The 288358-nt window shown below is 39.4% G+C and overlaps 12 protein-coding genes across 15 annotated transcripts in view; 7 read left to right on the top strand and 5 right to left on the bottom strand.

Moving 5' to 3' along the window:
• Positions 1-6211, bottom strand: part of LOC137283534 (tripartite motif-containing protein 72-like) — a 10710-nt gene extending 4499 nt beyond the window's left edge. The window contains exons 1-5 of one of the 2 annotated variants that reach the window (XM_067815092.1): positions 5891-6206; positions 2553-2657; positions 1965-2134; positions 971-1275; positions 1-59 (exon numbers count right to left, since the gene is read on the bottom strand). The exon at positions 1-59 is cut by the window's left edge and continues 37 nt beyond it. In XM_067815092.1, coding sequence (XP_067671193.1) covers positions 1-59; positions 971-1275; positions 1965-2100 — 500 coding nt within the window. In that variant the 5' untranslated portion in view covers positions 2101-2134; positions 2553-2657; positions 5891-6206. Of the gene's footprint in view, positions 60-970; positions 1276-1964; positions 2135-2552; positions 2658-5890 lie in introns of both variants that reach the window. The other variant, XM_067815091.1, reaches the window with a different exon arrangement.
• A 14689-nt stretch (positions 6212-20900) lies between these two features.
• On the top strand, positions 20901-26470 carry LOC137283494 (aplysianin-A-like). Of its 2 annotated transcripts, none has more exons than XM_067815022.1 (7): positions 20901-21072; positions 22132-22245; positions 22495-22894; positions 23389-23493; positions 24439-24666; positions 24955-25069; positions 25709-26470. In XM_067815022.1, exons 2-7 carry the CDS (start codon positions 22179-22181, stop codon positions 26393-26395), a joined length of 1602 nt encoding a protein of 533 aa, XP_067671123.1. In that variant the 5' UTR covers positions 20901-21072; positions 22132-22178; the 3' UTR covers positions 26396-26470. The 2 variants fall into 2 exon arrangements, with proteins under 2 accessions (XP_067671123.1, XP_067671124.1); XM_067815023.1 differs by lacking the exon at positions 20901-21072 and adding an exon at positions 21169-21256.
• A 2923-nt stretch (positions 26471-29393) lies between these two features.
• Positions 29394-35651, top strand: LOC137283331 (L-amino-acid oxidase-like). The gene is made up of 8 exons (XM_067814782.1): positions 29394-29399; positions 29538-29652; positions 29988-30044; positions 31329-31728; positions 32344-32445; positions 33066-33293; positions 33579-33693; positions 34206-35651. The coding sequence occupies exons 1-8, from the start codon at positions 29394-29396 to the stop codon at positions 34884-34886; spliced, it is 1704 nt and encodes a 567-aa protein (XP_067670883.1). The 3' UTR covers positions 34887-35651.
• A 3423-nt stretch (positions 35652-39074) lies between these two features.
• On the bottom strand, positions 39075-100484 carry LOC137283656 (dynein axonemal heavy chain 3-like). The gene is made up of 69 exons (XM_067815266.1): positions 100296-100484; positions 99277-99375; positions 98550-98733; positions 98055-98084; positions 95995-96073; positions 94292-94445; positions 93340-93529; positions 92961-93036; positions 92640-92759; positions 91484-91609; positions 90815-91010; positions 89469-89648; positions 89058-89194; positions 88825-88930; positions 87800-87978; positions 87372-87465; positions 86871-86961; positions 86393-86583; positions 85394-85625; positions 84672-84883; positions 84235-84326; positions 83575-83689; positions 83189-83359; positions 82771-83033; positions 82199-82400; positions 81672-81878; positions 81223-81337; positions 80766-80961; positions 79421-79820; positions 78926-79017; positions 78166-78367; positions 77080-77232; positions 75933-76155; positions 74935-75065; positions 74398-74814; positions 71767-71928; positions 70999-71124; positions 69603-69760; positions 69228-69308; positions 68079-68262; positions 67322-67507; positions 64182-64408; positions 62584-62787; positions 60080-60207; positions 58672-58796; positions 57508-57693; positions 56886-57053; positions 56318-56451; positions 55718-56003; positions 54553-54720; positions 53352-53569; positions 52749-52956; positions 52136-52396; positions 51473-51674; positions 51055-51362; positions 50312-50497; positions 49935-50177; positions 49149-49309; positions 48573-48730; positions 47725-48401; positions 47343-47486; positions 46907-47070; positions 46450-46603; positions 45896-46024; positions 45082-45347; positions 44355-44443; positions 43700-43821; positions 42814-42903; positions 39075-41807 (listed from the first exon to the last, which is right to left on the bottom strand). The coding sequence occupies exons 1-69, from the start codon at positions 100314-100316 to the stop codon at positions 41601-41603; spliced, it is 12186 nt and encodes a 4061-aa protein (XP_067671367.1). The 5' UTR covers positions 100317-100484; the 3' UTR covers positions 39075-41600.
• A 546-nt stretch (positions 100485-101030) lies between these two features.
• LOC137283785 (F-box and WD repeat domain containing protein 10B-like) lies at positions 101031-118156 on the top strand. The gene is made up of 10 exons (XM_067815469.1): positions 101031-101240; positions 101757-102340; positions 104373-104827; positions 111058-111293; positions 112743-112946; positions 113721-113842; positions 114214-114362; positions 115184-115326; positions 115780-115938; positions 116342-118156. Exons 2-10 carry the CDS (start codon positions 101764-101766, stop codon positions 118077-118079), a joined length of 3783 nt encoding a protein of 1260 aa, XP_067671570.1. The 5' UTR covers positions 101031-101240; positions 101757-101763; the 3' UTR covers positions 118080-118156.
• Positions 118157-125856: 7700 nt separating this feature from the next.
• On the top strand, positions 125857-133000 carry LOC137284496 (TNF receptor-associated factor 6-like). Of its 2 annotated transcripts, none has more exons than XM_067816321.1 (8): positions 125857-126000; positions 126681-126872; positions 127068-127125; positions 127937-128047; positions 128891-129049; positions 130031-130186; positions 130865-131016; positions 131273-133000. In XM_067816321.1, exons 2-8 carry the CDS (start codon positions 126703-126705, stop codon positions 131442-131444), a joined length of 978 nt encoding a protein of 325 aa, XP_067672422.1. In that variant the 5' UTR covers positions 125857-126000; positions 126681-126702; the 3' UTR covers positions 131445-133000. The 2 variants fall into 2 exon arrangements, with proteins under 2 accessions (XP_067672422.1, XP_067672421.1); XM_067816320.1 differs by having other exon boundaries at positions 125901-126116.
• Positions 133001-135232: 2232 nt separating this feature from the next.
• Positions 135233-137076, top strand: LOC137283265 (activating transcription factor of chaperone-like). Its single transcript, XM_067814694.1, has 3 exons — positions 135233-135383; positions 135752-136030; positions 136219-137076. Exons 2-3 carry the CDS (start codon positions 135832-135834, stop codon positions 136986-136988), a joined length of 969 nt encoding a protein of 322 aa, XP_067670795.1. The 5' UTR covers positions 135233-135383; positions 135752-135831; the 3' UTR covers positions 136989-137076.
• Positions 137077-139887: 2811 nt separating this feature from the next.
• On the top strand, positions 139888-149402 carry LOC137283264 (solute carrier family 15 member 4-like). The gene is made up of 10 exons (XM_067814693.1): positions 139888-140105; positions 141150-141248; positions 142042-142127; positions 142471-142610; positions 143300-143469; positions 144116-144291; positions 145038-145224; positions 145691-145891; positions 147638-147772; positions 149167-149402. Exons 1-10 carry the CDS (start codon positions 139895-139897, stop codon positions 149340-149342), a joined length of 1581 nt encoding a protein of 526 aa, XP_067670794.1. The 5' UTR covers positions 139888-139894; the 3' UTR covers positions 149343-149402.
• Positions 149403-152127: 2725 nt separating this feature from the next.
• On the bottom strand, positions 152128-167552 carry LOC137284814 (alcohol dehydrogenase class-3-like). Its single transcript, XM_067816808.1, has 11 exons — positions 167300-167552; positions 164695-164796; positions 164068-164209; positions 163405-163492; positions 156538-156670; positions 155801-155887; positions 155451-155580; positions 154914-155044; positions 154655-154790; positions 153933-154071; positions 152128-152622 (listed from the first exon to the last, which is right to left on the bottom strand). The coding sequence occupies exons 1-11, from the start codon at positions 167318-167320 to the stop codon at positions 152595-152597; spliced, it is 1137 nt and encodes a 378-aa protein (XP_067672909.1). The 5' UTR covers positions 167321-167552; the 3' UTR covers positions 152128-152594.
• A 6482-nt stretch (positions 167553-174034) lies between these two features.
• LOC137283587 (methionine aminopeptidase 1-like) lies at positions 174035-187573 on the top strand. The gene is made up of 13 exons (XM_067815165.1): positions 174035-174183; positions 176024-176075; positions 176470-176552; positions 177108-177168; positions 177282-177373; positions 178205-178288; positions 179209-179276; positions 182033-182103; positions 183016-183147; positions 183811-183916; positions 184363-184400; positions 184725-184790; positions 185966-187573. The coding sequence occupies exons 1-13, from the start codon at positions 174064-174066 to the stop codon at positions 186130-186132; spliced, it is 1140 nt and encodes a 379-aa protein (XP_067671266.1). The 5' UTR covers positions 174035-174063; the 3' UTR covers positions 186133-187573.
• Positions 187574-189784: 2211 nt separating this feature from the next.
• Positions 189785-203226, bottom strand: LOC137284450 (ankyrin-1-like). The gene is made up of 10 exons (XM_067816257.1): positions 203167-203226; positions 201062-201664; positions 199900-200046; positions 198335-198448; positions 198012-198149; positions 197252-197377; positions 196123-196199; positions 195787-195913; positions 194921-195135; positions 189785-193261 (listed from the first exon to the last, which is right to left on the bottom strand). Exons 1-10 carry the CDS (start codon positions 203201-203203, stop codon positions 192701-192703), a joined length of 2145 nt encoding a protein of 714 aa, XP_067672358.1. The 5' UTR covers positions 203204-203226; the 3' UTR covers positions 189785-192700.
• A 9807-nt stretch (positions 203227-213033) lies between these two features.
• On the bottom strand, positions 213034-218961 carry LOC137284465 (voltage-dependent calcium channel gamma-5 subunit-like). Its single transcript, XM_067816281.1, has 4 exons — positions 218739-218961; positions 217255-217341; positions 216209-216343; positions 213034-213332 (listed from the first exon to the last, which is right to left on the bottom strand). Exons 1-4 carry the CDS (start codon positions 218953-218955, stop codon positions 213034-213036), a joined length of 738 nt encoding a protein of 245 aa, XP_067672382.1. The 5' UTR covers positions 218956-218961.
• Positions 218962-288358: the final 69397 nt, after the last annotated feature.

Here is a 288358-nt window from a genome sequence, read left to right on the forward strand (position 1 = left end):
CTAGCTTCCTCCTTGGCACGACTCCTCTCCAGCTCCTGAAGGCAAGTGGAGAGGTTGTCCTGAGGAAAGAAAATACTTGATATGAACACACCAAATGACCCTGATGATTTATGATAGTATGATACCCTTCCAGCATACAAAAATCAAGTTTCAAAATTATTTGACAAAAAGAAACAAAAGATAATCAAGACACCACAGGCCATCTAACATGTACAGATCAATTTTAGCACTGTTGCTTTGATAACCTTCAAATAGTTTGTTTTTTTTCAACAATACTTCAACATTCAAGTGGAACAGATGTACAAATCCACTGCGCATGTCTTGTTACATGTAAGGAAGGTGGACTATTCCTCAGTGGTAGTATAAGTGTGTAAGTTTAACTCCGCACTCAGCAATATTCCAGCCCTCTACATATCTTCAGAATTAGAACTATGTATTATCATGTTTTATTCAATTTATAAATGTAAGTTAGTTACTCGCACATAATCTCTACATTTCAGATAGACATCCTCACACATTGGATTTTTTATCACTCATTCCTTACTAATTATTGAGACAGTATATTATATTCTCAGATATAATTCTTACCCATTTCTTTGATTCATGAGAAAAGGTGAGATTTCAGGTGTTTCTGATAGCAATGCCATTTTGACGGGGAATCGTGGGACAGTGTTCAAGGAATTGTGGGTAATGGTAAGGTCCTTAACAGGCTGTTAACCTCAAATCACATCGTTAGTTAACAGCCTTTCAAAAAGACCTTCCAGCAACCAAATTTTAACCTACTGCTAACTAACTTTTTGTTTTTGTTAGCGTTAAAATAACGGTGCTTCGAGACAGTTTCTTTTGAAAATCATGCGAGACGCTTATTCAAATTTGCGTGTAAGCAACTCATATTTGCTATTTGTATTTGATACCAGAACTTTACATAAAAGACGCTTTCACACATAAGTCCTGTGATCATTGTCATCACCTGTTGTTTTGTAAGTTCAGTTTCTAGGTCCTCTGTGACATGATAGCGATGTGTTGGCAATAGATCTCCACTCCTCACAATGACTCGACATGCCTTGCAGTACACCTTTCTTTCGTCCGATGTGGTTTGTTTATGAGCTTTACGAGGTGCTGGGACAGGAGTCTGACGGAAGGTCTCTTTGAACTTCATACAAATACTTGCTAGGGTGAAGTTTTTGGGCAGACCATCAACACCTTCCAAGCCAAAGCTTGTTACTGCTCTACATTCTGGGCAGGGCAGAGTGTTGCTGGACTTTAAACGTGTGTCTGGGAAACAGAGAAGTAGCAATGATTAACTGATAGGCAGTTGTAGCGTTTAAACCAGTATTCAGTGAACATTATTATGGAACAGCAAAATTACATCAGTTATGTGATTGTGGCTCTTGTGGTTGAAGTTTGAGTAGTAGTAAGTGGTCAGTGTTATGGCCATTTTGATTAGTATTTCTGATTCTCCTACATCTTTTCAACTATAACATTAAACAAAAGTACCATATCATCAATCGCCCATTACATGTTAGATAAACAGAAGTAATGTTTGATTGTTGTTTATCATTGCACTCAGCAGTATTCCAGCTGTTTGGCGGCATCTGCAAGTAACAAAAAGTCTAGACCATACAATCCAATGATCGACACCAGGAGCATCTACGGCTTTGTGATACTCATGTGTCAACCAAGTCACGCAATCCCGTTGTTGCCTCTTACGACCATGACGACAAACATGGTTTGCTTCAGACCAATATGGATCTCCCAGGGTAACACAAGTGTTGTCTTGAACATGGCATTTAGAAGTCAGGACTAATTATGGTCCAGCAATGATGTCAGATCAAGTCAAATCATACATACCACCAAACATAATGAGAATAGTCAGATATATTTGTACTTAACGTAGCTTATGTTACAGCTTTAAATATTCAGACTGTTCCATGCAAACTCAAAATATGTCTTCACAAACCAACCGCATGATTCTTCTGCTGTGTTGGATTTGACATGCAAATCTTTGAGACAGGTCCTGCAGTACGAGTGCATGCATGACATCACGACAGGGTCCTGGTATATCTGCAGACATATTGGACAGGTGAGCTCGCCTTCCATTGACGACACCTTGTAGCAGGATTTTTATGAGGCTCTGAAATGCAAATCAGAATGGCGCTTTTTGTCATTTTTTCAGTGAAAATAAGGATGAAAAACACTTCCTATTCCTCTATGAAGACATCCAAGTTCCACTGAATCGTCATGGTGACAGGTAAAACAATGGTTTCAGAACAAGGGTTTGTATTGACATGATTATTGTAATGTGTTTCCAAATGGAGACAAACAGGTTTTCTTATATGTACAAAGTGAAATTACACACTTATTGTACAATATCTACAATCGGTACAAAATTCTGGAATTTTGATAACAGCCACAACGCCAGTGATTCAGCTAGAAGTGGCGGTGCTCAAGCTTTGATATTAGGACTTGGCTGCTGGTTTTATATAATGTGAGATGATAGATGCATTGAATTCAACTGAAATGAGTTACTGCAGTAATACTATTAATAATACCTCAATAATCTGTTGCGTGTAAAATGCATCTTGCACCAATGTATATACATTTCATCTGCACGACAAAGGATGTGGTTATCTTCTCCAGGGGCCAAATACAGTCAACTATAAAATACCAAATGTGCATCAAATTTTACAAACGGAATACTCTATGACGCATATGGTGCAGCTATTTTCGGAGTCACTGAAATACATGACTCACTGAGGGGTCATGTACGGTTGATGGTTCTGAAACAAGACTCATGGTTGCAATTGAAACACTGAATAAACTGTACCACATGTCAGGACTCAAAATGAACATAAACAAGACAAAAGCCATCTGGATAGGCTCAGTAATGGGTAGTAATATAACCTTAGCAAATGACTTTTATCTTGACTGGCACAGTGGTGGTTTTGAAATCTTAGGAATAACGCTGAAAGCTTCTCTTAAAGAACTTCAGGTAATTAATACAAGAAAATGCCTAGAACATATTAATAGATTGCTCGCCAGTTGGCAAAAAAGAAAGTTGACTTCAATCAGAAAAATTAACGTTATCAAAACTCTACCATAGTACCAATTTCTACTCTAGTACATAATTCTCTGCACTCCCTAACCCATCCAAAACATTCATCGAAGAACTCAATAAAATAATCTACACATTTATATGGAATAATGGAAATGATAAGATTAAAAGGTCAAACATCAATAGAACATACCTCAAAATGGTTGACAACGAATGTTTCATCAATGGTTTGTAATTGTCATCATAGAAATGCCACTTGAAGAAAGTTCTGAGCTTTAAGAACACTGTTCCCATAAATCTTTTACTCTTGCTTGGCTCTAATGCTGTCGACTGCCTATCTAGCCATGACAATCCTTATTGCAGAGATGTTTTATCTGGCATGGAGAATATTTATAAAAAGCACACCTTTGACGGTGATGACTTAGACCAAATCAATGTTCAATGTATTGAGCAAAGAGCAAGATACAAACATTCACAATAGAAGTTTCTAGTAAAACGCAACTAAATCTAAAGTATTGGGTCACAAATATAATATCAACTCACCAAGGTCTTGGCTTTCAGTGACAGTGAGAAACAGTTCTACTAAATGTTACACAGCAAGCAGTCTGTCTTTGATGTAGATCAATGTTGATAATCAAATGAAGAGGTAGACAGATGTACATGATGCCAAATGATGACACAATTCCAGTGTAAGTCTGTGTGTGAAACTGTGTGTCCACAACACCACAACAACCAGCCTTATATCATGTTATATATACACAATCACTGATTCTTGAGTATTCCACTGAAACTCTGCGATCGGCAACAGTAAAAACACACCAAAGGGGGGCAACTCTAGTGCGCTACCTCAAAGGCACGCCGCTAAAACACTATTACTGTTCATATGAAATGTGACCATAATAACTATCACTCAAAACTCTAAACATTGTGACCCAGTAATAACTATCACTCAAAACTCTAAACATTGTGACCCAGTAATATCTATCACTCAAAACTCTAAACATTGTGACCCAGTAATAACTATCACTTAAGCAATAATAATACAAACTACAGAAAATACACACTTGCAACACATGTACAACTGAAAAGTATATTCCCAGGAAAACTAATAGCGGTGTCTATATGTTTACGGAAGTGACGTCACAAACCACGCTCACTCAGACATGGGTAGGTAGAAAGCCACAATGGTTGATGATAACGATGGGAACCGGTGTAGCGTGAAAGGCGAACAATGGTCGGATTATGTACTTAAAATTTTATTTCTATCTGATAGACACCCCAGGTCAGTTCACCCTCGAATCTGTGAGACCCTTCAAGTAACTGAAAGCATATGAATATGTGGAAAGTGGACACGTTTTTCCAATACAGTACCACAACGTCGGTGACAAAACACCTCTGTGTTTGCTGAATATCTGCTACGAGAAAATTATGTTTGTGAGATGACTGTTTAACTTACATATTGGATTGTTAGGAATAAAGAATATATTGCTGATGCCTACTACAAGTGTGTCTGGAAAGTTTTGAAACCACCCTGTTGGTGAGATTAGCATAGATCAAGGCTGCTTTTGTATGTGTTTTTTATAAGTAGGAATTAATGTGATGACATGGTAACTCAATGCCATTTAAAGATTTAGCTTAGATCAATGCTACTTCTTTATCTGTTTTCATAAGAAGGAAAAGCTGTGATAAAATGGTAACTCAATGCCATTTATAGACTTTTGAACTGTAGATGCATGTGTTGTTATAGTTGACAAGGAAGGTTTGGGGTGGTGTTTATGTAACATGTATGAGTGGCAGGTGAGGCAGATTACTCACCATTCCTGATTATGTCATTGACAATATGTAAGCAAGGAAACAGGATGTGAGGGATTATTTGTTTAAAATTTGTATTGTTTGAAGGAAATGCGAGACAAACACTTGGGAGTTTTTGCATTACATTCTTGCTTTAAAAAAACGAAGACTTGAAGTATTGGGCCAGAGTGAAGTATGAAATCTGGATATTGTCAATTTGATACTTTCCACAAATGTTTTAGAAAAATAAAGGTGGTGTACTTTTCTCATTATACAACACACCAAAAGAAAAAAGAAAACCAGATCAGGAGTTGTTACGCATGACAAGTCAACGATCAAATGTATGCAGCTTGTGTGGTTCTCTCGTGTTTATGTTTAACTTCTGCCTACCGGAAGTACTCGGGCGCGTCACGTGATCAAAACACTGACGCCACCGTGGCCTGTCCTATAAGTTAGATCCATTTATAAGGAAATGGAAACATTTATCTGCTGTTCAACTTCAATGAAGTGCTCTTATAATGTATAATATCAACTGATATTTCCAATCTCTTCCCAATGTATTCGCTTTAAGTAACATTACCATGATTACTAACAATATTTCTTTAATCAGATATATCCTCTACAGAAACTCTAACGATATTCTATGTATCTATATACATGTTTATCCATATACATGTAGCATGATGTACATGTATATCTGTATACTTCAAAGATGTGATATATATTGCCTTGCCATATGTAATGTATCTGATAACTGACAGTGATTGAGATGGAAAAAAGACTATGTCAATTTGAAATTGGACAGGCAGACCATAAGACTTTCTAGATTATCCCTAATACAGCATGGGTGACAAACAAATTTATCTTTGATCTGAAATGAGACAACACACTGGATACAGACTTTTCCTTAATTTAATGCAGTAGCTAGAATAAGCCATTCAAAGTCATTTGAAATCCGTGACACCACATATATAACCACGTGTCCTATATCATGTATATTGACAACTGATTACAAAACACAACAATTAGAATACTGCCACCAACCTTCAATATTTTAGCAACATCTGTATTGTTTTGCGATGAGGACGTATGGCTGAACCTCTTCGTATTCCTGGAATAGCAACCCACTCGAAGTCCCAATTGTTTATGACCACTTGTTCAATGTTTCATGAAATATTCATGAAATTGTTCACACATTGTTGAATCTCAGTATAACATTCGTGAGTCCCAGATAAAACTGAAACGTTAGGTGAAACGTTCAGGGATAATACAGATTTTAACCTGCTTTTTTGTAAAACAACCCTTCTAAATTGTCACTTCGCGATTCAGACCGCGTGGCTTCCTGTAAACTTCCGGTCGTAACGTCAAAAGTTAGAGTTATTCGCCCTTGAAGCGTCGTAAAAGATACCAGAATTACCGTGATATTGAACAAACTTTATAGATAACAACTTCAATATTTCGTTAGTGCATTCAGTTCGGTACAGATTCCTGTACCATTGTCAAGCCCTGACCTTATATTTCAAAATGAAGTTTGACTGAATAACAAATTAGCGATGTTGAGTATTCAAAATTTGTGAGTTCCCGTGGTCTCGCAGTTCAGATGTTGGTTTAGTGTTCAGGCTTTAGCCGTTTACCTATGGTATTTTCAACTGACACAACAGGCAACCCGTTTGTCACGGCGTAATTATTTGCCCAGGTAATCGCACATGCATCACTGATGTATGTATTCACATCACCCAATGGGTCTCCAGAAGTGAATTTCAGGCAAACTTCAGTTTGATGATGGTGATGAATGTTTGGTTGTATATGGCACATTCCCATTCTTAGGTTCGTTTGATATCTTTACTCAACTAATCGAAGTCATTTAACACCCTACGGTTTCCCACGAGTTCCTACAGTCCGACATTTTGTTTGTTTCCGTGTACAAATGGGGATAATCTCAAAAGTAATGACAACTCAATTACGTCATACTTCGACAATGTGTTGCACAAGTGTAAAGTGCATTGTCTTCCTCTTCTTAAATATCCCTTATTAAAATGCACCCCGTCCGTGCGTCCACCCGTGCACAGTTATCTTTTCCAGAGCAGAACTTTAAAACCTTTCAATATTTCTTCACCAAACTTGGCACATAGATATATCTGGTGGTGTATTAGTGCCTTTTGGTAGGTTGGGTATTCTTAATAAAATATTTTTCACGTTTCCATGGCAACAAGTGTGACTTAGACTGAATTTGGAGGTATTGAGGGGGATATTGATGACTGTGTCTTCTTGTTAGTTTCTGTTTTCATTTAACCAGGGAGGATTTATACGAACCTCTCAAAAGATATCTCTCAAACAGAGGTTCTCGTATTGAAATAACGTACTGAAGCTATTCAATCTGTCACTGAGTATCAGTGCTCAAGGCAAAGCAAGTATAACTCTGTCCAGCAGTTTCGTGTATTAGCACAACTTATGTGAAAAGAATAGTTGTTTGAAAACGACGACAAAGTTTAGGTGTGATTTGCTTTCTTACGTTTAGTATTCTGTATTTTCTATAAGGTAGAAAGGAGGGAGACCTACATTACTTCGGGATTTCCTAACATGCCGTGATACAACTGGAATAATGTTCAGAGTAATGTAAAACCTCACTCACTCACTCACTCACTCACTCACTCACTCACTCACTCACTCACTCACTCACTCACTCACTCACTCACTCACTCACTCACTCACTCACTCACTCACTCACTCACTCACTCACTCACTCACTGTCCCCTGTCGCGATGTTGCTGGTATGCTTGAGTGAGGTCACTAGAAATGAGCTTCGCACATTCTACCCATGCGGGGAATCGAACCCAGGTCTTCGGCATTAAGAGCTAACACTTTAACCACTAGGCTACCCCGTCGACTCTGGAATTGCTGGAATATTGTACAGGCTGTTGATATTGTGGAGTCCGTATGTGCTGATTCATACACATCATCTTAACAAATATCTCAATTATACCTCAGCTGTCGCCTTAAGAAACATATATAAATCATATTTGTCATTGTGAGAACATATAGTATGTTCATACGTGAGTGCAGTATAGGCAAAAGAAATCCACGACATCACTTCCAGTCCACTTACCTTGGAGTCAACTTTGTGTGCAGACCCTTTCGGTGTTGTCACAACCCCTAGTTTACAGTACACAAGCCTGTGCACTTAAAAGAATCCACGAATCCATTGGCATATGAGCAGATGGTGGCCACATGAATACGTGCAAACGCCTAGTTGCGGGTACAGCAACGTGCAGTGAACTTGGACAAAATACTGTGACCATGTGTCCACCCAGCTGTGAATGGGTACCTCGTTAGGAGAGAGACACAGTAAAACTCGATGCGCCTAGTGGCAGCAAGAGTTGCGTACTCCCCAGGGAGTTGAGATAAACAATACGCTAATAATGGGCTCTTGAGACTGACATCCAGTGATCGAGAGAAAAACACCAGCGCCTGGAGCATGCACCAGTATGTGGATATGTGCTCTATATAAATATGTCATATCAAATATCCTGTATCATATCATATCGTCACATATTCAGTAACGAATGAGATTGTATGCATGACAATGTTCGTGCAATTTGCAAATACACTATATGCATGATTTTGCCACTTTCTATTCATATATAATACATTCCAGTCACGACATTATCTGAGTTGCACGAAATAACTTACCTGGAGAATCAGTTAACTCAATGGTGAGTCTAGGAGATGTTTTAACATTTATTTTGAGGTCTAGTGTGATGATGGGAAATCGCTGCGACGTCTTCTTATAGTCGGAGCATCACCGATCGATGCTGGAATTCTTTTACGATTGGCCCAAACATATACAAGGTCTTTTATTTAGGGTTTCGGTTGGTTGACATAGATAAGATCTTTTTACTAATTGTGTCTGGTTGGACAAGTCGAAATGAAGTTTTGGAAGTGTAGTCACGTGATCGTGACAGGATAATAACATCAGCTTAATTACGGCTTGTTTTACAGCTCTAGTCCGCATACCAAATCAGTTTTTATAGCTAATGGCACATGACCATGACACAATGTAATTGGCGTCAGCTAAGTTAGATGTGTTTCAGTTTGTTTTTGCAAGTGCGGTTTGGATGTCTACAGTAGTATTTAAGTACTAAACACGTCACAATTTAATTCTGGACTCACAAAAGTCCAGAAACTCTCAGCACTGTGGCCACTCTCTCACAAGGGATTTCGCAAAATTAAACAGGCAGCTGTTATGTATATGTGCTAAGGATGAAAAAATGAAAAAAAATTTTTTCGAAAACTCAAAATGTAAACTCGCACGCCCATGGGCACGCCCATGGGCGAACAGTGGCCAATGAGTAGGCCCATGGGCAGGCCCATGGGCGAAAGTGTTTAATTTCATCCAGAAAAAATGTTTTGGAGGTTGTAAATGAATGAAAAAATGTTAATAAGTATCATGACACAAATTTCAGCTTGTTGTGACTTGACTCTGCTAACTGACAGCGATTTTAAAAAATCTCGCCCATGGGTGAAAAACATATTGGCCCATGGACGAGAATACTTAATTTCATTGAAACTACATGGGTTTTTTTCAGGCTTTGCAGTTTTTCAATAAATGAACGTGTATTTATTAGTGTCTTGACACGAAATTAAGCTTATTTTGACTTAATTCGGCTAATTAAGAGTGATTTTTCAAAAAAGTCTCCCCCATGGGCGAAAACCATTTGGCCCATGGATGAGAATATTTACCTTTACTCAAAATACACCTTTTCTCATGTTTTGGAGGTTGTGAATGACTGAAAGTATGTTCATAAGTATCATGTCACAAAATTCAACTCATTTTGAATTAATTCCGTTAATTTAGAGCTATTTAACAAAATCTCACCCATGGGCGAAAAACATTTTGGCCCATGGGCGAGAATATTTCCTTTTACCCCAAACACATCTTTTCCAATATTTGGAGGATGTAAATGAATGAAAGTACATTTATGAGTATCATGACAGAAATTTCAACTCATTTTGACTTAATTCCTCTAAATGAGAGCAATTGTGAAAACTCTCGCCCATGGGAGAAAGACAGTTTGGTCCATGGGCGAGAATATTTGCCTTCACTCAAAATACATCTTTTCCTGTGGCTTGGAGGTGTAAATGAATTAGGATATATTTATGAGTATCATGGCACAAAATCCAACTCATTATGACTTAATTCTGCTAATTGAGACCGATTTTCAAAAACATCTCGCCCATGGGCGAAAAACATTGGGCCCATGAGCGAGAATATTTCCTTTTCACTCCAAATACATCTTTTCTAATGTTTTGGAGGATGTAAATGAATTAAAGTGCCATTATGAGTATCATGACACAAAATTCAACTGATTTTGACTTACTTTTGCGAGTTCAGGAAGATTTTTAAAAATATGTCAGAATAATTACTTTTACTCAAAATACATCTTTTCCTGTGTTTTGGAGGTTGTAAATGAATGAGGATACATTTGTAAGTATCATGGCACAAAATTCAACTCATTTTGACTTAATTCTGCTAATTTGTAACAAGTACAAGAATCTGGACTTCCACTTAAATTTTCATAGTTTTTTTTATTGTCTTGGGGGTTGAAAATATATGAATGAAAGTGTGTTTATAAATATCATGACCAAAAAAATGAAATCATTCCGGTCTTAATTCGACTAATCTCGCTCGTGGACGAAAATATTTTCGTTTGCTTGTTTTCTTTATTTTGCAAACATGTGGTTTAAACATAGATGAAATTCTAATGACAATTCAGTTTAATTTCGTGAGTTTAGTTTTATGTCGCACTCAGTAATATCCCAGCAATATGGCGGCGGTTTCTAGATAATCGAGTTTGGATCAGACAATCCAGTGATCAACAGCATGAGCATCGACCTGCACAATTGGGAACTGATGACATGTGTCAGCAAAAGTCAGCGAGCCTGACCACCCCATCCCGTTAGTCGCCTCTTACGACACGCATAGTCGCCTTTTATGGCAAGCATGGGCTGTTGAAGCTCTTTACTTCCAGCAACATACACAGTACACTTAGAATACTACGCCTTGAGATTCTTTTGAATTTAGGTATTCAACCTATATTTATGAAGTTGAAGTTATTTGTGAAAGCCCTAATCAAGAGTGACCAAACTCCAGTGACTATGCTGGGACACATCAGGGATACTCTCTATATAGGCTCCCTGGACACATTAATAAACGGTGTTGTGAGATCTTTAAACTGTATTGAAATATGTCTTGTCAATTCCACTGACATTCGCCAAATGTACCTACCTAGTAGTTTTAAGTGTACCTACCCAGTTTAGCATGTTTCGTTTTAATAGTGTGGTCTCCATTTTTAGTAATTCCCGTTTGCCAGTCCCGGCTTTTCTTCGTCCGAGGTTGTATGGGGTATTCTCCTATTTGTCAGACCAGAAATTATCTACAACAGGGGTAGGTCACTCGCTTGTTTTCTTTACCATTTGTACTAATTAGTATGCGCCTCCTCATGCTCCAATGCACACAGTGACCTGATTCGTCTCCATCGCAACTTAGGCTGCGTTTAACAGTACTTCAGCTAGTTTACTGTATCAGTCGAAATCTTACAATGAATGAATGAATGAATGAATGAATGAATGAATGAATAGCAAGAAGTATATGTGAATGAATGAAAGAAATGATAAAAGAAAGAAGTACATATGTGAATGAATGAGAAAGATATAATAAAAGAAAGAAGTACATATGTGAATGAATGAAAGAATAAATGATACACCACGGCCATCCCTTCCAAAAGAACGCAAAACTATCGTTAGATCACATGTGTTAACATCAGCTTGTTATTGTCTCCCTGGTCAGACGTAACAATTGTCAGACAGGCTAAAACAACAAACTATCTGGTTGACTGCACAGCTGCCTGTTGACGTAGTATACCCACATCACCTACTTTTCCTGCGTAACCTTCATCTACATCACCACCCATTAATCTTAAAACATCTAACAAGCTCAACGCATGCATCTTTTTATTAAAATGTGATGTTATACATAATCATAAGAGTATTTTTATGTATTATTCAGTTGATAAATTATATATATCTCACACGCTGGACAGGTTTAGGGCATTTTGTGTTAATTTACCATTACCATTTTCATAATGCTTTAAAAAGACACTCATTAATCTATCACAGAGTTTTGTCATTCCTTCACTCCAACATGGTTGCTAAATCCCCTATGATCATAGTATATCGACTCTACCATACCCAATTCACCGAATCCTGAGAAATCAACCAGTCATGACATGCCCACATCGCCTAAATAATTTTCCGTACCTATCGAGTAAAAAATACATAAAATGGGAGGACGCCTTGTTAACTAATGGGAGTGAGTCTTGTAGGGAGTACCCTCACTCTCACAAACCCACGTATTGAGGAGAAGCGGCCGTGTTTGTCGGGGATTTTTCTGGCTTTGCTAAATAAATCGTACATAAACATGTAAAATATTTTGCTTTGATTCTGTAACTACCCACATTATGACATTGAGACCAGTTTCATTTATCTAGTAAAATACGATTGAATAGTTTTGAGTTTGAATCTTGCCACTTTAGCGCTCTATCTTTTTAAATGATGCATGCATGCTAATATTTAGGTGGTTTTTAGTATTCCATCTATTTGTTTAAATTAATTGATTTGTCTGTTTTTGCTTTGTTTGGTTTTTTTATTGCTAGTGGCCTAGCGAGTGAGTCTGCTTTGGTACCTGTAAATTTATTCGGACGTTTGACGAGCGGGACGTAAACAAGAACATATATGGAGCCCCTGCATCAGTACTTATTAAAGTGTTTGAAACATTATTCTAGACCAGTATTTGTACACAACTGATGAAATGTACCTGAAAGATCAAGGTTAATAAGAACGTACAGGGCACATTTCTCCTACCCCATTTAAGAATGTCCATTTCTGATTGGTTCACGTGGCCTTGCGAGGGATAATAGATCATTAAGTTTTACCCCGCCACGTGGGAAAAGCCTGCATCCTCGGCAGTCAGTGAACTGTAAAGCAGTGGTTCGAATCGAGTATAGTTAGTACCATCTTAATATAATACATGGTTCCAGCTTGTTTTGATGCTCTATTTACATAAAGTGATATTTAAACATTCGTTATGGTAAATACGGTCTAGCAATGTGATGAAGAGTATGCGGGTTTTCTTCATCACATTTCATCCACCGATGAGAATGGTGGTATCCTCTTTTGGTTCACACCCGGATTGTCGATTGTTTTATCAAATACACAACAGGACTGTCGAAAAGCAGTGGAGTGTGACAGTGCTCAACACTGTTCTAATGACACCCGGAGCGTCGACTGCCTTGGAGAACTTGTGCCCGAGAATAGCAGAAGACTCGTCTCTACGCTAATTAACGAGCTAAAACACACACACAAAGACATCGGTGAAAGAATGAGCTGTGGAACCAATTCCTGAAAGATAGTCGTCGCACGAACAGTAGTCGAGAAAGTTGGCGTCATCGTGAATCGAGGGTCTGTGAGCATTGTAAACAGCATATTGTGACAGGGGCCACAATAAAGAATAAAGAAGAACTTGACAGAAGGCTTCAGCGTCTCAACGAGCAGCTCCAAAGACAAGAGATTTCCGTAATGAGCTGTGCTCATCAGACCGTCTGCCTCGCTCATAGTGACCACATTACTGTACTTTATAACGTATTTGGTTTTCCTTCATGTTCGGAGCGTCGAACGCCATAGTGTTGACACCTGATTATCTCCTCACGTAATACCCGAAACATCGAATTTACAAAAATTTCAATTCAATTTTAGACAGCCCAGGCAAGTCGTTTGTTTAAGGAGTAAGAGGATTAGGAGACATGGTCGACTAGATTTCTTTGTTTAATTAATCCCACACGGCCTTCACCAATAGAGGGAATGATTTCTGTTCAGTTATGACATTGCTGTTCTCCATATGTCTCCATTTTCTCCACACATCTCCATGTTGTTGTATATTTGTGTGTTTTGTAACTCTGATTGGGACTGGTGAACAAGCTTTACAGTACCTCACCCATACAGCATATAATACAAAATATAAATGAAGCATGTGTCGTCATCCATATGAACTATCATATAATAACAAAGGCATACATATCATTACATCAAATACAACTATCACATAAGTAAACATGAAAAATAGAGTTATGGTTTGTTGTGTCTGACTAGCTCTTTGTAGAAACACTGAACATTTGTGAGAAGGTTTTTGACAAGTTAATTAGTTTCCTGTTAAAAAATTAAAAATCAAGCTTTGTGTTTTATGATAAAATCGTAGACGGATTCAACTATTTTCTGGTTTTCACAGTGAATAAGTTCTTGTCCGTTCACCGATGTCATCATAGACCACAGTGAGAAAAGGTCGATCTTCAAGCAGTAAGGAAGACCATGATAGCGTATGGAGTACGTGTGCCTTGGTCATCTCCTCCGTTACCCCCTCCCCCGAATCCACACCCCACCAGGGCGTGTAGGACTTGTCTCGGTGGATAAAAAGGGACTCCTATAGCCCCATATATCCCTAATCACAATGCTATAATTTGTCGTGTTTGTGTATCCGGTTTTGTGTATTCTGTAATATTGTATAGTACTGGTGAAGTGTTAATCAAAGCAATATTTTACTTGCTAAACGAACCACGTTCTTTGAGAATCAAAATATGTTTTAAGCACATTTCCAAAATTGAAATGCAGCATGCACACAATAACTAAATTGGAAGGAATATCGTCCCGGACAAGGTTTTCCAGAGCACCTGCACATAAATGTCAATGTCTTTCAAAGACTAATATGTGCAGGTCTTGCAAAAGGACAAAGCAGGTATGCTTGACAAAGTTCTTGCGAAGGAGGTTTATACACAACACCAAAACCAACTGGTCAGCTCGACGCCTTATAAAACAATCAATTCGAGATTTCCTTTGAATGTGAGATATTTGGCTGCGCGTCTTGCGCAATCAGTCTTTTTCATCCATATACACTCACGAACACCTGTTCATTTCAAAGCTGGTGTCCCCTAATGACCTAATGTGATCCATGGATGAATTCTGTATATGACAAGTAAAATACACTTGAAAGCGGCAGCTGTTTTACTCCAATAAACAAACCAGCGGACGAGACATGACTTTCGCTGCAAATTGTCGTAGGCGCTTTGCGGAAATTACGTAAGTGAACGCGGAAGAAACAGAAAGCGTCATCGTTCCGCTCAGTTTCCATTGTCTTTGCGAGTTATGCTGAGATATTCAACAAACTGAGATAAAAGTCAAAATGATGAAAAAGTGGAAATCAGTGTGTGGATTAGAACTTGAAAATCACTCATGAAGTCTTTGACAAAGTAATATCTGTTCAGGTCATGATCATTTGGAAAAAAAACACGAAAGTTCTATGGATATACAACTTCTTATAAGGTAATCAGCATTTCGGCGTAGCTGTTAAACTCGTTATCAAGAAAGGGATATCTTACAGGTAGTCCTGTAAGTTAAACATTTGTTTTAGGTCGAGGTCAAAATCGTTTGGTGTAGTGACAACGGTGTTGTTTTATGGGATTAGACACGGATTTTCTATAAAAAAAAGTAAAATGTGTGTCCTCAGGAAACGAAATAAGACACGTGTACCAGAATGTAAGTGAATCGATGTTAGCGAGTTCAGTCAGTGACTTCAGTTAATAAAATGGGCTTTCAGTTCACTCCTTCCATTAGTAATGAGTTATTTAGTTTCTTGATAAAATTGCTTGCAAGGTGAATGTTGAAAATGACAGTTTTCAGGATCATTTTAACAACGTCAGTTATGGCAAATGCGCTGCTATGCTATGTCCTACTTATTTTACGGGAAGATACCTTTGTGTAAACAGCTATATGTTCATTTTGAGAACTGGTGAAAAGGGAGAATATATCTCGTGAAAATGAATTTTGAAAGACTGCAGATCAACAGTTCTAGTTGTCTCAACAACATAATTTCTAAAATACTTAGAGACCACAATCACGAAAGCCAAAGTAAATCTTTTCGAGTGTAGCAAAAATAGTGAAAATTTATTTAAAAAATAGAAAAGTAAACGCAAAGTCAATCTTGATTACATTACGTATTCCTCATAGTCCGATATAATGATTACACATTAATAGTATGGATACGGTAATCTATAGTTTAAACTAATCTCCTCAAGTAATCGGGACTGGATTGGCATAAACATACATATCAATGCCGCTCCATACCAATAATATAATTACATAACATACATGATAACAACACTTCATGTTCCGCTCGTCAAACGTCAGAAATAAATTAATAAATCCAAATGAATAGATGGAATACTAAAAACCACCAAAATATGCACGCCCCCTTTAAAAGGGCAGAGTGCGAAAGTGGCAAACCGGTAAAATATGCCAAGATTCAAACTCAAAACTATACAATCGTATTTTACTCGATAAATCAGAATGGTCTCAATGTCATAATGTGGGTAGTTACAGAATCGAAGCAAAATATTGTACACATATGTATCATGAAATAATAATTTATCAACTGAATAATACATAAAAAATACTCTTATGATATGTATAACATCACATTTGAGTAAAAAAATGCATGCGTTGAGCTTGTTAGATGTTTTAAAGATTAATGGAATAGGTAGGAAAGGACACCCCCACTTGGGAACTTGGGAGCAGAGAGACGCCACGGTTCAGTGGTTACAGCTATAGGGCCTTCTGTGCTCTCTGCTCAATATATTAAGGGTGGTGATGTAGATCAAGGTTACGCAGGAAAAGTAGGTGATGTGGGTATACTACGTCAACAGGCAGCTGTGCAGTCAACCAGATAGTTTGTTGTTTTAGCCTGTCTGACAATTGTTACGTCTGACCAGGGAGACAATAACAAGCTGATGTTAACACATGTGATCTAACAATAGTTTTGCGTTCTTTAGCATGTTTTTATTCTTTCATTCATTCACATATGTACTTCTTTCTTTTATCATTTCTTTCATTCATTCACATATACTTCTTGTTCTTCATTCATTCATTCATTGTAAGATTTCGACTGATACAGTAAACTAGCTGAAGTACTGTTAAACGCAGCCTAAGTTGCGATGGAGACGAATCAGGTCACTGTGTGCATTGGAGCATGAGGAGGCGCATACTAATTAGTACAAATAGTAAAAAAAACAAGCGAGTGACCTACCCCTGTTGTAGATAATTTCTGGTCTGACAAATAGGAGAATACCCCATAAAACCTCGGACGAAGAAAAGTCTGGACTGGCAAACGGGAATTACTAAAATTGGAGACCACACTATTAAAACGAAACATGCTAAACTGGGTAGGTACACTTAAAACTACTAGGTAGGTACATTTGGCGAATGTCAGTGGAATTGACAAGACACATTTCAATACAGTTTAAAGATCTCACAACACCGTTTATTAATGTGTCCCAGCATAGTCACTGGAGTTTGGTCACTCTTGATTAGGGCTTTCACAAATAACTTCAACTTCATAGATATAGGTTGAATTTTGGTATATTTATAGAATACCTAAATTCAAAAGAATCACAAGGCTTAGTATTCTAAGTGTACTGTATATGTTGCTGGAAGTAAAGCTCTGTGTTCGGGACCCGTGAAGATCTGGAGTAGAAGAGGGCTTCAACAACCCATGCTTGCCATAAAAGGCGACTATGCTTGTCGTAAGAGGTGACTAACGGGATAGGGTGGTCAGGCTCGCTGACTTTTGCTGACACATGTCATCAGTTCCCAATTGTGCAGGTAGATGCTCATGCTGTTGATCACTGGATTGTCTGACCCAAACTCGACGATCTAGAAACCGCCGCCATATTGCTGGGATATTGCATAAAACTAAACTCACGAAATTAAACTGAATTTTCATTAGAATTTCATCTATTATTTCATCTAAAGAAAACGAGCAAACGAAAATATTTTCGTCCACGAGCGAGATTAGTCGAATTAAGACCGGAATGATTTCATTTTTTTGGTCATGATACTTATAAACACACTTTCATTTATAAATTTTCAACCCCCAAGACAATAAAAAAAACTATGAAAATTTAAGTGGAAGTCCAGATTCTTGTACTTGTTACAAATTAGCAGAATTAAGTCAAAATGAGTTGAATTTTGTGTCATGATACTTACAAATATATCCTCATTCATTTACAACCCCCAAAACACAGGAAACGATGTATTTTGAGTAAAAGTAATTATTCTGACATATTTTTTAAAAATCTTCCTGAACTCGCAAAAGTAAGTCAAAATCAGTTGAATTTTGTGTCATGATACTCATAATGGCACTTTAATTCATTTACATCCTCCAAAACATTAGAAAAGATGTATTTGGAGTGAAAAGGAAATATTCTCGGTCATGGGCCCAATGTTTTTCGCCCATGGGCGAGATGTTTTTGAAAATCGGTCTCAATTAGCAGAATTAAGTCATAATGAGTTGGATTTTGTGCCATGATACTCATAAATATATCCTAATTCATTTACACCTCCAAGCCACAGGAAAAGATGTATTTTGAGTGAAGGCAAATATTCTCGCCCATGGACCAAACTGTCTTTCTCCCATGGGCGAGAGTTTTCACAATTGCTCTCATTTAGAGGAATTAAGTCAAAATGAGTTGAAATTTCTGTCATGATCCTCATAAATGTACTTTCATTCATTTACATCCTCCAAATACTGGAAAAGATGTGTTTGGGGTAAAAGGAAATATTCTCGCCCATGGGCCAAAATGTTTTTCGCCCATGGGTGAGATTTTGTTAAATAGCTCTAAATTAACGGAATTAATTTAAAATGAGTTGAATTTTGTGACATGATACTTATGAACATACTTTCAGTCATTCACAACCTCCAAAACATGGGAAAAGGTGTATTTTGAGTAAAAGTACATTTTCTCACCCATGGGCCAAATGGTTTTCGCCCATGGGCGAGGCGTTTTCAAAAATCACTTTAAATTAGCCGAATTAAGTCAAAATAAGCTTAATTTCGTGTCAAGACACTAATAAATACACGTTCATTTATTGAAAAACTGCAAAGCCTGGAAAAAAACATGTAGTTTCAATGAAATTAAGTATTCTCGTCCATGGGCCAACATGTTTTTCACCCATGGGCGAGATTTTTTAAAATCGCTGTCAGTTAGCAGAGTCAAGTCACAACAAGCTGAAATTTGTGTCATGATACTTATTAACATTTTTTCATTCATTTACAACCTCCAAAACATTTATTCTGGATGAAATTAAACACTTTCGCCCATGGGCCTGTCCATGGGCCTACTCATTGGCCACTGTTCGCCCATGGGCGAGCGAGTTTAAATTTTGAGTTTTCGAAAAATTTTTTTTTCATTTTTTCATCCTTAGCATATATACATAACAGCTGCCTGTTTAATTTTGCGAAATCCCTTGTGAGAGAGTGGCCACAGTGCTGAGAGTTTCTGGACTTTTGTGAGTCCAGAATTAAATTGTGACGTGTTACTAGTAATTTAAACAACAGATTGAATTTTAAGTAGACACTTTTAATGGTATATGGTTTATGTTAATTATCTTTGCATAGCGCGTTCCATCAGCTTGAGGCATGACATGAAGGATATTGAAAGTGACATTGAAATATTAGTAACTCATCAGAATGAGAGGGAAATTTGTGGCAAATATATACAAAATATATACACAATATATACATACAGAAACACTTATGAATATAAAGAATAGAATGATAAATTGTGCACTGTCATAGTTACATGAGATACAATATCGGATGTCAGATTTGGATGTTTAATTCCATGTAATTAGCCGACTGTCGCGAGGTCAGTTGGTGAAAAATTGAAAATATGTCTTCAAATTATTTGCTATATATGCCTGTCGTTGCCACGTATGTTATATTTGGCATCTGGCAACCTGTGCGTACGATGTCATTTAAGAAATACCACAATGGCGGCTAGGTCCCGTCCGACATCATGTTTTCATGGTCAGTGTTGTAATTGTTTGGCATCGTTTCTTTTAGATTCAGTAGATGTTCAAAACATCATGCTGGAACAATAAACAATATAAGCACTATTTTCGTTCTCTTGGAATCAACTGTAGGTTTGAATCGTTTGAAGGTAGTACTGACTGTGAGTGAGTGAGAGAGTGAGCTTAGATTTTCCCCGCACTCAGCAATATTCCAGCTATATGGCGGCGGTCTGTAAATAATCGAGTGTTGACCAGACAATCCAGTGATCAACAACATGAGCGCAATGGGGAACCGATGACGTGTCAACCAAGTCAGCGAGCCTAGAGCAGTCACTTCGACAGCCTGTAGCTTTCTTACGGAGGGTCGATGGGGCTCGATTCATTCATTAACAGTATTCTATTGTGTGTAAAACAATATTCGATGCATTGTGAATGAGCTGGTCTCATACAGTAACGATCTGTTCACGTACACTCGTCACTGACGTAATCTCAAGTCGTAGCACACGCAATATATAAAGCGTCGTCATGGTAAACGTAAGTAGTCAGTTATTTACAACAACAAATTGACAATTACTCTGCGGTCTAATTTCACCTCTCCAACCACTACCCTTAAGCTGACATCGCCATGAGAACACTCTACTGACTAATCAGAATCACTATTATACTGTGCAAGGTTCTCACCTAGGGCGAGTGAGTGAGGGAATGATGGATTTACTATCCTTTTAGCAATATTCCAGCAATATCACGTCAAGGACACCAGAAATGGAATCGAACCTGGTCTTCGGCGTGACGAGAGAAGGCTTTTACCACTATGCTTCCCATAGGCCCTCCCCCCACGCTCCATTCATCTGTATCTACCAGTAATGAAAAATAAAGAGTTGAGGGGTCGGTCAATGCCCAAAGTTCACAGATTTTTCAAGCTGCATACAAAGATGCCGATAACATCTGTAAAGTGTGATGGGAGATATCCCTATCCGATCAATGAACGTGTTGCAATATTATAGACGCATGTGATGCAAAATACAAATCCATAGTGCTTTATATGCAACGTTTCGATCGCTTTCCTGTTGTCGTATACCTGATAGGTACAGAGTTTACTGACAGAATCCAGCTGTCGCCTTCATGAATATGCGACCAATACTGTTACAGCAAATCACTCCCCAACCGTTTCTTTCATCTAAACATTTGCTTCCAGTAGGCGTATGATACCCGAGCTAGACAGCAGCGAGACGCTCTGTGAAAAACCATGTACTAGTCAACATGGTAAATAAAAGGTAAGTATCTTTCACAAGTATATCTGTTTGTTGTACGGCTCAGTTGTCCCTGGATCAATAGTGGGTTGTGGGTATTTAGCTACAGCTGTTGTCACTGTTCCCTACTTACATGGAAGATGATGGGAAACGTAGGAAAAGACGTCGTTCCTCGCGCCTGCCGTTGCTTTTGACGACAATGTGTCAGGTAAAATGTTTTTGCTTGTTGCGTGTTCGGAAACAGTGGTAATATTTTCATTATGCAATTTTGGACATCGTATTGTCGGTGTAGAATAGCTGCTTCATAGTGAATGTATGTTAATGTATTTATTAAAAGTCTCAGGTATTCCTAACTATGTGTGGGATTTTACGTGACGAGATACAACATTGTTTGACTGTTACAGTACGGCCGAAGGTCTTATTGATTCCGATAACGAATTCAACAGCGATGTGCTTGGTACTAAACTGATCGTAACTTTCACACTTCGACATAGAAGCTTTAGGTCTTAAAACTACATTCTGTTTAAACCTGGCGATAGAATTGCGTCTCAGAAAGCAACGGTTTCCTCCCTCCCTAACCTAGTCAAACATGGTGGCATAAATGTATTGATTTTTGTGTTATAGAATTTATGAATATACACTGTCAAAGTTAACACGTGTGCGTCAGCTGATATTGAATTTTCTTTTGATGACTCTTGTTTAATATAGGTAATATTAACATGTATTTAATAAAATGAATACATTCAGACAGAATTTTGTATGGGGATCTACCATGTTGAATTTTCAATTTTTTTTAAATTTGTAAAAGGCCAACATATTTAGACTCATTTCATTAACTGAAATAATATCTAGACACCCACCCGGTGCCGCAGTTCTCAAATTTCCGTCTTTCAAATACTGAGATAAAAGATCCTGATATATAAGACGCGTGTGACAGGCGTGCCTTCTTACGGATTTGTAGTTAACTCAGTAACTAACAATTATACTAAATGATAACAGTAACAATAACTAACGGTAAATGAAATAGTTTAGACAGGCATTCTATAACCAGTTTGGTCATCATGTCGAACTTACTGTTTTCAGCCTCCGGGAATCGCGTCGAACAAGCTGTTGGAGCGTGTCGGGCGGTGATGGCAGCCATGATTCGAGACATTCTTGGTGTCACCATGTTGGTAACCGTCACCCTAGTACAAGCTTGTAAGTTTGGTTTTTGTTTGATGAGGTATTTTTATTGCTTATACGATCTTATTCATCCTATAAAGACTGGTGATGTTGAATAGTAACGAAATAAGAATGCATGTATATAAGTCAGTACTCTTGGAATCGGGTCCAGTCCACGTGTTTCGTTAACTACAAAACACATCATACAGCGCCGTGGTATCTATATAAAGTTACGACATGCATAACGAAATTTATTGGTGTTTTTCTTCTGAACCCAAATATTAGCTCCCTCTGACGGCGACTGCCTCGACGTTGCCGTCATCGGCGGTGGTATCGGGGGTGCCTACACGGGGTGGAGGATGAGGGACAGAGGTCTCTCCATCTCCGTGTTCGAGTACTCGGACCGAGTCGGGGGAAGACTCTTCACTGCCGAGCTGCCTGTCGCCGTGGGGACGTATCTTGATTTCGGGGGAATGAGGTTCTGCCCCACTGACCATACTACATTGAACAGAACAGCCACGGAAATTGGGCTGAACATCATCCCCTTTGAACCTGGATATGGTATTGCAGACGAGACCCTCTGGTTTACCCGAGGCAAACGCTTGCGAAATGTTGACCTCGACACTGGAAAAGTACCCTATAACCTTGACGAAGATGAGCGAAAATCCCCAAGCATATTGGTTAGGTGGGTGAAAATCTGTTTATGAAAACAGGGTTTCGTTTCACGAGGCGTCCTTACAGCTAAGACAATCGTAACTCCACACAACGTAGACATACGACTGTCGTAGAGCTTTGCGCAATGGAAAGCAGGGCACGGTGCCTTCTATATTGCCATGTTAAAGATGAAGGATTAAACCTGCCAAAAAGTATTTCCATGAACATACAAAATACAAATGACTGCTGTTCCAGCATCAGAACAATTGCTAAGTTTTCCACGACCTGAACCTTGTTTAAAAGTGTGAAAGTGATACATTTTGGGGTAATCGTTACAGCTAGACTCATAAACAACATCCACTTTTAGTTAAGGAATATTACAAGTTGTGTTTAACCGACTTTAATCAGAATTTCTAACGATTTACCGAGCCTAGTCAAATTAATCATCACATTAGTGAATAGTTAACTTTTTAACTGCCTAATTTACTGACAGACTTAAAAAAACATATATGCCTACATCTTCAGGAATTTATTAAAGAACAGCGTCAACCTCAGCAGCAGCAGCTACGACAGTGTGGATGAACTGTACTCTGTGACGACAACAGATGGCACTCCTCTGTACAAGATGACGTATGAGCTGATCTGTTTAACCAGTCTTTCTAACGTCTCTGCCCGAGACCTGTCCCCCTTTCATGTCAACATCATATTCATTTCTCAGTGGCATGTCCTTACCATATAGTGTCAACGTATGACACACCGCAAAAATATTGGAAAAAATAAAGATATATTTAAAATACGGATTTATACGTCACATTTTGGCTTTGAAGTGCTCAAATGGACTTCTTTTTAAAAATGAAGATCAAGAAATACCCTCGTATCATGTCATCTATTTAGTTTGGCTTGGCGACAGAAGTTCAAAGGTTTTATTGTTTCTAAATAGATAGTTGACTGCTTTAAGACAAATACGATTTACTTTGATCCAACATGTTTTCGATTTAGTTCTTTTTGTTATTTTGGCGATGGGGTTGTGCAATGCAAATATATTTACGTGTGCAGAACCTAAGCCAGAGTTAAGCTTTTTCAGTATTTGACCCAAACCATTTTGTAGCATACCAGATGACTAGTTGTGCACTAATGGGTGTCACAATTAAAGAGTCATGATTGCGTTACACAATTGTTGCACTTTATTCTGATACAGGGAATCACTGGCTATTCTGAACCAGCAGTTTAACCTCGTGACGTAACTGTAGCCATTATAAAAAGTACAGATACATTACACATCAGCCATAACACAGTTTAGTCTGAAAATGACTTGTAGTCAACAGATTCTCATCATTCCTTCCCTACGGTATAGAAGTCTTTGACCTCAGTCACTCCTGTGTTCCTCATACATTAAGCTGGCGCCATGATATAACGGATATAACGCTGGAACATGAGTTAATTAAACCCAACTCACGGAATCATTCGCTCAAGTAAAGCCTACACTTAACTCAGCGTTGCTTCCCGTTTCTTAAGACGACGGGCTGCGCTCGCAATCATATAGGTATAACGTTAACCAACGTGTTCTTCCCCCAGGCTCGATAACTTCTACGGACGATACGCAAGCAGGGAGGTCTACAAATACGTGATGGAGACCAGTGGTTGGGCCGAAGCTGTAGGGACCCATGGGGCTCTCCAAGTATTCAAAGTCTATAGACCTCATATCGAGAACACGGGTCAGTCTAAAGAATTCAAGACAATAGAGGGTGGAATGGGAGAGGTTCCGAAGACACTCATGGAGAACTTCTTGAAGGCTAGCGCCAGGTGAGTTCGACTCAACAAGTCCACTCTAAAGGTTTCCAAAACTTGTCTATGGTACTGACATGTTACGTCGGTTTCTCTACTCGGAGTGTCTCAAATAATACAAATATCAAGTTTCTTATGAAAACGTTCCGAAAGTTCTGCTTTAGAGTTTCCAAGCGATATGATATAAAACACATGAGCATGTCGATATATTTCAAGCCACAACTGCACCTGAACAACTTCTTACGGTACCAGAAAAATGACCCAAAGTGTCCAATAAATAAACTGAGCTATATACTTAATCTCCAGACACAAGCTCCATCTGAACCACCAACTGCTGAGGATGGAGAGGAGACAAACTGGAGGCTACAACCTCGGGTTCAGAAAGACCCAGACAGTCGATGGTGTTACAACTCCCGTTATGGTGAGATATTCTATTTGCCCGTTACGGTTAGTTGTCATATTCATCAACACACCCCGCACCTGGTTATAGTTACGTATGTAATTTCTGTTTACAAAGTATAGAAATTGCTCCCCGAAGACCACCCAAAGAAGGAAATGTGATGTGTGCCATTGCTGTTCCTGTCAGTCACACATATTGTGTCTATGATCTGTGTACCAGTGTACCAGATATGGGTTAACACTGATTTTCATTAAAGTATGCTTGTCGTAAGAGGCGACTAACGGGATTTGGTGGTCAAGCTCGGTGACACACGTCATAGTATCCAAGTGGTGTAGATTGATGCTGATGCTGTTGATCACTGGATTATATTGTCAAGTTTCGATTATTTACAGACAGCAACCATATAGCTGAAATATTGCTGAGTGTGGCGTTAAACAACTACCCACTGTGTACGTGTGTATGCATGAGTGTGTGTAAGTGTGCATGTGCCATCTAGATGATCTCAATGATAACTGGTAGATAAAGTGTTGTGTTTGAAAACAGATTGATGTTAGACCGAATTCACAGTGTTGTGTTATGTAACATGCATTGATACTATCTTTTGGCCGGCAGTTTGTGGTTAAACAGTGTCAGTACGTTGCGTTGTATTTGTGGTTGCAGACTTCTACGGAAGACGTCGTGATGTGTGCGAGGAAGGTTGTGTTAGCTACCCAGAAGGATTCGATAAGACAGATCGACTTCCCCGAGTTCAAGAACAATCCCGAGATCAGAAGAAACCTGGACTCAGTGGAAGGATTCCCAGCTGGTAGAATCTATCTCGCCTACAACACCAAGTGGTGGAAGACTGGCAATCCTGACATCACCCACACCAAGAGTGATCTTCCCAATAGACAAACTTATGACTGGTCCACCGGCACCAACAACGTCTCCATCATCATGGCCTCCTACCACGACGGGGACTTCACCCACTACTGGCGGGAACTGAGTCAGTTCGGGACACCCATCCCAGGAAGTCTACCTGGAGTCAATGCCGTTACCGACGTCGTCAAGCAAAGAGTTGAGAAGTATCTTAGCGTCATCTACAACGTCAGCCAGTCCGACATCCCCGAAGCTGTTGGAGGAGCAATGATGTTGTGGGACAGGTATCCTTACTCCGCAGCATGGAGCTACTTCAAGGCCGGGTTTGACGAGAGAAAGGTCCGAGATATGATCTACAAACCGTCTCCGTCAGACAACGTCTACATCGTCAGCAACTCCTGGTCACCGGATGATCTGCAAGGATGGTCAGAAGGGTCACTGAGGGCGGTAGATTTTGTCATACAGAAATACTTCAGTGGACAGGCATGACAGAGACGTGATCTACCTTTGTGCTGTGAATGTGGTTGTAGCGAGTGATTAACCATTAAATACAAGTATTCGGTATGTGATGTCGCTGTGCATTTAATTAAGGTCAGTTTTGTCTCAGAGAAAGGCAACTGATTATGAAAGCTGAACCCAAGAAATGTCCAGCCACAATTACCTAAAAAACAGATGTTCCACTGGGCATTAAAGGCAAAATAGCTGTGAAAAGTATGTGAATGGATCACTTAAAAATAAATGATGACACCGGGTGTTCGCGAAACAACCTACACCTATTTCATCATAACCTTTCAAACTATGCTTCCAGTACATGTACATGTGTGCGATGACATCAGTCAGGCAAAGGGGACAGTGTCGATGTCGACGTCATAATTTATAGCAGCGTTCGCGTACAATAACGGTCGAAATTGGAGGAACGCTGTCCCCTCGGTATTGAGTCCCCGCTGCTACCAGGAATTCTCATGCATGGGTTAATACACGAGTATGGTTGTTTGGTTTTAACAATGTGGTAAGCGTCCTGCAAGTGGGATTCGAACCGGTACACATTTCATCACATTATTAGATCTATTACACTGAGTGGATGTTAGTCAGAGATACCTACTGCTAACAGTTTATCATAATACTAAATCTATTACACTGAGTGGACTTGAAAAATGCAAGTCTCTCCACTTCTTATATTGCCCGTGATTAGTAAGATCAGATAAATATTTCTACATTTACAGTTTTGACTTAAATTCAGTTCATCAAGGTAATCACACTTTAAGCGGCAGAATGAATCAGTTTACCTTGACTGTTCACAAACATACTACTTTGAAACAAATTCAGATTATTCCAAACTCTCATGTATACAATTAGTATGAACCGTTTAATATCACTTTGTAGACTTTTTTTATTTTTAGGCATTTCATGCTGTTGTAGAAATAATTGCTTCTGTACTTTCTTTGAAAATAATTATTGCAAGTATTGTATTATATTTGGTGGAGCGGCACTTACATAAGTCGTTGGCTTGGTGTGCCAATTTATATTCCATGTTCTTTTTATATTTCATGAATAAAATATGTTGATATAAATATTAAGAAATATTTCGTCACAGTTCGTCAACGTGAGTAACATGCAGAACAAAAATCGTACAAAGACGCCCGTGTTTTTTCACGTTACCCTTAAATGACTGATGAATAAGTACAAACTCTCTTTGACTTAACCGTCTTTTCTACTTGACATTGCTTATTGTTGTAAATATAGAGGAATATGGTTACAGGAATATCTGGATAGTATATCATTATCACAATAGTTTTGTCGATTGCTAAATCTAACTGAAGAGCTGTCGGTGCAGTTACTAATAAATTTAACTCTATAAACAGAATGTCGCACAATGTCCCTAGCACTATGAAAGCACTTAGGCTACCATGCACTTGTTAATGTGAATTAAAGACCTGGAAATTTAATAAGTTCTATAAAGACACACACACACACAAACATCTATAAATGGTATATGTAATGTAATGTTTGTATGCCTATTGACTAAATGCTCTTCTTTCTGAAATAGGTTATGTTCAAGCCACATTAATATTTGAGCTCAGCTTCTTTATTAAAGATTTTGGAAAAATGCGTAAGGATCTTTTAACCATTAATTAGAACATATACTAACGAAGAGCATTGTGTGTTTGTACTGCTTTTATAGTAATACGATTCTTACTTCACAGGCTTTGCTGTCTTATATTTCTTTTGTATAACCATACTAAAAATCATCTCAGTATAGAGGAGGTCGTGTGACAGTCATAAAATATGTTATTATTTGGGAAACGTAAACACTCATTGGACCAGATCAACACGTCATTACTGGGTAAGCCGAAACTGACATAGATTTTAACAGCATTCAGAATCGCCACTAAATAAAACAATGTCAGAATCTTAATCCGCGTCAGCTTGAATTAAGTTGTGTTTGAACTGACTCGGTAATCCCGTGGGGACACCGAAAACAAGCGATAATCTCCCCGGAGATCCAGCTGACCGTTTTTGTAAATGACAATGGTGTCTTGAAAGGACTCACCCCGTGGCGCTAACCTGCAATAGTACGATATCCACAGAAAGCCAACAGCTTGGGTATGTGAAAGAGTCACAATACCGTCAAACCGGTTTCAATACCTTCGCTTGGGCTGAGTGACCACAGGTCACGTGACTGGACTCAAACACCACTTATATTGGTCATAGTTGATATCGTACAGGTCACTGAGAAAACCGTCGTTCTATACGTAGAACATAATTGTTGGCGAGCGAGTTGTGTAAAATGGTAAGTCCAAGCAAGTTGTCTTCTGATTTTTTAAAATGTATTTTGTTCTTCGTCATAATGACATCTATTCTTCGTGTAATCATCTATTCTTTAGCGATAATGACATCTATCCTTTTGAGAATACATGAAATTGACAATGTTTCTATCACACACTGGAGGTGGCGGGATAACCTAGCGATTACCGGCCCTAACGAACACCGGTGACCCGGGTTCGATTGCCCACATGGACCCAATATTTTAAGTCCACTTCTGGTGTCCCCTGCCATGATATTGCTGAAATATTGCTAAAGCGGTGTAAAACAATATTCGCTCACTATCTCAAATCAAGAACGTGTGGTCATTGCTAACGAAGCTGATCACAAGTCGAGGCATGATTTTCAGTTCTGTGCAAAATATTCCCTTGAATACTTTCCTTACCGTGGCATACTATATCCGAACACATAAACAATGTCAGGAGCAAAAAAAGATCAGGGTTTATAAAAAGGTACAATGTACAAAATAATGTTTCATAAATGATAAAAACACATGATTCTATTCAGGAAGTAACTCACAAATGAATTAAAGAGACAGACTAGTTGGTAGGAGTTCCGTCAGTAAACCCCGCTTGAAACATACTTTATTTATTGGGATTATTTCAAAGTTTCAGGGTTATTTTATATTTTAAACAAAATGTTTCTTAGTCATAGAATATACAAAATGAGGGTTAAGGGCGGAAATCTGTATGACTACAAAGGTGGATAGAGCTTTTGGAGAAAGGGGGATGCTCACTAGGGATCATGAGGAAAGAGGGATGCATTCCCCGCTCCATGTTATTACACTCCCAGTTCCAAACTGTTTCAGGAACCAAACGTTCCTTTCCTGGATCGTCGCTGTGGACCATGTCGCATGATGACTGTCATCACGGTGGGGATCTTACTGGTCACTGTCGTCGTCACTGCTAGTCTCATAGCCACTTGTAAGTACATGTATTGCAAAGACAGTGTAAAGCATACTAAATCCCGATCATCCGAAGCAGGAAAGTAATGTGATATCAAGAGATCACCGAGTCGGCGAAAGTTTGGAAGACCTAACAATCAGCTGAATTCCCCTTTCCAGTTGATTGTATTGTGTAACAATTTACAGGTGATACCATTTGCCCTATAGTCTTTCATTAAAATCGAATGAGGACATCGCGCGTTTTCACACTAACTGTATTTAAATGATTATTTACTGGTCATCCAGAGCCTATATTTCATAATTCTGATGTTTTTAAACAGCTTTCATTTGACATTCTTGCTATTTCGATTGCAGCACTCCCAATGCAATTCCCCGCAAGCACACCAAGCGGAAGGGCGGCGAGTGTTGAAGGTGAGTGACCACCATAAAAGGGGCACTGATCCAGATCCAGCCTCCAGGTGATCCTCGACCGTGACACACTCGGGGATTGGCCAGCTGTCCTTCTTGGCAGAATTACAGAATACCATATTAATGCATCTCGCTTTAGTACAAATTTCACTAATTTAACCAATTCAGCATTTTGCTGATAATAGCTCATCTGGACTAAGTTTTATCAAAACAGTAATCCACTCTGGTTATGTGTCAGACCTGTTTAGGCAGAATCTGGCTATGTGAGTCGGCAATATTTCAGATTGCAGATGGTGTGATGTCTAATCCGATTTGATTTAATTTCTGTGGTATTTAGCTCTATACGTAATCATGTAACAACGTCATGTATTCACATGGGATATTAAACATATTTGATTCTTTTAATCTGTACGTCACACTGACATTTCTCAAAAAAAACCCAACAAATGATGAAGTAAATAGGTACATAAAGTTTCAAACTTTAACATACAGCAAATGCTGATGTGTGATTTTCCATGTAACAATGGAGTTCAAATCACAGGAACAGCTTTGGTCCCACAGTTTTTAGCGAATATAAATGTGATATGGCGAGTACGTACTATACTCCCTTGCTGTAACCCGTGACTGGTGATGTAAACCTACACCTATTTATTTGTCATGAAATTAAATTAGACATCACACTCTTTCCAATCTGAGATTCTGTCAAGAAGGACAGTCATCCAGTCCCCAGTCCGCTACGGTCGAGGGACCACTTAGCAGCTACAGACGACGTGATTAAGATTGTTGGTGCGAAACAGGAATCTGTCTGGATGAGTGGCCCTTTTATGTGGTCCGAGTATGAGAAACGTCGACATAGGTTTAAAGTCCATTTTCAGCCTGCTTAAGGGTTGTTTATCAGTACCATAATTGTGTGCGACTACTTTGCATTAGTTTTGATCACGTATCGTGATCTTCCACTCTTGTCAGATGCTATTCTGCAGGGGTGTGTAAAAATCTATGATCGTGAGGTGTTTTTATTCCGCTTATAGCAATTGTCCAGCAATATCACGACAGGGAACACTACACGTGCCCTTCATACTTTGTACCCATGTGGGGAATCGAACTCGGGTCTTCGGCGTGACGAGCAAACGCTATAACCTGTAGTCTACCACCACCCTTTCAGAACCGGAACAGCTTTTTAACGTCAGATACTGTTGCTCAAAGTGTGTATGTAATCACAGGTTCAATGGCTTTTGACCGCTGAATCATAAAATATTTTATCAAGACAGACATAATTTAACGTTTCAGTTCCCCCTGACGGTGACTGCCTCGACGTTGCCGTCATCGGCGGCGGTATCGGGGGTGCCTACACGGGGTGGAGGTTGAGGGACAGAGGTCTCTCCATCTCCGTGTTCGAGTACTCGGACCGAGTCGGGGGGAGACTCTTCACTGCCGAGCTGCCTGTCGCCCCGGGGACGTATCTTGATTTCGGGGGGATGAGGTTTAAATCTGGAGCTCACCCAATACTGAATCGAACAGCTACAGCGATAGGACTGAACATCATCCCGTTTGAACTTGGATACGGCAATGCGGATGAGACGATCTGGTACAATCGTGGAAAACGTTTACGCAATACTGACCTTGGAACAAATTCTATACCCTACAACCTTCAGCAAGGAGAGGCAAATGATCCCGATATATTATGGTGGTAAGTGAAATCAGCATCAGCGATCAAATTAATTATGCGTACACCTGGATAAACGATCACCCCTTTATGTCAATGTCAGACAATATCAGGCATCCTCATAAATTAATTTCACATATTTAATTTCACATGTCAAAAAAACACGCTCATGCACGCGCGCAAACACAGAGCCAGAAACAACAAAATGAAAACATGAAAATATAAAAAAAACCCATTTAATTAAGACAAATATTATCTTGAAATAACAACCAGTATTTATGAATTTCAACGTAAGGATCCGGCAAGTTTATTCATAGAGCTATTGCACGGATTGAGAAGGACCACTTTGATATCGATCCTGGTTAGAATTGATCTTCAGTAACCCATGCTTGTCGTAACAGACGACTAACGGGATCGGGTGGTCAGGCTTGCTGACTTGGCTGACACACGTCATCGATTCCCAGCTGCGCAGATTGAGGTTCATACCTGAATTGTCTGATTTCAGATCCGATTATTTACAGACCGCCACCATACAACTGGAACACTGCTGAGTAAAACTAAACTGACTCACTCACTTTGATATCTCATCCATTCTGAACGAATTACGTCATGAGTGATTGAACATGTTTGTTGTGACAGGGAGATGTTCAAGAACAACGTGAACATCACCGACACCTATCCCAGTCTGGCGGAAATGTACTCATTTACTACCTCAGACGGAACGCCGCTGTACAAAATGACGTCAGTATCAACTTCTAACGTTGTTGTTTCCATTTCATCCTCTCATACATTCACGAACATGTTCGTATTGTGTGAAGCCTATCGCCAGTGCTGTACATATACATTAGTATACGAGCATCATGTTAGGACATGGGACACTTGGTTGTTGTTTATTGCATAGTGCGGCATTTCGGTGTAGATACTTACACCGTTATCAAGAGTGACTACATGCACAAGTATTAACACCTAATACGTTGAGAAGAATGTACACATTGTATGAATATATCCTTCCCGTTAGTTAATAGTCTTTTTTAAAAAAGATAACAGTGTAGGAATCTATACCGAAACGTCGCTCAATGCAGTGAACAAACATCTGTCATCCATTCATTTGTATGCTTCATTACTAATATGTGTAGTTATTTTGTTTAAATGTGTATCTTTTTGATGATATTTTCCAATTTTTTCCATCGTCATTTTTGGTTGGACTGATTACAGCTGTAATTCGTCACATCGAAAACCCGTATTCCATTCCTGACAGGGTGTTTATTGATGAAGGTGACGGGCTGTATGATGTTATTTCAGTTATCATACACGTACTTGTCTGAATGTAAACGGATACTTACTGACTATATATATCACAGACTGGACAACTTCTATGGCCGATACAGCAGTCGGGAGGCCTACAACTTTGCTCTAGACACAAGTGGTTGGGCTGACACTGTCGGAATACACAGTGCTCTCCACGTGCCCAAGCTCTTCCTGTCCTATCCAGGGGACACGGGGTCTTCTGAAGGATACAAAACAATCGCTGGTGGAATGGAGAAGGTTCCACAGAAACTCATGGAGAAATTCCTTGAAGCGAATACCACGTGAGTTTGAAAACGAAAATTAGTCTGAGCAGCAGGCGTTAAGAAGAGACCAGATCCCACAACACAACCATAGCCTTTGTGTCTGCCATATCGGCCATATTATCCCTGCATTGTATTGTGTACATTAAATCTCGACAGGGACCATTCACTTGTTTATTGTGTTTCATGTCTTAAATAATCACTATGCAAAGCTCTCTATGGGTCTGTTAAACTATAATTTTCTATGTATGATTTTGTCTAAACCGCCCAGTTTTTGTAGTGGCATGTCCATATTTTTCTCCCAAGCCACAAGCTCCACCTGAACCACCAGCTAACAAGGATGGAGAGGAGGCAGTCTGGAGGATACAACCTCAGGTTCAGAAAGACCCAGACAATCGACGGTGTTACAACTCCCGTTATGGTGAGATATTCTATTTGCCAAGGCTCATCTAGATCCATTCACTGTGCACATTGGGTAGTCTAGTGCTTAAAGCGCGTTTTCGTCATACTGAAGACGTGTAAAGATGTTTTCTGGTGTACCCCGTCCTGTTGTTACTGGAGTATTGCTAAACGCAGTGTATCTCACTCACTCACTCACTCACTCACTCACTCACTCACTCACTCACTCACTCACTCACTCACTCACTCACTCACTGTACATATGTACCAGTCAGCACCGTTTACAAACAGCCTTTCGAGCAGACATTCATGAACCCCCGTTTTCACTACTGAACGGATTGTTTTATGATGACGTTAGTCCTGTGTATAATCTTACCGAATGTGTCAATGGGACTGACGTTGTTGATCGCAGCATATGCTGTTAGCCACGCAACTATTTACATGTACACACCTGGAATCCATTCATTCATGCACAAGGCAATCTACTTTCGGGACCTTAAACATGTTACAACATGACATGTTTTCCTTTTCCAGACTGGCAATACTGGCCTGACGATGTGTGCGAGGAAGGTTGTGTTAGCTACCCAGAAGGATTCGATAAGACAGATCGACTTCCCCGAGTTCAAGAACAATCCCGAGATCAGAAGAAACCTGGACTCAGTGGAAGGATTCCCAGCTGGTAGAATCTATCTCGCCTACAACACCAAGTGGTGGAAGACTGGCAATCCTGACATCACCCACACCAAGAGTGATCTTCCCAATAGACAAACGTATGACTGGTCCACCGGCACCAACAACGTCTCCATCATCATGGCCTCCTACCACGACGGGGACTTCACCCACTACTGGCGGGAACTGAGTCAGTTCGGCACACCCATCCCAGGAAGTCTACCTGGAGTCAATGCCGTTACCGACGTCGTCAAGCAGAGAGTTGAGAAGTATCTTAGCGTCATCTACAACGTCAGCCAGTCCGACATCCCCGAAGCTGTTGGAGGAGCCATGATGTTGTGGGACAGGTATCCTTACTCCGCAGCATGGAGCTACTTCAAGGCCGGGTTTGACGAGAGAAAGGTCCGAGATATGATCTACAAACCGTCTCCGTCAGACAACGTCTACATCGTCAGCAACTCCTGGTCACCGGATGATCTGCAAGGATGGGCAGAGGGGTCCATGATAGCAGTTGATGCCGTGATACGGAAATACTTTAGTGACTAGATGTGTCAGATGAAAGTTCTTACAAACTACCTGTGATTGGACGTCACAAGATATCCTGATGCCAATGTGTATAAATATGGTTGCTCATTGAAAAAGAATCACATGTATGTGGTTTCAATAAGCTACAACTATTCTAGACTGATGTATGCTGTAGACAGTTCATTAATCAATGAACCAGTCCGTGGATGCTGGCACGTCACAGGGATTAAAGAACCACGACAGCGGATCCTGGTAGTTAAGGGACACAACTCATCTGAGCAAGTAAACCAAAGTGCTGTCAAATGTTGCCTTGCTAACACACGGATTAGACCAGGAAATAAAGAATAAATAATTGGGTCAAATAGACAAATCGCAGTTCCATTCTACGTCGTTACTGTATATATATTTACATACATCAGTGTTACAGAGGACTTGGATTTCGGATTTCGGAGAACACTTGAGTACCTAACACAATCTATTCTCGTTCTAAGAAGCGACTAACTGAATGAACTGATCAAGCTCGCCCCGCCTCTGCAGTTTAAAGGATCTCATGGAAGCTCAAGTGTTCCTGTGTTATTTTTCATATTTCTACACAAGCTGTGCCATGCAAAGCATATATTTTTTAAATGTATGTATAAAATAGAGATTTAATCATTCAATCCAACCCTCTGAAACTCATGCTTTACAATGACATGTTCATTTCTTTTTATATACATTTCAGTCGACATTAATATTAAGTTTATTTTGATACCTGCAACTTACAATAAAGTTCTTTTAACAGTTGAATTCCTGTTTCGTCACTTTGTACACTCGCAACATAATCATGATACATCCATTACTTGATGAATCATATTAGCATCCTTAAATATGCCAGTCCTCCTATTTAAGCACTGTCAGTATTGAGTGACTCGCCAACACTTTGGCAGGGGACTATCAGCTTATTATCACAGAAAGCATATCTCTAGCAATGTGTACTGTAAACATGTGGGAAAGCTCTTGTTTCCGACCACATCATGGTAATACCTGCGTAATTAAACATTAACGTAGACTTCTCTCGTAACACAATCGATCGTGGACTGATGACGAAACCATCCATGATGTTGTGACAATCACGTGTAGCTAGTGTCTGTATCTCCGGAATGGTCGTGTACAACAACGCGGTTTCCACAAAAATTAAAGTCGGACAATTCGTCTCTAAGTTTGGATTTATATGACTTGCCGAAGATGTAGGTGATGGTCATCTACACAAGCTAATGCTGACATGACATGCATTAACCAGTTGGAGAAGCAGATCAAGAAGGCCCATCCTAACCTGCAGGAATTCATACAAGCAAATAAGAAAAAACGACAGACAGAAGAGCTCGCCTAAAGCTGGACCATGGTGCTTCCCGACCAATACCACGTGTACACAGAGACAGACCGACGCCTTTACAGGTCCGACGCAGCAGTTTGTGACCGTGAGGACAACGATTCGGTTCTTTGACGCAGCAGTTTGTGACCGTGAGGACAACGATTCAGTTCTTTGACGCAGCAGGACACTTGATTCAGCTTCCATAAGTTCCTTAAGCCTCTTACCTGAGACGGTATCATCATAAATTGCTAGCGTGTGTGTGAGCACTGTGATACTTGATATCATCATAATATGATAGTAATTAACAAATACATTGAAACTGACCTGGATCAGTCCATTCTATATAGTAGATACTTCCACGTTTAGTGAGTGAGTTTAGTTTTACGCCGCACTCAGCAATATTCAATCTATATGGCGGTCGTCTGTAAATATTCAAGTCTAGACCAGACAATCCAGTGAACAACAACATGAGCATGGATCTGCGCAATTGGGAACCGATGGCTAGTGTCAACCAAGTCAGCGAGGCTGACCACACGATCCCGTTAGTCGCCTCTTACGACAAGCATAGTAGCCTTTTAGGGCAAGCATGGGTTGCTGAAGACCTATTCTACCCAGGGCCTTCACGGATCAGTCCCATGTTTAACCTTGCATGACGCATGGCCACTGGACTGTAAATTTGTTTTGATGAGAAGGTAGGCAAAATGGGAACACACGCCTTACACACATCATATATGACTGATACATGTTAGGTTGAAGATAAGGCTGTTAGAGTGCAGCTGACCCTATAACACCTGAGGCTCCTTTCACGAAGCAACCTTTTCTAAGGTTAACCTTAACTCCCATTCTTTAACATTGCGGGGATGTTACCTTAGTAACTTACGAAAGGAGGCTCTGAACTGTAATAGAAAGACAACAGATGAAGGATGGGGATTAATGTTATGGATATATAGTACTACCAGAAATTATTGAGAATTTTAGGAATATGTTCATTTGGATTTCTAGAATGAACAACCTTGACCAGCTATCAGGTGCTTGATTTCATACAAGAGATACAGCCCCGTTAATCCTTTTTCACTAGTTTGTGAATAGTTATCCCCCTTCGTTTACTTAGTAGCAGACGACATTTTCAATGATCCTCAGTATGGATGATTTAGGGAAGAGGAAATCCGTTTTAGAGTATTATTATAAGGACATCAGATCAGCCAGAGTGATTTCAGGTAGAACAGGCATCCCTTTGTCCATTGTTTATCGTGTTTTGAAAAATAATGCAAATGGATAAGGCACTGAGCACCTGGGAGATGCAGGTGGGCCTTTTGGTGACTGTTGGTGGTATTCTTTCTAAACAGAAACGGAAGAGGTTTAGAAAACCTAAGGCTGGATATGATTGATAGAGGAACTGTAGCTCCTGAAAACGATAGTTTTCCCGTTCCAGGCACTTGTTTATGCCAGCAGCTTATCATTCTTTTAGCTATCGGAATTGTTAATGGTTTTCTGCCCAGCTCGCCATACACAATAAAGTTAGGTGTAGACATTTTAAGACCTGATGCCAACTTCAAAAACTTCAGATGTACCTTTTCAAGAATATTTATATTTGAATTTGAACATCCCATAAATTCTGCACCATACAAAAGAATTGGGAGTATCATGGCATCGAAGGCTTTCATAGTACAATCAAGTGGGAGATCAAGGGTACGGGCATTTCTTAAAAGTATATACATGCATTCACAGATGACGATTTCAAACCGATGGTAAAACTTCTATTTTTGTGAAATACAAATCCAAGATAACTATAATGATCAACAAACTCAATTTCTTTTTTCTCAAAGAAAAATGTTAGTCTAGTCAAGTTTCCATTTGCCGCAGTAACTTCTGAAAGAGTCTGGCGAGTGTTGCAAAGATTTAGTGCATGCTAGAAGCAAACAAGGCTGTATTGTCAGCATAGAGTAGTAACATCAATTGTGCATCAAAGCATTGTCAGTCAAACTAGAGACACTCACTCCCTTGCAGTTCTCACTTGTCAACCACTTTTCAGTGTCACTTAAGTACATAGAACATAATAATGGGGAAAGATATTCACCTCTTATGTGAGTGACTAAGGAAAAAGTCTGACATATTATCATTAAGTTGCACTCATGATTATTGATATAATATTCCGGTACATATCTTTGCTAGGGTGAGGAACCTCTTCCGCTAATTCCGCTAACATATACCTTGGACCACAGTCCAACTCGCCACACATTATTGAAAGCTCGAAAGCTTTGGAAAAATCTATATAAGCACAGTAAAGTTTCTGTTTACTATGTTTCCGTAGAGTCTATATCTGTCAGCAATGTCATTATGTACATATTATCAATAGTCGAGTATCTGGCTCTAAAAACCCCCTGACACTTTGATAAAATTGACTTAGTTTCTAAATATTCCACGAGCCTATCATTGTGTATACCTGTAAATATTATACCCAGGAGCTCAGAATATGTATAGCTGAATTTGTAATGACAAGCTAGCTCTGTAGTACCTTGTTATGTTTATATCTTCAAGCACTGGCTAGGGTCAAAGCCTTTAGAATGATGTGGTGCAAAGTGCAAATCTAATTCTTGAGCCCTTAACTATAAAACAATAAGTAACTGTGGTGTTTCATACATTCTGTTGGCAAAAGTGTTGTTGCAGAAGATATAAATGAAAATTTAAGAACTGGCTTGTAAGAACAGACGTAAAATGAAATGAGATTACAATGTGTGACCTACGTACTTGACCCACATGACCTTACCATGTGGTACGTCAAGGAATGGACAAAACGTACAAGGCCACACAAGGTTCATACCTGGAGTTGACCAAAAAATGTCACAACAAAGAAAACAACAGACAAAATCGCCTTTTTATTTGACATTTGGTAAAAACATATTAGCACACTGAATGTGTATCACAGTCTGTTATGGACAACCACAGGTGTATTTACACCACTAAAAATAACACGGGCCAAAATGTTAGGGAAATAAATACGAGAAACTTCGACCATCTAGTTTTGATTTACACATGTGCTGTACACCAGCTAAATCACAGGTAAATCGTTTGTTTAAATCTTTAAAATATAATTCTTCCAATGTTTTAAGAAAATCCTTGCAAACTCAAACATTTTGGGCAAAGGCATCAAGCTCAGTCTGAATTTCAAACAGATCTGAAGTCTTCAATTTGGCTGTGTAAATCTATATATTAATAATGCTGTTGAAAATAAAGGTATAACCTGATAGGAAACTTAATAAAATGTTTCTCTCGCTGGTTAACCTCTGGCATTTGGAATGTCATTAACATAGGTGTCACCATGGGTTTAGTGTATTATATACAAAACATACTTATGTACAGTCACCGTTATATGCAAACACTTAGTAAGATTATCATTTGACAAAAAATTATTCACATAATGACATTTATTTATTCATTACTGGCAAACCACACCATAACAAAACTTCGATATATGATTTATATATCTTTCTGAATTTCACAAATCAACAGTTCATATTATTTGAACAGTGGAATTTTAGAAATAGTTATGGTAAATAGATATTTCAACAGTTTTACTGTGGTTCGTAGTTTTTATCAGAAAATAATTATTTAAAGAATCTTTGTAGGTGATACAAATACAGACTTCACAGCATCACTGCTCAGAATACAGATGTTACAAAAAACGTTTCAAATTCAACAACACTGAATTCAAGTAAAATATTCATTACTCTCCAGAAATTCACAATATATTTGAATGTGTGGATCAGACTTGAATCTGTGGCTCTGTTGATAATCCTCGAAAATCAACCGTAATTTACACATTTGGATCCATTAATGAGCCTCCTACATCAGCAGTGTTCCTATTTTCAGCACTGCCAGTATTCAGTAACTCGTCAAGACTTTGGTAGGCGACTAGCAGCTTCAATATCACAGAAACCATCACACATCTCACACAAAGAATAGTATTTACATCTCTCAAACAATGTGTGTCAAAAATGTGATGGAAAGCTTGTTTCACTTTCACATCATCCTTCAAACACCTATTAATTAGATATAACAGAAACATTCCATGGGGAGTTTGCTTTATAATAACATAAGGGAATCTGGAGTCAAAGAAATTAAATAACAAAAAGTGGTAAAATAAAATGTTAGTTTCGGGTGTGTCCACTGTTAGCCCATGCTTAGAGCCATTCCCTTATCTATTTCCATCAGTAGTGGACTTTGTAAACCAGTAAATCACTTTATTGTTATCTCCTTGTAACATGACTTCCTAGTCAAACTGCCAAAACATCATTGTTCATACAAGTAAAAGTGTAAAATACTTTCAGTTGAAAACAAAAACAAAACTCAACTTCTTTAAAACAAATGTACATGCCATCAAAACTAAGTACAATCACCACAGGTAAAACAAGCATTAAAATGTTAAGTACATTTCAAATTTAAACCATGCACCTACTCTTGCAGTTACTGACCCAACTGTTATTGATTAACATCAGCTCAAATCATCACAAAGTATAACAAATAGTTAATAGTTGTGTATATCCTCAAACTTCAAACTGAGATAAACACATAACCAACAATCAGTTCAGCAGTGCACAAATGGAATAATTAGAACAGTTTGTTTATTCCATAACAGTTAAGTACCCAATCAAATGTAAAAAATCTTTTCAAAATGCTGTAAGTACAACAGGAAAAATATTTTGACGTGCTAAATATAACAAAAATAACAAATGGAATGTCTCCATAAGCAATAAGCAGCAGTCATCCAATATATTATACAAATGTTGCTAACCCAGGTTAAATACAAAACAGCAGTGTCACAAATTTCACATGCATATGTTGTTTAAATAACTCTCATAATAGTTTGTTTCAGCTAGTGTTAAATGGACGGATTGACATTGAAGTCGGATGATGACAGCTGACCCAGCTTTGCTATGTACAATGACAATGAACATGATGCTGTCAGTCACAGAGTACCACTGGTCCCACCAGCAGTATCCATGGTAACAGCTATAAACAATGTGGACAAACCCCTGATTGACATGGTACAGTGATCAGTGAAGGAACAGAGCCTCATGTCTGTGTTTAGAGACAGACATGGTCGTTCATAAATTCCTCTTGCATCCATCAGTAAATCAAAATGCATATCAACCATATCAGATTAACACCTACATATAAAGACCCAGGGTTTTATAGTTCATGATCCAGTTATTCATATCTTCTTGTGTAATGAGAATTTAAAAAAAAGTTTTTATTCAAATGATTCATTTAAAACAGAACACATCTCTCCAAATTTTGTTATTAAAATCTGATGATCACTGAACATTTTGTGTGGGGTTAAATCTCCGAAACAACACAACACATAACACATATGATGAGGCCTCTCAGTCATCAAGCTGACACAGAGCGGCCACACCTCGGTTGACCCAATGTTGTTGAGGCTTGTCTGTGGGTATGTTGATATACAAGACAAAGTTTGTCGAATGACCCGTAGTAGACAGCGTCCCTCTCCTGGCGCTGGTCTTGTAAACAGGACAGGAGTAGCTTGGTACTGGTTTGAACTTGCTGTTCTCATTTGGCTTCAACCAGATCTGGAGGAATTAAGGAAACCATGGCAACAGAGTATGTTCTAAAGATCTAAGGCTGTTACACCTGTGAAGATACTTACTGCGGTACATCTGCCATCAAAGCTGATGACAGCATTGGAGATGTCAACTCTACCACCAAGAGTAATGGTGATTCTCAACTAGACAAAAGCATTTAAAACATTACGAAATGCATCCATCATACAGACTGGTGATATATTTCTACTGTAAAGATCCCTTTACAGTTCTGAGAATTTTGCTAGGAAGGAATACTGATCCTGCTATCAATAGCAGCAAGGGCCACAACGTAGTGTCTGATGCTTTGAAACTGATGCTACACTATGAAAACAATGTACTCTATTAAGACCTCATTTCCTTACTGTTGATCACATTTTGCTGGTTTTTACTAATACAGTCAATGCTGCCATTCCACTCCCAATATTCACAAATTCAGTGTCCAAAGGGGAATTAATCCCACAACTATTAAGTCAGTGAGTTTAGTTTTACACAGCTTTTAGTAATATTCCAGCAATATTACAATGGAGAACACCAGAAATTGGCTTCACACATGTGGAGAATCAAACCCAGGTCTTCGGAGTATGAGTAAACTGTTTAACCACTTAGCTACCCCACCGCCCCTCTGAAGTCTTAGAACATATTTATATATCGGTATCAGTCTATTTTGTCCATATTTATGAAAATATTTAAACATAATATTTATCTTGCATCTTACTTTGTACATACTTTTGGCATAAGTCTAATTTATCATTATTTTTCAAATGAACATCCTGCTTCATAATAGAAATTACTCTATGTGTTCCGTAAATTCAAGTTGTAACCCTCTCAGGTACCTTCACCAGACCAATAGAAATGTTTCACACCACATGAATTTCATCAACAACTGCCAAACACCATGGTTTATAATTAGCCAGCACTGAGTCAAGTTTGTGAAGTGGAAAATACTGCAATAAACATAACAGTATTTGACAATTAACTGATGAAGAAAGGATACGACAGGGATAGAGTCAAACAGAATCTTGGGAAGAGACTCTCCAATCTGCATCTTCTCCCGATCCCATCTGGCACCCTCGAGGAAGAGGCCCTGAAAACATAGGTTAATTTCCTATAAATTCATATCTTAGATGTTTCTCACTGTGGTTGTTTGGAGATCAAGTAAACTCAACACTAATAAAATCTATGTGTTATTAAGTAATCTGTGATAGACCATGTGCTGCAGTGGCTCGGTTTTATACTTATACGTAATGTATGTGAGAGGAAAGACAAAAATAATGCATACTTTAGTGATATCCACCAACACACTAACCTTCACAGAACATTGGTTTATAGAGCTGCGCAGTATTGTTGTTTATGAAATATGTAATACTGATGAATACAATCTGTTATAGTGAGTGCTGTTCCCAAATCACATCTGCATTCAACTTAATTGTCAAAGTTAACACATTTGACAAGTTAAAACTATGATATACAGAAATTAAAATCTAATTTCTGCAATCAGAGAAGAGAAACTTCATCCAGCCAGTTTCTTGTAACATAACATGTTGACAATGCATGCTTTGAGACAATGACAACATTTGACAAAAAATGTGGGCAGTCACAAAGGTGCAAAAACTGTGTGGAAAAGTTCAGGTTTATAATACATTATTGATGAAACACAAGCAACATATTGTGGTACACATCATAATACACAAATGATTACTATAATATACTGCAGCGTGAAAGTAGGTCAATACCCATCACTACTGGTTTAAGGTGCTACCCAATATTTAGCTCAAATTCTCAAATTTACCTGATGCTTTCTAATAGAGAGGTTTCACCTGAGTCACAAATTTGTTCAGTAATCATGAGAACTTTGGAAATGTGAATATATCAATGCTCACATAGACATAAGCTCCATCCTCTGGTTTTTCTGTCATCTCTCTCTCCTCGGTTGTTACTTCAAACTCAAACCCAACCAAATCTATGGGAATGCTGTACTTGCGGGCAAAGTTCTGGGACACACCTGTGAGGATATAAGCATCCTTAGAAATGCACCTTGAACATAGTTACAAATCAAACTGAATATAATCACAACAAATATGCAGAAGGAGAAAATAACCTTGACCTTAGCCACAGTTACAGTCATTTTCTGTTTGCCTATGTGCTGAAGTATTACAACTTAATTCATTACATTAGTTAGTTGGTTTGTTGTTTAACGCCACACTCATCAATAATCAAGCTACATTAATTAAGGTCTGAAAATATTCAAGTCTGGACCAGACAATCCTGTGATCAACTGCATGAGCATCGATGTACACAGTTGGGATAGGACGACATGTGCCAACAAAGTCATTGAACTTGACCACTGTTATCACCTTTTACAACAAGCACAAAACTTAGACCTGCTGATATGAAATGCAAGTTTTCAATGTGGATTAAAAAGTGTTTGGAAGAGACTGCAAACAGACTATGATGAAAACAATACACAAATGAAATGTACTGGTTACTTCATTCACATTACTTTGTACAGGATATGCACACTACTGATACACTTGCCTGTGAGGAAGGACTGGGTGAAGTAGAATCCAGACAGCCAGAATGTGGCAGGAGCACCATTGTCTATCCAGTCCTTGAGGAACTTCAATCTGCCAGAGAGTTCAGTGTGTGTCAGTTATACAACACTGTCAGTCAGATTACTAGTCAAACAATTACAATATTTACATCTTGTTCTAAAAGGTCAAGTCATAGGAATCCTTTAAAAAAGTCAATATCAGAACGAGTTGAACAAATTAAGGAATCACTGTGAGTCTCATGCCACAGTTGAATAATGGTGGATAGTGAACATGTCCTTATGTCAGTGGTGCATAGTAAGCATGTTCTAATGACAGTGTTGGATAGTGAACATGTCCTAAAGACAGTGGTGGATGGGAAACTTGTCCTAATGACAATGGTGGATAGTGAACATGTCCTAATGACAATGGGGAGTACTGAACATGTCCTAATGACAATGGGGAGTACTGAATATGTCCTAATGACAATGGGGAATACTGAACATGTAATAATGACAACGGAAAATAGTCAACATGTTCCTATGACAATGTTGGTGATAGTGAGCAAGCAGCTAACTTATGACAAACATGGATTTCTATGCACCATTTCTCCTCCTGGTTCCCATGGTAACCATGCCAACTAAAGACACACATGCGATCATGTACTAACTGCACCATCAGCTCAGTTTGGAGTCCTGGTAAACACTATGCTTTTCATACAAGGACAACCTTACCTGAGTAGGAGATCTGTGACGTAACTACCCAGAGGTTTCAGTGATGGATAGGACTTGGATGCCCACACAGCAGGCACCTTGCCCACCAGCATTGAGTCAAAAACCTCCTCCAACTCGGAGGACATGACCACCAGACCCTTGATGGCCTTCTGTAGGTTCTGGAGGGTGCTGCGGACAACCTTTGTCAGGCGGTTGAATCGGATCAGCTCCTGACGTAGCACAGTGTTCATGGACTCATTGTAGACAACTGGGTACTTGTTTATCACCTGCAGGAGAAGCAAGTCATCTTTATAGACGTGTCTGAGTGAGTGAGTGAGTGAGTTCAATTCTACGCCACACTCATATGGCAGCGGCCTGCAAATAACTGAGTCTGAATCCAGACCATCCAGTGATCATTGCCATTTGGATATCATGACATGTGTCCTCAGCAAGCCTGACCGTCTGATCCCACTAGTTGCCTCTTATGACAAGCATGGATTGCTGAAGAACAATTCTAACACAGATTTTTCGGTAGACATGTGCCTGAAGGTGGTATTCATAGTTTAGAATGGTAACATACAGATGCATGCATCAAACTACTGTATACTGGTACTCTAACTGCAATAGTACTGAACTATATGAGTTCACTTATTTATCAATGCTACAGATTAGAACCAAATCTAAGTTCTAACATATATCCAAGGAGACTCCTCAGGCAGTAAGGCCATCAAGTATGAATTACTACCCTTGATATACTGCCATGGGTCCCTGCACTGATGATTACATGTAGCTGTACATACTTAACAGTTGAGATATGTTGTAGACTGCTACTCACGTATTCAATATCAAAGTCTTTAGGGAGTTTCAACAGAATGTCAGCAGCAAGATCTTGCAGAACCTCTCCCGAACTCTTTCCTCCTCCACCACTCTGTCGTGGCAGCGTTAGAAGGATGCTGTCAAACAGCTGAAACACAGGTCATCATCATCATCATCATCATCATCATCATCATCAACAACATTATCGCTAACATGGGTTTCTGGCAGTAGGAGGACATTTACCTTCCCCAGCAGCAGCAGTTGGTATATGATAACAGACTGGGATAAACTGAACCATGTGGGCTGTGACCAGGTAGCTATTACTGTACTTTTCCCATATTAATACTACTGGTTTGTCTGAATCAGGCCTAACTACGCAGGACAACAGAATAAAGCAAGAACATATATTCACTGACTACAGAGAGAGAACAAACTAACCATAGTCAGACTGAATTTTCTAAGGCCCATATTTTACAAACAGATCCTACGTGTTCTAACTGTGGAAAATAAGTCCAGATTCATTAAAATCAACAGAGTTCACTTAAAACCCATAGTCAGTAAGGACAGACGCACCTGCTGAGTTTCCTGGTTGTCCTTTGTGATGTCAGCGTTCTCGTGGAGCCCAAACACTTCTGGGTTGGGGATGAGTGGGAGGGTGCGTATGTAATCCAGGTAGCTCTGATATGGGGCTTCCTCAGGGGCAAAGTACAATCCACTTGGGGAGAACCTACACACAAACACACAGATGATCAGACATTGCCTTGCATTCATACTGTGGAACACAGGGTAAAACACAAAAACACAGAACCCCAACATCACGAAACATAAAGCCTACAAAAAAAGGAAGGATGCTTTTCCTCGAGAAATGCCCTTGGGCCTATGGCCCTCTCCCAAATGAGACTACTGGTGACAACTATACTCACTGAAAACTGGCAAACTAAAGGACTGTTACTCTTAATCCGGTATCATGGCATCAGGGGATGACCCACACAACAACAGTGCATAATAACAACACCACATCCTCACTTACTTGTAGTCAGGATCGTTGATGATCTTATCCTTATAGAAGATGGACAGCAGTGACATCAGCAGTCTCCTGTCCTTGTCATCAGTGACACGGCCACCATAGTTACACTCCCCTGTCAGGTAGGTGAGAGCTGGGAGGGGTAGCTCTTCATAGTCATTCAGGAACATCTACAACACAGGATATGGTCACTCAGAGACAGATGCAACACATGATATAGATAGTCATTCAGGAAGAGCTACACCACAAGACATGGACAGGGTCATTCAGGAGGACGTACAACACAGGACAGGTCCTTAAGGATCATGTACAACACAAGGCAGGCCATTCAGGATCATGTACAACATGGACAGAGTCATTCAAGAAGAGCAACGACCCAGAACAGAGATGTCAGTGCTTCCAGAACTAGAAAGTGTCGACAATGACAAAGTAGTATACTCACAAGCATCTGTCTCATGCTGATCCTCAGATCAGATTCGTTGAACTCATACGGGATGTTCCAGCCGAGGGGACCAAACTTCCTCCTCTCTTGGACCATGGCATGGAAGAAGCACAGACCAAACAGCATCTTGTGCCATTTGACTCCCTAGAAAACATGGCAAGTTGGTTAAGCAGGCATCGTGTCATATGCTCCAAGGCTACTGGTATATCTTCACCTTGATTGTAAGGGTGTGTTATTAATAGACTGTTTACAACAACAGCCATGATAATAACCAAGAATAGGATATAAGAGCTTTACAAGCAAAAAATGTTTTAGGCTATTGATTATGCAAAGTTCAAAGTTAATCTGAGGATCCAAGCCTTTTAAACATACGCACACCTACCTTATTACATCCACCAAAGAAGGCAGGGTCTGAGATAGGATCATTGAGGTAGGATCTCAGCAGGTTGGCACGTAGACCTTTAGGGGGCTCATTGGTCATCTTGACTCCATTCTGCAGGATGGAAACGGGGAACTCGTCTGAGGGGTAACTGGTCAACCACAGACGGAACTCTTTGTGTGTGTTCTCAGGAACTATCACCTCCTCACAGATCTTCTCTAGTCTCGGCATCCAACTTGTGGCTAAATGGCAGTTCTGCAGCACCACCCAAGTACCATCTCTGATAGCATTGTCAATCATCTTTGCAGCAATGGGACCCTGTCCTTGTCCCAGGGAGATGGTTTGGATACGGTTGCCAGTAAAGCCTTTGTCTTGGCCGAACTTGAGAAGAGCCGCCATAGGATCGGCTCCCGGAGAGAGCACAAAGATTAAAGGAGCACAACAATTCGAGTCCGCAAATGAACCAACCAGGTCAAATGTCGGAGGCTCAATATATGTCTGGCCTAGATTGTCAACAATGAACTCCTGAGTTGCAGGAACAATCTTGTCTGGCCGCAGTGTCCTTAAAATGACCATCCTCTCAAGACCGCTAAGAGCATTAAATGGACTTGGCAGTTTGTATTCATGAGGTGCTGAGGAATCATAGAATTTCTTCCATTCCGATACATTTTCTTCAAAATCTACAAGTGAAAAAAAGTTAACTTGTTAAATAGATGGCAACTGGTACATTTTTTAATAAATCAGAAAGTTGTGATCAGTAAAGATTCATGATGAACTGTTGTCAAAGTTAACAACAGAAACATGATTTACAACACTTGCATGCATACTCTTCCAACTTCAACCACACTTACGTTCTCTGTAATTTTTTAGATTCTCCAGACTTCCTGCTCTGACAATTTCAGCCCAGGACTTTTCTGTGAGCCACTCAGGGGCTGGGTTGGGGTAGGGGTTCTCCAGAGCCACACCCCCAGTCAGCAGGAACCTCCACACCTCCTCCATGATCTTGCCCCTGCAAGACACAGAAACAGTGTCACTGGACTGTGACAGACTGCAGGTATATAGCTACCATTGTTATTGTTTATCATGGCTCTGGTTATCCGGAACCCTATGTCCATATCTACTTCTGATTTCAGGTTACTATGACACCATTTTTCGATTTCTGCATACTTTGACTCCCCATTTCAAATATTCTGGGTACTATGGGTCCTTATTCCTGATGTCTGGGTACTTTTGTTTGTAAATTTTCAAACTGTTCAATATGACAGGTCATCTAGACATGAGGCCAGTGATTGCTGGAAAATGTAAAAATAATTTAAAAAACTTGAAACATACTAATTTCACTACATATTCATGTGCCTAATACCTATATCCAAACCTAATGATATAAATTCTGAATAAAGGATTATATCTTTAACAGATCAACTTACTGTCCTCTCATTATTCCAATACACAGGACGAAGGAGAAGAGGAGCTTGTCTTTCTCAAACAGTGACCGACACACATTACGGTAGATGCTGTTGGTGAAATGGTCATTGAGGTTGAAGATTCTTTCCTCCAAGTCATCTGATGGTGTACTGTTGATGATGGACTGAAACGCAGAGAAATGTTTATTCAATGCTTTGTATTTTACTGGCTAAAACACATCAGTGATTGTGTTTGCATCTGAAAAACCCAAACACTTGTTCAACTTTAGGATTTCTGGCACTTATGGTGTTACAGGGTTTTTGAGTTACATAGCTGTGGGGTTGATGTGCAGTTGGGTAAGGAGTTGCAGAGTTACAGGCATACAGTTTTATGAAGTAACTCTTAAGAAAGGAGGGGGGTAGGGTAGCTACCCAACATGGGCACAACATGTAATGCCCATTTCCAGTTCCATTTCCAGTTCCCTGATGTGTCATTACTGGAATATTGCTAAAAGCAGAGTCAAACCCTACTCACTCACAGGAAAATGGAGTTTTCAGGGTTTACAGGGAAAGGCAGTCTGTTTTTATATAAAAATATTGTTTTCTGTGCAATATAAATAAAGTATGTGTCTGATAGTGAAATTATATATTATAATCTTATAATATACCACCAGTGGAACTGACATTCTAAAACAAACCTTGTGGTTTAAGTCAAACTTTCTCTGTTAACCTGAGTCGAAACTGTATTTGACTGTTACAACACTTACGTGCTGTTACACAAATACACAAATGCTTATACTGAAGCCTCACCTGCAGATACAGGTTGATGAACCATGTCAAAGAGTATTGGTACATAGGCTCAATGTTGGCCAGGTCAGAGATGCAGAAGAACAATATAGATGAATGAACTGCAACAGGTTTGTATCCATTTCTTGTCTCATCAATCTCCTTCTCTGTGGATGCAGCGATCTCCTGCTTGGCTGAGATCTCCTCAGACAGGACTTTGGAAGAGGAGAGGACCTTTATAGCTGTCTCATCCTCTAGAATATTACCCTGAAGAAAAAAATTGAAATCTGTTCTGTCCTTTAATGATTTAGGTTAGGTATATTATCTAGTAAGACAAAAACCTGGGAAAGAGAACCTAAAAGTGTTTCATACTGAGAACATAATGAAAGGCTGTTCCCTACCTGTGATGAGGAGAGGACTTCCAGGATCTTGTCCTCAATCTCCTTCAGCTGCTTCTTGTTGGCAGCCGACTCCAGGATCAACTGGTTCTTCTTCTCCTCCAGCTCTGGCTTTTCCTTGGCTGCCACGATTCCCAGTAGCTGGTCCTCCAGACCTTGAGGGGTGATCATGAAGTTCAGCACACACACCTACAACATACATCAACTGACACTATGGCTGGTGCATTGATTAGCCTGTTTTATCCTACTAGAACAGTATTTCATATCTTGGTGTCTCAGCTTCAGAAAGACCAAAAATGATGCTTGACAGTGGTGGTGGAACAAAGGCAACAGATAACGAGGTTGGGTGTCTTTTTCTTCAGACACTTTACATGTTAATTTCATCCTCGCTCATGTCACCTTGAGACTTCAGTATTGTATCCTCCCTTTGTCAAAATTCAAGATCTTCTTCAGCAAGCCAACTTCGTCCACCATGAGGATAGGTATGTTACAGGCAAATCAAGGACCACAATCTGGTGAATTCAGGACCAGGGCAGGTAGTGCAATGCATTTTATTGATCATATGTTCTATTCAGTGTTCTATACCAAATTCAGTGAATTCACACATTGAATATTTTATACCCCCCTATCATATGGTCTTACCATGCAACATAACATTTACATCTCTCAAGGGAAATGTATGGAACAAGTGACCAGTTACCACAATTCCAAGATGAATGAAATCCTGAAGCCAATTCTGTGTTTACCTTGACTGAGACTTCTGGCAGATAGTGAGGGTTCCTGAGTCTGGTGGTGATGTACATCTTGAAGTCATGGGAATACTCTATGACATTGTCCCCCAAGCGAATATACTCCACACCCTGCTGCTTGAATGTCTGTTTCTGCAGGATTGGCTCTAGTATTGGGTCCAACTCCTCTCCAATGTTCTCTAGCAGTACTGGCGTTCCAAACTGGATGGCATTCTCCAGTGTACGCATGTAATTCGCATCAGACAATTTGATGATGCCAAGTTTGTTTTCCTTCTCCATGTTCTTGATCCACTTGTTGGCCTGACCTGATGGGGATTAAACAGACACATAAGGAACAAAATATGCTAAGGACACAGTGGAAGAGAAGGAGACTGACAGTAGCAGGAGTCAGAGACAGACATATAATGACTCTTACCTTGTGGATCTATCATAAGTGGCCATCTTCTGGAGTTGCTAACAATGATTCCATTGTCAACACTGAATGAGTCTACAGGTAGTCCAGCAATCTGCCATGCTCTAACCTTCACTGGATCCCCCAGTGTAAGATTGAGAGAGAACACTTCAGAACTTGGGATCTCCTTCTCCTTGCACAGTGTGTGCCACTCCTTGGTGATGTCCTGTAACAGCAACACTGGTAGTGAGACACAAGGGCACATTCAGACACAGGACTCATCCTGATACATGGGTCTCATTCAGCAGATAACACCAGGATGGTAACAATGATGTCATGTTACTTGATGCAGGTGAGGACTTCAGATACAGCAACTGAAGTTTCAGACCACGTCAGTAGCACTCAGCAATACCACATTACACTCAAAAACCACGACTTCATGTAGCAGTCAAAAACCTGAGTTATCTTGGCCATAACTTATAGACTATCCAAGCTGGGCTCATTTATCCAGAAGGGATTTTACGAGATGGGGCTTTAGACACATAGAACTTCAGGAGTAATTTTCAAGGGGGAGATTAATGTACATCTTTACATCACATTTTATTGCCATGCTTTTTCCCTACTCTTCCAAGCATCCAAGTATTACAATAATATTTAATTGTGCTTTGCTTTGCTTTGCACACTTACCTGTCTGAAGTCAACAGTGAAGGCACCAAGGTAGGCCACCACACCAGCAGACATAAGGACATCCCCAGTTATGTTGATATATTTATCCCCTAGCATCCTTGCTGCCTCTGTCCATCTGTCTTTCTCACCACCCAGTCCACCGATCAGCTTCTCTGCTCTGTCCAGCTTCTTTGAGCACAGGTCAATGTTGTCTTCCAACTCTTTCTTCTTCTGGGTCATAGCCTCGAACTCATCATTCAGTGCCTGAAGCTTGTCTGTCACCTGCAGCCAAGACGAGTTTGTTTTTTATCATCCAAAATTGGATTCAAAAGGTAACATTGCTTTGTATGAAACATCAAGCAACATATCTAGGGAAATATAACTACAATATGATGCATTGTTTTACTTTGTAGACCTTTGTAAGATCATTGGTTACCATGACCTGAATGTGAGAGGGACTTGTCTTGGAATCATAAAAAATATCAATCCAGAATTTGAAACAAACATGGATTCATATTCATCATATGAAATATGGACACAGGTCTACAATACAGTATGAATTCAGATTTAAATAGGAAAGACTTAGGATCAATATATTTCACTGAATGTGAACCAAAATCTCATTTTAACTTACAGCCTGCAGTTGAGCTCTCTTCTCATTGAGCTTGTCCATCTGTACGGACAACTCGCTTTCAGCCTGGGCCAATTTCTCCTTCTTGGGTGCCACAACCTTGGCCACTCGATCATATGTGTCCATGGCTCTTACCCATCGACACAGACCCTCACAGGCAGTGGAAGCATTCTTAACCAGAGCAGGGTCAAAGTCTGGGTTTGACATGTACCTATACACAACAGAACAATGTCAAAAGTGACAAGGATGTTATCTTTTGATGAATCAAACAGATGTCCCATCAAATTGGATGATAACAATAAAATACATACACTTCTACTGGACCAGTACATGTAATTCAAATCAACAGCCATAAGTTGAACCATGGTCCAGTTCTAACTCTAGTACATGTTAATTCTGATGTAATGAGTACAACTTGTATGATAATATCTGTCACAGAGATAGTTTTGTCACAATACTATAAAATTTAGATTTATCTGTCTAAGCAATTGAGTTTGCTAACAAGGTATAAGAATATAAATTGACTATCTTGCCAGCAACATATATTTTTCACTATCAGACTGATATAGGTAAGGAAGTATAAGAACTCTCTGGAGAGCAACTTACTTTTCTCTAATTTTCTTGATGACAGGAGGAGGGATGTTGTCCTTGTCATAGGTCTTGAGCCTGTCCAGGAACTTGAGGTCACTGAGCAGCTTGAGAGACGGTCCCCAGTAGTCCTCTATCATCTTTCCACTGCCACCGGGGTCCGGCTTCCTCTCAGACTTGGAGCCCATCATCACGCACACTGACTCCATCACCAGCTTCACCGCAGGAGGAGGGTTCTGACATACAACAACACAGTGAGTGAGGCAGTACTGGGAGGCACTCCGGAGAGGCAGTAGAGGGAGTTAGTAAAGGGAGGCATCACAGGGAGGCAGTACTGGGAGGGAGTACAGGGAGGCAGTCTGGGTAGGCTCTCCAGGGAGGCAGTACAGGGAGTTAGTACAGAGGCACTACAGAGAGGCAGTACTGGGAGATAGTGCATAGACGCAGTCCAGGGAGGTGCACTACAGGGAGGCATTAGAGACATTACAGAGAGGCAATACACTGATGCAGGACAAAGAAGCATTAGACACAGTAGAGGGAGGCATTATTGGGAGGCATTACTGGGAGGCAGGGCAGGGAGTCATTAGAAAGGCATTACAGAAATTCAGTACAGGGAGGCATCAGAGAGAGGCATTACAGAAAGGCAGTACAGAGAGGCGGGACAAGGAGGCATTAGAGAGAGGCATTACAGAGATTCAGTACCGGGAGGCATTAGAGAGAGGAAGTACAGGGAGGCAGGACACTGAGGCATTAGAGAGAGGCAGTACAGAGAAACAGTACAGAAAGGCAGTTAAGGGAGGCAGTATAAACGATACATGATTCATTTCATTGTGGCCTCAATTAAGGTCACTTAGTTTATATCAAATATCTTACTGGACATCCATTTATCATCAAACATGTTATGATGCATAGCAAAGAGAGCCAAAACACTGACCTAGTCACACATGACTGACATGAATAACACACTGAAATCATGAACACTCTGTTAGTTCTGAATAACGTATGTTTTAAGTCACATAACAAATATTCATAACTAAATACGGTTAGGAGTATTTTGGTTAGAAATACCTTGCAGATTCCGGATTCCTGCATTGTATAAAACCCTGAATTTTCCATCTGAATCTATACATAAGGTGGAAATAGAAAACATTCTTTGAAAAGAGAGGAGAAATCATCACTGGATTGTACTGATCTCAAATTTTCAAGGTGGTATCTGTACCTTCATAGACTTGACAAGTGTGATGTCGGAGGGTTTGAGGGTGTTGAGGGCAGCGATAGCTGACTCCAAGGCTGGTATAGCTTCAGCCAACTCGCTCTCACATTCATCTTTGATTGCCTGGGCAGCAGCAGCAGCCTCGTTGGCCACAGCTTCATCAGCAGCTACAACCTAATCGAATACAAGACACACGTCATCAGATGTTGGCAAAACAATATGACTACAATGTTAGTTTAACATTGAATACAAGAAGAGATTTGTATGTCAACATTGCCCAGACGAAACAATTCTTGGGCATACAGTTTAAAAAGACATCTATCTTACATTTATGAGGCATCCCTGATAAAAGATAATTCATCTTGCACAACAGTCTATATGGCAACATTATGTTGTAATGAATTATGATGCCAAGAGCAGTTTTCGGACTAACAGTCTCAAACATTTTCAGCACAGTCTGCAATTAAATAGTTAATTCATGAAAAGTTATGAAGTCATGAAGATTCACTTTTAGTCATTCATGGAGACAGAACTTCCAGGAGTCTAAATCAAGTGAGTTCATTTAGCCCAATAGTTCCCAACCCACAGTCCTGCCTGGCAGTTCATTCCTAACAGTCAGTGTAACAAAACAGTCCTTGCCAACAGTCTTGCCTGGCAGTTCATTCCTAACAGTCAGTGTAACAAAACAGTCCTTGCCAACAGCCTTGCCTGGCAGTTCATTCCTAACAGTCAGTGTAACAAAACAGTCCTTGCCAACAGTCCTGCCTGGCAGTTTATTCCTAACAGTCAGTGTAACAAAACAGTCCTTGCCAACAGTCCTGCCTGGCAGTTTATTCTCAACAGTCAGTATAACAAAACAGTCCTTGCCAACAGTCTTGCCTGGCAGTTTATTCCTAACAGTCAGTGTAACAAAACAGTCCTTGCCAACAATCCTGCCTTGCAGTTTATTCTCAACAGTCAGTATAACAAAACAGTCCTTGCCAACAGTCTTGCCTGGCAGTTTATTCCTAACAGTCAGTGTAACAAAACAGTCCTTGCCAACAGTCCTGCCTGGCAGTTCATTCCTAACAGTCAGTGTAACAAAACAGTCCTTGCCAACAGTCCTGCTGTCACTTCATTCCTAACAGTCTCTGTACAAAACAGTTCTTGTCAACAGTCCTAGTACACTCACCTCCTTTTTGGCCTCCACCTCGACAGTGTCCTGCTCAATCTTGATCATGAGTTTCTCTGTTTCGGCTGACGTCTTGATGAGCTCTGGCTGGAGGTCCTGAAGCTCTTGCTGCATCACAGACACCTGGGAGGCTGCAAAGTCCAGTTTCTCTAGACCGGTCAGGTAGCGGTTCTTCATGGTCAGGATAGCCTCTCGCTTAACACCAAGGAGGCTCTTGAAGGTCAGGATCAACTCCAGATACGATGTTGGAGTCACATAGTTGTGCCGGCGAAGCATGTCAAAGTACCTGGGCAAGATCAGAAATCATTGTTAAGAACAAGCAGGAAAGAATCCAAATTACATTAAACTGTTAGAGTGCGTGGGCTAACACTTGTATGCTAAAGTTGGCAACATATATGCAATATTGTGAGCGTCTGTAGGTAATCATGTATAATATCATTCCATGATAGCAGTGTATGATGACATGCAATGACACTAGTATGACATATGGCTCACTCCCATTCTTAATAGCTGACTTTCAATAAGCATTCTCAGGAGCTGTCCTGCCTGTGATGGCATGTATTTTGACAGATCACTTCATGATGATAAGGTCTATCTTACCTCTCTGACATGTTCCTGACAGACTCATGGAAGTACTTGCACATGATGACCGTTTCCTTCCTGACACTGTCCTCCAGCTCCACCTCCTCCAGGAACTTATTGGCCACCATCTCCAGGGCATCCTCCGGCCATGCCTTCACACACATAACACAGGCACGTGATAATACCATTCTAAAATACTTCCTGTTAACTCCCATCATACACCTACAGCTGCACAAATGATGGCTGGCTAATTCAGACCTGGGGATGTCATAAAACTGTGCCAGTCAACACTCATTAAACAGGTAATATTCCTTGCCTTGATAATACCATAATTGTAATGCGCATTTTGTAGCCATGCAGTGCACAACTTGATATGCTGATTTGTAACAAGAATGATCACTGCAATGTTTCTATGTCAAAATGCAGATGTGATCTAGGAAAAATGACATGGAACAATTTGTTTGGGATCAACTGTCCTTCTGAAGGGGAAGATCAATGTTATTTTTAATAACAGTGGAACAAAGTCAGTATCACAGGGAAGGTGTGATATAAGTCTTGCTAAACATATATGACTTTGGCATCTCACCTGGAACCAGTCAATTGTGCAGCAGTTGATGAGAGAGGGGAACATCCTCAGTCTGTTCCTGAATGCATCACCAATAGGACTCATGGCCAGTACAATATGGAGGTTGGTCTTTACTCTCTCTATGAAGAAGTTGTACATTGAGAGTGGAGTTGCCTCGATTTTCTTACCCTGGAAAACAGTAGGAATGCTTTTTAAAAGTAAAAGTAAAAGTTAAATGCTTTTTCATAGTGAGCAGAAGATATTTTTGGACATACCTCAAACAAGTATATTAGTATAGAATGACAGGAAGTATTGTCTGACATTGTTCAGTCTCCTGAAACAAATGATGCCATGCTGACATGCTGAGATGTACAACAGTCTTCATGGCCTCAATGTCAAGGCCAGTTCTTCAGCATGACAAGAAATGCTGAGATGTACAACAGTCTTCATGGCCTCAATGTCAAGGCCAGTTCTTCAGCATGACAAGAAAACACCTTCACTACTTGACTATATGCTGTTTCAAATCTTGCATGTCAATGAAGTAACAATTTCAGACAGATCAATATATCACAAAATCTAAATTACATTGACATTACTTTACTACCCTGATGAGGATGACTTGAAACTTTACTCCAAAACTGACCTCATTCCTGGCAACCACCTGCATCTTCTCAATGATGTCTGCTTTCTCGTCAGCAGGGAAGATGTTGGGGACATCGCCTGTGTTGAGGATCATACTGATATCCTCCATGAACGACTCATCCTTGATCTGGTTGTCCGAGAACAGGAACACAGTGGGCTTTCCTTCTGAACCTGTCTTCACCAGCAACTGACAACACCAACAAGGGCTGCTCAGTCTACATCACTGACATGGGGCAACTCTTATTTCCTCAATGTTTAACATATATCAATCACAGTGCACTAACTGTCATGTCTTACATACATTTGCGGCACTAACCTAGAGTTCTGAGTGTACAGAATTAGGTTCCTAGAGCATGCCACAAACCTATGATTCTGGGTTTGACTCCTGGTTTGCCCCAATGATCCAGGTTTGTAAGCACCCTTCCCTGGCTTCTAGGTTTGACCAAAGTGGTACGCACTCTCATTGCTTCAACATTATCGCCCACATGCTGTGATATAACTGGAATACTCTTACACATAGTATCAAATCCATCTCCATGGATGAACTTATTCATTACTTTGTGGTAGTTACTTTTTTTTATCTCGAATAACATTAAATGATGCATGATTCATGAAAATTACCAATGTTTTCAGAATGGAAATTGATGGAAGGGAGATAATGCTAAATCTGCTTTTCTTGTGTTGTCCGCAAGATCTAGCGATGGTTACGAAAACATTTGACTCTCTTTCTAATAAATACAGTTTGACAATACGTTCAAATGTAGTTCCTGTGAATATTAAGAAGGGGAATTACATCCCTGTTATTTTACTAAGACAATACCTATGGGAAAATAGCAAGATGCAAGATTCGAATTACTTGATTCACACTGGTTGGCTGAAGTGTACGATCTGATAAACATGTTTCAAACAGTTCAAAATTAACATTGAGGTGAGATAAATACGTTGTTCACTGGTCCCTTGGAGACCATGGGCTGAGGTACCCTCAATGTTTGTTTATGTTCCCCTCACCCTTCAGGATACCTCAACGTTTGGTCCCCTCGTGACCAGTGAACAACATATAATACTCTCTGGAGTTTAGCAGCATTCCAGCTTTTCAATAATAATAAATAAACAACTGCAAAACATCTCATTAACATATAATATGGTAGGCCTGCATAATGTTTACCTTTTTTAGGTCTTCCCTCCACTCAACTGTAGTATAGTTTTTGGTAATCTCTATTTGGAACAAGTCGAAGTCAGCCATGAACGTAGCCAGCTTGCAAGCACTCTGCCTTCCTGAACCACCAATACCTGAAACAAGTCATTCAGTGAGACAGCAGCAGCTACTATGAATATAAAGGAAAAACCAAGCTTTATGGATAGTTAACTTCTTTATTACAATGAGTGTGACATTTCGGCGTAGGTCCTAAAACCATTATCAAGCAACTGATGATGATAATGGTGTTTGCTACCTGGGTTACTATGTATGCCAAAACATCACACTCATTGCAATGAAGAGGTTGACTGTACATAAAACTTGGTTTTCCTTCATCTTTACAACTTCTAAAATGCCTCTCGAAGAACTTACATGTTTCTACTTGCAGTAATACCATTACACTGGTCAGAATGCTTAATGCTTTTTGTTTAAGGCCACACTCAGCTTTTTTCTTGTTATAGGTTAGCAGTTTGTAAATAATCAATCTGGTCCAGCCAATCCTGTGATTAACATCATGAGCATTGATCTACACATCTGTTGACATGTCTCAACCAGTAAGTCACCTCTTATGGCAAGTGTGGGTTACTGAGTGCTGGTTCCCACCCAGATGTTCACAGGGGTGGTCTACATATTTTCATGTCACTTATAAAGGGATAAAGGGGAGAGCCGAAATGATAACTATACTATAACACAGATTTCAATCATTAATCATGATTTCCTTACTAATAATGTCTTGTATCTGCACATACAGCATACATACTTGGAAGGTATATAGAACTTGAAATCCCTGCTGGAAACGAGCCAGCAAAAGCCAGTGAAGTATTGGGATATTTTCATTTGTTTTCAATGCCAGAGTAGTAGAGTGCAAGAAGTTTTCAGAAGTGAGACTCTGATACCAATGTGGTGAAAACATATAGGCAAACTGAACATTCCATTCTATGTACTGAAGCATGTATGTCTTATGTGTCCTGATATGAATCGGGGTAACTTTTGAAAGTTGGAAGAAATACTTTATCAACCTTATTACTGATTTGCATCGCTATCATTTTGCTCTCTGCCGTAATATGAACATTACTCTTTAACATACATGTGTAGAATAAGGTACAGTGGAGGAACAGTCAAGATGAGCAGCACATGTTAAGTTCTCACACTTGTAAAACATAACAATACACAAGGCTTTTGTATTTCATCGCCTGGCAACCATTTTGTGTTGCAGATAAAGATGCAACAATTCATTTATGATTTACATATTGGATAATGCCAGTAAATCCTTGAATAATGGCTGACTCTTATAACCTTGGCTGGAGAGATGTAGTACCTTCTATGGCTTTGTTCACTCAAGTTTTACGCAAACAAATACACAAACACAGATATTTACCAACAAGCAGCGCATGTCCGTTGTCCTGCAGCAGCACGCGACTGACACGTGAGATGTGCTCAATAGCAAACTTAAACATAACAAGGTGCATGGGTGCTTTGCTCATTGTGTTGAACTCCTCCAGATAGCTGCAGACGAAAGAGAGGAGAGAACAGTTTAGACAAGTATACATGCAGACCAGAACATTCATATCGAGAAATTGCAGCTAGAAATTTGAAAATGTCAGGAAAATGCATCAGAGAGTAATAAGAAACATAATTGAAAGGTCAGTCTCAGCCAGCTGTAGAGTAGTATTCATTCCTGTGCCACTGATGAATGGTTGACAACATAATTAAAGAAGGAAGTACTTTGGTCAGGGTGAAAGATATATTCATATATGTTATTTCTTACAATGGCAACATTGTATACAAATGTCCCTGCTTTACCTAAATGTGCATAAAGAGAATTATAAAGATAATCAGTATAAAAAACAGATCATTACATGTGTATAGAATAACTAAGAATTCAGAAGCTATAATAACAGCATGAAAGTCTTTTCACTGAAATTCTGCAATACACTGCATGAATCCACTGAAGTATAGAACATAAGTATAGCATATTCATTGGACAGAGTGCCAGTGGATTTCAATATTATAAAAAATCAGCAAAGGTTTATGACAAACAGTCAATATGAGTTGCATGCATAATGATTTCATTTTGATAGAAAATGCATGTTTGATTTAATGATAAATAACAAGGAGTTGAAAGTGTTCAAACTGCATGCTGACATGCTCCTTTGTGACATGCTCCTGCTACCCATCCTGTTTAGACATTCCAACACCCACTGACATCCAATAATGTCTATAATAGTAAAGATAAGAGTGTGTACAGATATAAGAATACTGTGAAATATAAACATCTACCACCAGACTGTGTATGGCCTAGGACCAGATTCACACAACAAACATCAACAATCATTTAAACCTATACACTTTGGTTTTGGAGGCTAAATGTGCAATACTGATTTGAAAAAAAATTGTCCTGGATTGACAGTGAGTGAGTGCGTTAATAGTAGCGTGTACATTGTTCCCAAGTGGGTAACTGGACCCGGGTCAACCTGCTTTAACCACTCTGCTACCCAATAGTGCCTGTTCAGGACTGAAGTTGCTGCAAGTTGTATGCAATGACAAAATACTGTCATAGCTAATAGAGCCACAGATGTAGTTTGTATGAAACCACAGGCATGTTCAGAACTGTGAGTGCCCACACAATTGCCTGCCGCAAGCGCTCACATGGGTCTTGAACGGATGCAAGGCACTTGGTTACATTAAATCATTCGTGTCCAACTCATGTTATTCCAGGATAAGTCTAATAGCTTTTCATCTTCTTCTTGGAGTTTTTGGAAAGGGACGAGTGGTGTTTAATGACATTAAACATGTATAAGACAAAATGGTTTGGATATAAACTTCTCTATTGTTTACACAATGTTTCTTGGCTATTCCTTGTCCCTTCATCAGGTGGATGCTAACTAATGATGAAGATTTGAATTTTTTGTTCATTAAACATGGTCGCCATCTTTGTTCACTTGGTGAGGGAGCTGTGAGGATGGTTTACGAGAGTTTGCGGGTGATCGTCTGTACACAGATGTACAGGATCGAATGCTCATAAGGGTTTGCTGATGCTTGCAATTCTGAACACGCCTCAGGATCCCAAAAATCTACTACCATATATTTATAACAATCTGAGATCAATTAGTCCCATGAAACTATCCACATACATCTACATTTCTCAATATTGACTCCATTTAACCTCCAAAAGATTCAATAAAAAAGTACTTGAATGATGTACGATGAAGCAAGATGCAAGTATTTGAACTATTTGAAAAAAGTTGTACAAGCCAGCATAACATGAGTGAGATCATTGAGTGCTACCCAGTGACCTGACACAGTGACATGACACAGCGACCTGTCACTGTGACCTGAGCGACCCATGTCAGGAGGTCACTGACTGTGAGTGAGGAGAAATATTACTTACTACGCCACCATCTCTTGGTAATGACTAATGTATAAGTAATGATCTTATGTTAGTCATTTAAGAGGCAAACTTATTAGAAAACAATATCTAACTACCTGGAATGACAATATGGAATGTTAAATGAAAATGAATGTTCTCAGGTAAATGCTTTATAGAGTAGAGGGGAAAATCCTTGGTCTTTGTTTGAAAATGGATGTGTCAAAGCATTAGAAAATTATTCTTATTGTCATAAGGAAGAAAAACAGCTTAAAACGTGTTAACAATAGGATTTGATCCACAAATGATACGAAATAATAATGGATTAATTGTGGTTAATAACAACACAAACTATTAAAGACTTTATAGATTTAACTTTTCATTCTTTCAATGTTACTAATTGAAAGAACATATAATTTAATATTCATTAGCCAATTCTGTCTTGACTATTAATGAAGCATAAAAATGCCTTAATGTTGGTAGAAAGCTTGGTTAATTGTAAATGGATGACTTACTGTTCCATTACACTGGTCAGTTCCTTCAGGTCAGTGACCTCATCGTAAACCTTCTGGTCTGCGTTCATGTAGTCCCCGAAGAACAAACTGCGGACATTATCATCAACAACGTTGCCACTCTTAGACAAGTGACCCAGTATTTTATCAATGTTCATCTTAAAGTGGGTCTGTGACATCTCTTTCACAATGTTGAAGAACGTGGTCCTGAAATAGAACATACATACATTATCAAGGTTGGACAAAATATTCAGCTATGACGGAGTTAAGCTGTTCAGTAGATTGCACTGAACAATTTTAATTTCGCAGGAAAAACTAACTTTAGTTCAAGTCCCAAATGTGTAAACTGGTGCTCATAATATCAATCACTGGATTACATAGTCCAATTTTTTATTGTTTGAATGCAGCCACTGTATATCCAAAATACTGCTGAGTGTGGTATTAAACAACAAGCAATTGTGACACCCATACTAGACGATCCAGAAACATGTTAATTACTTTGTACACTGTAAACGTCAGTAATCATTTTTGTCTTTTCATGCAAGGTTCAATTTCAAAAGTGAGGACTGTTTTATTGAAGAAGGCAGTATTTGACAACCATGTTTATACTGTATTAAATCAAACCACCACACTAACTGATAATGATATCAACCACATTCTTCGTGGTAAATAACTCATGTCATATGATTTTATTAAGGAACCTTTCAAACTAAAAATATATGTTTTTTTCGAGGGTACTACACACCACTTTTTACATGATCATTTCAACTTTTTTAAGCATGCCATCGAGAGAATGGCTTTCGATGGGAAAGGCATAGGCTGTTCCTGTTCTGTTAGGTTCACTTGTGTATAAGGACATACATCACTGGATTCACATGATAACAAGTGCCACAAAATGTGAAAGAGAGTGCCCTTCTTATTTTAACCCAAAGTCCTGTAAGTTTCAGATGTCTGTTTGACTCACTGAAAATTCACAGGACCCACAGAATAAAGTTAAGCAAGCATTTCAGATTTAACATTTCTTATAACTGGCATTGAAATTATTAACATTATATGATAACAAACATAAGATTTCTAAACAGCAAACAAGTATCACATGCCACAAATAACAACTTCACGCAAAGTCATTGTGAAATATTCAGTCAGACACTGGGGCTGGTGGGTTGGCGATTTCTATCTGACCACAGTCGAATCTGCCAGATTTGTCAGAGGGCGAGATGCTATTTGAGAACACTGTCATAAAACATGACACATGAGATATATATATGACCATTAGGTATATAGGTGGAAGTAACACTACTCTGGACAGCATTTCAGTAATACCAACATTACATGGAAGCAGGCTGGATATGGGAGGTAAGCTTAAATTCATGCAGTCAAGACATTTGTCACCAATTTGGTGCTGACTATCCTTGAATTCTAAACAGGGTGAATATGGCCATCAAACCCACCGAATTTAGAATGTCTCAAACACATTAATACCAGACACAACACGGCTGGAGCCAGGTAATCCAGCTGACTGTTACGATCAATCAGTCTTTATTTTCTCTGTTTTTTTTCTGGATTTCAGGATTATTGCAATTATCATGCTTGTTATTTACCTGTCTGTATCATCAATGAGACGATCGTAGAAGACCCTATAGACTTCATGCACCCACAACCTCATCAGCTTCTCTGGTTCTGTCATGTGAGTTGGGGGTACAAGCAGAACGCCACGGATAACTCGGGAGAAGTCTCGCAGGTTGAACACGTAGTGACTCTTGGTGGGAGTTGGGAGGAAGCTCTGAATGGCCTCTTTATACACACCCATTGTAGCTGATACCAGCAGCTGCAACAGGACAACATACTTGATAACTATCAAGAATGCCACAGAGTTGCTCTCTGGGGATTGTCCAACTGTCAAACTTCTATGGACAATACTTGTAGCAGTTTCATAATAGAGATGTTTAGTTGTGCAGTTAGAAACAAATAATACTGTATTTGTTATTAAAACATTCCTTTAGGCTGCTATTAAGGCAGGCACCTTCTGCATTTACCACGCCCATGTGTACTTAGTGAGATAAAGACACTAAAGACATTATACCTAAAAAAATTACACAAAAAAATAATCCCAACTATCTTCCAAACGTTATTTTGTCAAATAAGTAAATACTACTTCATCAGCAAAGAATCAAATACAGTTACAATTTTCTTACAGCTTTTGAATATTAAATATATGTTTTATACGATGAGTTTTAGAAATTCTTCCCAGAAACATTTTACCAGTTTTCAAACACTTTTTATATGACATGATAGTGGACAAATTATGTCCTTTAACACCAACTGACAACAAGGGAGCTCTTAACATTTCAACACACAAAATGTTTAAACCAACATAAACAGCAAAAACATGCAAACATAATCTGGTATCCAAATGAAATCCTGTGCTTTACAGCGAGTCTGATCCAGACAGGCCCAGTGAGGCACACACATCATAGTGTTACACACCACAAAGGCATGAGACACGATTATCAATTTCTAAAATCATATACCACCTTTTGTCAAAGTTGGAAACGGTTGAAATCAATCACAGTAATATTACAGCAACATCCGACAACATTTTGCTGGACAACTCAACCACTCATAACCCACTTCCCCCAAACCAGAACAGTGGATTATGGGGTTCTTGAGAATAAATTTTGCATTACCCTCACCAACACTCTAGACAAATGCCATTCTATCACCCTAGACAGATAATCAGTAACTTATGCTGGCTCAGAATACCACTATGACATTTAAATAATTTTTTTCAGCATTTCAGTCTTACAAGGGAGAAAGATGGGACAAAACAAAAACTACAGACGAAGTTAACTAGGAACTTGGAAACTGTGGCCAGGGCCCCATTACTCAAAGCTATCCTAGCACTATATTATTATATGTCAGGTAAGAGCACCTTACTGCTACTTTAGCACAGGGTTGCAATCATCTAATCACGTTGTACAATGGCACCCTCATAATTGGTGGAAAGGGGACATAACTCTGTGCAGCTGAGGTACCTCAGACCACTGAGGCACATATGTCCCATTCAACGTCTCCATGACAATGTGCCCAAGTGACCAAGGCTGTTCATCATCACATTGTGTACAGAATTAGGGGCATCATTTTCTTTCAGCTTAGATAAAAAACAGTAATCCTACTGTCAATACCTTGTCCTGAAGAAATCATACATCACAACCCAAAAGAAACATTTTTTTCACAAACTGGTTGACACAACTTCAACAGAACAAAGAACATTATAATACTAACTCCGAATCAAGTTTGCCATGTTAGTGAGTAGTGGTTGTGTTAGTGAGGAGTTAGTGGTGTTAGTCACGCACACAGTGAGAGTACTTACAGCCGAGTCCTGTATGACATTAAGTGATAGTGAGTAGTGAGAAGATAGTGGTTACAGAGACATCACAATGTTACCTTGTAGAAATAACTTGATATATAACAGATGTAGACAAATATATACAAGTGGCAATTCTACAGTTGAGAGGGAGATGCAGTCGGGTACATCTGAATGCCTCTCGTGAAGGTCATGCATGGAAACCTCATTTGTAATAAACCATGGCTATCTGTTCAAGAAAACTTCTTAGGTCATAAGGGATATTCACAGGCCAAACAAAGTCTGACTGATTATTTCTTAGTTTAAGTTCGTCATTCCAAATTCTGAGCAACAATTATGCCACAGAATTAAATGATATATAGATGCTATATAGATGCTGACTCCTAACAGCTGCATCTCCCTTCAAGAGCATCATGTGACCACGTTTTATTTATATTCTGTGAGTAGACAGTGACTGACTTCATGTATAGCAGAGAAGAACAGTAGCTGATCACATATTACATGTGAGTGGATACACAATACACATAATGACATGAGAGATGCATGTGTTGGTGGTATTTGCTAAACACATCTCAAACATGCTGACATTTGGGACAATTTGTTACATTGTAAGATGAGAATGCTCTATGTGAAGCCTGAGATGAAATATCAAAAAGCTGTAAAACAGAAAATAACACTTTTCACCCATTCTTATGTCTTCTAACACATCAAATCTCAGTAGTACGAATCTGAGTAAACAAATACTAAAAAGAAGATTTCTTTTAAAGCTAGCAACACTACTAGCTTTCATAGCAGTACAACATTTGTAAGCCTACGATAAACCATAGAGTTATTATGATATGCACATGTCTTAAATTGACATTGTCGAGACAGCATGAAATGTGAGGTATGAGGTTCACGCCTAGGGTTACCAGTAGGAGTCATCTCACAAGGCAAAAACAAGTTTTTGTTTTCAACTTCTTAAAATATTTTATTGAAAAATATCGTGAAAACTGTTGTAGGAATTTAAAATGGACATTTTAATGCTTATAAGTCCCCCAAGGTGGATCTCTTTTTAAAAAGAGCATAGAGTTATGATAGGTTGTAGCATTGTTAATGCTTTGTGGACCAGCACCCAGGTATTGCTGTGACAGACTGCAAGGTTGCTGATGAGGTGTGAAGCAACACTTTCTTCAGCCAATACTGTCTCCAGACATAACAAGCAAGACATATCTGTACAGGCAAGGGGAGCAGTCTTAGCAGACAAGGCCATAATGTAATAACACCACAAGCAGCAAACAGAATCCCTCAAAGCCTTAAGTCATTAACACTAGCACCTAGGCCATGAGAATGGGTGAGAGTGGTATGGCATTAGTAATAGTGGAAGATCCCTACCTTGCCGTTCCTGGGAAAGGACTGTTCAAAGCCTTTGGAGAAATGCCAATCTGTGATTGTCGTGAAGATCCTGTTCATAGTGTTGTCATCAAACTCCTCGATGGAGATGATGTTGAGATGGCGAGAGAATCGTCCAGTGATGTCATTTCTTCCTCCACCAGGTGGGCCCATGGCCGTCACGAACAGCTTCAGGTAGAACCATGAATTCAGTTAACTAAGTCACATCAAATTACAATAGACTACACGAGGGTACTGTTAGATCTCATAGAGCAATGGCCCAGTAAACTACAGCAGGGGTATCTGAAGAATGAACTTTACATGTTGTGACCATGCTTGCAATCAATCCTGAGTCTTAGGAGTGAATGACTTTACCTCTCAGCTTCCCATATGCTCCTGTCTAAGAATGGACATATGAAACATTTTGGCTGTTGTCCATACTGTATAGAGAGAGTGCCCCAGGTCTCCATTTCTCCTGTGCTTGATATACTAGTCAATAACCTCAATTCTCAGATCCTGTTAATACGTGTGGCCATAAGCACTGTTTAATAAGAATTGTCTTATATATTCACATTGGCACATACAAAATTATTTCAGTTTATTTAGGTTTCTTTTAACACATTTCTTGCTTCTCATTTGCAAAATGAAAAAATTTAACTGCTTTCAATATGTTCTATTTTCCGACCTTTTGGTGTTTTTTTAGACTGCGGGTTCGTAAGACTATCATGTAAATGAACAAATAAGTTCTGTGGTTACTTACAACATCAACAAGGTAGACTTTGGATGTGTCCTTCTTGTCATACCAGTGACCGTGGTCAATCCACTGTCGGAGCAGCTCAATGGGAGGCTGGGCACCATACTTCTCCTTGGCAGGCATGTTGAGGTCATCAACAAACACAACTGACTTCTTCCCCATTGGGGGACCATACACACCCTTCCTCCGCCTGGGAACATTTCATAAAAAAACATTCATTATTTCTTCAGTCCAATATCATATGTAGGAAATGCTCAGCTTAACAACTTTCATTAAAACAAAATCAAGAAATGCATGAGAAAAACTACAACTCTGTAACAAGTTCTAACACAATTCTATGATGGTTTCAGAGAAAATCTGTCCCCATTGTGGACACCATGCACTATGTCAAGAAATGCATGACAAGGGCCATAACTCTGAAACAAATTGTAAGAGGCCACATCTTTGTCCATTAAAGATGGGGGTTTCAAGAAGAAATCAAGCAATGACACCCTGAGTCAGTCCCATGTGACAAACACTCCACAATTTTGACAAAATTAATGATTCAAACAACCATATGTATTTAGGTCCCACAGCACACAGTATAATATTACTTGAATCTATTTGTCAGTTTTACAGTTTTCTAGATCCAGCTACACCATGCATCAATTAGGGTTGGGATGGGTAACCTGGATACCTGGAACGGGCGGATATTGAAACGGAACCCAGGTACCCATCTCCATGCCGGGACCTGTTATGATCATGTGACTAACAGATTAAACAATGTATATATAATATTCTTTCTTGATTAAAAGGTTGTATTGTCTTTGAAGATTCAGACATTATTTACTATCTCCTGTTTGATATATTACATAATTAAGAAATTGAAAAAGAAAAGAAATTAGCCCCTGAGCTACATTACCATTTCTTACATGACATTAATTTGATGTGAAGAATTATCTGGTATCCATGGAGGGTAGTGTAATAGAGAGCAGAGTGCGGCTGCCTGGGTAGAAAATTTGGACCGATGCCAGCAGTGTGAATTATATGGTATAATACCATGCATCACTAATTCCCAACACATTGACAGAACACAAGGCTGTAGGTGTTCCTTCTTGTATATATGACAGAAGCAAAGTGCCCCAACTCTGTGACCAAAAGCCTTTGTGGACTCACCTGTCCAGTTTAGACATGACGATGTCTTGGGTCTGGTTTGCAGATGTGCGGGCGGAGAAGTTGATGCAGTTGGGGATGTAGCTGATGATCAAACAATAGATTAGTGTAGCACTGAGGAATAGGTTACACTTGATATGTTGAAAATATGCTGACATGGATATTGTATATGTAGGTTTTCACAATTCAACTTGGAACTTTGCAATATTGAAGGATACCTGTCCTACATAATCAAATACCAATAGAATACAGACAGAAATTTAAAATTATCAATAGAAGGTGTATTAAGGTGTATTGTACACTACTGATCACCTATAATTGTGTACTGAGCTAAGATGATATGTTTCAAACCCTTTCTGGCCCCAACATGTCACTTACACATCCTTGGGCAAACTGAGGAGATAACTGTTGGTGATGGCAGACTTGCCCGTTCCTGTGGGGCCCACAAACAGGGTGGGGATTTCATGGGATAGATATGTCTTCAGGAAGAATGTCTGCCGTGCTGTCTCCATTGTCTGGATAATCAGGTCTGACACCTGCACATATGCAAAACTCATAGTTCACAAACATGGCAACATTTACAATCAGGGGAAGGATGAGTCTTATGACTCAAACTGCTTCTTGTCTCCGTTAAATTATATGTTCTCCAATAACAGATAATTTAGAGGCAGATTAGTCAATGTACAGCTGACTACATACTTTGGGGAAGATCCACTATATTTATCTGTAGTTCTAACAAATTTAGTTTTGCTTCATATAATAATGTGTCAAGTTTAGCAGGTTAGTTTGGTATCACATATATTTTTATTTCAAGTTTGTTACTTCAATCATATAGAAACAATATTTTTCCTGTTACACAATTCATTCTCTGCAAGTGAAGTTTGCAACTGGTGAGACTCATTTGATCATGCATAGAGTTCAAAATACACAGAAATAAAAGATATGAAAAATGTTTTGGATAAAATACATTGTGATTCATGCCAAAAAACTAACAACTAAACTCACTTGATGTGCTTTTTCTGTCACATGCCATATGCATCCAGTGAACCTTGCCGGTTGAAGTAACTTTCAACAAGACATATTTACTTACCTTTTAGTAAAGCAACAACAACTACACAGTCAGACCTATTCATGCCCCATGTAAAGTGACACCATGTAAATCTTAATGCATGTAGACACCATGTACTGATGACTCAAAAATGGGCCATGTGCAGGCTTCGTGCCACAAGCTAACGGACATCTCACCTTTACTTTTGCCTCAAATTTCTTTTTACCAGTAGACTGTAAGTTTAAGGCAAATTATAGGAAAAGCCTGTTTGGGGTGGTACATTATTATTTTAGGCTGTTTTACCTAATTTTTTTAATCACAAGATCAACATCGTGTGAACATCTCTACAGATTCAATATGTTTTGAAACATGATTCAAAAGAGTTCAATAATGCCTGAATCCAAATTATTCTGTTTTTGTTGTTGTTTTTCTCTTTATGTCTTGACAAAATGCTTCTTTGTTTTATTGAAAATAATGTATATATCTTCTTCGGAACTCATCTGTACACAACCGTTCTAGTGAAACATGAGATTAGGTCAATGTAAAATACAGTACAAGGTTTTAGAATATCAGAGATTGTGATCAAAATTCACATCTATGAAAATATCAATCCAAGAATTTCAGCACACAAATCCATTCAGGTAGGATTCTGCATCTTGCTTCACACACCAAACATATGTGAGTCAATAAGTATCTCAAATCAGATAACACTTGCTGGGGTCCTACCTTGGCAGCTGCAGGGATACCAGTCTTGCTCTTGTCAAGAGTGTCCATCCAGCTGACCCAGTGACCACTGGCCTTCTTCTCAAAGCAGAAGTCATAGATGGTGTCCCGTTCTGGGATAGAGTTACTCTGGAATTTTGATAGATTGATATCAGTGTGTGTTATTAAAAACAGTGTCTATAAAAAAAACACTTTGGTGGCTTAGCATAGCGCTTAAAGTATTTGCTTGTATTCATGCTGAAGGTCCAGGTTGGATTCCCCACATGGGTACAACATGTGAAGCCCATTTCTGGTGACCAGGCTGTGATGTTGATGGAACCTGACTAAAAGTCGCAGAAAGCTAAACTCCTAAAACACTCACTCATTCCATAAAAAAACATGAGCATCTGACAACAGAACCCTTGTTTCTTATGCAACCTCAACCATGTGATGATGGTCTCTAAATAATCAAGTTTGGACCAGACATTCCAGTGACAATATGAGCTTTGATGAACATATCTTAGAGAAACTGATAAACAAGTAAATGAGTCATCAATGACCATCTACCCAACTTACCTTCTCCTTCTAACAAGCATGGTTTAAAGAAGACCATTTCTAAAAGGAGTCTATTGTACAATCTGGAAAACTACATGGTTAAGCAGTACAGTGGATAACATTGCACTTTATGTCTGAAATTGACAGATATCTACAGCAGCAAATCTTGAGTCATGAGTACTGTCCCTTTCATCATATGAAGAGTAGAAACAATCCCTGTCCAAGCTTCAGTCTCACCTTGGTGATCTTGATACTCTTTGGTTTGGGGTTATCTGGGTCAGTCCCACTGATGAGTGTCCGGAAATATACATCAAACTTCTTCCGACTGTCTCCAGTCAGAGTTCCACCAATAGTCCAGATAACCGAAAATAGGAACAAACCTTGGAGCCAAAGTGTTATCTGGAAGAAGAGAGTACCATGAGTTGAGGGATATCTACAACTGATCAGCTCTCAGTGGACTAAAATGCAAACAATTGTATGGCTAGAATATGTAAGAAACTGTCCTAGCTCTAACACTATAAGAATGAAAATTTTATGGATATCAACTTCTTTATATGAGAACACAACGTTTCGGAGTTAATGCTTACTCCTTCATCAGGTGATTGAGAATGGGGTACAGGGCTATATTTATATGTACAGGTAAAACAATAACAAAGTAACAAGTGGAATGACTCAACGAAAGCTGGAAGCCAGTATAAACAAGCGCTGATTGGAACCCGACAGTTATGATAACAATGATAGAAGCCAATGGTAATACATTACAGATGATGGGATATGTTTACATAACACAGGTAGGGGGTAAGGACGATGTACATGATAGTTAAAAGGATGGAAGCCAATGGTGGGTGATGTTTACATAACACATGATTGGGGATAAGGATGATGTACATGACTGCATGAGAGTTGATGGGCATGTTTACATGGGGGTTGATTATGTGCAAACACAAGTAGATAAGGATGTACACGGGTAGATTGGCTGAACATGAATTACATAGATGGAATGTACACAGATAGATGAAATTAATTTATCAATAAGTCCCAGGCACTTGGTAGGTACACTCCTTGGTCATGGTTGATTGCTGGTTTCTGTCTCTGGATCTCGATGGCTTCTTGCAGTTTCCTTTGGCGCCAGTTGTTGTTGTTGGTAGATAGTATCCTAGTGTCCTCCCATCGGATTGAATGTCCAGGGTTCTTGAGAATGTGTTCAGAGATGGCCGATTTCTGGTCGAGTTTGCTAACAGAGGTCTGGTGTTCCTTCACTCTGGTGTTGATTGGTCTCAGCGTTTCTCCAATGTATAGGTCGCCACAGTTGCAAGGGATCTGGTAGATGCATCCTCTCGGGTTAGGGTGTTCACAGCTGGGTCCTTTACCGTTGGCTTTTAGGTAGGTCTTGATGGTCTTGCCACTGGAGAAGGTGACATCGATGCTGGCTTTGGTCTTGATGAGGCGTGATATTTGATGACTGATGGGGCCAAGGTAGGGTATGGTTACTCTGATGGGTGATGGAGAAGGCTTGAGGCGGGGTTCTCGGTCCTTGAGGGTCTTGTTGATGGTGGCTGTGACGAGCTGGGGAGGGTATCCGTTCAGTGTGGTGAAAGTCTTTCTGAGGTGGTCCAGTTCATTGTTTAGGGCATCAGGATGGCAGAGGGCTTTGGCACGTCTGGTAAGGGTGGCGATGATAGCTTGCTTGATTTGAGGATGGTGGCAGGAGTTGTAGTGGATGTACTGGTCGGTGTGCGTCGGCTTGCAGTATACTGAGGTTCTGAGTCCATCGTCTGTGGCGTGGAGGGATACATCAAGGAAGGGCAGGTGTTGGTTGGTCTCAGTCTCCATGGTGAACTTGATTCTTGGATGTTGGTCGTTAAGGTGTTTGAGGAGCTCGCTGGGGTCGTTGTTATTGGCAATGGTGGTGAAGGTGTCGTCGACTTTGCGGTACCAACAGAGGGGCTGGAATGGAGCTGTGGAGAGGGCTGCTTTCAAGAACCCTGGACATTCAATCCAATGGGAGGACACTAGGATACTATCTACCAACAACAACAACTGGCGCCAAAGGAAACTGCAAGAAGCCATCGAGATCCAGAGACAGAAACCAGCAATCAACCGTGACCAAGGAGTGTACCTACCAAGTGCCTGGGACTTATTGATAAATTAATCTCATCTATCTGTGTACATTCCATCTATGTAATTCATGTATAGCCAATCTACCCGTGTACATCCTTATCTACTTGTGTTTGCACATCATCAACCCCCATGTAAACATGCCCATCAACTCTCATGCAGTCATGTACATCATCCTTATCCCCAATCATGTGTTATGTAAACATCACCCACCATTGGCTTCCATCCTTTTCCCCTATCATGTACATCATCCTTACCCCCTACCTGTGTTATGTAAACATATCCCATCATCTGTAATGTATTACAATTGGCTTCTATCATTGTTATCATAACTGTCGGGTTCCAATCAGCGCTTGTTTATACTGGCTTCCAGCTTTCGTTGAGTCATTCCACTTGTTACTTTGTTATTGTTTTACCTGTACATATAAATATAGCCCTGTACCCCATTCTCAATCACCTGATGAAGGAGTAAGCATTAACTCCGAAACGTTGTGTTCTCATATAAAGAAGTTGATATCCATAAAATCTTCATTCTTATGCATTTCACTTCTAAATGCCTTTCAAAGACTTCTGACACTATAGTTTTAAAAAAATGTCACTAAAGCATGATAGAAATACAAATATGTTTGCCAAGTCTGTGAAGTCCAGATATGTTCACAGTGAGCACAGTTGTCAGAAATGTATCAGATGTTAAAAGCGTTACTGAAAATCACAATTACAAATACAACCTTAAAGAATCATGTGTCCTACCTGTTGGTTAGTGAGGACCTCCTTGGTTGGCTCCACGCCCTCCTCCACCTCGTACTCACACGCTTCCTTGACCTCATCCAACAGACAAGAGAACAGTCTCATCAGTGACTGCACCAAATGCATGTCTGACGTCGTGATGAATGTCTTGCACTCCTTGTTGATGTAACGAAGGCATGGATCCACTAACCACTCAAACAAGTCGGCCACCAGTTCCTTGTTCTCAGCAGACAATTTCTGTGGCAGTTCATGCTGCATATATGAGTCTCTGAGTGGCCGCCATCCCATCTGATGGGGTTCTAAGTAGATCATACCACACCGACTGACAGTGGCTGGTGAGGCCTGCTCCAGATCTGCTGGCTCGAATATCAGGTTCATCTTGTTGCTCATCTGGATTATCTCACCGCTCATCAAACACAGCTGGAATATAATTTGGTGATGTTCAAAAAATGATTAAGTCATATCCTGATGAAGTACCCTCGTATGAAAGAATAAGATGAAGATGTTGAAACAGAACTATAAATGTTGATGACATGTTACCTTCTTGTTGTCATCCAGTACAGTGTTCATGTTCTCAATCCACACAGCATCTACAGGGCCATCAAACAAGATCCACTTGCGGTCGTCATTTGGGTTACTGGCATACTCTCGGAATGTGTTTGCCAACACACCTAGGAACCCATCAGGTTATTATAATTATGAAGCCAAACTGCCAGAATCCTATAACAATACTACATTCAACAGTAAGCACTGTAGGAGGATATATGTGAAGGATGTCTACATTGTTTGTGCCATGTTTGGCTTTGAACATTATGCACAGCAGTTTTCCATCTAGATCAGCATGGTCCGTCCACCATTAGGATACAGTTATGAAATCCATCAAGTCACACAACCTGGTGACTGAATCATCCAACATTTACCAGTTAATCATATAATTAAGTATCCTTGGACTAGTGGACTAGCATCAAATTTAAAGGGCTTGTCACATGAAAGCATGGTAAGCATGAGAGAAAGCTAAAAACTTACTTTGTTGCTCTGATATGACAAGCATCATGTAAAGGGGCAACTTGAGAGTGCACTGAGATTAATCAATGCTGATTGGTCAACTAGAGATCATCAAATTATATTAAACCACCCCTGATTGAAATGGTCAGTTTGATAGGTCGATCACAGATCATCAAATCACACTAAACTGAAACCGCCAATTTGAATTGTCAATGAGAGACTATCAAATCACATTAAACCCCCTCTGACTGAAACAGACAATTTCAATTGTCAATCAGATTCAGTTGGTTGCCTCTTAAAACCACCTTAGACAGCCTCCTGTGCCAACTGGTATACTTCTCCACAACCAACAGTTCTAAAAGTCATAAAGTCTTAGAACATAATTGTTCATTACTTCTAAGAAAACATACTTCCAGATATAAACGTGTTTGAATCTAAAAATACAGCTCATGCTTACATAATATCTGAACAGTGATATCAATATTGTGACAATAGTAAAAATAATATTGGGAAATAAATGTTCCATATCTGACCATCAGTCCACTCATGCGAGACAGGGTCAAAGCATCCATACAGCTGACCCATGGTGATAGACTTGGGGTTGATGATACGATGTACGACCCGGAACTCATCAAACAGGCCGGCCAGATGCAGGTCCCCAAGGGCATCAGCCAGACACTGCCAGCCCATCGTCTTCCCACCCAGGGGATCACCCACCACCATCAAACCATGTCGCACAAGGATCATCTCGTAAATCTGGATTCAAGTATACACAGTAAGAAAAAAATGACACAAATACAAGAGAATGAGATAAGCTGAACTTTGGTAAGGTTCTTTCATTTTTATCATCTCAAGGAGTGTAGATACCTGTGGGATATTTCCTACAGATTTCAGAAGACAGGTTAATAACCACTTCCAGCAGCAAGATCAGCAACAACATCAGCAACAACAACAGTAGTGGCAACTGCCAATATCAGAATCTGTATCAAACATCGAGATCAGCCTAATTTCTTTAATCCAAAGGGTTTTCCTGCTGCCACCTGCAGGCTTTAAAATCTACTGGCATTGAATGAAATCTGCATGCCCATATTGTTAAAGGCAAACCAATAAAAACAAAATAGGCTACTCTGGTCACAACTGCACATTGTTTCAAAATCATCTAGCAAACCCTATGAGAGAGACATGTTTATTTGTTAAAGACTGGTGTTGACATTAGTATGCACAAAGTGCTGAAATGCCAGGAAGTGACACAAAGTTATTGTAACATGATGGATCATGGATGATTCCTGAACATTAATAATGGAAAAGAACAAGGGAATGATTCCAGTGGTAAAAAGATTTACTGAAGGCCATGAGGACCTGCAGATATTTGAAACATCAGGCCTGATGCAATAATAACTGGCGCTAGGCTTCAGATTTGGCAATTATTTCAAATGCTGATTCTACCACATAACAAGAACTGAAACATCACAGCATTAAACAATCACTATTCAGGTTCATGAAAACAGTTGATAGCTAACTTAATGAACACTGAGTGACAAGTGAACATATGTTCAACTCACAACATCAACTGAAAAAGTTTAAAAGCATCATAGCTATGATGTCATTAAAAGCAAAGTTTACCAAATAAGAGGTAATTTCTGAGTATTTACTTCCACTAAACATATCAAAAAATGAAACCTGAATAATCTTGTCTATAAACCATGGCACTGCCTGAAGTTTCCTCTTGGCAATGTTTTCTTTCAGAGCATCCATGAAGACGCCATAGTCTGGTTTCGGCAGCTGTACACCAGGGAAAAGATCGGAGATGATGCCCTCGAACAACGGTACATCCTGGGGAAGTGGGACAAACAGTAATGTTACAGGAGTTGACAGCAACATTATTATACATACTTAGATATTCATTTCTCAAGACTAGTCGTAAGACGTATTGAAGACTTCATTCCCATGTCCCTGTGTTTGTAGCTAATCCTCCTTAAATTATACAAACATGTTTACTATATTCACATTTTCTGTCAGATTTATTCAGTTTCAATTTGAAGTAAAATAGAACAATTCAAAACTGGTTCATATGAATAGTCTTCAAATGCAAACTGTCAGTAATTTAATAGAATGTTTACCAGTTCTCAGTACAATAAAACAGTCTTGCACTAGTGGTCTAGCATGAAATTTATGTGGCTAGACACCTCAAAGCATGGTAAGAAGGCATGAGAGAAAGTTAAAAACATACTGATTGCTGTGAAATTACATAACATTGTTACTTTGATATGACAAGCATCATATAAAGGCGTAATTCAAAATTGCAAAAAGAATATGAAGGCTGACTGGTAAATTAGAGATCAGGACATTTCATTAAAACCACCTCTGATTGAAACAGTCAATCTAATTGGTCAGTCAGAGATCATATTATCACACCAAATCCCTGATCAATAAAACAGCCAATTAGGACCGTCAATAAGAGACCATCAAATCACTCCAATTCCCTCTGATTGAAACAGTCAGTTTCATTGGTCAATCCCAGATTATCAAATCACACAAAAAAGCTCTAAATAAAACAGTCAGTTTGAGTGTTCAATGAGAGGTCATCATATTACTCGAAACCTCCTCTCATTGAAACAGTAAATTTGATTGATCAGTCAGAGATTATAAATCACTTTAAATTGAAACAGCCAATTTGATTAGCCAATCAGAAAACACTAAATCATGCTAAACCCTCTCTGATTGAAACAACCAATTCGGCAGTTGCATCACTGGATACTGAAGTACCTGAGCCAAGAACTTGGGCAGGTTGACATCATTAATGGCCTTCAGAAGCAACACAGCTTCATCCTGATCTGGATATTTGAGTTTGAGGTTACCAGCTGCTGTCAACACAGACTTCACAGCTCGCATACCGTAGTCGTAATGGTGTTGTGATGACAGTTGCTCGGAGCAGAGACGATAGGTAGCAACAATCTTGTTAGACAAGCTGCAAGAAACAGTCAGGATGTATTGTCTTGCTTCCTTTAAGATTGATTATACTTTCACTGTAAACAAAAACATTTGATGATATAAAGCTCCAATATTTGACTACTTTGCTCAACAAATGACAAAAAGCATCATTGTCTACGAGCTTTTTTGCAGACATTTTTCCAACTGAATATGACATGATTTAACATTACATGGTATATGATTTAGCAACAAGTAACTCATATGTGAGCATCAGTTAAGTCATGAAGATACTGAGGACATATGATGGATTTTAAACCATATGTGATATATATCATACGCAGACCTGTATCTCTAACAGTGCTCATCACATAGCCTTCATATAGCCTTGCTGAGGCAGCATTTAAGGTTCACAGATAATCATATCCAACAGATCTTTGAGTAAGAAAGGTTGATCTGCGGAGAGTCATCTTGAAGCAATATCATTGCTAGGCAATATGGCATGTAACTTCATCAATTACAGCAAGACGATCTGTGATTCTGATCCTTGACAATGCTACTCTATAGACTGTTGGCTGATATACATGTATCTTCCTACCTTCTTGCATCCACAAATCCAACTGAGTACAAGACGATCTCTCCAATCATGCCGTAATCTGGGACCATCATAGCTACTGTTCGGAATAGAACCTGAAATACAGCATTGAAAATCATTCATCTATACTTTTATTGAAATTGTGTTTCTTCATGGACTAAAGTTCATCCCTAATTGGCAACATCTTTGGGATCAGTACGTAGAGAGAGACACTCACCTACACCAACTAAGAAGGCAGATAAGCAAGAAACAGTATCTACAAAACAAGCGTTTAGTTTACTAATATGTATTCATGTTCACCATCTATATAAAGATAAATAGAAGTAATTCAATTTAATGTCCAGTTACATAAAACACTTCAATACAATCAATATTTATTAATCTCAATGACTGAGACGGTTGAGAAGTTTTAGAAAGATACAGTTGAAATGAAAGGATAATATCCAAACATCTGGGATAACCTGATACCATTATGATACACTGACAGCACCGACACACCTTGAGGTTATCAGGCAGCTCCTGTCTCCCAGCATAGCCAGGATTCATGGTAATGAACATGGTGCATGTTGGGTTCAGTGACAGCTCAGTGCCCTCAAACATGAACCTCTTCAGGCGAGCAGCAATAGCCTGCTGGATACTGGCAATCTGCTGGGCAACCACAGACAACACCTCCAGCTCAATACGGTTGAACTCATCAAAGCAAGCCCACGCTCCAGCTTGTGCCAAGCCCTTGAAAAACTTGCCCATAGCCTTATAGTCCAAGCCATCTGAGCAGTTGAAGACAACACACTGTTTGGCAACAGCCTTGGCCAGATCTTTACATGTCTCAGTCTTCCCTGTTCCAGCAGGACCTTCAGGAGCCCCACCCAGGTTCAGCTTCAGGGCACCCATAAGGGTTCTGATAACACAGGTAATCACAGTTGTTATAAGCTGTCAGCAATATCACTATCTACACAGTATAGGGCCGTCTCCTATTCTTACGGGTTTCCTATTCTCGCGGTAAACACATTTTCTGGCGAGGTCGCCAATGCGTGATACTTAGCGGTTGTTTACATCATTGATCAGTAACTAGGAAGTGGCCCAAGTCTGTGAATTATCAAAATTTTGCAATGTAACGAATATTCGTGAGTTGTAAACAGCTTGGAAAAATCATAACTTTTCCCTGCCCTTGCCGATACACCTAATAACGTTATTTTCTCGTAGTACCGTGAGGATAGGAGACGCCTTGAAAAGTCAGCGGCGGACGGCCAAGGTTTTTCATCGAGCTCAAGTGAGATAATACACTTGATGGATCCAGCAGTTGATAGATGCAGATGTTAGAGGGGGGGGGGATCTCTTCATTTAAAAACAACAAGCATACATACAAAAAGAACTGTTTATATTATTTTTTCAGCTGATATTCGTAAGTACCGCGGGAATAGGAGACGCCAGTATATATACTCTGAACCACTGATAAAGGTTTTGTGTTGACTCATTATTATTTGAATTGCAGCATCAGCTGGTGTAGCAGAGATAGTGATGTGGCTTGTACTGTAAACTGATGGTTGAAGGAGTGAACACCACATGACGGTACCCTATTCATTACATCTATATAATCCTCAAGTCTATATAGGGATCAGTCTGTTGGAGAGTGTTGGAGATCTGGCAGGAGAGGTTTATTATACACATAAAATCATTTGCTGACAGTTCAGGTGTGAAGTATGCTTACTAGCTTTTACTGTGATTCAAAGCCTCAGCGCTTTCTCATGTCAACTTTGGTGCAGCATTCTCCTTTACCATTTTCCTTTACAAGAACAGACTACAGTGTGTAAAGTTTTGTCAGTCACCGATAATTGTCCCTCACCTGTAACACCTGTCTGTGAGTGGGGTGATAACGAGTCGAGGTGTGTTGCCCAGGTACTCATACCCATACTTGATGTCGGTGGTGATCATGCGAACAATGACATCATCCTCCCAGTAGTAACGAAGCTGAGCCAGCCAGTCAAAATCCAGAGGACTTTGGATATTGTCCTTTACAAGACCAGCGACAACATCACGAGCTGGAACAAAATACCTTCATGAGACAGGCATGAAAACATACCTCACAGGTATATATCTTTCACTTTTCTGAGATATATCTCGAAATGTAGGCATAATCCAGTTTTAATCATTGAAAATCAAAACTATACTCACAATTAGTATTAACTACATGTGGGCAAAACATTCAAATGTGTCTACTTCAGTCCATTCAGTGTGTAATGAAGGTTAGGGATGGGAAGTGATCTTGGGTCCATCATTTAACACACATCAGTAGAACTTACCATGTACATCAATGACAGTGAGGGCACCGAGTGTGATACGAGCTCCTCCCTCCAGCTTGCCTCGAACCAGGTCCACAATCTCCTCAATCTGTCTGTTGCACTTCTGTAGGTAATTCTAGAAAGATGAACATAACTAGTTTCAAAAACTGACTGTCAGCAAAAGAAAGGTATGGTTTGCACTGTAAGAGACAATGTACGAACTGTCACACTACAGAGTCAATCTCCCACACAGCAGGTGCTCAATCATAATCAAAGTTTCAAAGTGACAAATTCGTGAAGATCCTGGTTAGTATTGGTCTTCAGGAACCCCTGCTTGTCATTAAAGATGACTAACGTGATTGTGCGGTCAGGCTCACTGACTTGGTTGACACATGTCATCATATCCCAATTGCATAGACCATTGCTCGTGCTATTGATCACTGGATTTTCCTGACATCATGGGTTCCTACCTTCATTCCATCCTTGACAGCCATGGCCTCTACAACCTCTGTGGTCCAGAAGATGCTGCTGACACACAGTGTGACTTGTCCTGGCCATTCTACCACCCAACGCTTCCTGGGAGTGTCCTTGTATGCCTGAACAGAGTCCATGACGACCTTCCTCACACTGCTGATCATCACGTCCTCCACCTGCAGCAGCCACTTCTCTACCATGCCCTGTTGGTGGACAAAGAATGTTGTCACTTGTCATCATCATCATCATCATCATGTTCGCTTGTCACACCATTACCTGGGTTTGATTTGGGGTTAATGTGTGAAACCCATTTCTGGTGTTCCCCACAGAGATTAATGCTGGAATATTGCTAAAAGCAGCATAAAACCAATCTCACTCGCTCACACACTCCAAGTTACTGAGGACTTCTGACACAGTCACTATTTACATAACTTCACTATTCAGTCCAACATTATGATTCAGATAAGCAGGAGCAGAGTTTTCTAACCCAGGTACTCTATTTTTAATTTAGGTGGCTACTCACCTTGGCTTTTGCAGGAAAGATCTTGGTGACATAAGGCACTGTCTCATTCTCAGCAGATACCATTCCAACAATCTCCTGCTGCTCTGTGAACTCCAGCTTGTTGATGCCTTCAAAACACTTCTTGAGATGTGGCTGCACTCTCATTGGATCCTTGGTCTCTGACAAGATCTCTAGCAGCTCATCATTGGACAAGAAGAAGAATCTGCAGAACAACATTCTCACATATAGTACAAGCAAGTCACGTTGACCTTTACACATTAACAAATCATGGTAATAGAGTAATCTCCCTTTGCAGATATACAGATGTTCCCAGAAGAAATTGTCTTTTTGAAACCGAATGTTTCCATGAAACCTTAAAAGGAGGACGAAACAAAGTTTATGTAAAGTGCATCATCCTTTTTCATATGTTAAGACTTTCCTCAAAACAAATACAACACCTGACTTCAATTCTCATGCTGTCAACATTAACTAAAGATCGACATATTATCTTTGTGAGTATGAACCGATCTACTTAAGATGGCATCCTTCATGATCATAAACTGCAATAATGGAAATTTTTCATGATGTCTGACCTTGGGAAGTACAGTCTCTTCTTCTCCAGGTACGCATTGAGCCCCTTCTGAATCTCCTCCAGGAGGACATTGGCTTCCTTCAGCCTGCCCAGCATGTTGGCCTGGCCAGTGGCTACCAGACACTGTGTGTCTTTGGCTGACTCTGTCATGATGTCACGCCAGTAGCTATCCACGATGCCAAACTTGCGACCTTCCTCCGGCATCTGTGCCATGATGTCCTCCGAGCTGAAGATTGGCTCCAGATACAACCACGTGGCTTGGCACTGAAGGCAAGGTATCACAAATAATGAGCCCTATGATGACCAAGAAAAAATTTACTTTAAAGCAATGTATTTTAAAATTTGTGAGTAATTATAACAAATACAGATCATTTGGACATGACATGATGACCATTGGTGTGTGACCTTGAATTACTGACCTTCAACCACTCATCGATGATATCCTGCATAAGCACAAGTTTCTCCTCCCACTCATGCATCTCCTTCTCAAATGGTTTGATGAACGGTGAGCCTCGCATGGTCTGTGCCTTCACGATGTGGTCATCCAACAGCACTTGTATATCGTCTATAGCAGACAGGATTGACACACCCTGCAAATACAGACCATCTGAAAGCTCAAAGGCTGGTCTCAAATTCTTCAGAATACTTTTGCCAGAATATTTCAGCAAATTTTAGTAATAATGTATGCACTAGTATTAGTTGAGATAATTAACTTCAATCATAAAAAAGACATGAAAACATATGCATATTAGCATTTTAGGGTTGGTTCTGCACATAATGTTATAGGATTCCTCTGTTTACTGACCGTATCTCGATATGGAATCATCTCAAAGTGAAGATCCTTCCATTCAAACTTCATCTTCTCCAGTGCCTTCTCCAGGGAGTGTTCCTTGGCTGCTGCTGCACCGATCTCCTCAAGTCTGAGGTACACAAACAGGAACAATAACGTGCATCTTAGCAGAAAATGAAGCTTTGGGATACTAATATATAAAATAACAAAGAACTCTAGAAATACTGCAAGAGATGTTTACTGCTGATTTCATAAGTATTGTAATTTAATTGTCGATTATGGTGAAGTTATAGAACATAGCAGATATTCAGTAGGTTAAAATCTAAAGTCCCACTGGCAAAAATAATGAAACTGAGAGTAAAATCATCAGCATGATAAGAAACCTGTCACTAAGTTGCACTCAAGATAGAGTGTAAACCAACAAGTGATCAAAGTCTCATTTCACGAAGATACATCAATCAGGCCAACCCAGAGAGACTCATACGTCTTTTGCTAACTACACGATTCCCCAACAGGATTTACATCATCCCTTAAGCTCAACCTGGATATAATGAAACCTGGTGTGATATCAGGGGCAGACATAAACCTACTTTAAATGATGGGGCATTATGAGCAGCTTTTGAGATGGTATGAACAATATCAGCATGTGAGGTGTAATTGTACAGGCATACTTACTTGGCGAGATGTTTAGACAGGCCATACTCCAGCATGTGATGTAGAGACGTGTCTGGCTCAGGCTTGATGCTGAAGCCCACGATGTCACTCATCTGCAAGTACATATACATGGATGAGCAATGCAGATACCACACAATGTAAGTCTAGAAGATGCCTTCTTTTACCATGTTACTTTTTACTCCAGTACAAGAGGCTGTTGAATTACTTGGCTTTATTACTGTCTGCTTAAAACAAAGGGCCACAATATTTCGTCCCAATGCCAGTGACCAGTCACTATCTGTGATGACAATATCCCATAGAAAGTGACTCCTCACTATCCCTGATGACAACAGTATACAACCTACCGTCATGTAGGTACTCACTATATCCCACAGAAAATGACTCCTCACTATCCCTGATGACAACAGTCTACAACCTGCCACCATGTTGGTACTCACCATATCCCAATGCCTGTCCCGGATGCCAGGGTTGCAGATGGTGTGGAGGATAGGCAAGTGTTGTTTGAACTTATCAATCTTGCCCTTCACACTATCTGCAACTCGGCGCGGGCCAGCCTGGTCGTTGAAGGTCTTGGTCAGTTTGTACATTGCACGCCACATCTCGCTGACCTCACTGTCGATGTTTTCAGCATTGAGGTCCATAAATGAACCTAAAACAACACATGGCTTTTAAGCATTTCTTAGATATGATTAGTGAATACTTAAAATCGATACAATATGTAAAGGCGTAGCTGACAATATGAACATCAATACAAAACGTCCTTTGACAAAACACTACCAATCAAATAACAATGTAACCTTGTTCATTTAGATAATCCATAATCAACACTTATACTATGTGGAATGCTAATGAACAAAATAAGTGACATATACCAACGATACATTAACACCAAGCACTAGCCTGGATAACTACAAGGACTTTCTTTGCCATGACTGAGGAGTGAACCAGTCATTTTCACCTCCAGCCAACTAGACCATCGAGGCAAATATTATGGCTACAATCTACAGTCAGCAATTATCTCCTTAAACCAATGTGTAAAGTGCATCACTGTGCCTGGAGACCAGAGTAATGTATTTGTGCTATTAACATATCATGTCACCATCAGATTCCCAATCCAAGGTCTGTAATCCTGTAACCTGTGTATCCCAAGCTTCCTTACCATGTGTCCAGTTTTCATGTCGTTGAGTGAAGGTGTATGCTGTGTTCCACAGTTTTTCATAAGGTTCTTTCATCTGGAACATCTGTTGCAAAATGGGGAATGCACTCTGCTCCCACTCAAGGAGGCGTTCTTCTTCATTGATGCCATCCAGATCCTCCCGAGCTTTCTCCAGATCAGACGTGATACGAGCCAGCAGCTCTGTGTTGTTCTTCATCTCGTCAGGACTCATGATCTGGACATCGATATCAGATTGCATAACACTTTATCCCTTACACATTATGCACCAGTCTAAATACATACTAAACTATTCTAAACAACCACAACATCATGTGTATACAGTGCAGTGGTTGAAGCAATGCCTCAAAACATGTTGAATAGAAAAATGTAAAACCTGACTGTGACAACTTTTAAAAAATAGAAGAACTATTATCCTGAAACTGAAAATGTTTCATTTGCACACAAGTGTTTAGAACAAGACATTGCCTTGAGAATGTAATCAAGCTTGGTAGTTCTCATGTACAGAAATGCCCAGACATGGGCCCAGATTTTCAAAGTTCTCTCAGTGCTAAGATAGTCGTAAGTCCTATGCATTAACATTAACTATGACAGCATCGAAAATCTAGGCCATGGTTCTGAGTGAGTGAGTTTTGTTTTATGCCACACTCAGTATTATTCCAGCTATATGGTGGCATTCTGTAAAAAATCAAGTCTGAACCATACAATCCAGGTATCAAGAGCATGAACATCAATCTACTCAGTTGGATGTGATGACATCCCATTCTCATTAAGTGCTTCTTGTGACAAGCAGGGGTTGCTGAAGATCAATTCTATCCCGGATGTTCATGGGTCAGACGTGGTTCTGAACACTACACATTAAAAACTGCTCTCTTGTTTTGAACTCTGTTGTGTAGAATCACTGTTCCTGTAGTTATTGCTACTGAACATATTCCATGTGAGTGATGCAGCTAGTCTCTATGATTGCGATGCTACATGACCTACCTCTTTCTTCCTGAAGGACTCAACCTCCTTGTAGTAGCCATTCAGTCGGTCCTCAAAGTCGGACACCCTCTTGCGGAGATGATCCTCAATGGTGTCCCGTTTGTTGACAATGCGGTTTTGGCTCAACTCAAACACTGTACGGATGTGGTCTGGCCAGTGGAATACTGTGCTGTTCAGCTTAATATCCTCAACTGGAATATATCATAGATACATTGAGCATCATCACACATGAGCCAGTGAAACTGGAGAGAATCTGGGATGGAGTTTTTCCAACAATACCAAATTGCTAAAAGATTTGTTATCAAATGAAAACCGTTATCATGAATACGCTACATTGATGTCTCCTTTGTGCTCATGCTGTCAGCCACTGCTTTGCATAGCTCAGACCTCATTCAAAACTTAGAGTGATTCTGCTGCAATATTGCAGGACCATCATCTGACAGAGCCAGTGAGAGATCCAGTTTCCCTAATGACTTACAAGGAAAGATGGCATAGTCCAGGAGGAACATCAATCTGTTGGCAGACTCATCTATCTCATCCTTCAGCTTGTACACTGTAACTTCAGTAGACTGAAAGAACAATTGTCAGCTTAGTGCACATCTGGGTAGATCACAGCGCTCCTGAATACTAAATGATGAGCAACAACTTTTGTTCTGGGCAAAGACACTCAGTTACTGTGCTTGATATTACATCGAAGTAATCTAATTGTGAACGCTGTGCCTTTTCTGCCCAAGGATCTTTCAGAACCATGAGCTGATATAATTTGAATAAGATGAAAAAAGTCCAAATAGACATCAATTAGTGGCTTAAAAATAGATTTCTCCATAAGAAATCAGACTGTTCTAACTGACCGGCAGCACAGGATGTAACACCACTGATATCACTGACATAACTTTCTGACACAATCTAGCAATAGGTTTCCAGCACTAATCAGTGTTAAAGTAAATCACAAGACACAAATAGTGACTATTGTACTCACAGTCTTGAGGAATTCCTGTGTTTCAACCAGTTCCTGTGTGGTCTCAGGAATCTCACTCACTCTGTCGGCCATCTCGTCATACCGACGACAGATGCTGTATTAACAATACAGCAAAAATACTATTTCCATGATGTCACTTGAAAATTTCTTAGTCACCTTAATGATACAATACACATATACAAAATGGCAGAAACAGTCTACTTAAAATTTAACTGATAGTTTTTGTATCAAATTTTAGCATATTATTTATAAAATCCCAAATCATGACTCAGTTGACAATAATTGTTCCCAAGTTACTATTTTGATTATTAGAAAATTAAAATCTAGTCAGAACACGGTTTGCAGTATTCATGTACACTATGTAAATGGTGCTCAACACATGTTTATTTCTCCCTTAGCACAATGTTGTTTCACTGTGTTAAACTCACGCTCTGTTCAGCTCTCGGTTCTCATCTACTTCAAATACAATGAGTCTTTCCTTCAGTCTCTGTGCCCTTTGACACAGCTCTGTGTTCAGCTGAACACAGTCGAGACAGAACATACTCAGTGGGACAGTGATTCGGAGTAGAGCAATCTCATCCTTCAGATCCTGGTAACCTGTGATTTTCTGTCAAATAAACATTATCGTATGTAGTTATTTGTTACCAGTTATAATTATTACTAAACATTATGATTGTTATGTGAGGCAACATATATTGACATTTTGCTTACCATGATGTTTAATCTGTAGAAACTTCATGATAACGATGAGGACATTTGCAATGCCCTGAATTCTGCACTAGAGGGGACAGTTTTAGTCCTAACACACAATCTGATCATTATTATCCCGGACAACCAAAGCTGCCTGTGAGGTGCTAGAAGGTTAACAGTCACATGACCTATTTCACCAGGTACCCATTTTGTGCTCGGTGAACAGTGGCAACTTTGAACAAATTCACTTTGCCTAATGCAAGACCACAAGACCACAAGACCACAAGAGTCAAGCTGCCAAACCAATCCAAAAACTCTCCATGCCCATCATTGCTAAATTAACCTCAACTGATTTGTGACCTGAGCTGTATGCATAGGACCACACACCACAGTCGTGACTGTGCCGGGGTTTAACACAGAACAACAGTATTCCAGTTATATCACAGTATGTCCCTTTCATGTGGGACAGAAACCAGAAGTGATGCAGGTTTTGGAAGCTTTAGACAATTGCATGAGCAGTGGTATGTCTGTTGACAAACCAAGAAACCTACTTGGGATGAGCCAGGATTTGATCAAGGATCACAACTCGTACTGCAGCTACAAACTAAGTCACTGTGTGTCATCTCAAACATTTCAAACAATATCAGTCACTATTCAGATTCACATAATAGCTGGAAATATTCTGAGGAATTTTTTATAGTAATTATGGAAAAATTACATTTACATGACACCAGATCTGTTGGTGAGTAATTAGTGTCTTTACCTTCTTGAAAGCTTGTATGGAATGTTTTTCTCGGAGGAAGGCTGACACGTCCTGATCGGCTTTGTTGTTGAGGAGATCTGAATATTTCTTGTATATGTTTAGGTATCTGCAGTAAGAAAAACCGTGAATATTACAAAATAGCATAGGGAAAAAACATGCTACTTTTGGACATGTTAAGTAGTAAGGGATAGCACAATTTAAAAGGATAGAGTGGGACTGGAGATCCTACTTACTTTTGAGGTCCCACTGTGTTATCCTTGAAGATCTCCATGGCTTTATCAACAAAGTCTGTGAACAGTGTCTCCTCAATTTTCACTGACCTCAAGAGGAGGCGCTGACCCCTCATGTCAGGGAACAGTTCAGTTTCAACCTGCAGGCAGGAAGAGTGTTATATGTAAAGAGTTGCCTGAAATACCTTTCTATGAAAACTAGTCAAAGGTCAGTAATGCTAGCATTAACATGGCAATTAACTCTCCATCATAGGTTAGTATTTGACAGAAGGTGATGTCATCCACAGGATAACTGATGAACCTTACTGATGAAACACCTGATTTCAGAAAACACACATACATTCTTCAACTATCAAACTAACAGCAGATACGTTTTACAAGATCACTTTGTTCATATCTAAACACAGTCCATACCCTTGATAGTCCCTCTCCACTGGCAATGATCTCAGAGAAACACTTGAGAATGATGTCTCTGATCTCCCTGAAGGGAGGGTCAAACACAATCTTGGGGTCCTCCACCCTTAATTTGATGATCATGATCTGCGGCATGACGTACTGGAGCTCGTCAAACTCCTCACCGAAGTCGTTACCCGCCTAGAATACACAGTATTCACATAACAAACAGCAAGTGTAAATGGGTAACTCATTAACACCCAGCATACAAACAACAGACACCAGGTGCTAAAAGATGACTCATCAACAAAAGGTCGTACATCAATACACAATATTCACAATACTCTTCAGAGCAAAATATTCACATAAAAGACACCAGGTGGCAAAGGGTAATTCTTCAACTTTCAGAGCGTACATAACAGACACCAGGTGGTAAAAGGCAACTCATCACCACACAACATCCACATGACAGATACTAGGCGGTAATGGGTAACTCATCACCACACAACATCCATAAACAGATACTAGGCGGTAATGGGTAACTCATCACCACACAACATCCACACAACAGACACCAGGTGGTAATGGGTAACTCATCACCACACAACATCCATAAACAGATACTAGGCGGTAATGGGTAACTCATCACCACACAACATCCGCATAACAGATACTAGGTGGTAATGGGTAACTCATCACCACACAACATCCACACAACAGACACCAGGTGGTAATGGGTAACTCATCACCACACAACATTCACATAACAGACACCAGGGGGTAAAAGATGAATCATCAACACACAGCACACACAGACACACACAACAGACACCAGGTGGTGAAAGGTCATTCATCAACATGCAACAAGCATTTAACAGACACAAGGCGGTAAAGGGTAACATATCAATACTCAATATTCATATTACAGACACCAGGTGGTAATAGCTCACATCAACACAATACACAGCATTCATCCATAAAGATCTGGGTTAGAATGGGTCTTAAGTAACCCTTGCTTGCAGTAAGGGGCAACTAACAGGATCGGGTGGTGAGACTCGCTTACTGGGTTGACACACGCCATTGTATCTCATCCCGTAGATTGATGTTCATGATACCAATCTATGATTGTCTGGTCCAGACTTGATTATTTAGAAAGATACCATAGAGCTGGAATTTGTTGAGTATGGTTTTAAACAACACACAAACAGCATTCACAAAACAGACAGCAGGTCCTGTAGTGGCAAGCAAGCTACATCTGGCAGAGAGTGCAACATCAGATTAAATCCGTTCATAAACATATTGCTGCATATACAAGCATACAAACAAATGTCAGCAGGGTTATATCTGTAGGTGCCAACCACCCATACCTTGTGTATCTGGAAGAACTCCAGGAAGTCCCCCAGTGAGTTGATGACCATGCTGCGGAGGTGGATGGACATGACGGCAGCGACGCAGCGGAAGAACTCCTGGATCATCTCTGTGGAGTCTGTATCGTTGGGAGGGACCAGGTCCTGCCACAGTTCAGTCTTCTCAATGAACACCTTTGCACATGTTGGAATCCAGCTGAAAACAGCCAACAAATATGAGAGACATAACAGCCATTCAGCCATTCTTAAGATTAAAGCAATTGTGGAGCATCTTCATACTGCCTCTTAATAATCTACATATTCCATTGAGAAAAAAATATGCATACAACTTTGTTAATGTTTCATAAGAAAGGTATGATACTTCATGGAAAACAACTTGTTTATGACATTATGATGCAACATTTCGGTATAGATGATATACTGTTGTTAAGCAAAAGTGTCGTACCACTCTTATTAATGTTTCATTCTTCAAACGTATGACCTGCAATATGTAATTCACGAAGTATGACATACTCAATTATGTTCAATTCAGCTGTAACACTAACAGGAATGAGGTACATAGTGTTATCCAGTATTGAAATGCATGCAGAAAACACACTACAATGACCCTTTGTTTCATCTAAAGTGCATTACTGAAAGATCACATTCTCTGTACAAAGGTCTCCTCACCTCTTCCTGAGAACTTCATGAGCCTCCCAACATTGTTTCTTGACCAGAGATTCAAACTCAGCAGGCAGCAGGGGCAGGTCTGACGCCAACAGTTCCTTTAGGTTGATGAACCGCAGATGGCTGAACCTGTGAATGTGTGAGAACAACCCCTCAGCACTCACATCAACTTGTAATTCTGTGGGTCAGATACTCTTCCAAATGGGAGCAGAGAATTCATACTGGACTATATACAATATAAGTTGTTCACTGGTCACGAGGGGGCCATGGGCTCATGTAGCCCTGTGGGCTCGAGGAACATAAACAAACCTCGAGCCCATGAGTCCATGGATGCTTAGGGACCAGTGAACAACATATTTATCTTACCCAACACCTGAGTTTTAATTTTAAACTGTTTGAAGCACTTCTGCTGAATGCGTGGTGAATCGCCATTTTGCAGACGACACAAGGTAACCAGATTTAGAGTTACCTCCCTTCCATCGATTTCCAATCGCAAAACATCGGTAATTTCCATGCTTCCTGTCTGATTCAATGTTATTCGAGACAAAGAAGTACTACCATGAAGCACCAGAAGAGTTCGGAATTCGTCTGTAAGTGGGGTACATTGAAAATAATAGAATAGTGCCAATCAGAAAGCAACATTCATGTGTGAGGTAAGATAATGAGTCATGTAAATCTGCAAATAGCAAGATCACATCTACAGCAAGGCTACCTATCAGAAATGTAACTTAGCCACGACCAGATGGATATGACAGGAGAAACTATTCACAGAGTCAGTCTGTGAATGCCAATAGCCATGTCACTCAGCCAGAAGTACTGATGGCTCATCATCCCCTTCCCACTACAGAAAGTGATTATTTGTTGTCACTGCGTCAAAACCGATTCATCAGTATCATAAAGCAAACTGAAACTTTCTATGTGTTCATGTATCACATTATGAAAAAGAATTTTTACATACTGGAAGCTACCTCCACGTGTAACATCATTATTCACGTACTTCAAAAAGCTGAACAAATGTCACAAATTACAAGAGTAAACATACACTGATGTTGAACTGCATGCATGTTTACATGAAAGTAAACCTTGTACATGTAGCTTTGTTCCAAGGGTGATTATATGACATGAAAACCACAATCATACAGGATGTTGCTGCACTTACTGGTCAAACCAGATGTTCTGCAGATCATGCATGATGGAGTTTGTGATGAAGAGGTGGTTGAGGTTGAAGTTTCGAGCCTGTTGGTATGACTGGTGCCAAGGGACTGGAGCTCGTATCAACCTGCAACAGAATTAAAGCATAAATTTCCATCCCAATGATCAAACTACCTGTACAGCTTGATCAGTCATGTACACAGCAAACATATATAGCAACAAGAAAATATCTGACACAGCTTCAAAGTGATATATTTCCAATTACATACAATGCAAAGATGTATTGCACACATGTAAACTGCACACGTGTCAAATGGCAGCACAGTACCTCAGTGGGAAGGGTTTGGGTGTATAGGCGATGTGTAGTCTGTCTCTCTCATCTTGGTCCTTTAAGACATAGTCAACTGCAACAAAATATGGTTGTCACGATAACTCAGCAACCTTGACAGAAGTTACATGCAGAAGATGATAAATGGTACTCGTGCCCCCACCATAAATACTAATCAGCTTAATATATAGATCTCAGTTACATGCCATTCATTAATTCTTCACTGATACAGACATTTTCATTTATCTTAATCACCTAGTAAAAGTCGCAAAAAATCAGTCATTTCAGTCAAGGTTTGCATGATTATCTTAAAAGGAAGAAACATTTATATAACAATAATGTTATAGACAACACACTGAACAGTAAGTCCTGCTCTCACCTATTGACTTCCTGATGCTCATCTCATAGCCTTCATTTATCTCCTGCAGCAGCTGCTGGTTGAGGGCCTCGTGTTCCCAGCTGGAGATGAGATGAGAGGGGACGAGGAGCTGGATGTTCTTAATCTGGGTCGGAGACTGGGGAGCCAGCATCTCTTTCCGGATACCCTTGTTGATGTAGTAGTAGTAGCGCTGGAAGCAAAACCAGGGTTGTCATGGTTGTTAACCCCCAAGCCAGCAACATTTCAACTATAACACGCAAGTATGTAAATAGTCCACCTGACAGTACAGAGATTGACATTATGAGCACCAATCACAATCTATGTAGCATCATGAGATATGATGACATGCATTAACCAAGTCATCAATATTCACCTCTTACAACAAAACATGGGTTGATGAAGACCAGTGCTAACATGGATTCCAATTCACTTAAAAATGTATTTGAAGTGTAAAAATAATTCTTGTAGTTTGCAGTATGATGCTGATGTAATTCTTAAATGTCATAATGCAAATCTGTAAGCTCTTTTGTCTACTGCAAAATAACATAGTCAAACTGAAGCGAATTCTCTGTTCTGATGGAAAGAATCAAATAGTTGCTGCTCACACATAGATTCAAAGCTCATCGATAAAGCGTTGACATGTTACTTCATTATGTTTTAAAGCACATGGTGACATTTGATGACTGGACAAAAAAATGATGAAAAAATATTGTGCATTAATATAAGACAAAATGTTAAGCATGTAAACTTCTATATTATTTACACTACGCTTCTGGGCTATTCCTTGTCCCTTCTTAAGGCGGATGGAAGGGGCAAGGAATAGCCCAGAAGCGTAGTGTAAATAATATAGAAGTTTACATCCTTAACATTTTGTCTTATATAAGAGTATCAACTTTTAAATGCCTCTCAAGAACCCCATATACTGCATTGGTTAGCAACAGAACAATCATACCTCAAGGTCTCTTTCATTGGGTTCTCCAGACTGTCGACTTTCCTCTTCTTCTATTGCCTGCATGATGTCCATCTGCTCAGTTGGGGTCAGAGGTCGACTTGGTGGTAGTTCTGGCACAACTTCCTGACGTGGTGACAACTGGCCATTGATCAGTCTAAGAAATACAAATGAAACAAGTTTAATGATGGACTGAAAGAGCAATTCATAATAAAGTTATGAAAATCTGTTACACTCCCCTCTGAAGATAATCGACTCTTGAAGGTCTGGATTACAACTGATCTTCAGTAATGCATGCTTGTTGTAAGAGGTGACTAACGTGATTGGGTGGTCAAGTTCAATGACTTGCCTGACACATGTCATCAGTTCCCAACTACGCAGATCGCTGGTCATGCTGTTGATCATGGGATAGTCTGGTCCAGGTTTGATTATTTACCACCACATAGCTGGAATATTGCTGAGTGTGGCGTAAAACTAAATTCACTCACTAAAGGTAATATATTTAGCATATATTGTCTTTAAGGGATGTGACTAATAATTTTATCTTTCAGAAGCAGGCTTTTCTTGTTCCACCTTTCTCTGAACATGATCTTGAAAAGTTCTTTTTATTTATTTTATAAAGGTGCCTAATAATCTGAAATATCCGAGAATGAAAGGACAATGCTGTTGAAAAGTGTATTTACACGAAAAGCTGAGGAAGTGTTTTCTGCCTTACCCACAGATAGGAGTTCAAACTCTAAAAGCTGTAGTATTTTAGGTTTAATAAGTGGATCCTGAAGTTAATAGTTCAATGTTTAGGTCTGCTAAGAAAAGGGACAGTTCAAATTTGTGAAATTTGATAGGGTGAATGGAAACTTTCTTTGATATTTCTTTTTTGTTCAAAAGATCTCAATAGTGATTTTGATAGCTTGATAGTTTGAATTTTAAGGGTACATTCAGACACATCTGGATGAGAAAAAAGTTCATCAGTTACATCAGGCTGCTACTCTGGCTGACAATTATTCACTAAGTCATAGGGTTAGAATTAGGCTGTCAGTGTTTTAAGCAGGGGTTCAAAATTTCTGTTAAAAGCCACTTGTCACAGGGCAAGTGACATTAAGAAAATGGGTTGTCCTTACTAATTTTCCACTTGCCCCAATTTTTATGACATAATCATGATGACATAACTATGAATGAACAAGTCTACATTGCATGTATTTGATGTTAATGTTTAGTGGGCTATTTATTGAAAAGTAATAAATATACCAAAGAATGATAAATCTGTTTCATTATCATTGTGAAATTTAAAACCTACATTTTGAGCTGATATTAAATGAAATCCCAGTATATTTGCAGTTTGAAACCATAAGCTGAAATTATCTAGTAGCCCAGGGACAAGTAAGATACCATTATTTGATTGCCTGAAATGAAAACTGACTTGTCATGGGCGTTGAGCGATGGGATTTTTGAACCCCTGGTTTTAAGGCAGGAATTCACAGGGTCTTAAACTAGGAAAGGGCATCTCAAACCCTCTATGTTCTCCTTCAAACATTTAATGTCAGAATTGGAGTCAGCTGACAAATAGTCATGTTCTACTGAAAACAGTTCTAAATATAGGTACTAATTTATTTTGATATTATTCAAGTTGGCAGACATCACACTCAATTTGTACTTTTATAGACAAATATCCTTTTCCATAAATGTTTAATATTTGCCACATTTCTCACCCATTTTTTCCAACATCCATTGTTTTACTCCTTGTGATCCCTGGCACTCTCTGCCTTGGGCTTTTCTTCACCATTTCCACTGCAACATAAACAAGTCAGTATCTAGACAATGAATTATACAACAATAACTCCAGATAACAGTATTGTTAAGGTTGGATAAATGAAAAACCTGCTACACCAATTCCACCACAAATCCTTCTGATACTAGATTTCAGACAGGGTGTAAATACTGACGAAGGTGATGTCAGTCATTGAATAGCAAATCATAAGGTTAAAGCGTACACATTTAATCTAGTGCCAAACATACATTTTGATAATCAGTGCTTACCATACCTGCTTGTCATATAACTCACACTTGTAACATGAAGAATACAACAGAATAGTACAAAACATACATTTTGATAATCAGTGCTTACTATACCTGTTTGTCATGTAATCTCATGTCATGTAATGTCATCTCAGGAAAGATTAGTTAAACAATATCTTTCTTGAAATGAGATCTGGTCTAATCAAATGTCAACAATTCCATTGTAGGTCTGATTAAAGTAATTGACTCACCAAAGATCATCAGTAACTTAGAGAGACATTGAGCAACCATTCCAAAGCTACAAAGCCATTTCTGACAGACAGATATTGTTGACTCAACAAAAGACACAAAAACTACAGTGCACACAGCAGACAAGTACAACAGAGTGACAACAATGCTGGTAGATTCAAAAATATGCACAGAGGTTAATATAGTGACAGACATCACTCTACATAATCCTGGTGCAGATGTGACTTGCTGTAAGTAAGTAAGTTTGGTTTAATTATGCTTTGAACACTGTCTCTGTTCTATCATGGTATGTCTGTTTCATGTCAGGGAAAAGCCAGAAGTAATGAAGGTGTTGAAGAACCTAAAAACATAATCAGCCGGACTCAATCCCACAATTCTGGTATGCCAACTTTTCCCTGACAATTTTGGCACCTTAAACAAAAGGGCCACATGTTTTCAGGATTCTAATACCATGCACAAAATTACATATCTGATTATAATTACTCTACAAGTATATGTACTATAGGTTACCATGCTCAACACTGTCTTAAATACAATTAATAACAATAAAAGAAACCATTTATGGAAAGGTCTGTCTTGTAAATCTTGTCAAGAGAAAAATAAAGATTTGAAAATACCTGGGGACAATTTCCTGACAAGTAAATCTTGTCAAGAGAAGAATACAGATTTGGAAATACCTAGGGACAATTTCCTGACAAGTATCTTGATTGTAAGGTTACAACAGATACCAAATAGCCATACATGAGATAGGCCACGTTACTTTGCCGCCATGGAACATATCACAGGCTCACTAGATGGTGAGTTGTGTAATTCGATGAGAAGCTTTAATTTAAATGAGCAATCAATTCATTTGGAGTTGAAAATACCCTTCTCTATGCTTGCAGATATCGTTTAGGAATATGTTCACCTTTGAAACAACATGCATAATGACTTTCCCTGCAGAGTTCTTCGAAATGGACTTTATAGAGCCACAGGCCAACAAGATGTGACAATTCATCACACTTCACAATATTGTTTATCCATCTCATCTTGGAAAAGTCACATTATATAAACAGGTCAAAACTTCATTGAATAAATATCCTAAAATGTGACAAACATGTATTTTTATCCTTGGTTAACAGTGGCTTGCAGTTCCACATGCTGTGCCAATAGGCTCCAAAGAGAGTTCATGATATTTTCATTTTAATCTGTAAACATATTATGTAAAGTTCCACTCTCTTGCAGTTGTAAAATATATCGTGAGGACAAAGATCTCATTTTCATAGGACTGATTTGACACCCGAGACTTTTCTACCAGCCATTAGAGAACTCACTATACACCACAATGTATCGGCAATACATTGATACACATAGGAAACGTGTTACGTAACAGTAATACCATACAAATGCTACTGTGAACAGAGCTACTGAAATCTCCATGACTTCTACAACAAACACATCGTAACATCTACGACAGCAACATCACACAAAAAGTTGAGTTAGTAACACCATTCAGTCTACCTACCACTAGTGTGAATTGGGGGCAAAGTTCTGTCTGAAAACAACACAACATGTTATGCTGAAGACAGCTATAGTTAAGGAGTTGCCTCAGGTCTCACCTGAAAACTAATATTCAGCTACACCGATTGTGTGTTATTACTATTCACGCTGACTGATAACTTCATGTTAGTTAAAACTGAAAAGCAAATGTCACCTTGAAGCAAGAACTCTTCCACTAAAAGATATATTCATTTTTTAAATACAGCTGTTAAACTCACATTGTCCAGTTGGAGAATTACTAATACTCTCATCATAACTAAGAATGATAAACAGCAAGAAACTGTTTGAATAACTCTTAACAAAAGCCATTCAGAACGAAATAAAACACTGGTCTGTATAAAATAAATGCTACAAAAATATTTTCAACTCATCATGCTAAAATATAGACAAGGGAATGTATTCAGGACTGTTAAATGTTGCATTTAAAGAACAAGTGATGGGAGTGTTTAGTCAAGCTTACCTTTTGTCTTGGAACGCAACAGCTTTGGAAGGTCTTTCAGCTTCAAATCTGATGCTGTGGGTGTGTAATTGTTGGCAATCGACTCGCTGGGGCTGCGGTGATATTTCTGCTCTTTGAAAGGTGCTGCAAGAGTCCATGATGTCCCTTTCATCAAAGGGGGATGCTCACTGTTTCTCAGCACAATCTGTAAAAGAAAAACAACTTTCTCATGCATCCAAACCAAATCTTTAAACATCACGATACATTTGGTGTCTCTTTTTGATAAATAAATAAAACAGAAGCAACACTGGTTCCCGCTGAATTGATACTCTTTGGTTTTTAGACAGCGTTACATCTGCATGAAATAGAACGATATTCTAACCAAACCATTTGGGCTGTTTACAATGATAAAAAATCACATCTGTCAACAGTTTGAATGATCGTATTGAATTCTTTGGGCCCATTTTCACAGTTTTCCTAAAAATTAAATCGCAGATATCTTTTCATAATCGATTGGTACTAGTAGTATTATTAATGGTGGTTTTGGTAAGTGATTATTGATCCAGATGATCAATGTCAACAGTTAGCCCTGAAAAAGCTGATTACAACTGTGTACTAGTATCAGCTCTATTTGTATATCAGTAATAGTACACCACAGATCATATCTAAGCATTTACTACAACTTTCATAATTGACAAGCTAGAGTAGTTTGAATAATTATATTTAGCATCCATATCTGCCCTGTTACCTGGTAGAGGTCAGAGGGATGATTATCAGTGGATGGAAGTGGGGGGAGTCCAGGCAGCCCTCTGGTCTTGCTGCAACTCTGGATTGGTGTTTCACACACCTGAAAAGTAATGGCATTTGTATGGTTGTATTGCAATAATTTTCAATAAATCTATTCTCATATACAAAGATATATTATATATATGTAGTTGATAGAAATGCTATTGCCCTCAAATATGTTTAACTACACAACCAGTCACATGTTAACATGTAAAACCGAAATTATGTAAGATAGCAAAATATATTTCTGTCAAAATTGTCATTATTGTAGCTAGGCTAACATGGTTCAATTCATAGCAACTAAATAGCACAACATGTCCTTGTTTCAGCACATTAGAACAAATGTAAGACATGTCATTAACTTACCAAAGACAACTTCATCTTAAAAATAATCCAATCCATTTATCTCGAACATATGATTCAATTATATTGATACTGATATATGTGTCACAATAACTATTTTTAGGGATATCATTCACTGTATTAATTAGTGCAGGATTGATTTATGCTTGTGCAGGCCAAAAGATTTAACATGAAACAAGGTGAAATAACTATGTTACTATGACAGTATAAATTCTTCAAGTTAAACAGCAAATGCAAACCAAATATGAACACTGACATTGCAAAAGAGGTCTCTGATTCTAAAGTTCAGTGTAAAGGACAACCAATGCACATATGACTTTAAAGAGAGATGTGTATTTTCCAGCATTTTGTACGATTGTCCAACATCGTGAAAGCGATTCTGCATTAATGGTAGATAAGACTGTGAAGATAAAACTGAATGATAGATGTGGCATGTATCCATATATACTGCTTAGACAACTAAAGATTGAGGGTATTCAAAATATTTTGAGAGTTCAGTAAATCGAAAAAAAACGTATGAAAAGAGTCTAAAACGATAAAATGTCGTTATCTGCAGTATGAATTGGTTTATGTAATAATTGCGTGTCTAAGTGCCAAATAATCAAATTAATTACAAACCTTGGCTCGCTGAAGAGCCATATCTGAAAACAGGAAATCTGTAGGCTACTCTCGGAGATGTAATTTATGTTGTTTTTGCTACAGAGGCTATTGTCACTTTCTGGGGACCTCTATCAAGGGCATCAGTCCCCGTAATCATGAACAGCACAATCCGCGAAACCTGTCACCAACAGAGATCCTCCATTTTGTATAATCAACATCCGGGCGACTGAGTTGCTAAGAGGCCAACCTCTGCACAAGGTTATTTCCGGTAGCAGACGACGCGCCTGGCATTGGGTTTACCCATTGCTTACATTTTGTTGATATCTTACTCATCCAATGTGTCCTATCCATGGGCCATAGAACATGTGGTTTTAGTACGAAGTACTGGTAACAGTACTATTAGTTTATGTTAAACGATGTCCCGTTTTAATTTGAAACGATTTTCCTACAGTTCATTGGTAGGCTGTTTACTTTGGCCAGCTTGGCCTCGTTGACTTGATTTTGTGTTGAAATACTGTTTTCTGTTTCAAGAGAAGTCTAGGTCAGGAGCCAGCACATGATGTTATTGATTTGTCATCTAAAACTTTCAACTGTTGTTCAAATTTTGAAACTACCACCGAGCAATATTAATCCAATAAAGTGTTATAAGCAGTTAAGTACGGGATCGTCGCATCAAGGGCGATAACTCGTTCATTCATACGTGCAGAGAACCAAAGGCCGAATCTCAATACGATTAAGCAAACAAATGGTTGTCACCTTGGGGACGGCGACGCTCAAATGCAAGCGGCCTACTAAGAAAGCCATATTGAACAGATAATGCCCCGAGTCGAATGTGTATGGTTGGTCGGTTGTGTTGTAGTGGAAATGATACAGTAGCAATGTGGATTCAGAGGGGCAAGTCCCACACAGAGAGAATGTTAGGATGAGTTGGCCCACGGGATATCACTAAACATTGGGATAGTGGTAAGAAAAGTTATTGTGTTCACATTGTATCGATATCATTGTCTACTATAGCATGCAGTTTATGATTTGTGATTAAATATAACACATGCTTGTAGCTTATGTTATCAAATAAGTCTAGGTCTGGTACAATCCTTCTAAATCATCCATTGTTTGATAATGTTGACTTTGTGTAATATTATGTTTATTTATTTACCATTAATTGTGATTTTAGAGTCTGTTAATCAGTCATTTATCTCCACAACATTTATAAATGTAAGAAGAATTTCTGATTTTCCCTTTCTAATCTTTTTATGTCTCTTATACATTGTCTAAAACTATTTAAGTTTCTTTTAAGCAAGCATGGCTACTGAAATGGTTTTCTGCATGCAGAATTCTTAATTATTTTGTATTGAGAAGTTCCTCTTCTGACAATTGGTGATAGAAACATGTATTTGTCAATAATATTATGCAGTATGAATTATATTCAAATCATTATTAATAAGGTTAATAAAGGACATACCATTCATTCAATTTCAGTCCAAAGATGTTGGATGTATGCAACTTTACTGGTTCTTCCCTGTCCAGTACAATGAAGCACCCACAGTCTAACCTGGAAACCTATGAGTTTAATCTAGGAAAAGCCCCTGAACTCAGATGTGTTTTTTCACAAAAAGCAACTGTGTGTGGAAAATGTGAAACATGTGAGTTAAATGATCGACTCAAATATGTTAAGGAATGGTTCGTCCGATTTGGAGATCATTCTCAGAAACGCTTCATGTTGGGATTAATGAGACGCATACACAGCATTAATCTGCTACAACAATTAGTGACTCTTCTTCAACCTTTAGTGAACAAGGACTTTACCTATGCTCGGACCAGAACATGCCCAAGCTTACGAACAGATACAATGACACTAAGTTCAGACAGAAGTTTATCCTCAAGTGCTGTTGAGTACTATATCACCTCCACGTGGGATTGGTTTGCAAAATCAAATTATTGGTCAAAATCAAATTTTGCTTTGGCATTATTGCGGCTGTGTGATGTTCATCTTCTACATATTCTTGGGACTCAAGCAAGAACTTTACTCATCTCAGAGGAGAATGCATGCGGAGGCCATGAAGGTAATATTACAGCCATTTTGTCTAATCTTTTAAATATAGGCAGGTTGGCAGTATTTGTAATTGATCCATACTTTCAAATGTTAAGGAAGGTGCATATTCTAACTCAGTAATATGGAATATATCGAAAAGTGTTTGAGCTTTGCAATCACTGAGTGGACAGCTGAATATCCTAAGTAAACCATGTTATGAATTTAAATCAGATATTTGTGGTGCATTAGTTTACTGATTTTCTAAAGCAGTTCATTAAATCCTCTTCTATCATGTATAGTCATTTTAGTTGTCTCTTAATCTCTTAATCGAAACACATTTTATCTTTAATGCATATCTTAAATTTCAGTCAGCGAAACAAACTGAAGTACTGGATATAAAGAAGGCAGGATATATTAAAATGAATTAATTATGAAAATACTTGATGTATCAAGTAAATGATGTCACATGTTAACTTTGAGACTAAAAATGTTTTGAGTTGATGATGGTACAGGACCGTTCATAATTTATGGCTAGTAGGGTGACGATGATTTAAAGGAATGGAGTGGGGAGTCAGCAATTTTGTGCATAAAATAATATAAAAAATTGCTTGAAAAGCATGGGAAAGGGGAAGTGGGATCATTTGTTACAGGGAGTCATTCACATACCTCTGCATAAAAATCATCATCATCATGCCTTGCCATAAAGTATGAACTGTCCCTAATATAATCAGAGTATCTGAGTATATTGGGTATCAGTACCAACGGATAATGATTAAAAATCCAGTGTTTATATTTTACGTTATTAAACAAAAAATATGAGAGTTTCTGTTTTTTATCTGAGACATGGACACTGCTGTTATATGTCACTCTGAATAAGGGAAAGCAAGACCACCCAGTGTCAAAGTAATTCTCAGAGTTCACTGACTGTTACACTAATTTTGTTCAATACAGCTAAAAATGACATAAAACCCACTCTCATTTTATACTCTTTTGTTGCTTTTGCCTGAACGTGTGGTGTGTAATCCCCTTGTTGATTTAAGTGTCTACTGTGCACAAATTGGTTGGTTTGATCAGATAAGATAAATCAATAGATGCACATTTGTCAATGGAGCTGTTCAGGCACTTTTACAGCCATACATCTTTTATTGTTTTGTGTTTTCAAGTTAGATATATTTTGTTTTGTTACTGACATTAACATACTGCTGGGAAACAAAATGAGGTCTACCTTTATTGGGAATATATCCAAGAATCTACTAGCACTAAACCTGTCATCACATCACATTTTGTGATATTGGATGTTTGCTGAAACATAGGTAAAGACGTCAGCAATTCCTCCTTGACTTTGTCCAAATGGCATAAAGATAAGACTCAACTTAATTTTTATGACTCATGTTATAAACTCAAGAACAGGGCAAACTCATAAACAAAAGATGTTTATGACAGTGATACAAATTGATTTTAGCAACCAAAGCTGAAGTTGATCAGTATTTTGCTGAAAACAAATGTCATCAAAGCATTTTTGTGATTTCAGCTAATTATACTTGAACACCCTTTCTGTAATATTCCCAGATTAGAAGAATATCTTCATGACATTTTCGTTGACAGTCAGTCAATACGCCAAGCTTCCATACCTATCTGGAAGCTTAAATTAGCCATTAAAATAGTGTGAATCTTCAAATTGTCTCCATAGCACATGCATCATCATAAGCTCTTGCTTTGTGAATGAGTGCTCTTGTAACTATCCATGGATAACTTTGACAACTTCATGCTTCAACAATAAATGTTACCATGGTAATAGTTCTTTGTTGTATTCATCTACAGTAATATAATGAGACAATCTTATAAAATTACCTTGGTGAAATACTTTTAAAAACTTGCTTAATATACTGGTAGGGAATAAATTCATCAAAGCTCAAAGTGTTCGCAACTAGTGGTCACCTGGTATTAAAGAGACCACAATCAAAGTTCAAATGATCAGGATTTTAGGATTGAGGAGATCCTGGGTTTTACTTTTTGAGATGACCATGTTCGACTTGGCACAGTTTATTACTTTTGTGTTTCAGTTTTGTCTCACACTGAAGCGTCATCGATAGCACCTTCCGATTATTCATTTGATTCAGTCGATCATCGAGAGCTCCAACTTCTCCAACAGTCCAGTTCTCACTATGACCATATACGCACAGATCCTTTCACTGGAGAAAGTATTTCTGAGTTCGATCAGGGCATTATCAATGATGACAGTGGAGATGAGAGCCTCACAGGATCATCTGATCTTTCCATTGACCCAGCGTGCATGGTGGTGTCCACTTCATCCAAAGCTTACTCTGGGGTGTCTCGGTATCGAGACTTCATCCGGTTGTTGCCTGTACATCTGTCAAAGTATATACTGAGCCTTTTGGACAGACCGTCACAACAGAATGCACTCTGCGTGAGCCAGAACTGGAGGGTCCTGATTGAGGAGGTTCACAAGGAGTTCTATGTCAATCAACAACTCTGGGAGGAGGTCATGTTGATGCAAGTAAGTGAAAGAAAATCCTTGGAAACATTTCAAAATTGGCAGGTAGATATTTAGCACTCTTTGGGACTAATGGGAGCATTTGAAAATTGGCAGGTGAAGAAAAGATATTTTTGGTAACATCTGGCAACTTGCAGGTAAATAAAAGAAATCATTGGTAATACAGTCAAATATCAATGAGTTGAATGGTGGAATTTCGAATATTGTGCATAGCATAACTTGAAAATTTTCAGGTAAATATAAGAAATCATTGGTGATATTTAAAAACTGGTAAGACTTACAAGATATAAGCTTCAGTCTTGTTGCTGAAGATGCATATTGCAGCCCGGAATGACACCAGATGTATAATACATTAAAATATTGCTCCTTTGTGTCCTGTATATGGAAGGCAATTGAAAAAATGCAAGATTTATTGAAGGAACAGTTTTTGTGCACCATGAAGTTTTACTACAGAAACAGCACTTGAAACATTTTGCATTAGTATGACGTATGTATATTTATGATGTATAATTTCGGATCGGTGCAGTGGAGTATCCTAGTGGATAAAGTGTCCGCTTGTTGTGCCATAGTCCTTGGTTTGATTCCCCACAATATGTGAAACCCAATTCTGAGTGTCCCTGGCTGCTATACTGCTGGAATATTGCTAAAACTAGCACAAAACCATACTGACTAGTTTTGGGATCACCTTTACCATCAACAGAGAAAACGTCTCATTGAATTCTTGGTTGTTGGATTGATTATTGATAAAATGATTACAGTAATGTTAATTAGAAAAAGGTAAGGTCCACCCACAATTCTTAGAGTCTAGATGTCAGGAGTCAGCACAGATGTTTGTCTACAAGTCCATGACTAATCACAAGTTTTTTAGGCTGATAGCTACTTATCTGACTAGTAAGTATATTAGTAAGTAATTAGGGTTGTTGAGGTTCTGAGTTGCAGTGTTGACAACATGCCTCCTAATCCAGCACTGATGGATAAGCACTGAGCCACAGGAGAATTTTAAGTTTCTATCCTGATGTAAATCACAAACAACAATATTATTACAACCATATGACATACTAGAGTGTTGATTCTGTGGATTTATCAGGACCATTTTTCAACCATGGTTAATTTTCAAAAATCAAAAACTGTTTCTACTTCCTTTCTCCCATCTGTACAATGCTGGATTAAAGGGCTAACCTATTTAAAGCAACACATGTCATTTGGGCTTACACTTTCTTAGTGAAGTACAAATTCTAGTACTGAGTCCCATCCAGGATTTGAACCCACACCCTCAGATTCAGGCACCTAAGTTATAAATTTCTTAAAACCCATAAAACGAAGAAACATTAGGTTTGAATGACCCAGTTTATTTTGCAAACAGAGCATGTGTTATGCCCTGTAACATAGCTGTGTTGTGAATATGGACAGACACTGTGGGTTCAAACAGGAAGGTGTAGCCATGCCATCAAGCACTACCTTTATACCTTTAGGGGAAGTCACCTGATTTAACCATACTTAGTTACTGTATACCATAATATGTGAAGCCCAAAATAATCTTCAATCTGGTAAGATATCAGGAATATTTATTATTTAGCTAAAGACCCTCCTGGAGGTACGCTATTATACTTTTTCAAACCCTATTTACTGTTGGTTACAGTATTCCGTTGAAGGATTTGCATCATATTATGGTAATAATTGACTATTCAAATTACTGCTGACCTGTTAGCCTCTGCGTCATAGCTGAATGGCTGTTGTTGTTTAGGGGTACAAAAATCTCATGGTGCTTGCTTACAAAGCCATTTTGTGTGCAGAGGTATTATTTGTGCTTGAGAAAAGAGCACCTGAAGGGTCTTATTGTGTCTTTACAGTGGGCTTGTCATAGGGTCGCATAAATCAAAACGGAATTGACAAGTATTGCTTTCTCAGCAATACAGTTAATTCACTGGTGTCCTTAGAACTTTATTAATAATTTTAGTAACAAAAGATCTCTATGCCTGTAATATTTTTGATGGAACGGTTTTTGATAAATTGAAATTATACTCTCTTAATGAGTGTAATTTTGTATTAAGAACAGTATATGTGATTTTGTTTGTTTTATTTATGAAATTCTCTAGACTAAATAGTAATTGTATCTGATCATTGAGATATGAATGCTTTTCTTGGTTTTATCGTGAGCTATATGTTAAAAAGTTCATTTGGTTCAGTGCTGTCTTTCATACTGTTATCAGTCCACATTTGATAAGAGCATTGAGAGTGCAATTGAAATTTTTTTATCCTTTTATCAAAGGTAATACGGATATTATTTTCTAATCTTGAAATTGATTAGTTATGGATGTGTGCGGGAAAGACTGCAAAGGATTTCTTGTGTGAATAATGGTTTTTCCATGGCACAAACTTTCATGAGAAATCATAGTGTCCTCTTAAAGAAAGTGATTGTAAATCATGTCATGTATTATAATTGAATAATCTAAATCAGATAGTCAGCATCCACGACTAATTGATGAAGGAATTACCTGAAGTGAATGTTATCAGGCTTGACTTAACACTAAGTACTGGTTTCTTAGTAACACCAGCAACCTGGAAATACACGGCAAATCCTGTTGGGATTATGGGAGAAATTAGACTGGCTCGCTATATTGATCAAGGCAGAACTCACCCACACAGAAAATGTCAAGTGGATATATTATCCCCAACCACCTTTTGTGTGGCTACTGACTAAGGCTATTTATTCCATATGTTCATGAGATGAATTAAGTCATGGGATTCCATGGATTATAAATAATTGTGGCTTTATAGTGGTTCATGCAGGTTCACACCAATCAGCTATAAATGTTCTTATGTGTAAAGTCTGGGCTGTGGATTAGCTGGGTCATTATGGCATAATAAGCATTTTGATCAAGATGTTTGAAGCATAGGTATAACACTGAGGCCTTCAACAGTCATACTGTTTGATGTTCAGAATTCTGTGTGAGCAGAACTCTTCACTGTTTATTAAATTGCTTTTAATTTGCTCTTCATTCTGTTATAGTGAGTGAGTTTAGATTGACACGGCTTTAAGCCATGATCCGCAATATGATGAAGGGGGACACTAAAAATGGGCTTCACAAATTGTACACATATGGGGAATCAAACTTAGACATGACAACTGAACGCTTTAACCACTAGGCTACCTCATTCTGTTATAAGAGTGAGCAGTTGTTTTTCAGTGAATCCATGTTGTTTAGCACCATATTATGAATAACAAAATACACACATGAAATTGAATCACTCACTCCTGAATTAAATGATAGTTTTTCTAAACATATCACTCTGAAAGTAATACCTTGGACAAAATCCATGCCATTCACACTATCACTGCCTCAATGAAGTAGTGTGTCACATATTTAAATTACATCTGAAATCAGTTCATGAAAATAATTTCAGGCATAAAGGCTATGAACTGACAATTCATGTTCACATTCTCTCACAAAATGAAGTGTTTGTTTTTTTATCTTTATGATTCTCATGACCTTCATGCCACTGAGTTTCCTCAAAGCCAAAGTCATTTCAATGACTTTACTAATGTAGATTGTTGATGTAACTGTACCTAGGAGTAGCAGATAAATGTGGTGGTGTGTACAGGTGTGTGTCGATAACACCACCATTACAGGTGTCATGTTCCTACTGATAGCACACTCAACACACAGGCAGTCTTCCGCTTACTGAACACAGCGTGCAGGCTGTTAATCTTGCAAGCACATGTTATGTTGAGATAGGGACACACTTGGTTCTCTGTTACATCCATTATGGAATAATGTGTAATGCTGTAGCATTTGCATGTATACACATTATTGTCAGTATTAATTATAGATCACATCCAGCTGGCATAGTAGGATTCTGGTAAAATACAGGAATAAATGTTAGTTTCAGTTATAGCTACTAGATAAAGACAAGACTTAGATAACAGAAATACTTCTCACATACCAGAGACTGTATAATAAGATACAAGTCAAAACAATACATAGTTTCATAGATTGCCTTGTTTCATCTCTGTCAACTGTTTTACAATACCAACCAACCAACCAACCAACCAACCAACCAATCAATCAATCAATCAATCAATCAATGTACATGTGTGATAACTTTTGTGTCAGAAACTGAGGTTGAGGTAGGGTCCTGAGGGATCTGAGGTGTAGTTCATAGACCCTAACCTGCCAGTTCACACTGCACCAATGAGAAGGATGCCGAAATGCATCTGTTTATAAAGTACACAGGGCAGACAGTAGTCTGTACACTCAGCAACTACTTGGACCTACTGAAAAAAACTCTGGAAGACAAATAGAGGCTTGCAGATTCAAATCTTTCAGTACTGATTCTAACTGATGTTTGAAAATATGCTTTCCAGCAAAAGTTTAGGCTCACTTAAAACACTCACTATATGTGTGAAATATTTGGTTTCATCAAAGACATGATGGAACCAATTGCAAATTTTATGCAGATGAATTGCATAAGGATCATGCATCAAATTGCTAAAAAACAAATACTGTGCATTCGAACAGTTGCGTTTTGGTGTTATGTTTTGCTAAGAAATCGTCAATTTTCACTGATTTTCATTATTTACCAGACACATGAAAATAATCTTTTCAATGTAACAAATTTGTTTCATAGTACATCAGTTCATGTGTAAACAGTGCATTTAAACAGTATGGAATATATTTGCAAAATTTAGTTTTGAACATTTGCCTTAAGTAAGTGGCTTATGCTTCTAAACTTTTATGGGAAGTGTAGTTAAATACACACTTGGCATGCTATGTTAAACATAGTCAGATTCAAAACTTTTACCCTCACCCAACTCTTTTTAAAATATTTCACATTTTAAATTGATGTCAAATCAAGTACATAATAATTTGGTGATCCGAAATCAGCTGGGTAAATGTCTTGTTTTTATAATGGAATGCCTGGTAATCAGGGTTAACGCCATATAAATTTTAAGCTGTGATGAACAACAAGATGAAGATATGTTTTACCATGTTTACACTGCAGTCAGTTCATTGAATGTTTCATTCAGTTAAGTTGTTGCCAAGGACTATATGTCAAGTGCTCTCAGAGAAAGATCACAAACTGTTTGTTTTCCTCCATTGATTTTCTCATGCTGGTACAAAAAGTCAATTCCTGATATTAATGAAAGCTGATAAATAGTCATGATATTGATCTTAGCTTTTTCAAACACTACAGTATTATGTAACTTCAACAAGTACATTATCAGTAGATACAGTTGATTGGTGTGGAGTAGTGACAAGCAATAGGACTGAAGTCTGATGACTGGCCTCATACAGTATTGACCTCACCTCCACCTGTATTATTGAGCTAAAGGACATTGTCAAATGTATAATGGATTATTGCAGTCCTTCCACAGCCTAGATTTGAACAAGATCCCCGCTCACGCTTCCCTGATAACTAGCATTGTATTACTATCAGTGTGTATCATACTGTATTGTCAGACTAAATCTTCCATGCACAGACTATATAGATGATACTGTTTCTATGCAGTGGTCTCCCATAGAATTCAGATGAAATCAAAAGATTGTCAATATTCATCCAAGCAGACATACTAGGTGGTAAAATGTGAATTACAGGGTTTGTGTATGTGGTGTTGGATGACTAAGCATAGTGTTGCTATTGACGCTGTTAGTGTCTTACTGTCTTATCTCTCAAGTGCTATAACAGAGAAGAACTGTTGTAGGAATAAGCCAGACAGTTTGTTAAGTTCTAGATGTTATAGACAATACTTATACACGCAGGTACAAACTATTTGCAGTCATTATTAAAGTTTTAATGCAGTAGTTGTTTTCATGAACAGCTCCTTTTAAATATGTCATTTCAAAAACGTAAGTGAGACAAGAATTGCAAAATGTCAAATGGCAGAGTGACTGTCACATGAACGTTAGAGAATACTACACAGAAATATTAGTAGTCATTGCAATAAAGTTAGAGACAAGTGAAAAATGTAATACTTTTTTCTGCTTCCAGATAAGTTATTAAACAACAGTTTGAAATGAGCTGAAGATAAGTTGAGTTTATGTTCTGGTATTTTCCCCAATGGATCTCATTTAAAAGTACAAGGAAATTGTGTAACACAGGATGCTGAAGTGTAACCTCTTTGAAAGGTAGATATGTGACCAAATATAGCTTGGATAGTCTTGGTTATTGCCCTGAAATCCACCAGGCATCATTCTTGTGTAAGTTATTTCTGGATGTCGGTCTGTTTTCAGGGAGCAGCAGCACAAGGTGTGAACTCAGTGTATGCCAGTGATGTGGATGTGATAGTTCCTAGGATTGACTCTGACACCAACGATGTCATTGCCACAGATGGCGCTGTCATCAAGACAATGTTCAAGAGTGAGATCAACTTCAACACTGCGTACAGCGGACTGGCCACCATGAAGGTCATTATGGAGGAAAGGAATGTCTACTGTGGAGCTTACAACGTGATGGTTATCTGTGACCAGTAGGTTACTTGTTATCATCAAACATTAGTTTTGGCAAGGATTAAATGGTATTGCCATTAAATGACATTGTATATACAGTCGAACACCATTTTTTTAAAATCTGATAAGTTGATATCTCGGTTGTCTCAATGTGATTTTTTCGGTCCCTGGAAAATCCTTCATTAGTTATCATTATTTGAACTCATTTAACTTGATACCAGATGTCTCCATATTTTGGATATCTTGATGTGATTTGATTGTCCTAGCAAGCGAAATTACCCTTTTAATTCAATATTTGCACGTAAAGTTGATATGCAGCTACCTTTCTCGGACAAGTATCCATCAGAACTGACTCCATGTGTTTACACACACACGCTGTGGCATGAATCAAAGGTAGTGGTAATGTAATATAAACTAATTACGGCTAACTTAGTGGTAGGGTCACTTGTTTGTTAATCTTATTAGGATGTACTCCAAATTTTAGCTTAGCACTCCTGATATTAGTGATAATAGATTAAAGTATCAAATCAAAGCAAAGTGAGAATCTATTCAGGGACTTGTGTCATCACAACTGATTGATAACTGCCCTGCCCATCCACATGTTTCAAATTTGACAAATGTAAAGTTAATCTTTCTGCCACCGAACGCAATGAGCAAAACACAACCCATGGATCAGGGAATAATCCAAAATCGTTTGTAGAGTAAACCCAACATATTTCAAAATGGACACTATGACAAAATTACCATGTGTATTTACAATCTCTTTCAAACACAAATTAATATTAGACATGCAATCTACTATTTTCTTTTGTTTTCTTTCATTTCTTTCATGTTGGTATGTGATGATATGCCCAACTCAGATGTGTCGATATCTGGATAAGTCAATATTTTTATGTGGTCCTGTAAATATCGAGACATCAGTGTTTGACTGTATCTCTTAGTACACCTACAGTTACTTCTTGGAGAAATTTTAGAATGTAATTATTCCACATTTATTCAGAGTTGCTTCAATAAGTACAGGTAACAACTACACAAATAATCACTCCATTAAGCACATAGCTGGTGTTGTCCTTGCCAAGCCGCTTGTCATTTACTGTTATCTGCACTGTCAGCTATACTGTTAAAAAACTAATTTTTACAATTATACAGACTTTCAATATATGATGCATGTCACCAATACATGATGAGACAGCATCTCAATTTTGTTTAGTGGTGATATTCTGGCATGATACAGAACAGATACCATGAAGAAACATGTTCAGTAAAACATAGCAATGTCATGAAATCACTGGTAAATCTAGAAATGTGGATGTTGTATGTTTCATTTTATATAATTTTTATGTCACCCTAATATAGGTTGTAACATACATACTACATTTTCTGCCATCTCTGCATGAAGTGTCATGATGTGTCTGAGACTTTGGTAAATTGTCCCCCTTCTAAACTCCATGTTGCTGTGTTTCCTTCAGAGAAGACATCCACCGAGTGATGCACACTGATGGAGGGCAGACAATAGCCCTGGGTTCCAAGGACCGCAAGGTTCGATTCATTGACTGTGAGTCTGGTAAAGAGAAGGGGCCAGTGATCACAGGTCATGCTGGATCTGTCCGTTGTACCTTCCTCTGTGAGAAGAAGGGCATCGTGTTGAGTGGTAGCTACGATACCAGTGTCCGGTGGGTAGTAGAGATGGAGTGAGCAGTGCCTTGTGCTACTGTTTTAGTGTGTGTTTTTGCAACTATACACTGTAGTGTTGCTCTTAGTTCAGTCAGCCTTGTCAGGATGAATAGGTTTCTGAAAAAAGCCAAAAATCCATTTTTATTGATCTGTAATTCATTATTTTCTCATATTCATGGAAGTTGTTTTATTGAACTGTGTATTTACTTGCCAGTATCTGTAGACTGGTAGATCAGAGCATTGGTCCATATAATTCTAGATTTTAACTCAGTCGCTTTTATTTCTAAAAGGGTTTGAATTACACACTAGGTGAACTTCAGTATAACAGACCATGATCAAAAACTAAATATTGGTACATTTAGTTTCAAGGTTCATTATGGAAAATGTTTGGAGTATTATCTAGAATTTGTCAGTAAGTACAATATTTAGACCTTTTGTTGTAACCCCTAATCATACCGTACTTATTCATAATGGATTGAATCCACATTGTGCTCTGCCATTATCAATCATATGTTTTGGCATAACATATTGATTGATACTCTATAACCTCAGTGCAGTGTTATTCAACAAACAAAAATTGCATTGTACACACTCATATGAGAACTGAGTACTCATCTAATGTTTTAAATAAATTTAAGGAATTCTTTTTTTTAATTTCTGCTAATAGCTAATGAGAAGTACTCATAGCCAAGATGGATGTACTATGAAATAAGATCAATACTCATCATAATCTATGATGTCACTTGTTTTGCTAAAGTTGGAGTCATTTTCAGGTGCTGGTCTATTGAAACTGGACAGTGTCTGAAGATATTCCGCGGTCACCGTGACACTGTTGTAGCAATTATAGTACATGGAGAGACCCTGGCTACAGGTTCAAAAGATTCTTCTTGCAAGGGTAAGATTTATAATGTAATATATTGCTGAAATAATTTGGGAATCTGAATCTCGAATAAGAGGTTCCATGTAATTCCTAACTTAAATAACTGAATATTTTGAAGATTTTGATGAAATGAAATCTTGGACTCCTGTCAGTCATGCCGCTCAATCTATGGAATTTCATTCCATGACTGAAAATAGTCAAATTAAGAAATTATGACACTGGTATTAATATGAAGTACTTAATAGATTTGACAATGGAAATTCAAAAGCTACAGTTTGAGATTCTTCTCAGACATATATTGATCATATTGTGTTTTTCCTTACAATGTTCTCTTAAATGGTTTATTTATGATACATGTATTTTGATTGAAAGTCTGTTGTTTTCAGTATGGAACCTTCAGACAGGAAAATGTTTGCGAACATTTCGCCACCGCCACCCAGTTTTGGCAGTAGCGCTGTCCAAGGATCGTTGTATCTCAGGATGTGAGTCAGGCAGGGTCAAAGTGTGGAATGTTGAGACAGGGGAACTCATCAAGGTGAGAACTGTTACCTGCTGCTGAAGCACCATTGTGAGCATCATTGCAGCATCCTGTTGGGTATATTTTCCTGCCCGTGTACTGATGTACTGCACTCAGCAATATTCCAACTGTATGAAGGCAGTCTGTAAACAGTCAGCTCTGCATCAAACATTCCAGTGATTTACATCATGATAATGAGTGCATGCAATTGGTCTTTGAGTCTGACTACTTGATCTTTTTAGTTGCCCCTTATTGTAAACATGGGTCATTTTAACTCCAATCTTCGTGGGGTTTTAGTGTCTAGTAAATGCGGAGAAATGTATTTTGTTACCCTCTGTGCCAATAGGTTTTGTGTCCATTTCTAAAGTCTGAATGTGACATAATTTTCAGACATCAGTGTTTATGTATCCACACTTACCAGCAAAGTCTATCAGACAGTAAGAGAATTTACTGGACTAAAATTATCTAAAGTCACTGACTGTGTTAACATGTTATTGAAAAATGCCTGCACAAGAGGACTAGACTGAGGATCGAAAGGGGGTGAACATTCATCTCTGTATGGGATTAATATAACAGAGCACTGAGCTGTATCAGTGTCTGTTGGCCAATAATAGAACATCCCAATTTGAAGCAGGTCATGGATGATTACCACTTCAGCCAAACTTGCAAGCACGTGCTTAATGCTGAGAATCATGAAAACATTTATGGATTTTATTTGGACAACAGATTCACAATCAGCAGATCCTAAGAGCTAAGCAACTTTCATTAACAGGTTTTCCAATCTGTCTTTGAGAGAACACCAACCCTGTGTACTGAAACATTTTGTTCATTGTTATCAGAGGTTGTCAGGTCACCAGGGCCCAGTGACTGCCATCAAGTTTGACCGCTGGCATATCATCACAGGCAGTAAAGATGGCTATGCCTTGGCATGGAGTGCTTTGGGAAAACACTCCCGCTGTCTACAAGCTCTCAGACATCCCAAGTGAGTGAAGCAGTACATATGTCTGTCAGGGACATTAGGTTTGCGAGTAGCAGTTTCACCATGTGGCCTGATGCAAATGAAGCAGGGGAGGTAACTCCTCCAAGACTAGCAGCTAGATAGCTCCAAGTCAGATAATAAAAATTGCTCATCTGTGTAGACCATTGAGTATTCATTCCTGTATTCTTTTTTCTGTTGATTGACAGTTTTCTTGAATTGATATCAAGCATCATGTTTAGAATAATTTTCATACATGTAAATATGTTCATGTAAAAAATTCCAATAGTGTATGAAGATATTATACTGATTTGACCTCCAAATGGAATTTTCAAATCTCTTATGCCGGATATGTTTCTAGACTGAAAATAAATGTATGAAAATTAAACAACAAATGTCATAGAAAAAAATTTGGATCTTGCACACGTGAAGTATCACTGCCAACTGCAATGTTCCCAGAGAGGTGCTCTGTCTGGAGTTCATGTTCCTGCGTGTCATCACGGGATCGGCTGATGGTCGCCTCAGGATTTGGAATGTCAAAACTGGACAATGTTGTCGCATCATGAGAGGCAACAGTCGCAGTGACCCAATTCACTCCATCATAGCTCTGGGGGATAGGTAAGACTGTGGCCTGTTACTATAACAGAGGTGCCATTATGAACAACATAGAACAACTAAAACAAACTTTTAAATGACACCTTTTTAAACGTTTTTTGTGTACTTATTAAAGTGTATGCTTGATCAAGTAGTACAGGTTTGTTTTTTTATTTTGAATTTTGATGATATATTCATTGAGATAATATAGTGTTTCTTCTGACTGGTTCATCTTTCAGTACTGTGTATAGTTTCATATAAAATTGGTAACTCCTAAAAATTCTTTAATCCCTAGACCTTGGTACAATATCTTTGTATCAACATGTATCTCTGAAAGTTTACTTTCTTTATATGTCATATTATGATGATTTGTTCAGTAGTCTCTTTACATCTGCGTACCTTAGCATGATCATTTATCTGCTTCCAGGATCACACTGAACACTCACAACAACCTGCTTGTGTTGAACTTTGAGAAGGTTGACTGGGACTACAGCCTGGAGACAGACAAGGTGCCATCCTTAGTGCAGTACAGTTCCTACTCAGACTCCCCAGTCAGACAGCAACCATACTCCTACATCCGGGCACAGAGGATGAAAGTGGCAGGAGCAGCCAACAAGAAGATCATCAACCATGACGGTAAACTGGATGAGCCACAAAGGTGCACACCTCTGATGCAGACCTCATTTCGTGCTCCTCAGATACCTCACAGCGCTAAAACACTCAGTACCCACTCTATGTCAGAGGCAAGGATGATCCAGTTCAGCAGAGGAACATCTGGTCTTGAGAGTCAGGAGTGGACAACATCAGGTCCAGGTTTTACCACTGATTCACGTATCACCTTTCAAACTGACCATGGTCAGACCATGTCACCCCCTAACAGCGCCTTTAAGAAACCACCTCTGTCACCTCAAGCTCAGTCGTCATCCCAGTCTCGGACCCGTCCAGGAACATCCAAGTCAGGCAAGGGACAACCTACTGTTACTATTTTAGAGCAGAGGCCAGACCATATGGAAGAAGAAGATGTGCCAACAGAACCTCCTGTTATTCATCGAAGAGTCTCATGGGCATTTGATAAACCTCTTACGAACAAATCAAAAGATTTCAGTTTGTCTGAAATGAAGTCTTTGCTTCGATCTCAAATCAGAATGAAAGCTGAAAGTGTGATTCCTCCTGACTTTATTTATTTGACTGTAAATACAATTCAGAACTCTATGAAACCAAGTGAAACAAATAGAAACACTCAGAATAATATCAGAGATATTGCAGTAGTTCCCCACACACAAAAGCAGCGCCCTTCATCCTCCCCTGGTAAGATTGATCCCAGGACAAAAGTACCAATAGAAGACCTGGATCTGGAACAGTTCATTCCTGTAGGACAAGGGGAAACAATATCTGACTACTCAGATCATAGATCTGTGCGTTCACTCCGCACCAAGGAACAACCAAAGCCTCCACCAATACCACCAAAAGAGTCAATCGCGACTCGCTGTGTATCCACTCCTATCAACCCATCTCGACACATAAGCATCCATCCTAAGAGGATCAAGTCAACACTACCAAGAGGTAGAGTTATCCGACCAATATCTGCTGCTGTGATGCAGAGGACATCAGCTCATCCTCCTCTAAAGGAAACCAAGTCCCAGCGTCCCGTGACAGCCCCAAATTTAACCCGCCCCATCACCTCGACATCAATCCCTCCAAGCATTGCAACAGCACTACCAGGGGCTTCTGTCCATCGCCCCAAGTCACGTGGATTGACATCCTCACAACATACATCCAGTGTAGTCCCAATGCTCATGTATTCAAAAGAGGTAAAGGACACTATAGAGATGTTCAAGCAAAGGCAGAAGGACCGAGAACAGCTAATACCTCGATCAGCAAGTGAGCCTAGTCTAGGAAAAGTCAGTCCATTCAATGACCCATTGAGAAGTCATGTCCGATTTGAGCTCAGGACACACAAACAAGAAAAAGAGTACATCACCGACATTGAGACTATGCATCGAGATCAGAAACAACGTGAAGAGGATACACTGGAAAAAAAGAAGAGAGCTGCATGGTTGGCTAGGGTCAAGAGCAAAGAGACAAAGGACAAAGATGTCAAGGGCAGAGAAGTCAAGGATTCCCTAAAGACTGTTGGTGTGCCAAAATTAGAGTTAAGCCAGTAGAAACTATTGAAATTCAAAGCCATTTTACGAAAGGTATGATTTACAAGACAACTTTCCACCTAAGATAAAAAAAAAAAACTTTAGTGATTCCAGTATTACAGAGAAGTCCTATAATGTCTTTCAAATGAAGACATGTATGTTGGACAAAATTGCTTGTTTATTCTATCTTGCCAGTAGTTCAGATTAGATTCTTACAAGTCTCTCTTCTATTCCATTAATAACTAAACCTGCAACAGTATGCCAATAACATGAAGTCTTTTATTTGAATTTGACATAGTAAAAATAAACTCACTTGTATTCAATACATCTGTTGCAAATCTCTGTATCAACATTATCTTTGAAACAGCATGATAAGAAATACTGATTATTTAAATTTCATTTTTATTGAGATTGAGGAGTTAACTTTAAATTAAGATCTTCTTTAAACATTCTTTACAACCATTCTTTATCTTTTGACGTGTCTATTTACTGCTTAACCAATATGTTTATTGAGATAATAACAGCACGAAAATGTGATAACAAATGCTTTAAGAGTTTCCTATGTGATTTGTGTCAGTGATTGGATATAGACAATTGTAACAAGTGTTGTGCTGAAAGTGCCATTGTGATGCCTTTGAGAAAGGGTTAGGTTTATGTGACAATGTGTTTACTAACATATGAGTGTTAATGTAGACCGTGGACTTCTTACTGTTTGTGCCAACTCTTTAATGTGTAGGAGAGGCACACAATGGTACATATATTTTAGACAGCTGCAAAAATTACTAATTAGATAAGATTTGATCATAAAACAGAAAAGACATTGTAAGATAAAAAGTAGACTTAACATGACCGATCATAGAGATGACCTTGATAAGGCAAGCAGGAATCCCTAACTGCACTGACCATCACATTCAAGCAAAACTGGAATTTTTATATTGATATGCTGCAGGATAAAACCCATTCTCAAGTGGTAAACAGTTTTATAATAGTTAGACTTGTGTAATATGTTTGAATTAATTTTATCCCTGCACTACTTGAAGCCAGGATTTGAAGAAATTGTCACTGCACTGTGTCTCTTGCTATTATATATTCACATATCCCAATTGTTGTGGGAAAATTGCATTTGTTCCCTTTGTCTTGAGTCTTTTCTGAGCAAAGCAGGTTATAACTAAATCAAAATTTCAATATAACTCTAGATTTGGAGATATAAATAATTCAACAGTTATTTACCATTATTGAACTTACTGAAAGAAGGATATGTAAAACAAGTGATTAAATAGTTCTTCGTGTGTTTAGAATGCTGAATGTCTAACATTTGAAGTCATATTACTGTTTACATAATCAATAAGAAGCTTTTGCCTCTGAAATTTGACAAAATACCAGATTTTAACTTTTTGACAGCATGAGACTTTAATTGAGGGTGTAAACAAACAGAACACATTGAAAAGAATATTTATTCACAAGATAGGCTTTAATATATATTCAAGAAGAATTTGCCAGTTTGTACTTATTCAGCATTTGTTTACATGTGGATTGTACATATATTCAATGTAATGCCAGTTAGTGCTACGTGTGTCTGTCTCATCATCCATCTCAAGAGCAAGGTGCTTGTTTGCAGCAGCAGCAGCAGTTTGAAGTCTCTGTTCAGTGTATTCGCTAACTCAAACTTCTCTATACAGTGAAACCCTGCTAATCCAGACAGTCCTGTTCCCAGATACAGATGTACAGGTCACCCAGGTATGTAAAATGGTTATGTACAATGGGGATAACATAGCATTTAAGATCAATGTTCTTAAATAGCATACAGTAACTACTGAAAAACAAGGAACTCAATGGGAGCTCCAATTTTAATTCATTTTAACCTTAGAGTGCTATACACATTTTGACTAAAGTATACAGCAAGTGGTCGGACCCAACCAATGGTTCACGGTTCGTGGTATCAGCCAAATAATGTAGTTTAATGTACATGAGTGTTTGTAAATGTGTATCACTGCTTGTACAAGTCCTGAAATAAGCTAGCCTGAGACACCATACAGCACTCTTTACGTACCCATTCAGACACAGTATACTAACATCACCCAGATTAGTGTTATTATATCCTCTTGATGCCCAGCACAAGGCATGGTAACAAAAAGTACCATCTTTCATCATATCTTCATATGACACGGATGGGGACTGAACCCCAAACTTTTCACTGACCGGGGAAGTGCTGTACTCACTGGACCACAAGCTGCCATAATGAATCATAGGTGTGAGGAAACTCTTTGTCTGGATTACAGGGTTTTTGGATCTACAAGGTCCTGGCTAATGAGGTTTGACTGTAGTTGCCCTACTTGTTTCAGTGTGATTGTATACCCAACTTACAACATCAGTATTATATGTACTCATATATATGTTTGTGTCAGTGTTGCGACAAATTTAAAGAAACTTATGCAATCTGGAGACTTTTTTTTTAATAGGATTGTGATAAAAAAAAAATATCCAATTTGATGAATATACATAAAAACTATCCATAACTGTAAGTAACCTGTATCTTCTATATAAAAACATGCACATATTTAATGGAATGATAACTTCTCGGAAACTATGGATTGGTATAAACTGCATTTTCTGACCTAAGTTAGAAAGTCATTATGAAATCCTTCCAGATATTGCCATGTGTTGATGTACTCTTTTACTAGGTTTTCTATTTTTATATGCCAAGGTCTGTGATATCTTGATTTATATTGGTCTGTTGGATGAAAAACAGAATAAAATAAATTTCCCAAATATGTTCTTCTTTGTGATATTTTTACCGAAATTATGAGGATATGTAAAGCCATTGTGGTGGTGTTGTGATTTCTGTAAGGTTTTGAGTAAATGCATTCTTATTCACTGAAGTGAATGGTGAAATAAAGCACAGGGGCTTGTATCACTTAGACATAGTGGACATAGGTGTATAGACACTACCCTAGTAATATATAGAATAGGGTCTATATGCCAATATGACTTTCTGACACTATTTCCAAGCAATACTAGCCCCTGTGAAATGAAGCTCAAGGATATCCTTACCTGTCAGTAGGACATAACATTACATGATATGTATTTGCATTTCTCTAATCATATATTTATAGAGTTGCCATGACAACACATAAAATTATACATACCAGTATAACATTTGTAAAGTGCCTGTAATATCCACCTTAAAGATGCTCAGTGGTGAATAGCACTGACATTATGAGCTTGTAATCTTGACTGGTTCACATCCATGAGGCAAACTAGTAGTTGATACCATGAATAACAATGATCAGCAGTTGGGTAGGATGACAAACAATCAGCAATGTCACAAGACATTATTTTAGAGTCAGTGTAGAAGGTGTAGCGTCAGTGAAGACTTAAGTGGTTTACTTCACTTGATCATCGTGTAGGCTGTCCATGTTACTCCACCTAAATTGTGGGGTCAAAGGGTTTACTCCTCACTCCTGCATTCCCAACATTGGTACAGTGTGTGAAACTCATTTCTGGTGTCTCTTGTCGAGATTTTTCTGGAATATTGCTAAAAGCAGCATAAAACCCAACTCACTCGCTGTCACTCCAGCTAAATGACAAGGGTCATCAAACGTTATGACTTATAAGCACAAAGTATCTTGACGTTTCTGTCTCCTGTTTTCAGTTAGTGGGGCCTTATCCGCAAAGCGTGAGTAGCATTAAGCCATACCTAAGTCAAAGATAAAGGATAGTGTTTTGATACAAGACAACCTTACGAACGCTTTGCGGAGCGGGACCTGGTTCTTGGATAAAATATAGGTCCCAAGTAACCTATCACACGTGTTAATTTATTGTCTGTCACCATAGCTCGATGGTAGGGAAGCGTGGAAGGGCCGCAGTGAACTTTATCTCATTTTCTCCTACCTAGGAGATACTATCTCCTACGTAGGACATACTATCATCTACGAAGGACTTGCTATCTCCAACATAGGACTTAGTATCTCGTGTAGGAGATGGTCGATATATATATCAATATGCAACAATCTGAAATGGCCGATTTAAATCCCCAGACACGCAAACAATGTCCTGTTTCACTGTTTCAGTCACTGTTTAGAGCTTGCAGTCATAGTTTTTCATTCACTTTTAGAGTCTACAGTTACAGTATGGTTCAAAATTATTGAGAATAGCTAAAGCATTTCATATTATTAAACGAGAACAAATCAGATAAAATTGAATGTATTGTGAAAGTGAACTGACCTTTTCATGTTGTGTAGGTAACAATTTAATATTTTATCAAGTCTCCTTGAGCTTCACGGCACAGTCTAAGACGGGTAGGCATACTTCCTATCAGAGAGGTTAGTGTCTCGTGAGTTATGCTGTCCCAGTATCGGACCACTTCTCTCTTCATGTCTTCAATTTTTGTCAACCCCTTTTGATTCACACATTCCTTCATCATCCCCCAAATGTTCTCAATGGGATTTTAGTCAGGACTATATGCAGGAAATGGTAATGCAGTCACATTTTTCTCCTGAAACCACTGCTTGGCATGTTTTGCGGGGTGTTTAGGATCATTATCTTGCTGCAAAATCCAGTCATTTCCATAAAACACATGTGCACTTGGAAGCAGAAAATTATCTAATATGTTAGTGTAGCGTTGACTTGTCAGATTTCCCTCAAACACACACAGCGGGGTCGTTCCTAATAAGGATATCCCTCCCCATACATGAAACTTTGGGCTGTATTTAGGTCGTCGATACAACGGTGCTGACGCAGACTTTGTCCATATTTTCACATTATTGGGATATACCCATATTGAGCTTTCATCAGTAAAAATCACATTTTCCCAGTCAAAGTTTTCATGTGCCAAACACCACTCAACACGCCTGTCTTTATGTTCTTGTTTCATGAGAGGAGAAGGAATTCCAGTCTTTTTCTCCCATCCAAGATCAATCAAATTTCTTCTAACTGTAGATTTTGATACAACTGTTAATCCCCTTTCTATCATTTCATACCTGATGTTGGAGATGCTTGCCCTTTGCTTTTTAGACGCTAAAATTCCCAGCCGGACGCGATCTGAGAAGTCCAATTTTCTGGGTCTCCCTGCTCCTTTCTGGTGCCCCAAATCCTTTCCCTCTTTAAAATTCTTCCTAATCCTATACACAGTAGAAAGAGGAGTTCCTGTTCTCTCTGCCAATGTATTTACATCATCAATTCCTTGATTACACAACTGAAAAATCAACCTTCTTTTATCTTCAGCAGACATTGTTGACAGTGCTGAGGAAAATGACGTCTGCTACAAATTCAGGGGAGGTAACTCTAATTGTACTATACTCAGTAGGCCAAGATGAGTTACCTCCCTTATACCATTACTTAGTTTTAAGTATCAGTGAATCAGTTGAGGTGTTAGGATAGCTCAAAGTAAGAAGAAAAATTCTCAATAATTATGAACCAGACTATATGTGTTACATTTACCATTAGAGTCTAAAATCATGTGATTCATTCACTATAAGTCTACTATTTCCTTCACCATTAGACTCATGTGTTCAACTAATTGTTGCACGTTACTGTCATGTGTTGGACCGACCGTTGTACTTTACTGCATCGCGGTCAGTTTGCTGCACTGTTACGCGTTGCATTTAGTTCGTTGTTATATGTCGCACTTCGTTGCACTCTACTGTTATCTTGGTTATGTGATGGATATTTCAGAGGTCGTTGCACATGAGTCATAATTTGCGTGCACAGACCTGTCTTAGACTATCGGTGGCAATGTATTCGTACTTATTCCCTTACTGTTATACAAACAACTATAATGACAATTTATTGCCTTTACGAATTTCGTAGTGTTCTACGCCGCACTCAATACTTTTACTCTCCGGACAAGTCAACTTGTGAACAATCACCAATAAAACAAACCGCAAACTATCCAAACCCTAGTCCCATCTGAAGATAAGCAAAAACGTACGGAGGGCGTGTTATATTCAGAATTTCATGTCAGCACCTTACCCTACCCCCCATCCCCCTCTGTAGTGCGTGTGAGAGAGTGAGTGAGTGGATGACAGGATTGTGTATGAATACCCAAATCTCCATAACTGCAATTAGATCAAGGTCCACGTCAGCCTAACGCAACATTCACAAAAACACTGTATAGTGACACTGAGTTAATGTCATGAATATTCACTGACTTGCATTTCAACGCCCTGCATAACCAGCTCAGCTTAATAACCATACTTCACAATCCGAAACCTAAAAGGGATACATTAAGCCATAGGTAGGACTTACTATCTCCTACGAACGAATTAATGTCCTGATAGGACGTCCTACGTATTAGATGGTATGTCCTACGTAGGAGATAGTAAGTCCTACGTAGGAGATACTACTCGAGACATTAAGTTCTACGTAGGAGATACTAAGTAATAGTGAGTGAGTTTAGTTTTACGACGCACTCAGCAATATTCCAGCTATATGGCGGTGGTCTGTAAATAATCGAGTCTGGACCAGACAATCCAGTGATCAACAACATGAGCATCGATCTGCACTATTGGGAACCGATGACATGTGTCAACCGAGTCAGCGAGTCTGACCACCCGATCCCGTTAGTCACCTCTTACGACAAGCTGAGTCGCCTTTTATGGCAAACATGGGTTGCTGGAGGCCTATTCTACCTTCACGGGTCTACTAAGTAATAAGTCCGACGTCTGTGCGGGCTCAACAGACGTAGGAGAAATTATGTCCTACGTAGAAGATACTAAATTCTACGTAGGAGATACTTAGTCCTACGAAGGAGTTAATGAAACTAAAAATATTTTTCACCGTGGCCCTACCACCCTTCCGTAAGATGGCGTGGATCGTTGTGTGACAATATCAGTGACTGGATTGTGTGGTCCAGGCTCGATTACTCGTTTGTTATATGATCGTTGAAATTCGGATGAGAATGAAGTGTGTGCGCTCACGCACGCACGCACGCACGCACGCACGCACGCACGCACGCACGCACACATTCTCCTGTATCCGTTGCTGACTCGAATCGTCATGTGGATGGAATACTGCCGATAGTGGCGTTACACAACGCCAAACAAACTTCATCTACATTGTAAGATTTCAAAGGAGTTAAAACCCTCATCATAAAACACATCTGTCACGCGAATCCAGAGGGAAGATGCGTCTCGCCATTTGAAGCAGACTAATACATATAAAATTTGATTGGTGACCAATGTCGATGTGTAACAGAACGCTGTGTAAAATGTTTTCATGAAATATAGTAGCCAAACGCAATATATTTGTTTTATCCTGGCAGGATGCCTGTTTAGTGCACCCCAGCATTTCGAAAACAATATCCGTACTCGCCAAAATAGAAACCCTAATTCCGAAGTGTTTTTAAAGACAACATGCAAAAGTTTCATGGGGAAAATGCAGGGAATGAGTTTCTTCCGTTCCCCCATATTTTTTCTTACGCAGATCAATACAGGTAACACTAAGTGATTCAACCCTATATATTGTACTTAGTTTGAGGGCTTCTAGTTAAATTTATTTTTGTGAGTCCTCAAGTAATTGTTGTGTTAGGTTTTGTTAGTACTTCTAGTATATATCAATTTACAAATATTATTTGGGATGGGGGAGCGCGAGGAGCACATACCTCCAGTAGAGAGAGCTAAATATGGAGGTGGAGAATGGACTATGGTCCTGTATTTAGTAAAAATTACAAACTGAACGAAATACTAATGATTTGGAGAACACAGTCTCAAGTGTTGATGCCCATGGATTCACCCAGTAATCTCGTGGTCAACGTGCGCTACGCTCAAGCGTGTGATGCGATAACCCCTTTGCACGTGCCAAACTGAGCAATTAACGCCCCTGGTTGTAAACACAGTGTGATGGTATGTCAATTACCAGCATTGTCGAGACAGAAGTCAGATTGAGTGACAAGCCTTATAGTTTTTCTATTGACAACCACCCAAGCTGTTATAGGAAACCCTGAGTGAGTGATGCCAGCTCAAATGTCACGCTTCTCCGATACATAACATATGGTGTCGACTGGTGGCTGTATTGGTTGCCTGCAAAAGGTCATCCAGTCCAAAGTTGACTCTCCCATAGGTAAGAACTGTTTCCAACCTGCGCGAATTCTAAATGCCCTGAAGAGCTCGTTAATCAACATATTTTAATTTAGAAAGTCACGTACATTGGTGTTGCAAAGGAAGCTCAGAAAAAATGTGATTCGCTGATCGAAATTGAACGCATTTTGAAAGAACAGAATCGGTACTTCCCTCACCAAAACAAATTCAAGGCATATGCTGGTTGCATGGTTGTGTTGGAATGGAGATTTCGAACACTGACACATGCACTCTAGTGGATTTGTAATTCATATTTTCTCTTTGGAAAATTATCATAGTTACATCGGAAGTCATCTTCTGTTGATTACGTCATATCATTTTCATCAAAATTCTTTCACCCGGAAGTCGATCTTTGTGCCACCAGCTGCTGTCGTCTGAGATTGGACTTGTTATGGGTACACATGTGTATTTGTAGTACATCCGAAATAATCTACCCCACCATCCTTGTTACGTATGTAAGAGCATGGCAATGTTTGCTAGATGTGTGTAGTCATGATTTGAGTTCAACTGTCAGTCAAAATATAACTACGAGTGTGTTTATTGGCAGCTACAAACCGCGTACAGACAGGATGAGTCACGAGGAGGTCAGTGTTGGGGAGATCCACGGCTTTGACCATGACTTTGATCCGCAAGTAGACCGGAAGTACCAGTGTCCGATCTGTCTGGCCGTGTTACGGGAAGCAGTTCAGACTTCATGTGGTCACAGGTTCTGCGAAGAGTGTCTGAAAGGCGTCATCAAGTGAGCGTTGATTTTTCCAGAGATTCATTTCATATCTGCAGACCTTGTATCTAGTCGTAAAGATCCAAGTAACCCACGTGGTATTTTCACTTTAACGCACTACTGCAATAAACCGATAATCAAGCATCAACAATAGTTGTCAACCTTGATCTTAAATGTTAGGCTCATGTACATTTAATGTCTTCTGATTCATAGGGCAAGAACGTGTGCCAAGTGTCCAGTAGACAACAGATGGTTCAGAGTTCGAGGGGAAGTAAGATTTATTGAGTAACAGTTACACGATTCAGTTGATTCAGTTGCACCATGTATGTTGGTGAGATCCCTCCTGAAATGCCCGTTAATGTTTTGCTAACTTGTCTGTTTTTATTAATACCGACATTGCGACAAATACATTGCATGTTTAATTAAGAACTGTCAGCAACGGTGACCTCAGATGAGAATATTCGTAACTTTACGCTGAAGGCATGTTGTCCCTTGTTTCTGACACTTCTTGAATTGTACGTCCATGCTCATTCTGTTGAAGATCCGAGTTAGACTTGTCCTGCAGCAAACAATACTTGTCTGCATGAGAGGCGAATAATCGGATCGGATGTTAGGATCTTATCCCATCGTTGCATAGATAGATGCTGATGACCACTGGGCTGTCTAGTGATATTCTATTATATAGCTTGACTATATTATTATATTATTATATAGCTGGACTATTGCTGAAGGCAGAGTTATATAGCTTGACTATATTATTATATTCTTATATAGCTGGACTATTGCTGAAGGCAGAGTTATATAGCTTGACTATATTATTATATTATTATATAGCTGGACTATTGCTGAAGGCAGCGTTACCACTCAAAGCGATTTTAGATTTAAATCTGCTTTGAAGAAAGTGTTATATTCCAACGCGGATCGACGTTCAGTTGGTACAGATGTTGTAGAGCAGTGTGACAGAAGTTACTTCATCTGTGTCAGTGACTAGAGGTCTGTTCAGTGTGTGTGGAAGTATACCTGTGCTTCATTATGGTATTTCTTTTATGTGATTAGTATATCGACACTGTCGTTGCTGCCAGGTGTTTCCCGACATCGCCACACGACGTGAAATCTTGTCCTTGACAGTCAAGTGCGACTACAGCAAAGGCGATGACCGATGTCAGTGGAAGGGCGAACTCCGAGAACTCCAGGTGAGCCTGTGACGCCACGGCAAATTAGTCTTCACGTGTAGTTCAAGGGAGACTATCCAGCTGATCGTGATTTCACCAGACATGTCTTACCACTTTGAACTCACAACACTTAAAAATAATGTGAATGAACTAGAATTACATAAATACATAAGCTCACTCAGTATTCACACCCCACGAATCCTGGTGTTCACATCCCGCAAATGCGGTTACAAACTATTAAGAATTCATCTGTAACATGGTGTAAGGGGTTTATATCTTTATACTTTTGGAAGGATTTCCGCCCGTAACCCCCTTTTTTGTTTTAAATTCATTCTATGTCTTGTAATAGATGGTTTTATAGAAGGCCTACCCCCATACCTAACCCTAATCCTAACACTAAACCCAACATAATGTTAAATCTAAACCCTAAACCCTATCCCCTAGAAACAATCATAATAAACCGATTACATTTCAAGCGGGGGTTACGGGTGGAACTCTTGCCATATTTGTTGGCTTCTATTTCGATTTGGCTTATAAAACACGTTTAGAATTGGTACTGGGTCTAGAAGATCCTGTTTATAATTATTGGTATTCAGCAGCTTATGCTAACCTGTTCGGTGGGTCACGGTCGGCGACTTGGCAGAATTGCGTTTATCGATTTTCATTGTCAATCACTCGATTATTGATACACCTCCGCCATGAAGATGTATAAGTGGCATGTTGCCGAGCGAGGCAAAAATTTTATACTTGACTCCTATATCTTATATTTTGACCAGTTTCACACTTTTCCTATTGTACATGAATACTGCTTGCACTTAAACGTCAGTTTGATGATGGCATCCTCCACCTTTTTGTACCTTTTAGGAGCACAAAGACACCTGCCAAATGGCCCCAATACCTTGCGAGTACAGTTGTGGACTGACGGTGACCCGAGGCGAAGTGGCCGTCCACATGGCGACTTGCAGGAGAAGGCCGGTCGCGTGTGACCACTGCCAGATCACATTGGCACTAGCTGACAGACCGGTAAATTACTTTGAAACTAGACTGTATTACAGTCCCTGAACCATATTATTTTCCCTGCCTCCGAGCCCTCACTGCAGTGCAAAATCCCAAAGAAAGCAAATTAGATTTATTCTGGTTCTGAATGTCTCACTAGCTAGAGCACCTTTTCAATTTATTGTTACTATCGACCCGTGAAGATCGGAGATAGAATAGGTCTTCAGCAACCCATGCTTCCCACAAAAGGCGACGATGGTTGTTGTAAGAGGCGGCTAACTGGATCGCCTCGCTGACTTGGTTGACCTGTCATTGGTTTCCAGTTGCGCAGATCTATGTTCATGCTGTCGATCTCTTGATTGCCTGATCCACACTCGATTATTTACAGGACGCCGCCACATAGCTGGAACATTGCTGAGTGCGGTGTAAAACTAAACTCGCCATTGGTACTGTCAAAATTATGTACTTTCAGAAACTAAGCATTAGTCTACCTTGAAACCAGCGATTCGTCACACATTTTTCCTGCATAGTCCAGACATTTCGTCCGCGGAGATTGGTTTTAGAAACTATCTTAGACACCCCACTTCGAGGCGTCTATTGCTCATGTAAGAGGCAAGTAACGAGCTTGTCAGCTGCCTGGCTGCCATGATTGGTCCTGTCTGGGCTAGACAGTCAAGTGATTGGCCACTATATATCCTGTCCAATCACTTGACTGTCTAGCCCAGACAGGATCATTTAAAGACACCGCCTCAAAGCTGGAATATAAGACAAACCTAATCTGATATCTAAAACGTGTTTAGAACACTGACGTTGGTGTATATAATTATTTACACGATTTAAAAACAGCAGGTGACATGAACCACATTTACATATTTACAACTCCTTTCAAAGCATTTGCCTAAACCGACTTCAAATAAAGTGCATTGATACAATCAAGGCATGTCTACTAACGTATTGCAAGTGTATTGAGACGCACTTAAAGTTAATTCTTTAATATTCTGTGTGAAGATGCACCACCTGCTGGAGTGTGAAAAGTTCCCGGTGACGTGTACGGTGTGTGGAGCTGTCGGCATTCTCCGGAAGAACATCCCGGACCACATCGAGCAGGACTGCCCTCTGGTAGAGGTTAAATGTACCTTCCACAGACTAGGGTGCAAGGCCGAGGTATGTCACACAAGACACAGAGAGGTGCATGTATTTCATATCAGTGGGGTTTACAGTGTTAAATACTCTCGTAACCCATGTCATTAATGCAAAGACAAAGCGGCCCATGCAAGTACCAAATAAAGCATGCAACTACTCAAAGCCTGAAGTAACGCAGCACTTACACTAACAGCTAGTCTCTGAAATGAACATATTTTACTGAAAAAACGTTCATAGTGAAAAAAATAATGTAATGAAATGGAGCCCTGAGACAGACTTGCCACATTTTCTAGACTTGCGTGGGCTTTCTTGGATATTTATACTTCAGGGTCTGTACGGCAGACAACGCAGCACTGTATGTTAGGGTAATGGTCTTTCATTCATCGTGTTTTAAGGGCAGTGGGGGAGCTCATTGGTTAAAGCGTTCGCTCATCACGCTGGTTGCCCACATTGTGATGCACATTTCTGGCGTCCTCTTTCTGGTGTTCCCTGCTATGATTGTGCTTAAATATTGCTAAAAGCGGCGTATGAAACATAAGTCACTCGTACGAATTTGATACATATGAATACATATGAAACTTTGAAAACGTTGAATGAGATTTAAGCATTGACAGTTTCATATCTTGATCTTCCTGTAATGGAAGTATGTCAGATGTATACTTCTGATCTCCTTGCAGGAAAACCTGATCTCTCTTGCAGGAAAAGCGGCAGAACCTGGAGAAGCACAACAAAGAGTGCTGGCAGCAACACCTGGCCTTGATGGCCGAAAACGAGCTCCATCTGCGCTCTGAGATGCAGAAGTTACGAATCACAGTCGAGTCTCTCTCTAACGATGTGGAAGATCTTAAAGAGTGAGTGCAGATCCAATTGTCCGTTTTACGAGGTGGTGAGGTACTGTAAACTGGTTTGTCCTTGACTAGCGTTTCTCGTTGTTTAATGAACCTGTCGAGTTTCAGTGAAGTACATTCATTTCAGAGACTAGCTATTAGTCTAGGGTTTCACCAAACTGAAGATATGCATCCCTTCAGCTGACAAGAGGTATGACGAGACAAGCGACATTGAACCCATCTCGCTCACTGAGTTAATGTCTATAACTCGATGTTTCAGTCTGGCCGTGAGACAAGAAGTCATCATGAAGGTGCAACGTCGACAGATACGAAAACTTCGTGGCGAATCCGCAAGTGATGCTGTTTCAACCACGTCGGACGAAGACGTCAACGATGCAGCGACGAACACCATCACAATGGAGCTAGATGACGACAGTGGTAACATCTCGTGATATGTGACTTGAATTTAGTCTGCAGTGTGTAGAGTTCTGAACACGGCAGCTCAACCATCACGCAGTGTAATGAGCTCTGCGGCAGTGATTTACATATGTGTACCTTGACATACCCAAAGGCTGGTTAATCTACTCAGGTTCTTAGAGCCGTCTTGCCATCCTTGTTAATTATAGCCATTTTTACTGAAGCAGTATTGAACCACTACAATGCGCAATGCCAGCGTATCTATACGTTTTCATCGGATTCATCTTCTTGGATGCTCCTCAGGGTCAGGATCCTTTGGAGGCTTGACCAGGCACACATCTTCACATGTATTTACTGTGAAAGTATATGAGTTCCGCTAGAAAGAAGTTAAAGGGGATCCAGATTGTCGTTGGTCTTTTATGACATTATCTATAATTTTGGCATGGAAGGTTAGCAATATAGCATTACTTTTAAGGAATTGGGTTACAATAAACTTCATTTGAGTAGTGTATGTACCTGCAACATTTAATAGTTCTATAAATACATGGTAGCCACATGTGAAATGGTGAACGTATTGCACTGCGTCAGGGTGTTTTCGAGATATATAACTGAACATCCGGGCGGCTCGTTTACAGGTGGACAGTCTGGACCAGACAACCCTTGGCGTAATATTCCAGCAACTGGTATCGACCCACTGACTCTGCCCTTTGACAGTTCAGGGTGACAGTGCATTCTGGCCTAATGTAGTCTGACTTGACGTGTCGGACGGTTACAGGCGGGATGCGATGCCCATTCTTACCGAATGGTTGATCGATATTCTGGTATCCCAGCTGCTTTGATTGATGTTCATCGTCTTTCACTGGATTGTCTGGTTATATATATAGCCGGAATGAGACGTTAAGAGTGCTTATCGTAAACAGAGCTGGTTCCGTATTGTTACGAAGGTAAAGATGTACGAAGTGATTATAATGTGGGCCTCTGCTCAGTTTGTCAAACTTGTACTAAATGTATATAGAGAGGGATACCAAAATAGTGGGATAAATCAGCCGTGCCTTCGGCGATATCCCGTCGCCATGGATACCACGCCACACTATCTACTCATGTACTGTATATATTAACATACCGTTATAATAGGATCGTTTCATGCAAGCATGTGCAGTCTTGTTCTGCTGAAAGGTGGGTGTGCCAGAATACAATGGTAGAATAGTAGGATACAAAAGATACCCCCTTTATCATGCACACATATCACACTAGACGACACACCCAACTGACAAACCTATTGTCAGTTACGTAAGTTAACACACCAGTGACTGCTAGTAGCTGACAACATGCATGACTGCAGTTTCACTGTCCTGGGCTTTATAGATGATACACGTGAAGGAATGTGTTAGGTGCACTCCCTGTCGGTATTTGTATATTCAGAGCGAATATGAATTGGATTGTGGAAGTTTTTATCACCAGTCATAACAGCAGCACGTATGCCATACATTCAGTCATATCATAGTCTTGTACACATTTTGATCAGGACTGATATTCAGTGCATGCGTATTCTTCTAGCATATTATATTTTCGTAATAAAAATTGAATTCGTTATGGATGTGTTGTGTGTTTGTACTTGTCTCAATTTCTGTAGAGTACCCGTCACCATCCAGAATGAAGGACAGCCACCCACCCGCACCCCTCCTATGGCACCCAGGAATATAGTTGACCAGCGAATTGTGAATTTGTCATTAATTATGGGGGTTAATATTTGCCATGATCATAGACTATATAATGTTCATTTTACAGCGGTTGAGACACCGGGAAATTAGGCGTGACGTACAACAACTTCTTGTTATAATGTTAATTAAACAGGAATGCTGTAGATATCAGGGCTATTTTCATTCTCAAGAGATTTATCTCAAGAGATTTATGGGTGGACTTGATACGTGAATTCCATAGGCTAACAGCTGCGTTCATGATAACAGAAGTGTTCACACCGATTAGTCTAAGATGCGTATTTATACTGGGTACAACAAAATTATGGAACCATTACTTATGTTAAAATATTAACACGTAGATCATGTATTATATTCAGTATCATCTAGGTACTCGCATGAAGTTGTACTATTAAATTTTAATTTAATTGTTTGCCAAGCTAACAGTTATTTTCTTGGCATTTTGATAGTAATAACGGTACAAATCAGACACTACATTTAATACAACGCATGCTCATAGCTGATCAACTTTTGTTGCCGTTATCTGACATGCAGCTGCATCTAACTTCCGTATGGATTGTAAATCTTGAGCTGTGACTTCCTTGATCGTCTAACTGTGACTGACAGAATGATGTTGAGAGGATAGAACTATTTTTAGCATATAGCACTTCGGGCGATGTTGTTCATGCACCGATGCCCCTGGGAGGAAACACGATTCGAGGACATTTTCATGACAATTTAACAGTGTTTCGTGGTTTTCCTATATCGTGCGTTTTATCCAGATAATTTAGTCTATTACCATCCTGTTATTTGAGACGCCAGTTGTGTGAAAACCTCCTTTTGACGTTGCTCCTGCTAGTCTGTCTCAGTCCCTTACCACATTATTAAAATTTCCTCTTCCGCCCTGCATGCTTTCTCTAGATCTGGAGTGCAGTTTGAAGCACGTTCAGATTTCATCAGGTTCAGGGATTTCCCTTGTCATCGGGGCTCCTTTCAAATTTAGATGCAGTTATTTGTTTCCATGAAACTGATACGTAACTTAGTAAGTGTCGGTCAGTTTCCTTTCGCGACTGCTTTCGGCTCGACTCGGGGGTTTACGTGTCTCAGTACTTCCCGGTAGTATCACCCGACGTACCCGGATAATCGTGAGGTCGCCATGGGCAACATGACTTGCATAATCACTATACTTGCGAGGGATATCAGATCAAACATTCAACACAGTACAAATAGTTTTAAAATACATAATTGACCGAATAGACACATTCTCGATATATACATGTATTAATGGCAACATACGGATCGCTAATGTGTTGAGAAAGGCATGACTATGTACCCAGTATCAACCAGCCTTTCTGATATTTTCAGGGAACGTAGAGAACTGTGTAAATAATCGATCAAACCAGTTTCATGGTGAATCATTATTGGGTAATGTCATAACGTTCGCCACGCCACGGACTAAAACATAATCGCATTGTGTTGTAATGTTCATACATATTGTATTTTTCTCTCCATTCACGAGTGTGAGTACATGGACATATATTGGGGATTGTAACATATGCTTCATTATCACACCTTTCCAGAACTGACAGATTATTTAATTCATACTAGTTGTGAATGAAATAAACACGCAGTTGTATCATTTTCGTCTCACTTGCTGAATCAACAATAAAAATGACGATAATGGTAAAGTCTCGCTGAACCACGTAAGCCTTGTGGTATACAGTATTTGCCTCGTGTCCATTCATGTTTGATGAGGTAGACAGGTGCGAGCTAGCAAATACCCAAATATAGCAACCGCATTTGTGGGCGCTGTCGGTAACTGGCCAATCGAATAACAGATCACACGTGATCGCATTCACAGGATCTACGTCATGTCACATGTTTTGGCACACCGCCAGAATTTTCTGATGCAACCCTATGATTTGTTTACTCCCCAGAAATACCTACACATCCGTTTCGAAATATAGTGCATAAAAACCTTTACTGATATATCAGTTTGTGTCAACCAGTAACACTGTAATTATGGTTTAACAATAACATAACTTCAAAATAAAACTAATGAAGTACACACATGTGAATACTTGCCTAATTCGAGTACCTTCAGACGTCACGCGTAGTAATATTTCCCATAAGCCGCACTTTTTAGCTGGCAACATCGCCCGCACTGCTCATTCTGAGATACCCAGCTAATGAGAAAGTTTACACGTTAAACCGATAGCGATGGAAGCGTAAGCCGGCACCCCCTCAACACCCGTGCAAATAATTTTGCACCATGGCGTAAGTACATTATTAATATGTACATATGATCGCTTTAATCCTAATTTAAGTGACATACCGTGATGTTTCTCTTTCTTACTTGACACTTAGAAATAACTGCGTAGTTCATGTTTGCTTGCCACGTGTCGATTCCCGCCATATGGACGACGAAGCAATTATTTTTTAAAATAGTCAAACCCTGTCATGGGAGTATATTTTAACAGAGATCATATATTATATGGTCTCAGATCTTCATTACATACACAGGCGATATTCTGTTTTCTGCTAAGGAATATTGTTACAATGTTGATAGATATTTCCTCGCTCTCTTCCTACCCATCGTATTCCAATACAGGAGTTGTATTTAACACAGCAGCGTTTTCTTTCAGACCCCAACACAATGTCGTTTTTCTCTTCGCCCTGGCAACTGCTGTAAAGGCACAAGATTCAGAACTAATTTTTACCATCGATGATGTCTACACTCAACATGGAGGATCTCAACCTCTTGTCGGAGGACTGGCAGCTCGAGCCTTCGCTCGGACTGACCCTGTTCGATGATCCATGGAAGAACGTCGACTTGGAGTCGACTGATATTGTCAAGACACCACTCGACAGCGGCGTCGATGACCTCAGCGAGCTGCTTGGAGCTCAGACAGATCCCATTGCAGGTGCGTGGTTAAGGTCACGAGATTACCGCGATAAGGTCAAGCAGTAGACTAGGAGACAAACATTAGTTTTCCTGCAGTTAAAATTTTTGCATTGATAAAATAATTGAATATCATTTGCAATTAATGCTATGCATTGTTACATTATGTACATGGTCAGCTAGTTATATGTTCCACTTTAAACATTTCAGATCCCTTCTGCAATGAGTGGATGGAAAATGCTGGCATCACGGAGATGCTGCAGAGCCTGGTCGAGGACTCTGCTAGCGCCATGGATGTCGGTTCAGCCCCAGAATCTTTGTGGGAAGCTGCAGACACCTCATCTGAGGTCAAGGGTCATGAAATTTTACGAAGCTTGATCGAGCAGGGTTTGGAGCCGGAGTCGACCCCACCGACACCAGAAGCACAGGTGGCTCCAACCATTAACTTAGATGCCAGTGTAGAGACTCCCATGTCTCCAATACATCTGACCGATATGGATGGTATCATGCATTCGCCTCTCTCGGCTGAAGATGTAGAAAGTCTCTTATCTGGCTCTGAACCCTCCTCGCCTGATTCAAGAATCACAGACTCTGAGAGTGGCCCATCCACATGCAGTGAGCTTCAGGCAATGCTTTTGGACAATACTCCCAAATCAAATGGCAAATCGAGGAGTAGGGCAGCGCCTTATTCTAAGCCTAGTGGGCGTAGCACAAAGCCTAAGGTTAAAGACACTGTTGACACTGATATTCATGTTGAATTTCTTTCAAGGAAAGACAAAAAGAAGCTGCAAAACAAGAACGCAGCCATCAGGTATCGCCAGAAGAAAAAAGCAGAAGCTGAAGAAGTAAAGAATGAGGAACAGGGTCTGGAAGGAAAGAACAAAGAGCTTCGTGACAAAGTTGAGCAGTTGTCACGCGAGATACAATACATGAAGGATTTAATGGCAGAAGTGTTGAAAGCAAAGGGTGTGAAGTCGTGAAATGTAGATAGTAATTTGTGTGAATGGGTTGTACATATTGTGGATGAAAGATGTGTGGATTCGATGTAATAAATGTTGTAAATTATAACTGATTTTTGTGTGTCTTTTTAGTTCTTAAGTTTGTTGGTAAAAGTTGAAGAGCTATGGAAGGAGTTGGTACGTGGGTTTGAGTTTGGGATTCGGAACACCTGTGTCAGTGTTAGTTAATGAAAATGGTTCCAGAAATAGTTACCTTCTGGATATGGACCACTGTTAGTATGGCCCAGATTGTATTCAACTCCTAAAGCTGTTATATTCGACCTAGCAAGGCGTTGAACAGCCATCAAACATCCAGTCGAGCATGCCCTATGTGAATTGACCGAAAATGCCTCAGACCAAACACAGCAAGGGATCGTATCCGGCGGTTTAGGTAATAACGAGCACACTTTTGCTCGACAGTGTGGAGGAAGTGAAAACAACTGCTGACAAGTGAATTAACTTTTGTTCAGTCATCCAGCGACCACTGGTTTCTCTTGAAAAGCGAAATACAAATGTCATAATTGGAAATGAATAGCAAAAGTCAGAATAGTGGAATATATGTTTAAACGTTTAACAATTTGAAACAAAATATTAAGAATAATAACTCTCCACTCGCAATAGTCATCGTACGGTCACAGCATATCACACGCCTGACATGTCGGCACTGATCTCTCCAAACTAAACGAATGTTGTAGATAGTACATTAAGGTAACAGAATCGATACACTTACGAATGAATTTCACAGGTGTGAGAGTCCACACACTTCCACTGTCCCCAGGTCATGTCAGCAAGAGGCGTCTAACGGAATCGACTGGTCAGGCTCGATGGCCCGTCGGTTCAGTTACATAGATCGATGCCCGTGTTATCACTGGATTGCCTGGTCCAGCCTCAAATATAAGACAGAACGACAATTTCCGCAGTTTCTTCTGCAAATGTAGAAGTGAAAAGAAATCTCGGTAATTTGGGACGTATTCCTCCCACAATTAACAGAGTGTAGGAATGTAACGCAAACACATTAAATGTGTTCCTACTGGCTTTTAAGAATAATTAATCTGGACATAACGTACACATCTTCTAATCGCTAGTTTACCAGAAACGTTGATTGAGACGAACACAGGCGTAAAAAGACGTACTATGATGATTCTACAAACGCTTCTTTCACTCTGACTTGTAGTGCCGGTAAAGTCGCCTCCCTTGAATGGACGTATTCGTGTAATATCACACATACATGTTTGTATCTCTTAGAAACGGTGTTACAAAGACATGTAGATGTATAGACCATACCTTAGTACCATTTAAAAGATCCTGTATGTCTTTCTAACACTGTGTCTGGGCGATACAGGTCCCTGTGTTATCACATTCCACCCGCTGGACAGAATTCTTCGATGCTGTGAAGGATGCAGAAATGATTTGCTTTGTAACAGTTTACACAGAAACACATTGTATATTTACAATCTTTATCTCCTATACCCCACGCATGTAGAAAGTGGATAACAAGTTCGAAAATAAAGTGGCCTGGTTAATTGTGAAGATTCGGAATCCGCTTACCCCAATCCCGAATATTGCTTAACAGAAATCTCAAGCAACGAAGAAAGGATGTGGTTTCACAATTAAATCACTCAAGAAAAATGTACGTTAAACAAATACAATGTTTGTATTCGTAATTTCCTTTCAAATTATGAATTTGAATACCAGATACTATTGTATTTGCGTCACACAGTGTGGCTTCTCAACACCCTATAAATAGCTATAGACTCCGAATCCTGCATACAAATTAGGGGTTCTCAACTGTGCGTAATCGTACTCCGTTTCCGTGGAACTTGTCATGTCAGATACTGTTCAACCGTTCCCAAGCATTTGCTTTCCAAATGCAAAGGCCATACTATTACCGACAGGCACACAATTCTTGTCTGACCGGGTTTTGGGGTAGCCCAGTGGTTAAAGCATTCGCTAGTCACCTTACGACCCAGGTTCGATTCCCCATATGGTTACACTGCGTGAAGCCCGTTTCTAGTTTCTAGTGTTATGGTTATTGTTGCTAAACACTCACTCGCTTGTCTGACAACAGAACACAAAATCAAGATCTCAAGTGTTGCTGTGTCTCCTCGAACATGAACTTATCTGTACGAAGGGACATATACTGTATTGGGATCTCAAATGACACAATGTTTAAACTTACAAACACACACACACACACATTTGTGTTATATATATATATCGCACAGAAATGAAGACAAATACCCCCAGAATGTGTTCTTATAGGCCATCTTACACCAGTTTCATCTTCAGCGATTACTTACCTATTGTAAGACTTTGTCAGACATGGTTGACACATGTCATTGTATCCAGTTGCGTGGATCGATGCCCTTGTCATTGATCACTGGATTTCCTGGTCCGATTCTTTACAGACCCTGCCGACATTTAATGTTTCAGAGAAGCCGAACAGTCATCTTCACAACACACCAAGCCTGCCCAACGGTCGTAGAACGTATAAAGTACATCTAATTTGACCGAGCAGGTGTCATTTATGGTCAACAACAAAAGTAAAGGACCACCCCAGTATTCAGTATTTGAGTATAGTATATGGATCATAATATCAACCATTAGAAATTAAAATATTGATAACTGGGTTGGTCATTGACTTTATTGGTTGTGCACGTGTATATATCGTTTTTATTAGAGTAACCCTTTCGATAAATTGAAGCCAACCACATCCCAACTGAGTAGACTTACATACGAGTGTCAGGTATTTCAAGATGTTTTTGTGTACTATGCTAGATCTACTTGTCTTTCGTGCCTAGCACTTATAACTGTTTACACGTGAATGTCTGCATAAATACGTTGATAGGTACCCCAACTCGCCACCTCTAGAGAGAACAACAAACAAGATGGCGCTCACCATGTCGGCTGAGAACACGCTGAGGTCTCCCAAAAGGAAACTCGGTTCCAAAGAGATGTATTCGGTTGTCTGTCTCCTGGTATGTAACCTGTGTGAGCAAATGACGTTCTACAGCGTCGCGGCCAACATGATCCTCTTCTGCACCAGTGTACTTGACTACAGCAGCCCCGAGGCGGCAACCATCAGTCTCGTCTTCTCGGGTACATTTGTATAGATGCAACTTCATTATATAAGTACGAATGGGGATAATTGTAACAGGGTACTCGAGCGAACGCTTTAACCCTCGGCTACTCCACCATCCTTCACTGTAACAAATTTGACACAGGAACTGGTGATAAATTAACATCAATGAACATGTATGACATTCACTTTACAAATTCACTAACTGTGCACTCATGTTCCGTTATCCACACTGAAATGTAACATTATTAAGTTGTTCTCGACACGAAAACGTTGATAATAAATGAGCCACTATTGAAAATATCAGTTTTGTCAAATCATTCAAAAGTATGGCAGCCATCCATTCATGTAATTATTAGTTCATTTTCGCCATTCGATACACAATGGAATGTTTTGGCGGATAATCGTGACGGTTGCTCTCTCAAGATTATGACTTGGTAAAAGTATTGGCAGTTAAATGACGAAACCTGTTTCTGGCTCCTGCATTATCTTGTGCACATAGCCTAGTAACTTTCAATCATAGCTAGCCCCACTGGCAAGCAACATTTGGAAACTATTTCGCACACTGGATGTGAAGAAATCCACTTGGAATAATCACTGCCATTGCACTGGGATTCCAACTCACGGTCAGCAGTTCCTTTATAGTTCTCCAAGGAACCACTCGTTGATGAAGACACGGTCTGATGTGCCAAATATTTGTGACGTTGGAATTAAAACCAAAAAGAAAAAGGTTGATTATTTTCTGTATTCATCACAGATCAGCTGAAAATTATGTCGTTTAAACGACGAACAAAGATTTTAAATATTCAAAGTCAATGTTCTTTGATTTTGAGTCAAGGCATATCTTTAACAACATCAAATGAGTTGACTTTAAATAATCTTTGGTTAGTTCAAGTCCTGAATTGATTTTAGCCATGCTATAGTTAACCTGTCTTTGGGCGAACTGTAATCTAGAACGTATAATACGTTCATTTTGAACTTGGCTGTAATAAGTTTTATGCAGTAGTGAATGTGTTGGATTCTGTGTCCTGTCTCGTGGTCCAGTAAATGTACTCTGTGTGTAGGGATAGTCTTATTCCTGAATGTGCCAGGGGGCTACATCGCAGACTCCATGGCAGGCCGGTACAACACCATCCTGGGGTCGGGACTAATCTACCTCATAGGTGAGTTACCTAGTTCACGAGGCACTTTCTTGTCACTCCACTGTTACGAATCACAGGTCAGACAACAAAGCCAGAACAATGTGGTGTGTTACATATTGGTGGTGTTATCCACAGAGCGAAGTGCTATTAATAAACCGACGTTAAAATAATAATAATACTCGTACACACACACACCCTCCAACCTGGTGTTTTTAGAATATTTTAACACACGAAAAACAACGTTAATGTTTCGAGAAGTGTTTGGATTGTGAGCTGCGAGTCCTCTATCGTGGATGACCATGCTCAGGTGACAGAACAAACCAGATCATACGCGAACAGCCCAACTAACCACGTCGTGGGGCCACACCACTTAGCTTGACGCTCAGCATACAACTCACGGAATAAAGAAGTTGTCATCCAATGATGTCTGTCTACACTGTACTTCCCAGCTTCCGAAATGCCACTCAAAGAAGTCAGCACTGGTTGCTGTGTTATCTTACCCTCCCGTGAGGATCCGGATTTGAACTGGTCTTCTATACCCCATGCTTGTCGTAAGAGGCAACTAACGGGATCAGGTGGTTAACATGTCATCGTATCAAAATTGCGCAGATCGATGCTCATGCTGTTGATCGAAGGATTGTCTGGTACAACCTCGATTAAAATACAGGCCACCGTCACATTGCTGGAATGTTGCCGAGTGCGGGGTAAAACAACATTCAAACCTAACCCTCCAGAACCGGGAATCACATTGAAGTGAGAACTCAGTTTATAACTGTCCTGTCATATGTTCATATGTTGCAATGTGTCATTACAGGTCTTGTGATGATACCTATCTCCGCTGTGGATTATAAAGATATGTTCGGCAGGTCTGAGGATGGATCTGCGTGTGATATGACATTGGTATGTGGTAAGAGATATTTTACGATCGCTTTGGGTAATGCATTTTCTGTAGGTTTGTACCTCAATACCTCATTCCAATTTCTTACTTTGTGATTTGTTTTGTTACTCATTCGAGAAAAATGATGGGCAGTAACAGAAACTAAAGGGCCTTTTAGCTTACAAATTATTTCAAACTGTCAAATAAATGAACAGATTAATACACGTTGTTTATAAACATACGTTGCAAATGGACAAACGTGTTACAGTTTGAAGTAGTTTTCAATAAATTATTTGATTCAATTTTTATACTTTGCCTGATGTTTCACATTCACTGTAGTATGTACACTGAATGTTGTTTCCCCAGGAGGCGAGACGTGTCTACTTCCTTGGAGGTTTGGTATTTGTTGCCCTCGGCACCAGTAGCATCAGAGCCAATATTGGGGCGTTCGGGGCCCTCCAGGTGGAAGGGCTGGGCGAGGACGCCGTGCAATCCTTCTTCAACTGGTAAATTATGATACAGACAGACGTCTTCCAGTATATAAAAGAAACCTCTTCCAAAATTCGAGTTGAGCGTATCCTGCCCCAACTCTAGTGAGTGGTCGCCCCAACTCTAGCGCCAATAACACATGCAAAAGCAAGTCAAATGTTCATGTAAAACGGGCACATAATGGTACAAGTCGAAAAGGGAATTACAGCAGGTATCGTTTTTGTCACCCTTTCAAAGTCGACCCGTGAAGGTCCCGGGGTAGAGTAGGCCTTCAGCAACCCATGTTTGCCATAAAAGGCGACTATGCTTGTCGTAAGAGGCAACTAACGGGATCGGGTGGTCAGGTTCGCTGACTTGGTTGACACATGCCATCGGTTCCCAATAGCGCAGATCCGTGCTCATGTTGTTGATCACTGGATTGTCTGGTCCAGACTCGATTATTTACAGACAACCGCCATATAGTTGGAATATTGCTGAGTGCGGCGTAAAACTAAACTCACTAACTCACTTTCAAAGTCAAAGTTTTAAATATTCCTATACGTAAGTACGTAAAACACTTTGAAGGTTTTGATGAGGATCTTGTCACACAGGTGTATGGAGATATTTCAGCAGTATGAATCTTAATGCACAGATGTGAACGTAAAACACGTGAGACGGTTACACGTGTTACATGTGCCGTTTGACAGTGTTTCTTGTCGTCTCCCAGGTTCTACTGGGTCAACAATGCTGGAGCTCTGATTGCCTTCTCTGGCGTGGCCTACCTACAACAAAACATCAGCTGGGTGTGGGGACTATCTGTACCCTTCTTCAGCATGTGTCTGGCCCTGGTAGTCTTTGTCTTGGCCCGGGGAACGTACCAGCACACACCACCAGCAGGTCTGGCTCAGTAGCGTTTGACAAAACTATCTGTTCCGAAAATTATTTCATGTTTTTTGTGTGTGTTTTTTGGCTTTTGTAAGAAGAAACAGTTCACTGGAAAAGATGGATGTCTGAAACTCTCTCTGTAGAAACTGTGAATGTGTTTCTTTAATCTACAAATGCATTAATGTATATTAAATTTTTGTACTATACACATATTTAACTATAAAGAAGAAACAGAATATGATATAGCAGTTTGTTGGGCAGTATTCATAATAAATCAATTTCCACGTGAATATCATTTTCGTACACGCAGGCACATTCACGTTTCTGTCTTTGTATAAAATGTCCATGTATATTTTATAATACAATTTACCCAGGTGACAGCTGTGGCCAACGATCCTCGGGCACATGCGTGATCCTTGAGTCCCAGGCCCTTATTCTCGAAATGTTCGTTGTCCTGAGAATTCTAAACTTTAATCACAGCCAATGTGTTCAGAATGGGCTTAGAAGTTCGCAGGGCTACGAACGTCACAAACGTGTTGAGAACAGCTAACCTGGTACACGGATTTGGTTCCGATGTTACGTTGGCAAGAGCGATAATAATGCACTCATTCACGTACCCCTTCCGTTCGTCTATTTCCTCGCCCACTTTTTGTTTCAGGAAGTGTGTTGACGTCTGTGTTCAGTCTATGGCGTAGAGGATGCGGACAGTTTGAAAAGATGAGGAAAACGAAAGGCGGGTCGTATGATGACGTCACTGTAGATGGTGCAGTCGGTGTCCTGAGAATCGTGCCTGTGTTTCTACTCATGATCTTCTACTGGGTGATATACTCTCAGGTAACCACAAATCTCGCACAATATTCTAAAACAGTAAACCAATGTCCATATCCATCACGCTTGTAACGAACGTTTTGCGTTCAGGACCTTACTGTGCATATATTTTAAGTCGCTATGGTCTCATTAAGGTCTCCATTTCCTGTGACATCCTGGAAACGTTGCATTACGCTTCCACAGCCATGACTGGCTTAAGATATCAGTCAATGCACTCACTTTGAATCTCCTGAATTCTGGTCTGAGTGAGTGGGTGAGTTTAGTTTTATGCCGCAGTCTGCTATATGGTACCGGTCTGTAAATAATCGAGTCTGGGCCCAGACAATCCAGTGATCAACAGCATGAACATCGATCTGAGCAACAAGGAACCATGACGTGTCAACCAAGTCAGCCAGCATGACCACCAGATCCTGTTAGTCGCCTCTGACGACAAGTACAAGTTACTATCAATTCTAACCCGGAACTTCATGGTTTAAATTCTGTTCTGAAAGAGTAATACTTTCCAAGCAGTACATACGCAAGTCAGTTTTCAACAGTCTGTCCTTTATATTTGCAAAAAGTTAACTTGAACTATTTTTTACAGCTATTAACTTTAACTCAACGTAGAATAATTATACAAACTTTGGCATCATTGCTGTCACACACAATCACTTTAAATAACTTACAAGCTCAAGTGTCTCTAAATGTCTTGGTTGAATTTTTCATTAGTCCACAGAGTAACACTTGGTCTGTTTTCAAATTCAATTGTACAGATGATGTCCACCTTCTTCTTGCAATCGGAGAGCCTGAACGTTAAAATTGGGGACGTCAAAGTTCCAGCCGCCATGTTGTCGATCTTCGACATCCTCGTCATCCTTCTTGTCATTCCACTCGTAGACAGACTGATATACCCGCTGTTCAGAAGGTTAGGTTGGCCCCTCAAACCGCTTCAGAGAATTGGTGAGGCCCGCCGAATCCATTGCAGTTAATACAAATAAATGTTTGTGAAAAATATTTATTGTGAAAAATATATATTTTCAAAATTACATCTATCCCAAAATGACAAATGTATTAGAAAGACAAAACATACTCCGTGTGAATAATAGTATACAAATGATATAGGGCACTCGTGGGATCAATAACGACGAGTTTCATGAAACAGAGCCTTTTCTTACCAAAACAAAACATACTTTAAAACGGGGAAAATATAAGGTGTTGTAAACAAGATTGTTTCCGTGAAATTTAAGTAACAACTGAATGTTAGGTGTACAATCTATGGAAAAAAAGCACGTACAATTACATCTAGCAATATCTTAGACGTGTAACAGAACAGCTTAGGCGGAAACTGACACCAACGTTAACATACCACAAAACCGAGTTTCTAATCTGTTTATTCGTGTAACGAGATGTGTTACTCTCCCTACAGGGGTGGGTCTCCTGCTGGTGGGTGGTTCCGTGGTAACGGCAGGGGTGGTGGAGATGTTCCGGAAGCAGGACCTTTCAGTCAACGGAGCGGTCATTCAGGTGCTTGGAGATGAGAAATTCAACGCCTCTTCCATGTCGGTGCTTGTGCAGGTGCCACAGTTTGCATTAGTTGGAGCAAGTGAAGTGTTTGCCAGCATCACAGGTGAGACGTAATCAACAAATGAATGAGGTAGGATGCGTGGAGAATTGCGGTATTACATAGTTAACAGTGAAACTCACGTTATATTATGATCATCGACGATCTGCAGTGTGGTCGAATTTTGACAGAGTAAACCACATCAGCCGTCGATATAACCGCCGGTTGTTATTTTATCGGACCGGCAGTTTCAAATACGTGCAGGCCCTAATGGCCTTTCGTTAATTATATGTCCATTATATTTCAACTGGGATGTATCCCCTATTTTTCATTAGTAACATGACGGAACATACACGATCCATCATGTTGCAATAATTTACATTTTTACTTCCTGGTATTTCAGCACTTTGGCGTAGGAATGTCAACATCAGACATACAAATAAAAACTCCCGTGTGTACCACAGGCTTCGCTTGATTTTGTAGAATCAGTTTGAGACTGTGTACAGTGTAGTCTAGTTTGCTTTTATTGGTTTGACTTTCACCAAATGGGCCTGCAGACTTTAAAGCTTTCAAGTAGCAGCAGGTCCTGATGGCCAGCTGGTAAATTAAAGTATTGCAAACACTGAACCACGTCCAACATTACATAATACAACAGTCCATTTGTATAGTCACTTACTGGATGCATGCTCAAAGCGCACAGTTGAGAGAAGATCCCGGGAAGAAAAGTTTGTATGAAAAGATGGGGTTTAATGCTTGTTTTCAAAGTTAATGTGTTCCTGAGGGACCGGTCATCAGAGGAAGAGAGTTCCAACATGAGGCGGTGGCAAAGACAAATGGAGGTTGGCCATAGGTTGTTCTGACTTGAGGCACACTGAGGAGCTGTTTTGATTTAGAGGGCAGAGAACGTGACAGTGGTTGAGTACGTCCGACAGATGGAAGGAGCTTGATTGTTGAGACACCTGTAAGCTAAGCAAAGGACCTAGAAGGTGATACAGGAGTGGCAGGAGGCCAGAGTAGGTTCGAAGCCAGTGTCGGTGTTCTGCACTTTCTGGAGCTTGTTTGAACGGGACAGAGGAGCACCTGAGAGGATACTGTCATAATTGTCCAGTCTCGAAATGACGAGGGAAAGCACCCAAGTTTTGGTGGAGTTTACTTACTGTCAGATAATTTCCGATGCTCCTGAGTTAAAAAATATGACATTTTAACAAGAATTGCCCTTCGAGACCAAGCTCTGGATGAATGATGACCCCACGATCTCTGATGGGTTCTGAAGAGAGAATGGTCCACCGGGTCTGGTCGGAATATTTCCGGTTTGCTTTGGATCCAATCAGCAAACACAAGTGGGGTGTAATGAATTAATGTTGTTTTACGCTGTAGTTACTTAGTAAGTTAGTAAACTCCTAGTAACGACTGGGCCGAGTAACCGATGCTTGTCTGAAGAAACGGATTATCTCTTAATGCATGGGATGATCAAGCTCGCACCGCGTGGTTCGTTCTCTCTGCATCAGTCGCAGTATGTTTGGTCTTGGATCGAATATTTACAGGCTGGGATATCTTGATCAAACAGGTGGGATATTGCTAACCCAATAACACTGAGTCTGAACGAGGCATGTGTTTACGGTTCAGCGGCACACATTCGGCAGGGTTCACACGAAAATAGGTAATTTTAAATTGCCAGGGCAGTATTACGACTGAGCGATATGAAACATGTTCTTCTATACACTTTGAACACCGAGGAATGGTCAAGCTTCTGATATATCATTTCTCTTCATGTGTTCCTGTAACTTCATCATTTGTCTATGTATTTTCCAGGGCTGGAGTTTGCGTTTACTCAGGCACCCCCTTCTATGCAGGGGCTTCTCACAGGGCTTTTTATGATGACCTGGGGACTTGGCACCTTTGTTTCATCGGCCATTCTTAAAATAGTTGAAGTATCCACGAAAGACGGTAAGTTGTGCTAAAGAGAGTCTGATTTGTAAACGCACCAGCACAATGAGGGAAAATGTTACTGCTGCCTGAACAAGAGGACAAAGTAATCAGTATCTCCCGCAACTGCGAAATACTCTTCATGAATATGTCTACTAGATATAGTTACAGTATCGTGTACATATGGCAGAGTGGAGGGAGAGTACTGTAAATTTTTTTACAGTTCTGCTCCAGAAAAGAACGCTACCACCAAATTAAGTTGAGGGGGAACTTGTTGCCATGGAAACACTAAAAAAATATTTAGTCTGCAATCCAAACCTTCTAAAAGGCACCACTATAGCACCAGACCTATCTATGTGCCAAGTTTGGTGAAGAAATAGTGAATGGTCTAAAAGTTCTGCTCCGGAAAAGAGCGAAACCACCAATTTCAAAATCCAACTTGTCATGGAAACCACAAATAATAAAGTCACACACTGGTGTAACCCCACAAAAGGCACATCCATGGATCACTGTAAACACGGCGTGTGTACCAAGTTTGATGAAACAAATTTGGGAGATCTGTTCCCGACAAGATAACATCCTCAAAGCCACAGCCTAAGTCATATGTCTATGGAAACCACACCCAAAAACATAAAATAAATAAAATTCATATCTAGGTCTTATCCCAGCAGACGAACGTTTTCATATCCAACCCAAGAGCAGATGACGAACACCCATCGTCGCTCCCATTCACACTGCTCAATTCAATGCCTTCCCTTGTCCCCATTGTTACATCTTTAGGGAGTCTACCACTGCACATTCAAGTACCTCACTCCCATTGTACACTCGCTCACGTTTCTACGCTTTCCATTGAAAGTGGGAGGTAACTTGTATTGTTGTCATGATTTCCTACTTTTATATCTACTCACAGAATGCCCCGTGATAATGTAATGGAGACTTAATTTCAATATGTCTAATTATCAACTTCAGCTTTTCACGGCTGATTCTACTGCACAGGTCTCCAACTCCCTCCTCCCGTCGGACATGGTCACACACCATACTTGCGTTTATTACTGTTAACTGTTGCTGTTAACGTCGGATGCAGCATACGTGTATCCGAGCTGACTTGAACCATACACGACAAACCAAAGACCAAGGCGTATGGTGCAAGCAAACAAAGGTTTACAACCGCGGCAAATCTGAATTCAACAGCGAATCTTCAAAGGGACGCAACTTGGCCTTATTTCCTGACCCCCCTTATCATTGTGCAGACGGTCTCTTTGACAACAGTAACGCTATAGGATATTGTAGTACGGCTTATTCAACGGAAGAGTTACAACATTCATACCGTTAACGCCGCTGGGTCAACACTTCGGTATGCGGTGTAGTTGTCATATTATATGTACACATACATTTACAGAAATTTGCTCCTTTAGATCCATGGCTTCCGGACGACATCAACAACGGAAAGGCCGAATATTGGTTCTTCTTGCTGGGCGGCATGATGTTCGTTAACTTCATCGGCTTCATTTTTGTTGCTCGCCGGTATACATACGCCACCCACCAAACCGAGGAGAGTGTCGCTGCAGATCAGAAGGGCTGCAACGACTGAAATGTTACTCGCCCAGACAAGCAATAAACAAGCAGCAACCTGCTTCAGATTCCTACACAACGCTGTCTCATAATTAAACCAGTGTAACCACTATTAAACCAACTTGCCCATTCGGAAATGAATGAGACCAGTTGGATATTCTGTTTGTTCGGGCAGGTAGAATAGAAGAGGTGGATTATGATCGGTTTCTGGGACAGTATCAGATTCATCGAATAGCTGTGGTCGAGGGATAGCGCAACACCCATCTTGCGATGATTTGTCTTGCACCATTCCCGCACTCAGCAATGTTCCAGCAGTCTGTAAATAATCGAGACAAGACCGATAATCCAGTTATCAACCCTTACTGGTCAAGGGGTTTGGTAACTGCTTTTCATTTAAATATGGGTCCTAGTCAAAAATGGCCATAATTATTTTATTATTTTTCAATACTCATGACATTTGTGTTATTTGATATCAAAGTGTAAAAATGAGAAAAGATGTTATTTCAGAAAAAACTTGATGTTTATTACACACAAACAATTCATTTTATACAAATAACAAATATATATGTATGTTCTCTACTCGTGTACAAGCACCATTTCGCGGCTTATTTTTACTGTTTATCAGTTACTTCTAGTCAAAATCTTGATCTTCTAATGGTCAAGTCAACTGTTACGTCTTGTCAAAAACTTGATCATTCCAATAATCCTCCTGAAGATAGGCCATGGCTGCTGCTTCCTTCACGTGAAAAGTATAAGAACAATTACTTGATCTGTTAGTTATATGTCCGTAAGTTAACGAGGTACTTCTAGATTCACACATTAATTAAGGTTACACAATGTATGTAATCATGTGTTGATAAGTGTTTAACGAGCCAATTAGAGGATAAGTGAACATTACACCTTCTGACCTCTTGAAGACTAAAAATATAACATACATAGTTTACCATTATTTACTAGATGATATATATTATCATTTCATATATTTGAGAACAGGGAAATACCTTTTGGACATAGGTTTATCCACTAGACTCCATCAGTAGAGATTTCCCCTTCTGTCTCGAGAATAGTGAACTTCTCATCCACCTCAGTCTCAAAGTATCAATGAGGAAAGTACCTCAATAATGAACACCAAGTGTTGTGTGAAGTAACTTCTTTTGTCATTTTCACACTTTGATATCAACTAATACAAATGTCATGAGTATTGAAAAATAACAAAATAATGTGTGGCCCTTTTGACCTTTTTCTGTGGCCATTTTGACTAGGGGTTGTGGCCATTTTGTCTTTTTTGTGTGGCCATTTTCTCATGTGGCCATTTTGACCCGTTCCCTTTAAATATTACTTCATAATGGAAATAGGTCATGACGTGAGTGAGGTTTCGGATGACAAGTACCTGCTGTTCAGCAGTTCAACAAACATTGTAGTAAGGAAGCCTTTGTGACCTAAATACGTGTTTATTCAGTATAGGGTACATAGAATATTACATCATGCCAAATCTCAGTCTCTCTACAATGTGTAACTTTACAATTCTGTGGTCGAAAATATATTCTTCTACAATTCTACAATCACAAACAGCTCCGGAACACCTTGGAATGTTCTATTTATACCCTGCCTCAAAATCATGGGACTATCTATTATGTCAAAAAAAAGACAATTTGCAAGCCCAACGTCAGTGATGACATTTCGTGGATCAACAAATCCACAACCATATCTACAGTCAAGGTCCTCACTGATTCAGCGGAAGAGGACAAACATGATTGTTGCCCCAGCCTCACCTTGATAGACCTGTGTGCTGTTGTACAAACTAACCTTAGTGCTAAGAGTACCTTAAGCCAAAGTAACAGTCACCTTAGTGCTAAGTCTACCTTAGGCCCATGTTAGGTCACCTTAGCGCTAAGACTACCTTAAGCCCATGTAATGGTCACCTTAGCGCTGAGACTACCTCAGGCCCATGTTAGGTCACCTTAGCGCTAAGACTACCTTAAGCCCATGTAATGGTCACCTTAGCGCTAAGACTACCTTAAGCCCATGTTACGATCACCTTAGTGCTAAGACTACCTTAAGCCCATGTAACGGTCACCTTAGTGCTAAGACTACCTTAAGCCCATGTTACGGTCACCTTAGTGCTGAGACTACCTTAAGCTCATGTTACGGTCACCTTGGTGCTGAGACTACCTTAAGCCAATGTAACGGTCACCTTAGTGCTATGACTACCTTAAGTTCATGTTACGGTCACCTTAGTGCTAAGACTACCTTAAGCCCATGTTACGGTCACCTTAGCACTGAGATCCCTTTGAACAACGCCCCGTTCTGCAAACACATGGTAGAAAAAACCTGCTGATACATGTCATGATTTGGTGTTCAGTTCCCCTAATGGTTTCATCCCTAAAAACTATGTAATGGCTTGTATTCCATGATTAATATAAACTGCCAATGATAACTCTATTGGTTGTACATGTTTGTGGCAGGTCTGCTATCCCATGATCATATATCAAATAGATCAGTACCACTTATCACACTACTTAATTGGGGAACAAAATCAAACAGGAACGATGACTTAACCGTTTTGTGATAACTTTTTAAGGGCTGATAAATTACCATGTTCAGCATAAATTTGTCCTTCTATCCCATGTTCAAAGGATACTACAGCCCCTTAGGGATGCAACTCTGTGCACGCGCGCACGCACGCACGCACGGACGCACGCTCGGACGCACGCACACACACACACACAAAAAGACGATTGTCACTCTAATACTTCACACAGAGAAGCGTCCTGTGCAGAAAACATGACAAAACAAAGGAAAAGAAATGACAGAACAGTTTAATCAAGTTCCTCTGAGTACTATACTGTTGTAAGAAAGAATGTCCACCGGTCCACACGGAGAAAACAACTTCCACCTGTTGTCCTGATTGGTTCTCATCACAGTAAATCATCATAAACTAGTTATCATGGATGCATGAAACCCTTTTCTGTATTAACCATTTAATCAGCACAATTGTTTCCCTCAGTGATTGGCTGCACTTAGAGAGAAGTTGGTGGAAGTCACATGGTGTCGTCACGTTATGCAGTAACTGAAGATGTTTCAGAAGCTATACTGAGGGAAAAAAGTAAGGGATCACATGAAAGCACAAGTGTTCCTTTAATTTTTTTCCAGGTTTCCTCACAAGCAGTGTATCGTATAGTATGTAAAGAAACCTGGACAAAAAATAAGGTAACACTTGGTTGTTGTGCTTTCATGTAATCCCTTATTTTTTCCCTCTGTATATCTGGTTCTAGTTCAGTGTCACCACAGAGCGAATACTGCAAATCAACAAAATATCCAATTATATATTTCAAAAACATGTTTAACAAAAATTTCTGTACACTCAATTTCAGTTGATTTTCTTTAAATATTCATACAATATGTTTGTTAGTACCTACATTGTTCTCCTTCAACTTAAATACCAAAGTAACGGCATGGGATACTTTCCATGTAAGATGAATACATCTGAAATGGCTTCTGGATAGTCCATTATTTCTTACAACTTCACCAAGATTTAGAATCTCCTATTTTGGCATGCCCAGTGTCAACACTAGTCCTGGTGTTAACTGCACTAGATACATAGCATTACAGCAACCGTTTATTGATTGCAATACAAAAGTTTGAAGGAGTATTTCAGCTTGTTCAAAACCTGATGACACTGGTAGTTTAATCATACATCTAATTATTTGTCCTCTTAACTTTTCACATTACTTGTGGAGTTGTTTCATTCACAGACACAGCAGTGCCCCATTCACTAGAAAGTAAATTCCAAGTTTTATCACATTTGCATTAAAGCCTATTCTTACAACTTGCGACATCAACCTTCATACCCCTTCCCCAAATCCCTGGAACAATAATCTCTGTATCAAAAATCTTTGTGAAGCTGTCAATAGAATTATTTATATTCATACATAACTCTGTAGCACTTCTGTTTTACAGACCTCTAAAAACCTGTGTAGTAGGTTCCAGTTTCTGTATGACTCAAAGAATGTTACCCAATGAGTATGACTCAAAGAATGTTACCCCATAAGGTGTTACCCCATGCATATGACTCAAAGAATGTTACCCCATAAGGTGTTACCCCATGCATATGACTCAAAGAATGTTACCCCATAAGGTGTTACCCCATGCGTATGACTCAAAGAATGTTACCCCAAAAGGCGTTACCCCATGCGTATGACTCAAAGAATGTTACCCCATAAGGTGTTACCCCATGCGTATGACTCAAAGAATGTTACCCCAAAAGGCGTTACCCCATGCGTATGACTCAAAGAATGTTACCCCATAAGGTGTTACCCCATGCGTATGACTCAAAGAATGTTACCCCAAAAGGCGTTACCCCATGAGTATGACTCAAAGAATGTTACCCCATAAGGTGTTATCCCGTGAGTATGCAGCGGAGAATGTTACCCCATAAGGCGTTACCCCATAAGGCGCTACCCCATGAGTATGACTCAAAGAATGTTACCCCATAAGGTTTGAAAATGACACATTAATATTACATGGAAAGGGGTTATTGGCTCTTCCTTCAAATTATAGTTATTATGGTTATATGACATATAGTTATTATGACGCAAAGAATATTCACCTCTTGCCACTATGCATGTAGTCAAAGGCTGTGTTGACCTCCCCCAAGGGAAACGTAAAACTGACAAACTCATCCACCTTCAGTTCCTTCCTCATGTACTCAAGCACAAGTTTGGGCACACTGTCTCGACTCTTCCAGCCTGGCATACACAGCATACCATTGTAAAATGAATTTTATCACAAGCTGCAGGATGACAAAGTAGACATGACGTACAGATATAGATGATACTAAACAACCTTCTGTCTAATACCATTTCTAATAATTTGGTATCAAATGAACGAAAACTGAGATGGGGTCAAATCTTTCATGAGTTTAATGCAAATGGCAACTTCAAGGAAGTGAGTTTACTATTCTGTTTATTACTCTCCTACATTATTTGAAGTAAACTGCCAACACTGCGATGACTTGGTCCTCCATGAGTCAAGCAAGGTCTAATACCATTGTGACAGTGGCAATAACTTTGTGAAGTCGTAACTGTAACCATTATGTTATTACATTTGTGTAATATTGCCGTAAAAATATCACACTGCAGTATCCTCCATCAGTGAGTAATAAAACACAATAATAACCCATTTCAGTTATGTTTGCAAGATTTATAGCAAATTACCACTACATACAATCAGTATATGAAAAAGGTTGATGTCCAAAAATTGTCTCTACTTAAGCTGGCAGAACAAAAATGTAAAACTCTGGAGTATGTGCATTCAGAAGCCATAACTTACCCCCAAAAGCTGACCCTTTCCACACACGTCCAGTGACCAGCTGAAATGGTCGCGTGGAGATCTCCTGTCCAGCAGCCGCAACGCCAATGATGGTGGACACACCCCATCCCTTGTGACATGATTCCAGTGCAGCCCTCTAGAAGAAACAATTGAAGGTTAGTTAGCTAATGTTTTTCTATAACAATTCTGACCATTGTGCTATTTGACAATCTCATGTTTAAATAATAATTTTTTCACATTCCATATATTCAAAACTTACCATAGTTGCCACGCTGCCGATACATTCAAATGTATAATCAAGACCACCATCAGTCATTTCCACTAGAACCTGCTGGATGGGACGGTCATGATCTTTGGGATTCACAAACTCTGTGGCTCCAAACTGTCTGGCTGCAAAACAACATGAAACTTTCAGTCAGAGTTAATTGTGAACCATCAGGAAAGCATTTTTTCCAAGATTTGAATTATGTTCAGTCTAGATTTATATTGTCCATTTCAACAGTATTGGAATTTCATTTCCAAATCCATTATTACATGATCAAGAACCATTGTGTCACCTTTACCTCAGGAAGGTGGTAAGCATGAATATAACCATGCAGTCCGCATGTTAATGAAGCTCTTGCAAAAAGATGGTTAAAATATTTCACTTAGGATCAAGTCATTTACGGGATTACCAAAGGGAATATTTACAGTTCATATTTAACATTTTGCTTAGCAAATAAACTATCAATATGGTCAGTAAGGGAAGCAGGATCATCCTCCACAATCCCATAATGATACAATGACATGAGTTTACCAGTCTCAAACTTGTCAGGGTTGATGTCAATGCCAATTATACGAGTGGCTCCTGCCTTCTTGCATCCCATGATGACGGCCAGACCTACAGCACCAAGACCCCATACAGCACAACTGGAACCATCATCAACCTGAAAGGTTCAATAGCTAGGTAAAGAAAATAGATCTTATGACTACTCTGCTGATTCCTTGTTACTAGTCCCCAGTCAGCTAATACACAAAACTGTATGGAACTGAACTACTTGGCATTTTGGTTTCTTGATAGACGGAATTGATGTCACAGTTCATCTGACAGCTGTTATCTTCTATGACTATATCATGGTCATAATTATCTTCCTGGCTAAAACCTACATTAGCAGTGTTAAGGGCAGCACCGTATCCAGTAGATATTCCACATCCAAGAAGGCACACTTTGTCCAAAGGAGCTCCATCATCTACCTGCACACAAAACACAGTGCATGATGAACAGGGTTCAGAGAACAAGAAGCTTTATGGGGTGCACTGAACATAGCTCCAGAAAATGGCCGTATTGGTGTTTGTATGGATAAAGAAATTACACAATACGATAGGAAATAATTTGGGAAACGTAGCATATACACACCACAGCAATGGTGTATGGTCTTAGAAACATTTACACACATATCTATTTGAGGAAAGTATTGTTTTGTTGTTCATTTACCTGTCTACACAAGAGTAGCAGTGTTGTGGTGCATATGATAAACAAAACACAAGATTACTCGTATTTCATTAAATTCTATTCAGTACTCTAAATGTACTCTTATGTTTTTCCAGTACACCTGTACTGAAAACATAAACAGTACATACTCCTGAAGTTGAAAAATCATCTGAAGCCCTAACAATGAATGATACGCAGCGTACTGGGAACAACCAGCTCTAGGGGCACACTGAACATGGGGCACTGAAGCCCCACATAAAGCCAACTATATTCAAAATGAAATCATCCATACATTTACAAGTGCCAAAGAACTTGAAATCAGGGTAAGAGACACTACAGTGCAAGTAGATTAAAAACTTTTGAGGCACAGAATGCAAAATAAATGAGATGAGTGTTGATTTCATTGCTTTACCTTGGCAACTGATATTTCAGCAACAACTGTGTATTCACTGAACGTGCTGGTGCCCATGAAGTGGTAGAGCTGCTTCCCATTGCAAGTGAAGCGTGACGTGCCATCAGGCATGACTCCAGCACCTTGAGTAGATCTTAAACATATTCCAAATAAAATGCATGTTAGATTGTCTGTCTGTTATTCCAACATTAGGCACAGACCAATGTTATTTCTTGTTTTACAGATTTTTGTCCTATGAAAACCAAAAGGCAGGTAGGAAAAAAATAGAAATAAACAAAAATAAAATTTCCAATCAAAGTAATATTACTTCTAAATACCCAAAGTATTTTACTTTTGGCAATTTATGAAGTGGATAAGGGCAGTGGGGTAGCCTTGTGGTTACAGTGTTTGCTCGTCACGCCGTAGACCCACATTCGATTCCCCACATGGGTACAATGTGTGAAGCCCATTTTCTGGTGTCCCCTGCCGTGATATTGCTGGTATATTGCTAAAACTCACTCACTCACTATGAAGTGGATATGGGTAAAAATAGGACAACCTAAAAAGTATTTTACATTTTTAGCCAATAAAAAATGTAATTCTCTGAATAAAATTGATATTTTTCCTCATCCTGACTCATGCATAATTGCTTACAGAATCCGACGGAAAAGACGGTGGGCCAGGCCACGCTGGATTCTGCTGGCTGTCAAAATTACATCCAATATTTCCCCTCCTAACGGTTACTTGTGACAGTGATAATTCGGTCCTGTTTACCCAATAAATTCAGGGCAGATCACATCCAGTCAAACTTGTATTCTGAAGAAGGCTTCGTTTCGTTGACTGGAACGTGATGATATCTAGAGTAAAGAGCATCCTGCTAGTATCTACCGCAACTGAATGTCAAGATCTATAATCAAGACTAGTTGCGATCCTTCTTCACGTACAAGGATCTTCGTTACGAGTACAAGCTCTTAATCACTCATGCTAGTCTGTGCGTAAGACGTGTGCATGGACTCTCCACCATTATACTCCGTAGAGCGTCTGGTCTCCACAAGTCACATGATAAATGGGTGAGTAAACTCAGCGACTTTGAGGTACCGTTAGTTGCTGTGCAACCACGAGAGGCCCAAACTGATGAATGCCAGTGGCTCTGTCTCTTAGATAATGATTGGCAAACACTGTGTTTGACTTCCAAAAGCAGCCCTCCATTATAGTTGATAGTGAGAAATTATTACTATTACTATTATTATTATTATCAGAGGGGTACACAAAGTATGCAGTCTAGACTACCAGTTGTCCGACTTTCAACTTTGTGGAAGTCGTGGTGGCTGAGCGGGCTAGGTGGGTGACTTTGTGTGCTGGCAATTAGGTGCCTGACTCTGAAGGTGCGGGTTCAAATCCTGGATGGGACTCGACCAAAAAAAAAGTACTAGAATTTGTACTTTACTGAGAAAGTGAAATCCCATATATGACATATGTTGCAACCTTGTTGTTCAGGTAAGCACCCCAGTCTTGTAGTAATACATATACATAAGGATGGTTGATGTAGACAGGCTCAAACAAATATGTTCCTAAGCAGGCATGCGACTGGTGAGTCCACCATAGCATGTATGGTCTCAAGATGTCCAGCGTTGTAAATGGGTCAAGACATGAAACCATGCCTCAGGAACCGCTGTCATTGACATTGTTTTAGGCGTCTTCCTTTGGTCAAATCCTGAGGTGAGGTGAGTCGACTGAGTAGACACTGTCATTGTGGTAACAGAGAGAGTGGAACTTCAACATTGACTTGAAATTTGACCCACCGATCCTCTGGGACAGCGATGAATTTCAATGTAGTGAGGAACCATATCCCGAGGAATTTAGATTCACAAGTCATCTGAGCTGAGTTAGTAGCCTGATAGTGAAGTCCGACTGAAGACTGAGTTGACTTCTCTTATGAGCTTGTATGCCGTGAAGATGCATCATTCTTCCTCTTCAGATCGTCAACAGTGTACATTATGAGCCAGTTGACATTTGAAGAAAGTCTATTTATAGCTGGCTGCCTGCCAAGCATTCATTGCTGCAAGCCTCCTGATAAGCAACGTTGAATCTGCTGTTAGAAGATGCTGTAAACTGCTAATCTAGTGTGCAATCGACATCTTTCCAATGTTGAAAGGCTGTAGACCAATGTTGACGACTTCCTGACACTGGAACAATAACATCACATTCTGTGCAGGGCGTTGTCTCTTGGGGACCGATCAGATTGTAGACGTGACGTCACAGGTGTGGCAGTCAACTGATCATTGTAAAATCTTGTACAGACAGTGATACCGATGCTAGCATTCGGTGAGCATATGTATAGATGAGTAAAAGCAAGCGAATAAACTCCCGCTGCTTAAAGCTGATGCAGATGGACTGTCCTCCAGGTAGATGTGTCAGAATTTTTCCACCGAAGATAATACTGTCATTATTATGGCGTCAGCCAGTTTGGGTGCTTGATCCCTGGCATAAACAACAGGAACCGGCACTCTTGTGATCGGAGGTGTAGTTTGCAGTGGTATCTTGTAGCCGTCTAGAAGAATCTTCATGACGTACTTGATGTTGAGAATTCCCCAGTTTTTCTGAACCTGCTTTTCAATGTTTACATCCTCTTCCATCCTTGGACGAATGGCCTGACGTCTGAGAGCACCTATTTCCTGCGTAGGGGTGACAAAAAGAAGATGACTTGTCTCCTCGAGTATTAAAATTCTTATCTCTCGCTCTCTGGACTCTGGAGAACTTGGGACTTCTTAGTGTAGTGTTAACTTGTCTGCTTGAGCACCATTGTCAAGTTGTCAATGGATTTAATCATCATGACTTCTCTGGAGTCTTGGCCGACCATCCTTGCTACCTCTTTAATCTTCCCATCAAATGTTGTAGGCACTGACCACCGGGCCTGATACAAGGGTCTTGTAAAATTCTCACTCCATGATGAGGCGGACAAGAGACCTTGTCGACGCAGTAGATTCAATCCCGCAGTAGTTTAGGCGAGGTGTTCAGACATGAATTGCTGATCCTTCTTCTGTGTGACAAGTGCTGACAGGATCATTCTCTCTTCCTTGTTGGCAGGGTTGCTGAACTTGGAGATGAGAGTCTTACTGACAGCTCTAGATTGAGCTAGTCCGAAGATGGTGCGTCTCGTAGTGGTGCTGAGCTGAGCAAGCCGCTTGTCGTCTATCTTGTAGGATCTGTTGCAGGCAGCACTGATGACCTTGCATACTTTGTCTACATCTGGTGCTCTGATGAAGGCTCCATACGATGAAGAGCGAAACGACGAGCGTTGAAAGGTGGCATATGTTGTTGTTGAAACTTGGTTGCTGACTTGAATGCCGCGGATAACATCTCAATCGTAGATATCGGAACGTTAGCATGTCGATGTCCTCATTTTTATTCTGTAAATGTTGGCTTCGTTGGAGTCCTTGGATGGCGAGACTAGTTCCACACCATTTGTGATCCATGACGTGATCCACGAGTCCGAGCAGAAGGCTTCCTCTAGAGATGACGATCGGTAGTACCTGTCTTCATGCTTCGGTGAGTGTTACACATTCGTTGGATGCCGACAATCCTTCTTATGTGAGTCCAGGTCTGAAGGGGATGACAAGTGCTGACGGTGCCTTCGACAAACTGACGAAGATCTTCTGCGCTGACGAGTGCACTTGCCTGAGTGAGTGTCCTCCTCATGCAAGTGTAGTCACTCACTTGAAGTGGATGGATCTATCTCCGGACTGTGACGGGAAGGCAAAGACAGTGACGATCTCCTTGAGTGGGTGTGTGCATGTGATGCCTCTTCATCTTCTGGAGTGAGTGTAGATCTAGTGGAGTGCTAATACGGAGCAGCAGCCGACGTAGTTGAAGATTGTAGTCTTCGTTCTTGTTCAAAATGACGCTCCATCGCGCTCATCATATGCGTGGTGAACTGTTGCAGGAAGGTGCTTGCATTGAACGGCTGTGTTGAGTGTAGTGACGGCTGAGGAAACATACAGGTGCTCAGCCATCCGGATAAACTAGACAAAAAATGCACATAATTTAGTGTTTTGTATGTGAATATGACTGTATGGTTACAGAAACTGGATTTCGTGATAAGTGAGTAATTTTACAACGTTGTGGATTCGTTTTAAGGAATTTTCATTCGGAAGGCAAGTTTTCCAGATATCTGAGGTTTGGATGAACGGGGCACGACTGTATATGGGCTTACACGCTGGACAAACTAAGTGCGGGTCAACCGCTGACAGACGTAATCTACACTGCAAGCACGATGTCATCAACTGAGACTTAGTGTGCTAAATAAACACACAATAATCACAAATTTAACAAATGATGATGCAGATACATGAGCCAAATACTGCATACAACATAAATTTAGTTAAAGGACCGAAATAATTGAAAGACCTATCGCAGTAACCGGGACCCCTGACGTCCTTGTTGGGCGATGAAGAGAGAGTGACAAGCATGGTTAGCCATGTGACCGACTTGGCGGGAAAAGGGAGGCTACTGGTGGGTGAGTGTATTTCTTTTAGAAGGGAACTTCATACTCCTAGGCCAAATGTGGATATATCATGAAAATCAGGTAATATGATGCACCCAGCCTTATCACCCATACTGCATATCTTGACCATGTTGAACACCAGTGCTTGTCACCACACATTAGACAATGTGATAATTCCCAAGCAGTTTGTTTATGAACATGTGGACACTGTTTCAACAGTGGACTGAACCCAGTTAGTTTTTAGTAACCTGATACCTCCTGTAGCTAGTTCCACATCAACAAGAATTTTTGGAGGGTGGGAGGTGTCATACTAATTGCTGAATAACACGTTTACTGCTCCTGAGAGAACCTTAAAGAAATGGGCTTTTCTAGCATTTGGCCTAGGACTATTCAAGGGTTTTCAGGTATTCCACTACCTTCGCCAGGGAGGAGGAGATAAGCAATTAGCCATGAGTCAGGATAAGGAAAAATCATTAGAATTTTATTTTTTGAGCAGGGAAAATTAACTTTTATTTCTTTTCTTATTCTTGAAAAAATAGGGCATGTGGATCCGTAAAACAAGAAAAAAAATCAGTCTGGCCTTAGTGAAAATCTGAACTAGGCTTACGCTGCTATAATACCACGCAGAGAGATACACAGTATAAGGGTACCAAACTGGGTCATCATCAGCCATATAGTCTGAACTGAACAGTTCTTGCTTTGTCCCCTCTTTCAGCTCACAACGGTACCGTTTCATGGATAGGAATTGAGCCAAAAACCTTCCACTCTCTGGGATCTTACCCCACCAGTCCACTACCATCAGGATATTTCCCCTCATACCCCATAAGTTTCATTAATTTTTACTAAACATCAGAAAGGCAGAGGATGTATTTTTTCCCAATCTGTTACACTGTAACTGAACTGAAAACTGACTGTCATGTGTTGTCAAACTGTAAATAGGATTTCTTCTTTCACCAATGACCAAATGTAACCATGTAGACATAATTTCATTAGAGTTTGTAACATTAAAAATTGCTCAGTGTACATACAGAACAGATGTGATGCAGGTATATTATTAAGAGATAATCTTTGCACACTCATCTTATGAAGTGGTTGACATGGTTGAATTTGTTCTTCCACTCATGATGTCTAACACGCTGAATAGGTCCAAGCAACCCATACTTGCCACAAAAGGCTACTATGCTTGCAACATGTCATATATGGGATTTCACTTCCTTAGTAAATTACAAATTCTAGTAATATTTGGGTTTTTTAGTCCCATTCGGGATTTGAACCCGCACCCTCAGAGTCAGGCGACCAACGGGATCAGGTGGTCAGCCTCACTGACTTGGTTGACACGTCACTGGTTCCTAATTGCGCAGGTTGATGTTCATGTTGTTGATCACTGGACTGTCTGGTCCAGACTAGATTATTTACAGACCGCTTCCATATAGCTGGAATATTGCCGAGTGCGGCGTAAAACTTATCTCGCTCACTATGTCTAACATGACTTTGAATCTCTGTCTTTCCCCTGGTGGGGTGTTACTGAAACTCATGATCTTTTATATTCATGTCATAATAGTCAAATTGTAAACATCACAATGATACAACTTCGATGTTGCTGGTTGTTTCATGTCATTTTCACAATTACGTTGGGCAAAAGGTTCCATGTGCATAAATGGTATGTGGGAATTGTCATCCTCTTTTCACAGTCAGTTAAACATTTCCTTCGCATATTTGACAGTTCTCGAAGTTTTTTTCCCAAATCCATTATTATTTATCTGGATCAGTGTGGACTTCACCCAACATTGAAAGAACAGAAATATTTTGAAACAAGTGAGTGAGTGAGTGAGTGAGTGAGTGAGTGAGTGAGTGAGTCAGTTAAACATTTCCTTCGCATATTTGACAGTTCTCGAAGTTTTTTTCCCAAATCCATTATTATTTATCTGGATCAGTGTGGACTTCACCCAACATTGAAAGAACAGAAATATTTTGAAACAAGTGAGTGAGTGAGTGAGTGAGTGAGTGAGTTTAGTTTTACGCCGCACTCAGCAATATTCCAACTATGTGGCGGTGGTCTGTAAATAATCGAGTCTGGACCAGATAATCCAGTGATCAACAACATGAGCATCGATCTGCGCAATTGGGAACCGATGACATGCGTCAACCAAGTCAGCGAGCCTGTCCACCCGATCCCGTTAGTCGCCTCTTATGACAAGCATAGTCGCCTTTTGTGGCAAGCATGGGTTGCTGAAGGCCTATTCTACCCTGGGACCTTCACGGGTCTATTTTGAAACAAACCATATACAAGGAATACAAGGACTAGTGAGTCAGGATACAGATCAATGCGAAAGTAACATTTTGCTTTCATATTGAGGAGAGTTTCTCATATCCACCCTTTTCACCTTATTCTTGAGCACAGATTGGTTTTGGGGCTTTTGCAGAACTTGCAGTCATAGCACTGAGGAATGTAGCACGGAATCACATGGTCGCCTGAAACACACCACAATGCGGTTTTCAGATCAACAGTGTTTATAACTGATGGGAGGACTACACCTCCATCAAAAGTCTTGTAAGGTGAACATCAAACAAACTTTGCCTGCCTAATGTGAATGGAGACCGTTGGCTGGTAAGCTATCAGATGTTAGCTTTCTAACGTCATTTTATGCTGTCCTATTTCAGAATTTTCAATTTTCATGAAAACAATAACATGGTATACAAATACTCATTTCAATGTGCTCGAACTGGGTGAAAATGCCACAGTGGTCAGGAATGAATGGAAAATATTGACAATAATGCAATGGAACCTGCACTCAGAATGAATCACTGTCATCAGTATTTTGAAGTATAGATATCATTTATGCAAATATGAATACTTTGCTCACTACAGCTGAGGCATGCTGAAACGAAACAGGTCTTTAATGTCTCTTGCTATGTCACAAGTGGGAAACTATACAACCTGCCTTCCATTTTCCAGACAGACACTTCATCCAGTTCTTTACACAAGACAAATGCTAGTGTGACAAAGTTATCAGTAGCACAGTAGAACAGTTCTAATGAGTGCTTACCTGGCTTCACTGATGTGACTCCTTCACCAACACTCTCAACTATTCCTCCGCCCTCATGGCCAAGCACTACTGGGAACAGCCCCTCAGGGTCAAAGCCATCCAGTGTGTAGGCATCTGTATGGCACACTCCAGTAGCAAGAATCTGTCCAACCAAGTCAAACTTAGTAGATTAACCCACGGTTGGTCAGACTCACACGTTTGCGGTTGTCAAATTTCAAAATATAACCTGTCAATGCTACAGTCAATCCCATTCAACAGAGTGTGTCATTAGCCTCTGGTATCAAACCCATTTGATGCTTAATGACACCCACACCAAAATACACATGCAATAAACATTTACCGAAAACACCTTGTGTATTATTTAAATTATACAAGGTATGTATAAATACTCAACTTTTGATAATTTAGTTTTCGGGAAATGAATCCATAAGTTTACAAATCATGCATCACATTTAACTCTTTCTCCAAAGACACTGTGTATTTTTATTTAAAATCTTTGTAAACATTTTTCCATATTTATTGAGTTTGATTACGTTTGATAAACGTTTCGGACACTGAAAATCAAACACAACATGAACCCATGACTGTATCCAACACCAACCTTGCTTCATGTCATGCGGCACTCACCTTCACTCGTACTTCTCCTGCCCTAGGTGGAGCCACCTCAATGGTTTCAATCGACAAGGGCTTCTTGGCCTCCCAGGCCACTGCAGCTTTGCAGGTTATTGTCTGAATGAAGGAAGAAAAGACTGGAATCTTAAAAGACTCCACAGACCACGATCAGGTAAGATACCGAGGGCCATTTTTATACACCCTGGGGATTCTCAGTGATAAAGTTTGAGGTACATGGCATGAAAAAGCACCAGAAATACTGACAGTTAATAGCATTTGTGATGCCATCTTATGTTCATCATTCAAAGTAAACTTCTTGTTTGTTGTGTTCAGGGATGCATGGTCATTATTCTGTAGCAAGGCTAGTGAAATTGTACTGACTAGTTGTTTTCTCACAAATATAGCTAAACTGCAACGATGACAAAACATCAGCAGACTAGATAAATATGCCCGAAGGTGTTAACAAGTGGTTTGCAGTTTGCGATGACGGAAAGAAATCTGACACAGACCCTCCTATCAGTGTGTCATAGATCTCGACCAACAATGTCTGCAGGTCAAGTGGTATAGGAGCCATCTTGGATTGAAGATATCTATTGCTTTTGACTGAGATATCTATTACAAAGATGTTTGAGACACATAGTTATTTCATCAATATAACTCTACATATATGCTTTCATCTAAACCAACAAAGACATCATCATAAGAAAGGTTTTACTATTTATCATAAAAAACATACACTATTTGGTACAAATTTAAAGCTAGCCTGGATATCATCATGCTGTCAAATTTACTGCAAGTGTGCAAGTAAGTACATTACAGATAAAGTATCTGAAAACTTAATTATCTACAGCGAGTGAATGAGTTGGGCTTTATGCAGTTGTTAGCAATATTCCAGCAATATCATGGCAGTGAACACAAGCAATGGACGTCTCATATTGTATCTGTGTGAGGAATCGAACCCAGGCTTTGGGCACAATGAGCAAATACTTTAAACACTGCCCTTCAAAGTTTCTAGAAAGTGAGTAAGCAAATGTGGTTTTATGTCGCTTTTAGTTTTAGCAATATTCAAGCAATGTTGTGGCAGGGGACACGAGAAATGTGCTTCGAGCATTCTATCATGAGAGGGAATCAAACACGGCTGTCGACATGACCACTAGCCACTAGATCTACATACATTCTCCCCGTCTCTGTGTATCAGTTCTAAACACTGGTCAAAGACATAATTTCTTCAAAAGGTAAGTAGATATATAATCTCAGTAGGACTGATCCAAACCTACATGACTATTTACAGCTATATATTTCTACTTATTACCAGAATAGCAATATTTTGCATTTACGCTTTTATTTCCATAGTTTAAAGATACCACTAGAGTCCATTTATGATTCTCTATATCCACAGGCATAAATTTAATCGTTCTGTGAAAGAGTCTAACTTTATCTTGAAACTAAACTGAAACATCTACACACTAGCACAGGATTTACCTTTTTCTTTAACTGAAAATATTACGAGTTATGGATGAACTCTGTAACAAATGTTGGTGGTCCTTGCCATGAGAATGATACATGAAAGATTCAGTGTGACTACTCTGTCAACAGCCTCAACAATACAATGTATGCATGATGAGTTACACTTACATTGGGGCACAGGAGTTCCATGGTTCAACCTCTGTAACCAATGGCAGCCACAGAAATATTTGAATCCTTCTTGATTTTTATGTGTAGATATGGTACAGGGCCCTGTTCCTCAAAATGGTCGTAGCCCTAAGATAACTGTTGTAGCACTATGATTGCTTCATGGAACTGGGTGCTGGACTTAAAATACCAGTAGTGTGTCAGGTTAAAGCCAGTTTTATTCATGCACACATTTCAGGTCAACCTTACCACAACATGCAAAACACATCCTTGCCATTTGTGTGGAAAATGAAAATTGTTAATTTGAACACTCATCCAAAAGCCTGTCCAAGTATCAGCATAAAGTTGTGTGTCAAAAAGTAGAAACAATTAATAAGTGAAAACTGTGTAATTCAAGATTAATTGAACTCGGTTTAATTCAAGGAATACATTGTAAAGTATTAAATATTTCACAAGTCATCATGCATCGTGTCATAACACATTGGTACTTTGCATTAATGAATTACAATTACTACTGTCAGTCAGAAATACTACAAATATTCCAAGTGTTCAGAGTGCTTCAAACCTCACATCAGAGACCATATTATATAGTCTCTGCTCACATCTATAAAGCAAAATACAGTGGGCGGTCACGCAGCGGAAGTAAACAACTAGTCAATTTTCATTACTATACAGTTACACATTAGATCTACACCATCACAGCAATTGTACAAAACTTCGGGGGCCTTGCTTCAGAATTTTGGACAAATGAATGTTGAATATTAAACACTGCATTTTGTTCGAACACACAAACTAGCAGAGACCGACAAATACCGGTGACAGCAACTCGTCACGCTATGGGTGAATATCTACATAAACGATCGTGCCAAGTGCAAACTTCGTTGGTGTTATGATTGCAAGCATATTTAGCGAGATCTTTCACACAACTTTAACATTTGTCATGATTGTTTCACGTCCTATCGACTGTAAGCAATCGAGACTACATTACCTTCCCAGTTGTGTCAGCCATGTTGACTCTATCTCTATCTCCCACGTGTGTTGGTTGTGATTAGTGCCGTGTGCAGCTGTCGGCATATTAGAGAAAAGCTGGACTTGAAACTGGTAACTTGACAATCTAAGTAAACTTGTGCACGGTAGTTTTCGTTACACTGATATTCAGTATAGCAGTGTAGTGAACACTGTAAATATGGTAGGACATGGTGGAAAGAAGCCGAGCAGGACCACTCATCCCAAGCATAGACAGATGCATTTGTTGGGACAGGGATAATCTATACTGTACAGTACAGCCTCTCTGGCTAGGATGAAAAAGTAACTTTTGCGTTTTTTACAATATTTTGTGTTTTGTTATTGAGAGCGTCAACACGTATATACTTCAGTATAAAAAAACAAACAAACAACAACAAAATTATTTACCGTATTTTGTGCAAGTGTCAGTTAAAATTCATTGTCATGTCCGCACAGTGACAAGTCGATTATTATTTTACTTTCAATGTGTGGTGACGTACAACATGTAATACATCAAGAAACTGTCATTATTAAACCACAAAATACGTCACAATATTAGGTAACTACAGACCCGATGTTTATGATAGATTCTTAGTGTCTGTAATATAGGAATGGACAGTTACACGTACGAGCATTTAAGATGAATGACCCGGTGGCAACTGCATGGGAGGCTGTGTATTTTAGGCACATCTATCAGACTAAATCAGCATCACCGGCACTCACATGGGCGGACCCAGAGAGGGATCGACGCAGCCTCCTCATACCCTACCCCTCCTCCTTTGAAAATCCTTTCTGACCACGCTGGAGACTTTTTTTATTTTTTTGACGTTGGCGGAGCCAAGCGGGCTTCAGGGGGGTCGACACAATGTGAAATGACTAATATTACCATTTAAATAATGTCCTTAATAGATAAACAATTAGACGGTGTGACTGTGCATCTTTATGTGAACACCTGGTTGACATCAATGTAGCAGGTACTAAGGTAAAAAAAAGGATATTTCACAACACCCGAATATAACACTTTTCTTTGTTTATGATTTTGAAGCCATGTCTCTTTAGAAGTATACAATGGCAGAATCTAATATATAGCTCTTTTTGTATGGAACTATCATGATAATGATGTAAGGTTTGACAAAGTTAAACATGACATGGTATATATTTGTTTTACAAGATTCGTGGAAATATAGTTACCGTTTGATATCCTGTCTTCACAATATATTTTTTTTATCGAATTAAAAATGATTGTAAATTGTACAAGGGATGTGACAAACGCGCACCTGGCCAATCAATATACATAATTGTTTTGTCTATAAAACGACACAAACTAATTTAATGAACAAGACAATTCATTTCAATACGTGTGCATATACATTTCATAAAATATATATGTTAAAATTCAATCGCTGTTCATTAACCTGTTCACGTGAAACTGCAATATTGGTCCCAGTATTGAATACAACACACCAATGGAACTAAGGTACGTTTTGTCAAGTATGCGATGCCTACATTTCATCTTCTAACGCTTGTCTGAATATACTTAATATTGTGTACTGCGCTAAATGTCTCAATTTCTTGTGTAAATATTATTCCAACATAAAACGTTTCAAAGAATTAAAATGTGTATTGCCTGTATCCACGCACATGATTGTGCGGGACCCTTTTCATAAGTCGGGGGTCGTTTTTACATAAATATGTGATGTATGTAATCAGAAACATTCTGACTATCTGCGTACGGGATCAAGCCAGACATGCCGATAATTAATTATTAGCGTTGTCGTCTTGTGTGATTTTGCATCAGTGATGGCGTCACGTTGCACAGAAACGTTGACAACTGAACGGATCGGGGTAAAATAGTGACCACCCACACATCATGCGTTTTCCATATAATTGTACTTAGTGGTCTCCAAGGTTCAGTATTACTATGTGAGCATGAGTTATCTCCCCTAACTTGGCAGTGTGCAGCGTTGCTCATGTCCATGCTTAGTAAGAGGCACATGCATGTGGTTCCCTTTTGGCATGAACATGCCAAGCCACAAAATCCTGGCAGGACATGTGATGTCTGGTGGAGATGTTTTGAGAGTAATCTCCACCCAGAGTCGAGTAGATGAATGGACCCATGATCCCAATAATGAAGAAACTTCTCAAGGAACTGGTTCTAACATTTCTTGACATTTAAGTGTTTAAAATACTACTTTTACACTCTTTCATTATTTCAAGCGGGTTATCGTGTTCTTGTCAGACTGATCGGCTGATGAATTTTGATATTCCATAATCCACCCAACTTGGAAATTCTTTCATGTAAATTCTTCTTTTATGACTAAGCAGGTTATAAGTACCAAGAAACACTATATTTAAAATGTGTATGCTCTGTATTGTATATATGCTCTTTACTCAGGGGGCGATGGGGTAGCCTAGTGGTTAAAGCGTTCGCTCGTCACGCCGAAGACTCTGGTTCGATTCCCCACATGGGTACAAAGTGTGAAGCCCATTTTCTGGTGTCCCCTGCCGTGATATTGCAGGAATATTGCTAAAAAGCGGCGTAAACTCACCCACTCACTCATTCACCCTTTACTCTCATCCATTTGTGAAAGTGATCTCAGTCGTTTTGATTAATATTTTGTTACAAAAACTATTTAACCCTAAACAAACATGTACCTATAAGCACTTTTCATAAAATTTGATCTCACACATCATGTGTGGCATGTGTACTTTGTGCACAATTGACCTTTTCTTTTTGCATGTTTTGACACTTGATATTGAAAAATGAAGAAAAGTAGATTATTCTCTAGACTCTAAATCTGATGGAAAACATGTTAATTTCAATATAAGCTGTGCCTACGTCATGCCCCTCAAAATCAGCCATTAAATTGTTAGCTGAATGTTGGATCAGACATGGAACAACATTCCCCAAGCTTTCTTCAATCGGTTAGTGTCGTCTCTGCATCATCGTTGTCAAGTCTGCATCAACGACAACAGTGGACACACACGATACTAACTTTATGAACCAATTTGTTTTTACACTACTACTAACGGGATCGGGTGGTCAGGCCCGCTGACTTGGTTGATACATGTCATCGGTTCCCAGTTGCGCAGATCGATGCTCAAGTTGTTGATCATTGGATTGTCTGGTCCAGACTCGATTGTTTACAGACCGAAGCCATATAGCCGGAATATTGCTGAGTGCGGCGTAAAACTAAAATCACTCTCACTACAAATATCGATCCTTGACTCACTACAAATATCAATCCTTGAGCAAGAGTATGACAAGCTCATTTTCACATGAAACTGATAACCAACATAAAATGTTTACAGTAGGTATCTTCGAGCACATAAAAGCACAATTTCCCGCAAACGAATCACATTGAGCCCTTTTCTGCACACTTCCAGAAGTTTAAATAAATATAACATAATTTTATTATATTTCAAGTCACACTAATCGTTTTCATGGATGACTAAACTTTCAGAAGCAAATTATCTCGAAAGTATCTTCCCCCGACCCATTTAATTTCATACGAATATCTCATTTTACTGTAATGTATCTATTTTTACTTTCCCATTTCTTACTACGATACTGTTTTAATCATGTTCTAAAATATATATTAAACAAATGGATGCAATTTGACTGTATATTTTGTACAAAGATCTGACATCATCCTGACGTCATAAAATGGATGACGTCACAATGCTGTGACATCGCTGCATTATACGAGGCTAATGACGCCAGGCTAATTACTTTTCTCTTGAAAACTAATGAAGAGTGATTTTCAAAGATAAACAGAATCACACTCTCATGTCGTATAAACACTCGTCGAGAAAAGTGAAAATATCCTCTGCAAGCCACGACTACTTGTAACCTTTTCAACTTGTGTTGATGTAATTAATAGAGAATATTAGATTATGTCCCGTGTAGTACCATCTTTACGAAACGAGTGAATAGTTTGGTATCTAACGAACGAAAGCGAGTTATCGATATCGATACCATTCACGAGTTGCATAAATATGGTGTTACACGGGACACAGTTTCTTATTTTATTAATTACTCACCCAACATTAGCAAAATAATATCGAACAAAGTACTTCTTTCCTAAGAATTCAACGAGTGTGGTGACACTCGATCAGCTTTCCGCAAAGTCAAGCAAGGTCTAATACTATTGTGACGGAGGTATTAGCATTGTGACGTCAAAACTGTAAAACAATTTGACGTCATACGTGTTTCATCACGCGATGTTATTACATGATGTGTAATGACTTTGCAAAATTATTAAACAGTGATATCTTCAACGGGTGAGTAATAAAATTTAATATCAATAAACACTTGATGTTAAAGGAAGAAAGAAGCACACCGTTATTCCGATGATAATGTACTTTTGACACAGTTGTACCTTACCAAGGTCATCTCTCAATCTATAGCTACACGATCGACTATCTACCACGCCTAGCAATTATATGTGAGAGTTGTACGTGCCCCTTGTGCACGCCAGAAAACTATGATCGGTGTTGATTTTAATACATGTATATAAGCACAATACCCTTGCTCGTTATTTTCAATATAGTGGAGAGGTTTGACACCTGCGTCATTCTGGGCTGTCCTCACGACCGAATACACCCTAACCGGCCCCAAGCCGAACCGGCCAGTGGATATTTAACTGAAACCGGGGGTAATTCCTCCCAGCACAAAGCGGCGTTATTCCAACGTCACTCTCACTCACTCGTTCGTTCCAGCATATTTTCAGTCACATGCATGGTCACACCTTCGTTGATCTCGTTCGTTAATATTCCAGCCATATGGCAGTGGTCTGTAAACAATCGAGTTTGGATCAGACGATCCAGTGATCAACAACATGAGCATGGATCTGCGCAATTGGGAGCCGATGACATATATCAAGAAGTCAGCGAGCCTGACCACCTGATTCTATTATAGTCGCCTCTTACAACAGGCACAGTCATAGATGGTAAATATATCTCACTTTGAAAAAACAACAACAAAAAACAAAACAAAACAAAAAACAACAACAAAAAAAAAAAAAAACAACAAAAAAAAAAAAACGCCGATAACTGACCAGGAGAAGTGAAAAGTGAAGAAACAATTAAGTTTATTGAACAACAGCCGGACAATGTCGAAAATGATTAAATCAGATGACAACACTTGATTTCTTAACATGCTTGGATTCGACAATTGGGAGTCTACATTGAAACCCAAATATTTTACGTTGAAAGCCTAATGTATTACATTGAAAGCCTAATAGAGCGTATATGGATAGTATAGTGTAGATTGCAAAGGCAGTGTTTTGCAGTGGAATTTACAAAACAAAACAAAATTCCATTTATCCAACCCCAAATTTTATTTCCCCACAAGTGTCTGTCTACAATAAACTAACGAGTGCATGACACCGCACACTGGCAATAACCCACTGAGGTCCGATTATGACCAACTCATCTAACTTCTAACATGTCAACCGTTCAACATCCAACATACAGACGTCATATAATCAATGTCATAACTCTCCTAACCTAACCCTATCAATGTTTTGCAGAATCACGAACTGTTCTTATATCAGACATGTATGGAAATCTCGTGCAGAAGTCCTTTCCGCGAAGCGTAGTGCGTTTGCGAGCACAACACACTGTCCAAGAACAAAACATCCACTAACTAAACATATCCGAATACGCATTCCACGAACCGTTCTTCAGTCCAGACAGTTCAGTGTAGTATCAATGTCTTTTGTGAGCGTTTTAATTTGGAATCAATTGTCCAGGCCATGAGCAATGGCACAACAGAACAGAACTTTTATTACGCTGTCCAGGCCATGAGCACTGGCACAACAGAACAGAACTTTTATTACGCTCGAGCCGGGATACTTGGCATAACAGATATATAGTTGAGAGTACATGGAGTGAAGGGATGGTTTACGTGGAAGTTTGCACAGTTTTTATGATTGTACTACGTACAGCATATACACAATTCTTCATATACACTTCTTAGTTTACAGTCAAACAGTTTTCACTTTTTTTAACGTAATCTGAGATATTGGTTGTCCGTTGATGTTTGAAGAAATGGCAGAACAAAATGTAATAAAATTCATCGCCAGCATCACACGTGTCGCAGCTAGTGAGCATACATCCGGTAATCCGATCAACTACTTCACTATACCCGACACACCAGTAGAAAATCACTTTAATTATCAAATGGTAAAGAAATGTTTGAACACCATAACTAAGGAGTGGTGTAGTTTACCTTTCTACCAATCATTGTACTGGAAAGTAATACCAACACTTATACATTTGTAAAGCGCCTTATATATATCTTACAGATATGCTAAGTGGCGCTAATGGTTTAATGACTTAATATCGATTAGATTAACTGTTTTCATCTTTTCTTTATATTAAGGGATAAATTGGCATTACACCATAGATACATATCTCTTTTCTCTTCTAAGTGATCAGAGAACAAATCTGATGCACTGAAATTTGGGAAGCCTTTCTCTTTGACCATATTCTGCACGGAAGCCAAATGAGGATTGTATTCGACTATTGTGAAAAGAACAAAAACAAAAGGAAGGAAATTAACTTAAGATATACTGCTGAACAAAAGCCGATTCTCAGAATACTGATAACTATATTAAATTAATACTGATCTATTTCTGCCGCAAAGTTAAATATATCACTGAAAGATCCCAGCGCTCAACTCTACACTATTTATAGATACGGGGGAGGTAACTCTGGATTGAGTTTGTTCTCAGAAACAAGATGGCGGCCGCCTGTGTTGCGGCACGAGTTTGCGAAACACCGGGTTGTAACTGCGAAGCCAAGCTTCAGTGTCCAACCTGTATAAAACTAGGGATTGCAGGGTCCTTTTTCTGTTCCCAGGTAATCGGAAGTCAAGTCGTCTCAGCGATCACTTGTTGTTTCGATCTGTGGATTAGTTCCAACTTCCCTGTCTCGATAACTTCAAAACTGTCAAGTCATGAGCAAAATTCCTGCTGTGAAATCAAGAAACTCTACTGTGAAGTCTGCTTATCTGGATCGTTTGTTCTAGTGCTACAGATTTATTATGAAAAAAAAGGGGCCAAACTAAGGCCTATTGAAAGCAGGGAGAGTTGAAAGACAGGTTGAATACACTCGTGATTTAATAAACACAGTTTCTTGCAATTGAAATATGTTTTGTATCAAATCTCAGTGGTAGTAGAATATATTATATAGATTTACGTAAACGCAAAGTGTAACAGGGTTTTAGCCAGTTATAGACTTTTTGGAAACCCTGAGCACATATATGGCACTGACAAACCGAGAATCACAGGAAGAATCTTGGATTTGTACCAATGGTTACAGGGCTATTTCACACCAAAGGGACACAACTTCAAACTTGCTTCACCACACATGATTGATCAGCCACCAATCTCAGTGTTCTGGGCTCAGCCATTCCCACTTTATGTAATATCAGGTTTTGAAATTCCACAAAATAACAGCCAGACCACAAGACTGGTTAGATGTAAAGTTTACCTGCCCACAACATATTTTGGTATACATATTTAAATTTTAACACAGCCATCAGGTGGGTGAATTTGAGAATCTGGCGGTCTTTGTTGAAAATAACACAGCCTTGGCGTTCAGACAAGCAGGTATTTCGAATGCTGGTAATATGGTGTAAATTATGTCCAGGCTGTGGCTCTTGCTTGCAAATTGTTGTGCCTCTTTAATTCTTTTGGTTAGTCATAAATACGACTCCTATTCAGGACAGGTTACCACCAAAACTATATGTAGTTCCTGCCAAGTTCCAAACATTTGGTTTCAATCTTAATGGTTTCACTACTGGCCGATCAAACACACTGCCTTGACCATGTGTATGTTTCTGTATGCTTTATGATTTCACACCTCTTAATGTTCTTATTTTTGATTCTGATTGAAGGTGTGTGTTGGCTGTGTCTTAATGTAATTTCAGGAGAATGTGTATAATTTTAGGCATGTTTCGAGTTTAATGAAGAAAATGCTTACTCTGGATAAACACATCTTATGCAGATTACATTCCTATGCTTCTTCGTTGTCAGATATCACCCGATAAACTGTTAGATGCTTCTCTGTAACTAAAACATATACCAGGCAATATAGAATTATGACTGAATTCATGGTTGGAATAGGTTTCAAGCAACTGATGCTTGTTCTAAGTGATGATGGAATGGATCAATTGCACCTGGCTCATTCCATGACACAGTATCCTGGGATGTTGCCGGTTTGTCTGGGCTAAACTCAGATATTTACTGGCTTCCATCACATAGGATATGGTTATATGAAGGATAATGAATCGAGTCAGAAAGTGTTTAATTTTTTTGCTGTGTATTATAGTAAAGTGCAGAGTTTTATTCTTATTTTTTAAATATTTTGACATGTAACATTAGTGGAAAGCTGTCTCTTAAAAAGTGGGGCAGTGGGGTAATTGAATTTTGCTAAAAATGACATAAACCTAAACTCACTCTCTCTTAAAATGTATCATCACATATTCTGTAGAGGAAAGGTATAGAAAGGGTGTCAAGTACAAAAGGTGTCATTTAGTGCAGTCCTTTAAAATAACTTATGATTCTGCCAATGTTTGTCATGAATTTGCATGTTCCAACTTTAAGAGTGAGCACAGTATTGACTGGTATTACCAAATATAGCGTATCACTGATTACAGTAACACCTACTGTGTAGGAATGTCATTATTTGTCTTCAGGATTGTTTCAAAGGGTCATGGTCTGAACACAAGAAGCTTCACAAGAAAAATAGTAAGTAAAATACTAACATACAGATACACATGATTTATATCAAATGCATGTCAATGTCATTCATCTTAGCAGATACATTATTTCACTTTTCACTTCTTCATGAACTGACGGAATGTAAGTTCCTGCATCATAGATTAAATAAGTGTAATAGATGCAGAAAGGGCATTGTGCATTGTTTGGAATAGAAGCTGACATTTCATGATTTTGCACTGCTGTAGATTACCATTTGAATTCATTTTATTTCTAAAGTCTAAAAAGGAATCATATATGTCAGTATTTGCTGTTGCACAAGGCAATCTTACTAATAAAGTGATCTTAACTCCCATACCTTAAAATAATAGCACCCAGGGTTTCATTCCATTTCTATGCTGATCCCTATGTGTCTTTCATCCAGAAGAGAATGATGTGCATACCAAGGGTGGTTTCAACCCATGGCCTGGCTTTCACTTCACTGGTACTCTGCGACCCTACTCTGTGGTAAGATATTTTCATGTGAATGATTAATGTTGATTCGTTTATCCATATTGACATATTTAGCCATTAGACTGAAGCCCTTGTCTTGTGAATCACTGTCAGAGTTTCTGGTTGAATGTTTGTTTAATCCAGGAAAAGAAACCTTTCAAAATTTCCCACTAGATCACAGGATCAGTGGATGGACAGTAATTAGTGGCTTTGTCTGTACTTCACTGGTCCAAAATAACATTCATAGATTTACTTAACTATCACTACAGATTTCAGTGGACATCAGGACCACTGCAAACTTACTATTTTGTGGTCCTGAATAATTTTTATCAGTCGGAGAACATTGTGAATTTCGCACACTGTAAACCACATACAAAATATGAAAAATTAAAAACATCAGTGTTTTACTTTCTGCATTGGGCAATGCAGCTGATAGACACAGATTACTGTTATATGTCCAGATATTTTGGTCTTGTACTGTCTACGTGGGTCATCAGTTTGAGAGTTATAGAGTCACTTGACTTTTAAGAATCAACCATGCATAATGTTGTTTGTTTCAATCATTTTTAGACTCCCAAACGACAGGTCCCAGACACAATTGGACGTCCAGACTATGCTGACCACCCTGAAGGTATGTGAATTTTGGACTTGTTAAAATTTAGAGAAAAGCTCCTGCTAGTTGAATTCTGGGTTAGTTCATGCACCTGAATGTCGTTAAAACCATGTTTCTGTTCCTGTGCACAGGTGTCCCACTGACTGAGCGCCAACTGCGAGGAACAACCAACATAAAGATACTAGACGATGAGGAGAAGGAGGGCATGGCTGTTGCCTGCAGGGTAGGGAGAAGTTTCTCTGTAATGAATAATCTGGGTATGTAGCATCCCATTACATCATTTCATTCTCTTGGGATTCCAGGTTAGAATATGGTCACAGCAACTGATGCTGACTGTAATTATTGAGTGGATCAAACAAGAACAGGATGATCTGCATTTGTCAATAACAATACAATTAACTTATTTCTCTCTGTATATATTGTTGAATAACATTGTAAGTTGTTTGCAAAATGTACAAGTCTGAAGTGTGTACAGATGGGCCAGTTGTCTTCATTTTCATACATCTTCACCTATTACACAATCACAGTTTGGGTCTCACATTCGGATTTGTTTCACATCCCTTCTGACTTTGCAACTCACTCTCACTGCTCCATATGGTCGAGCATGTGTTGTGGTGGAAGGAATATAACAACAGTTGAATTTTGTTTGTAACATTCAGTTTTTAAATAATACTACAGCTCATTCATACAACTCATCATCTGATTGAGATCAGTGCATGCATGGATTAATGTAGATCTACATTCATGTTGCCATAACTGTAAGATCGTTTGCTTCATTCTTGTTAAGTAATGTGTAGATCGTATGTGTATGGTGCCTTGTCCCAGAACATGCCAGGATGCCAAGACCAGTGGTATATCAAGGACTCCAGGTCTTTTTGAATGAAATAATGATAACCATCGATATCATGTGGTGCCCACATATTTGCCTCATGTACTTTGATGGCTGAGAGTATTTTTTCGCTAACTTGATTAATGTGTTATTTGTGCTGCGTCTTAGCTCTTCAGCCTTTTTTGTCTTTGGTTGATACAGTGCTTTGTATCTGGTTGATTATAGCTTGGTCGTGAAGTCTTGGACGAGGCAGCTAAAGCAGTAGAGGTCGGCACCACAACAGATGAGATAGATTTGATTGCACATGAGGTGAGAGATTCATCTTGGAATAGTGGTAGGAATTTATGCTTTGAGATTTCGGGGAGTACGTTCACTGGCAGGAATTTGCAATATGGATATGATGTTTCATTGTACTGTTGACACAATAATCCAAGTACACATTTTACGTTTTGTTTGTTACAAGTCGATATTGATGTCATTCATGATAACATTTACCTTGTTTGTCTGTGACTGAGCAGGTAACTAACTGTCCTTTCCATGATTTAAATCAAACTAGTTGGGTGTTGTTGTTTTTTGTGTCTTTTGTTAAATTATCCTCAATAACCTCCAGGGTATACGTTCAATAGTTCTCCACTAGTACCCTGGAGGTATCTAAGGCTTCGCATGATAATTCTGTTACCTCCCTTTGCTCATTTTTTATCTGATCAGTTGTGTATGCTGGGAAGATGAGAGTACCAGTCACAAGGCTTCTATCATAACTCTCTTCTGCCTCTTTTTATCTAACCAACTGAATTCGGTACACAATTGTGGCAGACGTACCCAGTAAGAGGTAGGAGTTTTTGTATATGTCTTTTAAAGGTTTCGATTTGTCAATTTGTCTACATGATTGTTTCCCTAAATCTGAGTTGCACAGCATGCAAACCTTTGAGCTCAGTTGTAGTAATTTATCTGATAGGCTACTGTGAGAAGGCAGAGTCAGCAAAGGGAGGTAGTAGAATTATCAGGCCGAGCCATAGATGCTTCAAGGGTACTAGTGGAGATTTATCGGAATGTAAACCCAGGAGATTATAGAGGATGTAGTTTAGAATGATCCTTGTAAACTGTGACATATGTAAGTTGCTGTTACTCTTTTACAGTTATCAAAATATTGCAATTTCCATGATTTTGCAAATCATGATTATCAGAAATATCTCACTATATGTTCGTCTTAACCTACACTCTACTTGTAGGCATGCATAGACAGGGAGTGCTACCCATCTCCTCTCAACTATTATGGGTTCCCGAAGTCATGTTGCACGTAAGTAACTGCATCTCCATACTACTGTTGTCAGAGTTGTGGATGTATTTGATCTACTCAGGGGATGTAAACGTCTGCTTTGTTTGGGGACATAGAATAAGACCGCCCATGGACTAGAAACATGGCTTTTGTCTTGATCAGTGTTTTTAACAATAAATGGTCATGGAATTTAGGATTGTGTATGTTGTCAGGGTACTTCTGTTGTCAGAGTTGAGGATGTATATGATCTACTCAGGGAATGTAAATGTCTGCTGTGTTTGGGGACATAGAATAGGACTGCCCATGGACTAGAAACATGGCTTTTGTCTTGACTGTATTTTTAACAATAAATGATCATGGAATTTAGGGTTGAGTATGTCGTTAGGATACACTGTGTTGCAGTGCGACTGGTTTGTATCTGAAGACTTAGTTTGCATTATGTCATGGTGCTTAACAATTAGGGGTTAGTAATAGCAGCTAGTGCCGGTCTTAGGTGACTAGTCTTGATAGATCAGGAGGTCAGTCTTTGTGACCTCGTGGTGGCAGGTTGACGTAACCCGACAGTGTAGATTGTGGTTCACAGTATCAATCACTGGAGCATCTGCTCCATACTCAGTTGTTTACAGGATGCTGTCATGCGGCTGGAGTATTTCTGAATATCACATTTAACAAGAAACTCATATACATTTAAGGAGACAGATATATTCAGTATGATTGAATAAAATTTCCACCAGAAATTGGTGGGTAGATGTGTCCTATGAACATTGTTATCAGCCAGGGGCCACTTATGGATGTTTGTTAATGATGTGTTGAGGATAATGAGAATGTTGCTGATGATGAGAATAAAGATAGATGTTGATTTGTTTCATTTGAGAAGTTTGAATAGTAAGGAAGATAGTAAGATATTTTAGGGACGACAGCTTCTTTGTTATGATGCAGTATTTCGGTGAAGGTTATTAAACCATTGTCAAGCAAGAATGAAGTACTATAGCACAAACAGGCTTATGGTTCTTTTTCTGAAGAAGTCCTCCTTGGGATACATACATTAAAATCACTGTTGTAAATTCTACGACAGTTGTAACTATATTTTTCAATATACTAGTTCCAAATCTGAAAACTTGTTTTTGTCTTGTGAGACCACCCCTACAGGGCCCTACTGGGCCCCCTACAGCCAAGAGCATGTAACTGTCTCCTTCTACCTCGTATCTCACTTTTCATGCTTTTGCATCATTTAGGGGAGGCGCATGGGATGATCAGACTCGAACTTCAGCTCCAGGGACGGTGTGAACCTAGGGACTAGCACTGACCCGGGCTTCAGCCACGGTACGGCGCAGATCCCTGGTGCTGGTAGCTTAGGTCTCTGTTTTGATGTCTATCGATGCCCTGGCCAGGAGACTGTTGAGTGTGACGGAGCTACTGATCACCTCGATGTTTCGATTTCTACTTACCTATATACATCAGGGGAACCCAGCATTGCCAGGCTGCTCCCATGTGTCTTGAGACATGGTAGCACCGACCAGGCTTCAGCTCCAGAAGGGCCAGATCCCCATGGCTGGTACAGGTCTTGGCCTGATGTCTAATGTGCCATGGCCAGGAGATGCCGCTTCATTGACAATACACAGCAGCACTGGTCAGTTAGGACATCGGTTCTGTTACCCTTTGGCCGAATGCCTTCATTTGCCATTTCTGACTTGACATGCATTCTAAGGATCATGCTCAGTTTGGTTCTTTGGTGGAGAGTGTCCTGCCACCCTGACCAAGTGAGTAACTGGTCACTGGTATCGTTTCTGTGTTCAGTGTTGATATAGTGCAGGTCATTACATTGTATAAGCCTTAATGTCCTTTTGGGTTGGGCTTGAGTGTACATACGTCTTCTTCACTTAAAAGCAAGAAAAGGCGGGATGGGTTTTGAACGCAGTAACCAGTCATATGCTGTATTAACTCTTCTCATGGTGGATTTGGGTATGAAGCCTCCAGTTTGAAATACCTCTCTTCACTTAAAAGCAAGAAAAGGCGGGATGGGTTTTGAACGCAGTAACCAGTCATATGCTGTATTAACTCTTCTCATGGTGGATTTGGGTATGAAGCCGCCAGTTTGAAATACCTCTCTATGAGCAGCTTTTCGTGAGATCAAGTAAGTGTAACAGTGAGCCAACACATGTTTAAGGGATTTTTGTATGCTGAGAGTTCCCGAGACTTTAGTAGTTGGGAATCTGTTTTAATCAGCACTTTGGGTGATGGTGGTTTACACTTAGCCTCCTCTTGCCGAGAGCGCTTGGTGGTGGTTTATTTGTTAGGCGCTCACAATCTTTGGGAGTCTGTATATGCCTATATGTACCCCAAGGTGGACTTCTTCTGAGAAAACATCGTCCAAACCTATAGAGGTTAATGATTCTTTGAAGAAAGTCCTCTAAGGGTATGGCCACCCGCCTGCCCTCATTCTTTTTGATACGTTCATGAAAGCATGAAAAATAAAAATAAGGTAGAAGGCAAGGGTTACCTGCACTTTGCAGTAGGGGGCCCGGTGGGGCCCTGTAGGGGGTGGTCTCATAAGACAAAAACATGTTTTTTGTTTTGTAAATATTTTGTTGAAAAATATAGCTACAACTGTCATAGGATATAAAATGGACATTTTAATGCTTGTATGTACCCCAAGGAGGACTTCCTTGGAAGAGTCATTGACCTGTACAGGTTTGCATGAATAAATAATAAAGAAGTTGTCATCCATAAAATACCTTACCTTTCTTAAGGTAGATGTTTCAATATTGTTTCCACAGATCGGTCAATGAAGTTATCTGTCATGGAATTCCAGATTTGCGTCCTCTACAAGACGGGGACATTATGAACAGTGAGTGTGATCAGTGAGCTTCATTTTTTTTAGTCATGTTTTATTCTGACAAAGTAGTTGCACAACCTTTGTTGTGACTGGCTTCATTTGTTTTTGGAGAGAAACACATTTTGGTTTATATTCAATGTCACCTTTTGGAATCCTTGATGCTGATAGGTTAATTTTGTAACAAAAAGCTCATTAGACCTATTTTGAAAGACAAGGACATAGCTACCATTATGAGGAAAAGCCCAGGCTTACACATGATTCTTTTTCAACAGCACTCTATACTATCTATACTATGAGGCTTTACAAGCTATTGAGCTTACACGAAACTATTGACTTTTTATGCGCCTGTAACATTCTTTAGATCTTCATGGAGAGTACTGTCACATAATGTAAAACAACCTGGTTTTGAAAAAGTCTTTAGAGTCAGATATCGATAAGACTCTTTATGCCACTTGTAAATTCATGAGTGATAATGTTATGTATCATCTTTATTATTGCAATGTTATGGTGATATGTGAAATAATACCTCAAAAGTTAATGATAGCATTCACTGAAGAAGAATGAGATACATGGATGAACAGCTTCATTAGCACTGGGAGCTATGCCAACGAAGATGCCTAGAAATGACCACTCAGGGCAATTTTGCAACACTAATTATTTGTTACTGTTCTATTGTTCATATATAGGGACTACTGTTGATTATTGTTAGTACTGTGTAAGGTAGGATAAGTATGATAATTGTGAAAACATATTGTTTGTAATGAGTTGGTATTTAAACTGTGATGTATTTCATGTTTTCAATGTGTAAACACAAAATGTAAGGAAGTTTTAATGCTGAGAAAATGTAAGTGGAGTGTTCTACTTGTATCAAAACAGGTGACCTATTTCTGATTTTATGTATTACGTTTCCTTTTTTGTTTCCAGTTGATATCACTGTTTGTCACCGTGGTTACCATGGAGATCTGAATGAGACATTTTTTGTGGGGGCAGTTGATGAAAAGAGCAAGAAGTTGGTGAAGACAACGCATGAGTGTTTACAACATGCAATAGACGAAGGTAGGTAGTTTGTATTTAAAAATGCATAGGTTGCCAGGTTCTCCATGTGTGAGCAAGTGAGATTAGTTATGTTGCTTTTAGCAATATTCCAGACATATCTTGGCAAGGGACATCAGAAATGGGCTTCACATTCTCATTCTCATGTACCAGACATACCATTTTGATACCGATTTTCAGGGTCCAGTCGGACCTCAGCCTATCTAAGAGATCAGCTTACCTGTGGTCATATATGGTAGTTGTGTAGCTATGGCATACAATTCTGTAATATCATGATCAGTGACACAAGTAACTCAGAAACCATTTCTGGTGGGATTATTTTGTTAAAATTGTTCCCTAACTGTGTATGCTGGTTGCAAAAGATGATCAAGTGGATTAGCCGGTCATTCTTAGTTATGTTCATTGCATAACATCCTAGTAAGATGCTGTGGAATGTTTTAGACAGTATGAAGCATTGGATTCTCTGGTCCAGACGTGAAAATTTACAGGCTGATGTCATTAAGCAGGAGTCTACCTGATTGGCTTAAAACATTTCAAGGTTATGTTAAGAAGGTGATTCACCTGTTTAGTTTTCTGAAACATACATGTATTAATTTATATAATAAATGGAAAAATTCCCCATTTACCTCTGTGAAACAAGTCTTCATTTTGGGCTTTCTATTTCAGTGAAACCTGGTGTTCGATACCGAGAAATAGGCAATGTAATTCAGAAACACGCTCAAGCCCACGGCTACTCTGTTGTTAGAAGTTACTGTGGACATGGAATCCATCAGTGAGTTGCTGTTTGTTACTTCCAGTTGAGGGACTTGTTCCACACATTGCATTAGGGTATTTGTAGCTCCAGTACTATGTGACAGACTTATGACAGTCAAAGTGCCAGGGTCATTTCATGGGCCAGGGTCCTGTTCCATCCATCTCTCTACTAACTTGAGGAATGTTTCTGGGATTTCAGACAGATAAAGTATAGTGTATTTTTTGTTCAGACTTGTGATTTTTTAAATATTATGACTCTCCACATTGTTGTCCACATTGTATTTCTTCTGGCCAGTCTGTAACGTTTTAAATGAATTCTTGAAATATGATAAAAGTATTTGAGCAGTGTGTTTAAATTAAGAGTAATAATATAAAGAATAAGAAAACGATGACGATCAAGATAAATGCAGTGGCTCCAGACTCAACAACACTGCTGTGAACACATTGTGCCCTGTTGTGTTCCAGGCTGTTCCACACTGCTCCCAGTGTTCCTCACTATGCAAGTAAGTGGCATCTGTTGTGAAGGACCTAAGGTTTAGACTTTGTGGAAGCATGCAGTAACCAGTCCAAGAACCACCAGCATTGGTCTCATGAACTGGTTTTGTTCCATTAGGCAACCTTAGCACTTAGATGATGTTAGCTTCCATACTGTGCTACAGACTTGGCACAGTCTCAGTACAACCTCAGTGTATCAAAATCAGTTCCTGCCTTTCACAGTACAATGCAGTTACAACTAGTGATATGTTTCAGAGAATAAAGCTGTAGGCTTCATGAAGTAGCTTGTCTCTCCAGTAGGGAAGTGCTGATGTATGTTTGATGTGTTTCAGAGAATAAAGCTGTAGGTGTGATGAAGCCAGGACACTGCTTTACTATAGAGCCCATGATCTCAGAAGGTATGTTGGTGTGTGGATGGTAGCTCACATCCTGCACAATTCATGCACATCCCTGCAATGTAACCCCTCTCTTAAGGAAGAACTGATAGTACTTCAGTAATAGGTATCCTCAGGTGATCGCCCCTCCTTTGATGGTTGGTGAAATCATAATGCACAGAAACATTGTATTGGAGTAAAATATCTTATTTGTGTTGTACAAAAAATACCATCTATAGCTGGTCATTGGAGGTTGAGATGAACTTCTATCAGTAAAGATCTTCAGCAACCCATGCTTGTATTAATGGAATCAGGTTGTCGGACTTGCTGACTTGGTTGACTCGTCATCATGTCCCTGTTGTGTAGATCCATGTTCTTGCTGTTGATCACTGGATTGTCGGGTCCCTATTGCTGGAATATTTCTGAGTGCAGCATTAATGAACCAACCAGCCAGCCTGCTAAGATAAGCACCACTGAAGTTATTCAGAAGTTGTGCTTCTGCAACAGACAGTTACAGATAGATGTTACCTACACTTAATGCTTGTTGGAAGTGGTGGAGAAGGTTGGGGTTGGAGAACAGTGATACTGACTTTCAATGAAGATTTAGTAAATATTCTACTCAACATTTGAGGGGAACTTTTTATGTGTCATGATATGTAAGATGCCACGAAATTTGATGAACCAAGAATTTTGTTTTCGCACATATATTTCAAAAACAGTATCCACTCATCAAACTAGTCAGGGGTCACTGGTGTATTACGATTTACAGAATAGCTGATAATGTTGAAGGTGAGCTTGTGTTTCCTGATTTTGCTGACTGATGTCTGTGATTTCTTGTTATTGCCTACAGATGTTTATGTTTGTAATTGAATAATAGGAGTGTGAAGTGGCTTTAATATTTATCACAGTTGATTTCCATAGATTTATGCATTTATTGAGGCATCTTTTTAAGTTTCTAACTGCATAAACAAAATAAATATTGAAGTCATTTCTTTAAGAGGAGAAATGTCATCTTTACATGTTGAATAATATATTGCTTGAACTTTTATAGATTTTCAAGGAACTTTTCCATGAGATCTCAGATTACAGTAGAAAATCCCCATGTACATATATGAGGGGTCCCTTACTATATTCTTATCAACATTTGATGCATGTCCACATCAGAATGTGACATCCATCCATTCCTGTTGTTATTACAGGAACATGGAGGGATGAAATGTGGCCAGACAACTGGACTGCTGTGACACAAGATGGCCGTCGGTCAGCTCAGTTTGAACACACTCTGCTCGTGACAGAAACTGGCTGTGATGTCCTCACGAGGAGGCTTGACAAGAATGGACAACCTCATTTCATGGACAAGATGTAACAGCAGACTGTTTGCTGTTTTATGTGATGATAGTGTGTGAAACTATTTTATTGTGGAGCAATATACACATGATGTCATGTATCCTTGCACTGACCACATCACCTTGCTGGAGAAGTCTTGTCTATCGCTGGAGATTATCAAGATGTATATTTGTTGGGGATTTGGCTGAAAAGAAAATCATATACAGTGAATGTGGAAAATGTTTGTCATTACTAAAATAGTGATTGTAAATTGTCATCATTGATGGTCATGTTATAAGAATCTTAGCATAGGTATTTGATTTTTCAAAGAACTTTGAAGCTGCTCACAGAAGCTTGACTTGTGTAAACTACAGCCATTCTTGATGGGATGAATGAATGTGTGCACTTGATTATTTAATCAGTGGCTTTGACATGAACTGGATAATAAACAATTAGATGATGGTTTTGCAGTTGAATGGGACTTGAAAGTATTATTAGAAGTTGCGCTACAGAAGAAGATTCAGAATGAGCTTGACTAGTCATAGCCTGGTTGAGTTCATACACCGGTACAATCTGTCATCTTTTCTAGCATCTTCCGCCATGTGACAACAGAAATATTAGTGGGTGCTCTGGTGTTATTGGCTCCACAAAGGATCACCATTGTCATGTGTTCATGACTCACATCCCCACAAACAGGCACTTCTGTGACATGGTCAGGACTAATCAGCTATGGAGGATTGTGTTCTCAAACTGTACCAGGATATTGTTTTATCTGGTTGTGACTTCACTGTGATTCTTTAGCTGTTAGCATGAAACCTGTGCCTGTGGATTTGACCTGAATGAAAAATCTATCACCTGTGTCACATTTTGGCTCTCTTTGTCACTAAACCATTATATAACTTTAATCTTGAAACCAATCTTACTTATCACCAGTTGATCACAAGTCTATATATTTTCTGGACATCCCTTTATTTTGATGAAAATGACAAGGATTTCTTTTAGATATGATTTAGTCATACACTGTAAAATGAATGTTCACTCAGACATAATTTGAAGTCTCATAAAATTGCAGAAAAGCACTTTTCAACCATACATGTTTTGAATCTTGTATGATTGTGCTTCATTCTATCAACCACTATATTGCTTGGTATGAAGAACATTCATTCATGTAATCTTGAGGTGTGCCAGTGATTTCATTTTATCAATCTCAGTGCTGAAATATGTGAGGTCAAGTAATTCGACTGGCTTTATAAATCGGATGTTACATGTTGCTTAAATATGTATTGTTCTTTACTGCTTGAATACAGCAAGCCAAATCTTGCAGCTGGATGAAGAATCAAAGTTTAAAGATCTATAACTTGTATAAATATGCATTATGTAACCATGGCAACCATTGTTTGTATTTGTGATCTGTAGCTTTGTTCATTGACTGTACATACATGTCATCATTACATAACTGAGCAGTAAAGATATCGACTTTCTGAACAGTTTTGTGAAGTGATTTTGTACATTTATTAGTAAAGTTTATGCCACAATAAGCAATATACATGTACCAGCAAACTCAGGGCATCAAACTGGGCTTACTCATCGGGGAGAATTCAAACCCCATCCTCATTTGGGAAGCAGGAATGCTTTGACATGCAGGCTAAGCATTAAAATAATAGGTTCAAACTGTCACTCACTAGCCAGTGGGGCTAATGACCCAATATGTTACTAACCTTTCAGACACCTTACTGGCCTAAATAATTATTTATTTTTTTAATTTCATATTTTTTTCATGTTTACAAATTTGTAGTTACTTTGATCATTCACACACAATTTAACATAGCTGAGGTGCATAAAGTACAGAGACCTTTAAATTGTAGTCAATGAGGTAAAGTCAAGTAAATCAGCTTTTCAATGTAGCATGTAATGACTGACAACAGAACTGAACAAAAATGGGAAACTAAATCAGTATATTTTTTAATGTCGTAGTACTGCTTAATTTGACTTACTACATGTCCGAAATTGGGAAGGTTCATTTTTGACGATTTTTCAGTATAATGTCTCTAACAAGTAAGACAACAGTGTTGATAGTATTATGTCATGTCTTTCTTTGATTCTGAGTATTATCTTTGAAATTGTGAAATTAGGTTGAATAACTGATTCATGATAATTCATAGACAATAAAACAGCGCATATGAGAAAAATTTTCAATGAATGAAAGAGTATTCATTTCACAAATTAACTGTTTCAGACTATTAACTCCCAGCCTCTGAAATTGATGGGACACACTCTAAAAATACCGATACATTTTAAAATTATTTTTAAATTAAATTAAATTGTCTTAAGGACTTAAGTCATCATCACTGGAATCCGCCACATCATAATTGTGTTGCTGCCATCACTAAAATTGCAGCTGTCACAGTCAGAATTTTGAGCTGTTTGGACATCGCCATCCTTTTCACCGTCTGCCTCATGTGCATGTAAAACTATCTGCTCACCGTCTTGGATTTCCTAAGATTCATAGGGCTGGAGAACCCTCCTTAGCCACATGGGTTTTGCTTTCATCCAGTGATGAATCACTGAGGTCATACTCTGGCACTTCAGAACTGACCAATGATGTTACTGCTTACGATTAAGATAGCTATTTGTAACAACATGCTTATTTGTTTATGTGTTTGAGGACCTCGATGTCTCAAAAATGAGCAAGTCAGGATTCAAGCAACATGACCAGCTCCTAAACCATCACTAGCCAGGCATGCCAGCTTCAATAAGTTTTGACATTCCAGAGCAAAGGTCATCTGCCTGCATGCTCTGAGTGTGTGCTATTCTGCCCTGTGTGCCATCATGTAAAAAACATAAGCGATCGGTTGATCTCAACAAGTTGCATGAGTTTAGTTTTATGCCACTTTTTGCAATACACCAGCAATATCATGGAGGGGACACCACAAATGGGCTTCACTTATTGTACCCATGTAGAGAATCGAACCCAGGTCATTAGCTTTATGGGCAAGTGCTTTTAACTACTTGGCTACCTTAGCACCATCCCATCATGCTGAAATTGTGCGTTGTTGTACCCTTTGCACATGAAGAAGTCAAATACAGTCTCAAACTGGCTGGACATTATTTCGTTGATGGGCCAAGAGAAAGAAGTTATGCTCATTTCATTAATTTAGAATGCCTGACACAGCAAATTCATCATCAAAGCTTTGTCATTTGAAATTAGTTTGGTTCCTTTTGTGACTTGTTTATTGTTAAGGTTGGCAGATCTGTAAAACAAGCGAAATATATGTATGGCTTTATTTATTAGCAGCTGTGACAGACCTACAGCTTATATTGTTGATTGTAGTGTGTGGTGTCAGACAACATGCAAACTGAGAAGAGACTGAAATGGACATGAAACACAAGATGACTAAGGAATATATAGTCATGTGTTTCAGTGGCAAATCTTTTGAACAGCACAATATCCGGTTTTGATACTATTTTGAGATGACATACCATGACACAAATGATGGAGAATAGCAGACTCTCATTCATTTTCTCTAAACATTTTCTCAGATGTTAAAATGAAAACAAAACAATTAACGCAATGGAGGAGAAAAAAAACCCCAATTCTATATGCAGCAATATTCAAAACTACTTGTACAACCTCTTGTAGATGCCTATAAAAAGAGTCTGTAAATGATTTGCATTGAAACATAAAACACAAAAACTCTTGAAAAAATGTTTATTATGAACATATAACATTCAGATCTAGGACCACCAAAAGTAGTCCTTTCTGTTCAACAACTAGAACAATTTTAATTTAATCATTTTCAGACTGGGAACCCATCAACTAAAATATTTTGTTGACAGCAGGCTTTGTCAAACCATGATGTTACAAAAATTTTCGGATGTGAAATGTCAAAAATGATCAATGAAAATATAGAGAGTTATTCAGGAATTTACAATAACAATTAAATTTATCATAAACAAATTCCCAGTATGAAGTCTGACCAAATAGGACAACAACAAGGACTCAGCAGTTTCAGCTGCAGGCCAACACTTGAGAGAGAGTTGCTATGAGGTAAGTAGAAAGGTGTAAGTTATACAACTTGTCTCCCTTAGATAGCTTTTGATAAAATTCACACAATAACAATAAACATCAAATATAATGGTATTACGCCTTCTAAACAAAAACCACGTAGTGACAAGTGGTATATCACCCAGAGTATCTGTACAAGCATTAATGGGAAATGAGGTGCTTGAAAGTCACAGTCTAAAATGTTTGTACTATGAATAAACACATTTGGGGGAATACAACATTGGAAATGGGGATTCTACAATATCATTGGACTGTTCTCAATGCTCTTAAGGCAGACTATGTTATTTAGACAAATCACTTGTGCAGAGTGACCTGTGAAACAGTTTCACTTGACTCAAAATGAGTGAGTCTGGTTTTACGCCACTTTCAGCAATATTCCAGTGATATCATGGTGGGCCACACCAGAAATGGCCTTCACACATTGTACTCATTTGGGGAATTGAGCCCAGATCTTTGGCGTAATGAATGAACACTTTAACCCCTAAGCTACCCCATCGTCTTGAGTCTTGAAGATAGAAATGTATCTGTCAAAATAACAGCATAGGAAATAATCATTTGTAAATTGTGGATGGTTTAAGAACAAATTTGTCAACACAGTGTCAGTACTGTCTCAGCTCAGTGCCAGCAGTATCAGCCAAGGGTTGGCACAGTGTCAGAAGAGTGTCGGCCCAGTCTCATCGCAGCGTCTGGAGAGTGTCAGCACAGTGTTGGCCCAATGTCAGTACTGTGTCTGTCCAGTGTGCAGTGTCGAAACAGAGTCAGGACAGTGTCTGTACAACGTCAGCTCTATGTCAGCACAGTGTCAGCCTAGTGTCAGCACAATGTCGGGACAGTGTCGGCCCAGAGTCAGCACAGTGTCGGCTGTGGTCAGTCCCTGTGACTGTAGACCTGAGGAACCTAATACAGAACAACAAGAGAACTCAGTGGATGTAATGGTCAGACTTGGTAGATGAAGCCTCACTTTACTTCAGATGTATGGATGTTGCTCATGACATCAATCACTGGGTTTGACTATTTACTGGCCTCTGTCACATAGGTGGCCTATTGCTGTAAGGGTTGTTCAATATCAAACAAAACAAACTACGATACATTATAGATGCCTTTTGATGAAGGTGTGAGTATGGTATCTCTTCACGATTGCAGTATCAGTTATCTACATTAGAAACTGTGTTTGTAGAACTCATCATGCCTGCTTTGTGAGCTTAGAGTTAAGGAAGACAAGTTCCATGTCTTGTTTATTTTGTAAAAAGTATCATGATCTAAGATTAATATGTCTGTAACCCTTTCTAATCTCTAGTGTAATTTATTCAATACAAACATGACAATTTATAAACACTGGCCGTGTTTCTTACAATGTATTTCTTCCAAAATGTAAATGGAAATAAACAATATTGCTGATTTTACACCTGGTCACAAGTATTCAGTCAAACTTCAATTCTCCTATTGGCCATGAAGTTGAATAACTGAATAAATATCTGTCATCTAAAATTGTGAAAAACTTCAGGAACAGCTGGGTTTTCAAATATTCACAACAATCTGAATTACTTTCATCAGAACATTCAGAAATCAACTATGCAGCATCAAACATTTGGCTCACCAAGGATTGGGAAGCATCCACACTGACTGGCAGATCTGAAATTTACCAGCCATGACCAGTTGGTGACAGATGTTGATCCAGAGAGTCCATGATCTTAGGCTTGGCACATAGACTAATCAAAACATTTTGCTAAGAGTCATTTTGGCAATGCAAGTATTACTGGCGATAGTCATAAAAAGTGACAAGTGATAGATATCAACAATGACACAACATGAACAATGGATACAAGGTACAATCAGTACTATGTGACGATATTGTCTTCTCTTGGGTACATGAAGTTCTACAGAAACAGTCAGACAGGATCCATCCATTGTCTGGGTAGGACATGGCAGAATGATGATACAGAGTTCTTGAAGATACTGGTACCTGATTCTACAGTGCTGAAGGTACTGTCACATACCCCTGCCATCAGACTTCATACTTAGCGACTGTCTTGTAGCAGGAGACTGACACACATTTTGACTTCTGAATTCATTTTAGCATTGAGTGACTGAGTTGGGTTTTGGGTTGATTTTAACAGTATTTAAGCTATATGATGGCATGTCAGCTTTGTGACCATAGCGTACCACTGCTTTCAACAGTATTCTCTTGCATGATAATGTCACAGCTTAATGTCAGAGGCAAGCCAAAAGTCACAAAGGCTTCACAATTTAGATTGGAACTCACAGCAACAGTTTCCTGGCTAGCCCAAGGGTTAAATGCAGTGTCCATGATGACTTGGCAATATGTGCCCCTGTTTTCACAAAGAAAGATGATATATGTATGTGATCCAAATTTGAAGAAAAGAGAAGCTGATACGGGTTTCAGATAGCCATCATGATATAAGATCACACATCGTATACCAGACTAATGATCTAAACACTATGCCAGGGTATAGTGTGCTTGACTTGAGCACCATTGATCTACAACAGTAATTAGCACCATAGACAAATCTCTACAAACCCTTCACACAGTCACAAACCCATTCTGATCAAGCTGATCCTGCTCTAGCTTCTCCTGTTCCTCCAGTGTCAAGAAAGTCTCTGTCATTAAGATGTAGTTTTTCAGTTTATTTGCAATGGGTAAGGTTGTGACTTTGACCTGTGGCCATGACCCCAGCACTGCTCTGATGTTGCATCGACAGATCTCCTGTAGGAGTCTGGGTTGTTTCAAAGCTTGAGAGAAGAAATCAAGGATGTTCTTCTTACTCTCGGCACTGTAATGGAACCTGAGTTCTTGGGACTGTTTGAGAATATGATTCAGCATTTTAATAACCTTGTAGGGTATGTGGATGTAAAACTGAAGCAGCAGCTGCATAAGGTCAAGGTCCTTGTGGGTCAAGGCCAGGAAGAGAGGTTCAAGGGCAAAGTGAGGATGTGGGTCATCCTGCAGCAGACAACACTTCATGAGTCGTTTCACCTTGGCGTGGGCGTCAACATCACAGCCATATTGCAACAAGGTCTTGCTCACGGAGTATTTGTTTTCCTGAATTCCAGCTTGCAATGCAGTGAGGCCGCCATCACTGAGCTGAAAATAATGGGATTGTTCATTTTAACACCTCTTCTATTTCATATGAAATATTGTTTAAATTAGTATATGCTTAAGAAGTGAAACTGACGGTGGACCACGTCGGAGTGGGAAAGGCACTTGTTTTAGTAGCAGGAGGGGTGACTGGTTTCGTTCTAAGTGAACTCATCAGACCATTCTGCATTAGCTGTGCAGCCCTTTATATACTCTGTGTGTGTGGCTGTTGTGTGATGTCACAGTGGGCAAGTGTTGATGATTGACGCTATGACGTCAGCAACCATTGTGTGTATTTGGCAGTGGTTCAACTGCCTGCAGGGTTGTGCCGCTGCCGCTGGAAGGACTCCAAGTTGATTTGGTAGCCCTATCTTTTTGCCGGCGGGGCTTTGGAAAGTGGGTGGCTTGACTGTGTAAGTATGCTTTATGATACTCGGCAAGTGTATTTATATTGTTATAAAGACTGCCCGATATGTACATCGATAATGGATGTATATTATGTATTGTTATTATGGTATTGTATTAAAGTATTACAGTGATACATTGTTTCGTTTTCTGAGGAAAGGAAACAAGAATGGAGGCCTATCGGTTTGATAGGTATAAGGAGGGGCCGAAAATCAAGTTAAAAATTGACAGAGTTTAATCAAGTATGATGACTTATGTTTATATAAGTCAGAGTGATATACATACAGTGGACAAGAAGTGTCTGGTCCGGGCAGAGTAGACAGCTTAGAATAATTGATAATCATTGTTACCAATGTCACAGTTTATTTTGCCAGCTTGTGTTATGTTGGCGGCTTGGATGTGAGTTTTTGGCATTTGAGGCTAGTGGTAGGTACTCCCTAGTTTGGTTGTAGGTTGGTGTCCTTCCCGTGTGGACGACTCCATAGATCTCCCGGCATTGCGGTCGGTATACTGGCCATGAGATCACTGTACAACTCAGAGAGGACCCTGAACTTGTTACTACCACCCAAAAGAGGAGATCACTCAAACTAAGGTGGATATTCAGACTCCACACGTTTGCCCCGCAAGGCCTCAATGACAAGATAGTCGGCTAAGGTATCCCCCTAGTCTTATTTATCTAGTATATGCTTAAGTTATAACACAGTTTGGTAATTTAGTTTCATTGCTGCATGACAAGTTCAAATTAACACAGGTTGTTAGATATTACTACCTTACAGAAACCCACGAAACAAGTGAGGTGCTGATAAACCATATATGGTTTATACATAGTTGTGACAGAGATTCAAACTCAGTGTCACCAGATCCTGGCATTCAGGTCCTGACATCTAAGCTTGAACATCTATGATTGTGTTAAGGACGGATAAACATGCTCTTGAGTATGGAGTATCTTTCACAAAGAGTACGCCTTAGCAGTGGATTCCATGAACAATAATTCACTCCAGACATTTTCCCAGTGGAAAAATACTTACACAGTCAATCTTATCTCACCTTACACATAAATGTTGTTTTCTGATTGGTAGAGAGGTACATTTCAACGTAAATGACACATCCTTGAGGGGCTCCAGTATTTGCATACAAGATAGTGCAGTGGGCTGAATTACCCTTTACAAACTGAGGTCCATATAAGGTTACCCAACACCTTACTGCTCTAAACTGCTGTGATAAAGCTGTAACACTACTGAGTGTGGAATTAAACTTGACCTGGTTGATGTTGAACTTAGCCTCCAGGAGCATCTGAACGATGTTCACATGGCCGTTGACAGCTGCTGCATGGAGAGGAAGGGCAGTCGACTTGATACCATCAGGGTTGAGATGCGGCTGCTTGAGGATGTGAGCTACAATGTCTGCCTTGCCTTTCTCACATGCATTGTGTAGTGGAGTCTGGTCTCGACTGTTGACACTGTTGATGTCACAACCTGAGGATGGCAGTGTCTACAGTATACTCTGTAGGGAGGATCTTAAATGATTGTTCTTGATTGATTGTTCATGAGTAACTGATTATTCCAGATTATGTGAGGGAGTGATTGAGCTGGTTTTTACGCTGCTTTGAGCAGTATACCATTCGTATCATGGCATGTCACCTGTATGTAAAAGGACAGGCCAGTCATACAGAGGTATAGTCACCACTTTTGTGAAAAACATGACCAGTGGCATGGTGCCTTTGATTAAACATAACACGGATGCAAATGTCTATCAGGTTTCTTTTCACTCATCATGACATGAAACCCTCGCCCTCAGTACCTGTTCTTTGACTGACTGACTGACTGACTGACTGAGTTTGGTTTTACACTGCTTTTCACAATTTTCAAGCAACATCACGGCAGGCAACACCAGAAATGGGCTTCACACATTGTACCCATGTTGGGATTTGAACCCGGGTCTTTGGCTTAACAAGCCAACACTTTAATCCATAGACTCCTCCATCTACTCCTGTTCTTTGAAATAAACTGAATTCAGTGAAAAATTATTGAAGACGTCAATACTTGGTAAATTATCATCAACACTCAAGACAACAAAAACTAGCCTGCTATATACTCTGTCATTAAAAGTCTTGTGGAGAGATTTACCTGCGTTGATTAGCAATATGGCTGCATCATGATGGTGGTGATGAATGGTGGCATGGAGAGGGCTTAGCTGCTCATTGTTCTCTGGGAGGTTCAAGTCACTACCAGCTGCAATCAGAGCCTTCACTATCTGAAAGAACATTCATATAACACAAGTACAAATGAGTAATTCAACTGGATTTACAGGGGTTACAGACTTATTAATATTTCTCACTCATATTACCACTGACAGTCAATAAGTTGATCAATGGAATTAATAAGGTGAGTTTATTTATGTATTTAGCAAGCTGTTTCAATGTCAAGATTTTGTTTGCCTTATCATTGTATGACACAACCTACCGATACATGTGACCTTGACATCACAGCTGCCATGAGAGGGTGTTGACCTTGGGAGTTCACCTGGTTGACCTTGCAACCTATTGAAATTCAAAGCAGTAAGAAATACATCCTTGATACCTCCAGGGTATACATTCTGATAACTCTCCACTATACCCCTGGATGCATCTACGGCCCTGCCAGATGAATTTATTACCTCTCTTGGCTGGCTTTTACCCAATGTGGTGTCTACGCTGGGAAGTTGAGCAAACCAGTCAGAACTCACTTTCACTTTTTACATTATCTATCTGATTAAATGTGGCAGTACATATGAAGCGGAGATACTCTGAAAGAGGTGGAAGGAGTTTGCGAAAGTATTTCTCTTAAGTTTTGGACCTGTCAATTTTGCACTGCGAACAAATCTTTGTAGTTGCAACTGCTATCTTTCTTGACACTGGCAAGCTTGGTTGCAACAGCAGCTTAGCTGATTGGCAACTGTGAGATACGGAGCCAGCCAAAGGAGGTAATAACAATATCTGGCCGAGCCGTATATGCATCCAGGGTATAGTGGAGACTTATCAGAATGTATAACCTGGAGATATCGAGGATGTAAGTAACAGGACACACAGACATACTATTGGTGGTCTATCAGTAAACCATTCATGTTATCTTTCTTCTTATGCTGTCCAGTGAACGTATGCATATGAGCATCTGTGCAAAAAGATTATTCTGATAACATACTTGGTTGCAAAACTAATGTTAACTTTATCACAAATTGTGGAATTCTTTATTTAAGGTTGCAATAAACTTGTACACAAGGAATGTCATTTCACCAAAATATTTCACAAGATTTTGATTTTTGTCATCTTAGAATCATTCCTGGCAATAGGTTGTTTTGATTTCCTCTTATCTAATACCTCTCACCCTTCAGTGAGATTGATAATGTTAGCTGTCAACATGAAACAAATATCTTACGTGGCACTTTTGAAGTGGGTTTACTTTGCTTGGTCTTTACTGTTGCGATGTTTCAGCCTTTGATAGCGTCTGCAAATACCTAATCAGTCATCCTTCATCTTCTATCACGGCTATGCCTATGATCAGTTAGGTTTGAAATACGGACATTCATTGTTTTCAGTGGACGCAGGTCACCCACCTGATTGGATCAGCAGTTCGATTATGTCTGGGTTGTTTCCGTACACGCCGCCATGTAGGATTGTCTCCCCTGCTGTTGTTGACACTTCCAAGGAAGCCCCATTGTTCAATAACAACTTTGTTATTTCTACAAAAGATCAAAATACTGTAACAATGCATGCAAAGTCTTGAATGAAGATGAGTTGATGATTCTGGAGGTATGTGCCACTGATGAAGAAATTTTAACAAACATTAAGTTTTGAAACACTGGTTACCAACTGACCAATTGTAGGTTAGTTCCTAGCTGAGGTATATGAGTTTACTTCTGCTAGCTGTCTGTGACTGTGACAATTGTGACTAATTGTTTTGTGACTAGACCATAACTAGGACAGTTAGGACAGTTAATGTGAACTGTCCTCAACTGTTTATCTATTACTATGAGACTGTTACTATGACACTAACCAGTACTATGACGGTGTTACTATGACAGTGTTACTATGACAGTGCTACTATGATGACATTACTATGACACTGTTACTATGACGACATTACTATGATACTGTTACTATGACGACTTTACTATGACGACTTTACTATGACACTGATCGTTATTATGACACTGTTACTATGACAGTGTTACTATGACACTGATCGTTATTATGACAGTGTTACTATGACAGTGTTACTATGACACTGTTACTATGACGACATTACTATGACACTGTTACTATGACACTGACTGACTATTCAAAGACTAAGAAATGAGTTTGACTGTCACTGACCAAGGTCTCCACTGGATGCAGCCTGGTAGAGTGGAGTCCAGCCCTCGCTATCACAGATGCTAAGATCCGCTCCCGCTGACACCAGCAGCTCAACAATGTTGATGGACGGCTTTCCCGGATCTCCAAAATACTGGGACACTGACAAGAGAATGAAAGAAGCAACTTATAACAGGCCTATAATTGGTGGCAAGAAACTAAGTGTTCAATTCAATACTTGTATTAATTATCTGACCACATATAACTAAAACCATACCTGTTTCAATGGACTCAGGAGTCGAAACATAGCAGTAAAAATATGCATCACCACGGTCACATCGTCTTACCTTGTCTAATGGCCTCATGTATTGGGGCGTGATGAAGCCTGTCTTTCAAGTTGATGTTACACCTGGCTTCTATCAGCACCTTGGCCACTTCAATGTGATTGTTTCGGATGGAATCTGACAGAAAGCACCACACGGGATCATTATTAAAAGATAAGTCATCCTGCTAAACCTGACAATACAAAAGAAGAACACACAGGAACTTGTTTCATTCTAAACTGCTTAGGCTATATTAATAGGATTACAACAAATTCTGTGTTGGAGTGAAATTGTATACCATGGTTTAAGTACAACATCAGAATTTTGCCTTTGGTTCGGTATACTGTGATCCATTCCAAACATTCAGCCTGGGCTCCAGATACTTTTTAAACATCGGGAGTACATAGGAGCATTTTTTCAATATAGGAGTACTTAAACCCTTAAAGAACATTTGGAGTACTGAATGGAACTTAATGGAGTATCGGTAATCTTGTATTTCGTTTCATATATGCACCTCAGCATGGCTGAGCTTGTGTAAACAGGTCAGTAAAAAATAACAGAATACTTTTTCAAATAATCATGTCCGCAAATGATTTTATAACTGTACATTTTTGGTTTTCATGCCATCAGTTTATTAACCCTCTTAAACCTTTTCCAAAATGACTAGAAAATGAATCTTTTTTTCGAAATCTATGTGTTTCTTTGCTTGATGCTATTTTCCAGGAAGTAAGTTCTCATATACACCGAACCAAAGTGGACTGAACTGAAGGCCTTGTACCACAATATATACTGTACCATGACAAGAGATTACCATTTCACCCAAGGTGGCGTGGGCTAATGTGACATAATAGGTGTATTACATGAGAATTCACAACATAGATTTGGTTGCTACAAAAGTGTAAATCATTACAGAAGTCCAACTTCGGTGCGAGAAGTGCTGGACAAGAACTTGACTGACTCCTTAAGCAAACATCTTGATGTAAACAAATTTTTGTCAGCACATTCAGACTTTGCAATACTGTTGGCAGGTGCAGCATGATTTATCAACCATTCAGTTCCAGCTGCTAAGGCGTCTATACTACATTAAGTCCCCAAGCAAACAAACATTTCCAAAAATTAGCAAAAACACTATGATCATAATGATTGTTGAAACAGTTTTAGCATTTAAATTAGGTAGGACAGCAGACTTCAAAACATATGAACCAGGCTGTAACTATACCACAACACAAAGCTTCTAGGTAGTTACTTTTAACATCCATTTTTATATGCATCATGTATTCTGCAAAAATATAGACATTAATATATAAATAGACCAACATGTGGAAAAGTTCATCTTTTCCCTTTTATCTTATATGAGTGTTGATGTAGTGGATAATTTCTTTCTTGTAATAAGTTGTATATGCCTTAGATCTGGATTCTAAATCCACAATGGGTGTATGTGTGAAGCACACTTCTGGTTTCCCTACAGTGAACATTGTCAAACTTCAGGGTAAAAGTAAACTCATTTACTCTTCAAGTAACTAAAACATCTCAAGGTCTAGTTAATAACTAAATCAAACAACACACACAATTTCACTACACTTTCCTACCAAGAAGGGGAGAGAATCCTTTAATGGTGGCAAGGTTGACGTCTGCTCCAGCTTTAATGAGGGCCATGGCAACCTCTAAGTGACCTTGAGATGCGCAGTGATACAAGGCAGTCTGACCAAGTCGGTCTTGTCGATTGATGTCACAGCCTGAAAAGTTAAGTATGAACATGTGGTATCCTTAAAAACATGAGAGTTTTCTAATGAATTCACTTTGACCAAAAATGCTGAAACCCCACCTCCCCCTCAACGAAAAAACCCCACTAAAAAGCATTCCTTCATTACATACAATAACAATGTTCTCAGATTTTATACATACCTCAAGTTATGAGGAATGCTGTATTTACTGAAGAGACCTACCTTTTAGAAACATTTTGAGACATTTTGCCCTTTCTAAGCCAAGACTATTGTTGTTCATATTTCTAAGAAAATTCATATAAATATATTGAGTGAGTGAGTGAGTTTACGCCGCACTCAGCAATATTCCAGCCATATGGCGGCAGTCTGTAAATAATTGAGTCTGGACCAGACAATCCAGTGATCAACAACATGATCATTGATCTGCGCAGTTGGGAACGGATGACATGTGTCAACAAAATCAGCAAGACTGACCACCTGGTCCCATTAGTTGCCTCTTATGACAAGGATAGTAGCCTTCTATGGCAAGCATGGGTTGCTGAAGGCCTATTCTACCCCCGGACCTTCACGGGTCACAAATATATTGAATGTATGACACCATACTGATTTTTTTTTAGACTTCCATGATAACAAATGAGATGAGTCTGATTTGAATTCCAGCACAAAAGTATATGAATTGAAAACATATTAATAAGGGGTCACCCTAATTGTTCACTTTGTTCAAAGGGATTTGACCCTAGATGTTCCAGGTTAGAATTGGTTTTCAGCAGTCCCTGCTTGTTGGCTACTAAAGGGATCGAGTGGTCAAGCTCTCTGACATGGTTGAGACAAATCATTGAATCCCAGTTGCATAGACTGATGCTCATGCTGTTGATCACTGGATTGTCTGGTCCAGACTTGCTTATTTACAGACAGCCATCTTATACCTGGGTGCTGTGTTAAAAAGCCAACAAACCAATCAATGGAATTTAATTGAATACAAATAATTACAGACAGGGAAAAACTGCATGTCAAATCTCTCACTCACCTGACTGCAGGAGGATGCAGGTTGCTTCAACATCCCCTTGACTAGCTGCCAGGATAAGCGGGGTTCTGTTGGAGTGATCGCTGGTGTTTTTACTACACCCAGCCTCAAGAAGAATCTTCATTATTTCAATATTTCCTTGCTGCACCGAAGTAAACAATGCTGTCTGACCACGACTGTTCAGAATATCAAGGTCACAATTTGACTGTATCAAAAACCTCACAATATCCTCTCGGCCTTTCAGGGCACAAACGTTCAATGGCGATGCACCATTGTCATTACAAAGGTCAACATCAGCTCTGTTTTCTATGAGCAGCTGTGCAATATCCCCATGACCTCTCCAACATGCACTATTCAACAGTGAGTTCATTTCTGCATCTGTTTTGTTGACGTCTGCCCCTTTGTCTATTAGCAGACGGCATATTTCAAAGTGGCCTTCTCGGACTGCTAACTGTAAAGCTGTTTGGCCTCTGTAGTAAAAATCAACATCAATGTCTCCAGCTATTATTTCTTTGACTAATTCAATCTTGTTTTCCGATATTGTGTCCTGTAATTTGCGAATTCTTCGTCTTATTTCTCTTTTCTCATAGGCAGATATTTTCTCACCTAAAAGAAAGACAAATGTATTTATCATTACAATCTTAGCCATTAAGAAGTCTTGAAGAAAAATGGCAACAGTAGACACTATTTATTGTATTCTTCCTGAAGAAATATACCACTAAATATCTGCTAAGGATATATCATGCATTGTTTTTAAAGTGCCACATCACTGCTCTGAGTTGATGCCGTAATTAAAAGCGTTGCAGTATCTAAGACGATTGGATTGTGATAATATGCTAATTTCTCCCCATCCAATGCCATAGTTTGGTCTAGGATTTAACACACTAGTTTCCCTGCATTAGATGTGGATGCTTGTAGTTTATTTCTAAATTAGTTGGGAAATTACAGACTGTGGTGGAAACTCAGTCACAGGTTTCACCATAAGTATGACAGTTCATGAACCCACTGTCTGTATTTACTCTTTTGTGAAAGCAAAGGATATGCATAATATCAATGAAAAATTAGGGAAAATTGGAGGTTTTTCATGACTGCTTACCACAGCTCAGTCATACTTTGTGAACATTTCAGACCACACCTTTTTGGATTTAGTGTATGGAGGATCAAACTCACATTTTCAGCATGTAGCTGAGCTTATAAAAACAATAATATCAGTCAACCTAACAAATGGACGGCAGGTACTTTCACAGATGATTAAAGCCATTTTTTAATGAAACATGATAAAAACTGTTCTGAGTTTACTCAAATTAAACTGAATTCATCTGATAAGAGTTAGTAGCCATTACCCTTCCAAAAAACTATCCCCTCAGATTGCCTAGACGTTTTTTTTTATAAGCAACTGTTTGATCAGAATGAGCTAAGGATAGAGTTAGGGGTAAGCTATCCTAGTCTGAACCATCAACTCTAGTAACCAATGGTGCATGCGGGATTTGGGGTTGTAAGGTGACAGAGTTTTGTATGCTGAGCTTTGTAAAAATAATTAATAGTAAAATGCATAGTTGTTGCTCAATCCATATGTTTTTGAAATAAATAATTGTACAAATACTAGGATTATCAAAAGTATTAACAGAAATGGTAAAAGAATGGTTATGGTGGGTCAAACCTAAAAAAGTATTGCTTATGAGGAAAAAATGAGCTATTTTATACGAAACTTAGGTCAGATTGATCTTGGTTGGAATGACAGGAATCCACTAGATGGCATGTTTACGGATTGCTTACTGGTTGCAGATCAAGTTATACGAGACAGATGTGACCGATTTAAACCCAAGGCATATGTTCATAAGACTACAATCGAAAAGGAGGTAACACTAGTGTCACCAGGTCACGATAATATGGAACACCCATACACACTGACGAGGATCTGAATGATCGAAAACAGAACATATCTACACAAAAACATCCGACAGTACGACCTTTGTTTGGGGATCATTTCATTTGCCCAGCTCTTTTATATACCTAAAAATGATAAAGCAAACTCTGATGTCTTCAAAAGGCATGAATTAATCAGAGTATAGCCGGTCACGTGGGAAGAATCACGGAAAAAACTGTACCGTTATTTCTTGGATACATTCTACTGGTGGCAGCCATTTTGATAACTAGGGACCAGTTGTTGTAAGGGAGAGTTCATTGCATTTTGATACATAACAAAACGGTTCTCAAATCTGAGTGAATATGTATCACATTGAAGTGACATACTAACTTTGGTGTTCTTTAACCCCCTTTGAATAGTGCATTCTGGCTTTTATCAAATGGATCGATATTTATAAGAGAGTTAAAACTGACACCATCTCAACCAGCGGTCATCTGTTTGCCAACTCACTATTGTAGATGTACACCCTTTAATGATCCTTCTGTCATAACACCTGTGGATATACATTACTATAACATGTACTAACATGTAGATGCCATGACTGTATGTGCAGAAAACATGTATCATATATTGTTTATATATATAAACATGCATTTTAAGTTTACTGGAAAGTAGAGATTACCCACCCGTTTACATCAAAGTGACCACAAATGGAACCAACAAGAAATTTGTCATGTAGTTGATACGACAATTATCGTCATGTCGAAACACTGATTACAGAACAGTCAGTTGCCCGTAGACTGGGTTCCGTCCTATTGCGCAACATAGTGCGAAAACCAGTCCAGAAATATTTAGACTATTATGCATGAATATTAATCAGAGTGATTCGATAAGTCTTGTAGCACTTGCATATTGCAACATTTAGTCCGGCGTGCTGTCACACAGCGAGCTCTGACAAACGGAAACTTGGAAATCGTGAAAATCTCAAGAGGAGGCTCTGCCGCTAGGAAAGTTTGGTGGTCTGGTACGGAACTGATATTATATCAACCTGTTTGTGTGTTACAGAGCTACGCTGAATAAGCACAGAAAACACATAACAGGTGTAACCAGTGAGTCAGATGCATTGTAAATCATTTTCCGACCTCATCAAACAGGGGTAGTCTGTGATTCCAAAGTTAATGTATCAGTGTGTGTATGATGCCTGAACTTCGACATAAAGTATAGAAAGACGGTGTTATTAAAGTTTAATATGAAAATTCATTTGTAAATGCCTTTTTCTTATGAAACAAGGAATTGGAATTCAGTTTAAAGAGTTGTTTGTGGTGTCTGTTTTCACTTTCACTCGAGAAAATTCTAATCGGCTGAAAAGTAGGTCAGACTGAATAGGTTAAGGAGACTTATGTTTCGGTATGGTTGCCCCAAGCTACTGCACCAACATGAAATGTGTGCAGTGTGGAATCCACGAAATGTTATCTTATCATTGATTTACGAAAAGCATTAATTATTAAATATTAATCTATTAAATAGATTAAAACAATCTAAAACTATACTTATCCGATTGCAAATTAAAAGAAACATTATTGCGATTTCTGTTGTTGGTACGTGTTATGGGCAATTCATGATTTGAATAGCCCAACTGATGTGATACCATGCCTCGTTTTAAATAACACGGATGTCCTACGCATATGTGGCATACTGACTTGTTTTACGTAACAACGTGATGGAGAGAGCTAGGGAAAGGACTTACCCTCTTTTAGCGCCTGACAAGTGAAGATCCGGGATGGGATATATGTCTTCAGCAACCCATGCTTGCCACGTAAGGCGACTATGCTTGTCGTAAGAGGTGACTAACGGGTTCGGGTGGTCAGGCTCTCTGATTTGGTTGACACATGTCATCGGTTCTTAGTTACGCAGACTGATGCTCATGTTGTTGATCACTGGATTGTTTGGTCTAGACTCAATTATTTACAGACCGCCGCCATATAGAATTTGGCTGGACTATTTGTCTGTGTGTGTGCATGAGTGCGTGCGTGCGTGCGTGGATATTAACAGCTTAACTGTCATGAAAGTTTGTTAAATGACCATTGAAACTCGGTTGAAAAATGAAATTTTCACCACCCCTCCCCGTACCCAAACCCATCCTTTTCTCTGATGTGTGCATCCCCCCCTTTCCCAAAAGGGTGTTTCCGCCCATTCATGTCATCGTATCTCAACTGCGGAGATCGATATGTTCATGCTATTCACTGAACTGTCTGGTCCAGATACGAATATTAACAGACGTCTGCCATATAGTTGTGATAAGCGCACCCCCTACCCTCCTTCATGTCACAAGTAAAAAAAAATCCCCGAAGCCCTAAACGTAAAAAACAAACAAACAAACAAACAAAAACAACAAAACAACAAAACCAATCATGCCATACATATTATGATACTTTTATGGAAATTCATTCATTCATTCATTCATTCATTCATTCATTCATTCATTCTTCCAAGGACCTTTGCCCTATGCGTGCCATATAAATTTGGTTGCACACCACTTGTACACCCCTCTCTTATATAATCCAGATTCTCACTGATAAATGAACATATTAATGGTCTATCTACAAAGTGAAAAGGCCATTGCTTTTCGAAAAGAAAATAAACGAAACAGATGTGTTAAACTGATATCATAACTGCAACACAAGGGCTTGTATTATTTTCGGAAATACATGCAAGCCCCCGAGATCTGCCAGAAATTTAGTGGGTAGCGCCCAAGGTCAGGGGACGTAACTCTCCCTCAACACGCGTACAATCCCATCACTTTGTCGAGAAATTTGCTTTGATGTCGTTAAATATCAGCTATCGTTCCGTAACAATCAAAATAGTCAGCCCCCTTCCACTGATTTTCCTCCTAAACTAGATATAAAGGAGACCTGTGAGACCATCTTTCGTATTTAGATCTATGGATAAAGTTTCAATTGAGAGAATTCTCTTCACAAGACAGTGTGACAAGAGTGATGTCTCCAACTTTCCGGAAGTCAACATCCCCTGTATGTCGAGTAGTATTCCTACAGCTCAAACATCTGTTTGTGGACATATGACACGATTTCAAAGAGCCTCATACGACTTTTGATGAGGATTATCTGATCCAGCTTTCAACATTCAACGCTTTCAACCAGGTTAACGTCAGATATGTGAAGGTTATTTTCTCAATCTGACTCATCAGCGTCGACAACCACTAATTATCTGTTCCTACTTGAATGATATTTTCCTGCAATTTGGGTGACTTGCCTTTGCATGTGTTCTTGATAGTTACAAAAATCCACGTATCAATACCATCGTTGGTGAACACATATACGTCAGATATGTGAAGGTTATTTTCTCAATCTGACTCATCAGCGTCGACAACCACTAATTATCTGTTCCTACTTGAATGATATTTTCCTGCAATTTGGGTGACTTGCCTTTGCATGTGTTCTTGATAGTTACAAAAATCCACGTATCAATACCATCGTTGGTGAACACATATACATTGCCCACATCCTAAATCGTCACTAAACTTTACTTTTGTTTGCCCCTCTCCTTACAGACAGATTAATTACATATTAACGTAGTTAAGTTTGTTCGAATAACCTCGAAAATAAGATAGTAATGTTGATTCAAACTTTCCAATGTTTAACCAATGCCCCTGGGTATATTTCCAGTGTTTCGGGTATCAAATATGAATGTTCAGCTGGTCGGTGGAATAATATGTTGTGTACCCCGAACACGCCTGTGGTGACGTAAAAAATAGTCTTATGAAATACCGGGACCTGCCGGCGGAGCTCTGCTTATCAAGTGCTATCAAACTGGGGATAGCGGTGGATAGCCTGGACGATATAGAAGCATTCCCATTCGCGACGGAGTTCCGGTTTCCATTCGCCACATGCATGTAATATATGAAGACCTTTTCAGGCGTCCCCGCCGCTAGAGTGCTGACGTACTGCAAAAAGAGGTAACTACTCAGTCACTCCAAAAATACGACTAGAAACTTGTCTTCTCAAAACTGCATCCTCGTCCAGCCCCTAAAGATATGGTTAGGATTGATCTTCAGCAACCCATGCTTGTCGTAAGAGGCGACTAACGGGATCGGGTGGTCAGGTTGGCTGACTTGGTTGACACATGTCATCGTATCCCAATCACGTACATAGACGCTCATGCTGTTGATAACTGGATTGTCTGGTCCAGACCCAATTATTGAGAGACCGTCCCCATTTAGCTGGACTACCGATGACTGCGACGTTAAACAGCAAACAACCAAGCATCCATGTCCGCTTTGAAATGAGACACAACACAAAGGTATAGTAAAACTTTATTAAAGATAACGATGGAATTCAATGAAAACGCATTATACAGATCACAGTATGCTTTGCCTTACAGCCTATGAACCCACGTGATGGCCCACAAATCGTTACACCATATAAGGAGTGCATGTCGTGACGAACATTGTGACAAACACCTGTACTGATACCATACAACACACTCTCCTTAAACAGGACAACACATATTTTAAGAAGGTCACGTTCAAGTAAACTTGAACATTTCAGAATGTATACCATGATTTAGTCAGAAACGTATGTACGTAGTCGCGGTACCTTGGTCAGTACGTTTAACATTAACCTACAGCAACCAGTTTTAGTCTTGCAATAAGTCGACACTGGAGCGACCTATTGCAGAATACCCTTCGCCCTCTCTTGATCAGCATATGACCTTTAAGAGTGAGTGAATTTAGTTTTACGCCGCACTCAACAATATTCCAGTTGTATAGCGGCAATCTGAAAATAATCGAGTGTGGACCAGCCAGTCCAGTGATCAACAGCGTGAGCATCGATCTGCGCAATTGGGACCGGTGACATGTGTTAACCATGTCGGCGAGCCTGACCACCCGATCGCGTTAGTCGCCTCTCACGACACGCCTAGCACGTCGCCTTTTGTGGCAAGCATGGGTTGCTGAAGACAACCCAGGGTCTTCACGGGTCTGATCGTTATGAGCAAGTCGGTCTGTGGATACATTTTGAAACTAAACACGTGAATCAAACATCACTTACCATTTTTATATACCCATGGAAAAAAATTAAGGGAACGCATGTTTCTTAGGGCAATTCAAAATTTCTGTTTACTAACTTCAGCACCGTGTATTATCGTTTTCGTAAAGAGCAGTTCACTCAAACTCACCATAATGCTTTCCATGCACGTGCACTACATGCTCCTGAAGTTACATGCACTTAGATTTACACGTTACATGTATGTGCACTGTCAAACACAACGGTTAAAAACATTGTTAACATGGCGAGACAGTATTTAACTTTGGCACAGAAACGGAAGACAATTCGCATGGTTAATGATGGAAACTCATTACGACAGGTTGAAACAACATTTCACAAGTCTGTTAGCGTGATATCCTGATTTTGGAATCTCTATAGAGCGACCGGTGACGTCAAAATGTGGCGTGGTCGGGGACGGAAAAAGAAAACCACCCCACGGGCTGACCGGACCCTACGCCTTATTGCTCTGCGAGACAGGTTCAAATCCTCCTCCAAAATCAATAAGGAATTCAGGCGAAGAACAAACGTCAGAATTTGTTCACGTACTGTGCGTAATCGTCTTAAATCGGCTGGTCTAAAAAGCCGCCGTCCATTGGTTGGAATCAACATGACTGAGCAACACAAGCGCTTGAGACTGCAGTGGGCACGGAACCATGGAGGAAGAACCGTACGTCAATGGAGAAACACCATGTTAAGTGGTGAGAGCAGGTACAGACTAGACCATAATGACGGTCGAATTCGAGTTTAGAGACGCGTTGGGGAACGTCACAGAGCCTGCACCATCAAACAGCATGGTCGTTATGGAGGGGGCTCTGTTATGGTGTGGGGCGGGTTTACCTTTAAGCAAAAACAGATCTTGTGCGTGTTGATGGCAGGATAACAGGTGTACGATATCGTGACGAGATCTTGAACCCGATTGTGACCCCCTTTGCGCGCACAACTGGTCTAATGTTCGAGTTCCAGTATGACAATGCCTGCCCTAACATCGTTCATGTTTGTCGGGACAGACTGAGGGCTGCAGGTGTCCGGCTGTTGCAATGGCTGGCTAAAAGTCCTGACCTTAACCCCATCGAACATCTTTGGGATGTTCATGGCCGCAATGTTCGGAACGGACCTGTTCCGATTCGTACCATCTGTACACTCATTCGCAGCATGCCACGACAATGCCAAGCAGCTCTCCACAGACATGGGGGACACACCCGTTATTGATTTTCATCACTTGACATAAGCCTTTACATCTGTATCAACTTTTCTCTTACTGATTCAAGATTAAAAGTCACAGCTATTTCATGTGTTCCCTTAATTTTTTCCATGAGTATATTAAATGAAAAATGTACTGTATAATAATACATTTTTTCCAAGACGTCATGCTCATGCTGGAATGCACAAATCGATGATCAAATATTTGTAACGGATACATGACTATTTACTTGACAACTAGTTACTTGTACAAACTGCAAGCCTGTCTTAGCCACCATCCCGCGTGAATCTCATCTATCAAACAGAAGCTATTCATCGGGTATTGGTGGCATCTAAGATGCATATATACAATTTAATTCAAGCCTTGTACGTAAAACTGATAATATTAATGGAAATGATTTACAATTTTATCTTGTAATTTTCCACGGAATTTAGTCAGAGAATCCAGTTAATACAATAAAATAACCTGTACTTTCAATTAAAAACATGACATTTGCATTGTTATTGAAACTGAGTTTCTATTTTGAAATACTTTGAGGATAACACATAGTTTGGCTATTCGACGAAGTACCTCTAAAACAATGTACAACCTGGATTTAGGACCGCAACGTACGACGTGGATACGACCTCTTTGTGAAAGAAGTCGGAAGAGGGTCGTAAACAAGGTCGTATGGGTTTCGATCTCCTACATTTAAGAGGCTTTTGTAAAACGGGCTCCAGGTCAATATCATGTGTGGAAGGGCACAGGAAGTAGTGGCGCAAAACTATTTTCAGGCATAAGATACTACAAGAATGTTTGTTAATCCCCTCCCATAGATCTTCGGATGATTCCAGTTTCGTTTCATCACGTAACGTTGATTTGATTGCTTAGGCGTCCGGTTTAACGAGTGTGTGTTATATAGGAGGATGATATGAATCGACTACATCGCAAACTAGCCACCTACACTTCCATCTAAAAATTAAATTAAAACTATATAAAGATTAACAATAAAACGGTGTTGATAGTCAAATCATACATGTAACACAACGATACATCTATACACAGTTGCCTCATATCCAGTGTACAATACGTAAAATTTACTGTCTCTTCGCTAAACGTTGAACATGAAGAAATAAGTTTTTTTTATTGAACTAACCACACAACATGATATGGCAAGTTTAAAATATAATCTATAAGCTGTTAAGCTAACAAAAACGATGTGTGTCACGGACTCTTACATGTAATCAATTCTTATCTTCGTTTATCAAGGGTAATATATCTATTATGATAAAAACATCCTGGACCAAATTTTTACCATTGTTTCATTTCGAAAGTGAAATCGCCCTGTCTCATATCGATACTTTAGCTCAGATTTTCTCTCGTTTATGGCTGTAATATTATTGGACGACAATAGGGATCAAAAGAATAATAGGGATCAGAAGAACAACAGGGATCAAAAGAAACTAGGTAGGGAATGGGTCCAGTTTATTCATCATAAGATAGGGAGATAACATATACGGTACAAGGGGGTGAATTGAATAAACATCTTCAGAAGCTGGATATGTACAGTTTGATCATGATTGTTATCTTATGTGATCGACATTCACCTACCTTCCAAAACGCAAACGTTTCTATCTTGTAACAACAAAACATCAATTAAAAACCGCTTATGCTATCTGACATGTCTTATTGCTGAAAACAGTAACAGATCACAGTATTGTGGAAACATGTAATGGTCACAATGATAGTAGAAGTTGGTGTGTTCAACATTTGCATCGTATTGTTATAGTGTAACAATGATAATAACATGCAAGCATTGTCAGTGAACATGTCTAGGACTCGTCATACATCTTCTCCAAGAGTCAATCAACTAAGTAATATAACCAATTTGAGATGGTTTTCGAAAGTAGTAGCAACCTTAATTACAATTGAGTCTGCCCAGATATACATGTGAATCCTGCCCAGATATACACGTGTACCCCTTTTGTGAACTTTTGAAACAACTTGAGCATCTTGTGAGGATTCTCTCAGATGACACTAAAGTAATTCGAGTTCATCGAACGTTATTGACGTGAACAATATCACACACCAGAAGCAGTTAGTAAAGTCACACAGAACATTCAACATTGTAAATTGAGTGAGTGAAAACTGATTGCGCCGCCTTGGAAAGAAAATCATCTTATTGCGATTAGAACTGTTATTGCGCGTGTGTTCTGTATCTTAATTCGTATTTGGATCCCTTTTATACAGTTGATCATACAACTGAAAGAGACCTCTACCATACCCAGTTGTATACCACAAGTGTTTAGTGTCGTAACCTACGGGCTATGCTTGTTTGTTTGTTGTAAAACGTAGCACTTAACAACATTTCAGCATTACATAAGAGTCTGGACCAGACAATCTAATTACTGACATTGTGAGCACCAACGTATGACATGTGTCAGCGAGTCTTGCCACCCGATGTTGTTAGTAACCCCTTACGACATGCATGGGCTACTGAGGACCAACTCTATCACGGATCTTCACGAGTGGCATTGACTTTGGTGGCCTGCAACGGCGTGATATGAACTCGAATGGTCAACGGAGGTATATACTGCTACGCAAGAAACGGGTGCATTCCTAATAAATGTGAGATGATATGTGCTTTTCCAACAAAAAAGTTGTTATATATTTAACTGAATGTGACGGACAGGCGTGCGACCCACGTGTGTTATCTCATGTAAACATCCTTACATTATTCCTTACAAACGTAAAAAAGCGATACTATACTCAGTCAGTCAGTCAGCCTTACAAACGTGAGATAAACATGTGCCATCTTCATCTGAGAAATGTGTGACAGACAGGTATATGCGGGTGTTTTGATCTCACGTTTGATGCAAACACTGAGTTTGATAGTCAAGTATTGGATCAACCTGTGTTATCTCATATGACATGTAACCTTATAGTATTTATTACAAATGTGAAATACAATATTGTAGCATACACAGCTGTGTGTGATATATAAGCTTGTGATCGTGCACATTTACTAGGCACGGGTATTCGGTGAGCTGTGACAACTAAACCCATGTTCATTTCAATCATACGTGAAGGATAAAACCATGTTCATTTCAGTGATGTGGTATACAACTGAGGCAGTTTACGACGGAAACGCACGTGGTAAGCATGTTTATATACAATTGCATATCTCTTTAGATCGTGGGTGAAGCATAGTTCATCCATATACAGCTACGCTTGAAAAGCCCGTCTAGAAATGCGACTTGACCACAACACACGGAGAATCAAATGAAGGTCATATGTACACCATGTTGAAATGAGAGAATGCTCCATTGGAATTGAATATAGAATTTATTCCGGAAAATACGTGTGGATTGATGTACTTTTGATAACTTTAATAAAGTGATTTTAATGTAAGTATCACAACAGAATCTAATGCTATTGTTGCAATCAAGATAAAACCTCTCCCAACCGAAATGTAGCGAATCTGAATATTCGTTCTCCACTGTCACCTCCAATCCTCTACTGAGTTAAAATAGAAATGATTTTATTGTAGCTTGTACGACAATCTATTGATTAGAATAATCAATATTGCAGCTTGCAAATAATTGCAAATAATAATACTAATTCAATAAACATCGTTTTTCAATTAGATAACAACGCATTAAAGCAACTAACCTTGCAATGATGATTCATCGTTAATGCATTGCCTTAGAAACATAGTGGAAACAATTAGGTTCTCGTGTCGATATTGGCTACAATGCCACAACGTATTAAACAACCTCAATTAACGAGTTTTGTCTAGCATTAAAACCTATTCCCAATAAAAATGGTTATCGCTTGAAAACCAGGAATCAAGTACTGGAAACAATCACAGGATTATAGTTTGATTGTTTATACCTTCTTCTTTCATGATGTCAGAATCCACCTTTTCCTCTAATCCAGGAATAATTCGGATCATGTCCTCCATCTTAGCATTGCGCCGGAGATATAAAGTCACAGAAATCACAGCCGCTACCTCGGAAGACATAAATGAAATTCCTGCACAGAAAAACGACCATCCGTAGGCATACTCGAAGCCCCCAGCCTCTTTCTTGGAACTGGCTCTGTAGCCGACTTCGTCGTTTATTGCAGAAATGTAAAGTATTATCCCGACGGCCAGAGCGAGTCCTGTAAAACAACAGAAGGAGTTACTACAGGCTTGTGATAAAGTCGGACTCGTGCAATGGACTCTGTTTTAAGCAGAGATTTCTTAAGACAAGGGAGGGAGGGTTTTGCAGCTTCAGGTTTTAGTTATCATGATCAAAAATATTTCACTGTAAAATCAATAAGTAATAGTCGCTCTAAACTGGAATCTCTGTAATCTGACATAATCTCTAACGTATCCTTCGATAACACAGCATTTCTTGCGAGCGGGTTTTTGTTACTGTGTTGTTGCTGCCTTTTGAACCAGCCATTCGCTTTCTGGCAAAAACTGTATCCACAAGATCGCGGAGGTGGTAAACATTTATCGCGTACAATAAGAAACTATACATGAAATCTTTTAAAGCATCAAGTCTAATGTGTCGACAGCGAATCCGTCAATGAATTTGTCTTTACACAGCTTTTACCAAGATTATAGTCACACGGCCGTGATGGTTTCGATAATGCACTCCACACGTGTGTGGAATCGAACCTGGGTCTTTAGCGTGATCAACTGACGCCGTTCCAACCAAATGTCTGCCTAAATCGCCGAATGTCGGCAACATATATCAGCAGAACAAGAGAATCCATTTTGATCAACTGTTCTATACAGGTGTTTTTTCTCCAGGAAAGAAAGCGGGACGTGCTGAAAAGAGCGAAATAAAATAGGGATTACGTAAAAACTCATCCACCTTCATGCCAACAAGAGGGCACTGATGTGGTTGCATATCTTACCCTCAGATATTATTCCTTTATGTATAAATAACCAATTTACAGAAGTAGAAATGTTTGCCTGTGTGATGGAACAGAACCCAGATCTGGTTAGGATTTGAAATGTAGCCTTTCAACAGAGCGTCTACGAACTGTGTGTGAGTTCATGGCAACGTTTAATTCATGTGTGGTTGATTTTGGATTAATACCGTATTCCTGGTACATCATGATGTCTCAGGCTCGTGTAGAAGGACAACCTGAAGGGATAGAGGACTTGGTACACAGCTTCTTCATAAACACGGAGCTGGTGCTGACAAAAGGCAACGATGCCACAAGAACCATAATCAAGGACAGTTTGTGAAGAGAACCTTGTATGACCTGACGACCCAAGGTCGTGCCTTATATAACTGGTCCACCCGTGTTTCAGCGTCACGTGGTTTCTTCGGGTAGTACCAAATGATTTGGCATGCTGTCTCTACACAGCATCGTACATGGGCAGTGACCACTATGCAGGGATGAAGCTGCACTGGGTGCCAGAAATCTCTGATGGGGGAAAGGATCCCAGGAAACGTATAGTCCTGTCGACCCGTGAACATCAGGGTTAGAAATGGTCTGCAGTAACCCATGCTTGTAAGAGGCTGATATCGCTGATTTGCTTGACCCATGTCATAGTATCCCAATTGTATCGGTGTCCATGCTGTTGATCCCTGGATTCTCTGGTCCAGACTCGATTATTTACTTGCTGCCGCCATATAGCTGGAATATTGCTAAACTCACTATAATCCTGGGTTCCTCAGTTCCTCAAGTCTGTACTTGTCAACACCTTGCTTCGCTTGGTCACATTCTGTGGCCTCAGTAATGTCAGACGTACATCCTACAATACAGGGGGACTACCTTCCCATCTACTCGATCACTGGTCAATACTCGCCATTACAAGCTATTTTCGTGTAACATCTGCCATAACAAAAAGCTTTTACGCCCCCTTTATTGACTTCTTTAGAGCTCCTAGTATCGTTTTCGCGGTATATGTTTGTATCAAATGCATATTTGTCAAGCGTTTGCTGAGTAAATTCTAGAAATAGGCCTGATTTTCAGAAAACGTCAAGTGTAACATTGTCTGCAATTGTCTAAAATTTTCCTAGTATATATCGATCGGTCGGAGGCGAGAAGGGATGGGGAATATTTATATCCCCAGACGTCCAGATATATGAACACCAGTGTATTTTGATGAAGCTGACGCTGTGTCGGAGCAAGTCACTCGACTACAAAGGAAGGTCAACGCACCATGGCATTATTTTCAATGCTTAATCTCTATCGGCTAGGCGGGGCACTTCATGATATTATGAACCCAGCTTACGTATGTTATGATATCTGAATACACTCTCCAACAGTCTTTTAAAAGTGTATTGGCCTTGAGCCCTTCGTATGAGATGAAAGGAACAGCGTCATTTAAGGGTGAATTTAGTTCAACAGCTCTTTGAAGAGTTTTTGTCAAATAGTGCCTTCTCCTTTTGGTACAGAGGACTGCGACAGTTTTAACCACAGACTTCACAATTATTATGCAGGTAAGTTCAACAATGCCTAAAAAGTGAGTTCCCGTCTATTGATGTACCAATCCGTAGGAGACAGCCGTTTCATAGTTAGATCTGTGGATTACATATGCAGACACAAACGCTCGCACGCACACGCAATCAGACCAACACACTCGCATGCAGACACTCACACTCATAGATTAAAACGCATGCACGTACGCACGCAAACGCAAGAGTGCGCGCACACACAGACACAAAGCAGTACAAGGAAAGGCAAAAGATCGTACCCGCTAAGACGGAGAATACAGCACACACACACACACTCTCTCACACACTCACACGCTCTCTCTCACACACATACTCTCACACGCGCACACTCACACACACACGCTCACACACACACGCACACTCACACTCTCTCACACACACACGCTCTCTCACACACACGCGCTCTCTCACACACACACTCTCTCTCACACACACACACGCTCACACACACACGCACACTCACACTCTCTCTCACACACACACACTCTCTCTCACACACACACACTCACACACACACACACACACACTCACACACACACACAAAGCAGTACAAAGAAAGGCAATAGCTCGTACCCGCTAGGACGTAGAATACAGCACACACTAATGTCTTGACGTCCGCGTGGATACTCCCCATGACGTTCAGGATAGCGGCTATTAAGGCCAAGATTAACGCTGTGACAGGGAGAGGCACCGACCCCCGCATGGCTCCTGTTAAAGAACAAAAAGCAACGTACCCTAATGAACGCACGTGCAGCTACAGAATATGGCAATCCGTTCTGTATTTTCCAATCACAGTGTTCAAACGTTTCTAGTTAAGAGGCAAAATTGGATCGGTCGCACGGATCAGGATTGGGATGAGATCAGTCTGAGGCGGCTGAATCGATCGTATGAATGTATGTATTTACATTGTAAACCAATTCAAAGCTCACATATCACCACCAACTAGAAGGTATGTTGACTTTAGAGGTAGAGGGTATGGTGGTATTTTCTGATGGAAATGTCGATATTGAGAGGAAATGTGCTATCTGAGACGGTTTTCAGCTATGATGAACAGCCCATAACGAATCCAAGCAGGATATAACGACAATGGTTAAGACATAATTGGATAAAGTCATCGTGGGGAGAGTTGTAGTGCATTCTGCTCTGAAAATACCCAATCAACTGAAGCGAATAAATAGGATCCTAGTTTGCATTCCATTACGACCGTTTTAAACAAGAGTTATCTGTTGAGAAAAGTTGGTTCTTGCCGAAAGCGTTCCGTTATGCCCACATATATACACAACCGGAAGAAAAATACACACTCATGTTTATGTATAAACATGAAATAATCACGGAATGGTCATTCTATGGTGATGTGTTTGATACAGGCATGTTTTGAAGTTTACGTTACCAGGGTTACAGCGACTGTTTCCACCTGAGTACCGTTTTGATAACATTTGTAACTTTCACGTCGAATCCAATATTGTTAGATATATTGTTTTGCCCGGCAGTTTATTCCGACAACTCCGATGGAAACAAACTTATGTAATGCACGTATTGCACCTTGCGTTCTCTTTGAAATTTCGTTGTTGATGAAGCTGTCCGATGAAACGTGTGAAGAAGACTTAAGCATTGATTACCAATTATCGTCATGGTAGTTTCAGCCTCGTTTTCACGTCCTTCGTTACCGACTTGGTAGCTGATGGGGGAACAGACGGCAGCCTCCACTGAAATTAGGGACAGAAATGATGAAAAAAACTCACTTTTAGATTTTTTATCTTTGTGTAAGGTTGTTTCTTCCTAGCAGTAAGCAATACATTGGCAGCTGACGTGCAACCATTTATGTTGTGAATTGGACTCTAGACTCACAGTATGAGCTCGCATTCTATCTTCAAGTCTCAGCCGAAGTCTCACTTTCAAGAAACATCCCATGGATCATGTGAAATAAAGAGAAACGTGTAATTTAGGCAAATAGAAAACCGTCTGTATATATCGTGACGTCATAGTGTGGTCATAATTATAGGACACATGATGTACATGCATTGGGTAGCTTACGAACAGAAAATGTATTGAGTTAGGTCTTAAACAGTTTATTGTTTTCTTGTTGTTGGTTAAAACCGCACTTAACAATATTCATCTGTGTAATGGCTGTCAATAGTCCAGTTGAACAACATAATCCACTGAAGAACACCTATCTACGCAATTAGGTTACGGTGACATGCGTCAACTATGCCTGATCACCCGATCCCATTATTCACATCTTACGACAAGAATGGGTAGATGGAGACAAGTTCTACCCCAGATCTTCATCTGCTAGTTCAGATATCCTTATGTGAATATATAGTCATTTCAGAAAATGTTAGTTTCGTTAAGACACTAATATGAACGTTTGTACAGTGCTGTAAAAAGACATTTGCAAATGTATTTGGGTTGTGAACCCCTGCTTGTTAGATGTTAATATAGTTCTCTGTGTCAGTATTCTTAGCGCATTGGGATTTGTTCTATGAATACGTTTGGATTGTTCACAAACTACACAGCAAAGGGTACCAGAATATATAAGTACAGTGGAAATACTCGGTGAATACATTGGGATATGTATGTGAACAAGGTGAAACTGCTCACTGTTGTTCAGCGAATGTGAATATATTGGGACTGTTCAAGGAATGCGTTGAGATATCTGATAATACTGTGGGTAATATGCAAATACGTTCGACTAGTCTGTGACTGCATTGGGATTCACTGGCACAGTTTTGTGAAAACAGGAAGTATTCTGGCAATACATAAGAGTAGCTCATGCTATATGCGTTGAAGTTACCGGATTCATCAATTAAAGGGATTAGGAATAGGATCTGGCGTAGTTTTGTCAACATATATAGTAGTAATATCACAAATAATATGTGCCGTCTGCGTGAACAAATACCCCGTTTTAGTCAATGATTATGATACATAAAAATAAAAGGGTACATTGTCTAGATTGACTCCGGTGTGTCCTCCAGTCTTTTCATTATAAATGAAGTTCCCCTACTTTTTGCAAGAGTGTATAATCACGTTTTTTTGTCAGTGATATGAGCAACGCTAATGGGTGGGTGGAAATCCAAGACTTTCAAGTCAAATGGTTACTTACCATATTCATTCTTTACGCAATATTTCCATAATCCTGACCATGTCTCAAGCCAAAATTTAGAGGCATTTTTAATTATATTTCCTTCTTCATCGAAAGGTTTGATATGTTCTCTGGTCACAAGCCAACAATCCGTGGACACTGACAGACACAGGGACCCCACAGTGATAGCTCCAAATACAAATGTTAGAGACGTCAACACGTGTATGTTACACCGCATGTTTCTTCTGAGCAAATCATGAACGCCTTCCCAGCAAGATGGAGACAAACACAGACACATGAATCTGAATCTGGTATTCAACCCTCGACTTTCGTTTTGTTTTTAGACGAAAGGTCTTCACGGGGAATGTTGGACAAGCAGATTTAATCAGCAGTCCATTAGCAGCAGTGAACCAAATCCACAATCATCCTTAGGAACCACGAGGATAAGTAATGGCCACAGCTTTTGTAAATACAAATTCAGCAGACTAAATTTATACATTAACTGTTACTTTTACGTCTTGTTTTAGTTCACGAGGATCTCGAATATTGATGATATGGTTACCATCATTCAAACACTGCACTCAACCCATATCTGGCAGTGAGATGGATATGAAAAGCAATCAGTCCTCTAGCTTCCAGTATTCCCTGTAGACATCTTTCCAGTCAAGCCTTGTCTCGATCTAGCATCGCTCAAAAGTCATGATGCAGAGTATTAACCTTATAGGCACGCTTTTCTATAACTCGGCTTGGAATCGGAGAGGTTCGTGAAGGTGAAGTGAGCCAACCTGTTCAAAACTATTGTTAAATTTCCGTGAATAATTCGTTCACGAAGGTAATTCTTGAATTACGTGTATTCATTGCTGATTCTCTGCTGTGTTTCTCGTGGCAAGAAACAGCTTTAAGTTTGTTATAACATGGCTTCTCGAGTCAACATGTTCTCGCTGAAGCTGTTCTAAGCTTGATTACTTGTTTGCTAGAACGATTGAATCCGATTCCTCTTCATAGAGACGTTCCTTTCATCCTTTGAGAGCAAATTCCTCTTTAAAAACTGCCTCAAGGACATCTATTCACATACCGTCAAACGCTGGCGTAGAGGCAGAGGGCTTTTTGAGGGCCATTTACAACAGGGCGGATGGTCCTCTGTTCAGTCTAACCTGAAAGGGAGAGATCCATAGATAAGGTCAGCAGTCACTGAATAGGTTACAGAATTACAAATATTACGTTAATCATGGACTTGAGTGTGTGGTAGATCAAGACACACATTCATTAGCAGCTTCTCGTGGAGTTGAAGTGAAAAGGAGCATTAAGTTGACGCTAATGAAATGTATTGACAAAATTTTCTATTACTTGCCGAGTGCGGAGGATCGATACGGGCTTATGTAGCAAACGCAGATGCTCGAGGCAGAAAAAGGCACATTCATTCAACAGTTAGACTTTCACGTCGTCACATTGTGACACTGATATAAAATTCATGACGGACGATGGAGCTTAACTCGGATTTTACACTCATTTCTTCAGTGATTGATTTGACTGCTTGAGCGTATTGATAACGTTAAGTTAAGCTTGTGTTTTTTGTTATCTATATCGATTTCGAATAGAGTAATCTTATAAAGACCTGTGCACAGTTTGCGCACTGAACGTAAAATGCTATAGACATGACGTTTGGGGTAAAGAGATATACAGCAAATCTAGAAAAGATTTATATTATTACAATTTTCCAGTATTCATCTGAAATTGTGTTCCTTTTGTGCATCAATTAGTCATTTCTCAATTTCAAGATAAACTTTACCAGTTATTTAAAATTGGAGATTGTCCGCACGATTCTAATATGTGTCAGGCCTATAAGTTATGGCATATTTTTTTTGTAATCACGGTGAATAAATAATGTACTTGACAGAGGATAGAGTTGTTAGATCTTAACATTACTAGGTATGTTTGATCGGCGCACTCGCTCCGTCTGACAGGCTGTATTTAAATCCAACGAAACACAAACACAGAAATACATGGAACCTTTACAAACCATTTACTCCAGACAAGATTTTATCATTTCGGAGTTTCATTATTTCCTCGTTGTACAGTTACACCGGGACTAGAGAAAGGTCAACGTGCAGTGTACGCCCGCTAGATGGTCAATAACCGGAGGAGGAGTCCCACTTGAAATTGGATGAGAATTAATTTGTTTGGAAAACACGACTTCTCCCCGTTTGCTACACACAGAGAATGTGATGGAAATCAGATATGGGATCCATCCATCCATCCATCCATCCATCCATCCATCCATCCATCCATCTACTGACCCACCCACCCATCCACCCATCCACCCCGGAGTACATCGCTGTAAAATTCATACTGAACGATGGGCTATGTTTACGGTTTTTTTCTTAAAACAAAACAAAAATGGCTGATCCAAAATTATGTTTCTGGGTAGAAATAATTTCCCGAGAGGGTATTAGTCTTTAGAAGAAAACATTTTTAGACACAGACACGCAAGTGTATACGCACACACTTCTTTCTGAAAAATTGATACAAAATCTGTCGCACATGAAGATGCCGTTTCTATCTATACGTTAATAACCATTGTTTGGGAAATGCCGTTGATGATGTTATCAGTGGCCAGTACCCCATCACTGTAAGTACAGAGTATAAGGACACAGCCAACACATAAACAAGGCAAATGATGACACATAACTACCAGACTGGGGGCACAAGCCTGGCCTAGCTGATGATAAATAGCAGATAAGAGGTTGCCAGACTGCAAGCTGTGGCACCACGGTACGATCTATTCCACCGAAGTTACAATTATTTTTAATACACTGACAACAGAAGCATCTAACAGCACCAACCTTTTGAAATACCTAAATCAGTATTTATACCTACTACTGTGTAGAGTTGAGTTACCCGTGAAGATCCGGGGTAGAACTGATCTTCAGCAACCCATATTCGCCTTAAGAGACGACTAACGGGATCGAGTGATCAGACTCGCTGACTGGGTTAACACATGCCGTCGATTCAAAATTGCGTAGATCTATGTTCATGCTGTTGATCCCTGGATTCTCTGGCCCCGATTATCTACAGACGGCCAACATATAGTTCGACTATTGCTAAACTAAACTCACTCACTTCAATTTCTCATAAGTAAACCATATTAGACATTTCCTATCAGCCATAATTTCATTTCTCCAGATCTAGCATCCTAGTGCATATTCTGATTGATCAGAGACCACTGCTGTTCTAATTAACCATGCATGGTCCCTCCACTGATCTAGCCTACCATATCAACCCTAGAGCGATTACAACGAGATACTGATCTCCTAACAATGGAGGTCCTAGGGTTACTGGACATGGGGGTCTTCACGACACTAGTGGAAGATCAGCGGATCTAATGTTAAGACTGGATGCAATTGCAGTTGGCAGTGACGGATCGATGAGCTACTGGTAGTCTCTTTTTGCTCTTTGCTGGAATGGATGATGGCCTTGCATTGGCACTGGAAATAATGTGGAGATGGATAATATGGACATTTGTTTCAGTTCTTGGTATTTAGGCTCTATGTTACTCCAGAGCACTGATTTATATAACCAAGGAAGCACATTGTGTCTTACCTGAATGACTTGGACAAGAAACATACCTCATGGTTTTGAGCAATCTTTTGATTGTACAGTGTAGGCTACAATCTACAGAAGCTGGTAGCACATATTACTTTGCCATGTGTTCGGAAGAGAACACGTCCAAGTAATCTGATGAATAATCAGAGGACAAACTTTGTAATGCAGACAAACAGCGTTTTGTTTGTTTCATTTGTTTCACTATGTTGAAGCTTAGAAACTCAGTCAGTATGGTTTACTTTCGACAATGTTCCAGGAATATCACATCGAGGAACATTAATCACATGCTGCATCCGTATGAAGTTATGAACTTGGACCTACCGTAATGAAAGCATTAGCCACAAGACCACGTGCCGCACTTTGAAAATATGATTGATGCAAAAGTGTTGAGTTATTTCTCAATATATCAGTTTTAGACGTAGGTATATACGTTCACACGGTACATCATCTGAGACCGATAGTATGCCATGACGACAAACTGGAAGGCGGAAGAAAGGTCCTCACTGGAATAGTTACATCCTGCACATTCCTGGATACATTCTCCATGGAACACAGCGTGGGCACTCCTGAAACCACTACCATGTAGCTTCAGATGACCGCATGATGTCAGCAGTCAACGGCTAACTGGAGATCAGGTCTATTTGATCCCGTGTGTCCATCATTATCACAACACAGTTGTGTGGCTAAAGGAATCAATACTTTCATTGTCCGTTTGGCATGTAGACTTCACCACTCTGGGCCTTGTACAGGGCATGCATGCTGATGAACGCATCGGCCAGGCACAGCTGAAGGGACGACTTACTCATTACATTGCACACGGACAGTTCAAAACATCATTGCTGAAAATATAACAGCTTCCATGGGGTCTTAAACCATTTGTATCTAAGATGACAAGATACTCATTGCATTAGTAGACACACATGATATTAGCAACTACTAGAGTAAGTATCTTCGGTGCGGTGATTTGAAACTGTAGAGTCAGGGGTTTCTTGCACCGGTGGAGATAATACTAGGATATGATAAGTATCATCTGCACTGGTGCTATTGAATGATACTCTTTATATCTAATTATTTTGGAAAATAATATCATGCCGGATGCTTGTACTATCAGATGATGATCAAATGATCCGTATTATACTAGACAATTCTTAAATTTAACATGTCATATTTGGGAGTACATGGATGGGACTCAACCAAATCAGTACTAGAATTTGTACTTTACTAAGAAAGTGCAATCCCAAATACAGTTCGTAAATCACGGTGGCTGAGCGGGCTAGGTGGCTGACTTTGTGTGCTGGCGATTATGAGCCTGACTCTGAGGGTGCGGGTTCGAATCCCGGATGGAACTGAACCAAAACAGTGCTAGTACTTTACTAAGAAAGTGTAATCCCAAATATGACATATGTTACATTTGACCACTTTCTAAATGGCATAGTGTAATCACGATTCTTAAATTATCAGATGAAACGTACAAGACGATAGTAATTTCATCATATATCGGATGGTATTCCAGATGGTTTTATTGCATCATATAACACTTAGTTATTGTGCCAGACGATACTTACATGTTATGATAATGTCGGACCCGTGAAGGTCCCGGGGTAGAATAGGCCTTCAGCAACCCATGCTTGCCATAAAAGGTGACTATGCTTGTCGTAAGAGGCGACTAACGGGATCGGGTGGTCAGACTAGCTGACTTGGTTGACACATGTCATCGGTTCCCCATTGCGCAGATCGATGCTCATGTTGTTGATCACTGGATTGTCTGGTCCAGACTCGATTATTTACAGACCGTCGCCATATAGCTGGAATATTGCTAAGTGCGACGTAAAACTAAACTCACTCACTCACTCACTATGATAATGTCGGATCGCGCTCATTGTAGCAGGGCTACCTACTACATCGGGTATTATTCGTTACAGTTTGTGGGTACTTATGATATCATATGATACTTATATCAGTTGGTATTATTACAGCTGTTGGTTCTGCGATATCATGATACTTATTATATCAGTTGGTACTCATGCATTTTGTATAACCTGATACTCATAACAGGGAGTTCATGTTGAACCAGTATTATACCAGTTAACACTCATAATATCTCACGATAACTCAGAGGCGTCTGTTATATCTCCTGCTGACCTTGACCTTCGTATTAGACTTAAAGCCGAGTTCCCAAGCCAGAAATCTAAAGTAACCATCCATGTATGTATAGCAGTAAAATTCACAAAGGATTTGTTTGAACTCTGGCCAGGGCTACCACGTTACAAGTGCTCATTTGATCTAATTAGGTCTGTTCAATATATAACTCCAGCTGCGTTCCGAGACTGGAGTTTCATCCTTCATAATATTAGATCAGTCAGCAAATTGATATGAGAAGTAATCTAATTGTGTTGTATTTACTAAAGCTAAATCTTTGATGATAAGTACAATGATTTTAACAGGCCATGGCTTATGGGGAACGGATTTGTTCTTTTGTGAGCGTCCAAGACACTTCAGTGACGTAAAGTGTTATTTATGTTCCTCTTTCAGTAAGTCTTCGGGTATGAATCCATTATATTACATACCCGCGTATTAATGTCATTTTCTTATTATGGAATAAACAATATTCAAGCTTACATGTAGTAACTGTAGTTAACAGTATAGGACGACACAGATTGGGCGTGTAAGATCAATCAGTTTGTTTTCCATATCAGCATAACCTTGACTGTTGAGATCGTTGCAACAAACGTTGTTATTTTGTCTGATGCGCACGTCATCTGTACTGGACCTATATGTTGCTGCAGCCAGTGTGTGAATATTATTGTGTTTAAAAGAAGTAAATCAAACTTGATAGGGCTTCAAGTTTTCCTGAACACACTCCCTCTTCAAGGTGAATGTCTGTAGACAGGACGTGAAGAAAGCCAATTCCTGGAGACGTCGCACCAGAACTGTCTACATCAATGTAAGCCCTTATCCCCTAATCTAGTTGGCGCTGTCACTTACGCTTAAACTCATGGATCACAACGCGCTTAAAAACGCTTCAAACTCGTCAGTGTCAGTTCTGTGTCAGTCCCTCGTGACCTTCTTCTGTGATATAACATGTCCTTGTACACATGGCCATCATTGTAACATGGAGCACTAGAGTGAGTGAGTGATAGAATGAATAGTGAGTGAGTATGGTTTTACGCCGCTTTTAGCAATATTCCAGCAATACCACGGCGGAGGACACCAGAAAGTAGAATTCACACATTGAAGTCATGTGGGGAACGAACCCGGGTCTTCGGAGAGACGAGTGAACGTTTAACTACTATCCTACCCTGCGTGCGGCCCTTGTGGCGTCGATGCCATTGTCAGTGCTACCCGTCCAGAATCACTCACGTCTGTTTCACATTCCCCCTGTGTTCCCAATTGTCAACTTGGCGATTAATCATAGTGTCTCTCTGGCACCAAAAAAACAGTTGCCATAAACCGTTGATTTCGCAATTACGAAAATTCAATCCTTAATGAAATATTCATGGTATCAAGAGAAAACAATGCCGCACAAGGAGCCTATTAGCTCGGATCATGACTTCTTATAAGGTGAAGTGCCAAGTGAAAATAACCACTGTCGCTTGAAGGAATATAACAGTTAGCGGATTTCGAAATACGTCTTCGTCAAAGACTGCTTTGAGGTGAAAGAAAATAATTATTTCTGTTGAAACCCTTCAAGCATATTTGCACTAGCTATTTACATCTGAAACATACTGTAAATGGATCGTGGTATTAAAATACACACATTGTATCCAAAACCGATGAGTGTGTACAACGCTAAGCAAAAATACCACCCATGACTTTATCTCCATTGTTCCTGACCTAACACACAGTAGTTCCATGACAGTGATCTTGTCTTATGTGTGGAGGCAAATTAACAAAATACATGTGGTTAATATCGTATGTTGAATCATTTAGTTGTTTTCTCTTTTCAAAGGTGGACGCATGATCTTTGTTGTTTAACGACACACTCAAGATCAGACCCACTGTATGGCGGGTCTATCCAAATCCATCAATCCATCCAAATCCATCAGTCACTGAGTGAGAGTGAGCGAGTGAGTGAATTTAGTTTCACGCGGTTGTCGTGATATTCCGGCAATTTTCCGGTGGGAGACACAAGAAATGGGCTTCAAACACTGGAATCCATATGGAGAATCGAACCGGGTCTTCTGCGTGACGAGTGCACGATTACCCACTTGGCTACTCCACCGCTCTCAAATTAATCAGAATACGGTGACGTGTTGTGAAAAGATTCAACGAGGCTGACCACACAGTCCACTGGGTTGATTCGTACGGTAAGCGTACCTTGTAAGGACTCCATGTTTTTACAGAGAATCCAGACAGTAGCCATTGCTCGTAAATGACCTACACGTAGCGTGAAGATTCCATATTTACACCGAGTTGCGTGATGATGGACTTTTCTCTACAGAAGGCTAGCAGGCTGTGTCCGTGAAGCATGTTGTACAATTCAACATATCCTCCTCGTGACCAGTGAAGGGCGAGGGAAACATAAACAAACATCGAGGGTACATCAACCCATGGGCCCCGTGGGACCGGGGAACAAAGTGTTTATCTTACTGAACACCTCAGTGTTAATTTTGAACTGGGTATAGATCGTACACTTCAGCCAACTTGTGTGAATCAAACGATTCGAGTCTCGCATATTGCATTGTCTTAGTAAAACCGCCATGGTGTCTTTCCCCATCTTAATATTCACAGGAACTACTTTTCCACGTTTTTTTCAAAATTTATTTATTAGAATGCGAGGCAAATCGTTCGGTAGCCATCCCTTGATTTTGCAGACGAAACAAGAAAAACAGATTTAGAGTTATCGCTCTTCCAACCATTTGCATTCGCACAACATCGGTAATTTCCGTGCATCATGCGTGATTCAATGTTATTCGAATGAGTTGGCATTGACAGTGGGGTACATTGCAATGTACATTGCTTGTATGTGGGGTACATTGAAAATAACAGAAAGCGACATTTATGTGTGAGGTAAGATATATCTTCCTGTCCTAGTCCATTCTCGATTATCGGTTAGTATTGCCATATCGTCGCGTACAGTCGATAGATATCTAAATGATTACCGACTTCGCATCTGTGTCAGGTGTCAGTCCTCTTTACTGTATTCTTTGTTTCCACGTTCTGTGGTTTTTACTTAGCTGTTGGGAAAACGACAGGTTTGATTTTGTAGCCCACACATTGATCGTGACTTATATTATTCCCGAAGCAGTGCCAACAGTTTTGAATCCAGAACAAAACCCCAACTTTAACACGTCCACGGACAATACCTTTAATTCAGTTTGAGCTTGAATGATGTTATATTAAACAGGAACACCACTGAGACATTCTTATGTTCTTACAGTGGGTTATGCAATTTTCTCTTCCAAGGTATTTTTCACAATTTACAACCTCCGTAAACCGCGCGGCATTAAGCTATATCCGGATTGTCTCACTAAAATATCTATAAGTTTACGTCACATCGCCGAAAAAGCATCAATCTTGTCTATAAAAACATCAACAGAAAGACTTAGGATTACACATAACGAGCGCCTGTGTGCTAAAAATTCATATCAATCTATCCACTGGTTCATCTACTTTAGATTGAAGCAGTAACTCCCTTGTATATAACGACCGGAGGAAATATCGAATTACCAGAGTTTTAGCTGAAAGGACGACAGACTCCTTCACATGTCAACCGTTGTAAGAAGAGATGAGGCGAGAGAACAATAATGGACAAGATGATGATACCTTTTATTAGGAAAGATGTAACTTTGGTCGTATCTTCCCCACACCAACGGTAAATAATGTGCGGCTGTAGAGGTTCTTTAAGTGTAACAAAACCGTAATGGAAAAGGTAGATGGTTGATTACTCTTGGTTTTCAATATATGTATTGTTCCCATACTAAACTGGAACAGCTGTACTTAGAAATAGACGACGCTGTCGAAACCGGCATCGGTCCATTTCGGCAAATTGTCAACACCAGCATAAAATCTCAGTCGCATCGATAGCTTGTACATTTATCATCAGCTCTGCAATCCAGCACTTTGTCTAAACCGGAATATTTCTTCCGTCCCAGCGAGTGCCGATTCCCTGTAATGGGTTATGTACAAATGTTTTAACGAGCCTGTTTCGTTTGTTTCGCAAGGGTCATGGGCATAACCATGGCAACAAATAGCCACAATTATCGATGTAACGAACTGCAAGGAATAGGCGATGCACGGTGAACTTATGTACTATATTTGTGCCTTATCAAACTATCCCAAGAAATCAGTTTAGGGAAAAACCTGGTGTGTTTACAAACAATAAAAACAATTTACTTCCCAACTACCACTAAAAGAAGAAACATTTTCAGACAATACCCTGGTGTTCCTATGACACCGAAATACGGTAGCACCAGAGTGTTTTTATGCGAACATATCCGGTAGCCTTTACTACAATTTATGAGTAATGGCATTTGGATTCTGTGTGCAAAAAACGACCAATATAATACCATGGCCTTTATGAAGCCGATCATATTTCATCTACCATCTGCCTATTATGGATGCCTGTATTAACCCCCGGAGATCTGTGAACAGAATCATTTTATCTTTTTCATGCTTTGACCTATCTTATTAAACAAATCCACAGGGCGACTGCCAATAGCTTCAGGTTAAACATTAATGCGAGACTTGCGTCAAGTAACTGGGAGTTACGTGATTTACAACAATGACAAATTATATCATATTGCGAAAGGTAAGCTAAGGGTAATACTAATTATAATACAATCATATGATTAGTATGTGTGCATTAAGCAGCTTTTAGAAAGAGCTATCAGTGGTCACCTCTTGTCCAAACCGTTTTTATTTTCTTCATTGTGCAAATGAGGATTACTGTTTGGACCTATTTAGAAATACGAGCAAAGGATCAGGTAAATCTGGTCCATTTTTCCATTTCTGAGGATACCGGTGTTTTGATCTACGAATTCCGTCAGTTCCAGGCTATTCTGGTTTGGTGCAGTCTCTGTTGTGTGTTGCATCATGTCCAGTCTCGCATCGCACGTCAAATTTGCCAGACAGTTTGATGCCTACAGATTTTGAATGTTGCAATTGCATTATCCATCTGGAATATGCCGATAACTCTGAAACACTATATAGTAGAAATGCGCTGGTTCCTTAACTTATAAATCTGGACAATAAAGAACGCAGTCTGTAGATATTATTATAGTCCATGTTTTTTTCTAATTAATGCTACGCTCAATTCATAATCATAAGACATCTCTAAGAATCCTCCACAATTTCGAATGCACCATAACTATGAGTTTATAAATTCTTGTAAAACAGTAATGACACCGGGTGTTCGGGAAATAATTTGGTATCTGTAGTGCAGACGAACGCATCCAGCAGAAATCCCCAAAACTCTTCAAAACGGCGGTCGCTTACACGACTTGCCTCAATATGTCGCCATCTGCTGTGTTTGTTCATAACCAGAAATCCAAAATAAAGTCGTAAACCAAAATTTCATTTTGTTTTTGTTTCCACTAGATTCAGATTCAGCGAGAAGCCAAACCATCCGGACATGTAATTATGAACACATTAGGAAACCAGCTTTTGATCTACAAAGGGCATTATGATTACAAACTGACACGCTTGGTTTCCATTTCAGGAGTTAACCTTTCAACTAAAGATTTATTGAAAATGAAATTTTTACTCGTATTTCGATTCATTTCATATGCTTTATCTCCCTAGCAACACAGCAGAGTTCAGCTGGAATAATCTTCTGTTTGGAAAAGAAATATGTGGTGATGTAATTGAAAACAATATGTAATCTCCAGACATTACCCGTCCCAATACATAACCGAGTCTATGATTAGTTAAAGATTTCCAAGCAACAGCTCTCAACCTTACAGCAACATCTAAAACATGGAGAATATTGGCACAGCCACATATCAATCATGCATGGGAAACATTAAATTGAAATCCTTATCGGAAGGCACTGTTATTGAATCTGTCAGTAGACAATTCCCAAATGTGTCCCATACTTGTATATATGAAATAGAAGTCAAAGATGGTGGAATCATTTCAAGTAGTTTTTCTGATCCCGCGAGTAACTGTTCTCCACTCAGTTTCTCTCTGATAAAACAAACAAAACAAAACCCATTAGGAGTCGGTGTCGGCAGCATGCAACTGAAGGAAGCCTGAATGTTGAATAAGTTAATTCAAAATATAGAAGGATCAATTTCAGGCGTAATAAGTTAAGTGTAAAAACTAGCAAAATTTTATCACCGCTTTGGCTTTAAATTTGCTTGTAAAAATGCGACGTTCCTAATAGGTTGAAAAATTCGATGCACGAAGTCGAAAAGCACAAAAACAATTTTTAAAACTGAAAATATTGTAATGTCTTGAAAGGAAGGAATCGTGAATAAGAAATGAATTATTTTTTATCTTTACATTCAATAACACAATAACGGTTACAACCGGTTTCGAATATTTCGGATAGCGTTTTCCGAAAACAAATTACTGTATTTGTTGAACAAGCTGAAAAAGTAAGAAGAATATTGTTTTAAAAATCGATACTTTTGTATAACAAAATGAGTATAAAAAAGAATGCATTCATATTATAGGGAACGACATGGCGTTATACTTGTTTGGTATATTTACATGTTTGTTTCAAGGGTTCGTGACAAAGAAAGGATATTAATTTGGGCTGGTAAAGTAGGACATGCATAAGTTGACACAATATCGCATTTTATAGACAAAGACGCACGTATAGGCGTTTGTGTGCGTTTGAATGTGAATGTGGATGTATGTGACGATGTAGATGTTGATGCTGACTTGTGGAGAAGGATGTGGGGTGGATGTGGATTTTGATGTGGATGTGAACGATGATGCGGAATTGGATGTGGAAAACGACGGCGACTTGTATAATTCAATATTGACTTAAATGTGAATGTTGATGAGGATTTTGATGTGAATATGGATGTTGATAGGGAATTGAATGTATCATTGGATGCGGACATGTATATTTCGGAGTTGACCTGTATATGTTGAGGTTGATGTGGATGTGGATAAAAGAACAATGCACATAACAAGAGACCACGAAGATTACAAACTACTCCATTTGTGTAATAAAGTGAACAAACGCAAGAAATTGAGAAACCGACATATGCAAACGCTATAAGCTGGAACTGATGATATTGGGTTCCTCACTAAGTACAATTTTGTTCAGAAGTTGTCATCGTGTAATGCAGAGGTTCAGACTGGACATTATGTCTCAGGGTCTTCCTTCGATTCCTAGCTTTGGTTAGAATCGTGTATTTTGGCATTGTGTAAGAAACAATGTCCCATGTATTCAAGACTGAAGATGTTTTTTTCGCACCGGCTTCTTTCTTTCATTGTACAGGTAGTCAACAAATACTTTTCATAAACCTAATGATACAAATCATAGTAATACTGGTACTAAAGTATTGAAACGAACAATTTCACGTCCACATGTATCCGATCTAAGATTAAATTGTGAAGTGAAAGGGATTGTGTTCAGTGTTATGTTACATAAAACAGTGATATAAAACTCAAGTTATGGATCAGCCAATCCGACCATCTTACTATATTTGATATGTCATGGCAGACTGACCATAGTATATATATAGGGCATTCCGAGTAGTATATTTGGCTGACAAATTTCATAACAGTTTTAATTGGATTCTTATCATTGTATACTGCATACCGTCATACAACTTGAAACAGGTGTTTCTGTGTTGTAACAGAGCAAGTATCTAAAGTATGACCGTTCAGGAAATATAGCGAAATATTTTGCGTTTCATTCTGTTGAATGCCGAATGTTGTTAAAAATGCTAAATTAAAAGATCTTAAGGGTCAAACGGTGTTTTGAAAGGGTGTACGGGACCTTATTACCCTTAAGATAAATGTGTCGAATTTTGATTGGTTATTAGAAATATTCGAAACTATGCCAGGGTGTACGAATCGTACACGCCGTCAAATTTGTCACGTGACACACTGCACGGGTTGACCTTAGATGGAATGTGGCTGCCAATGGCTGATCGCTTATGAGCATGAAAACATAGTAATAAATTTGTTGCCATAATTTTTAAATTATGTGTGGCGATGAACGTATCCAAATATAACTGTTTCTGTATTTTACTTGTCGTTTAACAAAACCTCAAATGTGATCATTTAAATCATAAACAAAGCCACCCCGAGTTATCTCCCTTTATGACCTTACAGGCAATAGCATGGCGAATCATTTTGCGTCTCATTTTGCTGAATGTTGAATGTTATTGTTTAAAGATAAGCTAAATTAAAAGGGTGATAACTTCGTCACATGTGTTTTAAAAGGGTGTACGGGACTGTAAAGCCATTGTAAATTCCGTATTTCCTGAGGCGTAGCTCCGTACACCCTTTCAAAACACCGTGTAACTAATAGTGTTAGTAACATTTGCGACTTCAAAGATGGACGGAGAAGTATTAGAAACATTTACAACTCCAATGATAGACGGAGCAGTATTAGTAGCTGCAACGATACATATACGTTACAAAGTACCAACCTCGACAGGTTCCTGTTTCACTCAGACCATACATATCAAGGTAAATGAAGAAACTACAACGACAACTAACATATACGAAATAGTAAAACTCTTGTAAATAGCCCCAGGACCGCATATAGCTCGACAATGTGAAGATTGATTTGGATATCATCCTTTCTAAGACTACTGGCGCTTAAATGATTATATTTGGATGCCAGCTCCTCACTGCCTCAGTCGGCGCGGCCATGGGGCCAGCAGAGGCTGCTACACTGCGCCATAACTCAGCCTAGTTGACGGACACCTTTATACCACTGCCTTCAGATGAGGTGGCGTTCAATATAATTTAAGACCGCGTTTTGAATTCTACATATTTATTGTGTTCGTATGCTTGCGTGTGTTTATTTGCTTGAGTGTGTCCATTCTTGCTGCGGATGTTGATGTGCATGCAGATGTTTCTGCAGTCATGAATGTGGGTGCGGATGCGGATGCGGATGTGGATGTGGATGTGGATGTTGTGGCTGATTCAGTGCGGATGCGTGTGTGTGCGCGTGCGTGCGTGCGTGTGTGTATGTGTTTGTGTACTTTCTTGAGAGTGTGCATTGGAGCCGTGTGTGTAGATGTAGAAGCGGACGTCGATGTGAATGTGGATGTGGATTTGAGAGTGTGAACTCGGATGCGGATGGATGTTCATCCAGTTAAGGCACTAGACATGAAGCCTGAAGCGTCCCTTTTGAGACAGCAGAGAACTGTCACTGTCATCATTATTAGACCTCCGTAGTTTTCTTCTAAAAACCCCTTCATTGTGCTGCAGACGTGTTACTGAGGGTTGCAGACAAACACACATATATGACATGGTTAAGAAGAACGAAACATGTTAATCTATTTCATGGTTTCCTCTGATATTCATGTTCTGCACAATCGATTTAATGTCATTTGAGCTAAATTACTACTATAAATAGCACAATAACAGTTGCTGCTCTGTCATGGTCTTCTTTGACCAGTTTCCTCTCGTGAAATGGAATCTAGAGATACCAATCCCCTTGGAATTTTGCCTCTGTACAAATTGATAATATTTCTAACATCACTCCCGTGGCGGAAACATTAAAGTACGCGGCGTCAATGCACTAACCAGCTACCACGAACCAACAGACAAGTGCACTTATGGGCATTTACAATGGACCATCAGTTTGAAACAGGAATTGTTACAACACCAAATCATAGACCTACACGAGTAAATGAGTTTGGGTTTCCATGACGTTAAGCAATATTGCAGCAATAAAGCGTCGGCGAACACCAGAAATGGAGGTCACACACTGAACGAAGAAACTCTACTGTGGCCATTCTACCGACCCATAAACATTGATGGTGATCAAATGTTTCTTGACATCAGGCAAGTGTAATCAGTGTACGATTTGTTGGCTTCGGGTTCATGACAAAGCACAAACCCCAAACAAGCAAAGGAACGAACGAACAAATAAACGAACAAACAAACCCAAAAATATAGCACACCTTGCTAGTGACGTATGAAAGTATATGGTATACTTCTAAAATATTTTAATGGAATATTGGTAGGAATATTATTATATTTAAATCGTGACATCCACATTTACATCCACACCCACACCCACACCCACACCCACACCAAGACTAACACCCACGCCCAGACCAAGACCCACACCCACACCCACACCCACACCCACACCCACACCTACATCCACACCCACACCCAGACCAAGACCAACACCCACGCCCAGACCAAGACACACACCCACACCCACACCCACACCCACACCCACACCCCAAACCACACCAACACCCACACCCAAATCCACACAAAACAACACCAACACCCACACCCAAAACCACACCAACATCCACATCCAAAACCGCACTAACATCCACACACAAAACCACAAAAAACAGCACCAACATCCACACCCAAAACCACACCAACACCCACACCCAAAACCACACCAACACCCACACCCACACCCACGACCGCATCCGACCCCACATCCAGACCAATACCCAGACGTATACTCACACCCACGCCCACACTCACACACATACCCACATCCACATCCATACCCACACCAACAACCGCATCCGCATCCATCCCTACCTTAACATCTACACCCATACCAGTACCCACTCCCACACCCTCATCCACACCGCATCCGACTCCACACCCACCACGCACCCACATTCACTTCTGCATGAACATCCGCATTTACATCCACACTAACATCAATATCCCCACGGACATTTCCATGCAATTTTTCCCACATGTGAGTTATTGTTTAGTTTTTTCCAGGAATACTGCAGCCACCGAGTCTGGCAGTACTAGAAATACTTCACTTTGTCCCAGAACAAACAACAGATGTTTGATGAGTTGTGTTCTGCCACAGTAACTAGACGTCCTTGTTCAACAGACACAACATCTCACAGGGGACAGCTGACAACACCTGAACACACTTTGTGTATTTGCAGCAAAACAACATTATAATGCCCATGCACACGTGTTTGGAAAGAAAATGACGACCAGTAAATAGATATATACATATATAAGTACTAAATTTCTAATGACCTCACGAATGTGTATGCTGTGGAAGGAACTAGCACATGCGTGACATGAAGGATTCTATGGCAGAAAAGAACTCTCATATACCATATCTGGTATACTGTGATTGATGGTTGTGAATTTGAATCTCATAAACTATGCCGAATACATACAAGACTGTTTGCAACATAGAGGCTGTACTGACCTGCTCTAAGATTATTCACTACACGGAAGTCTTATATTGCATGCTCTAAGATCATTCACTACATGAAAGTCTTACCTTAGATGCTCTAAGATTAGTCACAACACGAACGTCTTACCTTATATGCTCTAAGATTAGTCACAACACGAAAGCCTTACCTCACCTGCTCTAAGATTATTCACTACATGAAAGTCATAAGTGATTAAGCTACAGCTGCTCTTCATAAATCCGTCTATGTACAATACTAATTTATGATACACCTATTAGACATGTAACATGCTGCAAAAAAACTTCGTATAGGTTGTTATAACATATCAAAAGAGTATACCCAACATGATACTTTTAAAAAAGTTGCAAAATGTATTCTTCAAGCCTTGTTTCACCTTCACCACTGACCTTGATCCAAGTCGGTTTGTGGTCATATTGACAAGTCATTATGATCCTTTGAGTGTTGACTAATTCCTTCAATGCAATTACTGTAGACCCATGAATCGGCCGTTTTAAACCGCTTAACGAGTCAGGGACGCATTTTCACAATCACGTTTGCCAGCTCAGACCATCGATCTGTGACACATCACACTCTGGCGCAAGGACAGGTGTAATTAGTGCTGGAAGAACTTCAACGTTTAATTTTACTACCAGGTTTTTCTCATTCCCCCTTAATTACATCTATTGTTAGGTCTTCAGGGACGCTAAAAATTCTTATCACCACGCCACAGGTCACCTCTGTTAAGTTTTCATCACGAGATATTGGTTTGAGGGTATACTCAAATTCTGCTAAGTCTTGGGACTAGAAGTCCCTGAAGCTTTACGCAGAACATGACAGCTCTCCACATCTTGGGCTAGCCTTAAAATAGATACAGGTCCTTCAAGCAGGGTAACCGTTTTGGCATATCCTTCACGTAGCCTAAAATATACAACATGCAGCTATTTTGATGCAAATATTCGCTATATGAGGTAACATAAGAACAGTGTTACAGCAAATCTACTGGTTAAAATATCACTGTATCACGGATGTTGTATTTAAACATCGTAATTGAAGAAAAGGTGAATGTGAATGTTCGTCAGATGACTTTCAGTTTGGAATGAAGGTTCCAGCTATGTTTATGTGATGGGAGACAGTCTAATACGGAAGGAATATTAATATCACCAGGAAGCATGTTCCTCAAAATTCAATGTGAAAGTCACTTAGGTGTTCCAGAAGGTGTAACCAATACCTACCGATGTTTGGTTATAACATTTAGAAAAATGCACGAATACTCCATCGTATGTGCTTGCCATCCTCATCTCGGTATGTTTCATTAAGTATTTTACGGTACACCCTGAGATGTATGCTATATACAGGCGTGGTTCAATGTCATGACATCTGAAGCGATTTCTAGGTGTTCACCGTCGTCATATAGCTGCACGGTTGCAAGAGGCGGAGTCAAACCAGCGGCCATTCACCTTTATCGTTTGGTAGAAGCCACTCGTGGCTATTTGTACTTGTGTTTCTGCTTCTAGCTGACAACAAGTCGGATGTCAAGCTCGGAGACTTGACTGAATGCATGTCATTGCACCCCGATGACTGTTCCAGTACTGCGTAAGTGGCGACTAATGATATCGGATCGTCGGATTCACTGACTTGGATGACAAATGTCACTGTGTCCCAGCTATGTAGATAGATGGATTAGTGTTCATCATTGCATTGTCTGATCCAGACTCCCCACCATATATCTGAGATCTTGCCGAGTGCGGCGTTAAACAACAAGCACAACGAAATCATATTTTATCTTGCTCAAGTCAGACAGTGAACTCTTTTGAAACATGTGCCCGATCCCCAAAACGATCTCAGCGCCATAATTATCGCATTTTGACCTTACAGCAAGGAGTTAGTCTTTGTGCTGAGGTCCATGTTTCACTAGGACTTGCTCCACTAAGCAAAGCGACGATCGGAAGCCTTACATTACGACAAAAAAGTACTAGAGCTGTAACTATTTGCAAGGGGTCCTTGGATCAGTGGAGTTCGTACCCCTGGACAGCCAGTGTATGACCAAAGGCGTTAAACCCACTTCTGGTGTGCCCCTCCGTGGTATTGCTGAAATATTGCTAAAAGAAGCGGAATACTTTACTCACTCTGTTAGTGTATGACCATGTAGTTTGCATTCAGTTGGAACCAAGATCTGTCATTTCATATCTGGAGAAATTGATTGTGATATATAGAGACTAACTGACCAACATTGGAACATACTTGATTGTGACGTAGGGATCTACTCTACATTGAACGGCGACATGCGGTATATATGTTCCCTCTCACTTGACACGGAATCTGCACAGAATAGTACATCGCTGACCGGTAATCAGACACATACAATGTTCTGCGGACACGCATACGAGCTGTACAATGTGTGGATGGCGTGATAGTACCCAGAGGAAAACTGATCAACGTAGGAGAACCTAATGATCTCAACTTTGTTACTTTCATAGATTTCGATGAATGTAACTGCACCCTGGGGAATACGACAAATTGAATATATTTCACTGCTGTCACTAGTACAATGTATGACTTCATGTAGAACATTCCCAAAAAGTCAAAAGGTGGATTCCAACAAGGTATTACTGGAAAGGTTATTGAGAACCATCTGAGACTATGACACGAATAACTGGGATGGAGCTGCTCTTAGCTGCAGTCTATGAGCTGTGGCACTGCGTCGCCAGCCAGCTGTAGTGGGAAACGACCACAGTAACAGGTCGTACAGTACATGTATCTCACAGCAAAACGGACAATGGATTTATATCTTGTTTAGCTGTATTACAGCAAAATTATGGAAGTACTACGTCAATATTAAGACATTAGGTACGGGAAATGCAACATGGATCAAGGGTATTTATTGAGCTGGGACACCTATCATAGAAGCAAATTTCCAATCGAATTCTAGTATCTAAATGAAACCACAAACCGCTCCAGTGATAATAACATATAATCTATTTGTACGATTTTGACCATAAGCGTGGATTATATATTAAACCACGTGACTACAGGGAAGTCTAGTGACTAAATCGTTCGCTTGTCACGCCGAATACCGTTCGGTGCATAATCACGTTTCAGTTGTGCATTTAAGGGATTCACAGCGTTTCTCTGTTTAGACCAAACGAGATTTTATTGACGAGGATTGTCAATGCTGGGCTTTCTCTACCTCTGACGTTCTATGTTTATGTTTTCTGAATATGTCAAATACTGATGACACCAGGCGACATCTCTATCCATAGTTACTAGTATCTGTTAAATTCGAATCGGAGTATGATTCATACTGTATTCACATCAGGATGATCGTTTCATACTCATAACGTACATATGTATACCTTAAACTGATGGTTATGTGTGAAAGATCTTGCCCTCCTCTCTCTCTCTCTCTCTCTCTCTGATACAGGCAACAACCACCTTTGCTTGCGCCAGTCATTAAGCGTGTAAATAACCCATGGGCGGCGTCCTCTTAATTCCGTCGCCTATCTGGCGATATGTTCTCCTGTACATGACACACTGTTCAATCATGAATTCAACCTGAATCACGGCAACGATATATATGTGAAATTATATTAATACACCACTGGCTGTTAGCCTAATACCGACGTGAATACACAAGTCGACAGTGACAGATAGACAGTGAGTTTGAACGGTATTTATAGCATGAGTTTACACTTCATCACAGACAGGTCTGTCCCTTGTGGTATCCTGGAACCAGCGACTCAGACTGTGATCAAGGACTGGTGCGCCATGCGGAGTTGTGAACGTGCCCGAGGTTCTTGTCTGGGATCAAATCACGCTAACGGAACAGCTTTTGACATCAATTTGGTGGGACAGACTTGGCCAGATAGCCGCAAGAACCTGTTTCATGCATGTATGTACACCCATGGCTTGTAACAAGGGAATCGATTGATGGTACACTGTACCGTGTCTGTCACTAATGGAATTGGTAAGTTCAGGTGTTTGGTTGAACATGAGCCTCTTGTCCAGGAGGTCATGCAATGTGAGTTTGTTTAGATCAGTCAGCATGACAGAGATCGTAGATCAGAAATCGAAGCATGAAAATGTAAGGGAGTCTGGGGTTCGAACCAACGACAAAGAGATCCTGGTATCTATCTGTCAGTCTAGTCAAAATGCGTATAGCGATCTATGGGGACAAGAAACTAAAAACAATTGTATTTGGGAGGTCGTTAGTTTAGTTTTTTTTTTTGCCTATACCAAAGTTTGTTTGGCCCAGGTTAAAACTCCATCCTTGGGTACAGAGAACCGCCGAAACGACGTGGATGTTTTGGATGTCTATTGGTTTCGCTCAGCTCAAATGTGGCATGGATGAAATATACTGAGAGATATTAATAGATAAATAATTCCCTTCCTACGAAAGCGTTTGTATGAAGAGGTTCTTAAAGATAACTGGAACAACGGTATTGTTTGTACATGTTTAGACAATAAAACCACACTTTATTCCTACACATATTTTCAACGAGACACACAAGTTGTCGTGGTGTGGGGTAGCCGTGTCGGTTCCACAGAATGGATATAGTGTGATATTCCCCGATGCGTTATGGTTAAGCTTAGCTAAAACGGTGACAGTGTATTAATAATTTTTCTAAATCATTAAATTCAGGAACTGTTGGCAGCTTTTCTCAAAGATCAAAATTCACAGATATTCTAACCCTTATACATGACATCACTGACGTTTGGGGAAAAGTCTTGTGACCGACACATTCCTCAGTTGACAAAGCAATCAACCATATCCAGTTCTGTGTGTCTTCGATGCAAACACGTAAGAAGAGACTAAACCTGGGTGCATATAGATGAATCCTCTTTCATCAAAGTCTCTGCTAATTCATAAAAAACAGAAGCTGAGCTCTTTTAGAGTCAAAACTTGCCCTTTGAAAATCTCAGTGTAATTACACCTTGGTAAGCCCATACAGACGGCTTAGGGCAGGCTCAGGAATCAATATGAACCAAGTAGAAAGAGAACCAACCAGGTATATAGAATCCTGATTAAATTTGGAGCTAGGCCGAAGAAGTTACCTCACTGAACTCAATTACAGACGACACTGGTGTGAAGATGAAGCTCGATCTTGATGTTAAGTATAGACCTGCTACGCACTCCAGTGTTTTGGCTCATGGTGAAGTAATTGAATTGAGACTACTGCATCTTGGATCTATCGTTCAGTGTGTCCTGTAGTGATGGGTCGACATTGATGAATATGAGTTACCGTGATTTTAAAGAGAGAAGGGAAAGGTCTCTATAATTTTAGGAAAGGTTAAATTCAAGGATGATGACTGCTGATTCATTGATCCTTACGTCACTGGATGTTTTGTTGAACACGCACCATTGACACACTAATTTGAGTGATCATTTCCCAACTTTGAAGTACCCTCAACCATGTTCTTTCAACCATGCAACGTTTAGAAATCTGTTTACTGATGCTTTGGCTGTTCTAACCCTGATCAAACAACTTTCTAGCAAAAGTCATATGGCGCTCTTTGAAAAATTCGTAGAGTACATGCGCACTTAAAGCTGTTAATTCAGGATTCAGGATTGTTTCAATACGTAAAAGGACAGCAGACCATTGGAGGGCGAGGTTATCCAAGTTGGTATACAGTCTTGGCGTCATTTGTCCCTGCGAATGTTTGTGCACAAATTTACATTTGGGACAGCCTGTGAATTTCATTGGTTTCTTTATTCTAGTTCATATGGGTAAATCGACGGAAATCAATTCGCTTTTACACTTATGGCGATTGAATTAAGATCATCGATATATCTGAAGCTTAAGTGCAGACGTGATATTCATTTGCACTGGCGATATATATATGCAAATACAAAAGTGCAGTTATAAGACGGTCGCATGAAAATGACTAGGTTTAATAAAGACAAGCAGAAATCTGTAATGATGGCGTGAACGTAGCACTGTATGACCATCACATCTACTCAACGGTCTCTTTCGACGGAAATATGTTGACTGAGACCAAATCAAGAATGTTGCGTATTTACACTAAGAAAAGGGTAAAAACAGGATATCAAACCGGTACCCTATATAATTATCCAATAATAGTTATTTACTATATACTGGTAGTATTTACCATAAAATGGTTCTGACTGCGTATGTTAAACGCCACTAATTTCTTAGGTAGAAGATCTTGATGTGTGGATAAAGTCCTGGGCCCCGTTTCACGAAACTCTCGTAAGCCTAAGATCTCGTAACTTTTCTCTTAACATTTGTACCTGGCATACTGTAACATGGGAGGTGCAAATGCTACGAGGAAAGTTACGAGATCTTAGGCTTACGAGAGGTTTGTGAAACGGGGCCCAGAGTGATGTAATCTTTAACGTTTACATATTTGGTGAAAGCCTCGAGTACGAGGAACACGATCAGAGTGAATGGAATCGTAGGTTTCTGGTTCACCTAATGACTGTAACTCGGCACAGAGAATCGAGGTGCCTTAGATGGATCCACGACACATGCCCGAACAATATTTCGCGATTTCAGTATGGTTTCTTTTCGAGAGGTCCCGTGAAGGTCCGGGGTAGAATAGGCCATCAGCATCCCATGTTTGCCATTAAAGGCGGCTATGCTTGACGTAAGAAGCGACTAACGGAATCGGGTGGTCAGACTCACTGACTTTGTTGACACATGTCATCGGGTCCCAGTTGCTCATGTTGTTGATCACTGGATTGTTTGGTCCAGACTCGATTATTTACAGATTGCCGCCATATAGCTGGGATATTGCTGAGAGCAGCGTAAAACTAAACCCACTCACTCTTTCTGAGAGAACTCTATCTAATCGGGGAAACAGTGAATCTTTCTGAAAGTATGCAGATTCCATGAATAGTAATTCTGTTGGTGGTGCGCAGTTGCAAGCTTATATTAAATCGATAGATATTCGACGACCATTAGATAAGGAGTTACAAGCAGATGTATGGAACAAAGGCGGATTACCAAGTGTCCGTTGACTGATGTCCATGAGTAATGCCACTTTGAAGTAAATGGCTTCTGGACTAAGGGTGTTTCATTGTACTTTGAAAAAGACACATGTATCCAAACTGGATGCCATGTCTTGATCTCAGTATTTCAGCCTCCATGTGCATATAATACTTATAATAAACATTACACAGCACAGCACAGCACAGCACAGCACAGTACAGCACAGCACAGTACAGTACAGCACAGCACAGCACAGCACAGCACAGCACAGCACAGCACAGCACCGAAACATACGGACATTGCTTAAATATTGAATATGAATGTGTTGTAACCTTGTGTTTAACATCATGACATCGCACGTTCGTTGATATCACTTTAAACCATTTGATGTCGTACAGCGAGCACGTGGGGCACAACGCCTTTGCAAGTCTAAAACGCTCAATGTTCTAAAGGTCGTGAACATTGCAGGCAAACATTTCTCTGCAAAGCGGCCAGCTGATTTGAAATGACTATGGCACGTTGTAAAAGCATCGAAAAGATAAGCTTTGTCAATTACAAATGCTGGAATGCCGGGAATGGCGCCAGCTTGAGTGTCATCAACCACACAGTGATTTGAAGATGAGTTCAGAAATAAAACTGATGCAACAAATGAAGTTCATATTGAGTGATGAATAATGAAGAAAATATAAACGTTTTCCATGTGAATTTTGCCATCAGACCGATTTGGGCCAGAAACAGCAATCGTCTGAAGACACTGATGCACAGATGCAGAAGACCAGCTAAACGCCCCTTGACGTGGTTCATTTGGTACGGTGTAATCAACATCTGAGCTGGTCGGCATCAAGGTCATTTTTCATGTCATTGAAGATCGGTTTCGGTTACACATGGCAGACAACCGCACACAATTCTCGAGGCCAGCGTTAGAAATAACCGCAGGCCCGGGGGCCCAGCGCCGTTTGTATCGGGCCGGCAGGTTCAGTAAAATATCTGTCAATTATATTTCAACTGGACTGTTTCCCCATTTTATCTTTACTAACATTCGGGAATCATCCACGATCCGTTTCTGTGTGTCATAGGCTGTGCTTGAGTTTGTATGAACAGTGTGAAGCGGTTTACTATGTAGTCTACTTTGTTTTTATTGGTTTGACCTTAACAAAATGGGCCTAAAGATTTTAGTCAGGGCCTGTAGAGTTTAAAGACTGTAGGTAGCAGCAGGCCCTGATGGCCAGCTTGGAAAAGAAAGTTCAGCAAACACTGCTCGTGGCAGGTATACACACATTACAGAGATCCATCCACTTGGTGAAGGGACAGGTTGTGGTGTGGGGGATATGTTTCATTCATTTATAAACTTGACGGTAATCTTGACATACTTGGACATTACCTGGAAACGGCAGTTAACAACCATGGTTTCAATCATGTGTTAGCTGCTAAACTTGTCTTCATGGATGATAAGGCTAGACCTCACAGATCACGTTCCCGAAGGACACTGGGACACATCTTTGGCCTGCAAGGAGTCAGCTCTTAATCCAGCCGAACATCTGTGGGCCATTTTTCTCGTCCGAGCTAACAAGGTGTCTCAAATTCACGTTAGTATGTGGCTGCCTTTCGTGAGGAATTGTCAAGTGGAACTTTAATTCACGGAATGAGGAACCGTCTGACGTCAATCATTCTTTGTAGGATGGTTGCACAAGGCATTTACCAGAACAGTGAGTTTGAATTCAGTTGATAAAGACTGCTTTGACGCATTACAGTATTTATTGTACGGTGAGAGTTATTTTCACATACTGTTTGATGTATATAGCGCCATTAGTTAAAATACAAACGATTCAGAGTAAATGTTCTCATTTGGAACCTTTGTTTTCTCTCTAGCAGAGAACTACCGCATCTGTCTAGAGCGAATTTTGAACCAGGACCCAATCAAATTTGCTCATTCAAAATAATATGTGTGGTGCATAATCACATTAAATGTTTAGATTTCTCTTCACATTTTCACAGGACACATGTAATGTTTGCTGTTTTTAAAAAGGCTTTGTGTCGAATCATATTTTCACGAATAAAATATGAATGTTTGAATCAGTTAACTGATACTTGGAGAGGATACCTTAAACACCTTTTGTTATGATTTATTAAATAAAACCTATTGCGAGTCTTAACTAGTTTTGCAGTAGCACAACGTGGAGGATGGACAAATACATGTAGTTTATACGTTCGTTGAAATAACTGACAAGGGTCTGGCAGGTTGATGTTACCTCGGATTCAAACCCACCATTGTGGGACAAGCCTCCCATTGTGGGACAAGCCTCCCATTGTGGGACAAGCCTCCCATTGTGGGACAAGCCTCCCATTGTGGGACAAGCCTCCCATTGTGGGACAAGCCCACCATTGTGGGACAAGCCTCCCATTGTGGGACAAGCCTCCCATTGTGGGACAAGCCCACCATTGTGGGACAAGCCTCCCATTGTGGGACAAGCCTCCCATTGTGGGACAAGCCTCCCATTGTGGGACAAGCCTCCCATTGTGGGACAAGCCCACCATTGTGGGACAAGCCTCCCATTGTGGGACAAGCCTCCCATTGTGGGACAAGCCTCCCATTGTGGGACAAGCCTCCCATTAGCGTGTTGCTGGACCTTATACCTTTGTGGGACAAGCCCACCATTGTGGGACAAGCCTCCCATTGTGGGACAAGCCTCCCATTGTGGGACAAGCCTCCCATTGTGGGACAAGCCTCCCATTGTGGGACAAGCCTCCCATTGTGGGACAAGCCTCCCATTAGCGTGTTGCTGGACCTTATACCTTTGTGACATCTGTGATATGTTCTCATTTGTGATCTTAGAGGGTATCATGTCTGTGACTGACTTGTGTCAGGAAGTTATAATCGTCAAGAACGAACAACATGCTGATCAAACTTTACCGTCAAACTATTGTATTGCGAGTGCTACACTGGGAATATCTGGTTTCTACGACCGGCCTTTCTTCAGTAATTATTGTCAGAAATATCCACAAAACACGTTTTTTGCAAACGTTTTCAGGACACCGAACGGGATTGTTCTACACATACACAGGACAATTGCAAGGGTAGTTGTTCAAGACTTCTTGTTCTCTTGACACTTAATATTAATGAATCAAGCCTCTTCTGAAAATAAAATTGTACGAAGACATTTCCGTTCGAAAGAAAAATGATAACATTTTATTATCATTCATCTATCTCACGGAGAAAATAATACAGGATATAGCTCACAAATACTGCGGTAACGTTGCCATGAAACTCTTGTGTAAACACGAATGTAGCATGCACTACACACCGGCACGTAGTCCCAACCAGAATCATTAACCTTTGGTTTTACTGTAACATGCAACTGTGACGCACCACTAAAGGAATAATTCAAACTTTTACGAAAATCCATTTAGACCGAAAACATGAACCGAGAAACCGAGATTCCAATCTACACATGCCACCGACAATTTTGAAAAGAGCCTAAAATCGAATACATGTCGATTACAGGTTAAAGGATCAAATCAAATCCAGTCTTAACAACCGTGTCTACTGCAAAGCATCTCTTCAGTGCAGGAAGGCGAGACGTCCCTAGAGACCAATACCTCCTTGTTCAAATATCAACATTGAAAATACATGTAGTCCCAAAAGAAACAAGAACTGATATAATCACCGCATGGTAGACTGGGGAACGTCAATTTCAATTTTAATTTCTAACTAACTGCTGAAAATAAATTTTACATTACACAACAGTTTAGAATAACGATCGTTCCTGACGTAAGCTCGTTAATTTGACGTTTGAAATATGACCTTAAGCAACTATCTATCCTATTTTCAGAAATTGTATTACACAGCACAACCACCTTTTCAGACAAAATTGACTGGAACGATCGTTTAATTTTCAACCCACGAAGACCCACCCATTGCTGTAATTGAGATTTAAAAAACACCCCCGTTCCTATCGTCTAGATCAATCCAGAAACAACTGCTTTGTCTCGTCCTGTGCGTGGAGGTCTGGGATCGAGGGCACTTCTTTATAAGTCCTGTGGATCAATGGACGAGATAACAGTTAAACACTGTACCGCTACGTTCATAGCTTCCCAATTATCTTCGATCTCTAGAGATTTTGAGAGGGTGAAATGTTCACTGGTGATGAAAGAAGGTCTATTGTTTCTGTAAAGACGGCTCAACGATGATACATCGACCGTCGGAACTTGCTGAATTTTGAATCGTCACAGCGAACGCTAGCAACTTTGGGTCAATTCTATTACCCTAATAAGTAACTGATGGTGTGTTTGCTAATCTGGAGCTCCAGAGAAAAGCAGTATTAGATAGAAAATAAGTCTCTGCTTGTATACTAACTGATACCGGCTTTACTAGATTCTGTGTCAATGGTAGACTATTTGTTCACATGTTTTCAACTATTTCTGGACCCTTGTAACTGCAAACACTTTATCCAGCATATTTCTCTTTTTTTACATAAAATGCGTGTAACTAATTTCTATTACATTCTAAGTGTTAACACTTTTTAGTACACGAATGACATGTTCAGAAACCATACATATGTTCATTCATCATTCGTAGAACTTGCGTCGATGTGCTTTGTACACGAGACGCTATCAGCCTCACAAATAGATCGATTAAAGTACATACACTTGAAACCGATAAACCTTAATTCCTGACGTCCTGTTTTTCGAACGATTGCGTACCAAAGTGCACTGTTAGTTTCCACGTTTAGTTGAATGTAAACACTGAATGATACGACTATGTACTCTTTATGTAGTGCAAAAGACAATCTCAATGAATGGATTGATATACAAGAATACATGATGCTATTTTCATTACCTGATAGTTCCGTGTACATTTCTGTGAAAAGCTTGATCACAATGTGATGAGACCAAGTATTCTTAAAAAACTGAGCGTATCCTGTTTTCTCGAAGGAGAATTTTTATGTCCTATTTTCCTCGTGGAACCAGTCACAAACACATGTAAAGGGAAACCCACAAAACATTGCAAAGCCAATAACTTCGCGTATCACCCTTACTTTTCATCTCCGATTTTTTTGTTTTAGCATTAATGTTTTCTTTCATATTTTTTCTCTCACCCGGTCACATCTCATATCACTACCACCGCCTGAAATTCTCACATTAACATTCATTTGCTCCTTTTAAGATGATGTACAACTCTTGTACATGGTATAACGGAAAGTTAGGGTATTGCCACGGTGAATCTTTCCTTTGATGTAGAGTCAGTCCATGAGTCATGTGCCCAGATGCACAACGGTTCGTTATCGACAGTCATCACAAAATATATGCCACCTTTCCAACATGCAAGAAAGCTGACACAAATTCCCCAGATATACCTTTTCTTGACTGAACTTTCCTCTCCATCCCACACATATTTCAAGTCGTACTGTCCCAGAGGGCTTCGTTAATAATTTCCTAATAACATCGTTCTTTCAATGGAAATTTTCGGCTATTACCAAATGAATACAGCGACGAATTGCCCCACAGTTCGACCACAGTCAGAAGGCCCGCATCCCAAGAAATATCGGCTTAGACGAATAAAATACCAGTTCGACAGCTATCAAATGAGAAACGAAATTTAATTCCGCAATCAAAAGGGAAGTATTTTTGGAATTCATCAATGTCAGACTTTTCGGATCAGAAGAAGAAATGACTGGTTGTCTTATAATCCAACTGATTGTCCTTTAGTTCTGCCCGAATACGGTTTTACTGATATCACCCACCAACGCTCTGACACTCATGTGGCTTCAGCAATTTCCATAGTGGTTTACCAAGGATAGTTGTGGCTATTTATATCAAAGGTCCATTTTGTCAGCTGTGCCAGAGACAGATAATTCTTCTCATCAGTGTAAATCAGGATAACAAGAAGGAAGAAACTACGGTCACCACATGTGAAGTTCTTAATTTAAAAGTAAAACAACTCGACATTCAATATCTCCCGAAGGAACATCAATTCACTTTCACGTGTCCATGTATTATTATTTTTTTAATTTACCAAAAGGTTTCAGACAGTTTGGCTTGCATTAAGCTTGTATTTTCTATGTATCTGTTCGGCAATTCAATAGCTCTATCATTAAGGTGTTGAATATATCGCAAATATCCAGGTTACCAACAGTATAAGATTTGAAACATGTCATCGATTCCGTCAAAATGGGAGCATGGACAAGAAATACTTAAATGCATTATACATATATGTTGAAACTATTACTTGTCACGTACACACAACGTGGAGATACTGCATCCAGTGACCTACAGTTGCACAAGAGCAGAGTCACGCCTGAACTTATTGCAACAGATGACACTCGCTATCACAATCCTGTCTTCAGCTTTATCCCTTAGGCTATTCAGCATTGTAACAGAAACAAACAACAGGCACTCTAGTATTTCTAGATGTATACACCATATTTCGTGTCTATTACAGCTGCTCTGCCTGAACATAGTTGAATGATGCTAAGCATGGATCAATGATAATTTGATTGCTCGGCGTACACTAATATCATGCAAAGGACAAATTGGAAGCACTCACCACATCTGAAAACCGATTTACAACACAACTGTTCCGTAGGTAGCCAAGGTCACAAGAACACGGCCCGAGGCTCCACAGAATCTCACAAGGAAGCGGAGGAGGCATTGGCAGTGTTTAAAAAGGCTACCATCACATCCCGAGTAGAATCGATCCACTTGACTGTCGGGAGAATGTCTGCAACTTTATGGCGAAACACTGCAGTTTATACCCACGTGGTTCTATTCGGCTCTGTTTCACATTCTGGTCATGGAGGTGTAGACTCTAGCGAGGTCTGTTCTTGGGCATGATTCTTTGATGGGAGGGTGAATATCATAGGGTCTTAGCAGATGAATTATTAATGGTTTCAAACAGTGCTTCACAGCTTGGAAGCGAATGTGAAGAAAAACATGATTCGTGGGTTGTATTGGGAAGAGACGTGTCGCAATCTCACCCCAGGGGAACAGTTGATATGTCAGTAGTGAACGTGTCAGTACAAACATAGTACCTGCTTTCTCCCAGTAATGTCCACATAGGTGTAATGACGTGTTCCGTCTAAACTGGTCATTCAAACAGGTCTCGAGACGTGGTGCTAAAAATTGAACTAGTTGTCAATGTACGTGGCAGGTGACTGTTTATTTCTGAATAACTGCTAAGTAAGAAAGCTACAACTTTTAATGTGTGTTTAATGATATGCTGTCAGAGATAGATTGGCTTAATCATATTTCTTCCTGATGATGTTCTTAAAATGATTACCGACTTACGAGCTAATTTCATAATTATAGAATAATAAAGCAATAGGGAAGAAAATATTGAAAGTATGAATTTCATCTTCACTAGAAAATCATAAATAAAACTGGGTGATCACAACAGTTATCTAGGATGATTCTTACATGTGGACACTCCTGAAGTTAAAGTCCTGCATCTCGACGACCAGCAAGCCACAAATAAATGGTGGTTCATTCACATGGTCCATCCTCATAGGAATAATTGAGAACAATGTAATGTTAGATCTACCTCCTGTGTAACACTCTCTACCAGCTGGAGTGGAAATCATTACTGATATTAATGGGTCGTCAACGTGGATTGTTTGAACGAATACCAAGGTAATGGCCAGTGGAGAAGTATGCAGTAATCTGCCAACACCTAACAGATTGTCGTAGCCTTGCATTACCGATTGGTAACTGGCATCATTTCGACTCAACTGCTTTGATCGCTTTCTTTTACGTATTTTTAGTTTAAGCTTTCAGATTCTTCATATGTTTGCTTTCCTTTCATCCTCAGTTCTGTCTAAAATTTCACAACGTCCAAAGAATGTTCTGAAGAATTTGCAAAGCCTTCAGACTGACGTTTCATTGTTATTCAATCCGGATTTGTTTCAGTTTTCTGTTTTTAAGGCTGTTTTGAGTTCAGTTGACCTGTTAAAATGCTTACCTGCATTACATTCTCTGTCTGACCCAAGAATTATCGTATTAGTTGTGTTCTCTGTCCATTTATCTTTTGGTTACACCACAGATTGCCAAGTCAGGTCCGCCATGTATCACTTTACTTGAAGTAGTATCGTGCCTTGCGACGTAGCGTTACAATCAATACATTATCCCATAATACATAGCGGGACTTTGGACCTTTTCACATACAGTGTCATAACATCAATTTACAAGGAAATAACTCTGGCTTTATTTCCTGAACTTGAATCAGAAATGTAATAAAGTTCAGTGATAAAACGAAGATTTCATTTAATTTGCTGCTCTTCGGTGATTATATTCACTGGAATATATCAATTGTAAACTACAAAATAGGGCATTAAGATTTATTTGCATTGCGAAGCCATGTGACTCTTGATGAATACGTCGTACACACTCACGCATGCACACACATATGCAAGAAGGAACGCACGCACAAACTCACACACTCACAGATCAGTTAGTGGGGTTAGGAATACGTTGGGAAAAGGACCATTTAGTTTTGTTGCCATGTTAGCTCTTCCGTATTGATAAGTCACAAATCGTTGCGAACAATAACAGAGTACCAGTGTGTACATCGATAATGCTGGTGGTTACCATTGTAACCATGGATCGATTCTACAGCAGTAAAAATGTAAGCAATACACGACGTCAGTGCTGCACAATGTAAGAGCAAGGGTAAATATCGACGTTGGCACTTGTATTTACAAATACTGGCTTACTGACTGAGGCTAAACATTGATGCAGCTTAACTCATCAATGACTATATCTGGTAGCAAATAAACAAACAAACAAACAAACAAACAAACAAACAAACAAACAAACAAACAAACAAATAAATAAATAAATAAATAAATAAATAAATAAATAAATAAGGAAGAAAGACAGAAAAAAAGATTAGAGTAGCGCATGCGTCTCATACTTTGATCCACGTGTTGGTTTCGGAAAGATTCATGAGAATATGGCGGTACAACGATAAAAAATACATGCTTCCTGATGAACGACGAGAAATCACTTACCATGAAATAACATTAGGCATAACTACCTACTCTTGTGGTTGCTTATGGTAAGTGCCGTAATGTTACTTTTGACTAAACATGTAGATCCATCGTTTTCTGCGTATTCCCTCTTTATCTTATCTCTATCAATTATTAACAATAATATTATGCCCATGGATCCTTTCCCTGAAGAACCTGAAGGTTTTGTATAGACGTGAAATAGACCTATAATCAGGAGGAGAGACTGTTTACCTTAATAGTTTGACCATACAAGCAAACGAAAATAATTATGTACTTGTGTACCTGCCTACCTACCTACCTACCTACCTACCTACCTACCTACCTACCTACCTACCTACCTACCTACCTACCTACCTACCTACCTACCTACCTACCTACCTACCTACCTACAAATAAAGATCTATTGTGAAACCCACATCAGGAAGAATGCAGTAGAAATGCGGTTGAAAGAATGCCAAATTCAAGGTAGCAGATATTAACTTACTTCTGAAGTAACTCAGTGTAAAGACTGTTACGCTAGGCGCGGGCAAATGATGACCATATCGCCCAACTATAAATCAATATATACCCAAACAACACCCTTGTCCCACACCTATTCTAATGAAACAAATCAGACATATATTGGCTTGTGTACTCATACACCATGTATTTCTTCCTGTATACGAAACAAAATGTTAAGGACGAGTCAAATTGTACATGATCTCTTCCATCCACTGCTGAAAACATTTGTGACGTTCTACAGTGCCCCTGTAAATGTCAGCTGGACCTGTGATTGCTCTCGTGGGCATTATGGACACAGAGTCGACTTTAATTGGCAACTCGATTATTGGAGCATTTTTCTTTATCAATCTAACCCTTGGTTCTCTGTTTGAGAAAAATAAACCTGCAAGCCACGAGTCAAATCATATCCTGTTGAACATCACGGGAGAGTGGTGCAATGTCAATCAGCAAGATTTTGGTGTTGTTTTGTTAGGTATACAGAAAATGCAGTGTATTTTCCTCGTAAAGGATTTCGTACATCACAAGGCACCAGTGGTTTAGATTCTGCCAGCAGTATATGTTAGTGTCTGTGTTCTTTGGAGAAATAGAAATTTACGAAGGATTGACGTTCACTTTGGTTTCATTTGTGTACAAAAGTTCATGCACTGATGATCTCACTTCAAACTTTTATAACACACACTTTGATATGTACAGGATTGTCGGTTTTTATTCTATATATCACTGTTTTATAGCTCCGAGACTGAACACACAATTTCACTCAGTATGCGTGAATTCACACTTTAAGAAATATTACAAAAAGTAATATTGTGAAATAATATATGTTTTCTTCAAATAGTGACTTGATCGTATGTTTCTTTAACAAGGCTCTCATGACAATTATCATAGTGATATTGAGGTAAATATATGGATTGCTGTAGACTGTTACTATTTCGACATGAATCATATCGATGCCAGATAGTTTGGATGTGCATTTCTTCGTCTTGTTCACGAAAATCACAGCAAAGTTATCACTGGTCTAACTTACAATTCAAAGGCTTTGACATTTCAAAGGGGAAACGATGTCAAGATTAAAGTGTCTGAAAATCAAAAAACCGCTTCTGTGCGTAGAGATTTCCGCATGAAAGCGGAAGTTGTCTGTCAGTGTCATGTTACCACGTTTCCATATTAACTGAAATGACGTATGTCGTGCAAACTTCAGAGTATTTTCAGTCATGTGGCGCACTTTATAAGCCAAGAGGATTCGTAAGCCCATCACATATCAAAGCGTAATCATGAACAGCTTCTAGGTAAGCAAATTCTGCGCAGAGGAGTTAAGGGGGTCGTACTTCCACTGACATACACCTGACACAGAAATGACGACGGTAGCTTAGAGACATAGTAATGTGCCGGGGTCCGTTGGGATAGGACGTGGTGCTGTTTCGTCACAGATGCTCTAACGATCAACATGATATAATGGCCTTTAACTGTATCTTCCAACAACAGAAACGAGGTTCTAAACCTGTTTATGTGTTATGTTGTTTTTTTCTGTATACATTGTAAATATTTAAATTAATGCGGATTTGTTCAGCGAGTGTTTCAGATCTCCGGCTGAGGTGAGGTTTCTTTGGGATACTGGATGAAGCAACATGTGTAACAGTTTGAACCTAGAGAAACATGAAACGTGGTCTAAACTGATTTGCCACATAAGGGAATTGGGGTATAGTGTCGATGCAATGCTTTCGTTTTTCTCTCCTAGTGCTTTCGAACTGTAACTTCCACGATGAATTGCAACCTCTCCTGTTATATTTTGTGTGTGTGTGTGTGTGTGTTTGTGTGTGTGTCCGTGTGTGTGTGCGCGAGCGTACGTGCATTGAGTTAATGTTTTGAACAATGCCTTTGCAATGGACACTTAACAGAGATTTCTTAAGATTTGGAAAGCGTTTTGTTTCTTGAAAACTGAGTCCTGTAACTGGCAATACTCACCCCTAAAGGAGAACAAAACAAAACACCCCCCACCCAACAAAAAAAACAACAAAACAAAACAAACAAAATGATAATGTTAAGAGAGTAAAACAAAATTATCGACTCGCACAGTTGATGTCAAGAGCCCCAGATGAGAACTTGAAACAGATGAGAACTTGAAACAGATGAGAACTTGAAACAGATGAGAACTTAGCCTCTACTTATCAGAAACATTAAACCATGACAGGCAAAATTCCCATGCGATCGGGATTACGACAGCATGGTTTGACAGAGACGGTGACGTAAGCCAATACTCTGCAGAGACAAATGCTACCAAGTTTCAATATACTTGTAACAGGAACTGGCAATGAATGACAATAACAGTGACAATAACCTTGCCCCAGAATCACTTGTATGAATCTGACTGCACCTGAGCATGTATTCATGAACATGAACCACAGTGAAATAGTGATGACACTGGCAGAATGTTACTCAACATACAGGGTAAGCTGTTATCATCCCTCCTGTCATACAATCTTGGTGCTAGGTTTTTGTCTCTGTATGTCTTCATGCACAAATAGTAGAGCATAATAGTAAGATGTCAGTGTTCCGGCCTCCCAGATATTGCAATTGATATACGATATTGAAGCGATTTGTAAACCCTAAACAATCATTATATGTCATGACGATGTATGTATGTACAGGCAACCGACACTTTCTATAACGTAATTATAACGTGTGAATGCTGACCTTGACCTTTGACGTATCTTGAATAAAACACTTTCATAGCAGAAACCTGCACACCCTACCTCTCCCTCTCGATATATGGACCTTTCTTGTGGCAGTTAAGAAATGATTTCTAGAATCACATTTACAAGAAGACGTGTGAGCAATGGTCTCTTGTGACCGCATCGTGAAGTAAGTTAGTGTAATGAAGAGAGATCTCCCAGATGGGAGACTAGATCCCGTTACAACCTTAAATCGTCCTCACCTTAACGTGTCGCGAATACAGATATGGACGCCATAGATGAAAGAACATTTTCATTTGATGCTATAAAACTTGCACATATGAAAGCCTGAAGGAACAAAACAATATCACTGTGAAATATCGTTGATTGATGGTTTCTGGGACGGTCTGTCGTTAAATCGCTGTGAAATCCCAACACTGAGTCTGGTTGTGATGGTAAACTGCTGACTACAACAGTATGATAAAGTGACATTTGCGTGTTGTTGTGCATGCCTGCTTGTTTGTATGTGTCTGTACGTTAGCTCACACACGGAAGAATTGTTATCTGAGGCACAGTTAAGTTCACTTTGGTAGAGTCGATGTTTTAGTCTCTGTCAATTCCTGAAATGTTTTCTGGGACTTCAATCTTTCCACCTACTTTGCTTTTACCAGTGACGAATGCTTTTTTCAGGACTTGGTATCTTGCCAGGAGATATCTTCTGGATGGCCGATTATGTGTTCCTAAACGCTTAATTCAGGTCTGGTGGTCTTTGGAGTCTGGTTTCACTTGGGGAATGTTCTAAAGCATATTTCCAAAGTGACACGTTATTACCTACACACCTTCGCAAACCAAGAAATTAACGTCCACATAAATATGTATACAACGACGTAATTTGCACTGTGATAAATGTTACTGCGTAAAATAAGAATACATGCACATATATATAATGATACATATAATCAGTTCTGTAGTATATATCCAAAGAGAATTATATCACATCTAATTGCGCTATATTTCATGTCTGGTGGGATAATGAATATACGAATAGCACTAGAGTGTATATTTAGCTCTGTCTAAACCAGTTGTATGTGCATGCATGGTTGGTACTGTAAGCGGCGGGAGGCACGTTGAAATGGTGAATTGTTCTATTCATCATTCATTTATTAAGTAAAGGAAACAGACAAAGTAGCATGGTGACTACGCAATGAATAAACAATGATATCTAGTGGAGGTTTTTTTTATTACTTTTATTATAGGATATTTAGATAGCGCACATATTCAGGCAACTATTGCTTGCTCAGGGCGCTGGTATGTGTTTCGCTCGATCACTGGATGTAAGAATCAACCGCCCGTCATATTATCAGTCTCATCGTCCTGGGGAGTATACACCTCTTGCTACCTCACCGAGTTATTTATACCGATCTCATCCTATGAAGGTACCCATTCACCGCTGGGTGGATTAGAACACATAGTCACAGTACTTTGTCCAAGTTTACTGCACGTTGCTGTACCCGCAACTAGGTGTTTGCACATAGTCATGTCCTTCACAATTACCATAACCAAATCAAAATGCGGTACTTCGGTTTATGGTGTACTATACTTTCTTCATTATTACATCATTGTTATGCGTCTTGGAATGACATAGTTGACTGGAATTCAGCCCGGCTGTCAAGGTCGATATTCTTCAAAATTAATATGGGATGTCTGTTTTATAGAGCGCACACAGCCATGCAACCAGTGCTTGCTCAAGGCGCTGGTATGTGTTTCCCTCGATCATCGGATGTCTATCTCAACGTCACATCGTATGATCAATCTCAACTCTCCGGGAAGTAACAACTCTTGCTGCCACTAGGTATTGTGGCACGCTCGTCCTAAAGGAGTATCCATTGGCAGGTGGTTGGACTGGAACACATAGTAACAGTACAGTCCAAGTTTACTGCACGTTGCTGTACCCACAACTAGGTGTTGTATCCATGTGGCTACCATATGGTCATACAATGATGAAAAGGTAATCGCCAGATAATAACCAGTCTCGATTATCTACCGAAACCGTGCCCATAAATATTACACGAATGAATCTTTGGAAATCAATGATGACATCGGGTGTTCGTGAAAAGCGTCCCTCTATGCATTTTCATTTAATTGAATTTACAATTTCCTAGCTTAGAAATATTAATTTGATTGTTGCAACTTCTCAAGGACGGGAACATATACGGTTTGTGGCAGCTCCACTAAAACCTCACAAAGAGTTATAAAGTCGGTATACAGTTTGATATTAAGACTGACGCAAGAGTTGAAAAGTTTGGGACAATATCGTGTTTTCGATTGGTCTATCAGAGGGTTATGACGAACCATTCGGTAGTTGAACATTTATTATAACTGACTTAATCATAACAAAAGTCAAGCATACCCCGACCCCTCACGAAAACTGTTAAAACAAGGAAGAAATTATAATAGGGAAGGAAGTGTTTCGGTCCCAAGAGATAACCTATACATATACATGAACATAATAAAATGTTGAGGCAGTTCATAAGAATGTTGCTCTAAATGCGTTAACTAAACATCACGGCTTTGGGGAACATGTTGTGTCGCCCTAGAGAGACCTAGGTAGGGTTAAAACATGATAAGATGTATGTTGCCAATAGTTTCCTTGAAAATTCACCACTTATCTTAAATGGAATATAATCCATTTGCAACTTCACACTTGGGAGGCATGTGCAACATACTGTTATCCCAGCTTAAATACAAAAGAATAATATTATGGAAGCTGTTAGGCATATTAAATTGTCCAATCTGGTTTTCAATTACACATTACAATACTGGTAAACACATTACGGAAACGGTTTATCGATCGTTGTACCTTCAGCGGTGCATGCACAGCTGGTACTGAAAGACCCCTTTTAACTGATTAATGAGAATATGATTTGTTAAATGTCAGCTATTTCTGTTTTAGCTTATATTGCTGATCTCAGTATCTTGCGCTAAAGCCACACAATGTCATTGTTATATTAACATCGTATTATAATGATATTTGTTTTACGTCGAAGCTCTGTGTTACCTGAGGAATGTGAAATTAGTAAATGCACTTGAAATGTAAATTAAATGATCATATGACAATTCATGGACACGGATATCAGTCCACGTACGATTTGATACATGTTGCTTTGGGCCAATTTGAAACATAATCTTGGTGTCATATTTGGATAATTCATAACTGAAAGGAAAATATAATATTTGGCTGGGTAATCAAGGATGGTGCATTGCTGGCGACAACAGTCAACAGCAGTCTAAATATGTTTTTCGAATTTTCCGCAGAAAACTGGACGTTGACACAAATGGTATTTTTACTTACATTATCTACAGTTCTACGACCGACACAACAACGCCTGTGTATGGCTGCAATGCTTATTAACCATCAATCTATGGTCTTACTGGTGTCACAGGTGAAGAAATACACTGACCTCAGGTAAATACACAAAACGAACACCTTTAAGAAGCACACTGAACCCATGTAAAGAAACGTCCTGGAGACAAGTAACGAAACGGTGGACACAGTTTAAAAAAACCCCATAAAGCCTCATACAGTAAAGTAACACATTTAAGACAGGGAAAGAAACACAGTGACTACAAGTAATGAACACATGACACAGGCAGGTAATGAGACACACTGACCACAAATGAAAAACCCCTTGGACACAATTAAAAGGGGCGCACTTATCATAGGTATAGAAAATCCCTGCACACAAGTAATGACACACTGGACAAAGGTAAAGGGACACACCGAACACAGGTAAAGAAATATACTAATCACAACTAAAGAAACGGACTGACCACTGGCACAGAAACAATGGCACATCTAACAAAACACATTAAACCCAGATGAAGAAAAGAAACCTTCTACACACAAGTGAAGAAACACTGGACAAAGGTATAGGAAACTACAGAACACACATTAAAAAACTCCTTGGACACAAGAATAGAAACATTGAACACTGGTAAGGGAACATGCTGAACATAGATAAAGAAATACACTAAATACAAGTAAATAAACATTGGTGCATTTAAAGAAACACACTGAAATCAGATAACACAAGGGTACATGCAGACGGGGTACAATTCCAAAGATCCCGATTTCAAATGTCAGAATGACTTTCTAGTGTTTTTTTCCAATAACAATGTATTCTCTAAATGGTCTTGAGCTGTTTAACGTATGACCTAAAGGTGATCACTCTATGATCTAGTGTTCTTACCCAATAACCACGAATGCTCTCAATGACCTTATGCTGCATGACCTTGAATTGTTCTCGTCATGAGGTTGTGTTCTCACCCTGGCCTTTCTGTCCCTCAATGACCTTATTTTCTCTCCTTGTGGTTCACTTGTTTTCTCAATCACCATGCCGTCAATAGGCCTGTGTTGCCCTCAATATCGTGAGATGTGCGATCGAATTACGCAATAGGATTACACAATCACTTGAAGCTTTCAAAGAAGGAACGTTTAATTAAATTCAGTACCATTGCTATTATGCCATGTTATCGTTAAAACAGATTTCGTTCACAACGCAGAGCTTCCTTATATGAGCTGCCATGATGATTACACTGGTTAGAATATGTGGGCATAATGGACACATAAATCTGCACTGGGACAGAGCATTACTACTCTATCACATGTGTCATGTCACATATCCTAGTCATAATTCATTTCAACTTCTCTGCTATGAAATATAATTACGCCAGGCAAAGCGTTTTGATCGCTTTGTGTGAAATGATATGGCAGATCATGCACAAATTCCATAATCATCGGGTACGGCCATTTTCAATCAATTGCCATATAAGGTCCTTTTTGGATTTTCCAATAAAATCCGAAAGAAATCATCTGATAAAAGTAGAGAATATTTGACGATTCTGACTATATCATGATAAAAAGAATAAATACTATTAAAATGTGATGATACTTGGTGTTTGCGAGAGGGTGAGTCCATGCTACCCAATCATTGACACCTTCCATATTTAGAAGAAGAAAATTTTATTAATGTCTCAGGCGTAGCATACATTTTAATAGCCATAACAATATATACAAAATAACTACGACCAAACATTGAGAGATATATGAGAGACATAAAATACATGTAAAACTAGAGATTCAAGATAAAATACAGAATATAAATACACATTGTGAAAAGCGAATAAAGGTATTAAGCGTTTAAAAGCCGGGGTCTTCTGACTAAATGTCATGGCAGGCCCTTGAGCATGAAACGTTAGGTCGGGACATGATAAAATAGATATGAGTTGCTCATCCAATGTATTAATGGAGTTGTTTCTACAATAGGTAAATAGTATAGATCTGATGTCTTCGTATAAAGGACAAACTAAAATATGTTTTCGTCCTCGACACTGTTATCGAGGTTGAACAGAGAGTCTTGGAGTGTTGTGTTACTTTAGCGGCTAGTCTCTACACGCAGCAGTTCTATTCCACTAGGTACTTCGGTGGTCTCGACTTTGTGGAAGCCGTAGATATCCTTCTTCAGAATACTATAACTTATACAGTATATAATTCCTTAACATGTTTCTGCCGTTTCATCGTTTAGAGTATTCTCTCATAAGTTGGGCTGTCCATGAGATTTTATACTGTAAGGAGGCTGCTTCACGTACAGGTCGAACAGTTTCCCTTCTATGTGTGAGTCTGTGTCACTCAAATCGTCCATTTCAAACTTCCTTAAACGTGAGGCCATTCTGGAATTTCACGTCTTCTTCAGTCCACCCAAAGATTCCTCAGTTAGGTCTTATCGGTGTCTGGTCACTGCTACTCACGGCCTCACAATAGGTGGTTCCAATTCCACTTTCTCCATTTACAGCCCTATTCGGTGCATACTTCCCAACACCAGGAAAAAACCCGATACACATGGAAATGCAACTCTATTGCCCCATGAAAACACAAAACAGAGAATTACATCGGATATATATTTTGTCACTGTTACGTCTAATTTGAAAGAAATAATCCACATGCCTGCCGTAAAACATGTTTGAAGTGCACAATTTTCAGTATGTGTTCTTTAGATGACCGAAGAGTTTTGAAGGCATTAAAACCACGCAGATCACCTCCCAAGAGTTCAATTTTACTATGAATCTTTAGGACTAACATACTCTCCCAGGAGGCGTAATTGATAGAAACCGGTCCAGAAATTAGCCTTTACCTAATCACTGTTAAACCACAGTGGGTATTGTACTAAAACATAGCAAGTCAAGCACAATGTTATATAAACAACATAGAGAGGTCATTGTCGTTGACTGTCAGCATGGTCATTGTCAACACAGCATAATGACAAAGACAGAGTATCAAAGCGGAAGGGAATGGAATGTCACTGAGACGATAGACGACTTTGAATACAGAACCAGCATAATGAGTGAGTGAGTGAGTGAGTTTAGTTTTACGTCGCACTTAGCAATATTCCAGCTATATGGCGACGGTCTGTAAATAATCGAGTCTGGACCAGACAATCCAGTGATCAACAACATGAGCATCGATCTGCGCAATGGGGAACCGATGACATGTGTCAACCAAGTCAGCTAGTCTGACCACCCGATCTCGGTAGTCGCCTCTTACGACAAGCATAGTCACCTTTTATGGCAAGCATGGGTTGCTGAAGGCCTATTCTACCCCGGGGCCTTCACGGGTCACCAGCATAATGAGAAAACAGAACACGATCACAGACAGGACGGCACAGTGTCCAGCTAACAGCTCAAGGTCATAGAGAGGACAATTCAAGTTCATACAGAGAACACCGGTAGCTGCAACTAAATACTTCACGTTGTACCCATGTTTCAAATCTGTATATAAAATTCCTCTAAAACACAAACCATTAATTGAATAAGACGCTATCAACACGTTTCAAATGAACTATTTTCCAATCCTTAGAGTCTCCAATCAAAGGTTTTTATCGTTTTGTACCAAGCCTGCTTTGAGAAATTAATTTGCAACTGAAAATGAAGGACTTAAAAATTCTGACGGAAACATGTAAAATGAATTAGATGAGATCTTGCTAAGCTTTCGATTTCGCTGCAATGTTGTTTTATTACATTTTTTATCTGATGCTCAGTCGGCGGGAGACTGAATTTCATTACATTATCAACGTAGTGAGAATGTCAGAGCCTCTCGGATGAACATTAACAGGCAGTCTTTGCTGCATACTGAGTTCGTCTTATTGTTGAAGATTTGCTGTGGATGAATGAAGAGATCCTCTTTCAGTTCCAGTATTGGAAACACCAACATGTGTCAAAGTTTGTCTGGTAATGAAGCGAAGTTATGCTTTTGATGTGCTTTCAGAATGAGATGACGTTCCTGCCACAGATGACGTAGAATATAAAAATGTGATTACAGGACGTTGAAGCAGTTTGTCCGAAAGATACGTGTGCTGAATAATTAAGAAATAATTCTATAAAAAAGCAAACGTTTCTTCCAAAGGTAAAATATGCAACGGAAACACAAAATTTACCTTCATAATTATACATATTCAGTTGTCGTCATCTAATGTTTTCCTCAATCATAATACATCGATCTATCTTACAGATGAACGATACTGAGGCCCTTGAGAGGCATTAAGATGAACATTTCTTGTCATCCATTCGCATAATTACGTTTATTATTAATTGATTTTGGATGTTTCCTGTATGATATTGCAAGTATTTTGTATTGGGTTAATGATTTCAGAGACATAGTTGAAACTAAAACGTTTAATCTCGCTACCGAACATGTCCTGGTTATTGTGACCTATATACGGTATGCCAAACGAGCATTAAGAAGTCATAAACTAAAGGCTATTTGATAACTAAATTACAGTCCACTTGCCCCAACTCTGCATTTCCATTTCAATCGGTCCAAAACAAGAGAGAGCAGATTCGCATTACCATTAAACCAACATGTTATCTTCAATGATCCCGACTCGGTTCTACTGACAGCGATCAGCAAACAATTTGCATCGATTGGTTTTAGTTATCTGACTGCGTTTAACCGTCAGTTTGGCACCCATTGACTCAAACACTGGCAGGAATGGTAATTGTTCCTATTTTTGCATTATAACGTCAATAATGTGTGAGCTATTGCCACGTAGTGCAATTTATATCAGTTTCTAACAAGACTGTGTACGATTTTGTGTCTTGCTGCAATGAAAAGTTGTATGGGAAAATGTTTCTTATATTGATAGTCAAGGCGCATCCAGTGTAAGACGTGAAGTATACAAAGTGTTGCATTGAGTCAATGTGTTAATATTTTCAACACCAGTGGTAAATAGATAAGATAAAACACATTCGATATTCCTAAAAACATATCTGTCAATGTGTCAATTTTTCCGATTCCTACAGTATCATGAGCATGCGTTTATAAATCAGAATTAAATCGAAATGACACCAGGTGTTTTCAAATGTCTCCATGGGCTATTTGTCTTCCTTATAATGGTTTTCGTTGTTTTACCCGAAAGCGGTGTATGCATATCGATTCTGACACGCATCTTGTTCACATGCTTGACTCTGGCGCATACTTATCTCCATACAGTTTTGTTCTTCTTGCTTGTTAACCGTTTAAGATAATTTTTTTTTTTTTTGAGGGGGGGGGGGGGGGGGGGGGGGTTTGGTTAATAGTTCTTATCTTATCACGGAGGACGCACACCTTGATGTCTGTAAGAGACGGGCTAAGGTCTTGCGTAGACCTCATGTGAAGCGTTGGCACTTGTGTAATTATGCAGAGTTAATCAAAGCAAAGGCGCCAATTCAATGTGCATTGCTTCTATTAAGAAACACATAATTCGTTTTAATTCAATTGATGACATTTCCCACAACCGTTTGATTACATGTGTTTTAAGCGAACATGTTTCAATCTAAAATTAACTGATGCTTTTTAAGAACGAGATGTTACACGATGATTGCAACGAAGTTTATTTTAAATATTTTAAACGTCATTGTAACACCTTTCTCCTTGCCTTTTGCCTTTTACCTTTTAAAATCTTATTTATTGATTTTATTTTTTTTCATATAAGTGTAACGCAAACGTTATACCATAAGCAGATTACTGAACACTTTTTGTAGTAATATAGCTGGAAACTGACTGAACCGCTCAGTTCCACACAATCACCGTTATTTGGTGAATATCGGTAACGCAACCTTTCATATTTGATAAACATGTCTAAAGGTTGGAGTATGAACGCATCAACGTTAATTTAGGTGACGCATTTTCCGATTTTAAAGTTTTCCAAAAGTATCGATCCTTTTCATTGCTGTATTCTTTTGGCGAATTTTCTGACATTTTAAGAGTTGAAGAGAGAGTAAGAAGACAGGATCAAGTCTGACGTGTCTCTTTCACTCACATTCATTGTAAAGAAAAGGCAGTTCTTTCCGCGAATATTTTCATGCACTGAGATCTAAACAGACATTACATGCTTTTTTATTATCCTACTTCGGCCTGTTTTCCCCCGTAGAATGATACTGAGAAACTGAATAATTCTTTTACATGTGCAGTAAACTATTTCGTGTGGACTTAACTGTAATCTGTGATCGCACGCCGCCCAGTCAAAGATTGAAACTATCACAACACTATCTAATTTTAAAAAAGACTTGAAATACTTACAGCTGAGTTTGCTAAACATGTTTTCTTAGTGGAATTTGGTAAAAAACCAAAAACAAGTTCAGCATTCGATAATCATAATCAGGCCTCTTCCGTTCCGAAACGAATCTTTTCAAAACGAAACACAATAGCGGTATATGATTAATTACAATGAGACGTACATGTTGAGGTCTAACAGTGACACATGCATCTACAGGTACAATAACTTCCGTGACTAGATGTTGTTTATAGAAGCATCCTTGTCAAGAGGAATATCGAGAGCGACCAAAATGACAGCCATACAAATAATCAACTCTTCATACTCAACAAGAAATACACTTCAGCAAAACCTACAATTTCTCTAGACAGAATACATATTCCTCACTTAAGCGGGAACACTATTTCAAGATCACTGCATGCTCGACTATTTGTTTGAGGACAATAATAGCCCGGCGTGAATGGTGGGACGACATGTCATCCATCAACACGAGTAACGCCGCTCTAGTGAGGCAATATAGACAGTACTCACCCCTCTGTAAACTCTCGCGAGGAGGAGAGATGAAATATCCCCTTTGGATTCTATCTCAGTGTCGATGCGTGTCCCATTTCATTCCCAGCAACAGATCTGGTCTCTGCCAACGGCAAGCCCCGTCCAAGCACAGGCTTCAGCAGTTTGGCACCAAGTATGGATCAATCCCATGATTTGCTCATTTGTTTAGAGGCTTTTTCTTTCAATTAAGGGAGATTCCTCGCTGAACAGGCGTTAGAAGCAGATTATTAAATTAACCATCCATTGACTGTACGAGGAAACTGAGAATGGAAATTGTCTAAAATCTCGGTTCCACCTTTCCTCTTGGTTTCTTCCATGTCAGACCCTGGGGGTTTATAAAACTATTTTTAGCCACAAAACACCTAGGAAATTTTTAAGCGATCTCTATTTCTCCCTGTCTATCCCAGAGGTGTTCCAAAACAGAAAATATGCAAATTTCCCGCGGAGTGCTGAAAGATGCAGAACTTTTGGGTGTGTGTCTGCATACAAAGAGATGTTCATCTCCTACTCGTGTGTCTGCAGCTACGATTTATCGCTTAATTTCTTCAGCTTAACCAAATTTCGACAAAGCATATGGCACCGTTCCAAGTATACGGACGTATCTTAATGGTACTGGCTGTGAGGTATACAATTATCGGTCGTTGTGATCTACAACATCAGAGACAGTCATAAAGTTATTCTAAGTGATGTTACAAACCGCCTAGTAAACTAACGTGATGTCGGAATCCGATACATCGGTGCGCATCCATTGAAAGTAACATAAACGTTATACCAGATTTGTTTTTTTTTTGAAGATTTAGGGTGGCATTAACCCATTATGATATCAATGATGGTTTGAGGCTCACTCAAGGTATTCAAGGCCTCAGTTTTCAAAAAAATCTTTATGCTAGACATGCAGTTGACATTTTCATATTTGACGTATTGGTGCCAAAATGACTTGTTCTGGAAGGTATACATTTGATTGTTTTCTGGTAGCTATTCGCTCATGTGTGTATGTGTTTATGACGTGTGCAACAGGTCAGAGTGAGCAGGATGCTTTGCGATGACGGCGTTCCAATGTCATGCGGGAAGTCGTGCTAGACTCTCCATGTTATAACAATATGGAGTCACCATGCTAGAACATGGCTGAAGACGGTCTAAAACATAATCAGTCACTCATAGATCGAACAGGTTTTCGTCAGAACTAGCTTACACTATTGAGAGCTGATGATAATATGTACTATGATCTGGGTAAATTGTTTCAGATGTTTGAATCTGATTAGATACAGATCCTTTTAGGTACAGAAAACGACGCAACATGCCTTCATAGAAGGTTCTTCATAATCAATTCCTCACATCCATGCAGCTGAACCACTTCATAAAACTACACCCTTGTCACAGCGGTTTAACCAACGTTTTGTGAACACATTGAAAGGAGGTACAATACTGGAACCAAGGAAGAATAATACAAGGAACAATACCATGACATCTGCCTGTAAATCTCACTCAAAAACTTTATGCAAGTTAAGAAAAAGATTTTTGCATAAAGGAAGAGATTTGTTATGAATGTCAACTACTTACCACAACTATGAATATGTATTCCTCATAAGAAAGAAGTTGACATCCATAAATAGGACTGCACGGTATTACCGGTATATCGCAATACACTTTTTAAACGATACGTGTTGCAATTTTTTTTTCTAAGAACCGGTATATTGGGTAAAGAACATATATGAAAGTTTTATGATGGTTTCAATTAAAATCTACACACATCTTTATTCACAACAGATGTTTTTCTTTGTTATTGAACGACAAAACTGCAGCCTGTAATGCTATACATTGTGTAAAACGGCAACATAGTATCAATGGCTATGCAACCTAATTTTGAGATTGCAGTTATCAGAACCATAACATATATGTTTAGAGACTTACAATGTAGAAAGCACAAATTTCATGCAGAATTAGTGCCACTCACTGTCAAACACTTAAGGTCCCAGTATATCGCCATACGTATCGCAATACGGGTACCTATATATATATTGCAATACAATGTTGTTGCCAATTCAAAGCTCACCCATAAACAGCTGTTCTTCATAACAGGGAAGTCTCATCCTTATGTGTATCATTTCTTCATGCCATTCCAAGACCATTTTGTATTGATTATCTGCCCTTTATAAGGACTAACTCAGAGCTCAGATACTATACAACATATTGCCAACTCACAAGGAAGGCGGCACAGTTCTACTCTTGGTGTTAGGGAAATGATTACTTGCTTATCTAGTTTTGACCCTCTGTCAATGTTGCGAAGCCTTTCGTCACGCGAAGCTGACCTCCTGTACACTTTTGTAATGCTCTTTGTGGAAATGATGTCCATATGGAATTAGATATTGAAACCCGTCTGGAGATGAGTTACATGTCACCTCACATCTCACACGTTTTGGCACAGTTCACTTCAAGAATGTCGCATTAACTTAACGTTGTTTATCGAAAAAATTGGTTGGACGCCTTGAAGGGAAGCAAAATTAAGTGAAAAATGGGAATTTGCAGATGTGTGACTGAATTGGGTAACATTCTTGTTAACATTTAACGCCAGGCGCATATAGATAGAACTAATACCTGAAAGGAAATTACAAAAACACCTTTACGGACTGCCCAGGTAGTCTGGAGCCGCAAACAGATTAATCTATCTACATATATCAGTATATTCTGTCATACATGCGACCATTTTTCTTTTTGTTTCCCTGGACATATGATTAACATGTAGTAGTGAGCAGGTGTGCTCATATCTGCATTATCTGAAGAATTAATTGAATGTTTATATAATATAACTATATTTACAACGAGATTGTTGTCTTATGCTGGAGATTGTGGACAAAACGGTCACTGGAATCTCGCAAGATACCAGCCGTGGATAGCTAAGCATGCTATGCGTAATATACGTGGCAAGTATGCGAAGTAGGTAACTGAGTACATGGACAAGACACAAATATCCGTCTCAAGTAGAGTCTGAACAAAAGAACCGTCCAGTGTCCACTTACATTATTCAATATTATCCTGCTATCAGGTTCACCAAAGACGAATTATTACCTTATGTGCTGCATGGATAGTGTTGCCTCGAATGTAAGCTTGATTGTAATTGGTTGCCTTTGTAATGAGGCAAGCAAAATGATTTTATGAATGACCTGTTGAGCTTTGATGTATTGCATGATGTAATTATATAACGGGTAGTTTGCAGACATCACCGACATGCTATCAAAATAGCGAGGCATATGTAAAATGCCACAAACGCGTTTGAAACATAAATAAGGAGAAAAAATATCAGTATCCCCCACAATGTGAAACTACTCCTTCATAAATATGTCAACTAGTTATGACTATGTAATGTTGTTTTTCACACTGACTTAACGAAAATATACATGTGCAAACTGTTCATATGCCAGCATGATTGTATCAACAACAGACTGCCTGAGTACTTTCATGTTTTGATGCACACCGGTAGTGTTGATACTGGACATGTAGGTACAACTGGTTTATGTCATTAGGTTTATAAATACCCACAAAGTGAAAGTAGAGTATTGGAAGGTCGGAAAGTCCTGCTCCTGAACGCTTTTCGGTGTATAACAATACTGCAATGGGTGACTTACTTAAATTGCGATTGTCTTTGAACTGTTTGAAAAAAAAATGTTTTTGATTTTGAGGATAACGATGTCAGCGGCCTTTCCTGACATTGTGTCTTTTTCTATATCTAATATGAAGCAAAATGAATCTAAAGACAATTTAATCATTCTATAAACGACAGTGTGAAGCTGAGGTCAACATTGTTTTCTGTGTTAAATCCAGTGTACTTTTGAAAGAACAAGATGTGACATGGTGACATTATTTCGATTGTTCAGTACCTCTTTACATTACTTTATTACTTGTACGTTTATTGGTATAAATGTGTTTATTTATACGTGCAACTGTATATTACCTGTAGGTTGTTGTTGGAACGGCAATTGTTTGTAGCGTCAGTATTTCAGTATTTAGTTGACGTTCTTCTATAGTGTTAATAATAAATATGAACCAATAATACACCCTTTCCATGCACAAGACCTATGTTCAAAGTGGATGGATAGTAATATATGTATAATGAGGGCCTTGTATATTAGTCATAATGCCATGAAAACAGATGAGTCTTTAGTAGTCGCTTGAAGGAACTGCTTGTTCACTGGTGATAGGGAGAGAGATCAAGAACAAAATGTCAGAGCAGGCAAAAAGATTTCCTCACAAACGTTTGCAATTTTAAACGAAGAACAGACAGTAGGTTCAGATTCAGTCTGTCTGGAGTGTATTTTTACACAAAACACAATAATTTAAAGTCAATTCTTGATTTTGCAGGAAGCTGGTGCAGGTTTTTCATGACAGGTGTTTTGTGGGATCTGTTAGAAGTTTTGCTTATGAGTCGGTAGACTGTATCTTGGGCATTTTGAATGGAACGTTTTGAAATTTTGAAATACCAAATAGGAGGCTGTTGCAGTAATCAAGTCTGATATAACAAGTCCCTGGATCAGACCGTATGCTTTATCACGACTGATAAGATGACGTATTCTGCCAATGGTTCGGAGACAAAAGAAGCATTTTCTGCACAGTCGATTAACATGGGTGTCCTTCGCCAGTTGGGAGTCAAGTGTAACTCCAAGGTCAGTGGTTGTATCCTTGCATCTGCTACACAAACTGTACTGGGGGTGACCATCACTTCAGTTTTTTCAGCATTTAACTTCAGCATGTCAACAGGTTCGTCATTGGATGCTTTCATTGTCACTTTCTTGACATAACAGTCTGACTTCTGCTTTTATGATAGGATCGTAAACAGATGAGAGGTACCCCATGGATTCCAATTTGACCCTTGAATCATTCCTGAAAAAGTTAATTGTATTGAAGGCAGAAGAGAGGTCAACCAGGATAGGACTAGCAAGGTTGCCTTCATCAACAGCTGTCTTTAGAGACTCTGGGGACAGCTGACTCGGCATTATGATTCGATCTGTATGCCGATTGGAATTTATCCAAAAGTGAAAAGGCAGAGAAAATATCGAATATTGACTGCTCACTCAAGTACCTTTGTTAAAGACTTCATGTTAGCGACTTCAAGTTTACCCTTCTTTAACAAGGGGATAACTGTGGCAAGTTTGAAAACGCTAGTTATCAAAATACTGTTTACCAGCTTTGTGATAACTGGGAGCAGCGAGTCCAGGAATTCTTTTACCAACGGTGTGGGGACTCGGACACTCGTCTTCAGAAAATGTCTGGGTATCGGTATGCGTATCAGACTGGATATTATTACTCATCATATAGAATCATTATGATTATTGTCAACCCTGTCTCGAACAAATGTCATTAAACGAGTCAGGAAGTTCATCAACAGGTGGAGTTGAGGGGAGATCTGGATCACACTTTTCTCCTAAGAAGATTATTCATAAATTTATGCATTTTTCTATAATGGATTATTTTTGTTCTCCTCTGTAGAGGACTGACAATGTTATTCCTCGCTTGACAAAACATCTGATGAACTTCTAGTCATTGGATTGTACTTCAAATTACGTTTAATGACAAGGCAAACAATATTGTCTAATACATTACTTCATAAAAAAAACAACACTATTTAGGAAATTACTTTTATAATCGTATGTAGGAAACGTAAAACAAAAACAAAATATGTACTAATTTCAAGTGTAGGAATTGTCACGTGCAAAATTATCACAAGAAACAATAACAAATTATAGTTTTGTAACATATCAATGTATAAACATGGTATCTGTTTTCAACGTTTAACTGAAATATGGTTATTACTGAGCAAGCCATGTGTCTCGGAGGTATTGTTTCGCAAATTACATGAAGATGATCCGAGAATTACGATGTTGACGGATCATATGTTTCGATATATTTTTCACTAATAAAATTCACTGGGGTAAGTTGAAGAGATCTACCTAAAATACTATCTCGGAGTATTGAGATTTATCGAGAAATCTACATGAATATCGATAGGAAATCAGGATATATTCTACCATTAGTTTAGAAAATAAGCACAGAGCCTGCACGTTTTCCTGAGCAGATGAAATGCCAAAGTGAAAGAAACGTTATGATTAATGTTCTGTTATATGTGTGATCAGATTTGCTCCATTTTTCGATTTCACCAGAATTTGTCTATTTTCTTTGTTGACAATCACACATAACGTCTACTGAGATATACGCATATGGTATCACTAATTGTTTTGATTTCATGGAAATGAAACGGGTTCCAAGTAATTCATACATTAATATATTAAACTGACTATCAACATCGCCGACATAAAAATGTTATAAACATACATGTAAGCGTCTGAGGTTACCATCATCTCTTCCTTGACCCTTTCATCATCAGAAATGCCAGTGTGTCAACAGTTTGTCCCCTTCATGAACGCAATTTATGTCACTCCTGCCTTGTGTACTCTTCTACTATGTGTAAATACACATGATGAAGCAATCACAGTACATGTGTGACTCGGTTTGGGAGACAGATTGGTGCCTTTAAAATGACTCTTGTTTTAAAAATAACCGGCTCTATGTTCTATCACGTTGTAAGCATCACAGTATTTCCAGTAGGTATTATGTTTTGCAGACACTTCTGTCCACCATCAGTAAATTCGGTCGGTGAGTGTTACTTTATAGTCATAAACATAACACATCACAGTTTGGTAAAGATTAAAATACTGGTGTTACCTATTATCAGCTCATTCGCTCATATTTGAATGGGATGTATTCAAATGTAACCATAAAAGAATAAACAGGAAAATAGTTTTCCTCCTTTCTGGAAAATCAGAGAATAGATTCCCTGTCCTAGCTTTCCCTGTCCAGGCCATGTTCACATCTACTTCAGGATTCATATCGCTACAGAATGGGACATGTAGCGTAGTAAAAATAACTTTTCAGGTTAAAGCATCTATGCGCGATGCAAAATGAAGGATATACACGCACACACACATATACACATGCCCCCCCCCCCCCCCCCCCCCCACACACACACACACACATACACACTCGCACACATACGCACATTTCTCCCTTTCTTAATCTCTCTCTCTCTCTGGTGTAATAATAGAGAGAAATAAGAACTACAACAACCTTTCACTACCCATAAGAACTTGCTGCAGCGCACATCCTCTTGTTGGGTTCCGAATTTATCCATATGTGTGTGATTCACTTTAATCACTATGAGGTAAATTTGTTCAAACCACGTAAAAGGTTCACTGTCAAGGACAGACTGGGAACATACAAGGCATATTGAAATAGGGAATTGTGGCGGTCGTTAGATTTGTCACCGAAGCGTCAAATTTGGAAATGCGTTCTCCATATTTGTTTCGTAAACCGTTTTTGAAAGCTTTAATGAGGCTTGGAATGTTGTAATCATGATCAAAGACATTTGAGTATGAGTTGCATGACAGAATTGGTTTGCAATTTTGATCGAAAGAGCATGTTACACTTTACGTCAGGCAAAGTGAAATGTGCATTCATCATGAGGTACAACACTTGCTGACAAGAACAGAAAACCGATTTGTTGAAGGTTACAGTCTTTCCCTTCTCGTCATACAACCTGTGTTTATTTTGTAGCACTTGTCCAACACATAGATCCAAATGAGACGGTTGCAGCATATTCTTCTGTCTAGCATCATCATCATCATCATCATCATTATTCACCACGACGACTATGTATGTTCCTGCCCATGAACAATGGACACTACCTTTTTAATTTTTTATTGTTTTTGGATTTGATGTTCTATTCATAATTAATAGTCAGTACCTAACATAACAACTGTAGAGTTGTTGTATAACGCCAAATAATGGAATATTTACAAATACAATCTGATAACAAGTTTTAAGAAAAATTGTATTGGGTATTGTAAGCAAGCTTGCAACATCCTTTGTAAATCTGTCAATTCTTAGTATGACATAATGTATTGTCTCTTGACATATTGTTATAGATTCCAGACACTTGAAACTCTTGGAATGACAGAACTAATTTGAAACCAGTCCTTCTGTCAGTGTTCATATACACCACAATAGGAAGACTACTTTCCAGACATGTGCTCACTCGAGGCTTACAGTGTCATTAGATGCTCCTACAGGATGTACAGTACAGACTTAAACTAATCCCCGGGGAAAAATGGAAATAGCCAGACATGAGATGACATCTTTTGTAAAGAACAGCTGGAAAACATACTTTTAGTCACTGCAGAAAAGAATTTGACTTTGTAAATATGAAATGTAAATGTCGCAGAATAATCCATCTTGATAATCTATCAAAACAATTTCCCGTAAATACCAAATCAAAGACCCTAAAACAAAAGAGCGATAAACATTATATACAGGAATGTAGTGATGGTACCGGGTATTTCAGCGTGTATAGCACCCATCATTCAGATTAATCACCGGTTGTTTCAATATTGACACCAGACCAGAATGTTCCAGCACATGCTTTGATGTCACACATTTACATAGACTGATATTAGTTCAATGTTTATCGAACTTTTACTTTAAGTGGTTCCTATCGTCAAAGGTATATTGCAACACACTCACTCGGATTGGATTGCTTCCGTCCCCAAGAGGATTTGTACTGTTACTCCTTTTTAATATTTAAATCAAATAAAACATTGTTACCCAATGGTTGAAATAAAAATCAATTTCGATACACTTACTTCTAAAGACGGCACCCTTCAAAGAGAAATTTTTAAGTGGGCCCTGTAATCCTGACAAACTGTCCATTTGGATGTTATTTTTAGACTTTGGGTACATTGTGATCCTCGGTCGAAGGCAGTCAACGCACAAAGCACTCCAAACGCTTCTCTGGGCAGAATAGAGTTTGTGAAATGAACATCTTTGGAGCTCATCTCCAAACATTTGTTTCTGTCCATCAATAGGGAATCAAAGACATACTTCAAATACATGAAATATACACGTCCACCACACAAACACATGCTGTCATTAATCAGACGGGAATGTTGGTCAAGACATTCATGGTTACGATACATTGTGTCATTGCCCCATGAAATTGAAAATGTTCCGCATGTTGAATGTTTTCAGTAACTTTTGGCGAACTCCCACTCGCAATTCTATTTTCAAAGACGACTAATAGGGCCTGCTTTGGAGAGACTTTTTATGAACTTGAAAGTATCTTGTTGTTTCTATTGAATTTGGACGATTTTACATCCTGCAGTACCCAGATTATGTAAAAAGTTGTATTTCTTGTTTAAGGCCTCACTTAGCAATATCCCAGCTGTATGGTGGAGGAATGTAAATAACTGACCTATGACCAGACAGTTCAGTGACTCAGATCATGAGCAACGATCTACGGCTCATGGAACAGCCCCTGACAAGCTGGACTCATCTCACTAGTGGCACCTGACCATGTGATGGTGCTGGTCAACCAGCCGTTTGTCACCCCTTGGTGTGAAGCATGACAATAATACAATATTACATGATGTTTTCTTAAACAACTTTTTCCGTAATCGGTCGTAAACCGTCACCTTTCAGACCTTTTTGGGTTCAGAAGTGTCAGGACTATGTCTTATTTATGTTTTGTGCACTCATCCCTATTTCCAGATATTTAATCATTCCCCGTTCTCATTTGAACTATAGCAACCATATACGACCCAAACAGTTAGATCCTTAAATATGGTTGTGGGATAGTTTTAGCTCTTTTCACATTCAAGACCCTGTTTCGATTATGACTCTGGTACACGGTAAGACGCCGATACACAGTAAGACGCCGATTGTTAATCCCTCGTGGCTGCGTGGTTGGTATTGCTGGGATATTTAAAAACAATGTAAACTCATTCACCCATTGTCCTTGAATCATCCTCCACGCATGCAGACTGTTAGACACAGGGGAACAATATCATCTAGTGGTTTCTTTTGAAGCACTGGAAAATGAGTGATATCTGTAATGCCCCAATAAAGACACATATGTTGGAATCACATGATCACGCACGGGCAAACATATTGTATTGGTATCATATCAGGCTGAAGCTTGAGAGGTTAGATGCAATTGATTCCACATTCCATTGATGTTTGCTTGATAAAAACGTAAGTGTATCAACACTAAAACGGGAGGCTAAACCCATGTGGACTATCTCCTGCTGTTTGTAATTACATAAAGAAACGAGATCTTCAATCCTGCCCTATTTCAACGTAATCTAACTGTGTGGTACCAAGCGAAGATTGGCAGGTTATTTATCACAAGCGGTAAAGTTAATACATTCTTCTTGGGATTAGAAGGTAGAGGTTTTATATTTACATGTAGAACGTGGTGAATTTAATGTTTCCAAGCCATGGTGTAGTCTTTCTTTGAAAATCGAAAACTAGGTCACCCTGAGTTGTTCCTGTTCCTCTAATTCTCCATTTCTCCATAACTGCATTTAATGTAGGATTGTTTCTAATCATCATGGTATATTAAGATTGTTCTGAACCGATTTTTTCTGTTACTGTTTTAGCGAATATCGCGAGTAATTAGACGCAATTTACTCAGTGCTTTCAAAATGTATTCATTAATATTAAAATGTTTTACAAAGATAAGATGATACTCGAGAGAGCATGAGATGATACGAAACTATGGATAACGTATGAAAGGACATGGTTTCTCGTTACACCAAACTGAATTTGCTTCTGATGATAGTCAAGATTGGATATTTTTTTGCTCCGCACGATCAGTAAAACTACTGTTTAAGATTTGTCTTCAAGGCAGTCTAAGTAAACATAGTCTCCGTACTTTTCGTTACACTCCACCACTGAGTCTAACAAACCTAATAGGAGGTCGCGTCAGGTAGCCTTTTGAGACTGACCACAGTTTACCAAATCACGAAAGTCTACATTAAACATACATATTTTGAAACATTACCTCGGAAAGGTTTGTATCCGAACGATTCGGAATGCTATTTTCCATACGATCGCTACCGGATAGTACACATGGTATCCACGTCACCAGAGAGCCCTATGCATATATACCAAAGGTCAAACACCTGTCTTTTATGCGGATTTTATGCGTTTATAGCATGATCGGTGTCGGTTACTAGCGATTTTTAAAAGTCTTTCCAAACCCTAAACAGTAGCCGTTGCCTGACTGGTTAAATCCGTTCTGCCTTCTCGCGTTTGATAGGTCGTTCAAAGGTTACCTGACACGACCTCCTATTAGCTTTTGTTAGTTTGTTAGTACAGAGACTACATTTACTTAGACTGGTCTTCAGGTCAAACGCAAAGGAATGGTTTATAGTTTCCCCTGCGTTCGGACTGAATAAAACAAAATATCACCTTGTATTCTCCTACTTTAAATAAAGAATGTAAGGCATCACAGTATTCAATACTTTCCTTTTCACTACTGTGGCGTAATGTGGTCGCCATTTTGTAACAACCTGCATCAACCGTCCCTTATTGCACATGGACGGTACAGGCTCTGAATCTATCATTATCTGAGAGTCTGTAAGCAGTGGATTGTACAATTCTGTCTTTACCATGAGTGTATGTTTCTTTCTGTTAACAGCTGCACGATACATGTACAGTTGTGACGCAGACATGTATCCGACATGTCTCTACAGCACAAGAAACAGAAAGGTCGTAGCATGCAGGGTTATAAAAATACAATGAGATGGTTTCTGCCACTGTGGCATTGAATATGAACATAATACCAAACCTTCTGAGGGTACTACGTGGCCAAAGATTTAATGGACACTTATCATCATCACCATTTGATACTGATTCACAAATACATTTGGAACCATAAAGTGAGCTGCGTTTACTTTTGCCTTTTACATGCTCGAAACCGCCTTAAGGTGTAGTGGCTAGGACGACCCCGTCTCTCCCCTGAAATCAATCCTTCGGTTCTTTTCAGCAGCCATGAAAAGTCGAAGTGAAATAAATACACCGTATGAAAAATGGCCTTTTCTAACTGTGTAGTCATATTTGATGTTTGATCCAACATTTTATTTTACCAAAAGAGAAACTATCCTGGCTGAGTTCATTGGTTATCGCTAATCAACTGTGCAGGCATCATGAAAATAAGCCACCAATCCGTTTCGTCACACATACAATGTTTAATTCCTTCTATCACATGTGTAATTTTATAAGATAAAGCAGTTATATTACACTAGTGATTCGGGTTGTGTGACAGCTTACTTACTCACAATTGACCTTCCATGTGTAAATCATGGTCCCTCGTTTATGACTCTGTTTTTCCTCGGATTTTCCCTACGGTATTATGTCTGGTGCCATTCCTATCCGACAATCTAGTCAAAGCTGTGCTACAGTCAAGTGTGTCTCACGATGAATACTATTTACATTCACTTAAATAACTTTGGACAGATTAGGCACTGGCGTCTACCTATTTCCAGCCAATTTTCGGAAATTTAAGATTACTTGCCACCTGGGGCATATTGGACATTTGTATGGCGTGTAACTGTAAATAAAGATTTGAATGAAGACATATGCGGTAGCGAGGAGAACAGCAATATACTTCTTACTTTTAAGACCTATTATAGCACTTGAATTTAATTACGTACCATAATTAGATGGAATAACTGATGCATGCATTATTTAGAAAGTTGACTGAGGACGTAACAGAGATCAAAGAATAGACAGAGAAAGAAGTTTGATTGCTTTCTTGAGAATCAGGAAATGGAATGTCAGGCCTTTTTTCTGCTTCAGGAACAGGCTGAGGCCACTACGTTGACTACCAAGTAAAGTTCACTTTCACTGCAGGGGTCTTTCTTTGTTTGACATGTGAAGATACTTGTAGATACAATATAGATTTGGGTAGGCGGTATGTCCTCATAGAAAAATGAAATTGACACCAGAAGACAAATTCCATGTAAAATGAACGCAAAAGAATGAAACAAGTATTTTGCAAGGTCAAACTGATATTAAGACAATGTCCTTGCAGTAGTCATAAACACTCTCTGCTAAAAGGACTATCTCTTTCCTCTGTTTTCGTCGACATCTATGGTAAAATATATGTATATAAGTAGCTATGAAGATATGACCAAAGGTGGTAAAGAAACATGTTGATTGGACCAGAACATGAAGGTATGTGTCAAAATGGGGAACTGCATCGGTCAACAGGTCTAGACCAGCCAATGAAGCGTCAAATTTGAAAATGTGTTTTCAATATTCACACCATAAAACGTTTCTGAAAGCTCTACAAAGGCTTAGATTTTGTTGTAGTAATCACAAACGTTTGAGCATGGGTTGCGTGACACGTTCTGCGGTTTTGATGGAAAGATCATGCTCGATTGTACCTCTGACCCCATATCAAGAGTTACTGACATGAAAAGTTGATTTGGTGAAAGAGGAAGTAATGACTCTGTCACTTTACGTATGCAATCACCACTAACGTGCGAATGTAATCACATAGACGATTGGTTTACGTGACTTTTTTATCATCATCATCATCATCATCACCACCACCACCACCACCATCATCATCATCATCATCATCATCATCATCATCATCATCATCATCATCATCATCCCATTCACTCACTCATTAATGTGATTCAGTAAGCACATGATACGATGTATTTGGAATACAATATATTTACCGATGTAATATTAAACAATTACGTAACGATAATCTGTAAACATGGCAGTAGTAAGTCAATATTTGTAGCCAGATGATGTATGAACAGACGCTGAAAACAATCTGTAACATAGAGAAAGACACTTCAAAAACAGTTTGGAGCACTGGCAATGATTTTCTGTACCTGACCAGAAAAAACCCCGAAATCTGACTTGCTGGATGATTTCCGTAATGGAAGGGGGAACAGGGAAATCGAAGAAGCTTATTGACATTCGTCCTGATCATGCAATGTCCTCGTCCCCTCCAGTTACTGCCTGCAGAACCGGAAGTAGGAGGTAAAAGTAGCAATTATCACAGCGGTGTGATGTTATATAACTTCAGTCTGGTAGTCGTTAACCATGAAAGTGAACAGTCACACCGGGTTTTAAGTTATTACCTTAGGGAGTCGCAATGGCATAAATTACATATTGAATTATACTTCATATAATATAATTTTCAAATGGCATGATCCCAAACGGCATTTTACCAGTTCTCCCTCTCTTTACAGAAGGAAACATTTACTAAATAATGTGACAATCGTGTTCTCAAATCATGATGAATCTTCGCTTGAGATCTGTGTCATCAAAGAATGAATAAACACTCACTATTTCCTTCACAATTACCATAACCAAATCAGAATGCGGTACTTCGGTTTATGGTGTACTATACTTTCTTCATTATTACATCATTGTTTTGTGTCTTGGAATGACATAGTTGACTGGAATTCAGCCCGGCTGTCAAGGTCGATATTCTTCAACATTAATATGGGATGTCTGTTTTATAGAGCGCACACAGCCATGCAACCAGTGCTTGCTCAAGGCGCTGGTATGTGTTTCCCTCGATCATCGGATGTCTATCTCAACGTCACATCGTATGATCAATCTCAACTCTCCGGGAAGTAACAACTCTTGCTGCCACTAGGTATTGTGGCACGCTCGTCCTAAAGGAGTATCCATTGACAGGTGGTTGGACTGGAACACATAGTAACAGTACAGTCCAAGTTTACTGCACGTTGCTGTACCCACAGCTAGGTGTTGTATCCATGTGGCTACCATATGGTCATACAATGATGAAAAGGTAATGGCCAGATAATAACCAGTCTCGATTATCTACCGAAACCGTGCCCATAAATATTACATGAATGAATCTTTGGAAATCAGTGATGACACCGGGTGTTGGTGAAAAGTGTCAACGTGGTTTGTAATGCCAGCCACTTAGACAGTTGGTTTTACTTTTGAACTTATTTTTCAGATGATACCAGAATGACAAGTGTCTCCTATATTATATGTCCGTTTAGCATACGTTTGGATGTCACTCTTTGTCTTCAAACGGTATAGAATATGTTTCGTTCCATGTTAATCGATCTTCATTGTGAGTGGCTCCTATCACCGACGGCAAATTACAGCCCACTCACTCGAATAATGGAGGTATTGCTTTGCATCACGAGATTCCCCGACAGAGATGGAAAATGGATCCTGGTTAATATTCCAAATGCCTATTTGCAATAGTTTGCTACATGTTAATGCTTAACCTCAATAAACCATAAACAATGTAGACACGCTTAACCCTAAAGATTGCCCATATCCACATTTAATGGGCAGTGCAAGCTCTACATTTAATGCCCATTTGGAAGATATATAACCTTTGTGTACACAGTGAACCTTGGATTGAATCATTCAACGAGCACAGCACTCGCACAAACGTTTGTCTAGACAGCCTACAGTATCTAAAGTGGAGACTGGAATAGTCTTTCATTGAAGGTTCTTTGGAATAACATTATTCCATCCCGCAGTGTTTCCCCATGATGAGATGAACAGTAATCACACGCATACGCACACACATGCGCGCGGTGTAAACCCATTATGCTCATAAAAGCTCGAAACATCCAGTTTAATTTATACTAAGGTGAGCTGACCAGAGTTGCTGACTGTGAAGGGCTCTTGTTCGAGTTTCTAGTAACATTCAAAGGTTCGCGTGCAGGCCCCACCTGTTGTGTTGTAACCCACCGTTGTATTGCTGCCACTGAATCCTCCTCTACAAACGGAAAGTAATAGCCAGATAAGGAAAATAACATCTGATGACGCCTACATAGTGAGCGTCCATGCAATCGATACCACTATCCAATGCTATTTGCTTGCCAGTGTATCAACACTGACGAGAGGCTGAACCCATGTGGATTATCTCATGCTGTTTGTAATTACATGTCGAAACAAAATCTTTAATCCCCTTAACTAGTTTTTAACCTAAGCATAGTTGACTCGTGTGATCTATCAACAATTGGCAGGATATCTATTATAAGCGATAAGGCTAATTTTTTCTTAATAGGACTTGGAAGAGAAAAGGTTTTATATTCACATGTAACAGGCCTAAAAATGTCTGCCTTCTCCAGCCATATAGTCAATACGTTGAAAAACGCTCTTTTTGAGAAGTGTATGGTTCTACATGATTTTTAAGACAAGGCTACGTAAAGCAAAGAGAATGATGTTTCTTGAAAATGTCCTCAACCTGGATTTTTGAGAGGTTTTTTTTAGAATTTCCTTAGTAAATATGTAACATTTATGCATCAGTGACGTCATTTAAATGAATGTTGGTAATCCTGTAACATACCTAATACTTCATGACATAATATCAAACGCAACTATTGAGATAATTGAATGATGCTTTTTAATTACACACAAACACGCTGACCTTTCAACCGAGTTTCACTTTGGCAATGGTTTATAAAATTACTTTGCGCTTGCTCCTTCACTTCCCGTAGTTTAAGGCAGGCCTGTTAAACACTGAAGTGTTTACTCTTTGGGGATGTGTGAAAGCTTGTGATGGAGGTTCCCAGCTTAATTACTCACAAATAAATAGCATCTGTTTTCTGTGTACCTGAACACGTAGCGGGAAATACGGTTCTCGTGCTTTCACTTTTCCTCTTCACTTTCGGAAGTTTGAAGCCCCAGGATATGTTGATCAATTTAACAAATATTCGGGCTTTTTCGAGTTTTTCGTTTTCACGTAGCGTGAACCATAGTCATTGTGGTTTGACTTTATGTCTTTACTTTCGGTGTTTTGAAGCCATCGATTAAGAAATATGCTGGCTTTTTCGAATTTTCCAACTATTTGAAGATTTGCATGGCTTATATGAAGGCAGGGTTGTGATGTTTAAGTGTCCATTAACCTGATGACGAGTGTACGCCTGGATGCTTTATGACGTGTCCAGAGAACAGCGAGGGTATGTAGATGTAGATAAAATACTTTACATTGCAAGATATGGCGATATTCCAACATTCTGATTAGTGCAGTTATGTAAAGTGTTTACCTTTTTTGACAGTGTTTGGCAGCGTGTCATACTTGATGCAGTGTTGGTACTTGCATTAAGGTATAAAGTACCAAATCTCCCAAAGGGTTCTTCTCCTGTTAGTCGTTGCGGAAATGTACAGACCTCGTAAATAGTGTTATATTTAGTAAATTCTCTTACACCTTCTTATGTTCAAAGGTGTATAGTATCAATATTGAAATTCTTTGGCACTATTGTGACGACATGGGATTGTCATGACGTCACCAGCAATATATCCAACATATATTCATTCTATCATTACTATTACAAAATCCCTCTTCCTCTCTCTGTCTCTCTCTCTCTCTCTCTCTCTCTCTCTCTATCTATCTCTCTCATCAAAAGCACATTGTAATTTATCTGTGCTGAGTCAACTACACAAGCAGCGGGATACCTGCACTTCTACACAGCTGTCATGATTAAAAAACATAATCCTTACGACGCTTATGTTTATTTTCTACTAAAACCGTAAACGCACAATCATGCCATTGGGTTTTCTGGCCCTTTTATCATGTTACTACTTTGTGTTACTGTCCAACGTAGCACAACGATCGTATTTCCTTCGAATGGAGTAAACAGATTTCAACGAGAGGGACCAGATGTTCGATCTCTGAATCTCATTTAATCACGTTTATCAAGCAATAAGACAAAATTCGCAAATTCAAATATATTTTACTGCACAGCTCATACTCAGATACAATGTACACTGAAGCATAAAGTTTGACAAGACATGACTGTATAGCTGGTCGTCCGTCTTCTTCATCAATTACTTCAAACAACTGCATCCTAGTTTCAGCGATTTAAACAACATGTTGTTTTAAACATAGCTCATTCGAAAATAAAATCCATTGGGTACAAGTTATCCAACTTAGGAGCGCCCTCTCCAGGAAGTTGTATGTCATATTTACAATATAAAAACATTGACAACATAATATATCTATGTACATGTTCATGAAGTGACAGAGTAGCATGGCCAAACAACAATAAATCTAAATTAATGGGCGTGCGATGTTTAACGACAGTATTTACATTTAGAAACGATTCTTTACGCTGCGTTGTATATATTCTGAAAGGTAATACCATGTGTTTTCACAAGAACAACCACAAGTACAAGAAGCATCTGATCATTCCTGAATAAATAGTAATTTAGTGGACTTGTATTGTACTTTTGTGTGAAGAATGATGTTAAGTTTCCTTGTACCAGACGAAAACAAAGGTGGGGCAAAAGGTATTTTAATTTTAATTTTCAATTTAAAACCTGTTAAAGAATCTGGTTGTCTTAGTTCTGTGGGAATATTGTTCCACATTCGTATCGTACATGGAATCAACGTGTTCCGGACATTTTGTGAAGAGTTTGGATATTTGAACTGGTCTCAGTGAAACAATGGAAAAACAATTATGTCTAGACATTTTATGCACAACACTAAAACATCATGCATTGATTATCTGCCCTTGGTGCTGACTAGACGCAAATATTGACCATGTTCCTACCTTAAAACGACCTAAAGTATGTTCTGATTCAAGCATGCCGAAGGACTGATTGTTCGTGTATCGACATTGTAAGGTACCGTATGTCAATTGTGACTGACCGTTCCTGACGTGAGAGTGACCCCCTGTTGAATACTGCAGTGCTCTCCGTAAAGGCGATATTATAATGGAATAAGGTAGTGTTCAACGTCTGGAAATGTGCTATATTCCTTTCACAGATCACACGTTTGGTCACCGCAGACATCGGAAATGCCAGATTTATTTAACTTTGTTTTTCGAAAAATACTGTTTTGGCATTTTGGCTATGATAGAAAAATACTGACGTGCATTTGTAGATGTATGACTGAACTGGGCCGTAGACAGTTAATGCCAGATCATATTAAGATGCAACTGACGTCTAAAAATAGATAACTGTGCAAACACCGTTGACCACTGGCCTGCTATTCTGGTCGATCTATACGGATATAAACATTATATGTGTTTTGTTGTCCTCAGACGGGATATCGATGTTACAACGAACCATATTCCCGTCACATGTCAGACGTTTTTTCATAGCAGACATCTGGAACGCCAGACTTACTTTACATTGTTTTTCTAAAAAAACCCTTTTGGTTTGACATTTTGTTTCGAAAAAATGTAATTACTGACGTGTATCTCTAGATGTATGACTGTACTAACTCCACATTTAACGCCAGGTGCTACTAAGATGCAACTGACGACTGAAAATAGATTACTGTTGAAACACCGTTGGTCAATGGCCTGCTATTCCTATCGCTCTACACATCGTAATACATATATTATACGTGTTTCCTGCTTTCACAGTGGGTATTTATGTTACATAGAACCATTCCTCAAGGACTGAATGAGTTTTGTTTGTGCAACATTCCAGCAATGTCACGGAGGGGGACACCAGTAAAAGGCTCCAGACTTGGCATCCATTAGGGAATCCAATCTGAGTGTTTGCCGTGATGAGCAAACACCTTAACCACTAGACTACCACGTCGCAGTGCTTAAGGATCTCCTCGACTTAAAATAACATGCCATATTTACTAGATGTCGTTTTATACGATTGCAGTGTAACATGTGTATAGCAAGTAAGCTATACAGTTAGCAAATAGTTGTTATTAACCATTTCCCATGAAATATCTCTCCATTCAGTATTTCGATAAAATTCTTCCAGTGTTACCGGGAAATAGAGGGACTTAGAGAGCAGTTATAAAGTGATGTCGCAGAATTATTTCGATATAAACACCATTTAGTGAGTGTGAAACCTCTATGCATTAATCTTTCATTAAAACAATAATCAAATCCAGTTCATTTATTAGCATATCAATATATACAGATGAACAGCGCGACAAAAGCTACTGTTAAGCATCAGTGATGGGCCCGGACATGACTATACCTACACTGTTAATACATTGGCTTTCAAAATTCAACTGAAGCACGGAAACATTACGTAATCACATCCCGCTGATCCAAAATTATAGATATATATATAGATAGTCTCGTAAGAGAACAGTTACAAGCTAAACGCCAGTGGAATAATCGATATCTACAGATCTACATATAATGGAGACCAAGCGTGTTGTGAGTGATTAGAATAAATGGGACAAAATAGCTTAGATATATATGAATATATTTGGGAACAGTTCAGAAACTTAAAGCTTCATAAATAATCCAGACCGATCTTAATTAGTTCTTAAGAGAAGACCAGAAACGATGAAGTGACATAAATAACCTATATAATTAATGGTCTATACAAAGTGTGTTGCAGATTTGCTTCTGGAAATGGAACTGCCTTATATTTTCTTAGTTGACGTCCATATACAAGGATTATTTAGATATACGAGAATGACTAATTTGTTAAGATGTAATGTACATGGGTCAAGTGCCATTAACTAATTTATAACATACGTACATCATTTCAAGCTGATTGTAAAAACTGTATCAAATGAACCACAAATACCTTTAAGTTACCTTCTGTGGCCCCATCATCGACATCATCGATGTGTCGACATCGTGTCCTCTTCACGATCACATCACCATTCATCCACGTCTTCAGTCACAGGATTATCCGACATTTAGCAAATTATATTAAGGGATTAGAACCAAAATACTTTGACTTGATCTCTCCTGTCGGAATTACTATCAGTTTCATTAAGTTGTATTTTACACAGCTCTTTCCCGTGGTATGACGAGGAACCATTTGTATCCAGGAGGAATTCAGTAAAGAAATCACTTAACTCAAACTAAACTGTCGTAAAGAAGAACGAACAGACATGGGATTATTTTGCGAAAAGCGAGGTAAATAGTTTGTAAAGTGGTCTGCATGTTGTCGTGTATTTGATATTCTTTAACTTGCGTATTCTTTAACAATGCTCTTTACAATTTGATGGGAGGATCAATAGTCCAGTCAAAATGTGACAAAACATAAAAAAATTGGGACAGAATTGATTTTAATTTTTTTCACCATGCATAAGTAATAACTAATGAGCACTAAAAGGCTCTCCGTTGAAATCCAATGGTAAGTCCTACTTTTGGGGGTAAAAGGTTGACATTGACATTGACATTTACAGTGAATGGTTTTAAAAAATCTCATTTTGAGGCAAAAAGCTAAACTCAAGGCACTACCAATAAATGGGTTAGAAAAGTGAAATACTATTATCCAAAGTCCTAATTTGAGGTAAAAATTGAAAAGGGCAATTTTATAAGACACAATAATAAGACACAAATAAAATGTTAAATGTACTTTGCATGTATATTTTAACACACAACACGAGGTACTACTATGATCTGGTAAGATCAAATAACGTTTTGTATAGTGATATTTTGGAGTTAAAAGTTAAACAAATTAATTTTTCATCGAGAAATTTGTAATTTTACAAACTTCACATTAAGACTCAGACAACTCTTTATGCATATCCTGAAAGGGGACACAAGGAACTATCACTACTTGGGCTGGAAAGGTCACATAATTTGGACAAAAGCATGGATAAAAGACTTTTCAGAGTATGTATTTTCTATTTTCAAGGGTAAGCTAGGCGAAGCTGTTCTATGTCAATCTATTTTGTGTGTGTGTGTGTGTGTGTGTGTGTGTGTGTGTGTGTATGTGTGTGTGTGTGTGTGTGTGTGTGTGTGTGTGTGTGTGTGTGTGTGTGTGTGTGTGTGTGTGTGTGTGTGTGTGTGTGTGTGTGTATGGTATCCGAAGGTAAGGCTCTAACAATTGAAATTACAGTCCATATCCCGAAAACTAATTTGCACACATTCATTCATAACTTTGATTTAGAGAGAGTAGGTTATTAAGGGCACCAAGATATTAAAATGTCTGTTTATTGTTTCCCGGGCAAAGAGTTTGGCTTTACGCGTGGTAGTATACTTGCAACGGCTATCTCCAAAGCCAATATTAGTTGAGAAAACTAAAGTTAAGAAACTAAATGGTGCCCGTGCTCTCTGGGAATTTGTCCATGACACTAGGTGTATGTTTACCTGAAGAACAGTGTATTGCTAAAGATTGAAATCCACAGCCGAGCAGTATGTTTCTGCTGTAATCTCACGGAACCAATTAAAATACACAGGACCAGTTGATGCATGACGGAACTTTCATGTCAACATATGGGTGACAAATTCTCACAATATACATATTTCCAGTGAAATATTATCTGTTAATTGCAACCAGCTGCCTTCTACGTGACTATGAATCTGTGTAAGTAACCGATTCTGGTGAACCTTATATATGTGGTTTGTCGAAATCAGTATCGCCATTGTACTTCTTTATCTGGCAGCTCGCAAAATCGTAAGTGGATGCAAATACAGACTTGGGTCTGGGATTCAGTGTGATCATAGCCATGGAGGTGACATAACTCAATACTGAGAATGATACAATTTAGCGATTCATATCATATTATACACGAGATGTTCAAAACATCAAGCAATTTGATTCAGTAAAGTGTGGACGAATCGCATGGTAACGGCCATTTGGATCCATCAGTTCTTAGCACATCAACAGCTCGGCAAGCTTGACAAGCAGTTATGGGAATGCGTTAATCCATGTTCTCGGGTTGATCTACAGTATCTGTTACAAACTGAATGAACTGACCCCGTGTACCCACCATTTTCGGAAGCATTGCACTTAGCTCTGACTTCTGAAATTGAGATAGTGATAGCTGAACAAGATTAAATTTACATATCAGGTAGCTTGAATTGTAGTGATGGTGACCAAGAACACCGAGGGCCTTTCATTGGAGTGACAGAGGTAACCTTGGCTTCACAGTCTGAATAGTTTAATTTATTTTGAGTACCATGCTTGTGAGAATGCTATTGCAAGCAAACCTTATCACTAACAGAATACATTCTGAGTAAAGGAAGTTCAATAGTTTGAAGAGTTTTGTCCAGGCTTGAATATTTGAGATGTGCTTTGGTTCAACGGTGCTTGCAATAGGTTTTACACTAACATGATTTCATCACAATTACTCCTAACGACATGTAGTACCATGGGATGATATATATTCATCCCTATGTCAGTCAGAAATCTTTTCGTTTCCAGAGCAAACTTTTAATACGGATGATTATCAAGCATGCATCACCTACTATTAAAGTATTCAAAATGCTTAACGTTTTTGTCCCTTAGTAATTTCATTTTAGAAAATACCGATACAAAGGTAAAAAGTGAAAAGGACACTACTGGTTATACTTAACATTCAAACCTTCCCGTAGCTTTTAACAAGTAGGCTAGTAACCATGAAGATCTGGGTTTGACTTGGTCTTCAAAAACGCCTGTTTGTCGACTAACGGGATCGGGTGGCCAGGCTCGCTCACGTCATTTGCATCCCAGTTGCATGGGTCAATACCATGCTGTTGATCACCGGATTGTTTTGACTCGATTTTGACAGAACGTAGCTGTGTGCATTGTACAAGGTAACGGTTTTTCCACTTTCAAAAAGGAGATTGGTGTGTTTTTCATTAACAATATGCACTATAAGTGCTGTGTAAGCGAATCAATATATTTTTTCAAGTAAAGTTCACTTCGCTTTTAAAAAATATGCTATGATTCAAATCAGATAAAGAATTTCAGCTATACTATAAAT

The sequence above is a fragment of the Haliotis asinina genome, chromosome 5, assembly GCF_037392515.1.
Source record: "Haliotis asinina isolate JCU_RB_2024 chromosome 5, JCU_Hal_asi_v2, whole genome shotgun sequence".
Taxonomy (NCBI): domain Eukaryota; kingdom Metazoa; phylum Mollusca; class Gastropoda; order Lepetellida; family Haliotidae; genus Haliotis; species Haliotis asinina.

What these genes read in the sequence shown, in the direction of transcription:
- LOC137284496 (XM_067816321.1), top strand. Translation starts at nt 126,703, where the DNA reads ATGAGTCACGAGGAGGTCAGTGTTGGGGAGATCCACGGCTTTGACCAT. An exon ending in TGTCTGAAAGGCGTCATCAA is followed by an intron (nt 126,873 to 127,067) that starts GTGAGCGTTGAT and finishes TCTGATTCATAG; the next exon opens with GGCAAGAACGTGTGCCAAGT. An exon ending in TGGCACTAGCTGACAGACCG is followed by an intron (nt 129,050 to 130,030) that starts GTAAATTACTTT and finishes TTCTGTGTGAAG; the next exon opens with ATGCACCACCTGCTGGAGTG.
- LOC137283331 (XM_067814782.1), top strand. An exon ending in AAGGGCGGCGAGTGTTGAAG is followed by an intron (nt 30,045 to 31,328) that starts GTGAGTGACCAC and finishes TTAACGTTTCAG; the next exon opens with TTCCCCCTGACGGTGACTGC. An exon ending in GTGTTACAACTCCCGTTATG is followed by an intron (nt 33,694 to 34,205) that starts GTGAGATATTCT and finishes TTCCTTTTCCAG; the next exon opens with ACTGGCAATACTGGCCTGAC.
- LOC137283656 (XM_067815266.1), bottom strand. Translation starts at nt 100,316, where the DNA reads ATGGCTCTTCAGCGAGCCAAG. An exon ending in GTTGCGTTCCAAGACAAAAG is followed by an intron (nt 98,085 to 98,549) that starts GTAAGCTTGACT and finishes TGTTGTTTTCAG; the next exon opens with ACAGAACTTTGCCCCCAATT. An exon ending in AGAGTATCAAGATCACCAAG is followed by an intron (nt 71,125 to 71,766) that starts GTGAGACTGAAG and finishes TCAAAATTCCAG; the next exon opens with AGTAACTCTATCCCAGAACG.
- LOC137283494 (XM_067815022.1), top strand. Translation starts at nt 22,179, where the DNA reads ATGGCAGCCATGATTCGAGACATTCTTGGTGTCACCATGTTGGTAACC. An exon ending in CGTCACCCTAGTACAAGCTT is followed by an intron (nt 22,246 to 22,494) that starts GTAAGTTTGGTT and finishes CCCAAATATTAG; the next exon opens with CTCCCTCTGACGGCGACTGC. An exon ending in GTGTTACAACTCCCGTTATG is followed by an intron (nt 25,070 to 25,708) that starts GTGAGATATTCT and finishes TTGTGGTTGCAG; the next exon opens with ACTTCTACGGAAGACGTCGT.
- LOC137284465 (XM_067816281.1), bottom strand. Translation starts at nt 218,955, where the DNA reads ATGCGGTGTAACATACACGTGTTGACGTCTCTAACATTTGTATTTGGA. An exon ending in AACTACCATGACGATAATTG is followed by an intron (nt 216,344 to 217,254) that starts GTAATCAATGCT and finishes GTTCTTTAACAG; the next exon opens with GAGCCATGCGGGGGTCGGTG. An exon ending in TGTATTCTACGTCCTAGCGG is followed by an intron (nt 213,333 to 216,208) that starts GTACGAGCTATT and finishes GTTGTTTTACAG; the next exon opens with GACTCGCTCTGGCCGTCGGG.
- LOC137284814 (XM_067816808.1), bottom strand. Translation starts at nt 167,320, where the DNA reads ATGGCTGACACAACTGGGAAG. An exon ending in AATCTGTGCTCAAGAATAAG is followed by an intron (nt 156,671 to 163,404) that starts GTGAAAAGGGTG and finishes AATATGTTTAAG; the next exon opens with ATCTACTCAAGGTGCTGGAG. An exon ending in CTGAAATATCAGTTGCCAAG is followed by an intron (nt 155,888 to 156,537) that starts GTAAAGCAATGA and finishes TTTTGTGTGCAG; the next exon opens with GTAGATGATGGAGCTCCTTT.
- LOC137283785 (XM_067815469.1), top strand. Translation starts at nt 101,764, where the DNA reads ATGTTGGATGTATGCAACTTTACTGGTTCTTCCCTGTCCAGTACAATG. An exon ending in AGGAGGTCATGTTGATGCAA is followed by an intron (nt 104,828 to 111,057) that starts GTAAGTGAAAGA and finishes GTCTGTTTTCAG; the next exon opens with GGAGCAGCAGCACAAGGTGT. An exon ending in AGCTACGATACCAGTGTCCG is followed by an intron (nt 112,947 to 113,720) that starts GTGGGTAGTAGA and finishes AGTCATTTTCAG; the next exon opens with GTGCTGGTCTATTGAAACTG.
- LOC137284450 (XM_067816257.1), bottom strand. Translation starts at nt 203,203, where the DNA reads ATGGCTGCCACCAGTAGAATGTATCCAAGAAATAACG. An exon ending in CGAACTGCTGATCCAATCAG is followed by an intron (nt 196,200 to 197,251) that starts GTGGGTGACCTG and finishes GAATTTCAATAG; the next exon opens with GTTGCAAGGTCAACCAGGTG. An exon ending in TGTCAAGGTCACATGTATCG is followed by an intron (nt 195,914 to 196,122) that starts GTAGGTTGTGTC and finishes ATGTTCTTTCAG; the next exon opens with ATAGTGAAGGCTCTGATTGC.
- LOC137283265 (XM_067814694.1), top strand. Translation starts at nt 135,832, where the DNA reads ATGATGTCTACACTCAACATGGAGGATCTCAACCTCTTGTCGGAGGAC. An exon ending in TCAGACAGATCCCATTGCAG is followed by an intron (nt 136,031 to 136,218) that starts GTGCGTGGTTAA and finishes TAAACATTTCAG; the next exon opens with ATCCCTTCTGCAATGAGTGG.
- LOC137283587 (XM_067815165.1), top strand. Translation starts at nt 174,064, where the DNA reads ATGGCGGCCGCCTGTGTTGCGGCACGAGTTTGCGAAACACCGGGTTGT. An exon ending in AGACGGGGACATTATGAACA is followed by an intron (nt 182,104 to 183,015) that starts GTGAGTGTGATC and finishes TTTTGTTTCCAG; the next exon opens with TTGATATCACTGTTTGTCAC. An exon ending in AGAGCCCATGATCTCAGAAG is followed by an intron (nt 184,791 to 185,965) that starts GTATGTTGGTGT and finishes TTGTTATTACAG; the next exon opens with GAACATGGAGGGATGAAATG.
- LOC137283264 (XM_067814693.1), top strand. Translation starts at nt 139,895, where the DNA reads ATGGCGCTCACCATGTCGGCTGAGAACACGCTGAGGTCTCCCAAAAGG. An exon ending in CATCAGTCTCGTCTTCTCGG is followed by an intron (nt 140,106 to 141,149) that starts GTACATTTGTAT and finishes CTCTGTGTGTAG; the next exon opens with GGATAGTCTTATTCCTGAAT. An exon ending in AGTGTTTGCCAGCATCACAG is followed by an intron (nt 145,892 to 147,637) that starts GTGAGACGTAAT and finishes TGTATTTTCCAG; the next exon opens with GGCTGGAGTTTGCGTTTACT.